Below are 239,669 nucleotides of genomic sequence, written 5' to 3' on the forward strand. Positions count from 1 at the left end.
CCCAGCCAGCAAAGTAATATCAATGATAATTTAAAAGCTCGTTGTGCTCTATTATGTCATAAGCGTGCCACGCGCCCCTCACTGAAACAGCGCGTTAGAAAAAAGCGAGAAAAATCTTCCCCGCTTCCCAGTATATCACAATTAATTCTTTTCCCATTCGTCAAAGCCTCGATGCGCGCAGCTCGTCTAGTTCTTGCCCCTCCAGCCAGTATAGCCTATTTTCTAGGCGCAGTAGAGTCTATCATTAAATCCAATTACTCAAGATTATAAAACCCAAGTGGAAATTGTCAGGAGATTGTGGCAGCCGATTATAAATTTGTTTTAAACAGCAGCACTGACGCGATAATGTGGCAGCGCCGAATAAAATTATATCAAATGGCCGCTGCTATAACGCTTCTACAGCCTTAATCCCCTATATCCAGGTCTAGTGTGTGCGTGTGCGCGCTATCGCGACTCGAAAATTGACTGATTTATTGTCGCGACGTCGGTTCCTATCTGTGTCTCTTTCTCTCTCCGTCTCTATCTAGCCCTGGAGACCGAGAGGCGACGCACGCAAGACGTCAAGTCAGCTGTTAAGACCAGTTGTTGAGCTTGGCTTCGCGAAGCGGCGTTGTCTCGCGTAGATCTGCTTAGCACTCTTCTCTCTCTCTCTCTCTCTCTCTCTCTCTCTCTCTCTCTCTCATTCTCTTTGGCCTTTCTCCGTGGAGCGAGAACATAAATAAATGGGTGGACTCTCTTTCTGTGTTATTGTGTTACTCGTCATTAAGTACTTATCGAGCTGTTGTTCGCGTCTAATTCATTGGTTTTGCTGTCTGAATCATTGCAGGCGATACAGTTAGACGTATTTGCGAGAAATCATAGAAAAAGCTACAAAAAGGCGACGAGCATAGAGTAAACATAGTACAACTGGTGCGTTGCAGCTCGTGATTACATTAATAAGCTGTTGCCATTTTGCCCTGTAATCATTCATAAACGTGGTTGTGTTATGTACATATGATAACAACTAATTCGGTGGAGTTATTGTCTGCAGCTGGATAGACTATTAATTTCACAATTACGGCTATAAATGAAACTCGCCTCAACATTTAGAAAAATTAAAAATAGACAGCTTGATGCGGACAAGTGAGTTACTGCCGTCGTATCTTACGACATAAAGCTGCATCTTAAGTCAAAGTAAGAAACAAGCTCGTCCCAGATTTACGAGTATATTAAGTTGACAGTTAATCGCGGTTGATTCAGAGAACGTAATTTCGTTTTTACAACAGCTTGACATCCCTTATATAATGCTTTTAAACAATCGTTACGAGCTTTCGTAAAGTGACTGTGGTAAAATACTATACGGATTACACATGATTTACATTTACGTATGTTTTTATCTTTACGATTAGATCTTGAAAATTAATTATCGTTACTGCTGGAAAGTCGTATCAGAATCGCAAGCACTATCTGTATAGAGATTCTTTACAAACGAGCTAATCGTTAACTTCGCTCGGAGAACTTTTTAACCGCGCTTAATTTTTTAATGGCCGCAATTAACGTGCACCTCTCCATAAGCATCTTTATATATATCCTTCTCGGGTCTCCGCACAAGTCACCGCTGCGCCGAGCAGAGGAAAAGCGCCGTGGGGTGGGTACCGAGAAATCCTTGCCGCCGCAGCGGAGAAAAAATTTGCCTCGCGATTAGCCTCAATTAACGCGCTCGACCGAGTACAAGAACGAGCCGCGCGCGCAAGAAAGCGAAGCCGCGAAAGAAGGAGGTAGAAGAAGAAGAAGAAGAAGAAGAAGAAAATGACGACGAGGAAGCTCACGGAGAGTACATAAGGAAGGTTAATTCGCCGGGCTGACCCTCCTTGGGTTTCCAGATTTACGTCTGAATGGGTATGATACGCGGCCGTGATGCTTGCCAAGGCCCGTAGGAAGAGGCTAGAGTAACGGAGAAGACACTAGAGAGAGACACGACGGAAGAATATACGCGCGTTCATTGTCGATCGAGCAGGGCTTCACACTCGTCGCGTCGTGTAACACTAAACCGACGTACGGACGATGAGTGCCAGGTTGTAATCCAATAGGAGTCGTGCTGGGCACACTTGTGGCATGCGCCAGCTTCTTCTTCTTCTTCTTTTTCTTCTCCTTAGATCCATCTAGCCCTACAGAGTCTCTGTGTTTTTATCCCCTCGTGCGGCGTACGTGACACTTTTCTTCATGTTACGTCAGTCGCGCTGCCTTCTTTCTCAGCTAGCGCTTTCGGAATTCTTTCCCCTCACGAGCAACAGGGTTGGAGCTTTAGCTTGAAAAATGAGACACTTGCCTAGTTACATACGTCGAGCCGTATGATGTTGTAATCAGCTGGCTCGCGCGCTGAATCGTGTCAAGCCAGGCTAGTGGTTCAGCTCGACACCTTCTTTTTTCGTCAAAAACAAACTTCTTATCGGGCGTGTTGTGATATGACAGTATCCCCCATTAAAAAAGAAATAAAAACTGTATCAAAATGTTTACTTTTGATAGAGCTATGAAACGATTATTTTTATGGTTGCAAGGTGACAGCGGTTTGAAATTTCAGCTCGGAGAATTTCAGGAACCTCAACGCTCATATACGCGCTGGCAAATATTATCGCTTCATTGTCAAAATAATTGCCAGTCTCGCGCGCTCGGCTGATCTTCTGTCACCGCGTGTCTCATCGATTCCCCTAATTGATACCGTGTGCGATTCCTCGCGTGTATCTTATCGCCGCCGAGGAAGATAAAGTTAGCTGCGCAGTGTGTACACAAAACCCGCGGCGCGATCTTCGTCTGTGTTTGTCGAGCGTTTGCGCAGAAGGGTAAATTGACTCAAAGCGCGACGGATTTACATCGGAGAGAGAGGAGGAAGACGAGCTGGAAAACGCGGCGATAAGTGAATTGACAAATGGCAGTCGGCTTCGAAGACACTCCGGGAGAAGAAACTAATCAAGTCTAAAATCGCTTTCGTACAAAACGCGGAAGTGCTGGACACGCGTGTGCGTGGCCGATGCATCTTTCTTTGCGGCACTTTGCTCTAAGTGGCCGCGCCTCCGAGCATACGATTTATGTATTACGTAGACGGCCGAGGCGCTGCATGGACGGCGTATTATTCTGTGCGCAGGTGTTCGGAGAGAGCCAGTGTAATCGCGATGTCACGGCCGAGCGTCACGCCCCTGCTTCCAATCGCTCACCCCCTGCAGAGGCTCTCCACGATCGAGTCCTCTTCTCCCTTTTTTCAGCATTTCCCCGGCGCGAGCGACCATTTCCCGGCCATGTGTCGCTCGCCGGCAGCTTTTTTATGCCGTAGCTATATCGGTGCTCTCTTCAAGCCGATCCAGTGCCACTGGAGTGCCGCCGATCATCATATTTCCATTGAGCCCGGATAACGGTCTCTCGCGCTCCTCCACGGCGTTTCAATTAGCAGCCCTGCTGGCTTATTGTCGAGGGCCCCGATCGTATCTCCGCTGCTCTATCCGCTCGTAAAATCCAAGTATCCAGCGCGATAAATGCACGTACGAGTGCGCCGATGAAAAAGCAACCAGACTGCGATCGCGTTGGCGCAAGTGCTGGAGAACAAATCGTTGTAATGTAGTAGCGACGGTGGCGACTTGGTCGGTAGCCGGTGGCACGTGCTCAATAACAATCGTTAATGGAATCACTAGTAATTCAATGTTTGTTGCGCATTTGCGCTCGCTTACTTACAAACTCGCCGAGAGAAGAGCTTCTCGAGCCTTTCCGATACACCCACTACTGCTCGCGGGCCGTTGTACTATACTTTATCCGAACAGGCTGTACATACGTATACGAAGACTGCTCGTTAGTTTCTTGTAGAGCAGTACGTGTAATAGAAAGAGAAGGAGCTGCAATGATAGCAACGGTTTATGGCACAGCCGAAGGGGATCGGCTAGTCGGTCGGCGCTTTTCCTAGTTTGCGTTCACGCATAAATCTGCTCCCGTTTCTAGGCTGCCCTTGACTTTTTACCAGTCGTTTTTGTCCCCGCTGGTGTGCGACATTGCTGAGGCTTTGGCATTGCAACGTGATGCGAAATCGAGTAAGTACACACACAGACCGAAGCATAGATCAGTCGATCGATATGCAAATCGGCTGAGACACCGAGTTCATGACACTTGATTGGTTGTGTGTACGTTTATACCCGCTATCCGATATGCTGCGCTCGGGAAAACGTTGCTTTGTTTACTTCTGCGAGTGAGTAATTCGATTTATGAATGATGACGTTGACGGCAATAGACTCGCGGTGATAAAATGGCCTACAATTCTTAAGTTATAACCTTAACTCGTTTCTGAGCAAGTTATACGCGCCCATTGTGCTTCAAATATTCGCATCAACATTTTTCTAGAAATATGAGGAAATTATCCAGAAAAGCCAAGACAAGCTGACCTTGAACGCTAAACTTGAACTTGACGAGGTTGCGCGTGTGGCAGCTGCACTTAAATCCTCCTTCACGGCGCAGGCACGTGCGCGGCTTCCCGGAAAATTGCGCGGGGACACGCGTCGTACGTTGTCGCCCGGTCGTTACGTGCTGTCAGCTCGCGCAATTCAGCGAGTTTTTCTATCTCGCGCTTATTGTCTTTTTCTTGCTATATAACTATCTCGAGACTGCATCGTGGAAAGTATGATAATTCAGGCAGCGCGCCAACTACTGCTATTGTCGTGCGCTGGTCGCGTGACCAGGCGTTTTGACAGTAGCGAGCTTTTGTCTGATTAGAGTGAAATGTAAGGTTGGAATCAGGTGAATTAGCTTGATTCTAGGCTGCTGTTGGATCGCTTCCTTCAAACGTCTTCATTCGCATTTTTCAGAGTGCGAATAGTATCGTTTCTTTCGCCGATCGTTGTACATCACAAAAATGCAGTGTCCGAACACTTCACGCTACATAAGTTTACATGCACGTTAAACCCTCATACGTATACCATACTCTAATATGGTATAATCGTGTACCCTCTTACGCAATTTCGCCTGACCTCCGTATCTGACCCCATGAACGACGGAGCTGTACCTAGTGTACGTCTGGTACGAGCGTCACGTCAATCTGGCATCACACGTATACCGCATACTTTCGTGTTACGCAGCTACTCCTGCTAAAGTCCTCCGCTTGGAGTAATAGCCGCTTCCGAAGCGATAAGTGCACCTATGTACCAGTAGAGCTGGCCGGTAATCCAGGCGATGCCCTGCAGCGACTGGGCGTGATCATTTTTCCCTTGCGTTCCACACGGCAGAAACAGTCGATCAATTAGTAAATTTGCACTTGCGCTCGCGCCACTTTTTGTCCTGTTCCTCCGTGTACAGTAGTCGCGTAATGGAACTCGCTGAGATAAGGTCTCTATCTTTCTTCCGTCTCGTATACATTCGAGTGGAGAGGCTGGTAAATGCACCTGCAAATAAGCGGTTGAGGCTAGTTGCGCCGCGTCGGGACTGGGCACGTGGTATTTTTATTCACGACAAAACGAGAGTTTTAACGTTATTATTCTAGCCGCGCTGGCTGCGTTTTTCTGCTTCGCAAATCACAGTCATTTATTGTGCTGTTGCTACCTTCCGTACACGGAAGGGGTAAAAATGTAGATTTTCACTTTTTGTACCGTTTCGGGCCTGTCTGAATTGCTGTACTCGGGAGATGAGGGGTATTTATTTTATTTTTTGATACCGGCGAAAGATACGCGTTTTACGGTGCATTATGCAAAAGTGCTTCTTATCGCGCATAAATTATAGATTCTTTTGTAAAAGTATGGCTTTCTTGTTTATAGCCTTTTATTCGAGGAAGTTAACTGTCTGATATTTCTCAATGATCCATCGTTTGCAAGATGAAAAAATATCGGCTATGAATAAATAATTCTATTTACGCCTGCATAACATATGCAATTGTCTTTTCAAACGAAGGTTCATAAAATCATTACTGCTGTACGAAATATCGAGTGTTTAATTAATATTTATAAATAAACGCCGCGCGAATCGGGTCAATGATTTTTATTGAATGAAGAATATGTTTTTATCTTTGCGTGTGTAAGCGTTAGCCATATAATTTTCATAATATTACGTGTACAGCGCACGTTGTAATAAAACGTGTGTGCGACCGACTTTTACCACTTATTGTAATTTCACTTTCGATGATCCTCTCGAGGCCAAAAACTCTCTCTTCCGAACGAAGCTCGAGAGATTTCGAGCAGTCTGCGGCGCGCTCGTAATATCTCAATAACGTCGAGAAAAGTCAAGGAACGGTGCATACGAATGAGATTCTTTTTTCTTCAGTACATCAATAAGCAGCGTCGTCGAGGCAACAGAGGAGAAAATCCTTTGGCGAAAGGCCTGAAAAGCAGAAAAAAGCAAAAGCCTGTATGTCCATAGTGATTCAGTTAAACTATTATCAATTTTTCTTTTAGGGACGAATTTTATTTTTTTGCAGTTAAACTGTTCTAGCGACTTACAAAATTTTTTTTCAAATACTCCCTGGAATCCCCACAAATGATATGCCTCGTAAACGATAACCTGCAATCATCTGTGCTCGAACTTTAAAGTTTAATTTATTCAAAAGACCCCGAAGAATTTTTGCGATTTTCTTCGAAATGAACCATCCTTATAATACGTACAAACGAAAAGCGTACAATCATAGCAATTTACAGTCGATCAGCGAGGTACACAACGTTGTAATTTCCAAAATGTTCTACCCTCCAAAACTTTGATAGACGTACAAAAGATCAAATGATATGGGCAACCGATCAAAAGGCGCGGAAAACCAAAATGCACTGAGTTTTAAAAAAAGTTTAAATAGTAGAGACCGCAGATAAGTGAAACGCGTTCTCATCGCTGAGTTGTTGAACGGGGGCCCCGGCGCAGTGCCACTGCACTCTTTCCCGTTTAGAGCTTCAATCGAAGCGTGACCCCTCTCCCCGCGCACGCAGGTATATTACATGTGCGAGCGTCGCGGGGCTTTTGTTGCTTACGTGACCACGGAGCGTGGCAGTCGTGCGTGTGTCGCGCTTTGACTCTTGGCCCCCGCGGATATTGTCTGCGTCTCTCTCACTCTCGGCCCGCCCTGAACGTGCACGCGCGCGTTCGCTTTCCCTTCCCCTACCCGCTCGCGATGCAGCTTTTTCGGTTTTGTATGTACAGACACACACGCATACAGCCGTATCCGTCGTCGCGGCAATCCTCGGGGCAGCACGAAAATATCTTTTATATGCACGTCTCCGCGGCTAATACGACGGCAAATTGCTTGCACGTGGGACGATGAGTCTCGACGGGCTTCTTTCGGGGCGTTTTTTCTCTCTCTTACGCCGAACGATCGTATTGAAAGGGCTGCTTATTCTGAGAGCCTTTTCTGCGAGTGCGCACTGGACGATGATAGTACCGCGCCGATTTGTTGCGAACACATGCGAGTAGCTTTCTTGATGCGTCAGAGTGCGCGGTTCGGACAAATTTGAATCTCTCGTAAAGTTTATGTTGGTGTCAAGTTTAGGAAAATAAATTTTATTCAAATACGCAGCCACGTCGCATGATTCACTCGTCCTACTTTTTGAATTACTTATTTCGTCTTTTCAATATGGTCTTCAGTGCGAGCGTTAAATAATTACGCACTGGCGAACACGAAGAATTCACAAAGCACGTGCCGTGCACTATAAAATATCCAGCCTAATTTCACCAATTACGAGATGGGAAGAAATCGCAAGTAGTTTGCTCATTACCAAAGAACTTTGAACTCTTTTTCCGAGGCCCTTTCACATATCCCATAAGCTCGAAGACTTACGACCTGTCGCATTTGCAGCGTAGAGAACCATGATTTTCTTTCAACATCTTAATGTAAAATTATCAAAATTATTTCTCCCGCAGAAAAAGAGTCATCGCATGAATCTTTCTTAATTATGCATCACTTACACGATCCCGTTCAGTCAATAGCTCGCTCTAGCACGTTTCTCGCTTCGCTGCTTGTTCGCGTTTTCCTCGTCTCAAGCGTCACGAGAAGAAAATAGTACAAGAAGAGAAAAACGACAGAAGAAAGAAGACTTTATGCACTTGACGGAGTGGTCTCGGAGTCGTCGACGCCAAATGAATATGATGAAAGAGAGAGAGAGAGAGAGAGAGAGAGAGAGAGAGAGAGAGAGAGAGAGAGCTGCCAGCACGAGGAATCCTCAACGTCTTTCCTGAAGCACGGGAATCAAGCGCGGCTAATGTTAGAAAATAACCGACGCGCGCACGCGAGCTACTCTAGCGCGTGTAACTGTATAGAGTATAGCTATATAACTAGAACGGAAGGATGATATTGCAAGAAGAGAAATAGAGACGCGTGATGTCAACGCGATAGCGCGACATAGCACCTTCTGCTTATTGGCAGAGTTTAATGGCTCGGAGGTTTGCGTAAAGAGGCTTCCAATACGTATACGTAGGTTCCGCGCCGTATAGATATTGTTTAGATACTGTACTCCGCATTGAATGCAGATGAAAGCCGTAAGCAATAATAATAATATTGACTATGCCTGCACGGCAAACAAATCGAGGCTCAAATTGACTCTGAATTATTCAGACGCGAAAGGCCATATCAACTAAAAAACCCTTGGCGTCAACGCTGCGCTTGTACCATAAATAAGAAAAGAAGCCGTATTTCAAAGTGAATAGAGAAAATACCGTCTCGCCGCAGGTAGACGCGACGACATGTAGAGAACGAAGCGGTCGGGGTGGATGGCTTACTTTTAATTATGGTTCGTGGCAGCGGCCCGCACCTGAATAAACCATTCCGCCGGTCTGCTCTTCTTCCTCCCATACTTCCTCTTCTGCGCGTCCCCAAACAGGAGCGTTTAATCGCTTTCGATCGAACGTTTATACGACACTCTGGATAAGATACGATCGGCGACGGTGTTTTTATTGCTCGAAAGACGTGGGCCTGCCTGGATGAGGGAAATGCTCTTTCTCTCTCCCGCGGAGTTTTTTCTTCTCCACAGTCCTGCGCGTTGCCGCTTCCTTTTTCCCCTGCCTTTCGCTCTCGTCGTTTTCGCGAGCCGGCGACGGTAAGTGGATTTATATTTATGGAGACAGTACGGTTTTTAGGACGGGAAATTGCTTTTGTTTTATACCGTTGTCGAGGTGTGCGCCAGCGGTGGCCAGGTTTTATACTGCGGTCGACTGGCTTTATCGAGGTTGCCGCCTGTCTCTCTAAGTAGCGCCGGCAGTGCGCGCTGAAGAAATAATTGAAAGTGAAGGTATTAGCGACGAGCCGTGGAAAAATTCAGTGCATCCGTGGTGCAGCTCTCGATCAAATCGAGATGAGACCAAAAGCGATGAGCTAAGTCGTTATAACAAGCAGGGGCGCATTTCTGCTTAAATGCTTCGAGTAATTTTAATTAACGCAATTTCTTCATCAACTGTTTTTTTTTTCAGCGCGTACACGTGAAACTGAAGATATGTAATTTTAAACATTTTCATCCACGCAATTACACAACTTCATTATACCATTGCTTTTCCAAGCCCTTTCCAAACGCGGTGTTTTGCTTCGCGTGCAATTACAAAGCTTCGCGTGTACTCGTACAGCAGGCGTATATATCGTCTCTCTGTTTCCCTTTCCACCGTATTTGCAGCCCTGAATTTTTTCCCGCTAGCAACAGCTTGCATCGCGACACTTTGCGCGCAGTTCCACCGAGATCCCCCCTCATTAGCAAGCTACTTTGGCAGAGAAAGGAAAAGACAAGGAGAGGAATAGAATGAAAAGAAGCGGGAAGAGCCGAGTCGGATCTTGGCATTTCATAACTTATGTGCTGGAGGATTATCCACCACTCAAACGAGAGGAATCTCCGTGAAAGAATCTAAAAACATGAAAACATTCGGGAAGCTAGCTCAGAGCAGCCCTGTTTATAGCGGAAAAGCGGGTTTCCTGCACTTGTGTATACGGACGTTTTTTTCTTACTAAGGGACACGAAGTATGTTCGTGTTTAAAGAGTGTTACCCGCTTACGTACAAAGTGAGTTTTTACGCCAACTATAACTTTTTTCGGGATTTATAAATTACAGTGATGCGATGGTATACGAGCATCAATTTTTTTCACTTTATTCTCTTCTCATGCGGGTTGCATTTCTGACTTCATTGTTCCTCTTATTTAATTTCCTACATACTTTATCGCAACCTGTCATCAGACCTTCTTGAAAATCTGTACCTATTTAAGTGCCACAACAAACACGTAAATGGATGGTCTGGCTGCAGACAGAGTCGTCGAAAATAAGGGACACCGTTCACCTTAGCCCTTTCCTCGATACATCCCTCGTCGAATACACGAGAGGCCGCAATTAATTCTTTCCGTATGGGAGAAAGGATACGCGAAGGCAAGTGCAGCCACGCCTCTGCGTTCAGATCCTGCATTCGAAGCACGGCTAAAGGCCCGGGTAATTTGTGATACGACACATTGATAATCACGTAACCAGCCGAGCGCGGAACTCACGTTTTTTCACTCCCTGCCCACTTTGTGCGTGTACTGTGTATATAGATATGTGACACGACACGAAGGAACTACAAAGTTCCAAAGTGTTTCCTTGTGAGCGAGTGTCGTGTCGTCTTCTCGTTACAGTGTGTATAACTCCTCACGTGGGAGAGAAGTCATCGATTCGTGATGGCTTTGAAATATTTTGAATTATTTTGTGGTAAATTAAAGACCTGGGACCATCAAAGTTTAATCTTATAGAAATATACCTGCATTCTCTACAATCTCTGGTGTTCATTAGTTCGCAATTCCAACATTCAATTAATTAATATAGCATCCTCATTAAATCATCTCATATTTAGCTACATGCCTCTAGAAACCAAATCTGCGTTGTTCATTTCACCAATTACATCGCACAGGCTCTCTTATTACATATGAGTATTTTGGAACATCGTTACTAGCAGTAGCACTGGATACAACTAGAATTTCATAGAAATTATGTGAACATCAATCGTAATGTTTCCAGGACTATGGACCAATCGTATTGTTTATTTCATGGCTAGTTCTTGGAAACTTTGATTTAACAATGCGTTGTACATTTCGACGTACACAACTAAATTGTAGTAATTACATTCATTATTTATTTTAAATAGTACACAAAATTATCTTAAAATTTCCCGTGTTCCTCGGTTTTCCAAAAACCCCACACCGGCTCTCTGACGCTACCCGAAAGTTGCTTCTATACAGAGCAGCGCGTTAGGGGGTCTCCTCCTTTTCCCCTGCCATATACGTCTGGTGCAAAGGGGGAAACTTGTCGTTAGTGATCTATTTTTTTTTTGAAAAACAGGGATAGCTGACGCAGTATGGTCTACTAATGTTTACTTGAGACAAAGATAAGCGTGCCATTTGTCACGAGTCATTGATTTCAAATAACGCTGCCACGCTAGTCGTGAGTTATGTGCTTTCATGTCGTCGAAAAATCTAAAAAACATAGGACACGCTTTGATGCACGTTTTTGAAGCGTGGCGATTGAAATAGCGAAATTCGGGAAAAGAGTTAGTTATGGTAGTTTTTTGCTGTAATTCGTCAAAAGTCTTTCGACTTTTTTCTGGGTGGATATTTTTTTTGTGACAAATGTGACTTGCGGAAAATTGAAAAGTCAATAATGATTCAATTGAATTGAAAGGGTAAACCGCCTGTAGAAAAAACTGGAGATGACAATTAAATCGAAATCATTTTTAGCGAGTATTAGATGATGGATACTTTAGATCGGCTCATGATTTTTCAATTTCAGTAAACATAAAAGCTTTTTGATTATACGTTTTACGCTTTTCTGTTGAAAATCGTTGAAGCTGTCGAATTTCCAGAAATACGCGGATAAAATTGCCATCATCATTAGCAATGGATCAATTATCAACAGTGACATTCTTGATGGATTTATGAATTCAAAATAGTTCTTAGGCACCTATGTATCATAATAATAGACGAGCGAACACGGAATAATCCGTTCTATATTCATGAAATTCTCCTGTGTACCCCCGACTCAAAATTAAATCTACTCGCATATCCCGAGCATCATAATCGCCACATAGCCATCATCATTATCATCGCCATCATGATCCCCTGTAAAAATCATTCATTGTCATTGAAATCGCCGAAAATATGAAAAGTCCATCAGACTAATACAATCATTATTAACCCTTTCAAAGGCCCGGACAATATTCGCCTGCTATACTCGGTTCGCGCATATACACATGCACGCTCCGCTCTCTAATCGTATCAGGCCAGCGATGCGTCCGATGCTTTGGCCCAATCCAAATCAATTAATCTCGAGCGTGACACGTTTGCTCAACCAGCCATGCGCGCAAACTCATCAAACCACCCTCGCCTCGTTCTCCCTCTCTCTCCCTCCCTCCTTCTCCCCTCGACTGCAATGTGCTCTCTCTCTCTCTGTCTCTCTGCGAGAGCACGGGATTCCGCGCACGGCAAATATCGTCCTAATTATGTATCCACAGCACTCTGTCTTGCGTTGCATCCGGTGTATGGACTTACGCAGCGAAGCAACAGCAGCTGACTCGAAGTTGAGTTCAGTCCGCGATCAATTTTGCGGAGAGTATACTGGCATACTACGAATGTCGATCCGTCACTATCTGCCATAGCAAGTGAGAGAGAAAGTTCAGCTTATAATCCAGCCGTGCGCACGGCAACTTCTGCGTGACGCATCCTCTCGTACATGCGCGTATGGGTTCATCCCCCAACGCTGCGGATTCAGCTCCCCTGTTCCCCGTTTGAATTTTTACCGTCATCGGTCGCCGTATGCATCGCATCGCGTGTCGATCATTCGACCGCAGAGTGCAGTGTAATCGTGCAGCATCCGAGGAGAGCCGTCCGCCAGTTGCATTTAATTCGGGGATTCCAAGGACTGCAGTGTGTGAGGCAATTCTTTTGGTCGAACCGTGCTGTCGTGTGGCTGTTGTGGGGTGGATCGAGGATACGCTGCTCGCGGGGTAAACAGGGTGCACCACTGGTATTGCGTCCGTCTTCTTGATTAATTTATGGCCGTTTAATTCGAAGTTATATTTATGAATATCCTTTGAGTGAATTTACGTGTAATTCAACCGATGTAGTCGGGTTTTGTGCAACCTGAAACTCTCCCGCACAATAGATAAGATTTTTATGCAAAAAACTAGCATACCAACCAGGTCACGTGTCTATCGCCTAATTACACTAATACAACTTTGGCTCGCCGCAGTTATGAACCAGACGAAAAACGCTTAAAACCTCTCGTGTCGTCTTGAATGTCGAGTAAAAAATATGCCCAGACCTTCTCCCAAAATTTACAAATATAAGGCACAACGATACCATCCTCGCACGCTGACACATTACACGCCGCATCGGGTCCTAATGCACAAGTGCGACGAAGCAGGGGTTCGTGGAACGTCAGAGTGGGTAGGTTATCAGCATCTGCCGTCCGTTCATACCCCCTTCTCGCGCTCTCTGTCTATCTCTCCCTCTCATTACATTCCCTTTCCCTTTGACGTTTCGCATCCACATGAAACGCGAGTTGCTGCAAAATGCCACCTTGGTCGTCAATTTATTCGCTCCGCACATGACACACGAGCGCATCGCGCGACCCTTTCATTACTCGCGCGCGCGGCACGCGACCCCGAGCTATGATTAGGTGCACCGCTGGCGCTTCTGTCGATCGAGAAATTCGGAAATTTCGGGGAGGTGTGTAGTGTGTATTACACGCTGCAATTGATGGGTTTGTTTTCGATGGTCGATCCGGTTAAGCGACGCGTGCTTACGATACGTGTAATCGAGTCACGAAAAACAAACACACGGCGCTACGCGGGGTGCGACGCGCAGCTGCTTGAGGTTTCCGTCTTGGACTTAACAGGTGGGGTCTCTCTCGAGCGTGGCCTCTACATGCACTCAACAGGTTTGCCCTTGCGATGACTACGCGCGAGTGACTCGGCGGAAAAAGGTCTGGTGTTCTGTTTTCTTGGTTTGTAAAATCATCGCGATCTACCTTCCAATCTACCTATTAGTTAATTAAAGTCACAAAACGTGAGGAAATTCTCAAGCATAGATAATATAATCAGACGAAAAGCCTCGTAGCATAAAAAAGCTCGCTTTAACTTTTGATGGAATCCTAATCTAGATGAAACTCGGACTGGCGTACCTGCCGCGAAGAAAAGAAGCAGCGGCAGCTCGGGTATGAAAAGAAAGTATTAATCTCACCCTTGCCTGCTATGTATAGGTATATTATCTCTGTGCGTCGCCTGCAGATCTTTCTCCCGTGGCTCTCTTCTTCTTCTTCTCTTTCTCTCGCGTCAGTCATTAGGAAAGTTCCGAGTAGGTGCGCGCAGCAGCGTCTCGCAGTCCGCCGCTTCTCAATTAACGGGGTGCGAAAGTCTTGAAAGCCCGTCCCCGAAATTTCGTCGGATCCCGCTGCTGGATATTCTCTCTCGCTCTCTCAGCTTTCTCCTCTTAGCGAAGCTCCTCTTCAGTTGCTGCTGCCGCTGGAAATCTGCATGCGGATCGCAAGTATATCGAGGCAGCTGATGTTTCGGAGATCCTAGGGGGTGGAATATAAGAGCAAAAGAGGGAGGCAGTCGAGAGGAGAGTACCGAGGACAACAAAGGCCTCCTCATTGTGCGCGCGCGTGCGACACGATGTTGTAGCCCGAGAGATGGAAGACAAAAGCTCTCTCTTTCTCTCTCTCTCTCTCTCTCTCTCTCCCTCCTTCCCTGCTATCTCCGTATTGCACGTCTGCTTCGTCGTCGTTGTCGTCGTTCTACTCCTCGACCTGCAGCAGCAGCAGCTTCTTTTCTTTTTGTCGTTCGGCATCACCTTTTTCTTCTTGCTCTGCCTCTGAAGGCTACGCGCGTGTCAAAACATGAACAGCTGATAAAGCCTTGACAAAGAACAGCCTAGCTGCTAAATCCTTTTTTGCCGGCTAGCGTGTCATGTTCTGCGAACGGTTTTCTTGTTGTGAAATTCTACACTCTTTGCGTCTCTAATGAAGAAAATATACCAATAGATGAACTAGAAACTCGATTTGGCCGTCGTTCGGGAACTGTATCAAGATCAAAACTGAAACTTGCACTTAGGTGCAAATGGATAGAAATTAGACGTTGCTCTCATTGAATTACAGACTACGCTTCGGTCTAAATGACGACGCGTTCATCCTGCAGCTCATCAGTATTACAGTGTTGGCGTGCGTTGTGTATAATAAACGGAAAATAATGACTGGCGAACTGGCAGTGCGTTTATGTCAGGAGATACGGGGAGATTCGCCTCTCTTTCGGAAAAAAGAGTTAAGCTCTCGGTCACTCCGTTCCACCTGATATTTAAATTGGGTCAATAAACCGCTAGTATACGTTCCCACCGATGATCAGTTGTTAGACTTAGATTATTAGGGGTTTTCGAAGAACTGCTTGTTCGGTAATGTGTAACGTCTTTTTCGGTGGTCTTTTTTACCTTATATGTCGAGTAATACGGCTTAAAGATTGGTCATCTTTTGATGCGTGCTCTAGTCAGTTTTTTGCTTCTGCAATCACGCGTAATATACAACATAAAATAATTATCACGTCCGCATATTTAATTATAGTGTAGCTGTTAATCATTAAATTATCAATCAATTTGCTTGTAGAAAAATACGATTTACGGTCTTTCCCACATCCATCTCAAGTTGTAAATTTTTCAAATCAATATATATCCTAAGAGGTCTTTTAGAATGGTATCACAGTTTTTACGACTAACGTTACTAGCCAGTTCAGCAGCAAAGAAATGCTCGCATCTTATACGTAATAACACGTTCCTTAACATCGTCTATCCGAGACCCATACCTCGAGGCGAACAACGATCAGTGCAAGGTCGACGACGACGAAGACAAGACAGACAGACTTCCGGGAGTAACAAGTGCAACGCGCTTGCGCGCAAGTAACGGAACTGTATGCATCGACACCGCATCGAGCACCATCTCCGTGTTTACAGCCCGCGAGGTTGTCGATTCGCGACGGAGGGGGGGGGGAGACAAATAGCACCTTATTCCCTATCGATGTTACATCGACAACGACGTCGACGGCCAACTGGCTGTTTGAGATTCCGTAATTGCCTATAATCAGCCTGCTTATAGGTACGAGTTAGCAGAAAAATTGATGCCTGATGGCTACACGCGGTGGGGAGTTAGCTCGGGGTATGCGCTATGTCAATAATATTGCGTTGCGAGCAACAATTTGTGGTTCGATAGCTCTTAAATTTAATCACGAAGTTTTAAATCCATGTAACGAAAGAAGAATTAACAAACAATCTGTCATTAATTTCTTACAGGCGATTGGTCTGTCAAGCTTCTGAAACTAATGAGCCTTGTCAGAAGCTCAACAAAAAGGTTTACATCACTCGAGTCTGGCTTTTGCCACTACACTACAACCTACACAGCTCACCAAGCCATGCAGAGACAGTCCGTCGCTTCCTGTAACAAGGTACGCCTATACGTATACAATCTACTATATAACTCAATGTTAAGATGTGTGCGAGCGAACGATATATTCTCGCTTACTTCCAAATACGCATGTAGTTGACGAGACGCTGAAGAGTCTTGGTGGGGTACTGGAGAGATTGATCGTGCGAGTCCGATCGTCTCGGATATGAGCTGTTCATTGTTTTATAGAATAAGGTCCGCTTTCTGATCGCTGCAGATCGGGATGGAGAAAAGTGCGATATGCAAAGTTCTGAATTGTTTGATAATACGATTGCGAAAATCGGAGTTCAGATTGATGCAACGCCATATCGTTTTAAAGTCGCGTGAATTAAAAAATGCAACGATAAAAACTGTTTTGCTTCCACATTTTTCATAATAGACTGCTCTTACGATCTTGATAGACGTAAAGCCGCTAGAAAAAGAAGGAAGAAAGGCTGTGATTTCATTATCACGACAATAAAAAACGCGACGAAAGAGAGAGATAGCATTCGAGCAAGGCGAAGCCTAGAAATAATATTAGTTTAGGTTATTAGACATATTCTGAAGAGCTCGTAACCCGCATATGGCTGCACGCGCGCACTGTACCAGACTTCGCCGCATAAAATATCCAGATCTATATAGAGCGCAAGAGCACTCGACGTCTTGGCTCATTGCCTCGTCGTTTTACAACCGTCCGATATAAAAGTGTTTAAATCCACAGCGGCGAAATTGTGCCACTTATAGGCCAGCGCGCGAGCGCAGCGCTCCTTATTCTTTCTTCTCTCTGCCGGATGAATAGCGCGCGCACACCCTCGCCTCCATTCTTTTTCAAGGCACTACTTAACTTTACGATCCATCGGCTCGGTGCTTGAAAATTTTCTGCGCGCGAATATACACAGCGTCTCGCCCCCACCGCCAAACTTGGCGCACGCACGTTCGCTCGCTCGAGACGAATGTCGCGGTATAAATTTTTAGTCCACGCTCGATTTTATATTTTCCTCTCGCGAGATTTCTTATTCTCCGTGTCTGCCTGATCTAGTGCACAGTCGCTGCTGCAGCAGCCGTGGACAATTACCCTCTGAAAAGAAAGTAGCGAACCGTCGAGAGACTCGAACAAAGACAGTAAAATCGACGATGCAATTTGTAGGAGGCAGCTAGCCAAAGATGATGGTGATTTTGCTTTTTTTATATTCCACTACTAGTCTTTTATTATGTTATTATTCGGACTGTGCGCGGCGCTAAAAAATGCAGAGGCGCATTCGAATCGATCCGCGACTGTGGGTCGTTAGTTGGCTTTTACTGGAACGATTCATTTTTTACTGCCGTGAAAATCGTTATTCCTGGATTCGAAGCCAAGCTGGCGAGTACACTGTTTACTTTCGGGTCATTTATTATTGCCGTTGCATAATAAGCTTTATACAACCTAGATTATCTTCCGCAGACGTGCTCAAAACAAAGATCCTTTAATCATAGCCTCGTCCGCGTACACATCTGGTAGGAAGACTCAAAAGATGAGAGACGAGAAAAGTGAGCAAGACGATATTGTTGTTGAGTCGAGTGATCAGGCGTGAATCAAAACAGAGTCGAAAAAAAAAAATAAGAAAACGGAATCCGCGCTGAAGAAAAAAATAAACGAAATCGACTCGCTCAAATTGACGGAGCAAAACACCGTAGAAATAACGCAATTGAGCGACTGCAAAGCAGCTCGTCCCACTCGTTATTGCGAATTCACTGTAATTAACCTACTGCTAAGCCGTTCTTCGCTCGCTCTTTGCGTATATACCATCCAGTACCGGCGTCGAGCACCGCAGCTTTCCTGCGCTCTGTACAATTAACTTATTATCGGCCGCAAGTGTGTCTATGGGGCCGAACTGGAAAAATGCCAGCCGCGTGTACGTATTATATGCCGTCCGCGCGCACACGACATCGCGCGAGTGAGAATAGGGAACACACATGATTTTTAAAACCTTTTTTAAAATAAAGTTAAGGATAAATCTTACACAAAAGTATAAGATTCACGATTTTTACTGCAATATTTGTTAAGTAATATTAGTATATACTAATAATAGTAATACATAAAATAACCTTATTGTTTTCTCCAAAATCATAATAGAGATGAGAGATAATGCTTCAAAATCAAAATAGATTCATGATGACTGAATTTATGTACTCAAATGCCCGTATGTTAGGTTAGGTCTTTATCCTTTGAGCCGCCATATTGGAGAGCTGCCGTTTTAAAAACTACTCAAACATAAGAATTTTTAATTAATCATATTAGGGCCTAGAGGTATTAAATCAGCAAAAAATTGATGCATAACGTATTCTTATGCTATTTTCTACTGTATATAAGTATTTATATGTATATAGCAGAACCATGCCTGTTCCTTATAGTCGGTCGTTGGTTTACGTGTGCGTCGATAGGAAATTATGCCGCTTTGCATATTTTTTTGTTCCCACTAAAAAGGCTGCTCTCTCAAGTTACCACTTTTCGTTGCGTCAGCCAATCAAAACAAATTTTATGGTCGTTAGTGCACTGGGGTCTTCGATTTATTGGACCATCGTAATTAACGTAAATCAAACATCAAATATGTTTACTGCCGTCCTCTCAATGTTCAAAAAAGCAATTCTGAATTATTCGCGAAAAAATTGTTTGCTCAATAAACACCGCGAAAAAGGACGCTCGACGGAGATACATTTCAATCGAGCTCGGGCGACAAAAGAACGGCATCATCAGTGGCTCCGATATCCGCGATATTATGATGATTGCATTATCCGCGTTGTCATTAAAATCAATGGCAAAGTTTAATAAATCCCGAATACATCAGTGCACCCCCGCGCGCTCATCCATTCTCTGCCTCGACATGATTGTTTAATAAAGTCTCTCAATAATGATTGGGCCTCGCGCACGCTTCCAAAAATAATTAACTCTCCCCTTACTGCGGCAGCCATAGACTCGCAGGCGGAATGTGATGCAACGTAATAATATTCGACGAAGCGGCCCCGCAAAACAAAAGACCACGCGCGTACAAACGTGCAAATTCAAATTTCATTTGGCTCCGCTTGCGCGCAGCGAAAACGGGGACTTTCATGCTGATAAAACTAATCAAGCTAATCTGTTGACTGGATGTGTCCGCTTCCATTACTAGAACCGAGCGGCGAGTGTGAGTGTGTGTGTACGTGAGAGAGAGAGAGAGAGATAGAGAGAGAGAGAGAGAGAGAGAGAGAGAGAGTGTAGTGTGCCCATGTCATTGTGCGTCGACGGTGGCCGGCTCGGAGAGCGAAATATGCAAATGAACGGGCGAGGGCTGCGCAGATGCGTGTCGTCACTCCCGTCATTACTCTCAGGTGGAGGACGGGGGGAGGCTGGCTCCGGTATTGTTTAGACTCGGCAGAGTCCGCGTGATAATGAAAATACCAGGATCGCCGGGAATGGCGACGCCGCCGCCGCCGCCGCCGTTGAGCCGATCATTATAGTGATTGTCGTCCTGTGTCCCTCCGCATTTTAGGGACTCGCATACGTGTGCGTGAACTTGTGCTAGCTGCGTACGTATGACCGAGAGGTGGAAGATTCGACGGTGCTTTGTTTGAAAAATTTAACGCGAATTCCGGAAATACTAATCGCCTCTGGGTGTGGGTCGCTGCACGAGTTTTTTTTTTTTTTTCATGAAACAAAAAGGGCGAGCGTAGAGGGATCGAGGAATGAAAGAATGTCTGCGTTAATCCTTTGATGCGTGGGTGCTTTTTCGCCTTTTATTCTATTATTGCAGCGCGAAATTCGTTTTGGCGCGCGGAAAATCCTGATAGTCCATTTCCCACGCGTATAGATCCGCGTACCAGTATGAAAAAGAATTTTTAACGTGTGTAGTGAAACATGTCTGAAATGCTCGTATCAAAAGTGAATAGGTATGCGCGATTCGAGCGAAACTAAGCTAACCTCGCAACAACAAAAAACTTCAACGACACGGAAGATCGCGAACGTTGTGAACTTCGGTATACCGGCTGTCTGTACATCAGGTACGCGGAAGTGCGTCGGAGAATAGCAAGCAGTATGGAGCGTGAAAAAGGTTGCACATTGTATTACAAACCTCAGGTGAACTCTTCTCCTGCCTATAGCTTTTCGGCATTTAGCTCACGGAACCCGTACGTGCGAATCGACGCCGACATGTCCTATCGGCGTATCGCGTCGCTTTATAAGGCGATCGATTGGTGCAGCGTATCGAACCCTCATCGCTTTTTAAATCAGCAGTGTGGGAAAGTCAATGCGTGCTTATAACGACGCGCGTGTAAAAACGTGTTTTGCGCCAAGTGAAATATCGATTATATGACTGCGGAAAGCCGACGATGAATGACAGATTGCTCAAACGACTGTGCGTTGCTATTGTAACGGCAGCTATGATAGCGCATACACCCACCAAGTCCTTTGTTTATCTTGCAGCGTTTAGATTTAGCATTTAGTTTCCACGGGCGTTTACATGCGCGATATGTAAATTGGCTATTATTCAAGAGCTATTCTGCGATTATCTCCTGAAAGACATTGTGCGCGCAGCTATGCAACCGCGCCACTTGTTGAAATCCGCTTGAATTGCTAGCTAAGTGAGCCACTGTATACTGCATATTCTTAACATCACTCGGATCATACTTTTTCTTTCGCGATATATATAATTCAAACGAAGGCTACGTATATACAGTCAGTTGAACTGCCCAAATCCAACCCTCCTCCCGATGATTCCCATTGTTCCGCAGCCCCACTTGATTAAAAAAATTTTCCCGATCTGCATATCCGCGCTGCCCATCTCTTATAGCCTCCGGGTTCGACAGTCATTCAACATAGCCATCATCATCGTCATCGTCTCGGCACCCCTTAACGAGCTACCGAAATTACACGTCTGTTAGGAGGCCCTTCAGCTGCATTGCAGCGCGTGTACCACTCCCACAGCCTTTGCTCGATATTGAAAACAGTGTGTGCGCAAGCAAGTAGCAGCAGTCACCAGTGCGGGCACGCACACAACGCAGCGAAGCCGAAAATTTGAAAGCACGCGCGCGCGGGGATCGCATCATCATATACATATAGGCAGATCGAGCGGTGCATCCGGCGAGTTGAGTTTCCCGGGGTTCGATATAGGCCGCCACGGAGCACGGACAAACAGCGGCTCGGCATATATACGCACGAGTGTATACACGGAATAATATCGCAGCAATCATATTACGAAAGAGGCAAATACAGGCGGACGTGTGTATGCGAGCGCCCGCTGTGTATATATATATATATATATATATATATATATATATATATATGCGCGGAATAATGCATTGTTGATGCAGCTAATGCAGGTTCAGCTATCGAGAGTCGCGCGCGCGCCAGACAGTCCTGTAATTGGGCTCCCGGAGGGAGCAGCAGCAGCAGTGCAGCATCGGATTGTTTGTGAATCAAAGTCATCGCGCCGTCATCGCCGTGCTATACATCCGATGAAATGACCACTCGATGATGCGCCGACGTTGCTGAATTTCCACGCAGTGCCGACGACGATGATGATGATGATGATGACGCTGCAGAAATAACGCGCGTTACACGACTTGCAAGCTGTGCGTGTTATGGGCTCGCGGGTTATTTAAAATTTTGATAAGTTTGCACCCGCGATTTATATGCGAATTGCGCGCCGGGCCGATCATAATTTTTAGTCGCCGCGGAATCATTGAGCCAGACTGCCGCGCTCTTGCAAGCTCGTCAATGTTTATGAGCATCAGCGCGTAATTGCATGATTTTTTAATGAATACGCTTTTAATTGCGATACTCGCGCACGCAGAGTACATGTGCACACGCGCTGCGTTTGTTTGCGGGTCTACCTCGCGGATGCTCGTATTTACTTTGAATTTTTGAGGGGTTATCGCGGCCGGCTGGCTGTGTGTGCCTTTGGTTGACAAAATTAATGAGCAATACCGGCTAACGTTTACTTTGTTAAATGAAGTCTCGATTCGCGTACGAGCTTGCTTTTGATTAGGTTTGCTGTATAGTATAATGTCATTTTTCGGATCAAAATTCATCGTCTCTTGAAGATGGTAATTTTTTTTTTTATTTAATTCCGGAACGATTTTCACAATTAGAGAAAGATTGGCGCGTATCAAGCGGCATTGGGAATTAGAATAGGGAAAATAAAGTGCTTTCATTGCAATTATTGTCTTACCAGTGTCCCCCCGTAATCAAAGAAAGCATTCAGGCTGCGGTTCAATCCTTGCTAACGAACAATTTATTTTCCTCTAAAGAAACTGCGACGAAATACTGATCAGACTTGGTTTAATTGGCTTTAATTCCGAGCAATTATCCTATATCCCTTGGCAGGCGAAGATGTTTTTAAATTATCTTAAATTCGTCGCTCACCATAGGATGTCCTCCAATTACAAGTATCGTGATTCAAACCGCGACGCGTCACGCAGCTGTTGCTGTTGCACTGCTCCAGTGTGTTGGCCTCCGTCCCATAGCAGACAGTTGAATTTATGGTACAATAAACTTTGTGCATCGCGATGCTTCCGATAAATTACGTAACCGCGTGGCCCGCTCTCTCGCCTCTGCATTTTATACGCACGCGTATCCGTCGATAAACAATTCTCTAGATTATCTGACCGAAGTGGATGACAAAGTCGATGATCGATCCGATTTATCGATGAATGTATTATTGCGCTTGCTCGTCCTGCCAAAAGGGCGATAAATAAAAACCAGCATAATGGCTGTGTGAACGAAAAAGAAATATCGAAAAGCTTTTATCCCGCGGCCGCGCTATCAGAGGGTAGATCGCATTCGTATATATCTATGTACACATCGCGCTCGAGTATCGGATGCCGGTCAAATCTGTCGTTGTAATAACGTTCTCTCTCGCTGTGGGAACGCGCGAGGGCGTTTTCTCCCTCTCCCGGGAGAAAAGCGATTTTCCGAAAGAGCGGGAGAAAAATGGCGTCGAATATCCGGAGAGTCCGAGCACATAACGTGTGACATTCGAACACGCGTCGATCGAGCTAAACGCGCTCCATCTCTCTCTTTCTCTGGTCGTCTTGTTCAGCAACCGGAAGTGAGCCTCTCGGGCGACGGGCTTATCTGATTTCCGATGGCCAACGGCCGTCCCCGAGCAGAGAGAGAGAGAGAGAGAGAGAGAGAGAGAGAGAGAGAGAGAGAGAGCCCAGTTGCTTTCATGGAATATAACTTCGACGTGATTTCCCGTCGAAGACGCGGGCGCCCGCTTGCCACTTTCCTTACGGTACCTTATAAACCTACGGGTTTTATGGCCGATCGGTCTGCGCCAACGTGTGGAATACGAGTTCAGGACGTACGTACGTGTACTTTTGGAAATGAAGCGAATAAAAACTCGCGCGCAGGAGAATGAGATTATTTATTCAACAAATTTCTTAGACACGATGATAGTACTTTTTTGAAATCAAAGGCAGATATATTTCTTGCGGACTTTCCTCGTGGATTCAATCGACTGAAATTTCTGCACACCGGTGCACCCAGCCAATCCCAGGCCACATGCTTTCAGCAGAGCCATACATCAGAGCGAACTACCTAAATCTTGGCGTGTCTCAAATTACACGCTGTAAACATTTCTACATTTTCTTTGTATTCACACGCCCGGTCCGGCAGCGGCGGCGACAGCCGGCGAGAGAGAAAATAATATAAGAGCCAGAGCGAGGTACAGCTATTGTACACATTTGCGAAAAAGGCAATAAATTGTGACGTCACGTGCAAGGAGACGAGTCGAGCGGGTCCCCCCTTCGGTCCGAGGCGCGACACACATAGAGCCCGGAAGACGTATGTGCGCGCGGCTTTTCGGGATTAAAATCCGCACGCGCGCGTATATGGGGATAAATTTCCGGGTTTTCTGCGCCGGCCGCGCATCTCACGTTTCTCCGCTCGGGAGATATAAATTTTCCACACGCTCTTGGAAAAATCGGCGGCGCACACTACGAGCTAATTGCCCTCTGTGCTTCAGCCGCAGCATTGCTTCCTGTCTTCGTATCCAGGAGAGAATTCTCATTAGTTGCATTCTTGGCGTGGACTGGCCGTTGTTTTCGCGGTGGACACCCGAGTGCGCTCGCCGGTCGGCTTACGCAGTATGTCGGAATGTAATTTTGTCTTGGCTAAAATCCACGCCATCTCTATCTCTCCCTTATATTGGCTCACTCTTTTTCCTCTTGCTCGTTGCCTCGTTCTCCTCCTTGGTTTCTTCTTTTTGCCGCCGCTTATACCGTACAGATACACCGGTAGCGACTGATGCGCCTATAAAACTGGTGAGAGAAAGAGCGAGTCTCGGTAGCCAGCGGGTGAGTGGCGCAGGCGGCAGCAGTGTTAGCGCGTATATGCCCCCCCCCCCCCCCAATAGCTTTTCCTCCTCCTTTCTTCGGTGCACTATTCTTTCTTTCTATTCTGTACTTGCTGCGCTACGACTTGGATGCGGAGGATATGGGGCGAGGGCAGGAAAAAAGTGTAGCTGCGATAGTAAAACTCTTTGGATCTTTTTTATATTTTAAGAGCATTCGCTACCCTCCGCTTTATGATTTTCTGATCATAGTACTCAATTCTTTTCTCCAACCTCGTCTCAAAGCTTACTTCGATACTCAACGCGAGAAGAAAACGTTTTTATCCTGCGAAAAAATTTGATGCACTTGATACGAAAAATTTGTTTCACGTTATTAAGAAATCAGTATACCAACGGCTCTCGTACTATTCTCGGCAAATCAATTAAAATAATAGGTTGAAAAAGGTAAAATTGAATGCATGTACAAACGAAAACACGTTATGAATTTTAACTAAGTCCTCCCGACTGGATCAAAACTGCGTCGCAAAGAAATGGAGATGAGAGCGCATTTTCTTCCCCGCCTGCATCTCTTATCTCACGGCGGTTGAAAGTTTCGGTACTTACGCCAATGGGCCGCGCGTAGCCCGGTAGTCGATCCCCATCCCACACCTGCAGGTCAGTCCCTGCCTCTCATTATCCCAACCTGATCTCTCAAAAGATATACCCGGGGACTCGCGCGCGCGTTATTTATCGAGGGGTCAACGATCAGCGCTTCCCAAGAGGCTTCACGGGTGCTCACAAGAGCTCTCGAAAACACCTCTCCTCTTTTATTCTTCTTCCCTCTCTCTCGTTCTCTCTCTCTCTCTCTCTCTCTCTCTCTCTCTCTCTCTCTCTCTCTCTCTCTCTCTCTCGGGTTCTTTCTTGTACAGCGTCTGCTCCGTGCTTTTCTACCTATCTATGCGCGCTCGCAGCGATAACGCATTTTTACAGTGTCTCTGTGTTTTTATCTTCCCTAGCGAGAGGCGATATTCCTCGCGTCATCTACGAGACTTGTCTTGTCTCTGTCGTGCTTTTCTTTCTTTACATTGCTCCTTTCTCGGAGTCTCTTCGGCTCTTGGTCGATTCTGAGTAACTTTTTATCTCGGCTTATATTTGAGTTTTATTACGTCGTAACTCTTAATGTAAAGACCTTTCGTTAACGCTGCGGTTAAATCATAACATAAGCGCGTAGTCCAGAGATTATGAAAGATTAAAAAATTTAATGACCGACGAGACACCGAGATCCTTTGTGCTCTTCGTTCAAATTTAATTTTCGTGACTTTGTTTTATTTCCGTTATCTGCTATGAATCGGTACCCTGCTTTCCAAGTAGAAGAAATAAATCATCGGTTGTTTTGTATCAATTATAATTATAAAAATAATATTCCAAGTAAATAACGCACATTTGAAATCCGCTTAAATTAAGACGACGATACAGTTTGTTCTTCGAAGCTTCTCGGTGAATTTATTTTTGACACAGTTTCGGTCGGAGAAAAAGCATCTTGTGGGAAGGTTGTACAAACCAAAACAAGAATCGAACAGTCCGAGAGTCTCGAACGCTGTAACGTCTCTGACTTACAACGATTCCATTCAAGCTAAAGCCACATTGTTATCACTTGCGATAATAAATTGTCGTATACCTGGCGAGAGATTGTGGCCACGCGCCTCGACATATCCAGTGACACCGGGATGTGTGGATGAGTGTGTTTTGTTTTCAACTTTAAAAGCAAAGGCTCAATATGGTGGTAGGAGAAAAAAAACATAATGCAATCTTCCAAGAATCGACTGTATACGAGCGGGTCGTCGCGTGATCTCTGGAACTCCTGCGTGCATAAGCATTGATTCATCCTTATCGCCTGCTCTTCGTAGTTATTAGTATTCAATTTTATAGGGCTTACGATTTGTTTTTATTTTAGTAATATTTGATACATAAAATTGTTCAAAATCATCATTAGCATTGTTTTACAGTTGAGCTATTTTCTACTTTTTCTGGATATTGAAAATCTTTTGTGTCATAAAAATCTAGGTTCAATAATTGTTATTACTTTATCTATATTTTATGGGTTGCTTACCTGCTTTACGATTTCCTCTCTTATATTAGCGCCAAGCATGGAATATGACAAATTTCAATTACGTGATAAATTGGGCTCCATTAGTACAAAAGTGTCAGATCTAGGAGTGGATAAAATGCACCCTAACGATGCGTGTTATCTTACAGTCGGCATATGCTCGTTGTCGCTGCTTTTTACACAATACGACCTGCTCTCTCTTGACCCGATGAGAACAGCAATGGAGCGATTGCATTCTACGTGAGGTGTTAAAATGTCAATACAGCAGAAACGAATAAAATTGACATCTGTAAATAAACGTATAGTCAGGTCTAATTACAAAATATATATACGATATCAATCTTAAAATAATTTTTGTAAAGTTGAGTGCTTCGCGAAAACTTATCTAGTGTGATGAAAAAGTATCTGCTAAATATTATGAAAACAGTTTGGATGCGTAGAACTGAATATTTGCAATTGATAAAGCGCATGCTCCTTGTAGTATCCACTCGTTTGTTCCACGATACACCGCGAAAAAAAAGTTGCGGGAACTTGTAGAACCACGTCCGATCCCCATTAACGTGAACGAGCACGCGTGGGGGGCGATGCCGCTATACCGCCGCATTATATTTATATACCTACATGGGGTAAGTGGGGTGGCTCCGGGGAGCGCAGGGTAGAGGAGAAAGCAAGAGCGAAAAAACACCATATGGTCGTGCAGGTGTCCGCCGCGCGCCGCCTAATAAGGCCGCTCGTTCGTTCGCATGAATTTACATTAACGCAGTGCAGCGGCGACGCTCGACTTTTTCGACGTTTACTAGATTTATTATTTCAAGCATGATTCGCTTTTTGGCGCCGGAGCGCATGCTTACCTCGCGGTGTCCCCTCGTCGTTGTGCGTCCCTTTGATTAGCCACGCGCGCAGGCTTTTTAACCAAGTTTTTTGGTGTCAATCGCAACGCGATCTGTATCGCACGTCGATTGAACAACGACCCATCCTGCCTTTTATACGGTGAATTGGTATTTTTTATAGAGTCATCCCGCACGTGGCTTGCATAGAGTTAACGAATTTTCATAGAATTTTCATAACCGATGGCGTTACCTTTTGTCGCTACTTTTTCACGTATCGACAATTACCTTTCATGCATTGACGAATCGAAATCGTCTCTGCGTGATTCGCCGAAAATGCCTTTCTGCATCGTAGCTCTATATTCCTTCTTTCAAAGAATCGTACAATTGATTGCATGCAAAACCATGAAAAAAAAATACATAATAAGCCATGCGCATTATTTCGCTCATCTATTATTCAAATAGAGGCGAAGAATAAACCTTTTACGATCGGAAGCGGAACGCCCCGCGCTAAACTACAAGCACCAACGCGGATGGTCACCGGGGAACGAGGCATCAACAGGAATCGACGTGGTTCGAGCGAAAAAAATGAACTGAAATTGCATACTCCAACGCGAGGGTGTATACGGATCGCGTCAATGACGTCACCGCCTCATATATATATATATATATATATATATATATATATATATATGAAATCGGTAACGCGCACGCGATGCCCACCTGTGCGAGCATCGCATTTGTATGCGCTCTCGATTCAGCCCCACGTGTAAGTAGGCAGATAGAGATCCGTCGCGACCGATTGTAGGGCCCTCGCGGGGATGCATTAACGATTTCCATTTGCATAGATCGATCTGTTCGATTTCGACCGCATGGTTCTACATTATTACATGAGTAAACGCTCGGTCTCGCGCGCGTGCGGACGCACGTGGTCGCTTTGCCGCGTGGTATGCTTTTGTTCTCAGTATAGCCTTGTTCTTTTGACACTTTCTTTGAATTTCCTGTACGGATAGCTTCGTCCGAAAAACGCCGCCGACTCTTCGATCGTTCGTATAGTAATAAACGGACAGTTTGAGACTCATTAGGGGAATTGCGCCGCCGCAGGGTTATTTTGAATTTTACCGTTATCTTCTATGTTATATGTGCGCGTTGACTTGCTACATCGAACACGTGCATCATGAATATTTTTTCACGCTTTCATATAAATTTGAACCGGAAATTGATGCACTCGCGATTCATGAATTCTCGGCCAGCATTATGATTCAAATTGATACGAGCAATTTATTCAAAGGCAACGTTACTCCTTATCTTATATATATCGCAAAGTTAGGTGCTGCGATGCTGTTCATGCGCAATTCTAGAAGCATCGTATTGTTTTTGCGCGAGCGCGTTTTTTCTCGGTATAAGAAATAAATGATTAGCCGCAGTGCAGATTAGATTCGTCGTTCGAAAAACGCCGAATGCGGCCATTTCTTTCTTGTGGTCGTCGCGGCTTTTCTGACCGATTGCCCTTGTTGTATACGCGTCGCCTGTCCGCATCTCCTCCTCTCAAGGTTTCCTGGGACCTGAAATTTTTTCTCCGCGTCGGGAGAAGAGCGGCTATGACTCATTCGCGCGCGCAGAGCGATCTCGCAATTCTGGCTCCTGCTAACCTCTCTCTTCCACCTATACGTAATAGCCTCCGTGAGAGCAAGCATTTTTTCTCCACAAATAGATTGGATCGATTTTTGTGTGCAGCGAATCAGCGTTCCCCCTTTAATTTGCCTCTTCGCGGCCCCGTGCGTACGATGAATTTCATGGACCGCTGCGGCCGGGCCGTATTGTTTTTGCGAAATTTCGCGAACAAAGGGCTCCGGATCTGGAATAAAAGAGATTTTCGACTATGTTTCGCAAGCGCGTTTCTTCGAATTATCGGGCTGCATTAATGCAGCCGAGCGTTCCTCATCAGGAAAGCCGTGAATCATCGACGGCGCGAGAGATGTGCTCTTTAAAATGACGCGCTTTCCGGACGCAGGTATATACAAGTATATATACCACCGACTAGGCGGCTAACGGGTTTACGTGAATCATCAGACTGTATACTCTTGTATACGCGTTTACGTCGTGATGAATTTTCACATCCACACGTGCGGTCGCTGTGTGTTTGTACAAGTTCGTAAGCGTGCCTGCTCGTATAGTGGTTTTAACACCTGCGCACGCGTTAGCTCTGATTGCGAAATTGCTGCGTGTTCAATTTATAAGCACTCTGACTCCGTTTTCGGATCTGAGAGGGTTTACGCGACGTTTATTGCGCCTGCGAATTCATTATGCGTTCACCGCGAATAACGCGCGGCGGTGGTATGAAGTCAGCGAGGAACTTACATATGCGGATTTCGTGTGGCTTTATTCGATTGTTTCGCGCGCCTGACCCAATTTATATTTACGCGTAGCATTAAATTTCAGGACACACTTGGCTGGGTGACTGGTAACAAAATTATTTAGGAGTGGAGACAAAGATTTTACACCATTCGTTTCGGGTACAGCGATATATGTTATGATTAATTCCTTCAATTATTGATTCGATAAGGTAAAAGTATGACACGTCGATTTTCGTGCTGCGGTACACGCGAGTATCATAAGGTTCACGCATCCGACTGAAATTACCTTGTTCCGACATTGACTGCACAGATTTTTCATGCACACGTTATCAAGGGCATATAGGTACAGGTATAATTGTGATGAATCACACCCGAGACGCTGCCTCACGTATTGACTTCGTAATTGATTACCCTCGTAATTAGGCTGGCAATCAAAGGTCGATTACCACCGCGTCCGAAACGTCAAACAAACGTGAAAGAAAAAAAATAAATGAACTCGGAAACGCAATCGTGTAACGTTTCACCTGGTTTGGCGACGACCACTCGACACCCCGTAAACAAAATCATTATAGCCCAGACACAAATCTACGTTCGTGCCGTGTAATGGAAGACTGCAGAGCTGCGAGTATAAGGCCGGACCCCGAAAGCAGTGCATTGAGTCAGAAAAATCAGAGCAGATTACGAGGGGGCGGTTCGTCATAACGTCATAAGCGCCTTGTGGCCATTATGCACGCTACGCTGATAATCGCTAGTCGCTAGTCGCGCCCGCCTGTCCCTCTTTCTCATATTCGACGAGAATAACATTGTGCTTGTTTTGTTTATTAAAGCATTTCCGCAAAAAATGCTTGTAATTTTTTTTTATAATTTATCATCTGCATATCGAATTCGATTGACTCATTCTAGAACTTAACGACTGTTATTAAGACAGCTGTGTCTTAGAATCAATAATAAAAATAACGTTGGACCTATGGGTTGGAAAGAACGAAAATCCGAAGTGATTCGGCCACTCGGTCATTACACGACACCCACCGAAACGCGGATAAAATGAATCTATAGTAGCTTAGCAACATAGAGTCGAGGGCTTACATTGCAGCCGCCGCATATCGAACGCGTCGGAGGATTCTGTCGCTCCCGACATCTCGACGCCACCGTCGAGAAAAAGCGCATCGAGCTATGTCTCCCTTGGGATCGACTCCGGCGTTTATGTGTTCCCGTGTCCTTTCAGGCTTCTGTGGATTTCTGGCTAGTTCTTCGTACTCGCGAAATAAAATGTTGGCGCATAGAAGGCTCTGCAGAAGGTTTATGTAACCGATTTTGGAGTAAAGTATCTGTACAGCATCGGAGTTTTGCCCCTTTGTCCCTATATTTCGTGGAAATAAAATCACTAAGGAATGCTCATTTGAAATTAAATGAACACAAACGCTACGAAGAAAATCGTTGCAAAAATTAATCAAAATTTTGGCATTTCTCTTTTGGTTTGCTGTATTAATATAAATTCGCTATCTCCAACTCCCAGTAAACACGCGTGATCATATCATCCGCAGATGCGCGTCCATGCGCTTTCCGTTTTATGGGCCGACACACGGATGTTAAAATTTTATGTCCTACCGCACGCGTCCGCGCGACTCTCTCCGCGCGTACATCATCGAATTCCGGAAAAATATGGAAACGTTAAATATCGCATTTTTACAGCCTCACTCGGCTACTTCCGCGCTCGCGCACACGCGTGGGAACGTAATCAAATTTATTTAGTCAGAGGGTCGATTCACGCGGGGCCGGCCGCCGTATAATCATCGCCATTACATCGTCCACCGACATTTAACATCCCTCTATAAACTCAAGGTGCTATATCTATATACCTGTGGCTCCACGTGTGAAAATCAACGCGACCCCACGCGTTCCTCGCTCTCTCATGTAACCTATAGTGCACGTCAGAGCTGCTGCTCATTGTTGCAGCGAATTAATAACCTATTACATCGAAGCGCGTGAATCCTCGGCGGCGAAACAATGATTCGACCATACCACGCCCACGCACTGCTAACTCACCCCACGTCCTACCGTGAAGCGCGAGAAACGATTTAGACTGCCGTCCGGACTTCCGATGTGCTCGACCCTTTGCTTTTCTGGCCGTAGCAGAGCTATAGCAGCCATTTATCAAGAAGAACCGGACTCTGTGCTAGAAAAAATTAGGGGGCTCGCACGCGTTCCGACACGTGATCTTACCTGGCTGAATTCAATTCGAATTACGCTCGGACCTTTTCCCATACATCGGACGCAACGTTGCGTTGCTACAGTCAATGTTATTGGTGGATGCGAGAGAACCGCGTTTCCTTATTCTCTTTTTGTGGGTCATTGCGATATACGCAATGATTGATGTTGGGATAGCACGAATCGTTACCGTGGAAAGAGTTCGTGGGAGCTGCAAGATGCCTCCTCGTGTGAATTTCCCTTCGCGATCACTAACTTATACTCTTTGGCATTGTTTTATTGATTAGTTCCCCTACGGCGATGAGACGAAAGTGAAAATTGGCTAGTTTGACTTTCCGGGTATTAGACTATTCGAGTTTTCATTCCGTACACGCGCATTACTCGTCCTCCCGTTTATGAGTATCAGTCCGATGCCATTCTTTAATCCCCTATTAATGCGCGCCCCGTGAAAGGATCCACTACAATCTTATCGCTCTCCATCTCGGCGATGCATCCCCCAGCGCGGTGAGGGATCAAGCGAATGTCCGACGTTAAATCTCAAAGCTCTCTCGTGCGCACAATACATCTCTCTTCTCTCTGAAGCGGAGCATCGGGGCGACCCGAGCGTCCAGCATCCGCAGAGGGCAGTAAAACAAGGCATAATCGCGCAAGCGGGCAAGCGCTCTTCCCGCGCGACGGCGTACAAATCGAAATTAAAGAAGCGTGAAAAGTGGAGCTGAATGAGCGCATTAAGCGGCGCATCGATAAACTCGTCTACGTCCGAGAGCAAGATTATACGAGCCCGGCCAGTGCGAATAACTCGACAAACGCGGCCGCAGCGGATTTACGACGGCCGCGCACCGACGATCACAGGTGCGAGATATCAAAGTGGGGTGCGCTCGGCTGATAATCATTGAATGGCCGATTATATACGAATGCCGCTGTCGCCGAAATCTGCGCACGTCGGCGGGCAGAAATTATTTCACTCTCCTCTGCGTGTGCCGCGTGCGCGCGGGGGCGAGCATTGTGCGTCCTCGAGATAGGAATTTAATGACAGTTTCCGCGCTGCGGAGGTGCGGCGCTTGCAAGTTTTTACGGCGGATTGTCAAGATTGCCGTTTCGGCGATCGTAAAAGTCGCTTTGGAAAACCGAGGAAATTTTATCTGGCGGCAGCGGAGAGCCACTCGAGGTCCGAGAGCTACTGCGCGTATACAGTGAAAAGGCAGAGTTTAATCTCGTACCGGGGCCGCAGCTGATAGGCGGCCGAGATATTTTTCTATGCCGTAGTTGCAGGCTTTTTACGGCTTTCATTTAATTATACATACATGCGCGTGCTCTCGAGATAAGACGCGAGAAAATCATTGAAATATGAATTCGTTATTGTATAAGCATAATTCAAACAGCAAATTTCCGAGAGATATCCGAGAGAGGCGACGAAATAGTTTGAATCTCATCAACACGAATTTAGCAAACCGCAGCGGAAACAACGAAACAATATAACGCCGCGCGCGTCTCGCAACTTTTGCACGTACAGCACGTGCACAATCGCGTTCGAATCTCTCGCGAAAGCTCGGGCCTCGCTTAGCCGCAAACAGCATTAACGCGCGCGCCGCGTCGTTTTCGTCGCTCCCATAGAGCCCCCTCCCGGTTATTGAGTGTTCCCTCGAGCGTGCAGTAGGAAGCCGCTAACGGAAATTCAATTTCACACACAAACATCTTGATCTCGAGCGCAGACGCGCCGCGCACTGGGATTAGTCATCCTCCGAGGAAACTTGCCGCTGCACACTGTGTATACACTTATACTATTATAATCGCGCGCGTGCTCGTGTGTGTATATACGTTTCGATCCGTATTTACGTATACCAATAAGCGTAAAATTGGCCCAAGACTGACGGAGCTGGGCCATCGTGCATAATTGAATTCATCCTTACGTGAGGGTGGTGCAGCTCGGAGACTCGTATGAATATTCAATTCCTTCAATTTCCTCGCGCTCCAGTATATATACACGGCTGAGACTTTGCGCTCCTGAGTTTACTTCCTCGAGGAGATTGTGAAACATCGGTGTTCGATTAGGCTCTTGTTGTTTCGGTGCACTACATCTGTTTTGTGTTCCATACTATATTGCGGCGTTTATGCTTAACTTCTTGGTGACAGACAAATGTGTAATTAACATGGTTCAAATTCGTTCGAAAAAGCTATCATTACGCAACTTTGTATTCGTAAAACAGGACTTAGCACGTTCACTAATGGTTGATTAATTTTTCAGGTACTATTGTTAATATAGTTTTTTTTTCAATCGTCTAAACGTATACTAGATGCTGGCTCGTATTTAGAATCGGACCCGGCAAATAGCCGACATAAAAAATTAGCTCGACTAATTGATGTGAGGCGCAAAGACCCTCTACGAAGTATCGTTCTTAAATAAGTGATGAGTTTTTTGTCAATTTTTCTACAATGTTGTATTCAGTTCCAACGAACTCACCCGCTGGAAAAGGAAGAAAAATACCTAGTTTCTAAATTCGTTGTTACGTCGACGTTATTATTTCGCAGGCTATACTAAAAAAACACTAATTCTTGGTATTTTTACGTTTCGGACAAAACCCGGCAGAAATTGTCTAGCGGCGACGAAAAAAGTGTGTTAAATATAATTATAGCAGGTAGAACGCTCTTGGCCGAAATACAAGGAAACGATTCATAAAAAGGCAGCGTAATCGTCCGCGCGACAGCTCCTGGCGGCTCTCAAGAGCATCTCCGACGCCGACGAACGAGGCGCAACGTTCCTTATAGAATAGAGGACAGGCGAAGCTAGCCTCTTCTTCGTCGCCACCGCCGCCGGACGTCGCAGGCGCGATATCCGACAACGGCATGGCGCCACTTGGACACTTCAACATAATGTCTCGGGACGCCGGCATTCACCGTTATTTCACTCGCACGTATTATTCCCCCGCGTGTGTGTGTGCAGTGAGCAGCACGCGTGTTGAATTATACCGGGGACATTCGAAGCTACGAGCTCGACTATGACCCTATAATCGTTTCGAAATGTGCTTTTCGGATATTTGTGGTTACGACACTTGGAGAACTCAAAATTTTGGCTGTTGCCGGTTTATGAAAATTAGTTTAAGAAATTATTGAATCCATATGCAAAAGATAACAATAAGTATACAAATTAGCAGTCATAGCACAAGTGGAACAATCTGGCTCGATGCGGAGATTCAGAGTAATGCGAAATTGGAGCGCTGGGGGTAAAAGTAGATCAAAGCTTTTTTGTTTTATACGACGTTTATGGCTTGGCGCTACTACGACTGATTCCGTGTGCCTGCACACACGATCAGGCTGGTCTATGACAATATCCAGTGCACACTCATAAAAAAATCGTCTCTCATCTCGGCACAATAGGCAGACTTCTCAAACGTGCACGCGCCTCTTCTCGCATCTTCGTAGAAAGAATCGGTCGAAAAAACGCGATCCCGAGCGCGCGAAATATTGTGTTTGCGCAGGAGTCCTTAAACAGTAGGTACTCGCAAACAGGATCGTGATTGCGGTCACGTGGCGGCGACGTCCACGGCGAAGCTCTCTCGGACGGAAAGTAAAACACACAGAGATCATCGGGTACACGCGGCGAAGAGAGACAGAGCGAAAGCGAGGGTGGTTTCTCTGAATGGCCGCTGATTGTGATCATGAGCTGTGAGTAATTCCGTACGCCTCTCTATACACGCGACTGCCAAATCCCATATCGTCGCCAGTCCCTATTCGCGTGTATGCCCTTTCCGAGAACCACAGGGTATGCACTGTATACGCTCTCCCCGCCGCGCTTTTGCGGGATTTTGCGCCAACCGATACAATCGTGGTCCGCATAATATAACAACAGCGATTCGCGTGTAATCTTGTGTAAATTAAATCACGCGCCACTGGGTAGACACACGCTGCTGCAACGAGCTTCATTACCGCGAGTCAATTAAGCGTTCTATGTAACTACGCGCGGGGGTCTTCCGTTTCGCGGGATATTTGCGGAGGTGTTTTTTTCGTTACTGCAGTGCATATGCATGTGCACTGTGACCCTTTAGCCGGCGGGCTTGTTGAACGCTTCGTCAATGATTTCGGGGGCGAGAGATGGATATGCAGATCAAATTTAATCCGTGATAACGAGTTAGTATACCTGTAACTGGAAACGCGGTTTCGCTTTACTCGCTGGTGCAGGTGTTTTTCGAGTCTCGTTGCGAAAGCCTGATAAAACTGCAACAAATTTTTGCATAGGTATTGGTTCCTTGTTCGATTTTGACAGAACCAGCTAGATTGGGAAATGCAGAAATTTTAATTAAGAATGTATAAGCGTTGCTTTCTGAGCGAGAATTTAATTGGAGTGAGATATTTCAGTCGTAGTTACTTCCTATATCTTTCGTGGAATATGCATTTTTTCGAACACGAGAATTAAATTCTGGAAAAAACCATTTTCGTGAAAATGTATAATTATGTTACCGTTTCACTTTATTCACCGATGCACAAAGCGACTTTCGTTAGACTAGTCACCGTAAATGGCCACGTAAAGAGTCGAGAAAAAAAATTTTCAAGGGCGCTCTGTAAAAAGAGTGTGCTGTAGTGCGTAAAAAAACGCGCGCGGGCAAAAAACGCTCGGAGTTAATAAAAGAAAATTTGCTGGAATGATTGTACATCAGAGCAGCAGCGCGCATCCTGCATGTAGGCGGCTTTTGTAACAGACTGCAATTAAAATTATATGGTGTGAGGGAGGGATGCTCTTGTTAGCGTCGAAAACTGCCAAAATTAAGCGCGCCTGTGCGAAACAAAACGCAATGGCTAGTGTAATGGCTCGCTTTACCTCTGGAAATTCGAGCGAAGGCAGGCCTGTTTATACACAAAGCTCGGCCGGTCATTACGTTAAAAAAAGAAGCTGCAGCTTGGAAAAATTAGCGAAGCCTGCAACCCTCGTTTAGCAGCATTGAGACTGCACCAACGCAATCGGGATAAAAAAAAATCGGGAAAAAATACTCGACGCTATCAGAGAACGTGTCAAAAGAATCAACCGAACGGGCTGGTATAATCACGCGAAAATCCATCAAATCGAACTCACGCGCGTGTAATTCAACTTTAACTGAATACATCACCGCGCACCTATACTGCAATTCCGATAGCACCCTAGAGGGGCCTTACATTTTGAAAGGGGGCAGGCGCATTATGCGGCGCGCGAACCTCGCACGCGCCTCGTAATTCTTCCACGCGTGTTTCATTTTCCCCCATTACCCGCGGCTCGTCGGCTGGAAAAAACCTCGTTGCATTTCGCTCTCGGCCAGGTGAAAACAGCCACCCGATGAAAATCCCATCGGAATTACGGGCGTATAAAAAATGCATATCTGCAGCAGAACGGCTCGCACTATGCGTCCAGCGGACAGTTTCGGCATTACGTGCTCGGCGGCTATATAGGTATACGTGCGGCTCAGAGCACGCGCGCATGCATGTATATTGAGTGAAATGCTCGCATCGGGAATATATATGAGGACGCGTTTGCGCGCTAAATTCGCCCGTTTGGATGCAACGCCGGGTCACAGCGATGGATGCGTTCGTTTAAGTTTTATGGGCTTCCGAGTCAGCCGATCGAGTTTGTTTTTCCATTTGGCGCGACTATGCCATTTTATTGCTGTTTGCCTTATGAACGAGCTCTCGCGGTGACACTTTCAAAGCGGACAGTCTCGTAAATAATAACTGATAGAGCGCACTCGCGATGAATGGAATCGTCGCGCTCCGAATATGGAGAAAAATTGTCCGGGGAGCATGCATACGCACGCTGCGAGACTGGCATGCGAGATAGGGCTTTGCAATTTATCAGTTGACATTCATAATGATTATCATAGGGGTAAATTTCAATAAAGCTGAGTAATGGCTGAAAAGTGCATTAAAATGATTCAAGAGAAAAATTGTTCGTCCTAAAAAACGTAGTTTTTTTAATTCGTGAAGATCTTCTGGGGTACGCACGTGGATTCACCTAAACGCACAATAAAATGAATCCACGAAATAAGTGATACATTATTGTACTCCCTCGAGTGCTTTTATCCGAATGTTCAAGCTCTCCGCCGCTTCTATCCAAGGATCTTTCTCGCGCGTAACGAAAACAAATGACATTTCACCCGGGCTCTCGTGTACTTAATCGCATCTCGAGCCTCGCTCCTTCGCCACAAAGATATCTCGCCCACGCAGCGCCTCACCCTCACGCTCTCGTCGCTACACGCTTTTTTCATTTTTTCGCAGGATTTTAATCTCGTAATGTCAAAGCCGCGGTATCATTAGTCAAGCTGTCATAGCAGTATTAATAGCCCACGAGGGCCGTCGATTCAAAATGCATTTCATTTATACCCTCCGGACACCCCGTATAGCCACCGTAGCGCATGCCGGCTGACATTGTTGAATGACTGCTGGACCGTTCTTCCCGGTTTTGCGCCCGCGCAGCCAGAGCCGGGGGTTTGGTTGAATATCGATGATCGGGATACACTTACGGACCACGGCTGGTAAGTAGGGCGCGCTGAATGAGACGTCCGTCGCCCAAAATGGGGCGGAGAGGTAGGGGGAGAGAGATGGCTGTGTTTATCCGAGTTTACTGCCAGGAATTAAGAAAACTGACGTATTCGTTTTCACGCGGCCGGGCCAATTTGACGACGGCTTATTGATTGAACGATCGATAGTGCGACATCAATCATTGCCCGCGCGCTCGCAGCTAAAGTAAGCTCCAACAAAAGTCTCGCTTATGAATGGAGGCACGTTTTATTAATCACGAAATTTAGCCAAAAATACATCACTTTGATGGTTCAAAAATAATTGTCAAAATTCGTCGTGTCAACACTGTGCCTACGTCGTTAAAATCAGAGTCACGGTTAATTTATAACAGCAAGCGCGATAAGGGTGCGCGATAAGGGTACGCGATAAAAATCGGCGAGACTCGGTTACGCACGCACCTGTCGCGCGGCGACTCTCCGAAGGGTGCACTTTTAGAGGTTTCTCGCCCTCCCCGGAAACTTCTTTTGGGCGACTGTATAACGCGTGCGAAGCAACAAGCCGCAACAGTGTAGTAAAGCCGCTGTTTTTGAAGACACAACGCTGGGCACAAGGTGCGCCTGGTGCAATTAGCGATAGTTCGCAATGTGCGCAAACGTGTCGGCAAGCGCACACATACTAACAAGGTTAGATGGTCCCGGCTGATGAGCACGAGAAACGGGAGGGGCGAATGTTTTGAAGACATGAAACAGACGATGAAACGTTGAATTTCGCGAAGCACAGACTTGTAGGCACAATATAGCGATCACGCATCAGAATTTTAACGCACAGCTAGATGACTCAACCTCGGCGGGATTTAAAAATGCTCTGCAAGCTCGTTATGAACGTTTACGGATCTATATTTATCCATCCTCATCAGAGCAGTTTGGTGAAAAAAAAATTCTGAAACCTGCTACCGGATCAGCAGAGCCATTGGAATGCAAATTGCTCGGTTTCTTTCCGCACTCTCGACTACCTACACAGCTCACACACACGCGCGTTACAGGTGGCTCACATGAGCGTTACGCATGTGGAAGACTCGGGGTTCGCGCGAACCGTCTGGGAATTCTCGAGAGAAGCCTGTATCGTGCCCGACTAGATGAGTCATCGGGCTGGGGTCTAACCTGACGGTGGTTGTTGCATTGCGCCATACTCGGTGTCTTTTCGACGCGCAGGAAGCCCGAGCCACCCCTTCCTCGGCGCCGTTTTGTCCTCTCTCTCTCTCTCTCTCTCTCTCTCTCTCCACGTGTTGCAGCTCTTAGTCATCGTGCGTGCAAACGCGTCTGGGTCATCTACCTTTGGTTGAGATATTGTTTCCTTGTCTGTCTTCTTGGATTGCGCGCTTCTTTGCTGTCTATAGATTTCAACGAGTACTTATTATCTTCCCGGTGAGAAAAATGACAATCTAAGTTCGCTTGAAGCATATAGGCATCTTATTCAGATTTTTCATGTCAGTTAGCGGAGTCTAAATAATACTGTAAGATATACTCACAGTATATTATTTCTTTATACTGATGTATACTTACAACCTCGATTTCAATATTTCGCTGCTCCCGTACTTCACGCGTATGGCTCTTTAAAACAAAAACGCTTAATATTTGAACCAACACTGGATCCTCCTTCAAGTGCATCCATTAACAACACCGAACTCCGCCTCGTCACGCTTCGCTGGCGGCGCTCTCGCGTCTTTTTCGAGACGTGAAAATTAACTCTCAAGTGTATGCGTCTCTCGCTCCTGGCTCCGCCATTTCCGCAATATCCGCAAAAGGGACGAATTAATAATATCGTTTGGAAATGATTCAGAAGCCCGCCTCTCGTCTCGTCTCGCCTCGCGCGTGTTTCGCCGACTCATTGTCTCGAGATCCAGTAAAAGCACTCTCCGACGACGGCGACAACGGCTGTCGCTACTCTCAATAAGACGCCTGCACAATCAAACATTAACCCCTTATAGATGACGGGCGACGCGCTCACTCGTCCGGAGAGTATGTAGTCAGCGGCGACGCTGTCGTCGCTCGAGAAGCGCACCCACGTAGTGGCGAATATGAATTCATTTTGAGAAGGAAAATAAACAGAAGCGATAAGTGCCGCGCGATATATCTTTGATATATATATATATATATATATATATATATATATATATATATATATATATATATATATATATATATATATATATTATATATATATATATATATATATATATATATATATATAGACACACACACACACACACACACACACACACACACACACACACACACATACACACACTTCGATACTGAAATATTCAAGATGAATTATTTTGAGTGAGCTGCTAGTTTTAGTGTAAAAAAAATACCTTTCACGCTATCGGATTAAAATGTTTAGAAACAAAGTTGAATCACCAACAAGCACGCTATCTCGAGCCCAGAATAACGCGTCCAGTAAAAAAGTTTATAAGTACCAGATTCGACAAAGCGACGAACTCGGCCAGCAAGGTCACATATCACGGCACTTTCACCTGAATACAGTTGTTCCTTACGCTTTACAACGCAGATAACTGCTTTGCATAAAGTTATCCGGCTCGCTCTCGCGCCAGAGAAAAGAAAAACAACTTGTTGTACGGCGCTCGGCGCCGCTCGTAAACGCGTAATTAAGCATTCCGTTTGCGTTCGCGTGTATATACAGGCACAAAACCAAAAGAGCGTCTTTCGTCGCCAGCCGGCTTATCTTTCCGCGGTTCACACGAATAAAGCGCGCGCGCGCGGCTTTTGCATAGATAAAGGCCCCCGAGAGTGGGATACTACAAAGGGCGTCTCGTGAAAGCCCATGAGGAGGACCCTCGCGCGATGAGTAAACAGCTCCGCTATGTTGATTTCGCAGAATCTCGATGTCTGTGCAGCGCAACGTCGCGTTGGTTAGGGTTTGTTTATAAGAATATGCGGGAGATTACAAAAAAGCCATCAGTTGCCAGGAGTATTTTTGCTTGGGTGTAAGTAAGCCGGGGTTATAAAGTAAAACGAAGAGATAGAGATCGGTAATATCAGCTGAATCGTTTTTCTTTTGCGCGAGGATTCTTAGCCTCGGTGAACGTGGGTCCACAGGTCGGACGATTAATTCCAAAACTGATTTAACTTGAGCGTTCTTGAAAATGTGGCCATTTGTATGCTGTGCAAACGGAAATGCACAACGTATTTCTGCGTCTCGAATAGTCTTTGAGAAAAGGGTGAGTGTGGTTTTCAATTTTAATTTTTAAAGAGCAAACGCGGTAAACGGCCGGTTATTTCTTGCGAGCACTGCTTAAACACAATGTTTATACACCGTAAACAGAATACCAAAACTCATTATGATGCTCTACTACCCTCCTTATTCCGGTACTTTTTGCATGACAAAAGCCACCTCCGCAACTCAAAAAGCAGAACAATGTGTTGACAAAGGTTAGAATAATTGATCATCATTTTCGGTTTCCCATAATCTCCTCCGTTCGTCCGGCAATTACGCGCTCGATGAGCCCTTGGTTTCGCGCTCCGAGCCATTTCCCATGCACCGCGGTACACGTTACTCCCACAAACAGCCCCGAGCGTATCGTTGCCGGCGAAGAATCGGCCGTCCAGAACGGACTTTTATTAAAATGCACCGACCACCTACGCCTCGAGTTCTCGTTCTTCGCCTTTTCTTCTTTCCTTTCTTTCTTCCCTTCTTCCTTCCTTCCTCCCTCGCCAGCGATGGCTCCCATAAGCAAATTACAGTGATTAGCTTAACGCGGGTAACCTCCTACGCTAACCATCGTTCTTCGGGCCCGCTCTCGGTTTCTTTCGCTCTATGGTCTAATTCCTCGTCGAATTTGCGCCCGCTTCCATAATTCGATCATTACACACTTTCTTGCCAAGTGCGCGCATGTAAATGTGCGTGCGTTTTTTGCTGGCTTGGAGAATTACTTTCGATTTCACTCGGCCAAACACCAAAGAAAACGCGCGGCAGCAGCTATTTCGGTGAAAGAGAACTTGGGAACCGTCGAACATGAAGAACGAGGCCAAAACGTGGATTCCGCGAGGTGGGTTGTAGTTTCCGAAGAGCTGGGAACGTGCTCTTTTAATTGATTATTTGCGAGCTTTGGAGTATTAGGTGCGTTTTATATTATTGTAGAAGTCGATCATTTTTTTTGTAGAAACCTATTTCTCGATGGCAGAGACACTCGCACGTCGGTAATTCGTCGTTCACGCGATTTCTCACTTATGTCACGACGTGCTGGTACAGAGTGATCAGCTTATTATTTTGCATCATAATCTTAAGATGTTCCAGTCACATACTCGATCTGATTTTCCAGCTGACTGAACACGAAAATTTCTCCTCCCATCTCTCGAAACAGAACTTCCTGCAATTTTCCTCAATAAGATCGAAAAATCGGCGAATAGAAAATCTTTTGTGCCATCCACTCCGTGCTCGCATAACAATAGCCTAGGCAGACACGTGCACCTGCGCGTACGTGAAGCCCAAGGAACTCTCAAGAATCAGCCCGCAAGGAAGTGTGACGGCCGCTTATAAAATACAGCAGGTTACGAGCTAGAGCTGCCGGGATATTCTATTCGTAGAAAGGGACCGAAAACTCTGAGAAAACCTCGTTTAATTCCAAGAAACCCAAGCCTCCTTCTCTCCCCCTTTGTCCGTGTGTTGCTCCGTTCGAAGATCCCATAAAGATACACGAGAAGGAGGGAGCAAGAAGGAGAAAGAAGAGAGCGCGATACCAGTTTTCAAGGCCCATCGCGCGCCACCAGAGCAAGAGAGACGGAGAGAAAGAGACCCGTTGCCGTTTGTTATGGTCTGGGGCAACTTGCACACACTGTACACACACGCGCGTGCGTGCTACGCCGGCCGGCTCTTTTCACAAAATCCCGAAAAAATCGAGCGTGCTGCTCCTACGCCAAATGTGACGCCTTTGGTCCTTCTTTGCATGCCCCCCGAGATCTTGCCTGTAGCTATTCGATCCTTCTCGGCGTGTTGGTTCCTCCTTCCCTCATGCCTTTGTGGCCTCTCTTCGGTTGAGGTCAGCCCCCGCAGACTTTGACGATTTTTCTTATCTCGTTTCTTTGCGCCTCTTTCGCAACGAAATACACACGCACATTTTACGACTTTTCTATATATAGATACTAATCTGCAGCGCCAGAGGATACTCTTTTTCCGATCAATATTTTATCGGGGCAGAATATCGCACAATAATTGGTAATCACTGAACGAAAATATTCACTATTGTTTTAACGAAAAATACGATGCCATTCAAAATACTATACACTACCGTTAGTAGAGGGATTTTTATTTGAAACAGGTTAGTATCAGTGTTACAGGTGTTTTCGAGTGGACGGGAATAGGCGATATATCTTATGTTTATTTGGGTAAAAAAAAATCCCGATGAGTCGACGTTAAGATCCCGTTAGCGTTGGTCAGTGTTTTTAGGTCACCTCCACACAGAAGTACGCGAGCATCTGTCGTCGTGAACGGAGACAGATTTTGAGGAAAATAAAAAATGGGATAAACACGCTGACGATGCACCCACGGAGAGCTAACTGCGTAGTTTTCAGTTTCGTCGAGCCAGACGGGTCTTTCTACAGTCTCGGCAGGGTGTAGTATTCTTAAAGGGACATCATGGAATATTTTACGATGGGAAAATCGGGCTATCCCTTTCTTATGGAAAAACTGAGGAATATAAAAAGTATTATACGGTCCCTACAACTGAACGCCACTTGCGCTTTGAATATACCTGTATCCAACGGATGAAAATAAAAGTGATTAATGGTATTTGCAAACTAAAAATATAATTTTATTTATAAAGTCCTACGGGGTTTACTCATTCTTTATTTTTATGTCAATATTTTAAAATTCGCGCTAAGCACTTTAACAAGCTGTAATAGAATAAATAATTTTCATAAGCAGGTGTCAATCTCGGAGATACGAGCGTACTCCAGCGAAATTACTAATTTCCAAATAACGTCACGATAGCGAGTGCGACTTGTCGAAACGCGAATTCAGCGAAGCGTGTTGCCAATTCGCAGCTTGCTCTCCTTTCGGTAGCACGCACATCACGATACGGTACAGCGCAAAACCTGACCTAAGCTAGATACAGCCGCAAAAAAGGACAGACGGAACAGAAAATAAAAACTGAAAAACGGAGGAGCGCAGAAAATATAGCGAGGTGGAGCGCAACTCGAGCCTCGAATTCAGCGCGAGAGGCAATCTTCGACGGGCGATGCAATAGACTTATCCGCCTTCCTTTGTCCCCTTTTTTTCTTTCTCTCGTTCGCTCTCACTCGCGTTCCCCCGTCGCTCTGCGTTCGCCCCCATACATTATTTTCTTCTTTGCGTCTGCCTCCCCACCTCTCGCTCGCTCGCTCGAGAGAAACCCATACTAGTCGACAATGCACCTGCGAGTTGAAACAGGTTCCAGCAGGTCCAGCTTAGGTCGAACGCTGTGCTGCTACGCCGACGCTCCCTTTCCCTCCCTTTTATCTCCTGCTCTCTCGCTCTGGCCCCCACTACTGCTTGCTTACCTATTCAGATGGGTCTCGAGGCTAGACGTGTACAAAAAAAGTCTCCACGACTTTTCCGAAATATCGTGTGGAAACTGCGACGGTCTAGCCCTCGTCACCCCCGCGTTATTTGCCATGTCTTTCTCCCCGTGACGTCGTGCTCCGACCTTGAATGCCCGCGAATGTATTGATGATGCTTATATACATATATACACCTCTATCTCTCGTAAGCGATTTGGGCCCCTTTCGGATGTGTGTACAGAAGAAAAAAAGCGCCGCACGACGAGAGACGGGCCGAAGCCTGCTATACTCATAGGTACAGACCAACGCGCACGTGCAGCTGTTTTCTTATTCTATGCGGGCGCAGTGCAAAAAAAAGTGTAAAGGAGGTGCACCTTGGGGAGAGGAAAACGAATTTCCATGGGAAAGGAACGATGCGCTCGCAGCGGGGCGCCGCCGATTTTTTCCCTGTTGTCGGAATAGGATAATACTTTCGACGCGCAACAATTCGGTAGCTCGGTCTACGGAAATTAACATTGTTGCTTTGAACCGGTAGATATATTTCTTTCCTCGGAGAATCATTTTGATTTATTGAACTACGAATCTCAAAAGGGCGTAAGTGATGAAATGACATTGAGGCTTATTCTTTTTTTATCAATCGACATCGTATGTATCGCAAATTATAAAGACAGGTATTTCAGGTTCTCTGAAAAAACGCACGCTTTCGATTGCGATACAATTACGCTTTTTGCGCCATATACTCTTTGAAATACAACGCTGTAATTTATTTTTTGCACGCACGTTACGCGAAATGATACATGCGTTTTGGCATAAATGCTACTTTATGCAAGCACGTATACTGTAAAAGGTTTTCGCGGTACTTCATTGTCGATGAATTGCATTCGAAGAATGATAATCCAATTTTTACTTGTCAAGCCCGGTGTATAAGCTTTTTGTATATTCGAGTTGCGTAAAAAACAAATTGCTCATCCCCGTATCAAGCTATCTGCCGACGATTGCGTCGTGCGAATAAAATACCATTCCAAAGTATAGATACCGCTCGACTCGAGAGAGGCGAATCTCTGCAGTGAACTATACAGAACCAATAATATTTTCAGTGAATTCGAGAACCCATCTTCTCTTGGCGTTGTGTCTCGCGCTTGTGCGTTTCTGGAATATATAGGGGACCCGGTCTCTCCCGTAACAAGAATTACAAAATCTCGGGCTTCGGCTGTAGTGCAGCGTGTATAAAAAGTTTCGTGTTTAGAGAGAGCCGGACGATTCGAGCGAGTGGTGGGCCCAGAGCGAAAAAAACTCGTCCCTCTCTCCCAACCGTCTGACTGGCGTCGGTCTGTCTGGCGACGGTCTGTCCGCCCGTCGTTCGTTCTTCTTCGGCATCGCGTTGCTGCGCTGTTGAGCAACAGATGGGTCTTTCATTAATTGTATTGAGAAGATTTCATGTAATTCATTTCGACGCTGATTCGTGAAATAAAATTTCAATAAGATGTAGGACATTATTTCTTAACAACATTATGCTGAAGAACTTTGTACTGCTAATACGACTGATTATGCACTCAATTATTATCAATTGGGCGTCGATATTCATTTCGTTTACAGAATCGAACTTCCCTTGACCTTCTCCCCCTCCGTATACGCGATTGAGGCGCACGTCGTCGTCGTACTTGTAACGACGCTGGGAGGAGTAAGAGAGACGGAGCGGACAGCTCCAACTTGTTGAACGTGCGGAAAACCCTGCCCGCGATGCTTTATGGGCTACAAGGGCTCGTAAGCTTCTGTTGTAACTCTCGTAATGAATCTTCGCGCTTTCATCTTCTTTCTTCGAGTTTGTAGTAGTTCTCCGTGACCTGCAAGTTCCTTTCGAATTAACGACTTGGAGAAGGTGATGGTCTTGTCATCGCTCGAAAATTGATTTATTGCATCACCGAATTCCTATCAATTGTAAACTGTTATATAAATCATACCACTGTTTCAAGACGTGCTCACTGCAGCTCCCTTTGATCTATCACGAAATTATTAAACGCAGCCTACTTTTCACCGCGCGAATCGATTGGCGCGTTTATCGCTTTATACACACATTACACACTCATCCGCGCGTAAGCGTACTCTGCGCCAGAAACCGCAGCTCGGCGGAGCAATCTCGTAAAATTCAACGATTCTGCGCTCCACCGACAACGAACGCAGTGCGTCGCAAAACTCATCGTGACCCACTTTTTGCTCAGGACTGTTTAGAAGTCGAAATGCAGCGCGCGCCGCGGCAATCATCTCGATTCTCGCTCTTATCGAAGGACGCGCGCGACGTGCGAGAGACATCAGAATCAGAGAATGGTTTTATGATTTTTACGAGGCTCGAGACTCGAGGCGCGACGCGATTCATCGGATGGAACATCGGCCGACTGCAGTATATAAATGAGAGTGACGTGTGTCGACTGGCGCAGCTCGCGCGATGTCGAAAGTGCGCCGAGAGAACAGATAAGATTATTGCAGTGTGCAGTCGCATTGAAAGCTCCGTAGAGAGCCGCGATGCGCCGCATTTATACTCGGCGATGATCGGTAAAACTGGACGTTTATAACCGGAGCGAATGTGCGTTTAAGTGCGCGCCGACGGGAGATACTGCGTTTGAAAATAGTGCGCGCTTTTTTGTTACGGTCTGCCTGATTTGATTTGAAACACGAGCCGAATGATAATGCGAGCGCGTTGAATAATGGATGCGTCAATATTTTTCTTACGGCCGGGTATTACGGTTATCTCAATGTTTTAATTATGGAACGTTCTTTTATCGGAATATCAGCGCGAAATAATCGAAATAAAATAGAATACAAAAAATGTATATTTTTATCCTTTTCAATACCGGACAACCAGTATGGGAGAGTCGATAAATCATGAACTCGTATATGACTCACGTCTCACCAATACTCGAATGAGGTCAAAGTGTCAGTTACGCAACTGGAATCCTCCCGCGTAGTTGAGAGAAATATACTGATCGTCGGGTACAAAAATAGAACTCCGAACCTCGAGTCTTCAAAAAAATAAAAAAGGAAACATAAATCCAAGCCTTATACTCGTAGCCCACAAATCTATCGAATTCTTATCCACTGCCATCCCTCTTTCTGAGCAGACAAACGACTGGCCGCTGGGGTCGTAGTATCGCAATGTACCTGCGCCTGATTCAGGAGCGGAAGTATATCGCGTGCTCGTCCGTACGGTGCACCGAACGAGAAACAAGCGTTTAACGAGGTTATGCGATATGCGGTAAGAGCGCGGCAACGTCTTCTTCGTTAATTCGCTCTTCTCCCCCGGTGCGGGTGACTCATCGCTCGCTTCCAACGGACTTCCACGGCTCGCACGTGCTCGTTTATATAGGTATATACACACAGCGAGTCTCGAGCGAGCCGACATATCTATGCGCTCTCCCCCTCGGCGACTTCCTTTTCGTTCCTCCTGCGCACACTTGCGCGCCTGCGTATATCGGTGATACCCAGAGGCTATACGCACACAGTGCCGATAATATCCCGAAGCTATAAACACCGTCGGGGATCTGCCGACCGTTCGGTTCGCTTCGACGCCGGAACCCCGATGGCTAACCTGTTCTCTCCCTCTCTTTCTCAAGAGCGAGAGCTAACGAAAAATCGGATGATTCACCGTCTTTCTGCCCAACATCTGCTGCTCGCCGCCATTCCCTTTTTCTCCGCTCTGCTCTTGTCATCTTTTTTTCGAAATTAAAACGCTCGATCTGTGTTCCCCATCGCGCAGACACATTCCCGCGTCGGCGAATAATCGACCGACCGACCGACTGCAGGGATTGGAGGACGTATATATTTACGCGCCGCGGGAAGCGAAAAATCATGGGTCCACTGGTTGATTAGGCGCAGAGCTTCGGAGTATGCTGGGTTTATCGCTTTTACGGTAACTTGCTATGGGTGTGTTTTGCGGAATCGTCAGGCTGCAGGAATTTCGAAGAAAAGAGAAGGAGTCGGCTAGTGATACCAGCATATTCATCGCTCTGGCTGGAGCATTAATATTGATCGAGCTACCAGTAGTGTTGGCCCTGCCGCGAAGAGATAAATTTTAATTTAACTGATGCTGCTTCTCTCGCCCTATTTACATTATGGCGTTGCATTGAATTTTGTAATTTTTATTAGGGACCAATTTAATTATTCGACAAGTTGTACATGAGCAACTCGAGTGACTCATGCAGGTACCGATGGCTTATTCACTTTTCCCGTGCCACAAATAAGAAATATTAATGCGTGCATTTATATTCCTCAACGATGATCAGCGGATGCAACCTCTGACGAATCCGAAAGCACTCCAGCGAGTATTAATGCTACAGTAGGCGTCCATATGAGTCTTGCGAGACGCAGACCACGTACACCATCCGAATCTCGGAAAGTTGTGTCTAAAAAATCTGGCTCCGAAGGTCTGCAACAAATATGCATGAAAATAAAATCCATCTCAAAGCAGAGCCCGTTATCTGCGTCGCAGGTGACTCATCGTCGCATCGTGGACCAATCGAAGGGTAAGAAAGCGGGACCGAGCGGTCATTGGTTCGCTTCGGTAGCGCGAGCTCGCGAGTTCGACTCGCCATTGGCCGACCATCTCATATTCTAGACTCTCTCTCTCTCTCTCTCTTCGCTCTGGCCCCCTTTTTTTCTTCATCCGTATTCTTTTACAACGAGAGAGGAATTATTGCGCGCGCACAGCGAGAGTGCAAGTGAGAGTTTCATTTGGTATACCTATGCGAGCTGGGAGTAGCCGGGTATGTCTCATGAAGGTAGGATTTCACAACGCGCTGTAGCGCGAGGGGAGACCGAGTGTGTGATTCATCGTTTGTGTACGGCTCTATTGTCCAAGCTGCAGGCTTTTACTGGTTTCGCTGGAAAAAATTGGCATTTTTTGCTCTGAACTCAATGTACCTGCTGCGGTTTTGATGAAGTCGTGAGTCCGTTCATGCAGCCGAGGTTAAATGCCTGCATGTATTGTCTTGTTCCAGAAAGCTGCTTTCGATTATTAATCTTACTGGCGATTGATATTACTCTCAGTTGCTTATCTCTATGAATTCCTGTATTCACTGATTTAAGCTTCTGAAATTAAACGATTCCACTAACTCAATTTGCGTGTGAATCGCGCTTTCTTCAGATTGCGACACGTATGCGAAAGATTACACGTTGTGCCATCCACCCTGGACATCAAAGTTGCGCGCATTAAGCAACATTTCGCGATCGCCTGCTATCCGCACTCCCCCATCGTCTCGAGAAAAAGTGGCAATCGTGTCTTACGTGCGCGCCCGCCAATTAGCCGGCCGCTGAAGAATTACGCGCGTGTCGCATCAGAAACGCAAACAATTACTTTCTTTGACTCGCGATTTACTTCTGTGGCCCAGCGGGATTTCCGGCGCACGCGCTGCATAATTGCGCGGCCCGGTTTCGCCGTAATAAAGCGCGGAGCTCTCCTCATCGCGATGCATAATCACGGTGACTGAGAATCGCCGCCAGGAAACGCATGACGCCACTGTTCTCTGTATTATAACGCGCGCGTATACGTAGGAACGTGCACATTTAATATCGAGAAGTCGTTGCACCAGTGAGGACGGTATATAATATGAAGTCAAAGACATGCTTTTTGCGTTCCACTCTGGTTTTACGCTCGATCTCCTGCAGTTATTTTTTTTCAGTGATCTAAATATAGAGCCGTTCCCAAAGATGAGATTTCGCTGCGCGACCGTACTTTTCCGCGAGACGGGATAGTTTGACGTGAATCACATAAAGTTATCGCGTATGACATTCGCTTGCGTAATTCGTGGACACTGATCAAAACGACGTACCGCAATGGAAATAGTTCAGAAACGGATGTAACACAAAGCTCGTTGTTGATATTAATAATTCGCATATACATTAAGAACGCTCTTTGTATCAAATCGGACAAGTAATCCTTTATTCAAAATCTCACAACACTGTTATTTTCACCTGTGAAAATAACAGCGATTCCCTGCGTGTACGGACATAAGTCGGGTATTTTCATTAAAAACAATCGATAATCCACGTCTATTTTGTTAATACACATATTATGCAGAAGGAAAAATATTTTTTTTGTCTATGATAGCGTTGCTGCCACAAACATTCCGCGACCACAGGCAACCTTCTAAGGCCAACGTCCTTATCAGCAATTTGTTTTTTCTTTCATTTGTTCTGACGAAAACCGCGAGCTATGCTGGCGCAAGTATAAGTACTAACACACTCAGACCTATACAGCGCATGAAAATTCAGCTCCAAGGCGAAACTCTCAGTCGTGTACAGCGAAAGTATATTTTCCGACATTGGGCAGCGTAGACCCATTTACCCAGAAAAATAATTGCGCTTCGTGACCGTAAGCGTCGATCGCACCACCGCTGCAGTGTCTGTTTCACGGAAAGAACCACCTTTCACGCACACTTGGCTTCTCCGGACAAGTGAGCGTGTGTTGCGCGTATACCGCTGCTTATAACCCTGTATGCGGATATAATTCGTGCGCTGTCAATGAGTGAAAATCGTCAGTTGCCAGTGCGGGTACTTATCACTTGTTTTCCCCCCTCGATGATTTAACACCTGCGGCGGTTGCACCATGATGTACTTACGCGTGTTTTAGGCTTTCCTGTTCTGCGCAAACATGAATTTTCTCGTTCGCGAGTAAACTGGTTTGGCTCGACGCAGCTTGCGACTACAACTAAGTTATGTCTTTGAAAATTTCAAATTGTCCGGGTAATGCGTATTTTTGGTTATGCCATTTTAGACTGTTATTTGCACATTTTTCATGTACTTTTAATTACAAAGTGGAGCTGGTAATTGATAAAATGATCTATGAAAGTGAAAGGACCTTTGGATCGATATGATTTTACACCAATTTTGTTTTTACTTCTGCGCAGTTTAAACTTTTCAATATTCTCTTTTATGCAATTTACTCCAGTATAACGTAAAACGTATCATCGTTGAACCTTGTTGCTGAATTTCAAAATACTCATAGAGTTCTTCCGCTTCGCAAGATTCTATATGAGTCAGTCGCAGAAGAACCTGTAGAAAGTTATAGGTCTATGTCAGAGCCTGTTTGGCTGCACTTTCCGGCAGGTGACTAATAGCCATTAAAAATTCTATATACGCCTATACCCCAAGTAACAGTAGATTAAACGTGTGCCCATGTGAACCAATTATCGTCTGTCTACGTATTGAGCTTCGTTCTGTGCGCGGTTATATCTGCCGCACCGACAATTTAAAGAATGACCAGTGCGAACGCAGGTGAACGCACCGCCGAGATAAGAGCTCGATAATGCTCCTCTCGATACAACGACATATATTATATTATATATACACTCCGGGGTCGTTGACAAATACGCGTGTTTAAATATACGAGAGTACTCGCGAGCCGATGATGAGTCGCCGCTATTTTCAAGAGAGCAAGCTGCTGCTGCGCCTTCTTGCTTGATTGTTAATTGCATTACGCATTAAAGTCCCCTAGGATAATAAAACTCGAACGAGCCAAAAAAGAAGCAGTGCGCGCGCGCGTGCGGACAGAGGAAACAATAAAAAAACGTATCGCGAAACAAACGAACGAAAAGAAGCTTCAGAGAGAGAGAGAGAGAGAGAGAGAGAGAGAGAGAGAGAGAGAGAGAGAGAGAGAGAGAGAGAGAGAGAGAGAGAGAGAGAGAGAGAGAGAATGAGTTTTCATTTAGCTGGCGATGGAATGGGCTTTCATTATTGCACTTGGCCTGAAAGCGAGCCTAAAGAGACGGCACAATAGCGTCAACTACCGAGGCGGCGCGACGACGACGAGCCTATGCGCCCCGCTCGCTCGCGCGTAGTCGCGCTCTGTATTGTCTCTGTGCAAGCGCTGGCTCCTGTCGTTAACCTCGTTACTAAAGCCGCATACTGCGAGTGTGCTTTTTTTCTCTCTCCAGCTCTTATTCCCCCTTTTTCGAGCGCGCGTATTGGAGGCGTATGCAAGTGCATCCAAGGAGAAACCAGTTCGGACCTGCTCGCAGGTCAGCTTTCGGGAGAGGTCTAAAACTGCCTGGTAAACGCAGTACGAGCCTCGGTGTCTTATCGCGAGGATGCGATTGCGCTGATCGTGCGGAAGTGTAGGTGAGGTGATCCCAAGCTTCTGTCTTCTTCGCAGTTATAGATTAGATTAGCGTTACGCGGAATTGCGTGCGATAGTGAAGAGCTGTCGTCACACGTGTATACGATCTCCGCGAGATTCACCGCTAATCTCATTCCCTCTCCGATTACCCTCTCGTGCTACCGCCCAAAAAACGCAAGACGCATAAAAATCGCGGGGCTGCTGCAGGATGATGTTTATCCTAGCGCACAGACTTCTCTTCGCAAAGCCAATGTACAGTGCCAAAGAAGGGGAAGTACTTTCTTCTCCCGTCACGCCGATGCGCGGAAAACGATAAGAAGCATACGCGTGAATGCAATATACATGTTGCACGCGAGTACACTGCTCTCGAGAGTTGAGTCGTAAGTCGTTGATGTGTCCAGAACCCGCCCACGCGAGTCCCGCTCACAGGCGCGCGCGCGCACGGCTCTCTAAAAATAGAGGCGCTCGCTGGATTGGGCTACCGGTTTTTAACTCTCTTTCTCGTTCTCCCATCTCTCTTTACTTCTGGCTGTGCCACTGTGCTGCGCACAGTCGCTGCTGCTTTTATAAAAGCGAGAGGAGAGAAAGGACGCGCGACGCGAATGGCCGGAGAAATATATGTATATATGGCGTATAAATGACGGCTGAAAGTGGGATTGAGATAATTTATTCGGCGCGCGCCCGTCGAAAAAAACTTCTGGTCTTGTGCGCTGATTGTGCGCTTTCTGCTGCTGGTATTGCGGAGAGACGAGTTTTATGGGATAAATGGTGGCCGCGCGCATTGGCCACGGCGCATTAAAGTTTTATAGTTTGTTTATTTTGCGATTTCAGTGGCTTTTTTCGAAGGGGTCCCCGGCGGGCCGTTATTTTCTTTTTACAGGCGTTGATAACGCGAATAGTTATTTGATGATTCTTGCGTAATGTTTATTCATTTGCTGGCTCACTTTATATAAAGCCAGTGTGTTATTCAGTTTTTCAATAACACTTGCCACGCAACGGTATACGCGATTTATAAGCAAAATTCCAGATGTATACCTTTATTTCCGCACTTCCATTGCGTATGGGTGATTAAATTTAATTCTACAACAATGCTCCGCGGCCTCAATCGAATAATTCAAAGCAGAGTGCAGAGATTAAAACGCGCTCGCGAGAGAGAGAGAGAGAGAGAGTCGGAAAACAGAAAGAGAAAAGGCATAGAAAAAGCATTTCCGCCTCGATAAATTCGCGGATCATTCGGTTAAGCCGCGCGCACTCTTTATGTAAAAAATTCGAGATCCGCGCGTCGAATGTTTGCTTTAAACTATGCCAGATAACGCGAGTTCGTTCTCGTTCGCTCTTTTTTTTTAATAATGCCTCGCGCGTATTTTACCACCCTTTTCGGCAGCGAAATTGTACTTTTTATCGAGAACGCCGACGATTTCATGCGAGCGCGCGCGCCTGCAAACTTTTATCGCACGAGGACCGCTCGCATCGACTTAGCGTTTTGCGGCTGATCGAAGGTCGTTCACATTAATAAGCGATAAAAGAGAGTATACAGCGGTGTGGTAGCATTGTCGTCGTCGTCGCGCGCTCACGGCGTAATTCAGCCGAATGAGCGCGGTGACCAGTAGCACCGCGGAAGTCAATGAAGGAGATAATCGTTTGCGATGATGATGATGATTTACGGGCCGGTCGTTAATCCGATCCGTGTAACATCATTCGGTTAAGACCCCGAAGGCGCGTTGTAAAAATACTAATTTATAATTGCACGAGTCGAAGCTCGAGGTATTTTTATTTTCTTCACACTTATTACGCGCCTTATTTTAATTGAAAATTGAATTTCTCGCCTGGTAGTTGTTGCACGTCACCTAAAAAGTGACACGAATGCTCACTCTTCATTTATAAAACTCGGGTAAACAAAATGTTTTCATCCCCACCAAGAAACAGAAAACCTCTTCACCAGTGAAATTCATTATACAAATCTCGAGCCCCCGCCATAGCACGTTATAATCAACGTAGCTCATTTGTTAGAACTACCTGCTCGCGCCGGCGGCTTTCAGTGAGAAAATTATCCTCTGATTTAAGCCGCGCCAAGCAAGCTTCGGCATGTACACTCTCCGCGTCTCTCTTCTCCTATTCCGTCCTCGTAGCTCATCTCTTTAGCGAAATTCGCCTTTTTTGCCTCGAGCTCGCACGCGCTCGTCTACGCTGTAGGTATATGTATATGTATACCTGCTCGCGGAAAATTATCCGCCAGCGCCCCTTGAGCGCCAGAATTTACGACCTCGTATTAGCGGCCCAAGCGGCAGCGTAGTAATCATGCGCGGCTTCTTTCGACGGATTATCGTGTCACTGTGCAGGCGCGCGGGGCGCTAATCTTATCTTTAAGACCGGTAGCGCCCTCAGGGGGACGCTGTAGTGAGCAACGCTTAGTATGTGTCGGAGGGGTGTACGAGCCGCTGCGGATCATAATCTTGGAATCAGCGGGGAGGTAACCCGTTCTCTAATTATGTGTGCACCGACTTAAAACGATTGGTTTGATTTTTTATTTCGAGCTGATCGGTGTCCTGCATTATCACACGAGCTACCGAATATTCTATCGCATCGATTGCGTTACAGCTGATATTCGTTCATAATATTCAGATTTATATTTAATTTACACTTGTTTGCAGCTGATGATTATTAATTTCTGCATATAAATTGGCGTCACGCGTCCGAAAGCAAACATTTGAAATCATCATGCCCACAATCTTATATTGACATTCAGTTTCAATAACGGCGTGAGTGATTCCCTCCTCGCGCGCGATAAATCGTGAAATTAATAATTACGAGCACTTCGTTAATATTTCCTCGCTAAATTATCCAGTCAGTGAGCAGCGTGCGCAATAACGGTATTATTCGCTTATTGAAAAGCCACAGCTTGAGCTCGCGCGCATACGTATACTCCGCAGCTCGTGTATAAGGTTTTCCGACCACGTGTTTACATATAATATTATATGCGCGACGTTCATTACGAGCGGAGGCAATCAAAAAGGGGAATAAGCGTACAAAAATGTGCACTCGAATGTTAACGGCTGTATAATGTACACCAGGTTCGACGACGCCGTGCCTGTATGTGTACCTATATTGGTGTAGTGTATACCCACGACGAGCCAAATGTATAGCCATCTAAAGTACGTATCGACGCCGTGCTGTCACACACGTCCTGTCATTACGAACATTTTGTGTTCACTTGCCTTCGAATAAGAGACGGAGAAAACACACGTCTCGCATATAATGTTCGACATTTGTATGGACGCGTATACACATGATCGTTTGAGTGTGTCGAAAAAACGTGCGGTGTTTATGAGATGCACGCAAAGACGCATGCGTATATACGTTTCCCTCGAGGTGTTGGAGGTTATATCTTTCAAAATTGCAGCGTGCGCAGTGGTCATGCGCATTTTATTGGCCAATAAACAGACATTTTTTGTTATCACTGTTCGCATTGTGCAATGTGTGTCTCACGATAAGATTTATTACGTGAAGGTATACAATCAGTACGACATTAACCTTTTGCAACTGTTTAGCACAATTATTTTGTTCGAACGTTTTACTTGGCATATCGCTCTCGTCTGGCAAGTGCAGACAATAGACGCCCAAGCGAGTCGCACAAAGAGAATCAATCAGCTGCACTTAATTCGACGATTCGCAGACAAAAAAGCCGGCGTAGCACAAAAAGAAAATCACAGATCGTTTTCCGACTGACTTTTATCCGGGCTCCGGCTCTGCACGTACGCATTATGCATATGCGTGCACGCGCCCAGTCTCCTTACTTGGCTCGGGCGCATAATGCTGGCGAACACACGGACTCGACTGCAAGGTAACACACCTTCCACCGGCTCGCCGCAGTCTACGCGTATACGCGCAGAATAATAGTCTTGCGCAGGTGCCCCGGCTGGCGTTGCGGCGACCCACGTAAATGGAAAGTGCTGTATATGAAATATTGAGAATAGCGAGGAGATTGCTCCGCATGACGCTCGCAACGAGCATCAGGCTTGACGTTTATACGAGCGTCTGCGAGAAAGTCTTACGGTGGCGAGCTGCAGCAGATTTTCAATGAAGAGCGCCTGCCGGGCCGTACGGGCGCGAGTTGTTATTTTTTTTTGCGTATGACTGACTTCGGAGCTAAGCGCGTTTTAAATGGTTTGCTAGGATCCAAGGGGATTTGGTTCAGAAGCGCGTTCGGAGTGGGTTGCGAAATGACTTTTGTTTCCTTATAAACGTATCCAACCTTCTATAATTAATTGATAAGCGAGCTAAAGAAATTCGATAAAAATAACCAGATTGCTTAACGATAATAAAACGCGAAATATACCGGGCACATGTATCAAAGCATCAGCGCAAAAGAATAACAACCCAGTTATAATGCACGTTATATCCGAGGGGCACGAAAAGTTAGGTCAGGCATCTTGAACTTCATCGCTGCCGTATAGATACCGCGCGTGCTGCAACAGCAGCAAAAGCCAGTAGTCGCTGCGGGGAGGAGGCGAAGGAGTCCGAGTCGAAGGCAATCGCGTGTATAATATGCACTGTACACAGCGAGTAACAGTAGTTTGATCGTTCGCCCGATAAGCTCCATCGAACGTAATCTGCTCTCGGTCGACGAGTTACGTCTCGAAAGCCCACATGTATATATACGGCTCTCTCTCTCTCTCTCTCTCTCTCTCTCTCTCTCTCTCTATCTCTTTCTCCCGTCTCTCTTTCCTCCTTTCCCTCTCTGTCTTTTTCTCTTACGGTCGAACGCAAATGCCTCCAAGTATACAAACTACGCAGTTATAATGCTCGCGCGCGCGTCGAGTGGAGGTGGTGGTGCAACGCACTGGCGCGCTAGTCGCTGCTCGAGCTAGCCAGTATGTCGTTTGAGCCTAGCGAGCGCTCAGTCGCCAGATGCACTGTACGAGGCGAGTCGCGCGCGCATTTTCTGCGGGAGGAGAAGGTGGCAGAGAGGAGAGCGACAGAGAGGGGGAGAGAGAGACGGACGCTCAAGAGGAGGCTGAAAGTGTATTTTATTATGCATTTTCCATCTCCTTCTACAGCACGGAACTCTTCACCACACTATACTTCGTTTTGTTTTTTTTTTTCGTTTAGTTTTACTCTTCTTAGCGAACTTGCTCTGCTTTTTCTAATCTAGGTCTTATTTGATAATGCAAATAGAAAGATGATCGAAGATCCTTATTTCTTTTTGTCATCATACATTAACAAGCAGTATCATTTTTCTTATCGCATGGAGAAATGAAAATGTATCTTATCATGAAATTGAAATAATTACACCATTAGCGTAATGCCTGCAATTATAAAAACTAATGCACGATGGTGATGAAGGAAATTATGTACACCTTTTAATAATGCAAAAAATATTCCAAAACAAATTACTTTTATATTATGTGTACCTAGTTTTTTTACACTTGAAAGAAAAAGCCAAGTGGTGAAGTTGTATGAATTCACTGATATTTAAATTTAAGAATATATTTAATAAATAAGAGATTTTTTAGCTATGTTCTTACTGTGACAACTACACTAAATTTTTTTTTGTAAAAACTACTCGGAAATCCACAGATGTCGAGAGAGATATAATCAAACTCAAATGCTTATTATAGAAGTAAATCCGAAAAAGTATGAAATCGGACAAAAGTTAAGTATCAACGCCGAGTTCAAGTCGAACTCTGTCGTGAGCGCAGCACAAGCCAAAAGGGTTCGGTGAGTATATCTAAACGACGCGCTCGAGGGTCGGAGAGCGTCTGCTGGCCGAGCTCCGAAGCGCGCATCGCATCCCTCGGCCCTCGACTCGGCCGTTCCACTCCACTCCGCTCAGCTGCATCGCGCGCGCGATATTCCGTCCGCACCTCCATCGCACTGCAGCGATCTGCTGCGGCTGATGCCCCCTGCGCCCTTCCCCCCGCCATCAACCAGCTTTGCCTACCTCTCCCCTTGCCTCCCCTCGTCCCTTTACGTCGCCGTAGTGCCCGTAATCTCTCTTCACCCTCTTTCTCGCTTGGAGCCGGCCTGGCGAGCTCCCCTCCTTCTTCTCCGCTGTACCGCTCCTGCGCGCGCATCGCGCGATCCCCACTCGCGGAGCGGTGCAGCGGTGGGGAGGCAGCGCGCGGCGGCTTGGCGAGAGCAACGTGCGGCTGCAGCTCGTCGCAGGGGCAAAAGTATAGAATCATTACCAAGCAGGACCTCGAGGAGAGTGGACGCTTTCTCGCCCGTAGTTCTCCGCTCGACGCAAGTACACTAGTTGCAGGAGAGTTAGTTCGGTCGAGTCAGTTCGCTCTTCGATACTTTATCAAAGTTTTTATTCTCGTGCTCTCGCGCATCGAAGACGAGCCAAGAAATCATTGCGAGTATACAGTGTGTGCGTACGTGATTTTGGAAGGAAATTAGATCGTTGTCGAAAATTTCGAGTTTACGAATTTTTGGCATCTCTAGATATAAATATAAACAACGTGCGTCGCTGTATAGAGATAAACTGTGATTTTTCTTCTCTGTACGTTACGGTACAGCGCAATAAGAATTTTACAATAGCCCGGTGTGAAGTGACAGTTGTGACGAACCGCAAGTTATACTTCTGTTGTTTTTCGCCGAACGCTCGTACATACATACTGACACTTATTTGAATAAATTGTGTGCAACGACAACAACGCTCCACCGAACGTGCCATCGATCTTTGCCCAGGACAATCGGACTTTGAAAATTTCGCTCTCGTGACTCTAAAGAACTTTTCTTCTAAAGAACCAAGAGTATCCACGAGCAAATCACTGACTTCGTGATTCGAGCAATATAAAAGTTCAGCTATCGTGATTGGAGAAGCGTGGCCATCAAGGCAGAACCTATGGAAAGTGATCCATACGAGGATCCACCCTACAGGAGATTCCGCAGGTGATTTTCCGGACACGCAGCCTAACTGGTGCGATCGCGTAGTCAGCGGTAAACACGGAAGCAGCGCGTAACTTGCCAACCACGTGCTGCGCGCCGCCGCGATCATCCCCGCGAAACGACACGTGCTTCAACGAAGCACGCTGCTAGGCGATTTTTCTCGCCGAACAGCTAGATTGAACAATCAAGCTTGGGACGGAACAGCGAAACTTAGTTCGCGTAGAGTAGCTTAGAGGACATTGAACTCGGACTCTCCAAGAGTACGAGTGACTTTTTATACATTTTGTACACACGCGCGGTACGTTCTCGCGTCTGTTGAGAAATTGACCAAGTCAAGGAAAACAAAAACAACAACAAAAATCAACAATGGCTATCCCATTTGCGCTGCCGTCGGACGAGGACGCCGAGGACCAGAGTCAGCAGCAGCTGGAGCAGCTCATGCTGGACTTGTACGCAGCGCTGCAACAGGTCCTGCGTGCCAGAAATTCTCAGCATCCATCCAGAAATCGTGAGTACTATTTTTTTTTTATTTTTTTACGCTTTCAAGTTTAGGATTGCTCGTTGTTTTCTTCTCGCCGTGGGGTGATGCATTTGTGTACGGCTTGAGTTGATAGATACGATTCGAAGTTCGATAGTCAAAGCGATGTGTACGATATCTGCGCGAATTTTTCAGAGCACACACTTTGGTTGATTCGTTGTCGTTAGTTTGTTCAAGATTTTTGCCAATTTTTGCAAATTTTGCATTTTAGTCCAAATGACGAAACTTGTAGCGTGAAAGTGAAAAGTGTGAGAAATTTTAACTTGAATCATTTCACTGAAATAAAATCCGTAATATAGGGTGCGTTTTTAGATAAAAATTATTTCCTAGAATTTTGTTAGTTTGAGTTTTACGATAGCTGGTCACTTTCCGTGTCGTTCGGACACTTCGTCAACAGGCTAACGTTTCTTATGAGTGAAACATATACTATTTTTCTCTGACACTTACTTTTTAATCGGAATAAAAGAAGGATTTTTCTTTCGTTTTCCACGGCGTGAAATCGCATAAAATAAAAGATAACTTCAATTCAGGATTTGAGCCAAAAACTTAAAGTGAGCAACAGTTCGCGGCGCGCTAACACGCGCTACACTTTAAGCAAGGCTCTCTCGAGTGCACTCGCGCGGTCAGTGACCGGGATCGTGATTCTCTTGCGCGCTCGTATTATATGCACACTGAAGCCACGAGACGTAGTCGCAGATTATTATGCGCGACTGTCAATGATCCTCTCGCGAAACGCCTTCGACCGACTGACTCAGTGACGTCGGAGTCGTCGCGTGCGCGTTTGTTTATGACACGACGTCGCGACTAGGCGGAGCGCGTGTAACGGTTCGGCGCATTAATTACGCTCGCGGAGCGTCTACCTATGATAATTGCGCGCAAAGTGGAATGAAAAAAGTTATTAGACGTAATACGCGTTATTCAATCGCGACGTGCACTTGACTTTGAACGCGATCGACGTAACACGCTCGCAGACGAGCCGCAGACGAAGGCGAGGTGAAAAAAAATTATGTCTATACAATTAGTATTGCCATTTGTTGTTGTATCGAAAGATAATTGTCGAGCGGAAAGTTTTTATTGAGCGCGCTGACTTGTGAAAAATAGAGTTAAGATAATTTGCATGATATTACAGTATGAAAGAAGTGAAAAATATTTCAATACGAGTGACTCGCGAGTTAAAAATTTTAATGCTGCATCATCGTTAAAAAGTACATTGACATATTGCAGCATGAAATGTAATCTCGCCATGCTATAAAATAACAGTACAACTTCTTCGATGAGTTGTTCGTGAAATCCCATTTGCGTTGTAGACGTGATTTAAAAGGTGTAGTTAACATAACCAATAATCCATTAGCGGATTTCCTTTATCTTCCAATATAACTGCGCAATAAATAGAATAGTTTCCCTTTTAGTCCGAATTTTTTTTCGCAAAAAACCTTTACGGCCAAGTGAGCCGGCCGAACTTGGCGGGATACCAAAATCACACAAATTCGCGTTTGATCTTAACGTAACAGCGGTCAATGATTCACGCGTTCTTGAAATTCCTGCGTCTTGCTATATCGCATTTAACTCCAAATAAGAAATAATTGCGAAAGTCTACGAATGATTAAATGGAAATACACTAGTATAACAATAAAAGCATTAAAACGGAAAATCTATTATAATTCACGTGTACAGAGACCGCTACGACAAGCTTGCCATAAATTTCAAAAGTAATATATTTTTCGACGCAAACAAAACCAAAAAATCGTCCGCAGTCAGATTCCTCGATGCAGCAGCACACTCGAGAAAAATTATAAATGCACTCTCGATTTTCTCTAAAGACGCTAACGCCGGCAGCAGTGCGCCGCGATAATTTATACCTCGACTCGAGCGTAAAATAAAACTTCGTCGACGACGACGAGCAGTGCAAGCGCGCGCACGAACAGATGTAGTATGTGTGGGTGTGCGCTGAGTGCGTGTATATATATGTGTGTGTGTGCGTGCGTGTTGTAGACGATGTCCGGCCGTGACCCTGCTTTTCGTTCTCTCTCTTTTCTTCTCCTTCTTCGCGCTCGCTGCGTTGTGTGCAGCGCGAAGGAGTTGCGGTGATGACCGCGTGCGCATCGTCCTCGCGTAAAAGCTCGAGAGAGTATAAAATTCTGAGAGCCGCCGCCACGATCTTCGATTTCTCGACGAGTTCCGTCTTTATCTGTGTCCAGTTGTCGTAAAGGCGCGGGATTTACTTTGTTTCGCGTGATGGTTTTTTTGGCACGAGGACGATCCGCTTGATTTATGGTCCGATGGCTTCGCAGCGAGCTCATAGGTGGAAAAATGAAGGGATTATACGCGCGTATATGGTTTCAAGAATGCGGTGCGTAGAGTAAATAATTTTATGTCGGCGGATAGTGACGAGAAGCCGGCGTATTTACACTAACCAGCTCTTAAAGCTACAATTCAGCGTCTCTTCGCGGCAAACGTAACATACTTCGAGTTCCCGGTAATACCATCGTAATAATCTCGGAAGAGGCCCGCAGCTGGTAGCGATTCGCGGCGTCTCCATTACCATAAAGTTCAAAGAAAGCCCGAAGCCGACAATGTCTTTTCTCGCTCCCGCGACTCGCTCGCTCTATTCTTCCTCATAGCGGTATGGTGTATATCAGCCTGGCTTTGCGCAGAAGTGTCACATAAGTCGCGAATTCTCTCCCCCTCGCGGCGAGTGACGATATTCTCTCGTCTCGTGAGTGTGTGCGTATGCGTACGGTAGGCTCGAGAACCCTTTCGCGAGCTAGTACGGAAATAGTCGCGTTGAGGGTCAACAACCATATAGTTTGAGAGAGAGAGAGAGAGAGAGAGAGAGAGAGAGAGAGAGAGAGAGAGAGAGAGAGAGAGAGAGAGAGAGAGAGAAGATTCGGAGAGAAAGGCGCGGTTGCATCAGATCGGGGGGCGCGTATTTATAGAAACAGCTGTGCGAATGTTCGCTTGCGTGTATATATACGTGTACTCGCCCTTTTCCCTTTTTCCGCTCGGATTTGCGCGCACGCCAAGAATTTCGGTTTGTATTTTAGATTCCCGCGAGCCAAAGCGAGCAGATCGGTGTGTGTATGTGTCCGTGCTTCGGCGTAACGAGCGTCAACCCGCGGCGCGGGGATATGTCTGAGAGGTTCGCTTTTGCTGCGAGAGTTATGAATTGAATGATTGGAGTTAATGCGAATAAGGAGGATATGAATAATTGATTACGCTAAATGCGTATGGCGTTTTATTTAGACTCGTGGAAATAAATCTTGGAGGGAACTAAAATATCGTAAACTTCTCGACGAGTAAAAAGAAATAAAACAGACAAACGCATCGAAAATCCCTTTTTTTACCTCAATTCGTGCTTAGTCGGCGTCGCCCCCGCATCGCACGCAGACGTAAAAACCCTTTACGCTTTTATGGCATTGCGCGCGCGTACGAGTTCCACTTTCCGCGTAGGTGATAGACTCGCGGAATTATATCGATTCGCTCGTCGGCGCGTCGTCGTCTCGGAATCCCGAAAGTTCCAACAAACAGCTATTCAGGTCAAGTAAACTTTCCTCGTTCCGCAGCCGAGCGATGTAACGTCGTATTATATCCGTTCAAACTTGCGCGCGAAAATCCAGAGAGACCCTTCGAGCTCGATGCATTACTCATTGTGCGCCTCGTTTCCAGCAGATAAGCCAGCGAAGTAGTCGGTGCATTATTGACACGCGAAGTAGATAATAAGTGCGAGGAATGCGAGCAAGAATGCGTCTATAGCCCTTCGTGAAATATGCAGGGAATTCGTCATTGCAAAATTGTCGGTTTGTTGTGTCTCCCGCACAGCGCGCTCAGTCATCGGTGTGGCGCGACTATTGCGTCGCTCATCAAATATTCACGAATAATACTCGCGGAAAAAGGTGGTAGTAGATCTTTGCTCGATTCTCGGCTACTGCCTCATCTTTGACGGGGGTATATGTGCGCGCCGCGCCGTGAGTATCGATTTTAGCATTACTGCTTCAAAGTTTCTTGACATTGCATCATTCGTGTTGATCGATCATAACAGTAAATTTTCTTCTTTGTATTATCTAAAATCCGGACGCATATTATAATACTGGCGCTGAAACGACGAAGATTACGTATGCATCGAATCTCGCGTCTGTGTGTCAAGTAAATTCCCTCTCTTTTTTTGCGCTTCTTTATTTTCCTTTGTTCGCCGCGATAGTCACATCATATGTAATTCATGCAACCGACGCGCAAAGGTAGCAAAGCGAGAGCTTAACTGCGCGCTACTAACTACGCTAGCGAAGCATTGCGATCACACACGACGGAAGCATCAGAGGCTAGATAAAAGTACGAGCGCGATAACAAGTTGCGCGGATCTGCATTTGTAAATTCGCTTCGTCCGTCGTTTTTTCCCCTTATTACACGCGCTCGATTCAAAGGCTTTCAGATGCATGTAACGTTTTTCTGTTTATCATGCACCGAGGGGTATCGATATTTCCGGAAATTCGCGCCAAAATGGCTCCCGAGAGGGATCCTCGAAACTTTATGAGAGCGGAATCGCAGAAGGCCGCGGAAAATTATTACGAGCAGAAGCAGAGCGGGCTTGATAAATTATTGCGCAGTGATGCGGGCGGAAAAACGCATACGAGTATTCGCTTATATTGGATTCGCCGCGAGTCCCAGGTATATGTACATATAATACAGCGAGTTTCATCTCAACATCCGGCGCGCTCGCATAGGTATACATCGAAGAACGAAAAGCTCCGAGTTTCGGATTCAATTTCGCGTGAGGCCAGCCAGAGCGTGCGCGAGTGTGTATATGTATGTATACGGGAACCTCTATTACGCGAGGTGAAAAGATGAAATGCGAGAGGAGGTCGAGTGGTGAGCCAGGGGCGATAACGGTAAACTAAAAATCCACATCCTTTGCTTCGTATATAATACACGACAAGCCTCGTAATTTATCGGGAATCGAGGGATGTGCTGCTGTACGGGTATCCTGTTTTCTTTTCTAGAAAATAAAATTCGGTCAATTCAGTTCGTTGAATAACTCTCTCGCAATTAATCGTCATCGTGAGGCATAAAAGTCTGTCGCAAAGCAGAAGTCCACACAGCGAAGCACATTATCTCGCGACGACATTATCCCATTGTCCCGGAAAAGCTAGTACTAGTCTTGCGAACACGCGATCAAACTCGTGTAGGCATGAGTGTAGCGCGAAAAGGAGAGAGGGAATACGCGTACAGGGCATGAGACATCGCGCAGCACTCACACAAACTCTTGGGATTTATTCGTTTATGGAAAAATGCCGCGACAGCTTGAAAATTTATACAGCTTCTCGATTCATTCGCTTCACGTAGAGTCTGGCTCTATATATATATATATATATATATATATATATATATATATATATATATAAATATCGATTAAAATACAAGCCAGTATGATAATTCGCGAGATCCCGCATAATAAGTGAATCAATATTTACATTCGAAGAGAGACGAGTAGGCTAAGATGCCGTTGCGACAAAAGCCAGCCCTAAATCAGTAGCAATAACAACTGAAAATAGCGACGCGACACCCCCCGCGAAATCAGGGCATCAAGACGTCAACGCGAGAATTCCGGCAAACAAACGCGCGATGCGAGTTTCCCGCGCGCGGCTCGAAAAAAAGGAGGGAAAAACAAACGGCCGGTGAACGTGCTCCGGCGTATGCACGCGCTTTTTGCTCGCGAGCGTAGTTTGCGCACACGTACACAGACGCGCGAGAGCGGCAAGTGTACGTTCGTGTGGGCGACTGCAGCCGCGGCCTTGAGAGAGGTTCTTTGTGCAGTTGAGAGCGAGAGCGAGAGATCCGAACGCGCCGGTGCGAGGACAACCGGCCGTGCACGCGTGCGACGACAACGAGGCTCGTTAATGTCGAGCCGCGGGAGATCTCGCGGCGACACTGCTTTTCGATTAATAAATATATCGCTGCAGCAGGCTTTTCTCTTTCATATAGGTATTTTTCGTGCACTTTTCCCGGAAAAAGAATCGCGACGCTTGTTGTTTATAGAGAGCATTAAAAAAGACTGCGCAATTTGCCCGATTACTCACAATCGGTTAACGCTGGTTAATTCGATGAATCACTGGACCGACTCGCGATTTTCCGTTGTGTATATACTATGATACCAGCGGCTTTCATGAAATCCGCTGTGGGACAGCCGTGTCGCCGCGTTGCGAATATAATGACCGCGTATGTGGTGAGGGAAAAGCCGAAAGGAACGAGAATAATAAAGCACGAGAGTCGGGATAAGAATACATAACGGAAGGCGCGGCACGCGATCTAACCGCGAGTCACCCGAGTCGCATTCCGCGCCTCGCTTTTCAGCAGGTTGATAAACAGTATTGTGTTTGCTCGATTATCGACTCGAATTTTTACTCTAGTGGAGTATAACGAAATTCACTTCTGGCAAATTATTCTTCATTGTGCGACCAAGACTCACGGTTGCGGTCGAGATACCTCCATCGAAGTAAAGCAAACCAATCATCTCGATAATACGACGTCGCTTTTTTATATCTCTGGAGAGGGAGCGCAGGACAAACAAATATTCACGGCTGATGTCTCTACTCTTTTTATGTCCATTATCCGCGTGTCCCGTTACATTTTTCTGCGGTGCGCACGCGACTGCGTACACATACACTTTCGTACGTGGCGTGTGTACACCGCCATCGAGGACAAAGGTTCCGTCGGATAAAAATCGACAATTTCACTTGCGGCAATTTCTCGCAATTTGCTTTCGCGGCCGCTTGGATGCCCTCTGATGAATTGACGCTTTTGTTCGCCCTCTGCCCGCATGAAAGAGCTCTCGGGACACCGACGAAAAAAGTGTAATATTATGTTCAAAATAACACGCTTAAATTTAAACAAAAGTTCAATTAGTACCCCGCTCTCCGAGCATCTTCTCCTTCTAACTTCACGGTGTCGGCTCCTCATTTGCATACACAATACACATTCATATACATAACAGTGTCGGGGTAAACGCGGTGGTAGAAGCAAAACGTGCAGCTCGCGGTAATACAAAGGGCCGCGTTGTACTGCGTGACTCACGTGCAGCTACCGGTGTGCGCTTATAAGGCGTTTTCGCTCTCTCTCTTACTCGCGCGCGCGTGCACAAGACGCTTTTTGAGCCGCGAGCGGCACGCATGCGGGCGAGTATGCCACGTGCGCAGCTGCTCTACATACTGAATTTTTTTTCTTTTTTTCGCCGCTGCAATGCTCCGCGTAGTCTTCCTGCTCTTTTTCTGCCGTCTGTTCGTTTTTACACGGGGATGCCTGATTTTTTCGCTGGAGCGTCTAAGTAATGCAACGCCGTTCTGTAATCGAGGGAAACAAAAGAGATGCGGCGATTAGCGTGATGCATGTACATGCGATGATGAATTTTATCGCTCTTATATATTATTATACATTACGTGGTCGCGGGCTCCGTAATATGTTTATAATGATTCTTCGGAGAGTCGGTATAGTATAAAGCGTGAAAAAAATGAAATCCTCCGCCGCTTAAACGAGCGCGCGCGAGGGAAAGGAAAAACGATCGCCAAGGCCAAGCGAAGATGAACTTGAAACGCGCGAATCCCTCGAGGAGCTTCTCATGCGCGCACTCGATCGCGTTCTCGTCTCCGTCGTAGACGTATATTATACAGGTATACACGCTATCGATGCCATCTCTCACGCTCTTCGAGGGCAATTTTAAGCGGCCGATCCTATCTATCATGAGAAACAATAGGCCGCGGCGAGGATCGATACGCGCCTGTATATCGGAAAAAATCACTTATCGAGAAAGGTACATCGCGCTAATGGTCGCGTTGGGCGAATTAGCTAAGCGATTAAGACACAACGTATAGATATACACACGCACACACATAGGCTCACGTCAGTCGTGTAGCTGCACAATGCGTCGCTCAGTCATCTTTGTTCCCACTGCAGCGCAGTCGGTACAGTGAGCTGCATGTGCATATATGTAACCTCGAGCCCGTATGCGCGCGAGAGGCGGATTTTCTTTGTTTCGGCGCGTTGGATGCATAGCAAATTAGTCGTGACTTTTCCCGTGCGTGCTATACCAGAGTTCGACTCTCGTGCAATTATCGCACAACTGGGTTTATTGGATTCGCCCGCCGATGTGCTGTTTTACTCGTTCTCATTTTTCTCGCGCTCGTTTCCGCAAGAAATTTGCTCTCGGATATACGCACGTCGATGTCGCGAAGGAAAACTTAATCGAGAGCGGCACGTTCACGTGCGACTGTATTGCACAAGAGAGAACCAGCGCGGTAATGTAAAGGATGAGAGTGCGAAACACATATATGCGCAAACAATGGCGCCCCCGAGGCATGACAAAGTCTTCACTGCTCGCCTTTTTTCATTGTACGCGTACGCACATCTCTCTGCGCCATTGACATTGCGCCGCATTACACGAACGGACCTTTCCGACACGCTTTTGGTTAGTTTCTCGAATAGCCTCTGCACTTCGGGTGATGTATTCAAGGCCGATTTTGCGTCTTCTTGCCTCGATCCTCGAGTCGTGGGAGTAATCAACTCGCCCAGGCGTTAGCGCAGCATCGTGCGCGTTGCTAATTGCGTTTCATTAGGGGGATAAAAAGAAAAAGAAGGCAACACGACGCTAATGTCACTGTTATTTGTATTTCTATTAAACCGAACACACGCCTAATTGCTCGTAATGCACTCATCTTCGCGCTCGTTCAATGACAATGAGCTGCACTTGCGCTCGCTCGTGCGTAATTGTGAGAGATTTTCTTCGAGGAATCTATGGAGAACAAAAAATTGCAGTAAGCGTTACGAATTACGCCGCGAGCGTAAAGTGATTTGTTTTTTCTTCCTCTTCTGTAATTGTTCAGGATGTTTAGTTTATTTTGGGATGAATCTTTTCTTCTCTGATAGCGCATTATCTCCGCTGTGTTTTTGTAACTGCGCGATAAGATAAAACGGAAAATTGATAATGCACCAGTCTTATCGAGCTACTGCAGAAATAGCGCAATTGATAACGCACCATGTACGAACCCATAATAATTGGAAAGAATTTCGTCATCGTAGATACGTTTGATGCTAAAAATTTTAACCGAAGGCACCAGTCTCGATAACTAATATCCCCGGTAAGCGCGCGCAACCGCTGCGAATTCGCGTCAGATAAAAGTGTAATCACTGCGGTCAGACGCGCGGTCTACCATGCATGAGCCCCGGCGCGCAGATAAGCGAGCGCACACTCAAGTGCCACTGTCCTGTTGTCTATGCGGCTCAACCCGTGGAAATCCTTGACACGCGCTTTTTTCTTTTGCGTCTTATTTTGTTTACCAGATCGATTTGATTGCTTTCCAATATTTTTTCACACCGAAGAAAAACAAACGCAGCACTATAGTCTGAATACAAACCATCTGGACGACTGCCTAAGTCACTCGTGATCGTCACGACTAGATAAGAATATTTTTCTGTAGTACGTCACAAAACAAACTATCACTCTCCAAGTGCGGGCGACAAAGAATCGCGCCGCGCAGAAGTGACGAAAGTTTATTAATAGGGCTCGCGCGCCATGGCCGCGGGTTTAAATTTACTGCGCTCTCTTCTGGCGAGTTTACGAGCGCTTGTATATAGTATAATTGTGGCAAAAGGAGGTCAGCCCGAATAGATAATAAATGTGTCGAATGCATTTGTAGAAGGAGGCGCGCGTATTACTATCGGCAGTCGCTCTTTTTTCGGCCTCAAATTCGACGCGAGGTCGCGCGTCGTTTAGATAGCTCAACGTTGTACTCTCCCTCTCTTCAATCTAGCCTGCGCGTGTCTGCGCGCGTCTCTTTGATTGAATCAAAAAAGCAAATCCAAGTTGTTTATCTTTGATGCTGGTACGCCTATTTTATCTTCATCTTCTCTAATAATTCTTTCGCTATGAGATCATCAAGAGTTAGTGCAGTCCATAAAGACCCTCCAAAAAACATATAATCGATAACCGAACGATCGTTTTCTCCTTCTTTCAGATCGACTGCCAAGACGCTCGGCCGACATGTCGGGTACGCGTGATCATCCAATGCTGCTCGTAGACTCGGACCTTTCGCGCCTGCCGCTGCCGGACCTCGTTCTCTCAGCCGTGGAGCAGCTGCCAGCACCACCACCACAGGTGACAGTCTCGGCGCCAAGCAGCCCGACCCGCGACGCCGCCTTCCAGTTCCCCGAGTGCAGTGGCGCGTCCGCAGCGATGATGATGCCAGTGCCCAGTCCCCGGCCAAAACCCCGTCGACGCAGGCTCACTTCCGAGGGATCACTGCCCGAGAAGGCCCAGCTGCCTCAGCGACTGGACTCGTGCACCGGAGGACGCGGCACCTGCTGCGCTCACCACCTCGCCGCAAGTCTCGATGAGAGGGAGTGGGCGACTGTCGGCGCCAACCTCAGGAACATCGCCGACGACTTTCACGCCTCCAAGACCAAGGTTAGTGAGATCTGTTTATTTTCTTTATTGCTCTTTTCTTCCTTCCTAATGGATCGACGGGTGATTGTCCTGTGTGTTATATACGAGCCGTTAAAAAACTAATAAGCGAGACAGCAACATTTTCCTCTCGAAGGCGACAGTGAATATGACGGGGTCGTCTCGCGCGTTACCGGCAATTTCCGGCTTCAGCTGCGGCGCAGCTTTTAACGGGACGCTTTTACTGCCGGCCGGCCGCCTTATTAGCCAGCCCTTATGCTTTACCGTATGAGGCAGAGTCGTTCAGGAAAACAACCTTGCTTATTGTGGACGCCGAGTGCAAAACACAGTAGCGCGATAAACGAGTCGACGAAAGGTAGACGTTAACGCGCCTCGCGTGTGAGGATTTTAATGCGTGCAGTCCTTTTCTTTCGTCATAAAAACTTGTTTACTCGCCCAATTTTCATTCGTAAAATTTACCGTTTCCACTGATTCGTTGCGCTACTAAATGAGCTCTGCTGCCGGGGGGTGAAATCAGTCGGCGCGCAAAAAGACAGGAAAATCGAGTAACACAGAGGAGGGTTGGCACACGATAGAATTTAAGTAGAAACAGTCAGTGTCTCGTCGGCGCGGTGGAGCTTATCAATTAAAGCTTCTCCTCCTCCCTCGCTCTCTTCTCACTAACTCCCGGCGAATAATGGAAAGAGATTCACGGCCGACGGGGACCATGTACGAGAGCACGAAAGAAACGGGAACAATGGAAGGGGTCAAGTCTCATTTAATCTGCTTGCGAACGATCTCCCTCGTCTTCTTCGCCGCGAAAGAAAGAGAGAAAGAGCTCGCGAGATTTCTTCAATTTCACGGCTGTCTTCTTCCCCTTCGATTACCGGCACTTAACCGGCAATAATTAGACTCCCCAGGATTGAATCTCTTAAGACGAGAACGGCCAGGATTAAAAGAGACAAGGCGAACGTTACACCCCGAGAGCTCTCCTTCTCGCGCTCGCTCTTCATCGTATTATGCTCGAGCATCTATGTTTCCACCGTATTTTTTTAAACAAGGCGATACACCTACACTCGTCGAAAAGAAGTCGATCACACTACATCACTGTATACATATTTGATCAAAGAGGCCGGTATCTAGCTCTGCGTCATAGTATAGTAGTCGCGAAGGGAATACAGCATAGCAGTTCTAGACGCCGCTCGGGAACCGATATTCATGACACCCGAGGGATCAGCCGCTCGCAAGGGATTCGCTGTAACTGCAGCTTTGCGCCGAGTCTTTCTGGCACCGCCTCGGACGCGCTTATGATTAGGAATACGGAAAGACAACGACAGCGTTTTATTTTCGGCGAGACCTGTAATCATCCGTTGCGATACTTTTGCTTTCTTTATACATTAGGAGTTGACTTTATTGCGGCGAAAGTAGGAAGAAAGGATACAGTGATCCAAGTGTTAACTGCCTCGAATCCGCCCAACGAGCAATACAAATATTTATCCTTTGTGCGCGCGAAAATCGTCGCCTCCTCTCGCGTTTTTCCACTAATTTTGCTTCACTCACTGTTGCGTTACGAGCACACGTCACCGCCGCGCACCAATTTCCTCTCAGCGCAGCCAATTTTCTTATGCTAGTCGTAAAAATCGAGCAGCGCAGTTTTACGGCAAGCTGCTGCATTCAATTTTTACCTTATAATACGTTGTTCTCTCAGTCCATGCAATGACATCGACGCTGCTGAGTGGAAAATATGCAATCCCCCGACAGTTACACTAATTGCTCGGCTGTCTACCCTTTTTTGCGACGCTGCAGAGTTCGGGTATAGCACCTTTGCGTGATCGCTTTGTGTACACACACTCGCAACCAGCGTGTCGCGTGCGGGGTTTTACGATTAGTTTTCTACGATTAGCCCGCGCTTGTACGCCTTCGCCGCCTGAGATTGCCGTTGAGTTATACCTTTGAGAGGCCGACCGTTTGCGCATTCGCTACCTCGCGAGCCTCGTAGAACCGAATGGTTAACGACGAGTGTATTAACGCGGCTTCTTTCGCAATTTCTCCGGCTGCATCTTTGGCATCAGAGAAAATGTGTAAAATTTAATGTCGTACGCACTTCTCTGGAGGATACTTCATTGCCGATCTTGTGCAAGATTGCCCAACCTGTACTAAAGTTTATGCAAATAACAGGTGGCGAGAGTTACGAAGCTTTCTCATTTCTATATAACTTCGATAGTCACATGCGCGTCCGACTTTGCAGCTTCGCGATACAGTAAAAAGTCGCGTCGAAAAGAAACAATAAACAAGCTCTGAATCACGGGATATAAGTCGCATCGGCACAAGTTTGTTTTCGCTGCGGGCATCACACACGCGCAAAATCGAGCAAAAAGTCAAGCGCGATCTCGCAGCTCCCCTGCGAAATTAGAGCCGGTGCCGGCGATGCGAGTATTTTCGTCGAGCTGCGGCTCAGCGCGAAAAAAAGGAGAAGCCAGCGGAAAAACAAAGAGAATAACGAGAGGGAGCGAGAGAGCTTGCGGCCAGCGCTGCTGCACTAGCGCAGATATTATTCGAGTAGGTACTAAAAGCAGCGCGCGCGCGAGAGAGAGAGAGAGAGAGAGAGAGAGTATTATAAGAGTAAAGTAACGACGAGCCGAGGGAGGCTAGAATTGGCGCGTGCACTTTCGCGCTCTCGTCGGCCCCATGCAATGCCCGTGAATATTTGGAGAAAGAGAAGAGGAGAAGACGAGGGAGTGTGCTTATACGGAAAACAACGGGTAAATTACTCCTTTATTCAATAACGAGCTTTTTAACCAAACGACGTAGTGCATCACGGGGAGATCCGGCCGCGATTAAGGCCTGCCGTAGGTGTAAATTGAAAGAGCACTCGCGCGCGCGCGCGCCGAAATCAGTGACTTGAAACAACCGAATATACATAAAACAGCAGCGGGGTTCGAGCTGCCGAGACGATAAGACAGTCTTTTCCTCGTTGTCGGAGGGCTTTACATATGCATGCTGGCTGTGGGGAGTAAGCGAGCATGTAACGACTAAGTGGCCCCGTTCCCGGCTGATATACATACACACGCGCGCAGTAGGAGCCTCGCGCTAACTCACACTAATAAACACGTGAGCGAAAGTTAAGTGAGCATGGCGAAGCGCACGCGCGCTTGAGGAAATTATCTTCAATTATCTATCCGCGCCTTTGAGGCAGTACCTTTGCCTTCACGCCCTGCGTGTACGGCTTAGGAGAAGTCTCGGTGCGCGTGGGTGGAGCCAGTTAATTAGGCGCCGCTTAGCTCAATCTGGGAGTCGCTTGCGACTCGGGGAAGGGATTATTTTCAGTCGCTGTGGAAAAAACGCTAGTTTTTAAACCGCGATGTCAATCGATATACGACTACGTTTCGCCATATAACGACGACGCGCGCGGTAGCTATACAAATTGTCGATAAATCAACGCCAGGCGCGTACACGCTGATTGAAAGCGCCTATCTTAAGAAAGGGAAGTCACCGTCGGCGAGTTGCGCAACGCTGGTTTCACTATGCGCGCTTTCAGCGTGGCGGCAAAGTTGTTCAACTATATAACATGCCGTCGATCGACAATGAAACATCCGCGCACTGAATGAAGATCGACACCAGCTCATAAGTGCGACAACAACACCCTTGTTCGCTCACACTCGCGTTACCAGCGCATACGCGTCCAGCTGTGTCTATGAAACGCGTCGCGGATTATACGCGCTGTGCCATTTTCTTATCTGCTGGCGGGCGGCGCAATTATCCTTGCGCAATGCTATCGGCTCGGCCTGTCGTGGCCCGAGGCGCGCTTTTACGGCGATTCGAAGTAAAACTAGCGGCACGTGCTGCTGCTGCCGCTGCTGCAACTCCTCTATGCAGCGACTCACGAGATGAGGAGGAGAGTAAAAAATCCATCGGCCTATTGCTTACTTATCGTCCGCCGACGTTTTTCGAGCCCCGAGACACATTATTGTGCCGCAGCAGTTGGCGCTGCTGCTACAGGTTTATCGCAAGCGCGCTTTTGCAACTCACCTATACACGTACATAACGCTTAGATCGAAGTCGCTGCTATGTACGCTGGAAAAATTATCATGACAGATGCAATATTATGCGGCCGAGCAATAAGGCGTCGCTCTCTCTCTCTCTCTCTCTTTCGCGTTCAGTCAACTGTGAATGCTGCGCGTGTGTATGTACGTGCAGATCTCGCTCGTTGTGTTTTATGCCCGTGGAGCAGTCTGTTTATTACTCGCGCGCCGTATAAAAAGCGCGCGTGCGAGCGCTAAATCGCTCGGAGTTAATTTCATTAGCGATGATCGCGATTGCAACACTCGCGGGTAGAGAAAAACTTTTGGGTCGATCGAACGGCGAGATATTATGACAGGCATTTCTTGTGTAATTAAAACTCGCGCACGTGTGCAGTCTGTTACCCCCGTGAAAATGGAAAAGCGATCGGAGAAAATCCCTCGCCCCTTCGGTATTAATTGAAGAGGCTGGTCTAGCGCGTGTATCCTCGGCAGTGCCATAACTCTCCCTTAATGTGACGTTTCACTCCCCTCGTCGCCTCGGCATAATCTCTCTCTGTGTGTATTTTCCCAGAAAAAACTGACCGTTCCCGCGTGAGTTTATTGTTATTATCGCTTTGCGGGCTATGGTCGTATACCGTGTGCCAGATTATAGGAAGAAATCGGAAGTCGAGAGGCGATCGTGTACGAGTGGATTTTTTCGGCGTCTAGATGACGAAGAGTGTATACATACATGTAGAGGGCTCGGGGGATTACTTCGCACTTATGTAAGCAGGCGATTAAAGTGATTTACTGTTGATTGCGCGCTGAGTCTCCGATGACGCTGTTTACGCACTAGCATTATTAGGATTCACTGTCGGAAAAATCAGTAGTGGCATGCGAGATGTTCAGACGCGATCCTCGCGATTATAACGAATACCTATTGTCTCACAATTAAAGTATAGTATTAAGCTCACAATGCAGTATCGTGAAATAGCTTACGCGCACAGAAACTAATTTCGGCAACGAAAAATCAGCCGACTGGAATCTGACTTATCGTTATCCGTTCAAGTGCACGCGGCGGTGGCGGCGGCACAGGAAAAAGGTAAAAAGCGAGAGGGCGAACTCCGCGAAAAGCTTTCCTCCTAATTGGGCAAGTGTCCTCTAATTGGGGGAATCTAAATTAAGGGCAGAATTACCCTCGCGAGCGGCGTGACAGGTTTCTTTGTTTCGACTTTTCGCGAGAGACGAGCGGACGCGGGCGATAGGCTGCTTCCTCGATTATTATTATTGTTATATACGGCGAAGGCTTGAATTTCGAGAAGCAGTTCTCTCTTCCGACGACGACGGCTCAGCCGCGATAAGCCTTATCTCGCCGTCGCATCGCGCGATTCTCGTGTATACAATTTCGCCGAGCGGATTCAGCAGAGTCGACGTCCTCGAGCTGCCGAAATTATCTGTAATCGCGCGTCAGCAGTTTATTGTTCGGGACAATCGCTTTGTTATCAGCTGCTATGTTATATAATATGTTCAAACTTGAATAATAACGCGAATGTCAACCTTTCTATGTTGCAGGACGCAGAGGTGGAGAAGTCGAGACTGCCCTTCATCGGCTCGTCGTTCTCCTCGTCGACGAGCGGCCTCGGCTCGAGCGGCCTCGGCAGCAGTCCCTCCGGCTCGACAGACAGCATTCTGTCGCTGCTGATGCCAGCTCCCCTGCGCGAGACCCTCTGGACGACGCTTGCCCTCTATCTGGGATGGCGGCTGGTCTCGCGCCTGCGATAGAAGCAGCCAGCCATAGCCGAGGATGGCCAGACCTGTTCTTCTCCGCTTCTTCTCTCTCCGCTCGCTGCTGCTGACAACGCAGCTGCAGCGGCCGACTGACGACGAGAGCTGCCGCTCTGCTGTTGATGCCGATCGGGGCCCTCGGGTGCGCAGACCCCGGGCCAGACAGAGGCCCGGCGAGATGAGGCTTCGATACTTAAAATGCTGACCCACGACGACGACGAAGACAACGATGGAAGAGGTTTTGTGCCGCGCCGATTATCGCCGCGATAAAAAAGGAAGCACTGCGAGAGCAGGCTTCTTCTTCCGGATTTTGTCTTTTTACTTTTTGACCATGCTGTTGTATTGTAAATATACGCGCCCCTCGACCGCGCGTATCCATCGTCTGAGATGACACACGGCGTCCGATTTTTCGGGCTTCACCGCGCGAGGCCACTCCTCGGATTATTGTCGCAGCGGAATCGGTTTTCGCACCTTTTTTGTTTGGAAAATTCGATTCCGTTGCAGTTGATGATTTGTTTGCTAAACTTTTGATCGACGGTATTGCTCGTCGTTGTCGTTGTATTGTACGGGGAGTGACCATCGAAGTGGGTTGTAAATTATTTTGCTGAAAATAATATTGGATGAGAAATTTCGTTCTCGGTGTCGGTTTTCACGACAAAGAGCGGACAGTCGGAATTCTCGGACGATGACGCGCGCGATGCTCGGCCATGGCGTGCCATCTTTTTGCGCGATCTTGTAGACGTATAGTCGAGGCGAAAGAGCGAGAACTACCAAGCAGATCTCGCTCTCGCTCTCTGTGTTTTCTACGTTGTTACTTTTTGGAGCCCAACAAGCGAAACGATACGATATATGTACGCACATATTGCACGACGACCGATCGGACCGGAAGAGGGAGAGGTGTTTTTTCTTCAGGGTTTATATCACTTTCGAGATGCGACAGGAGTATATTATATGAACACAGAAAACAAACGAAAACAAAAGCAAAAACAGAGCGGAGGGGGGTGAAGGAGAGCTAAGGACGAGATCCAAAGAGGACTTAAACCCAATAATCAAACGATGATCTCATTATGGATAAACAAAGAGAATTAAATAAAGTAGTGTGATGATTGTAAGGAGAGCAGGTTAAGAGAAGGACGCAAAGTACACGACGAATTGTTAGAATGGCGGCTCGAAGTGTGGCAAATAGGTAATTAGGTGTAAACTTTGCTTTTGAGTTGAGAATCGACGGACACTTGCCTTGATACGTGCCAGCGACCACAGCAGAACTAAAATACTTATATATGTAAGTAATTACCATGTGATTTTTAAAACTAATATACTGTATTAAAGTGTGTATATATATATATATATATATATATATATATATATATATATATATATATATATATATATATATATATATATATATATATATATATATATATATATATGTGTATGTATATATACATATATTACAATATAGATAATCGGTTAAGAAAGAACTTTTTTATTTATAAACTTTATTTAGGGAATTGTAATTATTTTTAATCTTGTATAGTGTGTAAAGCAATCATTCGGTAGTTAAAGGAATAATAATGATAAATGAAAATAAAACGACGATCCGTTAGTCGTTGGCACGTATAAACGCGTCTTCGTCACTGTACATATAGAAGGCCAATAAGATTTTAAAAATGAATAAATACATGCAAGGAAATACGGGACGTCGATTGAGTGTTGACTTGGAAAGTCAGGTTTTTTTTTAAGGAAGGGAAGAGGCAGCGCGACGTGTAATTGTATAAATCTAAAGTAATAAAAAAATCAGTAATAAGTCGAAGTAATTAATTAAAGTAGATAATTGATATAGATCGAGGAGCGCAGCATCTGATTGGCTCGCTGCGCGGCCCGTGGACAGTTTTCAAATGATCTCCGGTAGCTTAGCTCTTAGTGACGCCCCTCGTCCATGCGCACACGCACGTTCGTTCGGCCATTTTCGGAAGAGAGGCGTCTTTTTCCTAACGCTTTCCTAATCCATCTTTTTTTTTTAATTTTATCCTTTCTCTACCTTCTATCCTCTTCTTTCTCTTTGTGCTCTTCTCTTTATCTTTCTCCGATTGCTTTCGTTTTTGCCTTGTAGACTTCTATACCTCTGCTCATTCTGCAATCAATCTGTCAATTTAAATTTTCTCCAAAAAATAAACGTAAATAAACATTGATTTCAACGATGGCTTTATCGGGTCTTAACCTATGCTGGTTGGCATTCGTTTTGAAAAATTCTTCAGATAAAAAGTTAAGAAAAAAATATTTAAGAAAATGTATATTTTGCTATTTATAAGTTTAGTGCTTTAAAATAATTACATGATACGAGGAAGCCATCGAGAAGTCAAATTCTATCTGTGTTTTATCATCTAAACAAATATATAATACAAGCATACCATATACTTGTCTCTTAATATTCCAGTGTGTAGAAGAATAGTATTTATTTAGATAATATACTCCCGCTTTTTCCCCGTTACAACGAGGCAACTGTTCTATAAGCTCTTCTACTTTAGTTTTAACTGCAACTTCAGTTTACTTGTAAAGTCTCGTTGTTGTAAATACATTGGTTCATTCCCATAATATCTTTTTTTAAATAAATTTAACGTTGTTGCCTCAGCCATATAACCCAATTTCTCAATCAACGTGGGCTTCGAGATTCTTGCTATTTGTTCTCAAACTCTTGCCCTCAAGAGCCGAGGACAGTTTCTTATTCGATGAGTGTCGTTGAAAATATATTTTCAAATGTTTAAAAAAGTTTATACAGTATTTGCCCAAGCAATAACAAAATAATAAAAATAAAAGTAAAATTTAACGACACCGTCGAGTCTCGCCGTGCACCTACAGCGTTTACAAATTCGAACTTTTCTTAAAGGTCTTCTTGTGCAATTTTAATAACAGATGTAGAAGACCTTTAAGAGATGGATAATACTTGTCGATTTAAGACCTTTAACATAAACGTAGATAACGACTATGATTTTCCGTCGTGAAAGCCTACTTCTTCGAAGGAAAAGAGAGAAAAGCAAGTGAGTGTGAAGTCCCTTTTTTCCGAGATTCAGTGATATCGATGCAACTGAGCACAGACAAAAAAAGAAATAGAAACGACAATTTAGATAATTAAATGAATTGAAGGCCTGAAAAGAAACGAATAAAAGAAACTGTTGAAACGAGACAAAAGCAAGTTCTTGTAAATAGTAATGCTTCATTTTTTTATTTCAAGACACTATAGCATTTTTTTTTGTCTTTGCACATATGCAGTTCGTTTTGTTTTTTTTATTATTTTTTGACGATTATGTTTTTTATTTCTCCCTTTTATGTTTTTTTACCGCATAATTAAATACGAACCTTAGAACAGTAAACAAGTAGGAGCATTTTATAGCTAGTAGTCAGCCATATGGAGAACGTAATAAACTATGAATAAACATTGATAAAGTCTATATATATAATGGAAGACGCATATATAAAGAAGTATATATATATACATAAATATATATTTTAAATGGTATACTTGGAGAAATCGCGATTATTGTTTTTTGAGATGATAAGAAGGTATAGGAAGACGAGAAGCGTGCGAAAAGTGTTGCCAACTCTGTCGACGTTAATCTTCATTATGATGACGATATAATGATGAGTGAATAAAAAATTGCGAAAACATGCGAGATCGAAATTCGCGTCTTGTCTGCGGAACGTCATTGACTTTCGATTCCTCTGATTGTTCTTAAGCTCCATCATGCTTTGGATGATTTTCGCTGAAAAAAAAGTAAAAGTACACCAGTTACGTACCGCAGGCAAGACTAAAACTCGATGGAACGATCGAAGAAATATAAGCTGTAACTGTGACTATGCGGATCATGGGGGGCAGGCTGTGCCCAAAACGCATTTTTGTGAATACATATATAACAAAATAAGTCAATAATATCATTTCCGGCAATTTTGAAAAAAAAAGAATCAAATAAGTAAACGTAATAGAGGAAAAAGAGAAAAATCGAAATAAAGTACAGCCCGCCCACCTGAGATCCCCGCGCGTCAAAGCGTCACTGTGATCTCGTAATTATTAATAGATATCTAATTATAATAACGAATAATCGTATTAAATATTGTAACGTTCCTCCCCCTTTTTCACATACCCAACCAAAACTCCCTTGTTTTCTTTTATGAATATCTGTCTGTATGAGCCACAAACTTCGAAAGAATTTAAAAGAGTCAACACGAGATTCTCCATCTGGAACCTTATCCATTTTGTCCCCTCCAAATCTTTCCCACATGCCCATTAGTTCGTAATTGTAACCGTACTTTAAAAATTCAAACTTTCAAATGATCTCTCGAAGGCATCAATTGCTGGGCGAGTTTGCATTTTTCCGGTGTCTTTCGTCCTCTTGTTATTACTTACTTACTTAATTATTAAATTTCTCTTCTAAGCATGAGCTAACGTGATTGCTCCTTCCGATTTTCATGATATTCAAAATTTTCTTGAATCGCAGACAGAGGAGAAAAAATAAGGGACGAAAGACACTGGCTCTCATCGACCACCTCAATTGAAGCGTATTCTTCGATTATACTGCGTTATTGTATAGTTAGTTTATTGTCATTTTCACTATGATTAATTTTTTGATAGTTTTCAAATATTATTATTTTTATTATTATTATTATAGCTATTAATACTGATATTTTTCTCTAAGGATCGTATGCGTACCGATTGATTCTTTTACATCCAAAACGATTATTTCTTTTCGCTTTTAACTGTCTGATATGGCGAAAGCGTTCTAACAGTTTTTTTATATTTGATTTCGGCGCTAAAGAGGTAATCGACTAGTCTTTACCGGACAAAGCATTGAGATTTTTTACAAAGGATATTTTCTTATAAGATTGAGATTCTTTTTTTGGTACTCTATGCCGTTCTCCTTTTTCCGATATATTGCGAATGACGATATTCATTGCCGAGCGCCGACATATTTTTGACGAACAAAGCCGTGTTGATCTTACAGCGACGTTTCTTTGTGATTTTGGAAGAAAGTGACTAAATTTTTATAAAAAAAAAAATAATAATAATAATATTTAACTACGTAGAACGTATTTAAATTATTGTATTATATGAAATTGTAGTTGCGACAAGTGAAATTCGGCTTTAGTTCGTTAATAGCAATGGCCATTTTCTTGAGCGTCGTTATATTTTTTGTAAGAAAACAAATGAATGAATCCTTTTTTATCGCTAATAAATTATTGTAATACTGCCATAGAAAATACATTAATTTTTCGTCAGTATTTCGAGCATTGCCTCGTTTCACCTCCCCCTCAAAACTGCCGTCTTATCGAGAAAGTAAGAGATAAAAGAAAATTTGTCCAAAGTTTTCTAAATGGGAAGAACATAACGAGTACGAGAATTTCGTCTACAGTACACGCAAATTGCATTTAATAATAAATAATTACAGACTCTGTGAAAATGTGTCCTAAGAAGGGCTCAATCTTCAAAGATCTCAAAAGACGAAAAATATTTCTCTTCTATTTGCTTAGACTGCCTTAAGTTTGCCATAAAGCGAGTAAGCGCTAGAAAAAGTTTGCGATTGATCGACCGAACTCTTGTAAGGTGCCAAGCGCTTAAGCGTGTTTTTTACTTTAATATATTTTTTGTTTCAACACAATTTCCTCTTAAATTTGGCTGTCAAGGGTCGACCAAAAGTCGATCTTTTTACGAAGGATGATTACATTCATTTATAATTTTTGTTTTTAGATTTGTTCATTTTATTTGTTTCTTTTTCGTTAAAATCTTGAATGCCCGCGAGTGTTACCTGTAACCAAATAAATTCACAGACCATTCTTTTTTTCTATCTTTGTAAACCGTCGCGCGACTTACTACATTTGGTTCTTTTACTTTCGTCATTACATATTCTGAATGAGAGAAAAAGAAAGAGAAAAACAAATACGTGCGTGTTACGTTTTATCAAAGAAAAATTAATAAGTTATAGGTCGCCGAAGATGTGAAAACTGCGTCAATTTATTAGATTGCCTCTGAACTATAGAAAAATGTTTTTAAAAAATCTGGTTTTAACAAAAAATAACAAGCAAAGAGAAAGAATCCGATAGCAGGCGTCTCTTAAGCCGTCATCAAAGCTCACAAAAATGCATTGTGATAGAGCCTGGACATCGTGCGCCATCCTTTTATTATTCGTCACTTAATATGAAATTTGAACAAAAGATTCAGCGAATTACTAAAAAAATCTAATCACAGTTATTCTGTATTTGTATGAACAAAAAATCGTAAAGAGTACGAATAATGAAAGCGATAAAAATTAATATCCAAAAGACGCTATTCATTGAATCGAAATTTTGTCCAGCTGACCAATCCAAAGAAGCGACCAAATAAACTGAGATAAGGGATGTTTTAGTTGTGAGCATTTGTAAGATGCGCTTAAAAGGCGTGTGTTTTTTCTCTAAAATATAAGCATTGTTTGCAGTTGGAGATAAATTTGAAAAATCAGAGCTCACGACGGTCACGTGATAATACTACGTCGTAATAAACAGTCCGTAATTTTTCCCAGCTTTGAGCATTTTTTTAATTATATAAGACGATTGTAAGAATTTATACAATTATTTTTGTTTGTTTGTTTTGTACGCCTTTTTATTTTGTTTTTACTCTCCTTGCCCTCAACACTTTTCCTTCCTCTACTTTGAATTTCGTGTAGTACTCTTTTTCTCAATTCTAAAGAAAACAAACAAGAGAAAAATCATGTCCTCGGCTTGGCTTTGCTTGCGATTATAGCGTTGACAGATCTATAAGAGAAATGCGAAAAAAGCGAAAATTGTAAGACGATCGACAGAGAGCGCATTAAAAAAAAAAATAAAAGCAGTCGCGAAGCGATGAACGTATGATACATCGATGTGTATATAACATGTACACGGGGCAAAGCTATCGAGGTACAAACTCGATCATACGATGCTGTGTTAATTAAGTCACTAAAAGACGATACGTTATTGCTACTTTTATTTTATTTTATGAACACAATTTTCATGTTATTAATTTTATTGAATATATGATTTTCTATCTACGCGCACTAGGTTCGATTTCCGTATTATTATTATTACTACTTTCACTCTTCTCTATAAGTGTCGATTAACTCTGTCACATATAGTTGCGATTGTAATTTTCTTTTGTCTACGTTTGATTATTATCATCCTGACATTCTCCCGTTCCGGTCCTCACGATTATGTTTAACTTTATGCGAATTCTTTTTTGTACGTCTTTTGTATTATTTTAATTTTGTGCGAATTCATTTACTCTTGCGTCCGCTGTCCACGTCTGCATACTCGTTGACACGGCTCAAAAACAACAAAAATGTTGAAAAATGCCGAGAAATTTCGCTTTGATGGTTACTGATGAAAACGACGAATCAGATTTTGAAACGATAAATAAAAGGAAGAAAAGCGATATGTCTAGATGGTACACACGGGCAGGGGGCATCTCTCCGCTACCCGCATGTCTTTCATTGTACAGATTTTTTCACTTTTATATAGTTATAATATTGTAAACGTTACAACGTCGATAATTACGTCGGTGACTAATGTCATCGCATTATTATTGTATTTGATTTTTTTATTGAATAAATGTGAACACGCCGAAAACATATTTTGTCTTATTATATGTCCCATGATGAGTTCATTCCTCTATCCTTTATTTTTAAAACACACCATCTCTATTTAACTATGATATTTCTTGCAAATAATTACATTATATATTTCTAGTAAAATTATTTTCTTATTTATTATATTTATATTTATTTTTATTTTTCTTATTTCAGTAAGGTAAGATTTCGAATTCAATATTAACTTTATTAGCAATGTTAAATATTAAATATTAGCAATATTCTTAAATATTTGCTTCGGATCAGTCATGTCAATTGCTCTAATACCTTACACATCATATAACCCTTAGGGTAAGTTTTTCATTATTTTCATGTTATTATATTGTAGACACCAAATCATGTGAAAAATCGAAGTTCTCTTTACGTACCCATACTTATTGAAAAGCTGCATTCCCATTGCTCGTACAAACAATTACACTGCGGCCATAAATTCCCGTCAACCTTCTTTGCGATCCCTAGCAAAAAATTCCAATCACACGACAACCGGAATAGCTGCACGCGGTGCCTGGCCTATAGGGGGGTCAAAGTGACGATGGCGCGGAGCCGGTGCGCCGCGCACCTGTGTCCGCTGCAGCGACCCCCGGTGGAGGCAAGGAGCCGCGCCGGTGCCTGGGAGCGAGTGTTTGGAGTTACCCTAATGGGTTTCCTGAGACGTGCCATCTGGGAAGCTCATTACTAAGGGATGTAACCGCAAACCAATCAGTTCCTGCGCGCCAATTCGAGCGACCTGCGCGCACCGCCCGCAAGACGGTGCTCAGCTACTGCTGGCTGTGTATGGCGCCGGCCAAGTAATCGCGTAACGCGTCAACTTCAGTCTTCGACGCCTTGTTCGGTGCCGGTATATGTGTATAGCTTGCGAGACCGGAGGATGGGATAATACCCCGTTCTGTATAAGCCTTTGAACGATTGGGTTGCGCGCAAACGTCTGTTCGACGCGTCGTGCATTAATTTTCTGATAATCCGAGAGAGTGGAGAGTTACCGCTCTATTGTCATCTGCAATTGCTTCGATTGAGATGCATAGCGCAATAAGGATCATAGCTCTTATAGGCTGTTGATAAGCAACGACGTCATTCACTTTATCCGGGCTGAAATATGGCAAGCTCGCCTCATATTACATTCGCGACGAGAAAATGATATCCCTAATGCACGAATCGAAGCTGAAATATTTATTGCAATCGTAACGGAACAAGAGGAAAGTGTCATTGGCGACGTAAATAATTGTCAAAACCAGGGCTCGTCGACGGAGTTCTTTGAAATTTAATCGGCGGTGCATCCTTGTAACGATTTAACTAAACAGCATTATTCGCGACTTTCCATTAAACGCGGCTGGACGGCTGTAATCCCCAGCGTCAAAGCCCGGCCCAATCGCCCGCAGAATCAAAACAAGCCCCCATCGGCGCACAAAAAACAACAAGCGAGCATAGGCCGAAACGGTATACATCCAAAAGGCATGACGCGTTCCCGCCGGGGGATCAGACGAAGGGCTTTGGCTGCAGCGAAATTCGAAATGCACCGCGGCGGTATCAATCGGTATACGCATATCCCGCTGCTGCATGCGCTGCACCTGTGGCCACGCAGTGCGCGTGCAGTGGTTTCGCTCTTTCAAAGAAGAGAGAGAGAGAGAGAGAGAGAGAGAGAGAGAGAGAGAGAGAGAGAGAGCCCTATGCAGTGGCGCCTAAATTTCGGAGCGAAAAAAATAAAAGAGAGAGAGCGAGGGCAAATAAAACGGCGCTGTATATGGAGAGCCGTCGTGCAGATGTCGTCGTCAAAGCGCGCGTGTCATTGCAGTCGCGCGACTGCGCCTGCATCCATATGCAGATCCCCATTGATATGACAACATTTACATATACTGCATATTCGCCTCTGGGTTGAGAGTGAGAGAGAGAGAGAGAGAGAGAGCGCCGGGCCAATTCCCCATTGTTGGCTTTCGGCCACCAGTGCGTTTGATTGACATTATTGGTAGCGCCGCGCTGACACCAGATTACATTTCTATTTGCATACATTCGCGCGAACTGCGAAAGCTGGGACTACGCGGATGTATCGTTACAGATCCCCCTCTCGCGTCTAGCCTAGGCTTGTCCTTTTCCGGATGATTCGCCCGAACACGAAATCCGGCGATATTAGTTTTTGATACTCTTTCCGTATCTTTTTTTCATTTCAGTTTCGGGCGATTGGTGTTTGAAGTATGAAAAACGAGAGCGAAAAAAATATTGCGGATGACGTGTATCTTGACAATTTTTTAAAAAGTCAATCTCTTATATACGACGATTATGATGTTTCATGACAATTAAATACCTGCACAAGCATAGTTTCCCGTGTTTAAAACAGTAAAACAAAATAACCATAACTCCCTCACTTCAGCCGCGCACGCATGATAAATTGCAATACTTCCCCGATGTGACACGTATTCAGTCATTCGACTGATCCCGAAGTATCAAAAGGAAAAAAGTCCACTCGGCTGGCACCCACCCTCCGCGCAACCTCCTCGATTTTTCATTTCCCTATCTGCCGTCTGTATAACGTTTCCCTCTCCTCTCGCGCGCGGAAAAAAGTCTGCAGCTGCAGCGCCGGTCCGAGAGAGCATTTGACGATCAATCATCGGGCTAACACCGAAAGCGGACGCTGCGCGAGATTGCCTTTGATTGCACGTCATTATGCGGGAGCGCTTTTAATTTCAATACGTCTCGCTCCCTCTCGCGCGCCTGTGTAATGGGAGACGTTGACGACGCGTTCCATAACCGGGTTTCGTATACTCGTCAGCGTTACATCGCTTCGCGCGTGCAATAGATTATAAGTCAGGCACGAGAAGTGTGCGGACCTCGTTTATTCGCTGTTTGTTTGGAAAAAATTAAAAGAGGACACAAAGGAACGCGTCCGCCGACGCGCAATATTGAAAATTTGAAGATAATCGGATTTACGGCGCGAATTTATATGAAAATGCCGTGTTACATCGTCAGCCCGCTCGCGCGGGGATCGTTACGGTTTATCGCCCGCGGCCCTTGAGGCCATGTAAAAGTCACGCAGAAATTGATTGTTACCGAGCGCGCGCTTCCATGAAGCGATACATTGCACAACAACGCGGCCTTTCTTTTTCGGCGCACGAGTTATTACGAAAGGGGTTGCAAATTCACGTGTCGGCGGGCGCGTTTATCCGGCAAATTTTGCGTTACAAAGCCCCTACAATAATTATTCCAAATTTTGCTTTATGATTGCTTTTGATGTAAACGGCGGGGATGCGCGTCCTGTGTGCATACGAAATTCGTCGGACCGTGCGCGGTAATTATTAAGCGTTCTTTTTACTAATTTGTTTGAAAACGTTTACGGCATTATTTATAGCATCCCTTGTTACGACTTTGATCCAGGAAAAAATTCAGAGGTGTACATACTTTTATAAAGGATATGATTCTAATACCCATCGCACAATTTTTTCGGATCGACGATCGACCCAAAAAAAGCAGCTCTAGCCAACTACTCGGTGATTAAACTCTCAAAGCTAGATCGAGTATCGACAGCCCGAACTCGAATATATATTATTAAATCACAATGAGGGGTGAACTCGAGGCGTCTGCCAAAGTTGCCGCACTCATTGTGGTTAGCCCTTTATCGGTCTCGCGATTCCTCGCCCGTGAAATATGAACTCACGCGTGCGATTTATGTACGCGTACTTTATATTTATCCGTAATACACGTCCATCCACGTGTGTACCTGTAGGTGGGCGGACATCGCACGTGCGACTCGCGCAGCCTTTTCGTCGATTGTTCGCGTCCAGTCGTTCGCCTCGAAATCGTATGGGAAAAAGTTGGAGGGTCGGGGTCGGTAGCTTTTGTTTCTCGGAGAGCGAGCGCCCGCGAATGGAGTCGAAACAATCGCGGCCCGGCTATTTGTGTGCAAGCGGGGGACGGCAAATTTAGCGGAAGGTCGCGAGCGCGCGGTAGTATACACTTTTTCGGGGATCGCGAGCGCGGGGGACTTGGTGAGTAAATCAAACATACGCTGGGGACGCGCGTATACGTTTACGGGGTATGCGCCGCGGGTATACTATTTTAAAGCACGCAATTTTTAATGCTGCGGCCCACTACTGAGATTTTCTTTGTGGGCGTTCCATGGGAGTGTGCTCGTGATGGATGGAGTATTTGACAAATCTTTCGGTTTACCTTCAGTGACATGTTTTACACTTTGTTATCAATTCTGTATTTAAAATTTAATTGCTATTTCTATTGTTGATTTAATTTTATCTAAATCTGAATATTAGTTTTACAACTTTCCATCGAATTTAATGTCTTTGAAGAAAGAAAGAAACGCTGTAGCTATACATGTGGAAAACGTGTCTTTTACTCGCCAAGTTAATCAACGTGACTAATTCCCTCTGCGATAAGAATATGTTTACGCTGCGTAAACATTGATCGACTACTTACTACGCATCTACTTATCCTTGCACAATTTGCGCATCTAAAAATTCACGGTGACTGCGTTGCTTTACACAATTTCTTTATTTAGCTTATTCAGCTGCATTAACTACGCTTGATGAAATTTTTATTTTTTATTCTCAAACATCAAGCATAACTTTAACGTCTTATCACTTTCATTCATACAAGCTCGGCTTTTTCAATAAAGTTGCGCGTACAAAGAGATTTTAATTTGTAATAACTAAAAATGTCATAGCACTCAGATGTATAACAATACCGCGATAATACCAGCCTGAAAACTATCATACGTCTAGAAAATTCGAAAGTCGAAATACCTTACACTGCAATGATTCAGCTCTCGGTATCGCATAGGCGGCACCGGCATCGCTGTTCGAATTTCTCGGCTCTCGGCGGCGGCACACGCAGCGCGCGAAGTCGAGCAAACAATGCACTGACAGTCTCCTGCAGTATACGCACACTCGTCGACTCGCACTTTTTTCGCGGCGTATGCATTACGTGTTAAAATATCTGAGAGCTGTAAATCTTTCTCTCGCGCGTGTGCCCCTTTGATTTTTGTTTTCACCATATACACACGAGCCACACGCATGAATCATGCGAATTTCGTATCGCGAACGTTAAGAAGAAGAGTAAGAGACAGAGGGCGAGAGGAAAAAAGCGACTGATAAAGACTCGGTAAGGCGACAGGCAGTCTGCGGCGATACATTGCGCGGCCACGTGCTTGAGTAAGCGATTGTACGCAGTGACGCGAGTCGCTGCAGGCTGATTAGTGTATCTGTATAGGCACAGTCGACGATCAGGATTGTAATTATTTTAAACTGAAGCATATTATTATGCGCTGGATAAGTATCTTTACGGGCTGTTGAGGGCTATAATTTATAAAAACTAGTAAGGATTACGGTAATTTTATAATTTGTGAATGTTAACAAAGACGTCGCGCGATTGTGTCCTTACAAAACTGTGAAGATCAGCAGTGCGGACAGTCTCTTTGGCAGAAATAGCGGTATTTATAAGGGACAATACACTCGACAGCTATTCATTCAGCACCTATACGCCCCTATGTCGCGCGGCGGCTATCAAGTATTGCACGACACACCTACCCCGGCATCGCGTTACACCTGCGCACGTTATTCGAAGTTGCCCCGTTTTTTACCGTAAGTTCACTCCTCCTTTTTATACATATGTGGAGAGACCAGCTGTGGCTGGTTCTCTTCCTTGTATCGTTGTCTATTGTAGAACGTAGAGCAAGTTTCGGCTATCATATTTCGTACACGTGCGCAAACGATTATTAAAGTGTCATACATGTATCGAAAAATTAAGGATTCTCATCTTTTCTCCTTCTGAGCGCAAACAATACCTAAAAACTATCCCACGCCTTCGCTAATTTCGACGGTCGACACACCATCGCCGCATCCCTATTTATTACCCCGGCTCTCTTCGCGCTCATCCTCGCACGCGTGCACACACACAACCTATGGCCGCGCGCGTAAAGTCTCGCTCTCGCGCGATTAAATCAAGATTTATTAACGACGAGCTCTCGCCGCGCTCGCGCATAAACGGGCCATTAGCATCGAGACTTATCAACGTCGCAGAAGAAAACGAGAGGCATGTATATACCTCTGCGCCTTCACTCGCACGAGGTGCAGTCGTTTGTCGCTACACTCCGACTCTTCGGGCCGCGCCCCGTCGGCGCGCACGCATTTGCATCGCGCGCGAACTCTGTGTGTGTGTGCGCCATTAGCATAGGGCCAAGTCGCGGCACGAAAGACTCTCTCCCTCTCGTATGGATGTATAGCCTTCTAGATGTACAACTCGCGAGAGGCTGCCGCTGTGTCTAGCGCGTGGCAAAGTGAGTTATTGCAGAAAGGGTTGAATTATGTTCGGAATTATTCGAGCGCCGAATTTATGCGCTATACGAGCTCACCCGCACGCTGCATCAGTGGCGCGAGTTCGCTCGAGTGATATTAATTAATTGCTGTCTATTCGAGCGCCATCCTCCCGCGCTATATGTGCTTGTGACTGTCTTTCGCTGTATAGGTTTTCACTCGTGCGGAAGCAGCTGATGCGTTCGTTGCTTTCTTAATTGGGTGTCTGTTTGTGAAGCTGCATGCCAGATCGTCGAATCTTCGCGTAGCTATAGAATACTTCTATGTTGTTAATATAATGCACGAGAAGGTGTCAATTTGTCATACCCGTTATATAAACCCTGTAGTGGAACCGAGCAAAAATTGAAGTCCTCAGCGTGTCAAAAGTGTTTAACAGGCGTATAATCGTGTTTTATCGGTTCACATAAAGCCTCGTTATCGCAATTGTTTTTCTCATCTAAATTGAGATCAGTTAATTAATCAATTTCCTCTCGATCTACGAAGGCATATAGCACCTACCCCATGACCAAAGCCATTTTTATGAATCACAACCCATACGCGCCTGATCTCCTTTTTGCATCTAAACGAGCGATACGCGCAGGACGATAAAAAATGTCGGAGCACTTAATTCTCAGCCTTTTGAAAAATCTCTCTCCACGACTATACGACCTACCAGGCAGTAATCCGATCGCACCCAGAGATCTATATCCTTCGATACCTTTCAGTCGGCGTTAATAAATAAGCGCGTGTCATGCACGCTCCTATGCTCGTATCTATAGGTACACAGCCGTATGCATGTGTGTACATACGTCTCGAGCCCACCGGCGGTTCTTGTTTGCATATTACGAGTGAACCGCGCTGGCTAATTATAGTATGGTAACTAGTGTTGTATCGAGTACTTGCACGAAGGTATGGGTGTGCGAGTGTTATACGCCTGTTGCGCAACAATTAACCTTTTTTGTCGCCTGATATAGGCAAGCGTTGGTTCTTATATTTACCATTTAAGGCACTAGCGAGCATATAAATCCCGTGATTTTAACATCGTAATGAGTGAGTGTATCGTTTTTATATTATTATAATTGACATTGTCTTTTATTTCACTAGGACATTTGTCTTTTGCTCATCGTTGACTGTATAAATATTTTATTTAAAGTATTATAGGAAACTTGTAAAACTCTGATCTTTATACTCCTTGTTGAGGTGTACCATTATAATTAGACATGAATGTAAACGCGCAAGCAATTAATTTCTAACTGTGTGGCGATAATCACTTTATTTATCCACAGACTTGTATACAAGTGTGTGTCTATTTGCTTGAAAGCGAAAATATGTGTAATTTAAAGTTAACACCTGGTCTCTAAACTCAGTGAGAAATATAGTAGATCAAAGTTTCACACGACTCTAGTAAGCAAAAGGGGTAAATGTTTGAAATCAAGCCTTATAAGAAAAATTTTTATCGTGAAACTTAATAAATATAATGAAAGCATGATGCTGGAAATACGAATCAAAAGCAAGCCTGTCCAAACCACACACTTCTACCAGTAGAACTATCGCGCTATGACACCGGCACCTATATAGTTGTTCAGTTCACGCATTGCCCTTACAACGACCCCTCCCACTCGAATAAGGAGGAAACTCCGGCGCAGCCCCTTCCCCACGCGTGAGAAGAAGAGAGAAAAAAAGGGCGGGAGAAAAGCAGGCTCGCGTCGACTCGTGAAAAGTGTATTACGCTCACACACACTGCGAGCGCCTACGTCGAAAAAGCCCAGCGACGATCTGACAATCGAGTGGGAGGCCACATATAATTACGGCGCGTTTAAATGGCGTGCAGCGCGAGAAAGAAAGAGTACAGTACATAGGGATACACGAGGACACGCGTCGTGCGCGCGAGCTGCCCCTGTTATGATGCATGGGAGTCGAATTTCAACCCCATCGAGGCTAGCCGCAGAGCCCCCGACTAATGATACCTCTCTCTTCCTTGCTCCGTCTCGCTCGTTCTCGTTCGCTGGATATAGAATTCGAGAGAGTGCCCGCGTTTGTGTGTGGGAGTATATAGTTGGCTAGCCGCCGGTGACACTGTGTAATGATTACCGCTATGAGATACCTCTGTTTCTGATTCATGTGTGAACTTATCCTTTCGCTTTTTTCTGTTTTAAGTGAGATTTTCGATTAAACTCTTTGCACACCACCGAAGCGTATAAACCAGTTCATAGGAGATGCGAAAAAGTAAACATATGCATACATAAACAAAAGTAGCCAATGGCCAATCTCACGCGCTAATTTGACTTGTTTGTTCTCTTTTTTACGCGATGTATGCACGCGTTGAATAAGCAAAGGATTTATTGCGGCAACGCGACCGAAATTGGATTTTAATTCCTCGATTTGCTAGTGATAATAAACAACTCCGAAATTGTCGAGAATTAATTATAAGTGCGCTACAGAAAAATTCTGCGAATCGGTCAACTTCTTCGCGCCCCACGATAAAGTTCCGACTAGACGAAACGTTCACGTACCCGCTGTATTAAGGAAAACAAATTACCGCAGACTTCCACCCACATTTCATCACACTAAACGCCCAGCGAAAACATCGTCACCCAAAAAGTTCCCAAACAAACTCCCATGCGCGCGTATAACAACGGTCCAGCTCGAGAATCCGGCAGTGCACGGCTCGAATGTCCAGATCACCGACCCGACGGAGAGAAATTCAAGAAACACCCGGAGAGAAATAGAGAGAAATACGCGTACTGTATACACGAGGGCGAAACAGAGACGGAGAATTTAATCTTGACGAAGACTGCGAACTGCGCGGCTCAATTATTTCTGCAGGGTAGCAGGTAGCTGAGCGCGCCTCCGGTAGCAGGAGCGTGTTCCGCAATTTCCCGGAGTGTCCTCACTTCCGGCGCGGCGGCAGTCTTGTCCAGCAGTAGCCGAACTGCCTGCAGTGCTCGGACTTATTATAAGGGAGCGAGCTGCTGCGGAGGCCCCGGGGCTGGTCGGGATCATTTTCATTCGGCGAGAGACTTCCTCATTGCGACGCGTAATTACCGGCACGGTAGATTAGCCGCTCGCGCTCGATTATCGTCTTGGCGGCGATGACGCGCTAAGCTCGGACCCGGGGTCCAGTACACAGTAGCGCCGGTGTAGCTTCTATTGTTTTCACTTGCGCGCAGCTACGCTTCCCGGAACAATCGGGACGAATGAAACTTGTCCGGGAATTGGATGAGAACACGGGGAGAAGGGAAGCGACTTCTCTGTCGATTTAGATAATTGAGTTTACTTCGGACACTGGCGGTCTAATGTTTCTATAGAGTCGGGAGATACCGGAGTGAGGATTTTTTCCAAAGGGGATAAGGTGCGGAGATGGGACTTTGGCTTGCCGAGTGATTATCGAGATGAAATGGTTTAATAAGAGGATTGTTGGTCTATTAGCCGCGAGGGGAAACTGCGCAGAGGTTTTCATTAGTTCTATATTTAATTGGGGGGTTGGATGAAGTAATTTTAAAAGCAACAAAATATTCAATAAAAAATTGATTTTCTTCCGCACACTCAACGCACGTATAGTAGCTTGACGATTAAAATATTTACTCGATTCAGCGGATCGAACAATGGATGCGGATTCGGGCACGCGCGAGTACACGTATCGTCCACGCGACAGCCAAATCTGCGCACACGCCCTGCATACGTTTCATCGCGAAAAAGCTTTATTTGAATTTTAAACGAGCCAAAGCAGATTAAAATTTCACACGTCCAACGCCCTTCGCGCTTCGGTGACAGCGTATCATCCGACGCCTCGATCAGCCGAAGCTTTTCAAAAGAAAACACGCGAACCAACTCACGCGCGACTTAAAGCCTCGACTGGTTTGACGGAAAGCGCGCGAAAAAAAGGGAGTAGTCTATACGCGGGGCTGTACGCGAGCCCGAGAAAATCTGCGCCGGCGGCGATGATATGAAAATACTGGCACGCGGCGATTGATCCGGGCCACGTGGCGCCGTCAATGCCGCAATCAGCGCGCTCGACTGCGCGACGCCGGCGTCTAATGCGTTATTTATGGACGATTTAAAAAGCGGTCAGCCGATCCGATAGATCGGGTGTATACGTACACCGACACGCGCCTACTTTCCTTATTGTGTCGGCGAAATTCGCCAGCCGCAGGATTTGCACAGCGAGGAATCGGATGGCGTCTCTATTCTTTGCCGATGTAACCGGATCGCCAGATACGTTTTACCCTAGGCGACTGGTATAATGCGTCCGCGAAATTGAAAATGGGGATTAGGATTTTTTTAGAGTTCGCTGGCTGACGTTCTTTTAGTTACTCGCGTTGTGATGGTGTGTCGATCATCGATGGCCGCGTGGGAGAAATATAGCGAGCGCTGAATCGACACTGTGATTGATCTTTTAAAATGGATGACGGATTGTTGATACACTCTAGGAACTGAATGAATGTCGAACCGTTTGGAAAATATGTTTTTTTATACGAAAAACACGTTTGTAGAACAAATTTTAAATAATTACCCGGGATCGCGTCACTTCCAAATCCGGTTAACACACAATAGCACTAATTATCAGAAATACAAACCAACTTCATGTTTGCAGGTGCACAATAATCTCGGTCGATTATAAGATTATCATTCCATTGTGTCCGGGCTTGATCATGAAGATCGTCCCCTCAAATTTCATTAGCCGCATCTGCCATTTGTCGGGAGACAGTAATAAATTCATTTGTATCGAAAACCGTATTAGCCAGCAATTTTTCCATTCACCCCAAAGCACGGCGTCGGAAAAATCGGACTACCATACGACACTGTACAAAATAAATGACCCTAAATAAAAAGTCGTATAATAGCATCCTCGGGATATACATAATAACATAGAGGAGGTGATGCAGCGACAACCCCCTATACGTAGTCTCCGTCAGGTCGCTAACGTCGTCCCCCTGGCAAGATTATCCCCCCGGTAACCTGCCGAATCCTTGCGCACGTCCCACTGTGATTTTGTTCGTGTGTCTCCTCTTTCGCTTACTTGCACGTTGCCCACAATGCGGTAATCCGTGAGCAGTGTCTCGTGAGCGCATCACACCTCTGTGCGCCTGAATCAGGCTATATTCTATTAGAGGCGGTGTTATATACGTGGACATAGAGCTTCACCTGTTTTATTCTCTACGTGTGTATTTGCTCGGGTTTTAATTAAGTCACGTTCCAGTATCCCGACGTACAAAAGCTTTCACCGTGAAAAAAGTATCTTCGTGAAAAACTAAAAAATCTATTATTGAAACATAAAACTCATTTTTCATTAAAAACGCTCGAATATGTATCTCTCATCAGAGTCACCCTAGACCATACGGTCACCTGTGAAACATTTTTCATTCCACTGTGCGCGGATTAAGTCGCCGCGTCGACAGTCATTTCAGCTTTTCCCTCGATCGCTTTTTATTTCCTCTGTCCCAGCTCTTATACCCCATCATATTTGGGGCTTTGTTGCCTCCGACGACGTTGGGCTTCTTTTTGCATGGCTACCAATTCAAGCGGATTTGTTTCGGGCACACTTGGGGGGTGTGGTAAGCCGACATGAAACCAACGCTTCTTCTTCTCTCGCTACACCCTCCGATTCTCTCTCTCTCTCTCTCTCTCTCTCTCTCTCTCTCTCTCTCTCTCTCTCTCTATTTCTCCTTCTCCTAATAACGAGGAATTATCGCGGCAATACAATGGCTCGCGCGCGGCGCAATCCTCTTTGATGTCGAGCGCGGAAAATAATGTGTCGCTTGGTCGGGCTGCCACCCCCTCGTCGCAGCCGTGCTAATAGAATAAGATTATTCATATTGGCGCCGAGCGTGTGCCAAAGGCGCTTAATATCGCCTCCGCAACCGTAAGCCGTAACGTTTATTCTTATGTGTGTTCATTTCCGCGATATGGGCTTCTTCGGAGAAAAACGACGATTGTCGTCGTCGTCGTCGTCGTCGTCGTCGTATGGCTAAAATACACGTGTTTGCGGATTTTATTTTCAAGACGATATTTAGCGATACTTTGTTTTGGGTAATGAAGGCTTTGTCCTGGGTGTATGCGCTGCTTTTATTACGATCCGTTATTTTTAATAAGCGTATTCAGTATCGTTGAAAAAAACAAACACACGATGCAAATCGCATACGTCGCGAACAATGTAAGCTTACTTCCGCATCGGGCTCATGTAACTGTTGATGAATTAACCGAATAAAGTGTGCAACTGGCGAATCATATACATTTTATCTTTTCCATTATTTTGCCGTTTATGCTCGAGAGACTTTCTGTGAATGCGTTCTGGATGCGAAGATTACTCATACTCACGCGCACAATAACGACGAGGAGGGATTCCTTTTTCATTTTGCTGTCAAAGACCCTCGAAAATCCGGCGATTTCACGCTTGCGCTCACGATAAGAAATTCCGGGAGGCCTCATAATGAAAGCAATTCTGACAATCACAGGCCGAGTAAATACGTCTCACACTAAATTGGCAAAAACAAATTAAGAATTATATTTACTTTGCGAATAGGATATCGTTTAATTTATTTTTAATTGTATAAATTCAATTTTTGGTTTCTTAAAACGAAAAAGAAAAAGAAAAATCTGTATCTACATCCCTTTGTCTCCGAGCATTCTCGAATAGTAATCACGAATCCCGCCTCGAACGAGCAAACTATTCTGCGCAACGACTCTGCAACTTCGATGCATTGTGGTAGGACTTTCCGCGGAATACTAATTGCCGCGGCGCACTCGAGCACCAACAAATTTTACGCTCCTACACTGCTTGCCGAGTATTTAGAAATTCGCATCAGCGTCGCGTTGAGAATTTATCCTCAATTAAAGATTGGACAGGGCTCATTCCGCGGCCATATATTTATCGATATAGCGCGCGTGAGTCGTTACCTGCCGGCAGTTAGAGTTAATCTCCGTGCGCGAAAGAATGCCTCCCTGGAACGGAGACAAAGGGCGCTAATTCCTACGGACGAGTCAAGGTGCGCATACATACATATACCGCGGCCGATTTTCTCGGAATGTCTCCTTTTCTCTTCCTGCGTATTTTGCGGATTATTGCCGCTAACCGTCCATCAGTCTCCGAGTGGATCGCTATCTGGATCCCTCATAGATTCCTCCTTCTCTGGCAAGCGCACTCGCAGGCGGTCATGAAGCTTGTTCGGTGCGACTCCCGGAATTTCTATCGGCGCGAGGCGCATTTCGCTGATTTTTCAAAGCGTACATCGCTATGTCTATTACGTCCGGCGAAAAATGGTTGGGTCTGTACGTGGAGGAAGATTAAGGAGAAATAGAATTTCTTTATCTATTCTTTGTTGTTGAAATCGTTGGTTCTGACTTATAGTTGTAAAGTTCCATCAATAATTTGTTCTTCCCATCAATAAAACCGTTACAAAATGAAGATAAAACTGCAGTGTCATCGATACCGCTTCAACTCTAATGAGCCAGCAATTCCGCACGTCAGTCATCAAAACGTAATGCGTTAATTCATTGTTTGATCCGAATTCGCAGTCCGTGCATAGGCTCAACCGCAATCGATACACAAAGACCCCAGTATAAGCACCAAAAACAAACAGAAATCGAGGGAAAAGTATAAGACAAAGAGCACGCCATCGGTTCTCGGGCTGCAGAAGAACGAAAGGTCACCGCAGTTAATTTGTGGATGACACTGTTCAAACAGAGAAAACTATTCCACTATACAGCCACCCTCGCTCTTGTTCGCGTAGCGTCAAAAGGTGAAAGGCGGCTCGCCATGTAATTATTTTATCCTCTCTGCCGTGTAATTTGGAACGTGTGCGCACACGTAAACGCGTTACGTGGATATACACAGGGCTCAAGGGTGGGCCAGTATACGGCGCGCAATAAGCCCCGGGGCTCGCCGAGGATAGCCGAAGGGGGCGTGTGGAATAGACAGGACCAAGTGGGGGTGCAACTGACAGCAGAAGACAATTAACCTTCCGATAGAGAGCCGGGGCCCCATCGCTATATGTACTGTATATCTGTATCGGTGTCCACGCACGAGCCTGTATGCGTGCCTGGGTATTATATATACTATATCAAGTGTCACGCGTCATCCAATCGCCTCCGCGATGGCGGATAGTAGCATTCGAGTTTAATGCAATATTGGCGCCATGGATGCTTGTGTGTTTTTGTTACCAATGCTTGCTTAGTTTAGTTCGAACCGCGAAAGTGATGGCAATTGGATTTTTGGCGGACCTCTAACCTTGCCGATCATCATTCTCCGGGAACGTCTTTATCGGTTTGATCAGCTATGACACAGGAATACGGAATTTAAAAAAGGGAAAATAGTAGATCATACATGTGCTCGTGCAAATGGTTTTATTTAAACGAACACATTAACAAAAATATATCCCAGTTAAATATAAGTTATTAAATAATATAAAAACGCTATACAAACAACATCCCATCAACAACCTTTTACAACGTTTGAGATTTCACTCATAAATATTTCGTGTATTATAAAATAAGCGACTTATATGTTCTTACTGTTGTAGCAAAGTATGCAACCTTTTTAAATTATCGGAAATACAAACAAGGATACTTTTCCATTATCGGTGTAATCATCATTATTATCATCGTTATAATTATATTTATGGTGACTATAATCATGCGGAAAATTTACGTAACTTTGTTTGTTATTGTGTTGCTCAAAGCGAGGTTTTCGATTATAATCCATCTGACTCTGACTGAAGTAGTCCTTATATTCATTTTCGAATTCATCTTCCTACATAACAATAACAAAATTTACTAAAAATAAATCTCTATGCGTATTTTCATTAAATATTTGATTTTAGCTACGTACCTGTGGAAAAAATTTTCGATCTTTTTGATAAGCTTCATTTTTCATCTTATTGGCATTCAAATCGTTGAACACATTCAATGATTTAATAATTCGATTCGATTGTGCTTGGTCTAATCGCATTTCTCTTGGAAACACTACTTTGCTAGATCCCGACTGCTTCAGCTTTTCCGGAAAAAATCTGTTATCGTTACTTTCGCGCTCGTTATAATCAGAATCAGCAAACGTTAATTTTCCGGTTCCAGTTCGATCTGCTTCAGGTCCCAGGAGTGATTGCGAATAAGGATACTCCGTAATCGTTTGAAGAATCCTATATTGTACTAATAACATGGATGCTTAATTTTTTGAATCCAAGTTATTTTTCACAAATAAATACATGACTTAGAAAGTATTCGACCTACCAGAATTTTTGTAGTACGGCCTGTTGAAAGATTGCTGTGGTCTGTAATAATTTCCTGGATTGCCTTGGTTGCCTTGGAAGAAACGGAAAAAACCACCATTATGATTATTCAAATAGCTAATAAGTTGATCAGGATTGCTGGGGCATCTTGAATATTCTCTGTAGCACATACTAGATTGCCCTCTGTTTGTATAGCCGAGTAACGCGGCTCTACCGAAACTCAGAATCGGAGAAGTTCCACTTGAGTCAAAAGCAGTAAGTAACCTAAATATACAAAAGAAACGTCGGAATAAATTTATCTTGAATTACATTTCGAAATATGTTAATTATCGTGATAAGTCGTTCCAAATTCATCTAAAAAAGATAATTTACCCAAAGAGAGCGTTTGATCCGAAATTCTGAAAAGTGGAACTTTGCCGATAGGAAAGGCTTCCGGGCATTGAACCGCTCGCCACCTCACAAAGAATGCGCGGAACGCACTTTAAGTCATCGTACCGAGCGATAGAGGACAAGGCTTGGAAGAGATTAAAGTTCGGTCTCGTGAGGCCACTAAAGTCAAATAAATTAGACAAATTGGGAAGCGGTAAAGCTCCGGACAGCAACGAGGAGAGCTGAAAGCATTCAAGTGTGTCACAATATTTGTACTCGTCGAACTAATATATGCCTCGTACATCCAGCAGAAGTATATTACAAAGTAAAGCCGGAGAATTAAAGTCGTACAGATAAATCATAGTCCAGTATTAGTAATTTTTAATTTAAGATGAAACGTTCTATACCGTTGATAAATGCATAATTGATACAGAGGTATGCTCTATAGGATTAGTTCAAAAGTGTCTGGCATATCGATCTTCTTCCGTTGGATGTACGCTTAGGTATCGCTAGAATGATTAGTGAGAAATTCACCATTTGATTGCCATAATAATTTGATGAGCCTCCGCCGTTCGACTGTGTCGAATAATCTGGGGCAAATGGATAGGCGGGGTATGATTGACGTGTATCTTGATATGCACGATCCGCTATTCTGTTTAATTTGACATTTTGCTGCAACAATATGCTTCTGGCCAGTTCGTCCATACACCTGATTCAAGAGACAAAGTAAAATTCAATAAAATACTCCGGCGTGCTCTATACTTTTCTTCTTACTCTGCATGCATTGAATAAAACGAATTTCAAAATAAACATGCGATTAAATCGTATCTTTTCTCTTTTACTTTATACTGACGCGCCAATCGATTAATTAAATTTAAGCCTATTAACTGAAAGCGTGATTACTCACAACAGAAGGTCGGTTGTGTTGTACATTCTCGTAGCCTCATTAAAGTTGCAGAGCTGCCGCTCGCGAGGTATTTTCGGAGCGCCGCCCGCACCGCCACTATCCTCTCGTGGGGGATCAATCGCGAAAACATCTCCCACCGCGAGACCGATCAGCAGTGCCGACAAAATCAATGGAAAATTCACGGGAAATCGCGCCATCGGAGCAACAGCAGCAGCAAGTTGATGCCGATAGCGGAATTTCGCATTAGCGTTTGTATATAGGTATATACGGCGAGAGTAGCTCGCGGTCGGATTTACATAGTTTTCGCGCGCCTTGATTTTCGATGACTAGAGATGGCTACCCGGTACCGCTCATGCAGATCGGGCCATGTTTTGCAGTATGTAGAGTGCGCAGAGCTTCGTTAAATCGGCCGCTAATAAGCGCTCGTTATCCGATCGTAAAGCTGATACTGCTGCCGAACTAGCGCAGAGCATATAAAGTACCTCGCTGAATAGTTTAGGTAATTACGTGTTTACGATTGTTTCTGCTATTGCGGATTCGGACGCTGAGTTTAGGTACTGGAAAATTCGACGAGATTATTGCGCGGTATACGCGGGGATGTGATGATGATGATGATTGTCTTGACCGCGAATCACTTTTTGCGGAGCTGCTTTGTTGCTGGTCTTTTTGGTGGCGCACTGAAAGAAAATTGAAGTTTTTGTTCGTTAATTGAGTTGACCGACAAAACTCGCTTTATGATGCATACTACTATGCTGCTACTATATGTCCTTGGGAATAGTGCGGTTTTCGAGATTGATAAAAAAGAAAACATCTACAAATTAGTTGAATTAAATTTAGTTGGCATTTTCACACAAATCAGTTAATCAATTGACATGTTTTATGAGATTCCAAATTTGACCAGGCGTGAAAATCTTTGATTAGAATGTACATATTCGTATTCTTCGACAGTAATTACTAAACCACATTAGTAAATAATGTTTGATATTCGCGCAGAAATAAACACAAGCCATCAAGTTTACCATGCAAACCCGCCTTCAGTGCATCAAATCACGTTTAATTACGCCTCGCGTAGCACGACAAGCACAATTGATGAAATCACGTCACGTTTACTTTACTACGTTGAGGAGAAAACACAAATCCCGAATAATTGATTGAAATGCCACAATAAACACACTGAGAGTTACATCCTATATTACGGAAGAATTCCTCGTCGCATGTTCTCCGTTCCTTAACCGTCGCGATGCGTCAGTGAGCACTTTTTTATCTCGCTTTACAGTGAGTTACGCGCAAAATACTCGTATGCAGCGAGAACGAATTGCACGCGCGACCGGAGGAGGTCGTAACGGTTCCCGTCCAAGTCCGCACCAACTGGAAGATTCTTTGAAACTGGTCTAAAGCCGGGATATATCGAGACGCGGGCCTCGCGTGCGAAGAAAGGCGTGTGGGTCGATGCGGCTGCTGGTAACGTCATCGTGTACAACTCTCTCCCGTGGCAATACTCTGGGACCTACATACGGTCCGCGGTCTACCTCATATACATGTATTAGTAGATGCTTATTGGTATATGAGTTGTTCCGCATCGAATCGGCGTGTTAGGTCGTCGTGGATTCTTCTCTCTAGATTCTATTTTCAAAATTAACTTTCAAAGTTTTTTAAACATTTTCCAAAACTATCTTTCCACGAAGAAGATAAGAGCTTAATTTAAGTGCAGTCAAAACGATTTTTTAGAAAAATAATAAAGATCTCATCGATATACTGTAGAAGTATTCGTATCGCCAACGCGCTTTCCATGCCTAATTTAAGATCTTTGTAGACAGATTGCGAATTTTTCGTATAGCGGATTCGTGTGACACTTTATGGACGAAAAATATATTGCTACATTGCGTCAGATGCTTTAAGCTTTGTGTTTAAAATACGGGGCTTTCTAAAATCGCGTTAACATTATACGTGGCTAAACTTGGTCGTGACAGTTACGAATTACCTAAATGGAGAGGAGGGTTTTCCCGGAACTCTGACTTACCAGACTTTTCTTCTTTATGCATCGTACGCGCGGAATATTTAAATTTAAATAATACTGATATACAAGAATAATCCAATTGTATTATGATGAAATACATTACTTACCTGTGAAGTCTCAATACTCGCGATGTTTTAAATATTAAAATGAATTAATTAGGATTGTAGACCGAAAGGAGAGAAAACGTTAATTTTCAATTTGTAAATTTTATTCGCTGTTACATTTGGAAAAATAAATTTTATGATTCAGCACTAACAAATACAACTACATAACAACTTCGATATACAACGTTTCTTATAACATAGGGTCATGTCGTTAAACGCATTGTTTTATAATGCTCGCGCTCTTTCGCGTCTCTCGCAAGTGCGCCCATTGTTTATGGCATTATCGAAAGAACCATTAATCATGTCTCAGAGCGCGCGCGTTCATTAAGAGCAAACGTCACCTAGCTTCTTAAAATCTCGAAAGTATTTTCAATGTCATAACCGCCGTGGGTATAATATGCATGTTTATTCATGAAAATCGCAATTAATCATTGTCTCACAACGGACAGCTTGCTGGAATGGCTTCTTGGTTCGTTCGCATATAACTCCTCCTCCCCAGGAGTAGGCAGAAAGACGAAAGAAAAAAAATCGACGAAAGAGGGACTGCTAGTCTGCGCACGCCAACCTCGAGGAATAGAGGCTAATTATCATAATCACGGTAGCATCTTCGTAATTAATTCTCATCAATTGACGTTGGTCGCACGTACAATAACGCCGGGGCTAATAAAAACGATGACGAGAGCTGCGTCGCTAGTATACCGCGGTGCCAAAGAAAACAGAGAGAAAGAGACGAGTATGCTAGCGCGACAAGGATTACTTCACTTGGAGAAAGCGCGGGTCGAGGTCCGCGCTGCACGTGCCTATGTATGTGTGTTTCTGTGTAGTGTTGTAGCCACTCATACTCACGTAAGTGCACACCGACGTTTTTTCCACTTTAGTTCGATTTTCATTTGGCTCGCTTGCCTGAGGACAATCAGCCGCAGTAACTTATGCTATACAAAAGTAAGAACTATTATGTATTTACAGTGTATTCTGAGGGCACTATTTTGCTATGTCAACTTAGAAATTTCTTCACGTACATTGTCTTTACGAAAGTTTTTTTTTACGTTTTTACGATTTTTTTAAAGGTACTTTCTAACTGAACAATGACATTCGAGGCATTTACGCGAACAGTTATACTTAAAACATAGACATTCGAAAAATAAGCGTATCAAAACTAATAAATATTCTGTCTTTTATAAACTATATATAAGACTGTCAACTGAAGCTGTTATTTATAGAATAATTCTAAATCTAAATTGACAAATCCGAACAATTCAGTGAAAGGTAGCTTTACGGTTTTATCTTTGATTGAGAGCTTAAAGGGCGCGCAATCAATCCGATAAAGGAATCTTGCACTCTCTTCCGCGTTTCGCCAGCTGATGACAAAGTCGCGGACTGCCAATAATGTCGCCCATGAATACGCTGAGTAAGTAGTTCTCCTTCACTGGATCAGGCGAAGATTTATATTGACTGAAACAGATTAAACGGAACATTTTGTCTACGATTTCCAAGTTCAACATCGCGAGGAAACTCGGTTTTTGTTATTTTTGATTTGATAATTATACTTTTATCGTAGAAGAACGTAATTAGAAAAGGCATTTCGGGATACGCCTTATTATTTAATTATTTTGCAATCACTTACATTTTCCACTACAATACTAAAATAAAATTGCCTAATAAAACAGATAATAAGCTTAGAATAATAACAATAACCATTCATTAAAATTTCATGGACCAATAAAACGCGAACAAGTATCAAGTTCTGAAAGATTCATCAACTCCTTACCGACCGCACAAATTCATTAAAACCGTCCGAATCCACGAGACTCACGCTTGCCTTCACTCCCACATACGGCGGGGACGAGGGAGAAGAAGAGCCGCATTAACGGTACGCAGCAATGGTCGCGCGTACATATAGTAAATCTCAGGAATAAAGTACCCCACTTCTTGGAAAGCGATTTCAGGATTCGTAATAGGGCTAGGACCTCCGATCACGCGCCAACACTACTATTCTATTCTGCGGGCTTTTTCTACTCCTGTATCTGCGGTGGAGAGTAGCCGAGCTCGTATTAAATTCAGTTGTAAGTAACGCCACGAGCAGATAACCTTAATGGTGCTAGTCCCCTTCTAATGCATCCCGATAACTCTGCAACGGTTCCTTTCTTTACTCAGACTACCTCTCTTTTATTTCTGGATAGCTGCACAATGCTACAATTTAATCTCTTTAGACTCTGTAGGAATTGATCCAACTGTCCTGGGGCTATAGTTGTTTCAGTGTTAACCTGCTAAACGCAACGGATGGAAATTCTCAAAATTTTAATACACTTTTGCTTAATCATCTCTTTAAAAAATGATGGCCTTTGTTGTGAACCATTTAATACGTGATTCTGATTGGTTGCTGGTTGGTTGCCTAGGCAACGTGATCAGAACGGCGCTTTAAATTCATAACCCTCAAAACAGTCATAACTCATAACCCTGGTAGAAATGTTTGAGGTGTTTAAAATTAAATGTGGAAACCTAGATAATAGATAAAATATATGTAATATAACTAGCAAGAAATTTTAGTAAAAGTTAATCATTACCAAGAGTGTGTAGTTTTACAACATGTGTATTGAAAAGTGGCACCCTAACCCTATTTGAAGTAGTAATAGTGTGTGAATATTATTTAGTTTTTTTTTTTAAATGTCAGTGAGAAGTTCAATTAAAAGAATAAAGAGTTTGAAGATATACTGTGTCTCTGTGCCCCAAAGTCGTCCTCGGTGAGGTTTGTGAGGTGAATTTAAAGAAAAGTTCAGTATCCGAGTCAGTAAGTTTAAGTCTATCATTATACAATGCTCTTTGAATTGTAAAAAGGCTACTAGACAACTAAAATATAACACTGCCACTTCCTATGTTACCTAGAAATATGTAACCTAGATGATTCTGATTTAACTGTTTTCGTTCATATTTTCACATCAAGGCTCATACGAAGTTTTTAATTGAGCAGGTCGAATTTGACTTGTAGCCAGTTACGCAGAAATTACTATCTCCAGCACATTGTATTTCTGGTTTCTAGCATATTTTTTACATGGAGAAAGTGATAAATGTTTTGGCTTTTTGGTCAAGGTTTTAGGTAATTAGAAGTTTGACTTTTAATAGTTGTGAGAGATTTTGAGACCAATACCTGTTTTTCCATTTTTGCATTTATAAAAATTATCATGGGTGTTGTAGTCGAACACACAAGTATTTCAGTTGACATTGATTCAACTTTAAATATCTTTTCACAATCACAAAAGAAATCTATATGCAAAATATGAGCACTCTAGACCTGTTAGTTTTTGAATGAGAAAAAATGCAAAAATGGAGAAACAGGTATCGGTCTCAAAATCTCTCACAACTGTTAAAAGTCAAAATTCTAATTAATGCCTTGACAAAAAAGCTAAAATACTTATCACTTTCTTCATGTAAAAATACACTGGAAACCAGAAATACAATGTGCTAGAGATGGTAGTTTCTGTGTAACTGTCTACAAGCAAAATTTGATACGCTAAATTAAAAAATTCATATGGACCTCGATGTGAAAATATGAATGAAAACAGTTAAATCATAATCATGTAGGTTACATGTTTTCTAGGTAGCATAGTAAGTATCTGTGTAAAATTTCAGTTGTATAGCGTTTTTATAATGCAAATAAATGGCATTTTAATGATAGACAAACCCACTGACTCTTATACTGAACTTTTCTTCAAATTCACTATTCAAACCAATGATGACGACATTGAACATTATTAATGTATTTATTAAAAAATAGTTTTGAGGGATTTAGTAACATGTTACATGCTTATAAAATATTAGCAGATGTTAGTGTGTCGCCCAGCACTTATGGTAGATTTTCTACCAGTGTTATTAGACAGAGATAGAATCAAGAGCGCGCGAAGCGCGCCTTCATTCCTAGTTTTTCTATAATTTTCATTTGTGTTTCTTACTAATCATACCGTTATATCTATGTTACTAAAATCCTTTTAAGTGTGAATGAGAATCGACCATAGCTTATGGGATCATAAATGCCTCGAAAAATACGCCGACGCTTTAAGAACCGGCCGTTCTTTTTATCAAGCGATTCCTTAATGCTCAATTTAAAGCGCGCTCTACACTAAAAGAAATCTTAAGCACGCGGAGACTGGAAGTCGGAAAATGCCACCCAAGAGAATCAATTTGCAGTATTCGGTGCAATCAGTAAGGAGGTAGTAAAATGACTCGTATAAAATATTTAAAAGGTTCGATTCCTCTCCACAATTTACTTATTTTTCTTTGATATTTACTGCGCGCTTGTAAACATTCTCTATGATGAACCGACTACGGTATTATAAAATGCTTTTCAGAGAAAATAAACTTCTGTATTCGCTTTATAAGTTACGAAACTTAGATAGATTATAAGAGTCGTAAATATTATATATGCGACACGTCGTTGTAATATTTTTGTGTTTACTTTTTGTCGTGAAATCTTACACCACAATAATGTAACGTTTTTTCTTTTAATTTTTTATGCTTTTGATTGGAAGAGCTTTGTTAAGACATGTCGCAACTTTATGGTACAATTGTCATAAGAAATGAGGTTTCTTTGCACCTGAGGAAACACTTTATAGATGTTGCTGTCAATATTTGATGGTATAGCGTTATCTAGCCTTATTTATAAATCTATGAAACGATAATTTATGAACGTTTATATAGTATAGAAATTCGTTACTTGAAATATATCTTTAAACATTGAATTCGAACAGCGACCAGGAAATTCATTTTAATACGACATAAAGTACATGTCAAAGCGCGACTTATTTCCAAGAAGTGAGCTTTTAATGGCCAGCGAGTTTGACTTTCATCGCGAATGGTAGCGGCGCGCTGGCGTCTCCGGCGGCAGTGTACAACAAGCAAAGAAAGAAGCATTGACCTTTGCTGCGGCTGGTTTTCTCGAGACAACGACTTCTCGGCAATTTAGCCACAGCTACGGAATTATCGACGATTCTGAAGCATGACGACAAACTAGCGGCTACCGTAGATTTTGCGCTGGCTCTTAATAGCGAGGTACTTTCTACGCTTCATTTGCGAAAACGGTAACTATATTGTTTCAGCGTTCACTAATTTATCCGTTTATCTGTTTCTGCAATTCGCCGCTAGAATTATGATATTTGTCTTTCTATATTTGAGGAAGTTTCGTTATTAAAGTTTTGATTGTGTGGACTTTGACTAATGAATTGTTTGATTTCCTTTTTTCTGAAATTTACTTTCCAATAGTTTATGAAATTATTCATTGTATATTCATTTAAAGCAAAATATTATGAAGAGTTTCATTTTTAATTTCAAACTAAATAGAAAGTTTGTAAGTCACTAAATATAATATTAATTTGTACATTCTTACCTAAATATGCTATCCCATTCGTGTGCACGTTCTCGGCCCTTTTTCTGAAGAGTGGCTTGGGCATATTTTGAGCATATTCTTTCGTAAATACATACATTTTCTCCTAGTTCCGATATCATTCTCTTCTCAACCTGTGCTACATCCAATATTTCGTCATCGTGTAATTTTGGAAGAGTCCTTTTGGTTCGATTAGCGTAAGTTTCTGAAACATGAATTAAAATATTATATATATATATCATTAATAATGAAATAATTGCTCTAGAACGCTTTATTTTTCCTCTTGTAGCTTCATCTCATATAAAGTTAAAAGTTTATAAACTTACAATTATTAAGTAATTTTTCTTATTTACATGTTCGATTGACCTTTACTTATTTATAATTAAACTCACGGAAGGTCAAATCAAAGAAGTAACCTGTTACGATGGCATTACACATGTTTAGTTTACGAAAGTTCGCGAGCAAGTAGAACACTTTCGCTTTCGCTGTTCAGTTTGCACAAGTCAGTCTACCAGCGCTCACTTCCATCGTGTGCACGACAACTAACAGAACTAACTAGTTACTTCCTTGTGTTTAAAATTAAAGTCCGGTAGAATGTTCTCGCTGTATTGTTGTCATATTACTTTTATTATTCTTTTTATTTCTTTGCTGAGCAATTTTATAATGTAAAGTTTTAAAGTTTATAAAAATAGCAAAATTTGTTTGTAAATAATAAAGGAATAGGAAAAAATCTATCAAATATTTGATTAGCTGAGTTATGCAAGAACATTTTTAAAGCGTTTAGACAAATTACGAAATAGTATACGAATAGTTAACATCATATCAAAAGGAAACTATTTAACCGAAATCCATTAAAAGTTTTTCAATGTTCATTGCTTTGCTTTCTCTATTTCATAACGTATACTCAAGTTATATTTGGCAGAATTGCATGCGTGACATGCGTGAGTTTGGTTACTTACGAGGATTCAGTGAGTAAGCCAGTTTCTTGACGAAATTCGTTATCCGAACGGCGGCAATGATGACGGGAAAGCCCACCAGTTGCACGGGAAGTTCAAAGAATGGCTCCTGAGGCACTGGTGCTGATGCCACGCAATTCAAAATCAAAAAACAGCAAGCGAGGATCGTCAATATCCTTGTCAACTGCATTTTGCTTAAAATCTGAAAAATGACAAGACGTTAGAGTTATTAACTATTTTATATTAGCACGCTTTCGTGAATAAGAATTGGAACCATCTCAAAATTTTAGTACATTTATCTGATTTAAATTATTTGTATTTCTACTGCGCCATAGATTGATTACGAAATAACAAAAAATGCTTAAAAAAACTGGTTTCATTAACTATTAGGGTAATTGTTTTTTCTGCAACAATGTCTTCATATTACAACATCTGATTATCATTTTTAAATGATACACCATCATCTATGATTTCTAACCAATAAACATTGCACACATTGGCATGAAAACATTGAAAATTCATTTTCTAGTAAATTTCTTTAATATTAATGATATTCCGCGAGCATATTATGAAGTTGACTTTTATTATCGTCATGCAGTTAGTAGCTACGTATTGTACATATTTTTTTTTTGTATCACTGTTATTAATGCTAACAATTATATGGTAAAGATGATAAATGCACTTATGAACCGCGCTTGAAAACCTAGCGCGAGATAAGTCAGTGCTGTAGTCAAGTAGCCCAAGATAATGGTTAATTTTAAAAATAACGCAACAACTTCTCGATTGATCCTGACACACGCGCCACTTATAGCCGCGTTAAGTGAGTCTTTATCTGCTTCTGCTGCTTATAACACTGTGACTCGTGTCATGCACGCACACGAATCGTCTTCTTGACAAAATAGATGCTTAACGGGCTCGGTTACTGAAGAAAATGACAGACTAATCTTCCAAGCTCGACAGTTTCCAACTCTTTTCTTTCTCGTTAAAACTTCTTATCTGTTGCATTGTTTAGACGGCAAAGCTCTTATGATGGGCGAGTGGTTTCGAAATTCCGGAGATAGCAAGTTGCGCTTCTTTACACTCGTATTTCCTCCGTGCTTCTGGACTTACGTATTTTCGTTCTTATCGCTCTAGCTGCGTCCTCTTAGGACTCTATCTTTGTGTAGTTTGAAGTATATATACTTTATGTGACAATAACTATCCCTTGATTTAAATGTTCGGTTGAACCTATACTTATCTGGAACTGCAGTAACAAGTTTTTTTTACGGTACTATTACGATCCTAACGAATTTAAGTAAATTTAACAGATATTTGTACTTTAGTTGATATTAAAATAGAAATTACGTTCACTTTTATACACGATTGCTTGAAAAAATCAAAATTACAGGATGAAATAATCACCACCAATGAGTTTCAAAAATTATTCTAACATACCGTAATGAAAAACCAAAGAAAACACTAGAATAATATCTCGCGTAAGAATAAACAGCAGTAGCAGGAGCGCTAAGGTAGCGCGAAATCAGGATTTCCCGGCGCGGTTAGCACTGGCGCACACTGAAGACACTTTCTTTCGACTTCCTCCGTTATATAATGGCAGAAAGTGAACTTGGCCACACTCGCTCAGCGCGCGCACTCTCGAGCTCGCGGGCCTCTCCTATATATATAAGATCCTCTCTCTTCGAACACGACGATGCATATAATACGCACTCGACGCACAGTATCTCCCAACCCCGCGCGTCACGTTATAACATCTCGACGATGTTCTAGATTCTAATACCCACCGGCTCGTCGCACCGCGCACACCAAGTTCAGACGCACAGGTTGCTGCCGCTGTGTTGCTTTGATAAAAACTCAGAGCTGAATGTTCGCCGGAGAGCTCGATAGCCGCTAAGGTCTGCACTCGCGGGTTCGGGAGAAAGTTGCGCCGGGTTGCCCCTCCAAAACGTCAAAAGCGGGGCGCCTTCTTTCGGGCTCGTGCACATATACACACAGGTGAGTCGGTTGCTCGGTATGCACCTATACGTGAGCTCCTCGCAAGTGGCTTGCGAAACTACTACGATCGGCATCGCCGAACGCGATTGTATTACGAAGTCGCGGGTCTCGATGGTCGTTAGTGTTCGGCGCAGAGTTTGTTGCGAGGATGTGCTGCGTGTGTGACTTTGGTATGCTATTATAGGACAAGGTCGCACTTTCCCCTTGAAAGAGACGTTAGCGGGACCACGTGCCCAGAACGCACTCTGGAATGCGATCCCTGCATTTTTCCTCTAATTGAGCTTTCTTCTTTTGGATTTTAGTATGAAATTTGTTTGAATCAGTCAGTATGAATGCCATTCTGAAGTTCTGATTATCAATTCACTATTGTGCGTTCACGTTCGTTCGAGATTTTAATTTTAATCAAGGATACAAGACTATCGGAAGTATCGTCACGCATCCACTGTTTGCATTGAATACGGGATGGCTCTTACATTGAAATAGACTACATAGTACCGCCAAGATTGTGCGGTGATGCATTATTTAACTACCGATATTGCTTAACACTTCGGATATGATAATTAAATTTTACCCTCTATTGAGATTCTAATTGTTCCATACATATTCTGTAGTATTAACCCTATTTTTAATAGCTAATAAATATCTTTCTTACAATCCACAATATTCTCATTGTTGCCTTAAAATAAACCATTACAAAAAAACTATAATTGTTACTCACTTACCTTGTAGTTTTGCACTTTTTGATAGTTTGTACACCAGATTTTATATTTTTTCTTAATAATCTTATTATCCAACAAGCTGAATAATTTTAAGGAGATATCGTAGACAATAGCGTACTGAGTAGTGAGCAGGGCGTGCCCACCTGGGTTACCGCTTGGGTAATACCTCAAATTGAAGTATAAGTTTGAAAAAAAGTTTTTATTATTTTACTCCATTTAGAGAATCCAACAGTAAATCGTCAATGACACGCCAGTTAAGGCATGGTCGGCTTAAATGGGTTTAACAATTGAAATATTTTTGGGATAGTTAATAGACTGCTATACATGCATTGCGCGCACAGATAATAATGAAGGAAATAGAAAATTGCCTATATGCGCTACTTATTATCATCAGCTGCAAACTATAAGTACCAAGTATTAAGAGCACAAAACTTCAAGCTGCGAGAAAGGCTAGAACAAAATTTGCACAAATTTCATAATAGACAGGTCAGTAAAAGACTACTTTATTTTACTATAAGCAGTTGATCGGTCAACATCGGTTAGTTGCTTCGTTCCACTATAGCGTGACAGATTTTTTCTAATATAATTTTGTACAAAGTTATTGAATTTTTTTCTAAATAATTTTATTAAATAGCTATTGTTTGTTGATCTAGATGAAAGCCACAATTATTACAAACAAATTTTGGAAATGACTTTTTTATAATTACAGGTTATTTTATCTTATAGAGTAAAGTTTTATAAAACTTTAGTGATTTATGTAATTCTAGATCGCTCATATAGTAAAATTCTTAAATGTAAAGCACTTACAAATATTATAAATTTCGACTAGGATCGAAATAGTTATAATATCGCCACTATATTACTGTTTCTCAAACATTTTGTGATCATTCAAAATATGTACAAGATTATTAACCTAATTATTACATACTATATAACGTTCACTTGGAGTGATTTACGTAGAAAATTCTTAGTATATGTTTTTGATCGCAAAAACAATTCGCAAGTATTCAGAAGGGTATATCACAGATGCTTATAAACATAGTCCTAAGTACCAAATCACGTCAACAGTTTACAAAGCCTTACGCTTTTTTTGCTAACATTTTCTTGTTGCTAGTCTTGAAGCTTCACAATCAATCATCCCTTAAAAATATGCAAAACCACTTCTCAGAAATTAGAGCCAACAGTCTTTTGTATTCTCTTCAACGTAGTCGTATCTTCTTCATCATGTTGAGGACACTAGTACCAGGTAACGGGCAGGTTGGGTAGAAGTTGTGACAACCCTGTCCCTCAATACCCGATATTAATTGACCCATGTGCGCTGCAAAGTGGTATCTCGAGGCTACCTCCGCCATAGTGCTTAGACTCGTGTCTCTGCAAAAGAAGAAGAGAAAAAGAGGTCATTCAATTGTATGTGATATTATCATTATTGTGCGTGTTGTTATTGCAATATGAACGCTTATATGCTCTGATCGACTCGAGGCACACGTGCAAAAAGCAATAAACCGTTGCGCCAACCGGCCCAAGGACTACTCTCCTTTTACTTTCATATGTATATCGACGTCGCAAGCGACAGCTTCGATCATTATGTGCGCCACGGTGATTTCGATGCCGTACGTAATTACGACCTAACACTAAATGCAGGTTCCCTTTTTTTTTAATCGACGCTATTGCGTACTAGTACTTATAGTCCTAATTTATTTTATATATTTAACCCAATAATAGAATTTTATTTTAAACACGATTTAGAAACAACTAATTTCAGATAATAATGAATTTAGCGTACGTTTATGAAACCCTTATTAAAATTCCCTTCAAAATTACTAATAACAGATTAAGCTATCAAATGTTTAAAAGAACTAAAACCTAACAAGGATATCTTATGTCCTCTTTTTAATTTAAAAAGCGCCTTATCCTCAGATAAAAACTTGAACCGGCGACAAATAACGCGATAAGAGACGCCGTCGCGCCCAGACTTCTCGACCCATCTTGCTTCAACTCGGACGAAACTTTCGGAATATCATGCTAAATTCAGTGTATAACGCTAGCTTCCTATACATTCCTATACACGGGCACCCTCCACAGCCTCACTTATAACACGCTCTCTCGCTTCGGTGGGTTAAGATCGAAGCGAGCGAAAATAGGAGTCGAAACTCCCGTAATCCTCGCGAACGCAGAAGTGCCGCAGGAAGAAGAAGACGAGCGCGGATAAAAAAAGAACGAGCGCGAAGACCAAATGGAGTACAAGAGAAGGAAAGAAGGATCTCGAGACGACAGCGCTTCCGTCGCGATGTTGCGCGTCTGTCTCCTTCCTTGCCGAGGAAGAAGCGCACGTCTGAGAGGGAAACGTTCTTTACGACTTAGACTGGCGCGCAGACCTATACCTATACGTATACATACGAGACGCTCGCACGAGTATAACGAGAACGGCTTTTTAGCTTTTTCCATCTTGATCGGTTTAACTCGAGCGCGATCCACCCAATAAAGCCAGCTGCGTTAGCGTTTGCATTTACGTTCGCGTAAAGTAAATATAAAGCTCGAGAAACTTTCCGGGACATTAAGCATTTGAGCGCGAGCGCGAGTGGAACTATAGAGAGGGAGAAGACGCTTCTGCAACTGTTCGGGAGTTAAACTGTCCATTCGATTGGTTTTCAGCCCGCGGGGGCTTGATGATGAACTGGCGGCAAGCAGAGATAGGTTAGAGCTAGAGACGATGGCAGGAGAGGAAAACGTGACGCATAAACGTTTTTACCTGCGGAAGAAGCTGCAGCGAGATAGTTTCAATTGACGATGGGGCTTTATTATACGCTTTGTTGTCTAGCGGAGTTGGGATGAAACGTTTTTTGCTTATTTATGTGTATCTTGCTTTTTGCTCTTTACGGGCAAATTTACTAAATTTAATTATATTTCTTTTAATACTAAAACTGATAATCAATAAAACTTCTATTTGAAAGAACCGCGTCATTAAATGACTACTGAATTTCGTAATTGATGTAATAATAATAGTCGATGATGTCTACGATTCTCAGTTTTACCTACTTATACACAAAGAAAGCTATCCGCGCAAATGTTTTATAAAACGAGATGTATCAATTGGTAAAAAAGCAAACGAAGAGCAAAGATAACTTCAAACCCGTTACACAAGAAAGAAAAAGGAGCGACTACATCATAGCTACAGTTTTGAGTATTACTTAACCCGTGCGCTAATACACTCAATGCCTTGCAACATATGGGCTCGAAGAAAGTTTTCGTATTAGATAATCGGATGACTAGCGGATGAAAAGGATCAATGCTACGTGACCAGTGTTTTTGGACTCGCGCGTTTACGTAACGACCAAAACTTTTTACTTTCACTAGGCCGATGCGGTATATCACAAAAACGGTTCGAGCCCGACCCGAACTCGACTATAAGTCTCAATAGTTCTGCTTTTCGTCTGCTTTATTTTCGTAATGACATGTTGTTGACAACATTTTTGTGAATATCTTAGATTTGTTACGTAGTTACAGATTACTCATTGATTGTGTAGATCATTTCAATCTAGATAAAGTTAATCCACTACTCAAAAGATTATTATTGATATCAAAACTATTATTTTCTCATTTATTCGAAAAAATGCAGATAAAATAACATGTAAAATAAATCAGTTGGAGCGAGAATAATAGCTTGCATTAAAAGCCTCACAGAATATGGAACCCAATAATGGATCTGTGCTATTCACTTTTCCGCAAATGAATGGTTATCGAGGCGCCATTCATTAGGCGAAAACATTGTATTATCATTCTGTGCAGGCAGCTCCATACAATGAAAGTCGATTGTCGGTCAAACAGCAAAGCAGTCGAGTGCAGAGACGATTTTTCAAACTCGAAGAGGATAATCGCAATCGTTATTTAGCTCGTCTCGATGATGAATGAAAATGGCACGGCTAGCTGTCACCGAGCGCGGAATATAACTCGAGCAGTGCTTCATTATTCTTGCACTGCGTGCCATACGAGTAGTCCCGATTATCGGACTGTACCCAATTGCGTCGGCGTGTATAATATATAAGACCTTACTATTTTGTACGCTGTGGCTAGTCGCGGTAGAAAATTGTAATTCCTCACATAAAGCGCGATGGTCGATACTAACCATGGAGTTGCGTAGTTCAATTTTTGTTGGTTAACCGAGTTGCATTCAATTTGTTTAATGTATACCGATTAAAAACCGAAACTCGTAAAACGTTGCTGAAATATCATCTGTACTATACTGCAATTAAGCTTTTCCGAATTAACGTTTAAAAAAATTTATCCACATTTAACTATAGTTTAAATCTAGAAGAAAGGTATCTCACAAATTTTGTTAATAAATTATCATCCACCAAAAGTATTTACCGTACACTCAATATTAAGAGTTCGCACTTCGGTAAAGAGAGCGAAAGTTGTGAAAGTCCGGTAAGTGCAACTTCAAGTTCGCGGTTAAATTGAAAGCGTATTTTTGCTGGTTTCAGGAGTCTGAATAATGAAAGCAGTATAACTTCATTCAAAGTGAGATCATAAACATTTTATGAAGTCTCCAATTAACAAAGCTAACAGTTACTTTAGATGTGCCGGTCTATGATCTGCAGATAATACAGTATCGCGTATTGTATATGGAATTGTATTTTTCAATCTACATTTACAATATAAGCAATGTCATTCCGAATTGTTCAGTAGTCGTTTGTATTTCAATCTTACTATTTTGAATCGGTATTTTTTGTTCCATTAAAGAAACTACAGTATAGCTTAAAAAAAAAACATCCGCAGCCTTTGAGTTCTACTTTCACAGCGAAGCATGTACCGAGAAGAATACTATAGTATACATACCAAACATAACATTACGAAAATACGAGAGCAGCGCTGCGTCAAAATTAATTCTCGTCTAATTAAAATTCATGTTACCTGATTAAGTTCAGTAGCGACCGTTCCATTTCGCTCAGCTGGTCTTGGTGCGCGATAGACGTCAACTCGCAAATGAGTTTCGGCAAACAGGCTGTCTTGATTGTCGTCATCATCTTGGCGCGTCTCGTGATAGCTGCGAGCAGTAATGACATATGCAATATTAAAACCTCGGTTAACCTGTACGGCGTGCGATACGCTCAGCGCCGGCAAATGTTCAACATTTCAATTGATTAAAGTCGAGTCGGTTGTCCAAAAGTCGTATATATGTGACGTAAAGTTACATTGTGTGTACTTGCGTGTCAGCTTCGTAATCTTGTCTCCTTATGTAGTTTAAATAATTGTCTGTAAGTCGAAAGTTGTTCATTATTTTGTCGATCAAATATTTGGTTTCGACCTTGAGTTATAATTTGTCTATTTAACTTTGTTGACAAAATATTTCTGATCTTATTTTCAGTCTAGTTACTATTATGCCTTTTGAATTTATTATGAATAGTCACTTAAAAAGATCACTATTTACATTAACGTATTTTACCGAAGCTACTTTTTCGAATTATTAATTCTATATTCTTATTGAATCCACACTCATTAACAATCGATTAGAAGTTTAAAGCGACTTTTAACTTACGTTGCCTGAGTTTTTTTCCCTCAATTAAAAATTAGTTCAGTATTTTTCAAATTTGTTTTTGTGGTTCTCATTCTTTCTATTCTATTTAGATTAATATGTATATCAATCAAGAGCAGGTAAATTATACATTTCGCTACATGTTATTAGGAAATGAAAACTCAGCGAGCACGTATTCAATTTTGTCGTAGCTCAATAATTATGTCTTCTCCATTATTTCGCCGCTTTTATTATCGTTCACGGACCAGAAATTGTGGCCTATTTTGTAAACTAAACCAAAATGACAAATAAAATTTTAAATTTCGATAAATGTTGCTAAATTGTCACTTATTTTTATGCATGAGTTATTACAGTAAAAAGTCTATTTATACGTTCGTCAATACCATTATTGTTTCCAGGTCACTAAGACAAGATCTTTCGTCTTGACTTTTGCAAACAATGCTGTTACATCATGTCGGGTGTATGTAAAAAGAACAATAACTAAAGCCACAATGCTATTAGCATTACGAAGTATTCATGTTACCGCGTCATTTGCAGTCAGTAGAAAAATCGTATTCCTATTGTCTTTTTTAGAATCTCTATTTGATAGGCGTAAGGATAAATAAGACTTTCATTCTCTACATTTATTTAAAACTTTTACCTTATTAAGACGAAACGATCAAATCAATAATTCTAGTCTCCATAATTCAATTCAGAATTTACCATCAAAACTTTAAACCTTCAACCATCTTGATTATCATTCAATTTGTGTTAAAACACAGTCATCATCATGTGGCGTGTTCACGCATTGCGGAATGCTAATAACGATTGCCTATACATCCTACCATTGTCCTCTTCATCCATGGTTTTTTTCGCTGCAGCGAAGACCATCCTTTCCAGGTGCAGTCCATCCTTGGGCGGTCCCTCTGGTAGCCTTTTTAGTTCGGAGTCCGTTTGATTTGCATCTTCGCCATTGTTGCCCCAAATCGACTGTATCACCGTGTTGTAGTCACCGGCGAAATACAGGAACATACCAAACAGTATCACTAAACGTACTGTTCCGGTGTCTATCATGATTGTGGCCGTGCCGATGTGTTTGACTAGAATAAATATAAATAAGTATGTCACGAATTAATTTGAGTTGCTTACGTGTGAATAGCAACTGATTTTTAAGTGAGATAGAGAAGCATACTGACAATTTTTACGTAAAATGAGGATGTCGAGTAGTCTTTTTACGTAATGATTGCTTGAATGAGATTTTTCTCGCATGTTTGTATTGCCTTTATTTTTAATTTTGTAGTCTAATGTTTTTGTTATTCGAATTCAAGGATATTCAATCACCTTGTAGTGAATTAATTAAAGTAGATGTTCAGCTGTAACAAACAAGCTACAACAAGCACATTGAGCGTGTGGAAATATCGTTTCATAAGAAACAATGCTAACAGCGTCAATGTTATCTCACAGAATCACCTTTGATTAACGAATTCGTCAAATCCGCAATAGTTTGTAATCAACACAATAACTACCCTGGTAGAAATGACCCTAAGAACTGGCCATTTATTAGGTAGTAACTAGGTTAAATCCTAAGAACTGGCCAGTTACTAGCCTGTTCTTAGACTCATTTCTACCAAGGTCTCTTGGAAAATAATCTCAGCTACACTGTCCCCAATCAAAAATATTATCACAGGCACACTGAATCTCAAAGAATAACAATAGAATTATACGCGACCAGAATGAAAACCGGAAATAAGAAACCACGCATGAGCGTAGAACAATCTCGAAAAAGAAAGTTCGAAGTCGTACACAAAAAATGAGAGCACACAAAGTTACCTCGTGACAATGACGAAGAAAGGATTCGCACAGCGGCGTTGCAGCGCGCACTCGAGTGGCTGTTCCTTCCGGATCTGCCGCGACGATACGCGAGTCTGCTGCTGTTCTTGCGTGCACCAGACCGGCTCAGGCTCACTCTCACTCTCTTTCCCACTTCCACTTTCTTCGAAGCCGGCTTCCTATACGTCGCCCGGTGCCGCTCACCTTACGTACCTCCCGACTGCTGCAACTGCTCTCGGCGTGTATGAGTGTATACTTTGCGAAGACCTCTTCAGAAAAGTGCCTGCTCGACATCCCATGCATGCATTAATGAGTGTAAATTTTGCTCACGGGTCGGGGGTTCCTATTTTACGAGGGATGGGATATCGCAGTGGATGGGTTTTGTTTGATGCGTCATTTGTTTGCGAATCGAGGAGGAACGATTTGTTTTGAAAACTTTGATGTATTTGAAGTAAAGAATCGCAGAAAAACATGTTTAGCGATGCAATTAATTCTTATTAAATGAATATCGATTTTGCGTTCAGGAAAGTATTAAAAATTCTGCGAGAAGATTACGTCGATTGTATTCTGAGAAGGAACAATTTCTACATTAATAGATTTTCCTGCTAAAGCAAAACAAATTTTTTTATCGCAACTTGGCGTGTCTGGATTATTCTCAAAAACACTGTGCGCATAGTTCAATGGCTTAACTTTCTACTGCACATGATACATGTCTGAAATTTTGCTTTAGTTTCATAAAGACGATCAAAATGATTTTCACGATCGCGCTCTTATGAAAGTACTTTATTTAAAGCGATCGAGGTTTCTTTTTACGGCTCGTTGCAGAGTATTTATAGTGCCATTATGCAGTAGCTAAAGAATACAATGCCGCTCACACACAGACAACGCCAAGGCTAAGTATCTTTATTTACTGAAACTTTCAATTTCAGCTAACGTTGCTTCATACGCAGCGTTTAATTAACGCAACCACGCGCGTATGCCTGCATTATGCATTAGCAGTTACCTCGACCAAAAGTAAAACAAAGCCCAGGCGATCGTCAAACTCAACACTGTAAAACACTCTGCAACGATACTCGTACAAAAATGGTCCGCAGCTTCGTGAAAAATCGCACTGTACTAAACTCGTTTCATTATCTCACTGGCTTTTCACTTGTTCGACCAAAAGCAAAACAACTTTTACTTTCTCGCTCGCTCACGCGGAAGCAAAACCTTCCGAAAACTTACGGCGAATATTCGGCACTTATCGTCGATGCGCAAACTTACTTGATCAGAAAACTTGATCCGGAATAGTGTGTACGTTCGTTGTTGTTGTGACGGGCCTCACGAGCAGCGGCCTTTCGATGCTGTAGAATGACTGCGAATGATTCGAAGGCGCGCGCGCGCCAAGTCTCTGCCTCCTCGTGCACACCTCGAGAGCCAGCCTTCGCAGCGGGCAGTGAAAGTTATACGCCGCTCGTTCGCTACGAGGTTCAGCGCTCGCGCTCGCTATAGCGAGTCTGCTATAATACTCACCCGTCGCTCTGCATAGGCTTGGACTCTTGGATTATTCAAAGGATTTGCTGACGGTGATTTGATTAACAGCAACGTGCACAGAAGATCTTTTACGTTGCATTTTAATTATCTGCGTTATTTATTAATAGCATCGCGATGTTCAGTATATGGATCCGCAATGGGCTGCAATATCTGCATGAATCAATTAACGCTTTGAACTAATCTTGCATTGAATGTTAAACAAATTTATGCTTCAGCATAATGTTTAAATTTGATTAAAGAATTTCGTGAAATTCCATGCTACCATTCGAGCAACTTGTTAAACAAAAATAACTTTTTCGTCAGAAAAACACGTTTTCTTTCTCCGCTCGGACGCTCACCACAGCATATCCACCGACGTCTCGCTATCGTCTTTTTAGCCCTTGTATCCATGACGTTCCTGCATCGACACTAGTTTACCTTGGATGGCCGCAACCGACTATATGGACTCCGATGAGGCTGAGGATCAAGAAACTTGCACCGCTTGCAGGCGCGTATAGAGGCGAGGCCAGACGCACTTATTCGCCTGAATGCATCTTTTGCGTCGATAAAATCGCATATCGGAATTGCAGTTGATATTATTTTCACATGGCACGCAATTCAAGTGCGTCGCGTAGTTTTGCGTTCGGAAAACCTGAACGTGGGGCATGAGTGAAAGGTGTATTGATGAAATCCAGTTAGCAAAGATTGCAACGATCTATTTGCCGGCAAAGTTCAACGGACGTTGTCTATGTTGATCTTGTGATAGTTACTTTATAAAACTACTTCTATTCGACCTACTTTCCTTATTTATTATTTTTTTTTTTTTTCATGGATCAATACATCGTTTTATACCGGGGCTGATAAAACAGATCAAACGAGTAATTCTACTTATTTTGTTCATGCTATGGTTTTGACAAAGTTCTAGAATATGGAAATTTTATAGATGAAGTGGAAAAGTACGTTCTAAAATTATGAAACACACTAGACTCATTAATACGTCGTGATAATCTTTCTGCCGGAGGCGGTTTCAAGTTTTTTTCTCTAGCATAAAAAGCGGTATTTTGACGAACGTAATATCCGCCTGGGTAAATCTAAAATTCGATTACATAATATATTCGATGTCTGTTACATAGTAGCGGTTTACTTTCCATTTCCTCAGCTTGTATCGTGGATCGAATTGAATCTTTAATCAAGTTAGGATGACTACTTTGACAAAATATTCGTGCCGTTCTAGATATTTCTCATGCTAGTTCAACGAATGCAAATTGAATTCAGCGACACTTGCATGCAATCTGATGGATTTATAATGCGTAGCCATTGTAAAGTTTACTTTAAAAACGCTTTGTTTCATTAAAATTGATGAATTAATTGATAAGAATAATTTTAAGATTTTATTTTGCAAAAAAAAACTCACTTTTGCAGAATCAGAAAGACAATTTAAACGCGATTGACAATGGGACTGATATTTATGATAGGCCTTGTGAAAGGTGCGCTTGGACCGTAAATTTCAGAAGGTAATTTTTTAACAGCATCGAAAGGTGCCGACTTCCTTGATGAGTACCTGCTCGAATGATTCTGTTTTCGATCACCTTGCTCCATGTGATATTTCATCATGAATGTATTGGAAACTGCAATTTACAAAGCAGTTGAAATATTTTCATTCGTTTTTTTTTTTTTTTTTTTGCAAATTTACTAATCATAACTCAGATGCGTACGCGATGAATGAACAATGTACCATCCAATTAACATGAAATCTACTTGACAAGGAAGAGCGTAGACTGATATTCAATTACTTAATGACGCGCCGTATGTAATGAATTAGCTGTATCTATTCAGGCTTCTACGAGGCGAATTAAACATACCTCGGCAAGACGATTCAGTGGATGAGGAAGTTTCTGCAGAGGCTCTGTTACTTGAATCCGATTTTCGTGGACGGGTTCGTAACGGAGGAGGCTGCAACCGCGGGTGGTCGCGCAAAGACCCCGAACTTGCGCGGTGGCGGCTCGGGCGGCATCGGCGGCGGGAACGACGGCTCGAGTACCTAAATCGAAAATGTATTTTAAAAGAGAATCTGGGACATTCACCATAATAATTCACTGCAGCAATTGATGAGAGCAGTGTGTATGATTTACTTAGTTAATGAGAATGTACGATAAAAGTGAAAGAGTGTTTTTAACCTTAATGTCTTCGAATGCGTTCTCCGAATCTTCGTATCCTTCTGATTGTTCGCCCTCGAACGTCGCAACTTTCTTAGTCGATCGCTCGGTACAATTCTTCCAAAATTTCCACTGAAAATCATCTAACATTTAATAAAATATTACTGATAGACGCAGAAGACTCGCTAATCCATTGATTTTGAATAAAATTATGTCTTTACCTTCGTCAAAAATTTCTCTAACTCGTTTAACTTGCTCATTGTAGACACTAGTTCCGAACTTAATCGTCGCATCTGCAAGACAAACTTATATTAAAAGACTGAACTCTACCTGAAAACCAAGCATCGGTATTAAAAAGTATTTGACCTCCAAATCCAGCTGCTTTGTTGTTATTTTTTGATCGCCTTTCTGAATTAAATACATAACTTTATTACTTGTGAATCTTAAATTCTTATACGTGAAATTATATTTAGAGGTTATGACTGACCGCTTTGATGACGACTTCTTCATACTCTGCGCGTTTATTTTTCAGTGCTATGATATCGTCTAACCTCTATATAGACAAAATCACAATCGAGTATTTGCAATCAAATTCAATATATCTTTGCAACTAATGAAGTGTCCAACTCACTGATCTATTCCTTTCTACTGTCGCCAGCATTTCTCGATTTTTCTTTTCTATCCGCTTGATAACCTAAAAGCACGTGAAATGTAAGGGCACGGGTAGTAATAAGTAAAAGTGAAGTGGCTTACCTTGTGAGCGTACCAGATGGCAAAGTAAAAGAGTATGTACATGAAGATACAAACGAACACGTTGTCCAAGACATATTCGCGAATAAAGGACTGAAACAAGACAAACGTTTTGTTCTTGTAAATATTACGCCATACGGAGATGCTTGTTCGTAATCTTGTAGTTAGTTGCACAATATGTGGCGAATAAAATATAACCTAAGCATTTACCTCTCTATCGTAAACGTCGATGAGTCTCAGGAGCGGGTAAGATTTGGTTAACCGGTTGAAATAGTGCTGCCGATGAGGAAACATGTTTGCGGATGTAATCCATCAGTATAAAAAAGTGTTAAAAAGACGCCAAAAATTCACGAATAATTGTGTTGAACATTGTAAATAAAATTGTAGGAAGTTTGTAAAGTACAGACGGTAAATTTTTAAGCGACGTGAACATTGATGCGGAAAAACAAACGATAACCAATATGAACATTTGTGAAGATCGAAGCTGGACACGTTCTATAACGCACGCAATTATGAACAGTTTAAAATCTTGGACCAGAAATTTCAAAGTTTTTTCAGTAGACAAATCGGCGCGATGAACAAGAAAAAATATCTGAAGAAAAAAATTCTTTATCCTGAAGCTGTGCAAGGAAACTCATACAATTAGCACTCGATCTTTACATAAGCATAAATCCCGACGCCAGTGACGTAATCAAAGGAAACGAAGCCGCGACAAGGCCTAGTCGTAAGCGACAGATGAGTGTGAGGCAGAGCGTCGAAAGGGGTGCGAGACGGCAAAACGACAAACGACGCAGCGCTTACTAATGACGCGTGAGCGACGAGTTCATGACGTGCTAGCGGCAAGCTCGCTCCAGGTATATATACTTTATCTTGGCTGCCTACCTATCCCTAAGGCGTTAAATTTTTAATGCCTATTCTGCGCCTGATTGCGCGCAATTTTTCTTTGCTCGTCAAGTTTCCTTGTACTCACTCTCAGTGGTTAAAAAAAATCATGATTTTATCATCAAATAAATCCGATAACTAAATTACTAAACGCCAAAAAATGCAGTTTCATACACCGATTTAATAAGAATTAAAAATAGCGACGCGGAAGTCGGATATCAAAAGAAAGTATGGGCGACTACGTTTTACTGTTTCACATTGCCATATCCTATTCACAAATTTTAAGAATTCTCGCACACTCCCAAGCCATATACGCGCGAATGCGGCTTGGATGAAACGAAGAGAGAGCATCACAAGATCTATATGATGTGGAGAGCAGTGTACGCGCCTCAAGGCGATTGCCGCTCGTAAAGCAATTCGCCGGGGGTCGCCAGGTTATATTACGAACGTGCGAATGGCGCGCCAGTCGCGACAGCTTTAGCGCTGAACTTTATAATTTTACGATGCTTAATCTCGAGTGCCGCGCGTATAGCTCGAGATCTCACGTGTATGCGCCTGATATCCGCAAGACGTCGCGATAAGTCGCTGCTTTCGAGGTATATAATTTCTCTTCAGAGACGAGCGACAGAGAGAATGAGGACACCGGGCGGTGTTATGTATAAACTCGAGCTTCGGGCCATTTATGCACAGCTGAGATGGTACGTATAATTCGCTTCTGCGCGCGTGGTGTTCGAAATTTCCGCGAGACGAGAACAAGACGGTCAACGGCCACCGTAAAGCCGCGCAGGCTCTATGGCTTTTGTATTAAATGATGAAATGCCTTAGATAGACAGGCAGAATGGGCGCCTGTTATGTGTCTCTCGTCTCAGGCCATGAGCGCAATATGGAAACTATAGTATAGGTGGAATTGGATTTTTAATGTCCACGTCTGGATTGTTTGTTTTATGCGCGCTATCGTAAATGTAAGTGAATTTCGGGTAGCATAATAGGCAAGTTACTAGTAGAGCTAGCAAGGACAAGAAAAATTTCGCATAGTAAGTAAAAAAAGATAATCTAAATCAAATAACTGTTACTTCTGAATTTCTTGGATTGAACGTGCAATAGTAGTAGAGTTGGGAAACGGCAATATCAGAGCTAAGTAATTAGTAAGCTCATTGTTAATGCAGAGTAATTGGCAGTCTAATGGGATGGCTATCGAATGAGCGTCATAGTTTCTACTTGGACGACGAGTCTGCGCATCCGCAAACACAGCTGTGTGTGCCTGTATATACAAGCGCTGACATTATCGATCGGCTTCGGCTCTTTCATGTGCTAATCCGTGTTTATTTAATCAAACGCTAATACAGCAAGTTAATGTATGAGGGAGGATAACTTATGTTCATCTAAAGACTCTCACCCCACTATGAATACAACGACAACAATATTATAATAATTGAGAGATTATCTCTTTTTAAATCTGTTGGAATAGCCTCTCCAATATATTTGTCAAAACACTCGTCATCGTTTTCTAATTCACTGTTTCACATTGTTCAGATTTATAATCGTTGGCGATAGTATAATTCATTGGATTTGCGAAGCTTTGTTGTACAACTGCTATTTACTGGAATAAATTTCGGCTTGGTCAAACAGTATTTTAATTAAAAAATCATATTAAAGCAAAGTCCGCACCGGATAATAGAATACTCTCCACCCTCCGCGCGCTTGCATGTATCTTTAAAACAAACGCCGCTTAATAAAAATCCGCCTATATTTATTCTGCCAGATCGTACCGCAGTCACGTTTCTCTCTTTGAGCGCTCGAAAGACAAATTTGATAATGACGGGATTTGCACGTTCAGCACATTCGCGCTCTGCTCTCCATGCAGCCGTGAAAGAGTATAGACAGACAGCCGAGCGAGAAAGAGCACAAAGCGAAGAGAGCGGGCGCAGTGGCGCTGTGGGCCACTTGTCGTTTCCCATGACGCCTCGCGGGCAGGGTTGACTAACTAAACATGAAGTTAGCTAAACAGACCCCGGGCCAGGGTTAAACAGAGCTTATAAGCTCCAACGCTCGACGTCGAAATAACCGCTGGCTGAGCGACGACAGAGATAGACGCACGAGAGGGAGAGGGATATGATACATTTACGCAAAGCAAACAGCGAATCAACTGTAAAAACATTTCCAGCCCACTTGCAGCCGGATCACTTAGCGGAATCTGCTTGTGTACGTTTCGTCGCCTCCTCATTTCCATTTCGACCGCTGCGTCTATCTATACAGTATTCCGGTGGCTTTCACCCTCTATCTTGGTCTCTATGTCTATCTTTGTAATTGAATTCATCAGAAGTATCGAGTGTTAATTTCCAAGCAATTAAGCAATAATTGTTAGAACAATCTTTGAGACACCAATATACAGGATACGTTATCATCGAATACTCTTCAGTATAAGAAAGTATCAGAAGAAATTCTGCCTCCGCCATCGTAAATCTCTAAATAATTCACTACAAACGATTCACACGACAAAAATAAATACCTCTTCCTCCGTCTTTTCTATTCCTGTATAGTTTCTCGTTCCCCCATTTCTCCGTTGGCGACACATCAGCTCGTGTTTATGTAAAACAGCGAGCGACCCCTTCATCTCATAAATACAAGCGGCGCGAAAACGAGAGAAGCAGCGGGCCGCGCGCGAACTAAAAGGCCACTTGACGCGTCAGATATGTCAGACGCACATATCTACTGAAACAGAAGAGTCGGGGCTGACGCTCGAACGCGAAAAAAGGTGGAGCAGTGTTTTGCCGGATTGGAAAGCCGAGCGCACGAACCTTTTTCTCTATCTCACAAAGAAGGGGAACGAACATTTAGAAATGAGTTACCAGGGATAGAAGAGTGGGGAACTATAGGGACGCGAATTTCGTTGTATTTAGTTTTCGGAGTTATGTTTAGGGATTAAATTTCGATCGGCATATTTGAATACCACTTCAAAGCGCGGTGAAGACAGCTGCTTTTCATTGTCACATTATTATTTCGGGGTGTTGGAGAAATAAGGCAGGCTTGATTTACAGCGAAGGTGGCTATATCTATTACTTTTTAATAAATCTTATACTTTTTAAAAAATCAAAAACTTTTCAACGTTGGAAAATGAAAAAAGCCACGCAACACCATCGAAACTAATAGAATATTCACTGACGACGTGTCGCCACAAGGCACAGAAGTCTCGTAGCTATCCGCACACTAAGAAGTTCCTGTGCTTGCGGATCGTCGTCGGCAGCAGAGCCTCAACAATTTCCTCCGAAACATAAGTAATTACGAATTTCAGCGAGAGCCTGTGTGCTATACGTTCGCACACAGCGCAAGGTGCGCTGCTGTGCGTCTAAAAGAGATAATCGCGATATTCGCATGAATATTCATGCGGGAGAGAGCGAGTAGATACAGCGGGAGCTTGCTGCTGCTGCGGTAGGTGATCGTCCGAGGGTCTTTCAAGCTTCCGCGAGCATCGTGTGAAGATAATGAGATCCCGGTTTAAGCCTGCGTGAGCCCAAGGCTCGCTTTGCCGTGTCAATGCGCTTTCTGAGAGAGGAGCAAATTAATGAGAGAAGCTGGAAGGGAGCGGTAACGAGAGGCATTTTTATATAACGAACTCGCCCGCCGAAAAGCTCGCTTGGTGGTGGTTGCTGCAGCAAATAAAAGAGAGGAGGTAGAGGAGGCGACGAAAATGTGTGAGCTACGAGAGAAAAATGAGGAGGGGGGATCAAGAAGGAAAAAGGCAAACGAGCGCGACAAAGAGACCGTAATAAGATAAAGCAAAAGTCGAACTTGGAGGCGACACGACAAAATGTGTGTACCCACCGGTCGCGGAGTCTCTTAAGGAGCTAAAAGACCAAGAACAAGATCGTTAGCGGAATGTGGAAAGAGCTAAATGAAAGACACGTACTTGGAAAGAGCGCGAGTCAAAGGTTATAATAAGAAAGCGAGAAGAAAACGTGAAGAAGAAAAAGATTAGAGTGAAAACCAAATTATTCGCTTACGCAAGCTGCAGTGCGGGACTTTGGAAAAGGCAAAATGCTCCAATTAAAGTTTCAGTCTTCCACCTGGAATAAGCTGCACAATCGACGTGCTAACGTTTGTTAACATCAGCTCCGAACGAGGAAGAAAGACTGCGCGAGTAGCTCATAAGCAAGAGCACGAAGAGAGGGAGAAATAAAGAGTACAAGGATGCAGAGGTTCGCTGCTTCGCTGTTGCGGAGACTTAATTATCTAATTAATTAACCTCAATCAGAACGATGAGTAATTTCTCGCTTCGCTGGCGCCTTTGCCGAGGAGAATTTCTTGTCATACTGACTGCAGGGCGACTTACGGCTGAGTTCACGGGAAATCGATTACGATTTCTCTCTCTCTCTCTCTCTCTCTCTCTCTCTCTCTCTATTCCCCGACAACCTGAAATGTCTATATCTATAGAGATAAGCGCTGTCCGTTTCTGAGCACCCTGTCTGTGCGGCTTGTCTCGCGAGAATCCGATCAATTGTCATCTATCTTTCTACCCTAATTTTACCCTCCTGTGATAATGAAATTTCATTCGCGACGACTGCGAGTCGATCGCTGTATCTTTCTGACGGTCGCTCATCATCAATCTACGTTAAATAATCACGAATCGTATCACATAATCATACAGTTCTTTTTATACAGCATCACATATGGCAAAGCACAACAAAACAAGCGCTTTCTCTCGAGCGCGTAAAACTGAAAGGCAACCTTCCAAAGAATGTGCTCCTGTTTTCGGTCGTTTCCCGCGCGCGAGTAATCTGCAAGTCAAAGACCCGATTTCGGCGTCACTCGAGGCATGAAATAAGCGCCACACATTTACGTATACGCGCACTCTCTGAACCGCGACAAAACAAATTTCCCGCTGCACAGCGACAAACGATCACCCGCGCTCGAGTGGCGAAAAGAAAAATACTTCCACGCTTTTTCCCGCTCGACTCTGCGCGACTACATGGCGTAAGCAGGATTGAATCCCCCGCGTTATAAACGGGCGTGCGACGACTGTTATAAAACCGTAAAGATGTAATCGCGGCCGCCTCGCGAAAGAATTTCCGGCTTGACTTTGGCTCTGCGCCGAGGAAAGGCGCAAAATCCCGAGTTCCGAGCAATTGCATCTTGGGGCTGAAAAATATTGCGCGGTGTGTGTTCGCCTCTGTGGTAATGAAAGAGAGGCCGTTCCGCGCAAATGTACACGCGAGCAATTGCGCGGGCTGCAATAAATTTGATGTAATGCGTGATTCTTCGATGTTAGCGGCGCAAGCGCGCGCTGAAATTTTTCATGCTTCGTGAATTATTGCTCGCAACAGCGAATGCAAATATATGCTCGAGAGTTATCCTTCGTTCCTCGTATACGGCTCGTGTAGTATTTTATTTTCATGCGAATGAGGATTCGATTTTTTATATAGCGACCGTAAGATCATCACTTTTTACTTAAAAATTACAAGCGAAATCATAACAAGAAAATGAATTTATATCGCGCCGCAGTGAAAGCAATATATGGTGAAATTTAAATTATCGCGCGCGGATATTTTGTATCCAAATTAATGATATGCACTCTCACCGCGATGGAAACAAGAGTCTCTTAACATTTTTCCAAACTTTCTCTTATCGGTCATTACGTACTAAACAAAAATTGCCAGGGTCATCTTTGATTTATAGGTACAATTTATGCGTTTAGTAGATAATGAAAACGTTTAAATTCCTCAAGAAAATATCAGTTTATTAAAACGTTTTGATTGAGAAAAAAGAGCTGAAAAGATTACACAATCAGTTAGCACGTCGGATCGCACAGTTCGACGAGCTCGCATAGCCGGACATCTGTAATACAGGCGTCGTGGCGACACACGAGCAGCCACCAGGCTATAGGGAAAACTTCGCGGCGTCGTTGCAACATTTAATAAGAGATTTCACGCTTCGGTGCGTAGTCAATGTCCAATCCCGTGCACTGCTCGAATTCTTTCTTTTGTCGAGTAAAATTCCAGATGTCTCGTGATCGTAGACACGAGAGCTAGCTAGAGAGAAAAAGGTCTCGTGCGGCGACAATCGAAACAGCAATTAATCAGAAACGAGCGTAGCGTGACCACCGCCACAGACGCACACACATACGCAGATATACGAGAAACCACTCAAATTAATTTCCAAGTTTCTCCCATCCTCCGTATTCTTTGGCTGTTGGTTGCGGAATTGACGGCCGACGCCTGCAGGATTCTCTGCGTTTCGCGTGCTTTTCGCATTATTATTGCGCGCATGACAATGGAGAGCTTGGCTGCCGCTATAGCGCTTCTTACGCTTGGTTGGTCTTTGACTGACAGCGCGGGACCCTCGCAAAATGGAATCGAAACAAATATATACGCAGAGACCTAGGTGTATATATAGTCGGCGTGTCGCGTTACGCTTGGCGAGTATACTGAGCACCGCGAATGACAGGCGCCGCGCTAGCGGGGATTGACGAACAAGTGCCATTGTTGGATCGTTTTTAGATTCTGTATCTTCATCTCTAGCTCGCTTATATGCTGATACTGGTGGGATGCCGCGCTCTTGTGCTATAGATGATTCACAAAATTTGATACGCTTGAAATCACGTGTCGCTCTTTTCACAATGCTGCCTACGCAAGCTACGGCTTGCGTGCTATATACGAGATAAGATAAACAGCTGTCAGGAAAATTAAATCAGTTTTAAAGAGGATTAAGGTTTTTGTTAATCAAAAAAAATTGTTTAGTTTAATATTAATATTTTTTTAAATTATAATTTAGAAAATAGTAAATAAGCATTTTATTGAAAAAACATCTGACAAAAAGCTTTTTTTAATTATTTATAAACAAATAATAACAGTAATAAATTAGTAATGCATCACAAAATAAATACGTAGTCGGAAATCTCTTTTTATCTGATCAATATTGCAGAAGCAAAAAATTATTTATTTATTTGCCAGTAATATACACTAATAAACAATTAATCTATAATGTAACTTTTAAACCAAACTGATTCCTTAATAAAAATAAGATTTTCATTAAGATGGTTAAAGTTAGTACCCATTGCATTATATTTTTAAAATAATTATTTAAACAAATTAATTGTTGTTACATTTTTAACAAAAATAGTGACGGTTGTAATTTTGAATTTAAAAAGTTTCTAATTTCGCGATAAAAAAAAAGTATTCCTTCGAGCCGGATTTGAACCAGCGACCTATGGATTTCCGTCTTGAATCATACCAACTACAGTCCACCGCTCTACCAACTGAGCTATCGAAGGCTTGTGACAGTGCAGCGCTCAAACGCATATTTAAACTTTGCCGAGTCCCGTAAACCTTTCACTGCCATATTTTTAAGTAGGTCATTTTTTTTGGTCCCAAAACTTAACGTAAATCTTGATATAAATGTATATAAACGACCAAATAGTTGTAAATACTCAATCAAATACTAAATTTAAAGATTATATGCTGGAATGAACTAAAGGAAATTGATAAAATAGTATTAAAATATTTACCTAACAAATACGAGATCCCCTGTCATATGGCGCATTCGAATAATTTATCAACTCAATTTAACATAAAAAGACACGTAATCGTAAAAATGAGATGGCTGGTTATAAAATAGCCATAAAGGCATCAGACCTATTGCGCGTTCATACGATAAAACATATTAAACGATCGCTCATAAAAATCTGAATTTTGGAATTTTTAAGCATCGCATAATTTTAATGCATAAAAGTGTGGCGAACGCCCTTGATAGTCGCACATATACTCTGCCGGAGCACTCTAACTTCCGGAGGTCCGTCAGTATCAACGGAAGATGGGCTACTTCCTTTACGATGAGGGGTAGCCTACGGGCCATACTATACTATAGAATCAGCCAAGCAAAGAATTGCATGTCAAGGCTGACTGGAACGCATGAAAGCTTATATAGGTATACCTTAGGAATTCTGCTTGCATATATATCCGAAAGCTCCGGCGCTCGCCAATCATCATTAAAAGCCCATAGTCCCCCGTATTTTCACGACTCGATACAGTTTACATAAAACTATAAAGTTATGGCTTCTCCTCGAGCCCCCTGTCTCTTTACTTTACTCCTAGTCCATCGCCTCGGCTGAACGAATCGCGCTATACTGCGACGACTACATCGTAAAGGTGGTACGCGCCTCCCCCGCGAGCAGTGGCTTTAGAGTTTAAGCTATTTTTATACAGAGTCATTAAAAGCCGCGCGAAAGACAAAGCTCTCGAAATCCCCTCAGCTTAATTACATCCGATCGCCGAATTACCACTGCCGAGCGAGTTTGAAAGCTAAGAGTGTATGTATGATGTTACTGTGCGACTTAATGAGAAATTACTCAGCGTGATCACGGGGCTTGAAATTTATTTTACGACTATGACGGGAAATTACTGCGTTTGTTGTTTTATAGAACATACTTTTCTATAGCAATATAGTCTTCGTTTTTTAAATAGCACGTTTATAGAAAGACACGCAGCAATGTGGAGCGTGAGCAGATTCCTGTTTTACCGGCACCAGCGTGTAACCATTCTTAATTTATTCCGCTTTAGATATTTACTTGAATTCAATAATAAACGTACGATATTCATATAAAAGTCGATTGCAATAATATTTTATTTTATTTCACACCAATAATGTCAAGGCCTGTGAAGTACTATGTTTTTAGGATGAAGTTTTGTTATATTATTAAGATTAAATTTTAAACCTAGCATTGAAATTATTTTTAAAATATTTCTGAACAACAAAGTTGTTTATGTCTTTTTATAAATAGTAGTACGACTGTAGAAGGTTTAACGCACTGGCAAATGTCAGCAAGCTGTGGCGAATCTTGCGAGATTAAGAAACTTTATCAAGAGTTAACACGATTGGAGATTTGGAGTTTACTACCGTAATTAAACGAGTGACGTGATGTAACACGAGGGGAAGAGTGAGCAATCTGGCAACCCCTTAAATCAGTATTAGTAGATCAAACCTCCTAATCAGCGTGAATCGACATTTGGTATTCAAATTTTATTTTTACTGCACCTTTATAGTTTTATTGCACTGGAGCTATAAAATACAGCACTTTTAATTTGTTTAGCCCTGCAGTAAAATTTCTCCCTTTTACAATTTAACGGTCTCATAATTTTAAATGTAGAATAGTATTTTGAGTACGACGTCGCTTCTATGTTAAATGTCTCATATTGCATGCGAGTTCTTTCAATAAATATTGATCTGACAAACATAATAGCATCACGATTACTTATAATTGCACCGAATGCGTTAAGTTTTCAAGCATACAAAGCACGAAAAGTAATTATCCCAAGGAGCTTTGCGTTTGACAAAAAATGTTCTTATTGTCGTAATATGACTCTGTCTTCTCCGACTTGCTGCTTAATTTATGCATAGCCCAGTGTTGAGGAACGACGGCGTCTGCGAAATTAGCAATAAACCTAAAGGAAGTAAGAAGCAGCGTCGCGACGCCGGCTTGTTCGTCTTCCTGAAGCGGCTCTTATATATATATATATATATATATATATATATATATATATATATATATATATATATATATATACCCAGGCACACATAGACAAGCCAGCTAGTGCACGTTCGTCACGAAGATTAAAACTTTGGTCTCTGACACCCCTATACACTACTTGCGCTTGCATTAGACGGACTTACGACTTCCTGCTATAGTCTTCTTATATAGGTGTGCAATATAGACTGAATACATGCGGAGAAGGAAAATCCGTGAGTACGAGGGTATGTATGCCTACGTTAGCGATAAAGCTCTATAGCGTTCGCATAGTCCTAGACAAACAATTTTTACGAGTATAGTTATTTTAGGATAAAGCTTTGGTGTATCGGCTTACAAACGATAACTTATATGAGGGACAATGCCACTGACTGGTCTCACTTACATATAGCATTTGTAGGTAAAATCAAATCGAGTTTTGTGGTACCATAATTATAATTTTTGTTATATTTACATTTTTGTCGTCAGAAATTATTATGTGTTCTTTCTAAGGCTCGCATACTTATAAGTAGCGATTCGTTTTATGAACGCTACCGTTTAAAAGCGGCACGCACTTTAGACGCATAAAAAATTACGCGTCTTATTTAAACGTCTCCCTGTTTAGTAGAGAGTAAAATGCCGAAGGAGTTTACCCACGGTCTCCTACGGGGAGAAAAGGTAGAGAGGCATACCGAGCCAGGGTAAACACGCCATGCTGTTCACGGACGAGAAAGAAAGAAAGCACGAGTGGTCCTAATAACATTTTTACGATGTAAAGTTCGAGGGTTTCCCCGTCCACGCGGTGTCGATGCGATGCGCGCGACACGAAGGGGCGCGAGAGATCGACGTTAAAAAGTGTGCGCGAGGCCGTAGGTAAAAATAGGATAATAAAACGCATTATAATTGCCGGGAGGAGCGTAAATCTTAAATATCAGACTTTTACGATGAAACGGAAATTGGCTCAAGACGCTCGTTCGCTGCGTTTGTATCGGGAAATATGAAGATTCATCGGATTTCGTTTATTTTAACGCTCAATTATTTTCGGCTTTACGATAAGCTGGTTTTATTATTACAACGTTCTCTTCTCGCATTATTTTCAAAGTAAAATTACTTTGAATCGAGGATTCATCAATGCAAATTGTGTAACGGTCTTTGTAATATATCAGAGTTTCTATAGTTCTCTAAGATGTACCAGCCCAGCAAAGTTTTATTTCTGTGGACTAGACAGATAAAAAACTCGTTGTCCTTATCAAACCAAACACCCCTAAATTATGCAGACGAATAACGTTTTTTTAGAGTACTTACGTGCGCTTATCCGTTAACATGAAAAAATTCCATTCAAATTATAGACGTTTTACTTGAATCGCGTAATGAAAAAGCCGTGAAAGCTAAGCTACCCTCAATTAAAAAGCATCTCGGAAGGCTCTTTGAAAGCCGTCTTTTATACCCTCTCGAGAAAATATGAAAATCTATATATGTATACTCCGTAAACAACCCTCGAAAAAAAATAAAAATAAAATGTCGCCAAGTGAAGGAGACGAGGAAGAAAGATTTTATTTTCGTTGTCGCTCATGCCAGTGTACTGTATAGAAAGAGTTTAACAGAAACGAGACTAGCGTCAGTATGCTATATACCCTCGCACTGCACACATACGAAACGCGAAATGGTTTATGTCAGGATTTAAGGAATATACGCGGGTGGAGTCATAAACTATAAAGATTCGAGTCATAACTCGAAGCGGTATCACATTTTATTTAATTGCAGCGCCTCTCTCTCTATACACAGAGCAGCGCCGCATTATACGTTAGAGTGAGCCAAAGAAGTATGCATAATATTATTTATTGTCGAAGGAGCTGTTAAGGTTTAATGCCGACTCGAGCCCTTGCGCGAGAGGCAATGTACTTTCACTATTCGTAAAATGAAACTCGATAAAATGTTTGTTATCCAATCGAGTTTCCGATGCCACTGAATTTGTAGATCGCTCGGGAGAGCGCAGCGATGGGGGAGAAGGTATTATCTGCTTTCTGGATAAGAGCCGCGCCAGCTTTACGGCCGCGAATCCGACGTTAGTTATACCCTCTTACGCGAAAGCCAACAAAGAGCCAGATAGAAACGGCGGAAGTTAGGTGTACAAGAACGCAGCTTGCAAGTACGCATGGAACTTCGGACAGACTTTAAACTTGGGCCGTCTGAGTACTAACTAATCAATTGTTAGCTAACGAACGTGCTTATCTTATCAAAAAAGATAAGATAAATATGTGAAGACTCTAGTCGCTAATTGGATTGACGAGTTATGAATCGATAATGTTCAACAAATGTGGTTGCGAATACTCTTCAATCTAACAAAAGATTTATTTGAAAGAATTCTGAAAATGTTTAATTTCATTAAGTTAATCTCAACGCATTACAGCTGTTACCGTAATTTGATTAACATAACATAAAGGATAGCCATATCTAGGAAAAAAGGACTGAATGGAGTGCTACTTAAAATTTAGAATCCTTTGTCATTGTCTACAATCATCGTATGAGCAGTGCTTTGATAAATCACGTTAATTTTTAATTTCATTATGTCGACGCACGATTACCATGATTTGATTAACGTACACGTACGAATCTAGGAAAAAGAAGATGAAAAGGGGTGCCACTTGCAAACTCGTGATCCTTTGTCTTTTACAAGCGTCAGATGAAACATTCTTCGTCACGACGATTGCCGTAAATTAATTGTTGTACAGAGAGAATATGCCTTTATTCAATTTCATTCGAATAAATTATCAAGGTACTATCGAAATTTATTTTGGAGCAAACATATTCTGTTATGCGTATTAACGAATTGCGAATATTATAAATAACTAATCATAAAAATAATATTTGCACATATGACTATTTGAAATTTAGAGGGCAGGTTCTTCTTATATACCTCAGTATTGCAACTATAGTACACACATATATGCGGTGCGGCTTCTCTAGTTTATCGTCGGTTCGAGTTACCACGGGGTTCCGCTCGTTACGCGCGTGAACTTACTCTCTCCAGCTGCGCAGAGATCGTCTCGGTTGCTCAAATTTAAATTGGGAAAGTATTTTACGAGCGCGCTCGCCGAGTTTCATGGTGGCGTTGTCACATCTTGATGAACTTCCGGTAACGATCGAAGGAGAAAATGTCGTGCGCGAAGCCCACGCCCTCGTTATACGAGAGTTGAAGATGCAAGCCGAGTTTACGGTGGAAAACGAGGCAGGGAGTTAGATAAGGAGCTCATGACTTGCGTGCGGCTAATGCAAGGGCGGGAATTACGATTTTCTCGATATCTTAATTGACTGTCGGTTGTTGAACTACGCACTTCCATGGCTGATAATAAAGCCCGAAGATGAAGTAGAAGCCTTAATTCGAGGCTAAGATATCATCTCAAACTGTCCAAGGGTCTAACTAAATATAGCATTTCAAGTTGATGAAGAAAACACAAGTATCGTGCACTGTATGGGTATAAAATATTTGGGTATTGCGACAATTGCATAATGCAGACGAATTTTTTCACAAATTTTGACCATTATATACAGGCACTCCCGACAATCCTAAAAAATGTCGAAGCATAAAAAGCCAGCATAAAATATTCTTTGTTAAGCTGGTACGGTAGAGCACTGCGAGCGGTTAAAGCAGAGCATTAAAAAGAAGTTAACGCCGCGGAAAAAAAAGCGCGCCTCGGCACATATAACCTGCGCGCAAGCGAAAAAAAAATCGAATCGCTCCCATACCTATTCATGTGCTGATGGCTCTCGCGACTCGTAAGCCCGTTTATCTTCGTTAAACATACAGGCGCACGTGCGCATATGTACATACGCGTCCGCACATCATAGAAACGCGCGAAATACGATGCTCCTATCGCTTTTTCATCTACGGAACCCTCCGATCGTTATACTCTTTTCAGCCGCGCAAAAAATATGCATATTCGGTGTCGCGCGCAGGTAAATATCAGTACAGGTAATAGTTGCGATACAATAGCCGACGACTACAGCAGCAACGGACGCGATCGTAAAAAATTCGCTCATCCTGATGGCCAGGAAATGCGCGCGAAAAGTAAATAAGGAGAACCCAAGAGAATGTGCGCTCGCATCGATTGAGCCCGTTTTATCATCAGCGTCGGTAACGGTGAAAGTCGTAAAAAAGTTTGATGATGCGCTTAAAAATGCATAATTAAAATGTTTATGGTCCCTCAAACAAAAATTAGACAAGGCTTTCATAAAAACTGTTTGTACAACTTTTGTAGACACACTTTGTCTTTTGTACTGGTAATTTAACGATCGTGCATCATATTGTTGCTAGTTATCAGAATCGTGTAAAGATAATTTCCAAGACCATAAAACGGACCCCTGAGCAGTAACTTATAATATAGTTGAAAATGTAATATGCACTTTTCCACAGTATTGCAATCTATGGCATTATAGCATGGGAAGGTATTTATAAAAATCATAGAAGCCTGCTACAGAGGTTGCAAACCAGATTGATAAAAACTTTCAGCAAAAATACCTTTCCCTTTTTAAGCAACTAAATTAACTTACTTTTTGTACTAGTTAAATAAATAAATAAATAAAATAAAAAATGAAGATTTATTTCAAAACCATAGACCTTTGCTCTTAATGTAACATTTTTGTTTCATTATTTTATGTAATTTATCGATGCATTACACAAAAAATAAAAACTGACAGGTGCAGTGTTTAATCCATTTTACTGCATCGATAAGGCTTTTATGGAATCCTACTCGATCAGATTCTATTGTGTAAAGGCAACACGCATGCTGAATTTTCAATCTTTTTTATTTCGCTAGACATACAAATCAGATTAGCGCGACGAAATCACCATTGTGGCGAATGCACTAGCACTAATTACCGTGTAATTTGGGTATAAAGTTTATTGCGCGATTTATCTGAAACGAAAATCGCTGCTTCTAAACTTACATGTTCGGAATGAGTGATATAATCGTTAATTTGCAATGGCTTTTGCTGTCGCCAAAGGTGCGCTTAAAGCGTGCACACGTTACATCAATTATTACTCACACGTATAGGTTGTTGCATTCGCACGAGCAACCGCACTGCTGATTCGCATCCGTTCATCCTTTTTAATTCAGGTGCCCATTACGGAGATATCATCGGCAGCCGGCTTGAAAATAAATTGGTAGCTTCACCATTATTTCGCGAGCTGCTAGGCAATGAATCAGAAGAGAAATCGTAAATTACAATTAAATACGTACATCTGCTTGGTGACGTAAAAGTTATTGTTTTTTATCCAAAAATAAAAAATTGCATCTTTTTTCGAAAATAAATAGGTAAATAGTGGCTTTGTCCATTTCACCGTCGTAATCGTAAAATATAAAATATAAAGAAAATCAAGCTACACTACAATAAAATAGCTTACGGTCAGTAGGTGATTCAGAATACTTTTTCATGATTTCAACATGATGATATACAATCGTATTTATGACACTTTAAGTAAACTTTTATTTCTATAATTAGTTTTTATTGTATCTTCAAACAATATTACTACACATTAGTTATTTTCATAAAAAATATTATTATTTATGATTTATTTATTTAATTAATAAAATGCTTTTATTTCACACTACGCATTCTAGTTTAAGCCTTAAGTTATATTTGATATACATATTTTGCAGTTGTTTTTCACAATTTGAATGTCATTGTCCGATAGTTATGTAAAGTATAGATAAAAAATCACTATTGTTTGCAAAAAAGCTTGCAGGTCCCACCGAGATTTGAACTCGGATCGCTGGATTCAAAGTCCAGAGTGCTAACCATTACACCATGGGACCATATTATTCGCGTCAAAAAAAGATATTTAAAAGGTCTACAAAATATTTGTTCTGTTATTTAACCAAATATTTATAAATTTTCAATTTAATGATTACGTAATACATTAATTACTTGGATAAAATATTTTTAGTTACTTACACCATTTATAAGGACTATATTGTTGAAGGATTGTTGTATTAATCTAAAATAATGTTAACTATCTCTTAATTTTAAATATAAATAGTAAGAACTGTATGATAAAACTTTCCACCGGGGCGCTACCGTCGTCTTAAATGATAATTTAAAAATGTTACGTAATTCAATAGTACTATTAAAAAAATCAAGTTTTAACTATGCGTAAGCTCAAATATATTAAAAATTTAAAAATAACAAATCATTTTGAATTTCGCATTAAATTATTGTTATATTTGAATATTAATAAAAAGATAAAGGGTGGGAAAAAAGTTATAAAACTTATGAATGTAATTAAAGAGTATTCAAAGTTTAAAACTGTGTAATAAACGGTTTAAAAAGATTAGTAAATTTACATCATATCATTTTAATTATTACAGTATGTTTTGAGTTCATTATCTTCAAAGAAGACAATTTCACAATTTTTTACTCTGCTTCTTATGGATTGGTTACTCGAGATATTTTATGACTACAAAAAAATGTAAATTATTTATAAGAATCGGTTTTTCTTGTTATTGAAAAGTTGAAGCCTACTCATTTTTTCCATTGCTGTTTTAGTATTGTATAATTTTCAAAATTAGTCTCTTGCTCTTTTTTTACGATATGTATATCTGTGTTCGCTGTCATAAGTCATGTTGAATTGTAAAGCCGTACCTGTCCCCTAACCGGATTGTAGAATTTTTAAAAGTATTACCAGCAGCCTTCAGCGATTCACGAACTTTACCCCTCTTGTCTCATGTTTGCAAATGTGGTAGTGCCAGCCAACCCTTAATTGAACGGAAACCAGCAATAAATATTACGTAGCTCCTGGGAGCTTAGCGTGAGAGAGGAAGAAGTGGGAGTCGAATGAAGGGTTGATTTTATAATAATATGAAATGATACCCGCAAATACAACGATTCTACTAACTGGAAACTGATGTATACTCGTATTCGCAAAAAGATAGTGAGATAAAAAATTATTTTCTTTTATTCGTGCATGCAGATTTCTTCGTTCTGGTATCAATTCTACTAGACTATTATGTCAAATAAAGTTATATTGCCTCTCGAGTGTACATATTTTAATATTTAACGAGCAAAACGAACTTTTTTGCTAGTATTTAATTCATTACTTTATATGCATAATCGTAAGAACTTAATTTATATTATCATGTATGCAAAATACAAACATAGGATACGCTACGAAGAACCTCAAAGTATTGATCAGTTAACCCAGAGAAACTAGCGCAAAGTTCATACGCAGATTTCAAAGGTACGGTTTCCTTTTTATGCTGCATTGTGAGTGGATATCAAAGACGACGGGTGTATTAATTTTTGCACCCTGGATGTAGCTGCTTCATTACCACGCGAACGAATGAGAACTGTGTATGCACATAAAGTGCGTCTTGTATATGAGAAAGGTCATTGACACGAAGTATACGTAATATGTGAGGTTATTGTTACCTGAAGATAAAGTAACTTGTTTATAATATATTTAAAATAAAAAACAGATTTAACGTAAACTTTAAATTTGTAATTAAAAAATCCCTTATCCCTAAAAAAATAATAACATCTGATGTATTGCAAAAGTTGAGAATGAGTATAAATCATTTTGTTGCTGAGTTTGCATCATTACGTTATGATAAAAAAGGGTCAATTATAAATTGAATAATGCTTGCATCTTGTTTCATGTGAGGAGTGCTGGAGTATCCCTTGATTAAAAAGTTTAATAAATAAATATGTATAGTATTTGTTTTTATTATTTATTAGAACATTAGGAAAATATATGTGATTACATTAAACAGTCTTAATAAGTGATAGTTTATATAAATACAGTGAAACTAGTAGTTTTTTGTATTTAACGATTTGAATCGTGCCCATAAGCCGCCTCTTACAACCGATGCAAATGTGTTAGGGTTCATTTGTAAAGGGACTCTTGTTTTAGAACATGGTACCAAAAAATATTGCTGTAATATTATGGCAGTAACAGCTTTTACTATCATTAATCCCATTCTTTTTCCAATATACATTCTGGGACCTTCTCCAAATCCTAAATATGTGAATTTATTTCTTGTTGCTTTGTTAATTGTGCTGAATCTTTCTGGATCAAATTTGGAAGGATTTGGCCAAAATTCATGATCCATATGAAGTCCAAAAACAGAAATTATAATCAAATCACCAGGTTTCAAATTGCATCGTAAACCATCATAGCCTTTTAACTGTATCTGTTTATTGCAAACTTTTACGAATTCACCTAACGGTGGGTTGAGGCGTATTGATTCATAGATAACTTGTTCTAGATAATGCATCATTTTTATCGCTTCATATGTTACTTTATTATCAAATCGCTTCAAAACAGTAAAAACTTCCTTGCGCAGTTTTTCTTGAACACCAGGATTTTCAGCGAGGTGGTAAATTACAAAACTAAGTGCTGAACTTGATGTTTCATAACCATCAAAGAACAGCGATATTGCTTGTGATATAGCCATGTCTTCATTAATCTCTTTGTACATTCTTTCAATTATATATTGCAGAAAATCACTTCTACTCTCATTACTCTGCAGAGGTGCTTTAATAATGGTTTTTGTCGTTTGCCTAAAATAAGTGTCTGTTTCCTTTGGTATCATTCTCAAACCAAGTTTATCAGCTAGTTTTGGAAAACAAAACCGTATAGCTTCTTCAATACCGTTTATTTTTTTCGGATCAAAAATTTCTTTGGCAACATTGGTAAAGGCTTGAGGGCTGGGGCTACGGGAAAAACTTTGTCCCTCAATTCCAAAAGCTGAATTTGCTACCATTTCTCCAATGATTCTTGCAAAAAAGTCTTTTAATTCAAATTCAGCATAACCCTTGTTTTCAGTAATGTGTTCATCCACAAAAGATGTAAATTTTTTACATACTTGAAAAAGAATCTTAGATACACTTCGTAATATTTTACCGGAAGAATTATTTCCCAGTACCATTCGGGATTCTTTCCAAATATCATCTTTAGCGAAAAAAGGATTTCTTGCCATAGCTGGATCCAATTGATCGTTTAAAGTTATCATGTTGTTTGGAAAATTCGCAAAATCACTCAGTAACACGCACTTAATTAGTTCCGGATCTCGAATGATTAAAGCTGGTGTTTGTATGAAGTAGCATCCGTACATACTATGTTTTTGCATTTTTTAATAGAGTTTTGTGACCCACATAGCCAAGTTATCCCAAATCAAGATTAACGATAATCCATGTCCGATTCCTGGGAGGGCGTACGATGCACATGGAACATTTTGATTCTTCCAGTAATTATAGTTCTTTGTTAAGTATAAGTAAACACTGATCAGGACAAGAACGATGAGCAAGCACGTGATGTCAATCATATTTAAAAACACCTTTTAAATTAACTTCTGAATATAAAAGTATCTACACATGAAAACAGCGCTCCTCTTCTTACATTTGTCGTGTACTCAAATAAAATGTACAGATTGACAACTCTTCATTTCTGATAAAATCTGATAAGTTGATCAAAGAGCACACGATTTGTTCCTTATCTCTGTGCTTTTATCTCTTTGATTGCATTGGACGTACTGACAACAATGTCAAAAGTTACTTGAAAATCACTCTTCTTGCAATTTTATGTCGTTCAAGTATTTTCGTACTTATTTTAAGTAGTGCCTATATGCGTTGAACTCTGGACATTCAGAACACAATCTGAGCAAGTGGAAAGCTAAAAGCGAAAATAGGATGAACCAAGAGCGTACATTTTCCCTTCACATTAGCGCGAAGAGAGAAGAGAGAAAAAGCAGAAGAGACAAAAGACATGACTTAAATTGAATGACTTGAATATTTGGAGTGACGTAGATTGACTTCTAGAACCAACTTTAATAAATTCCCTTACTCACGATGCAGCAGGTTTCATCATTTTTTAATAGTGGTTCACTTTGTTCATTTAAGAAGCATACGTTTCATTAACTACACTGCCAGTCATAATAAAAGGAAAGAGATAACAAAAAATCCCAAATTTGCAAGGAGGCAACGGAAAAACAAAACGTCAGCCTGCCATCTCTCAAGCGAAGAATCTCTCCTTAGTCTTCCGTATGCATTAGAGCGCGGTAAGCGCGCCAACTGACACGCAGCAAAACGTTAATTTCGCGCGCGACTCGTGTGATGCAACAGCACAGGGCATATAATGTACCCATGTGTATTTTATATTACATACACAAACTCATTTCTGTTTATTTACTGTACTGTCACTTTCTTCTGTAAATTTATCATTTTGTTTACGGAACCGGTGTATACTTTCGACCAATTTCAGTTCACTTCATTTGAATAAAATCCGCATAGATCTATTTTTCATTTTAACCAACCAAGTTCAAAAGAATTATACAGACGTAATTAATTTTGAAGAACGCTGTTATTTCATCATGGATTACATCCTCTCTCCACCCTCAGATTACGCCACTCAGTCACAAATCGCCCACGAGGCAGCGAGTCGAAGCCTTTTTCATCGGGCGCAAAGGGCTCTGCATAGAACCTCTGACTGTGCAGCGCACACATCCCGTTCCAAAGCGTCGACGTCGAGACGATCTGAAGCATCAAAAGCCGCCCCTATCTGGCCACGTGGCTGACGAACGCTGGCGCTCTCGCGACTACTCTGGATTTTAAAACACACACGTACTGACTATCGTTGAGGGGAAAGCACCGCAACCCCGTCATCTCAGACAGTCGGGGACGACACACGCACGCAAGTGAAAAAAGGGGGCGCGGGAGAGCGACAACAACTCGAATTAACGATCACAAAAAGCGTGCGCGTCACGCCTGGTAGCAAAATGGTCTGTAACTAATGCGCGATTCTTCCTGCACTCGAGGATCGATGTCTCTGTCTTTCTCTTCGGTATACTGCGAGAGTATATACCTACTAGAAAATCATTGGCATATTGTTCGACGTCGCTTTTACGAGCTGCCGACGATAATTAATGGCAGGAAGCGAAAGCGTATTAGCAGCTCGTGACTCGTTCCGCTCGGCTAGGCGACGGTTCGCCATATATTTAAATGCTCCGTCTCTTCCTACAGCATGGGATTCTTATGTTATGCGTGGTCTTTCTCTCGGCCTCGATGCAAGCATTGTACGCCCGTTTTTTAATTAGGATCTACGACTTTAATTAGGATACTTCTTTCTTCTGTTCTTGGCGTCAAGGCAGTGTGCTGCTTTATGGTTTTATAGCCAATTGATGGGACAAATTGTTAGAAGTAATTTTGTTCGCTACTATGTTTATTCAATTTTTTATGCTGTTATTTGCCTCAAATTAATGGAATTTTACAAACGACTCGTAATAATCGGGTAAAAATTCAGCTGATGTACACGTGTTTGTATAATTATAACACGTGCAAGATGAACAGCTACTTCATATATATTAATCCGTCATCGACTCTTCTCCGGTCAATTCGCGCGCCTTTATGAAACCTGACGAGCGCATCAAAACATCGAGCATCCAATTGGACACGATGAACCTTTTCTCCGTTATCACACAGCCAAGCTTTTTCGATCTCCCTACATCTCGGGCGGTAAGAATATTTGCTCTGTCAATCATCGCCGCCACTGGGCACTCGACCCTTCCACTCTGAATTGCGACCCCCATCATGTATAGACACAGGCCGGAAGATCGGACGATATTAGAGAACGATAACACGGATACAATAAAAGGAAATACACTGAGGGTTGTCGTCGCTTTTATTGTCCGAGAGTCGAGCGGCGTCCGATGGTGCGAATTTTCTCACGAATTTCACGCGCCTCGACTTTTGTGGGAAGTACTTATATACAGGCGTACGTACGTTTAGGATCTCGGTGCGACATATCGATTTGATGTGTAATTGTGGCAAATGGAGCATGTTAATGTGGTGTTGGACGGATGGGTCGCGCATCGGTGATGGATTCAGATCGTAAACATTACTTTCTCCAGAATCGATTTACCGTAGTATGAAAAAATATATTTGATGAAAGGTATTTATTCATTACTTTTTATTGGTCATTCTGAGTTGCGTTCATTTTGTAGATGGATTCATTCTTATACTCTTGAGAGCATGGAACAAAGGGAAATTCTTCTAGCGAGTAAGTGTGTGCAAAAAATGAAGTTTTTATCATAACATTACTGCCCATTTTTATGAGAACTTCACGTAAGGTAACCTGACATTTGCTAAATGTCACTTTTCGCGGAACATGAACGCGTGCTCTCTTTTTCTTATCGCTTGCAGGCCGTTTCGATTAATGCATATAGATAAGAAGCACCAGTCAAACCTTGAAATCAATTTTCGAGATCCAAACCTCCTTTCTTTTCTTTTCAAAATTGTAACCTCATTCTATGACACTGAAACCCCCATTATCATTACTGTAATGACTTTCCAAGTAACCATTTAGCGAAATCGATAGTGTCATGTAGCCTGAAACCGCCTTTAGAAGATTATATCTTGGATACATACCAATAAGGCGAATTTGAATTGGGATTGACTCTGTTACACAAGTTTGCACTTTAAAACAGGATATAATGTCTCTAGATGCAGTAACGATCTTTTTTATATTTTAGATGAATTTTATTCAATCCTAGATCTGCATTATAACGTTTAATTAAAAAAAGTTCAGGCATTGAGCCTGATTTATGCACCGCAGAGAGCAAGCAATTAAAAGATCGTTAATCAATGACACGTCCAACGCTGCAACTAATCAACCCTCGAAATCTTGAGTGCGACCGAGCACACAAGGTTCAGCCACACTTACCCTGATACGTATCCACCCATCCCTGTCGACCATCGATATATAAATTTGCGCTTCACCCGCAACTGCAGAACTTGCCACAGACGTGCGGGCTTAATAAAAAGCATTCCAGCTGTGTTCCTCGTCGCAATCTGACCAGAAGCGCAGATTTTTTTCTCGTCGCTGTCGGCTCAAGCGCGCGAGGGTGAATTTGCGGACGCAAAATCCTGCAGCCCAGCAAGCCAATAAATTACTGAGCAAATACTCAGGGACATGCGTTCTGCTCGGTGCAATGCTCTGTTGGTGTCAAAAGGATTTTTCACTGTCGAGGCTCTTTTCGGATACTCGCAACAAATCTCGTTCGACGCATCTGTACTTTACGAACGCATCGCGCGTATGGCCTCGTAATTTTGATGAAAAATAAAAGTAATATTTATCTATATTACAAATTCGGAATGCACCCATCGCATCTCGCGCTCAAAAACTAGATCATCAATTTACCATCCGTTACCAAGCTCGCGTTAGTAGGGCCATAAATCAGCCGTTCTTGCACCGCAACCTAAGACTCTATCACTATAGATACAACATTAGCCCGCGCATATATGCATAACCGTAGGTAATATGCATATGAGGTGAGAGAATGGGAGAGAGAGAGAGGAGCAACAGACGCCGCGGCAATGGAAGCTCGGAGCAGATGCCGCGACGATGCGGGCGATATCGACTCACGGGATCTCGGTCGGCACTTTGGCTTTATTACCCCTGGTGTAGCTTAGGCAGTTATCGTTTCACTTTTGCCGCGCTCCTCTAGGGCCACCCGCAGAGCAATTGTGCCGAGCGTGCACGAGCCTCCTTGCGGAAACTCGTAGGCTCATTTCGGAGTCCGATCTGATTCTCGTAGGTATTAGGAGCACATATAGCCAGTATCGGGTTACACAGGAGGCGACGCAGCAGCTTTTTCACGTCTCAATGATCGGTGCCCCTCTTCCGCTAATCGGCGTTTGATCTGCCCAATTAAAAAGTGTCACCTCTCTCTCTCTCTCTCTCTCTCTCTCTCTCTCTATTTCTCTCCGATGAGTTTATATAATACTTCATACACTGAAAGGGTTCGCTCGCGTCGCCGCTACTTTATACTCTTCCTCGCCTCGGTCCCCTAGTTTTGCGCGCGGTATTTCAGAGCTGCGCGATTGTTTGGACAGATAATTGAGAAGAATGAGAGGAGGGTTTTCATTAGTGCGCGCGTCAAGTGCGCCTGGGCTACAGAAGCTGGCTCTCACTCAGGGTGTGTGTGCAAGACGCCGAGGAGGGAATTACCCTTTGAAAGCCCGATAGAATTGAAATTCATTCGCAACGTTGCTTTGTACGGGCGTGTGATAACCTTTTCATTGCTTCTATGGCTCTCATTTGGTGCGGAGTCTTTGATGACGATATCTATATATTAATGCGATATTCGATGAAGCCGAGAGATATGGGGATTCAGTTGCAATTAGCTGCCGCACTGAAAAGTGCATCCGTTATAGCGTCATACGAGTAATTAAGAATTGTTATCTTCGCGTTAATCAAAGTAAAATCAAGCTTTCTAAATAGAAACGTCGGTATCGTTTACATCTCCATCGCACCTCATACAGCAGGTGCAGTCTAAACAAAGTAAAATTTGCAACACACGCAAGCGAGTCCGCAATAATATTCCTAATTGAAGCACTTAATGCCCGTGGGCGTCGATATTCCAATAATTCACCGGACGTTCCTCGCTGTCGCACCGCGAGCGGACTGCCGCGTATAATGGTATGAGGTGGTAAGGGTTCGATTCCCGCGGGAGGACCGCCACCGTTCTGTGAACAGCAAGCGAGAGAGAGAGAGAGAGAGAGAGAGAGAGAGAGAGAGAGAGAGAGAGAGAGAGAGAGAGAGAGAGACAGAGTCCTTGGGCTCGCAGCTCCGCGCGGGCAATGCATCACTCTGTCCGCAGCCCCGTAACTCAGTAGTCGCCCTCGCGGATTCTCCGATCCCCTTACTTACTCCCCCCACCTCTCCTTCGCTCCCATGTGCGTGTGCCAGACGCGGAAACGGTCTCGCGCTTTGTCGCGCGCACACGCACACATACACGTACGTAAGAGCGAGCGAGAGGCACGGGGCCGAATCGGTGGACACGCATGGTCAATAAATACAGGGGGGCCCGTGCACACACACACACACACACACAGACGCTCGCGCGCACGTGTGTGGCTACGGGGAAAGACAGGCTCGAACAGATATATGGCCCGAGGTGAACGACGTATCTAATCTAACCCTTCTGGACAAGATAGCCCGTGATGGCCAAAGGTTGCCTGACCGAGCGTTAACTCGCCTCCGGCCGACATCTCGAGGATATACGCAAGCGAGTCTCGTCGCGCACATGCAACTCCGGAGCGGCGTTCTTATTGTGGGCGGAGGTAGCGCGCGGAGAGGATCGTATACATACTCTTCACCAGAGACGTAAATTAATTAAGGCTTTACTTATGCATGTGTGTACGCGGGTATGCGATCGTACAGGCGAAGCCGCAAAATTTGGACTGGAAATTCGAAACGTATGCTCCCGCACGGTGTATAGATATAGTCGACCGGAGTTTTGCTACGCTCGCCAACTATGTATGTGGTGCAGGCTCTGTTGGTTTTGATTTATAGAGTATCGTCTGCTCTCGACAGCGACAATTTCATTTTGAGAACTTGCTCGTGCACTCGCGTTGAAAGAATCGATACTTAATTAATTTATTGTTTACTGATTCTGAGTTTTTCAAAGTGACTTACCGTGTGTTGGAATTTCAATTTCGGATCAAACTCTTCTACGACGTATCGGATCGGCTTTTAAAGTAATTAGGATTCCTAAGCTTCATTTATCTCTTGTCCGGATTCAATCAGCATGGCTGGTTTTTCGCTTCGTCTCGGATTGGCGCCTCGTCCCGTTAAAATGCTGCCGCGCATTTATATTCGGCATTTTCCCATTCGCTAATGCGTCGCTCAGCCCGAGGTCCCTCTTCTTCGGTACTTTATTTTTATTTAAAGCGAGCAACCCGCCATCGAGCGATGAGGTGCGCAACTGCCGTATCTCTCTTGAACCCCCGATTTGCATACTGCTGCCATGTTCCGTTTTTCCCTCGCTATACGATATATTCGTGCGTATTTTAGACGAATGTTCTAATCTCAATTCTAATTATTTGTATTAAAAGATAAAATCGATCAAATTAGTTGTCAAATCGTTATACACTCTAGTTTTAATAGGATATTCAGAAGCACTTCTGAGCGTATGCTAATAACGCAGTCACTCGCGAGCAAAAGCATCTGGTACTTTGGCAAGGTTCGTGTGCAATCGTGCGCGAGCGCGTTTAATTCCGGGAGCATTTCGATCGATTACCGCGATTCAAATAAAATGTAAATCGCCAGCACCGCCGTGTGTTATGCAAATAAGGTTTTGGTAATCGCTGAGTGGAAGCTGATGTCTTCCTTTGCTACTAATGGCCGGGAAAAATAGAATAGACAGCGCGAGGGTATCGAGAAATGAAGCGCGCCACAGACAAGAAGCGCAGAAAACTTCTCGAGAGTCTACTTAAAAGTATCAATGTCTTTTACGATTTATAAAACTGCCTTTCATATGGGACCGATTAAACATTTTGACAGCATACCTCCACACAGCTCAATCTCGATAAGGATAAAACAATTTCTCCAATTATGTTTGCAGATCCATCTAGTAGCTACTCATATAGCAAATAAAAAATATACTTCTAAGGAATTGGTTGTATCGGCTAATGTATCAATAGCAAACATATAAAAAGCTTGTTGATAACGGACTGTAGCTCTTCAGTGCGTTGAAAGAGGCGAGTTCGGGTACCTGAATGTGTACATACGGTGCTTCATGCTCCCAAGGGTAAACTCGATCGACTTCTATAGTTTAAGGGAATTGCCGCGGACATTCGAATCCTTCTTGCTCTGCGCTGTTCTGGTTCAGGGCTTCTGCGATATTTATTTGCAGGTCCGTCTCTTTATTGACTATAGTCGCTTGAGCTTCCCCGTTTCTTTATTTTTTCTTCATTCGATCTACTTGTCTCGGGCTCGAGAATTCATTATGAAACTTTATTTATAGTTCCCTAAGCTAAGTGACCGGTGAGCGATGACCGACTTGCATTATGAATGACAGTGAATAATCGAAAATGAAAAAAAAGTTAATCTTATTTTCCAAAGATAAAATCCCATAAAAGCTGGATCCGTTGTTCAAAACGTTGCTATTACAAAATAAAAATCTCAAAAATGCCTGCACTCCTGGCATAACCGTTTCGTTTTCATGGAAACGATTATTCACCTCGCTCCAGCGTCCAACGAAGTGTGAATGCGAATGGATGCACCGGGCAATCCTTATCGGGGTGTGCGATCCGTTATCTCACGCTCACCGGACGAGCTCATTGTCACGTCGACGCAATGCAAAATGCATCGCTCGAACTTGGGCCAAATACTGCAGCGTTCAAACGATTTGTTGACAAGGCTACAGCACAGATAGGGGCGACCGAGTTCCGGCGATTTTTTCCGTCAAACCGTGAATGGTGCAGTGCCTGTTATCTAATGCAGTAACGCTAACTCAACCTGCAGTGGCTTTTTATCACATTTTTTCGATAGGCAAGTTGACTTTGCATTCTTTTATTGTTGCAGTATCTATATGGGTAAACATTATTCGAAAAACAAGAAGACGTCATAAAGGCTAATCGAAGAACAATCAGCGAGGCATTCCTCATTCAAACGTCACATCTGCTCGACAAAGTGCTCGACAAAGAGCTCCCCAAATTAACTCTTTATGTTCCTAATTAGTCGGTAACGATTCCTTTTATCTGCAGCGTCACATTGTATACACCTATGCTACTTTATCAAGCCCGCGGTGAGCGTAAAACTACCCTGCACCACTTCGTTCACTCAATGCTAAGTAAGTAAACTCTCCCGCACCCAAAATTCAGCATGACGCAGTGGAAACCCGATACATGCACCGTGCGCGCGCGCGACGCTCGGCACAATTTTAATTCCGCGCGAGGACGTAAACAATGGCACCCTCTTCTTCTACGAAGGGAAGAACGGCTGCAAAAAAGGGCTAAAAACGAGCGCCTAATTCAGACGTCAGAAATGCGCATTTGGCCGAAGCTCCACCACTATGCACACATGCACAGTCAAACTCTCGTAACGAAAGGGTTGTGCAATAAAGCGAGCGAGGCTCGAAAAAGAGCGGGCGAAAGCGCATTCTATCGTCGGCGCGGGTGGTGCGCACAGAGGCGTCCATCGTTTCGGAGAATGATTAATTAGTTGTCCGCGCTCATAGCGTGTCAGCGCGTCACTCTTGTCACGGGTTTGTCACTCCGTGCAAACACACGGACGCGAGCGCCGCGACGTATAAAGAGAATTGCATTGTAACGCGCGGGCCCGGTCGCTGCAACAGGCGTGCCATTAATCAACGTCCGATGCAAACGGTAAAGTCCTATAAAGTGTATATTGTATCGAGCCGTTGCAGCCGCTGCCTTGATATCGGAATCGCCGCAACTATTTGCACCCCCTCTCGACGTCTATATGTAGATAGGTACGTGTAGGTGTGTGTGGGCTAACGCGGGAAGCCCTCAACACCGCGTAATGCAGAATCTGCGTATAGATGCTCGCAGCGCCGGGTTTGGACTATTGTTTGCGGAGTTACATGGGGCTGAGCGAGATGATGTCGATCGATGGACGCTGATGGACGGCTATTTGTAATTGGGAAATAATTAATTTTTGGATGTGCATGTAGTACACTGCTGCGCTGCTGCTACTGAAACTTGTCTAGTATAGCCCGTCGATTGTCTATTGTAGTTTCGACGCGTTTAATGTAGCGGAGCTACGATCCATGGTCGAAGTTTCGCGCGTTTAGAAACGAGAATTTAGAGGCGTGTAGGTCGGCCAACGGTGAAAATCAATTTCCGCTAATTCGAGATTTTTAAATTTTTAGAAACTCGTAACAACTTCATTAATGAACCATTAAGTTGAAAGACAAAGTTACTCAAGTTTTAAAACACCAGAATCGCACTATCTCACCTTTAAAATTCGCATACTTGAGCTTCGTGAAGATTACAAGACCTGTCCTCCTGTCCATCAGAATACGACTACCTACTCAGCGTTACGCTTCCTCTCTCGCAGCTTGGAGTACGCGACGTTAAGACGTCTCCATCTCCTCGAGATATCCGAAATTTCGCGCAGCTCCTAATTAGGCTCCTAATTTCGCCCGTACTGTGAGCTGTCGACGCGCATCTGATAAGCGGAAGACGGCTTCCTTCCGCGACGTTATAGTACAAGTGGCTCGAGAGAATTTCTTCGCTCTTGATAAATATTTAATTGCAACGAGAGTGATTCGCCGCTCCTCGCTGTGCTGTCGTAATTTAACGTTGCAAGCTGAAGTTCTCAAGCGAAGGAAAAGTTTGCAGACAGATGTGAAATTGTATCAAGAGATGAAATTTCGATTATAAAAATACAAAAATACATGTTTACCATAGATAAATGAATGTTACCATAATTCATTACTATGAAGAAACCACTCGTCGACTGATGAGAGTGAATGTCTCTTTGGAAACCAAGAAACCCCTGCATCTACGCATTTATACATGTAAAGTGACACGACATTACATGGTGAAGGAGCTTGAGACTCGTATGTCGACGTTGAAATGAAGAGGCAATGCCAAGATGAAAGGAAAAACAAAGAAAATACAAAGGGCAAGGGAAAAATGGCAGAAGATAAAATCGAGATTCTTGCAGGACAAAGGATGGCCGCGGACTTTATCCGGCGGCAAGTGAGCTCTTTACACCGCACGAAAGAAACGGCACTTATATTATTTACTCGCTTGGGATGCTAAGCGGACGAAAATAAAAGGGATTGAAATTAATAAAAGAGTTGCTCAAAGGATGCATGGACTAGGGGGATATCCTTCCTCGAAGATATTATGGCGCTTTTGTGTCACATTCACCTAAACTGACAATTTATATTTTTAAAAAAGCTCTCTGAAGTTCTTCTTCACCGGTAATGCTCGCATCCTACCGCAGTCATCAGCCTCATCCATGTCCGTACACAAAACCCGCCATAATCGCCTGGTAAAGATTGAAAGCGCGCACGTAAAAGCCGATTATCGTATGTACAAGTATATACCCCCCCCCCCCCGACCTCGCGCTGGCTAGCGTGCGTCATTAAGCTACGCGCGCACAAAAAGCGCCGAAGAAAAATATAATAGCCCCGCGCGCGTACGCGGCAATAACGATTATACACGCGGCCGCTCGCTAATGGAAAGCGCGTCTCATCGTCATCCCTCTCCCGCGAGTAATTCCTCCCGTCGATCCGCACCAACCGCGCGCTATACTGACTCTCCATATAGCATCGCAGCCGCAAACGGAAATATGCAGGGGCGCGCCGCGGAGAAACCGGAAGAGCGTTCTCCAGCGTGATCTCAGCCGGAAGCGGCTTCCCCCTCGGGCCTCCTCTTTCGCTATCTATCTCTCTCTCTCTCTCTCTCTTTGACTCTCTCGCTAAATGCTCGCGAACGCGAACAAGAAGCTCAAGCCTCCTCCTCCGATACGTGCCTATAAAGACTCGCATGCACCTCTCACTCTCTCACTCCCCTGCCCCTCTCTCCCGCGGTGATATATACACCCAGCTGCATATATATTATAGCGGAGGAGGAAGCCGCTCGGATTCTGTCTCCTTTAAGACCTGAAGCTGTTGCTAAGGGATTGATGGGGTTACCATGGAGACAGCGCGGAAAGCCTATTGTTGCAGCCCGCGGCGCTCTTGCTCGCAGCGCAGTATATAGCGCACCCCATGCGCCCGGTTGGCGCGTGTGTATCCCACCTCCGCGCCGTACATGGCATATTTATTTGCATGCCGTGTAGGTGCGCGCATGTACGTCTTGTTCGCGCGCGTGATCGAGCTCTCTGCCTCCGCGTGCACGTATACGGATCCGCGAACGCGCCGCTCTTTTGCGTATGTGTGCGCGGATTAACGAGCTGGCTATGTGCGTATACAAGTGCGAAGGAAAGAGGCCGACCGAAGAGAGAGAGAGAGAGAGAGAGAGAGAGAGAGAGAGAGAGAGAGAGAGAGAGAGAGAGAGAGAGAGAGAGAGAGAGAGAGAGGAAGAAGAGCGCGTGTGTGTGAGCCCTTTAGATCTCTCACCCGCCTGGTGCATCTATGCCAGTGGTGCCAAAGCCCTTGTCGCGCAGCGACACACCGGGGCAACGTCCTTCTTGCGGGCGTAATATGCCAAGACTGTGCGCGAAATAAGCAAGGGCTAAAAAGACTGCCGCGTAATTGCGCGCAAACCTATGCGTAATGACGCAGGGCGAAACCAATCCGAGGTAAAAGGTGACAACGCGAGGGAGTACAATGGAGGATCGATCCCGGGAGCTGTGCATGGGGTGATTAGTGGCCAATCGGGCGTGCAGCTCATTATACAGGTGTATTGACTCTGCGGACCTGGGCGCTTGTTCCTATCTAATTAGTGTAACGCATACAGGCGTGTTATTGCGAAGGTGTGTGCTTTTTATAGATGCGACACTTGCGATCGTCCTGATGGTGGCACCTGCAGCTCATTCGCTCGAGTGATTTTCTTCTTTGTTCTTACTCGTGCGGTTATCATACCGGGGATTGATTTTGAATCTATTATGGCCTCGTAAATTTTAATGCACATTGGTGTATTGTTCTGTAATGATACCGTGTACATAATGATAAAACTCGCATCCAAACAACGAAAAAAAATTAAATTATATAATATTTATTCGTAAAATACGTACACTTGCATACCGCGCGCGTACTTCTGCCGTTGCAATTGAAAGCCTGCATTGTCATCGCTAGCCGACCGCAGCATAATGCAAGTACGAGACCCATAGCCGCAATAGTCGAAGAAAGAAAGAAACAAAGCTTCAGCAGGATGCAAAAGAGTCGCGCTAGCGCGTCGTTGCTACCCTAAGCTCCTTTCTCTTTTTCTCTCTCACCGCCGCGTATTCCATAATACTCATGTACTCGCGGCGGCTCGTCGTTGTCGCCGTACTCGTGGGAAATCTACGCGCTGATTAATATAAGAAGTCCTTATTGAAAGAGAAAGAGAGGGTTTGCCGACCATCGGCGGTGCACTCCACAAAGGAATTTTTCCTGCGCTAGCCTGCTACACTTGCATGTGCATGTATAAGAAACGGAATATAACGAATAAGGGGGGCAGAGAGACAGAGTCGCAAAAGTGCATTCTATCGGCCGTCGAGGACACGCGCACAGAGCCCGAGCGTATAATTTGTCAAGGGAAGTCAAGAGTCTGGCGATTGATTAGCTGTGCTCGATACATGCTCGGAAAGGGAGAATGGGGAGAGAAAGCGAAAGAAAGAATTTCCTCGAAAGGAGAAGCTTGTTTCCAGATGTGAACAGAGCGCACTTTATGGGAACGTGGCTTTTTTTCTTTGAACTTTCAATACCGCCGACTGCGAATAGTATACACTTTTGTACACGTCGTCATGAGAATGTAGACGCTGCGATATAGTGGACGTGTTTTTTTTTTCGATTCGGCTAACCGATACAAGTCGATCGAAGAAACTCTCGGTTCGCAAGAAGACCGGGTAACCCGCCGACACAGAAAAATACACTCTCGTCCTCTTTTTTCACATCCGGCAAAATATCCTAAATCGCAGGGACGAAAAAAAGGGCGCGTGAAAAAGGCATAAAACGAGAAGAGAGAGAAAGCGTCTCTACTGCGCACACAAACCCCACGTGGAATAAGAGCGACAGCAGTAGCAGGCGCGCGGGCGGCAACAGCGATGTAAAAGCCGCTGATGCTGGAGGCGCCGCAGCGCGCTTGGAAAGAAGCATAGAAGGGCGCATAACTGCGAGGAACGAGTAGAGGCTCAGATACACCTACCTACCTACCTACCTACCTACCCCTCGCGCACTGCAGAAGGGGTGAGAGAGCGAGAAGAAAGAAAGGTGATGGCACACATGCGTGCGCACACGAACTTTCATCCCGCGTAATTAAAACCGCGGCGTCATATACCTCGGCCGCAATAGAGAAAGAAAGAAAAAGGCGCTATAGGGTGCATTTGATGGTGGTGGTGGATGCACGGGATCTGGACTAAGAGGAACGACCTGCCCTGACGACACGATCTAGAACTCGGCATATAGCGTGAAGGGGTGAAAGGGAAAATATTTTATATTGAAAGTTGCTTTGATGATTTCCCGCGCGTGAGATGTGGGCGTGGGTTTTCATCACGCGAGACTTGCGTTTGATGCGCCGGGCTGTCTTCGCGAAATAATGAAAATGTTATTTTGTTCGTAGTAATGTAGCGTTAAATTGGCCCAACCTTAAATTATATAAAATTTTGCGGAAAAATTTACTCAAAAAAAAAAAAACAGAAATTTTATTCCAAGCCCATAATAAACACATAAACCATTACCCTGCGTTGCGAGCAAATAAAACGCACAGCGCCGCTCCTTCAAAATTTCATCCTCAATCTCTTAGTCAACATATCGCATGCCACGAACTCAACATAAACATGCGAATTCCTCGGCCCCATACACTCTGCTCGCCGTAAGTCGGAGACTAACTTATGCGCGGCGGACACACTTTGGTTCCTCACCCATCATTCAGCCGACATAAAAGGGCTAACATATAACCCTGTACACCCGCAAGCGTCTTACATCAGCGTTGGCCCGTGTATATACAGCACAAGGAATATAAAAGTCCAAGTTCGTCGGGCCGAGGAAAATTTGCGCGTGCTGGCCTGCTAAAACCCTTTCTCCCGCACATTACGAATTCGAGTCGCGGCAAGTACTTACTGCCGCGCGCACTATATATACTTATATCCATCCACAGTTGCGCAACAGCCAAAGACGCGGCGGCGGCGGTGGCCCTTTTACGAGATGCTACGTTCTCGGCCGTATACTCGCGCGAAGAGTCGCGAAGTAAATGCCAGCGTGTATTTTCGCAAAGGGGAGCGCGTAAAGCACGCTTCGTATAAAACGTAACTTTGTTACGCGGAGCCGCGTGCGTTTGCGAGAGTATACACAGCGAGGTGCTAAGGGTCGCGCGTCTGCTTATTTATGAATTTATTATATGGCGCGAAGTGCGACTGCAGGAGCGCGAGATGCTGGGAGACGTCTTATTCCTTATATTTCTCGGGGAGATGATCTTGGCGTTGCTGCGTGCGAGCTTTTTCATGGGTTTAATTAACAGTGAAGAGGAGGAAGAGCCTGATATTCGCTCTGTTGTTCAGCTGCGATGGGGTTGAGGAAAAAGTTACGTCCCTTTGGAGTAATTACAGTAATTTGCGAATGAGACTCTGCTATTTGTTGTATAGCTCTTTACTTGTGGGTACACGTCAGGGAGAAATATTACTTCTACATTAGCATCGATTTGACACATTCCATTCTCAAAAGTTGCACTCGGCGCTCGCAATTATCTCGAAACGCTGTACAAGTATTTACTGTCGCGTATCCAGGAAAATTAAACGAAGTAATCTGAATGAAGCACACCTGTACCCTGAAAAAAACGACGAACCACCACTCACCGAGACTCGAGAGTCACGCTTTCTGTGCCATAAAAGACTCTTCTCCCACTCTGGCCTCTAGGCTGCCGCAGTAGCATATCTATTTTATTCCCGTCAGCCGCAATGATGGGATTGCGCTTGAACCCTTTTTTGACATTACTCGGTCGGCGGTAATTTGCGCGGGCATCTGGCCTGAAATACGGAATGCGCGACTGCAGCTTCAGCCGGAACGAATGAAACGACGCTCGTAACTTTTTCCTGTCGCTCGGCTCTCTCTCTTTCTCTCTCTCTCTCTCTCAAATCCAGCCAGCAGCTCGCTCGCCGCTGCTGCCGGGGATTATAAAATTAACGCGCTCCTGCGTTAAAACTGAGTCCTGAAAATACTTTCTCTCTCTCTCTCTTTCGGTGAACAAACCCCCGTAGCAGTACAGTGCACCCCACGCCAGTCGTTTCGCTCGCCCGGAGAGAGAATTTCGCCTCTCTCGCTCTCCGTGTCTGCAGGTTCGGTACGGCCGGCGCGCAATAATCGTGAACGTCAAATTTAACGCTGCTCTCTCTCCCGATGCAATCCATTAGATATTGCTCGTAAAGAGACGTCCTATCGCGAACGCCTCGCTCACCCGCTGCTCTGCATATATATACACGCGAGAGACGTATTTCGCCGAGCTATCGGGGAGCCAGCCGCGGGATTATTATTGATTTTGTTCTTTTTTTGCAGCCCCGGATTTTCCGCCGAGCCAGCGGAATGCCATAAAAATCTGCACCGGCTCCGAGGCGCTTTTCAATATTATAATCCCTTATACGTGCGCAGCGGCTGCAGTTTTTTCTTTGCGGAGAGGTTTAGAAAGCGACGGGGGATAGATGCTTCGCGAAAATATTGCGACAGCGCGCACATTTTCCCTCGTTAAGCTGTGATCCCGCGGAGAAGTGATGTACGCGAACCGGAAGCGGCAATTTTTGTAGCGGAGGTTTTATAATTAAATTGGTTTGCCGAGTGTAGTCGCGGAGAGTAAAGATATATCGCGCAAATTTTCATTTCCGTTTAAGAGCTAGCTTTATGAAAACAAAACGTAATTTTTAAATTCTGAGAAAAAAGGATTTGTTTCTATGCAATTTAATCAGCTAATGGCTTTTAATCTCGATAAAAGTTGCCTGAATCGCTATACACAACCGTCAGCATAAACCCAAATGCATGAATAAACAAACTCTCGAAATCCCCAGCACTTGCAATCTATCCACAGCGTTTTGAATTATAAAACAAAGATTGAGTAGTCTGTCGGGGCGAGCATTAATGGATCTACATAAAACCCTGTGTAATTACCGTTTATCGCGCTTCTGCCCCCCAAGCTCTGCCGACACAGCATCGCAAAATCAAACACCGATGTACGAGCCCGCATCGCGCTACTGCTGTGACGTAGGCCATCACCTGGCCACGTGCACGCGCTGATGACTCTTATCTAAACTGTCAGTCTCTCGTGCGGTTGTCTCGTCCCGATATCTGCGAGCGTTTCTCGCGCGCGCGCACGTGCCCATTGAGATTCAGGCGTGAGTCGACGATGCGACGACGCCGGGAACCACTGCAACGATCTGCGCGTGTTATTAGAGAAGGTACACTGCGGGCTATCGGCGCATTATACGATGTTGGTCGCGCGTGTATTTAGATGGAATAGGGGAATGCCAGAGTAGCTAAAAGATGAGGATAAGAGAGCTGCGTGCATGTGTGTCTTGGTAAAAGTTACATTATTCTCATTCCGAGACATTTACGAATGTAAATCTTGTCTGTAATTATACAATATTCACCTCTACGATAATTATACCGAAACACCTCATAAAAATGCTCCATGTTATCTTACTCGTAAATTCATGCGCACGTACATTCTTAACGTTCGCGATTTAGCTTGAAATCCAGCGCGCAAAACGTTATTTAAAAGACCGAGCCACGCGACAGTGAAAATCGCACAAAAAGAAGGAATGCAGTAGCGCGGAGGGGACAGGACGAAAATGGAAGCTGCGGCATGTATTCTACCTACGCGCATCCACCCTCTCGGCCCTTATCTGCCTTTACTGCTGCCTGTTTTTTTTTCTGCAACCGACCGAGCACTCGTCTTTAATTCATAATAAACCACGCGAGCGAGTTTTAATTCCTTATCACCATCTGGCCGACTCGATGCGTGAAAAAAAAGTGGGTGGGTGGTAAATGATAATACCATATGGCATTAAATAAAGTCAAGCAAAACCTCCAAATTTAGATATCAAATTTTCCACGATTAACTCGTGTGTGCCGACCAGGAATGCGATGTACACGAAACATTGTTGTTCAAAATTCTGCGTGTATTTGAGCAAAATAACATCAGAATCATATTTTGATAAAGCCAAGTTGCAACACGATATCGCGTTTCGTTATGGCAGTGTATACTCGCTCTTTACTGTTTGCTGTTACCGTTCGTCCAATGAATCCAGAACAAGAGACGCGAGAGATAGAAGCTTTTCCTCGCTTGTTCTGTATTTACTCATCATTAAGAGCGAAACGGTGAAAGACTGGAGATATTAAATTTCATAATGGCGTATTATAGTTTTCCTTTTTTCGAGCTTCTTGCGCTTTATGCTTTATAACGTCGAAACATTCTTCTCGAAAGTTTTTTTTTGCATAGCGAGACATGCATAACGGAATAATGCTTTGATATAAATATAATGACGTAGCAAGCTGATACCCCTGCGAAAGAGAAATAATTTTTCCAATCTCATTATTTCGTTCCCTGGGAAAAATGCGTAAATTAAAAAAAAACTCACTTTTTAATCGATGTAAATCACGAAATAATTGCAATCAACGGAATTAAAATGCAGCTCCACACCGAGCCCATAGCAATATTAGATTATCGCGACAGGCTGACAGACAGCGACAATTTCCGGTATCAATTTTTCGCATTTCTCGCGTATTAAAATTTCCATCCCAATGGTAACCACGAAAGATAACATCGGTGTGTGGTCGGTCACACGAAGTATACACACATGCATGTATCATTAATCAGAGAATTCGGCTCTCTCGCGAAAGTCAAATTCGTCGAGTGCGCTATGCATGATTTATACGAATCAGTCGACTCATTTCGCATCCGCGCAATTTGCCCGATTCTCTCGTCGCCTCGGAAGTGATCGTCGGCTACTGCCCTGCCGGCTAAATATTTCACCATCACCGTTAACGACATCGAGATAGAAATAGAGCACTGCAGCCGCGCGCATGAGTATCGCGCGAGTACCACCGCGGGGTAGATTCGACCAAGCGCACAATTTCTCTTTCATATACATCGCTTTATGCATACACCCACCGTGCATGTATGATTATTTTTCTGACTATTTTACGAAATTAGAGAAACGCTAGACAAAGTTTATAGAATCCTCTCAATCCTCCGTCACGCTTTTTTTCTCTAGCATCGTTACCCTCGGTGGCTGCAGTATTCGCGCACATCGCGATTTTGCGAAAAATACGAAAAACCGACTGGGGAAAAGAGCATTCCACCATCGCCTTGTATATTTATAGCCCGTGCACGCATAGATCGCTTCGAGCGAGAGCGCCTTTGCACTTTGCCTCTCAATCTACGCTGCGCAGCAATGTAAAAACTCGTCGCTCGCTCCCCCGCAGTCTATCGACGCGAGAGACATATAGTACAGCGGATGCACATTGTAACTTATTTACAGGAGGAAAAAAGCGCGCGTACATGTGACAGAGAGGCCGCCTGTCCCTCCATATATATCGAGGGCGGTAATTGCTTCAGCCTCTCGCGCGCGCAAACGAACCGAATTCGCATGCAAATAATGCACTTGACACGCCGGCGATATGCAGCGGTGTAACGCCGGCTTTTTGCAGAAAAACAAAGCTGGATGAAAGGGAGAGAGCGAGCGAGAGGAAAATAAAAAAAAATCACCGGGAGAGAATCAATCGTGCTGGGAGTTCGCGCCCTGTGAAAAATTGAAGAGTGTCAATCGACCCGCGCGGGAGAAGCGCGAGTGACACGAAAACGCACGTGTAAAATTTACGGAAAGTTGATTAAAATCCGTTCGAACAGAGCTTTTTGATGGCTTTTACTGCCGGAAAAATGTATTTTTCACAGTCTGCTTTTTTACCGCATTTCAATTCACGTTTCGAGGGAATGAGCTTTTTCCGCAGCGTATGCCGTAACGCAAACATTGTTCGGTGTAATGAATAAAGTAAAGCACACGATGATGTTGCTGTAAAATTATAAAAAAGCTCTTTGACTATAGTAGACGTTATTAAAATGGTTTGCAAACATACCACGCAACATTCAATTTTAATCCATTGGCCGACGACGTTGCGAACGACATAATCAACGCATCGCAGCTGAGTGAAAAAAAATCGCGGTAAAATGCAGGGGAAAAAACGCGCGAGCACTTTACAGCTTGACGTCGATTAATTCATTTTTCGCCGCAGTCAAAACTCAACCGCCACTTCGCGCCTACGCATAAACAAGCGGCTCGAGCTCGCTCCATCAACAGTGCTCCGCGCGCATAACTCGCTCGCGCTCAAAAGCCACGCGTCCATTTACAGGTTGTAACGCATCCGCATACCGGTGGTACACCCTCTGCGCAAGTGAATTTCGACGAGGGCGCGCGAGCTTGGAAAATGCGCGCATACATACACATCCAGCTCCGCGAGTGCGAAGCGTATATATGTATAGAGCGCGTGGGTGTTATAACGCTGTTAACACCCGCGTGATCGCTTTCAATCCGCGTAGTTCATCATCGTATATTGGCTGCGCGAAGTACTGAAAGGGCTGCTACGCGCGTGAGGGATGATGTAGGTAACGCGGAATCATCAAGGATACGGTCGCCGTGGCAGTCATCATCATTAAGCGCGCGCGCGTGAGGGGATCCGCGATTGCGAGCAATATCTTTGATTCATCGAGGCTCGGATGGCTTATGTAAAGACGATCGCGCGCCCTGGCGCTGGAGTATTACGCCGTGTGAAGCGCTGCAGTTGCGGGACGAATGAATAGTTTAATTCGCATCGCCGGATTTGCGATGCAGCAATCGCCCTCTCTCACTCGCGAGTTTATGGTTATTGCTGCGCTGCTGCCGCCATGGATTTACGAGCCGCTATTGCGAGATTTTCCCTTTTTTTCTGGCTCGTTGGGTGGTGTGTAAATAATTTCAGGGGTGGCGTGTGTATACGCATAACGGTGCAGCGCGTGATGCATGATATACGCTGTTTGGCTTTTTGAAGCGCATCGATGGGGGACTGTAAAGTCATATATCGCTGGATGGTTATTTTGAACTACGAATATTATTCATTCAGTATACTTTGGAGTAGAAAAATGACAGTATTTTTTAATATCCTTTTGTTGTGAAAGGTGGATGTTATGGCTTTGCAGCATATTACAACGATGTCCGATGTCGGTATCAGGACACTACGTGATAACGATGGAATATATAGAGCTCGTGAATAAGTACGTCATATAAAGTTTGAAGAAAGCGTTCTATCGTGCGCGTGAGTCTCCATTTTAACGACTATCCGACACCCAACGCGCGCACTTTATGGCATTTCACTTCGGCCTTCGCGCAATCAAAGCAAGAATCGAATGGCAAGTAAGTGAGTGCAATTTCACAGGGCATGAAACGCTGACTTCATTACTCGGTCGTTAATTCAGCCCCAGCAAAAGTACCAAACTCCAAAACTCTATCCCTCTCTTTGTCATTTTACATTTTCGAGCAATGATTTTATTTCGTATCGCTTGTGCTTAAATATTTTTTAAGAAAAGTCATTATAAATTGCATGATTACTTGCACTTTTTTAAATTGTTGAAGCGGTTTTGATCCGGTGCATTTAAACAAGGAGCACAATGGCCTCGTTCGGGCTTTGAGTAAACAGAATACACAATGGCCGAGTCAAAATGCGCAGAGGAATTCCATCTGTTTACTTCTCATTAAAGAGTTAGTACTTCTGAAAGCAAAGCAATTAAACTGGAAGCTTAAACCCGTTTCACAGAAAGGATTTCGCAAAAATACTCAATCCCGCTATATACAATACTCTATATTTTATGTTAATATTATTAAACTAAACGTTTGTATAGTAAGTATATTTTTAGTGCGTATAAAAAAGGTGCAAAATGCAGAAAAAAGTGGAGGCGGTGCAGCAAAGTTATGCAAACAGCCTGACTGGTGGTGCATTCATAATGCGATCCATAGGTACCTATACAGCGTCACTCGTACACAATACATTCGAGGAGCTAAGAGAAAGCTCTCGCGGACCGACCACCCCTCCTCCATATACTTATGCCTGCTTCATCGCATTTTTACCCCACAGAGCGGTTCGTACACCTCCCCCATCGTCCCCACACTCTCTCATCGAGCTCGTACTTACACACTGCTGTGGTGCATTCAGCGCGCGCACACACACACACACACACACACACGAGCGAGAGCAGGGCGCATTGACCGCATCAGCGCTCTCGAATGGCCTGCGTTTTTCGATTTCGCCGACTAAGACTGACTTAGAGCGTGTGCGGTGTAGAACAGATATTAAGAGCAAGTTATGGGTCAGGGTGCGCACGCGCGCAACAGCCGAATTTCGACGAATACTTGAATGGAACTGCGCTACGGAGGCGTGAAAAATTGGGAGGGGAAAGCGCGATGATGAGGCTAAGTACCTGGGCTAGCACACAAAAGAGCGTCGTCGTTTCGATGAAATGACGCTGTTGGGACGAGTCGGGAAAATAGACAGGGTACTTGCCGAGGAAATCAGTTGAGCGAGCCGTCGTAAAATAGGGCAAGTCTTCATCTGCCGCTTGTTTTATGGTGACCGTATAGTCGGAGATTTAGTGCGATGTTGGTAGGTATTGTGATTTTTGGATCGACGTGAAAAGCTTCGACGATAATATGCCATCTGATTTCCTGCATCAGTTTTACGTTGATTATTTTTTTCCGGTACACCGATTTAATCGCTATTATATTATTTATTATAATACCCGTAATACCTATAGCAATCTCTTTGTTATAATAAATTCATCCTAAATCCGAAACATTTTCACGATACGTTTTTTCGTACACATCTAAACTTCGTCGCTTGCGCGCCATTTATTTTTCAAGTTTGCGTCGATTGCAAAAGGTATATAGCAGCGAAACGATTGCGTTGGCGCTCCAATCCTTTCAGCTTCCCCTGTCCTGGGGCGAACTGCACCTGATGTCTCCTCTTCTTTTTCGTGAAGAGGAGCAAAAAATGTCTAGTCCCCCGGCAATTTCCTACCAGACTATAGACCCAAGCGCGTTTTTCTCTGGCGGTCTCTGAAAACGCTTTCATTCTTCAATTAACTAATTTAATCAACCGAATGCATTCGACTTGCTGATGAAATTTGAAAAAGTTTATTATACTATCAGAAAAAAATGTAACCAATTATATATTCTATAATATTTAGGACACAATGGAATTCCTCAGAATATTATTTATGCGGGAGTAAAATTCACAAAACATATCACCTTCGGATAAAGTACTCGTGGATGCCGTCGATTTTTTCTCGGCCTCCCGGAAAACGCATCATCAGGGGAAATCGCGTGCGAGGGCGACATTTCTACAGCGAAGCGCGTCAATAACGATTCACCCCGTATATAGCCTCCCCGCACTTTTCAAATCCGCTCAACTATACACCTATGTGCGCGGCAGGCATCGCGATCGCTTTCCTGGGTGTGTGTGTTATAGTGCGTAGCTCGCACATCTCGCGGGCGTTACAAAGTGTACGAAATCTCCCTCTCTCGCAGCCCTTTATAACCGCGGAGTGCTGCGCGACGCAACGGTTCTTTTTCTCGGAGTCAGCCCCCGTGTAAAGTTCTCCCTCTCCCCGCGAGCGCAGGATCGCGCGTTGCCCTCTTCCTTTTCATTCCGCGCCCCTCAAAGCGCTGCGCGCACCAGGACTTGCCCATATGTGTCTCACCAGGTCAGGTCAACGTCCTGCGTCCCTGATGCTTGCGTTAGCTTTATATATATGCATGCACGAAGATGGAATGCATAAGGGGGGAAGAGAGAGAGAGAGAGAGAGAGAGAGAGAGAGAGAGAGAGGGGGGGGAGAGAGTACGTGTGTGGCACGGGCTGCGCAATCCTCCAGATATTGCACTTTGCCTGAATGCACTTCTGCAGCACAGCTCGTGCGCGTCTCCTTTTATTCTGCCGAGCTACTATGGGGCTTTCGCTCTTTCCTATACTCGCTCTTTATCCTTGGCGTGGTGTGTAAGTGCGTCAGTGTGAGCGTCTCTGGAGCTGTGCGTTTTGCAAAGGGTGAGGGGGTTCTAGCTTCGGGTTGAACGATCTGTAATAGATTTTGCATGTATGCTGTAGAGCGACTGAAAGGAGTCGAGGATAATGGACGTGTTGCGCCGGATATATGATATAGATAAATAAGTATATTGGTCAATTAAATTAGTTCGTGACTTTCACTTATAATAGTGACTTTTTAAGAAAATTAACGTTGATAATAAAAGTCACAAGAATTTTCAAAGTATAAGGAATTTTTGTATCCTTCACAAGCCTTGCAACAGATTTTTCCAGTCATTTTCAGTTCGTAATTTGTCGGTGACCGAGACTAGGTTGTAAACGTGCCAGATGGTCGTTTATTTAGCAAATTAGATGTTACAAGTGGCGAATAAAAAATTTCTCGCATGCAAGGAATACAAAACGGATCGCACTTTAGTCTTAGAAGTAAAAAGTGAAGGGGTTGTTGTAGTTAAACACGCATAATGCCTTGATAGTTTCATTGTTGCATAAGGCTGCTTGTTTTCAATGAGTTCAGAGAAGTTCATTGAACTCTGCTTTGACCACGACGTTGCATAAATCTAGGATCAAGTTACAGTTCTCGTTTCCTGTACAAATGAAGATATTTTTTAATTTTGCTTTCTAAGCTATGCCGTGTTTGTTAGCTACAACTCAAAGAAGTACTGGATAGTAAAAAGAATTTCTAGAATGCAAAACATTTCTTCGTCCTTTCTACGTCCTCAAGTTTCTCACTTTCTCCACCCTCTTACACACTCATGCGCGCGTATACCCAAACAGTCGTATCATTCTCGAGTTTCTCCTATCTCTTCATTCTCCCTTGCTTCCTATCTCTTTCACTTGGTTCAGTCTCCAACAGAGGGTTGAAATCGCGTTTCCAGTAACCCACGTGTGCAAGCCTGCTCGTTCTATTTTATTCAATGCGGAATACTCGGTGCTTATGTACCGCAGCTCAAGAGAGAGAAGCAGTATATATAGAAGCACATTGACAAGAGGTCAAAAAATCCCGCGAAGAGAATGACACTTCTGCGCGACAACGGAAGGTGAAGAGAAATGGGAGGAAAAGAGGGTGTGGGTAAAGGTACGAGCTATATATGTTCGATTATATTTTTAGGTGCAGTATTCTGAGTATACATATATTGCAAATTCATAATGTGTATGACGCACGGAAATAAGAAAGCATGTATGCCAAAGCAGCTATTATCTATCCGTTGGGTTTCACAGTTTAATGTGCCTCCGGTTTCTTAATTAAAATTCAAAATGTGAAACTTCACTCCACTGTAGTGCCATTCAGCTCCGCATATGCTCACATTCTCTAAAGAAAGAAAGTATAAGAGCAAAAAGAAATATCGATTCGCAGGCTGATGAGAGGAATTCACTCTGTTTCGCTCCCTCTCTGCCATCCGCGCATCCCATCTCTTTCAGCACCTAATGCGGATAAGCGTTGCGCAGAGCCACCAAGTCGAGGCTCTTTTCTACCTCCCCTCTCACCCTCTACGCTATACACTCGCTACCTTTTTGCCTGTTACGCGCAAAATACACTCAAAAAGCCGTGCGCCAGTGGAAAAACGCGCGCTCGCGCGCACATCAAAGAACCTCTTTTTGCAGCACGCAGGAATTTCGCAGAAGCGAGCCCCTTATTTTTTCGTTTCCTCTTTTCGTCGTCGAAAGGCTTGGCTTCGCAACGCGAGGTATCATTTTCACACAGAGCTGCCGAAGGCATTTTCTCTTGGTGACGCGTTCGCTCGCCCCTAGCTCCCTCACTCTCGAGTGTACACCTGAGGCCTTGACGTATATATGTATAGAGTGTACAGCTACCGATACGCGAGTACATGCGATCGCATTCTTTTCTGGAAAAATTCTCTCCTTCTCGTTTGGCTCTTGGGGTACGCGTTTGCGGACTTTTTTGTCTAAACGACCGCGCATATTATGCTTTAAACGGGGCTAACAAGTGCGTTATACGCTGGGGGCTGTACTTGCCGCGAATGATTTTAATGATCCGAGCGGGGGAGGCTTTGGAGTATCGGCCAACGCCGATCTCTCGCGAGAGCGTATAATCGCGCAGTGGCTGTTTGCGTGAGTGGGCACGCGAACGTAGGGCTTTCATATGCGCGTTTAATTGCTCGAGAGTTACAGCGGTGCACTGTGGCTGGCTTCCGCGTGGTGGATTTCGTTCGGATTAGAGAGTTTTGCAATATTTTTTTAATTTGTGCTTGTATAGCGAGAGCTGGGGATTGTTTTTCAGAAGAAAGTACGAGCCTTTGGGTAACGTTTGTTATGAGCTTTTGAATAACAAGATCAAACATTGCATAACTTGTCTTTCGAATGCATGAAAATGATATTTTTTTCGTAAAATCTTCACACACAGAGCAATTTTAATCAAACGCCCCATTGCGTTGAAGAAGCGAGGTTGACTCAGTGTTCTCAACGCACGTCAATAAATTACGAGATCCTCTTCCAATTTCTTTCTTCGCTCTGATGGCGGAGAGCTTCTATCAGCCCAGCTGGGTCGTTCCGTGTTTCGCCGACGAAAGCCCGCAAACCCTTCATCCGTGACATTGCTCGTTCGCAAATCACCGTCGTTTCCCGAATGAAAGTCACCGACACGCGCATAAACTTGAGAAAAATATCGGGATTCTTACTGTGCAGTGTATAAGCTCGCGCAAAATAAGGCACCCGTCTATTTTTGAAGATTTTACTGAAATATGATCGGTAGAATTTTTTAAAAAAATAAATAGACGCAAAAATCAAAGTTTATTATAATAAATACTCAACAATATGCGAACTATCTTCAAAATTACCATATTCCCCTCTCAATCCATCGTATACAGCGAACCGCCGTAACGTTGCCCTTGCCTGCAGCATCTTCCCGAAAAATTATACAATATTTTTTTCCCTTCAGACATCAAGCTCACCCTCTTCGTATGACTCCGCCCTGCACATCTCCCAAAGCAAAAGCTAAAAAATAAAGGACCAAAAAACGTCAGCATCGAGAGACGTTACGGCTCATCGAGCTTGTCTTCTTTACGCGCTCCCGCTTGCATACGAAATACACAGACGAGTTGGCGAGCGAACGAGGCAAACAAGTCAAAAATCCCGAGAGCGAGCGAGACGGAGTAGAGAGCGGGGATCAGGAATAAACAGCCGATGTGACAAAACGGTCCCCTGCAGACTTGAAGAGCCAGGCCAGCGGGCCATCGAGCCGCGAGAGTGTCGTCGACGAGAGAGACGTAGTCGAGATTTATCGCGGCACTTTCGTCAAGCGGCGAGAGACAGGACCTCGAAGGGCCACGTTTTCCGTCTCGGCGGAGCCTGCGCGACTCGGCCGGAGAGAATCCCTTTGTTAACCCACTCTTGGGTTACGACGACGAAATCCCTCACGCCTTCGACGTAAAACGTCGCGCCGTTTAACAGAACGGCTTTAAGCTACCGACGATAGCGGCGAGAAACGCGCGCGGCATTTATCAGCGACGGAGCTGAGCTATGAAGTTGGAGAGAAGGAGGAAGACGAAGATAGTGCGCTGCCTTTGGTTTTATAGGCTTTTCAACGCGGTCTATCTTGCGGGTAATTTTTTGGCGAGCTTCGCGTCACGCATACTCGTCAGAATTTTATCGACCGTAGCGTCTGCTGAAAAAATGTTATGTAAGTATGATAATTGGGTGAAAAAAGGAGCGAAGATCTCGACCTTGACGAAACTTGTGTAAAAATTGAGATGAAAATATTGTTGTAAAAATGGTATTGTAATCTCGAAAACGTAAACAATATTTTTACACTCGATTTTTGCGCATAATTGCACAATATACAGTCGATACATCCGCACAATGCAAATCCCGTATGTGCCACGCGGGTCGTCGTCGGCGGTGAGTTTTGACGAGTCGGAAGTGGTCCAACGTCTCTCTGTAGTCTGTAATCCCCCGACCCTCTCCTATTCTCCATTCCCGCCGTTCTCCAGCAGCTCATCCGGCGGATAGTTTTACCGGTGATTTCGCTGTTAAATCGCCTCATTACCGCGGCTTCACGGGGGGTCTCGGCTTATTTGCATCACACTCGCCGCCGGAGAAAACTGGTCCTAGTCCATAAACCCGCCAAGGGCTCTCTCTCTCTCTCTCTCTCTACGAGCTGGGATGCGCAAGGGCTAGGCCGCCATCAGAGGAGATCGAGAGACCGGAGAGTCGGCGAGGCAGTAGCTCCTAAAACACTTTTACGAGAGAACTGTCGTCGGGATTTGGCCGCGAAATCTTCCTCCGGCCAGCTTTACGGCGTTATTACTGCGAATAGCTGCACCTCCGTGCGAGCTCGCCGTGTCCGGCCGATACATATGTACATAATGCGCGCACGTGTGCATCACCGTCGCCGCTGATGATGGTTCGTGAGAGAAAAGCCGCGGGAGAGCTTATAATCTAGGCGCGCACGGCGTGTGAGAAGATCCTCTCGCAAACTCGTATTCTCGTCGTTGCGAGAGATAGCCGCGTAGCGTCGTACAACGGCGACGACGTGACACGCTGATCGACCGAGACGATTTTTTACGCTAATCGTATGCGACTGCGTGCTCCAATGACACGGCGTCAGAGTTAGTCTAATTATTCTTAGACGAGCTGGACCAGCAGGAGGTCGCTTTTTTATTCTCTTTTAAGTTTTGGCGCGGAGATCAGCTATACTCGTAAGAGACTACCAGCTGGCATGTGCGTGCGATTTTATTGCCGCGACGAATGGGACACCATTTTTCAATAGAAGCTTGATGTGCGTTAAATTTATAGCTATGAATATGTGAGTAGATTTACCAGTAAGTTTAGCTATTAAATTGTGTATTCCCTATACTTTCGAAAAGAAGCAATGAGAGTCAAAATAAGTACCACTTAATTGAAATTCGCAATTTTAGTTGTCGACAAGTCGAAATTGGACTCAAATGAGTGCCTCTTGAAAATTTGTAATCCCTTGTCATCTACGAACATCAGATGAAACATTCGTCGACAAATCACGTTAAGTATTTTAATTTCATTTAGTCAACGAATGGCTACCGAAAATCCTTTGTCTGCAATCATCAGGTGGTTCGTGTCTCCGTTAATTAAAATTTCTACTTATTCTAATTCAAAGTGTTGAATTTTAGAGTTAATTTACTGTCGATGTTTGGAAAGCTGCTATGAACAAATTATCAAACAATTACTTGTAGCAAAAATTTTGTCCCGAAACCAAACATTACCAAACGATCTCCCACGTATACCTTATATTAATTAACGGTTTCTAATTTTGCCGGCGTATCCTCCTTGCGTTCCGCAACATATCCAAACAGCCGCCAAGTAATGAACTAATAATTGCAAGCGGCAACCAATAACACTAATGGATCCGGGTCGACGCAACTTAAAGCTGCTCCCACCGGTCCAAGAAAGCTCTGACGGCACCTTCATACCTATCTCCGTGGGCGCATCAACGCACGGCTAAGCTCTATTTCCGAATAGTTATAACACGCGAGCGTCGAAGTAGCCAACTTGCCTCGCGTATTAGAGGGAGAGGAGAAACCGGCATTACGGCGCCGGATGATAATGGGTAAGTTCGAAAACACGACTATACGTGTATATTCTGCTTTCTCTGGATCATGCGAGTAGCACATGCGGGGGTGGCATATTATGATGGGCAAACTTTGGAATGAGGCGCACGTGGAATTTCCCGCAATAGCGAGAGAGTTGGAGAGAGGATTTTCCTTTTGTAAATTAAATAGAGGCTGCAGGGTGTGTGCTGTTTGTTTTGGCTGTGCGCAAACTTGTACTTCTGCATGTTTGTCTGTGTGTGCAGGTAGCTCAGGATACGAGATGGTGAACATTCGCGTTAGCTGGAAGAATCTCTGATATGCGCGTTCTAAACGAATTTACTAAAAGTTACCAGATTAGCACTTTTATTTTTGGTTAATTTTGTTTTACTCATATGACCTATAACGATATTAATGATCGGGAACTGCTTTATTGTATTATCGCTTGCATATCTAGTAAGCGCAGATAAAATGAAAAACGAGTCCAACGACTGCCGAGTATTAAATTCGAATTATCAATTTAAATAAATTTTTTGTCGCATCCGTTTTAATAGACCGAGAGCATAAATCATTTCAAATACGTACCGTCTCGAACGTCTTCTATAAACAGCTCTCTCGCGATAGTAATAAAAATCGGATAAGGAAGCATGAAAGATGATACGATAAAAATTAAAATAAAACCCTTTTTATTTCGCGCAGGTACTGAAATCGTTAAAGCATTTCATGAGAGCCGTAATATTCAAATTATTCGCGCGCAGGCTGTACAGCGCACGCACCTTCTGCGAATAATACAGGTCGAGATTTATGACAATCAAGATGCGCCGCAACGTTGTTATTTTTTTTTTTCAAACTCTGACTCGACCCCAGCAGCTCGCGCGCGCTTTCATCATAGATGCATTTCGCAGTCGCTAGCTCGTTTTTCTTTTTCACGCGCTTACTCACTCTCTGCACTTTTTTCAAGATGACAAGCGTCGACGTTGATGACGATCCTCGACACGTACAGCTATAAGACACATGCGTCGGAAGCAGGTTTTTAGCCAGCGATCAGTTAAAGTTTCGCCTGGCGTATAACGAGTTCAAATCTCGCGCCTCGTTTACTCTGCGCCGCAGAAAGAAGGAAGGAAAGAAAGCGAGCGTGAGAGAATGTAGAGGGCGGCGGTGAGACAGACAGATAGACGACGTAGGGCAAATCGCTGCAAGAGAGAGAAAGAGAAAGTTAGATAGAGCCAGATAAACGCGAGGAGTGGGACTGCAGGTAGCGCGAAGAAAGAGGGTGAGACAGAGAGAGTCCGTATTCGCAAACACGCAAATTTCAAAAGGCACTCAACTATCTGATGTCCCGCGCATAATGACGAGCCCTTTGACGACGTATGCAAATATAGATCGAGCATGATAAATTGCTCTCGTCAAGGTAGCCGTGGTGTTTCGCATACGAGCCGCCCCTACGCGGAGGAACCCGTTTTCACGCACGGAGTAATGTATATATAGATACAGCCGCGCACGTACATGCGATTTCGCGCGAACGGTTGAGTAAGTATATGAGCTGGAGGTAGACCCCCTCGCGAGGGATGCCGGCGGTACTTTCATCGCGACGCTTCGTGCAGCGGCACGTCTTTCGCGCCAAGGAACCGGCGCAGTTTGTCGTTTTCGTGCGCATAATATCTTTGCGCTTGTAAGAGCTGCCTCGAGGCTATTTCGACGGGAGGGTTCTTATCGAAATACCTGATTATATTGAGTCTACTGTAGACTGAATACGTTAGGAAATAAGGCTATGCGCCATCAGGCACGGATGCACTCTGATCAATGTATTTCAATACTGCAACATTTATACTCATACAGGGCTTTCAATTGTACTCAATTGGTACCATCACTTTTTATACTCGCGAAGTTAAAAATTAGAAGTTCCATCTGACTTCCATTTGACTGTAAACGAATTCATTCAGCCCCTCACACTGCATCACTCCTCTCAATTTTTTCTTCCAAAATTAATCGTTAAATCGCTTGGTCGCACAAAAATATAAATCACCAGCTCGCAAGCTCGTGAGACAAAACGTCCATCCCGCCGGAGGAAAGTGTCTAGTCACCAAACGTGTGCGCCAAAAAGAAAGAGCGAAAATCCCGTTTAACGCTGCGTGATTCTCTCATGTTTCATCTCCAAAATCGCCGTCACGCCTCTAGAGTGGACGCGCGCACGCCTTCGATACAGATAAGTCATGCTCGTCATTTTTCAAGAGCCCTGCTACTCCGCGAAGCTCAAACAGCCGCTGACCGTTGTCCAGTGGTCGCGAAATTTCGCGTGACTCGCTCATTTCTCACAGGCCCAGAGCGGAGCGAGAGAGAGAGAGAGAGAGAGAGAGAGAGAGAGAGAGAGAGAGAGAGAGTCGGTGTAGTGCGTGAGCCATCGAATCCGGACTTTTCCACGGCTTCGGGTTTTATCTTGCGCTTCCACCCTTAATTTGATAAATCGACGCGATGCCGGCGAGCGGCTACCCCCTTCGGACGGGTATTAATCACACCGTGTGGTGTACATGCATACATGAACCGCATTAAGCGTGAGTACAGTGTGACACTGGCCAGTGTGAAGAGAGGGAGGGACGATTCCTGGAGAGGTACAATATATATGCAGTGTTATATACGAAGAGCATATGAACGAGGATTCGACAATAAGAAGAAGTTCAAATACGAGATGATGCAGTGAGGGTCAGAACTCAAACCTGAAATTATTTGCACACTTTTTCTGATGCTTGTGATTGATGGTTCTGACTGCATAATTTGCAATTTGTCAGGAGCATGTACCGAAGTTGTACTTCGAAGTGACTTTTTGTTGTACGAAAAAACAATCGTGGCAAGTTCCAGTTTACTCTTTATCTCTCATATCAATGAGCTAGCTTAACTGTGGAAATTACAAACAGTTCGATTAATCGATTTTTCGAGAAAACATGAATCACAAATTCATTCTAGTGTAGTATCGAAGGGGTTAGAAACGGACAAAGACGAGGAAAGAGCTCCCTCTTCATCAGGAGAGAGGAGACCGAAGTAGACGGTCATTTATAAAGCGACACGAAGTCTTGTTTAGAGAAGGCTTACATACTCTCCCTCTCCCGGGCGCCTTTCGACCGAGCGCGCTCAAATACCCAGCCGGGATATTAATGGCGGATTAATTCGACGATCGCGCAGTGGACGCGGGCAAAGGGGTTGCTGTAAACCTGCCCGCGCTTTTGCCTCTCTATGCTGACTAGTTTCAGAGCTGCGCTTGACTCTGACATGGAATCCATTTGAACGCCCTTCGCGAGTGAGAGATGATGGAACGCGATAGGACTCAATCTGTATGACGGTTATGAGAGCGAACGCTTTTTAGGTGCAACGGGCCAAGTTGGAAAAGGAATTGTACATATTGTACATATTCAGATGGAGATTGAAGAAATTTATCATGAAGTGTGCGACGCAATAGGGAGCAGACATGGTTCTGCTATATACATATAAGTACTTATATACAGTAGAAAATAGCATAAGAATACGTTATGCATCAATTTTTTGCTGACTTAATACCTCTAGGCCCTAATTCGATTAATTAAAAATTCTTAGCTTTGAGTAGTTTTTAAAACGGCAGCTTAAATGATAAAGACCTAACCTATCGTATGGGCATTTGAGTACATAAATTTAGTCATCATGAATCTATTTCGATTTTGAAGCATTATCTCTCATCTCTATTATGATTTTGGAGAAAATAATAAGGTTATTTTATGTATTAAAATTTACATGCGTTTATACATCCATATATATTTTCATCCTTCGCGTCGCCATATTGATCACGTGAGCTCTCAATCGTTTAAACGTATCATTAGGAAACCGAATTTTCAAAACAATATTACTTAACAAACATTGGAGTAAAAATAGTGACTTGTACTTTTGTGTAAGATTTATCCTTAACTTGATTTTAAAAAAGGTTTTAAAAATCATGTCTGTTCCCTATTGCATGAAAAGCAAAAGGCCGCGAAGTGTCGGGCAAGCAAATCACAAGTTTATATGCGTAAATACGTTAACACTAATATTCGCTAGGTAGTAAATATTGAGGGGACAGTCGAGTTTGACAGCCTTGGGACAACGCCAGTGTCCATAGCTAACCAGCTCAACCTCGCGCGAATAGAAATATGCGCTGCTCTTTAATAAAGGGTTACACGGTCCTAATTTACTAGCTGTTTATGTCCTTTTCAACCCTTGTCTATACCCTCATTATAAGCATATTTATACTAATAGCCCCGCTCGTGGACGCACCTTGTCTCTCTCTCTCTCTCTCTCTCTCTCTCTCTCTCTCTCTCTCTCTCTCTCTCTCTTTCGTTATTCTCGCGCGTGTAAGAACTAGTCTAGGATTTGATTTACTGGTATTACACCGCGTTTTGTACTCTCGGTCATGTTACGTATAATGGAGTTCTTTGTTTTCTCCACCTTAAGGATAGTACGAGAATTTAAGGGAAGTGAAACGTTTGGCCGAGAAGTGCATATGGACTGTACGGTGATGCGACTTTAGTTATTAGTCCATTAATCTTATTTCCGGAAATAAAACACAGAACAAGTTTGAGTTTGTCAATGATTCAGAGAATTTTGTTTAGGCCTGTATAACGTTCCATGCTCTTTTTATTCATGTATTCATTTTTTCATCAATCCCGCTTACAGTCCTAAGCTTTAAGTTGGCAATAAAATGTAGAGTTCAAAACTTTTCGATTTTCATTAACGATGATAAAAATCTTGTGATCTCAGAGTTTTTGCATGGACAGGTTAAACGTGAAAAATTATGCTTTCGCTTATTAAACGTGGAATAGACCCTTTGGCTACGGTTTATGTAAAAGAAACATCTATAATCGTTGACCATAGCACTTTTCGCACAAATATAGTATGTATATCGAACGATGGATACAAGGCAAAGAGGAATTGCAGTCGCGAGTCCCTTTTCCCAACGAGGAGGGTGATTGAGTTGTGTAGTTATTACACTCTCCTGCTGCATAGCGAAAGTCTCCCGTGGTTGATGGGTATATTGCGAATCAAAAGTTGCAGCCTCGATCGTTGCAGCACAGGGAGAAGTAATCCGGAAATCGATAATAGATATACAGAGTTGCAGACACGAGCTCATATATGTGAATAAATCCAACCTTAGTAAAAAATGATAGATATCATTTAATGCGTAAGTTTAAAGTTCTATCGTTTAGATTGTGTAGTTGCAAATTCTGTACAAATATGATTTTTTAAAAAAACGAATGTTATAAAACCAGTTTACAATTAAACAAAATCTGCAATGCCTGAATGAATGTTTAAATCGTTGTAATTTAATCGTCACAGTTAGGTGTATACGTCTACACTTGGCGAAATCTACTTATCATTTTACCCAATTTTATGACCCGTTTTACGTTTCTCGAAATAACGACTTTTAAATTAAACTCGCACGCAAGCTTCCATCCTCTTTAGCTCAATTAAGTAATTTCTTCCGCGAATATTACTGAAATCATCTTATGCACCCTGACATAAACCTAGTAGAGAACCAACACACAATGGACGGTAGTCAGCTAAGGGCTAGCTCAAGGGAGAAGGAGATATATATGTATATAGAGGCTGGCTTTGGAAGGCGAAGGGATCCCGCGCGGTGCGACGTCCGCCGTATAACAGGATGTAATTATGATCGGTGAGATACGTCACGGCGCAGTCCCGGTGTATTGACGACCACAAATCACAGATCGTCGCGACTCCTCCTTGTCTCTCCGACGTGAATATCTCGGGAGCGCATATACTTCGGCGGTTTAGTCTGGCGCCTGGAGACGCTAAATCAGAATTACGTCACAAGTCGGCCGCGACGCGGCGCTCGTGTGCATGCACACAGCGCCGCTGGCAGAACCTGATGATGCGCGCCCGGTACGCGATACTATGTATCTGATAATTATGCAGCGTTGACGGTATCTACGCTGGTTATTTGTACTTCTTTTTCCTCATCTTTTTCTTACATCATCTTTCAGTATATGCACGCAGTGTTTTTACGGTGTATGCCGGAATTTATTCACGGTCATTTTTTCCCTACCTATTACCGATATTCAAGAGTTGACCCGAAGATGAATTGCTAATAGAAGACTCGTACACTTGGCCGTTTGTGTAATGTTCTACTAAAAATCACAGTGCATTCAGTTCAATTTGCTTCTTGTATTTAAAATCACAATTTTATTGATATTTTGTTGCTCATCAGCAGCAATAAGCATTTATGTATAATATGTGACCTAACCTGGGCTGTGTGTGTATGTGTGTCTATATATATATATATATATATATATATATATATATATATATATATATATATATATATATGTGTGTGTGTGTGTGTGTGTGTATGTGTGTGTGTACAATGCAAATTTACGTAAAATTTATACTCGCTTACATTACAGCAACAAAGAAGCCAATAAATTAACTTGTCAAGTAGATAAAAGGTTGAGCAAAACTTTTGTGGAATTGTATAGACATATCTACAATTTTAATGATGCAGAACAAATTTTATGCTTATTTTATGTTTTGGAAACACTTTTTTTAACGATTTGCATATAATATTATAAACTATTTATTATACAGTATAATATCAAATTTTTTAAGTGACTTTTGTTTTTTATTCATACAAAATAATTTAATGCAATATTTAGCAATATGTATTTAATGAATTTACGCACTTTTTATGGTGCCTAATACACATTCTAAACTTTCTAATGGAGCATTAATAAGGGAATGCATCGCGATGCATTAAATATATATTGCATTGTAGTTTACAAACTTAATTTACGATTGTTAATTGCTAATTATAACAAATGCAACGATATTTATGGGCATACAATGACGATGTACGTGAGTCGATGAAAATTCTCTACTATACATATTTACAAACGTTGATGATTTTCAAAAATTTACTTTAGTTTGGAGCGCTTTGAATAGCTCTTTTTGTAGAAGTTCAAAAATAATAACAAGTTCAAAAGTAGGTTTCCTATGACCATAAAAGGAATCCACTTTGGTATCGGGCAGGACGGAAGAAAAGCCTGAGATTGGTGCCATAAAAGGAACAAAAACTGAATCTAAAAAGATTATGAGTTTGACATGAAAAACGCATAAAAATATTGAATAAACATGGCGCAGATTTTTATCATTATGAAATACTCACTATTTGTATCCTTGTAATGTAAGGCTTGATAGGATTTAAAAAGCCTTGCGTTGATTGTCCCAAGCTCGCAAGAAGATAGTAAGTGTACATAATTACGTGCACAGAACCGTTGATAATCATTTGCATTGATAACATTCCTCCGGGATAATATTTTGTACAAATGTATGTCACCAGCACTGTACTAATATGATGGTAGACATGAAGGAAAGATATTTGATTATTCTTTTTCCTCAGAACAAATACCATAGTCTCTATCAAATCAATGGTCTTCAACATGTAAGTCCAGTGCACAACGTTCAGCAACTAAAAAAATTTAAGTTACGATTTTATAAATTTATTCATATGCCTTGAATATCTATTTTGTCACTTTTGTTACGCTACACTATATTCACTCATAATTTTTGTGCTATGTACTTTATTATATCAGTATTAGGTTAATAGCGGTTCATTTAATGTGCATACAAAGTTTGCCGTATGAATTTAAATATTAACAGTAATTTGACTTTGGACTTTTACTGATATAACAAAAATTTTATTTAATTGAAATAATGTAATTTACTGAATATATTCTAATACTTTTTTACGATTAATTTTTGTCTGCAAAGCAACGTTAAAGTGGGTCACGTCTCAGGAGTATATACAGGTAGAAGTAGCGCAATTTTGGAAAATAACGGATGACTCGCGTAATTTTTATGTAAACAATTTACTCACTCGCATATCAATAGGCCGAGTACTGGTTCTCAGAGGTTCGCATCCCAGAGTAAATTCAGTCGTCCATCCGGCGGTATACATGACATAGACTATGATGGAATTTGACACGATTTGAAATATATTGTAGTAAAAGATGAAATTCTTTAAAGAGTATGGTTCCCTCTTCTCCATGAACTTTGGTCCGCATTTTAGAACGAAGTAAGCGTAACCAAAGACTATCGAACAAATGTATAACGGATTCTCCACCATAAACCAGCTGTTCGTTCGTGGATCTGTTGCATGAAAGAACAGAAAATATAAAATTTAAATACAAGATTCTCCTTTTAGAAATTCATTCGACACAATCACACACGGACGTTCACACTCTCGAGCACGTGACTTGAAAATTCAGGTTACAAATCTGACAAAATCTAAGTATCCGTCTCACTGTTTAACCAACTTCACACTTTAATATCACTGTATCGTTGGCCGGCATTTTCAAAGTAAAATGTCGGGCGTGTACAGCCAGTAGATATATAACGTCCACGTACATTATTGAAGCGTCGAGAGCCTCATAAGAATTTACATCCCGCGGTAAGTTTAATCAACGCTCAGTTGACACAAATCCAAACTCATCACATTTTAGTAAAGCACGCACATAGAGCCAGAGAACCGTTATTTATGCCATTCGATACTCTCGATCGTTCTCAGGTATCAGCACACACAGACAGAGAGAGTAGCAGAGAAAGAGCGCGCGTGAGCGGCGTGAGCAAAAAACTCGAAAGAGAATTACCTGCTCGATCCACCATGTAGTGGCGATAGAGTTCCGACAGACTCATTTTTTCGACCGGTCCGTCCACCTCGAAGACTGGCGCACAACTTGCCGAGAGTCTCGGCTACGCGGCTGATGCGGCACACACGGGCTCGGCGAACACACTTTACAAGAGAAAGAGTGAGAGCGCGCGGGAGAGACAGAGATGGAGAAAGAAAGAGGCAAGCAGAGCCAGCTATAATACTCGCGCGGGAGAGCACACACCGGTCGCTCGCGGCGAGCACACTGTTTGGCGCACGAGTTTCGTCGACCGTTAAACACTTGTATTTATAGATTACAGATTGTATTTCCGTTGGCCGGCTACGTTTTTCAATGATGTGCTGCTATGGAGAAGAGCTATAGCGAGCAGACCGAGAGTATACGAACGCTCGGGTAGGGATATAATAAATTCACCGGCGTGTATAGATATGCTCACGGACCGACATGTTGCTTACTCATTTTGAACGTCACTGATTCTTCACTGTTTTCCATGTACAGTGTGCGTGGGTTGATTTTTTTAGACTAATCTCTAAATAAAAATGCCGAAGTATGCATAATGCTCTTGTGCATGGTTAATTTTGCCTCCATTTTTGCAACAGTTATATGCTGTTATAATTTAATCTCAGATAATTAGGCGAAGCTTTGTAAATGAATTATTTGCATTTATAGAGATAAATATGGCTTATCTGAGAGGTTGTTCAACTTGGTCCATTATGCCGCCTGGCCTTTCAAGCAGCTTATAAAGGAGGGATTATAAAGTAGGCAAGTATGTAATATGCTGGTTTATTCTTAGTTCTGCTTTTATGGTAACAATTTTTTTAGTGCAAATTAAAATTAAGGTTTTTCTTTAATTCGTATCTCCAATAGGTACAACTTTTGTTCCGCTACGCTGTTAATCACTTTACGTTAAAAGATATTGCTCATCAAATTACGTCAAACATGCGACAGTGTATATATAAATAAATATTATATAAATATATACATTATATAAATTATTATATAAATAAATAATTTTCATTGATTGGGTAATCAAACAACGCAATGCTCGCTTCGTATTGTATCTCTCAAAACGTGCACGAAATGTAAATATAAATTTTGGTAAGAATGGTATCTTTTAAAATCCCAATCATTTTCTTTTTTTTTTGAATCAGAGAATAACCGACTGACGTCACTTACACTGAAAAAATAACACAGTCATTTCTGCTGTAAAGTCCGGTAGTTTTAACCGTTCTGCCACCGTAACGACTGTTCAGTGAGAACAACGGTGTGCCACTGGTAGTTTTGGCGAGTCGCGACCCGTAAAATTGCTTGCTTACGCGGGACACCAGCAAAAACGACCGAACTGATTCTTTAAAACTACTGAACTCTAGGGTAATATTGGCGAGTCTTCGTACAATGACGGATTACTGGTGCGATTTCAGTTAAAATGGCTGAGTGTTTTTTCAGTGTAGCTTGCAGTCGAAATATCCAAATAAAGTGATGGAAAAATGTTTTCCGGTTTTCACGGGTACAATTATGAGTGCGTATAACCATTACGAAAACAAACATTTTAATGACGTTACGGTGGAATTTTCTCCGCTTCTCTTTTCCAAGTTCCCAATGCCTAATTTAATCTTATGGGTGAATAAAATGTATATACCCGTTATATTCAAAGTGCCAACGCTGCTTAAGTCGACATTATATATCTACATATGATGCCGCAGCATCACCCACAGTGTGACTAAAGAGATTAATTATAAAGTATAAAAGAAGACTCCTTTGAAACTGTCGCGCTCATTTCTGCACAGACCTCAATCGTGAACGACGGACTGGGACGATGACTACACGACGACAATTTTAATTCAGTGTTATTAATGTATGCATGATATAACGTGTCGGAGATACTAGACATGGTTATGACGCATATAATTTTCTACGGTAATTGAAATTCGCGATATGGCAATCTATACCAACATGACCTAGAGCGAAATTCAACGTTTGATAGGCTGTACAGATATATACCCCGGCTGAAAGTAATCATATGAGCTCTCATATGAGCTCTCATATGAGAATATCGACCGAATTCTCATATGATCTCTCATATGATTTATGAGATTCAAAACCTAAATTATTTGTAAGTTAATTTTAATCTGTCAGAGAGGTGGATAATTATTTAATATATTCTTGTTAATGATTATTAGATATTAATGAAATTCATTTTTTCATTTTTTGTGTTGATGGATTCATTTATCAAAAAAGTAACACAAGTATTATAACATAATTTATTAACTTCGGAATTCGCAATGTAACAGTTTTTGCAAAGTAAACCTAATTATTTAAAAAGGTAAGTAATTAATAATAGAACACAAATTAATATATTAATTATATTACTAGTATCAAATATTAATTATTATCTATTATCTAATTTAAAAGAGCTATGCTCTTTGATAACTTTTTATAACACATCTATATTTGGCGTGAAAATCACATTTTTTTCATTATAAATGATATCTGACTTAAATCGATAACCTTTGTGCAACCTTTTTCTTATGTAATTTTTTCAAATCTCTAATAATTAATGATAATTTGACTGTGATGTTCAATAAGGCCTCTATTCTCTCGCTTTGTGGAATGTCTGTTCTTCTTTCGATAAAGTCATGAAACAAACCTATAAATAAAATAATCAATGTCAATAAATTAAGATGTGGTATTACAATTAATTATTTACGAATAGTAAGTTACGTACTTATAAATAGTCTTAAAAGACTATGATTGATTTGTTTTGTGGGCGATCGTCCAGGAATAGCTGTATAGACTCTTTGAACTTGTAGGGCAGAGTTCATAAGATCTCGTTCTCCCCAAATTTCAATAGCAAGCCATCTCAAAAATTCATTCATGTTGCTTTTGCTCGAACAAACAAAGCCAAAATTCGTGACACTAATGCCTTCTCCTAGATAAATCTGTAAATGAATTCATTAGAATTATGACAAAATGTTTCTTTTTTTTGTTTAGTTTAATTTTGTTAGCGCATAAATTACATACCAATTCATCTGTGACTTGATAACGCCTTGCGCGATCATTAGCTTGAGGAGCATTCTTGCCTATATAATATACACAGCATGCCATTATGAGTTTTTTTGTATCTCCTTTAGCTTTGTATTCTAAACAGTAAAACAGTCGATTAAAATTTTGTTAAGCTTACTAAATACAATATCATATAATCATAAAAGATGGAAAATATATCAAAATAAATTACTTTGTAGTAGTAAGTTCGGTGTATAAATATGAAATAACGGCAGTATTAACTACTGAAATTGATAGGAATTGTGTATATTTTAATACTAAAGGGAAAACGTACATAATATCGGTACCGAATCCTCACCATTACTAGATTTTAAAAAATATGAATTGTATACATATATAAGCTTATTAATTGTTAATCATGTTAAAATAATAATTGGATTACCTAATTGTTAAGTAATAACAGAAAATAAAAGCGATATCTGAAACCCAATAAAATATTAGTTATAGTATTTATTTTGTGATACCTGTGTTACTTTTTTGATGAATAAATCAATTAACACAAAAAATGAATGTCATTAATACCTAATAATCATTAATAAAATACATTAAATAATTATCCACCTCTCTGAAAGATTAAGATTAACTTACAAATAATTTAGGTTTTGAATCTCATAAATCATATGAGAGCTCATATGAGAGATCATATGAGAATTCGGTCGATATTCTCATATGAGAGCTCATATGATTACTTTCAGCCGGGACTCGTTATAGCTAATCATGTCAACATCTAATTAACTATGCATAAGCAGAAAAATGTATACAGATAGCTTGTGCGGCATCCAGAAATCAAGCTCGCTTAGAATTCCCCTTCCACCGGTACAACCATCTTGGACGGTTCGATAATGCGAATGTTGGCTATGCAGGTCTCTACTCCGAGTCCTCCTACATGTCTCAGTACTCATACGAACGTACGCATACATATGCATGTTATGCGCATTTGGTAGGTCTTCGGCTATTAGCCACCGATATAATCGTCCGATCGCATGACGGTTTAGGTAACATCAAAGCCAAAGGCATCAGAGTCGTAGTCCCAGAGAGACATCCCGTCGCGCATATATACACCTCTCGCCAGAGTGCAGAGCTCCGGCTTCATATATACCTGTATAGGTCCGTCTCCCACTTTGCTCGACCTAACATCGCTGCTGCAGCAGCGGGTCTCGGATTTCGGGTCAATCGAGCATTTCGCCGAAATCCTCTGACTCTCGTGTGCTATCTCCGACGTCGACGTGCAGCAGGGCACTCAGCAGCCTTTAGCTGGAGCTGTATGAGAATGTCTGTGTATGGATGGATGTGAAGGCACGTGACGGGGGCGACGATCGAATTTGCAAGTGCCACTCTGTAGATAGGCTGCGCCCAGAGACATCAGAGTAACTGATGTGCAGACATGTAGATGCAGCGGCTCGACTTACGCGATGAGCTGATCTGGTGGGCTTCTGTAACCGATCGTTTGAAACCCGAGCGATAAGATGCGCACTGAAGTGGGCTCCATGTGGCGAAGGCTAGATTGATTAAATATTAATTCAATCAAGCCTGTGTCGATCGGTGATTGATTGGTTAATTGATCTGAACTTCGTGACGAGTAATTAAATAAAGCATAAGTAAAATAAAGCTTCTTTGATTTATTTTTTATCAAACTGAAAAAGTGAAGACGAGTTTGGGAACAGCGAAAGAAAGTTATGATACTTCCTCAACAGAGTCTGAAAACTTTCTCTTCTTATTTTCGTATACTCGCATTCCCAAATGAATTAGAATGCTAAGTGAGCGCTTCCTCCGAATACATATTAGGCGCACACATTTCCATTAGCGGAAATCTCTCTTAGTTCCTACTCTTCGATTATCTGCAGGTTTCATAATCCCACATCCGAACGCGTCAGTTGACGAACTTTAATGCAGTACTAATGGAATGTGACAACACAAGCAAAGCAGCCGCGCACACGCACGCGACATACTTCGTATGCCATATCAGTAGCATGGCCTGAACGGCCGATTGGAACTTCCGACTCCAATGAAGGCGGACCGCGCGCGCGCGCACGTGTGTATCTGTTTAAAAACAGTTGTAGTACAAAAGAGTCTGGTAGCTCGTTAGCGCGCAAGTACAGCAGCAACCGTCGTTTGTCAGTGTCGCAGCTAATACCCGAGGAACACACGTCTCGCACGCCTCCGTCTGCATAATCGAACCGAATAACATTTTATCAGAGCGACCTGCAATTATGCCTCGTTGTCGGCAAAGTCAAGCGTGAAGAAATTTAACGCCAGCAGTAGCAGCAACGTCAGGCGGCCTGAAAGTAGCGTACACACACGCGCACGTGCGCGCACACATTCCATGGGAACAGAGAGCATATAGCGAAGTGCGGTGGACGGCGACCCAGTTCCTCAGCGTGGGTCAAGGTAGCGGCGCATGGATGGAGTGTGCTGGCTCTCGACAAGGAAGCGTCGAATTTGTCGCGAAACCAACAATCGGAATTGTGTGTTACATCGTTGGTGGGTGTACAGTGCGGCGGCGCGTCCCAACAATCGTTGGTACTTTCACGCTTAGTTAGCAGCGTGTGTGTGTGCAATATGTCGAAAGTTTTGCACATGCGCAAGGTGCATCCGTGCGTTTTGCACGCGCCTTTTTTTCGTTTTGCTTTCTCCTCCATCGCCGCGCGCTGCTGAACTCCCGCTGCTGCTGTTGCCTGTCTCGACAATATTTTCGTACGGTACTTTTCTCCCACTGCTGCTCTGTAAATACTGCGTTCTGTTGGACGATTAAGTAATACGCAAGCAATGCTTTTGGCCATTTTCGAATGTTAAATTATTTGAAAAATATGGTGCTTTATTCTTGTTCGTCGTAAAATTCATAACTGGTAAGCTGATTAAAAAAAACAGGAACACAGACAGCATAACGTCGAATTTTTTTCAAAGACTTTAGCGGTTTATTCTAAATTCTTTCATCCAACTTCCCCATGCCCACAATGACCACACCAAGAACTTGACTGTTCGCCACTTCTCAGGAAGTCTCGACCGAAAAAAAGAGTCGTGCACCACAAAGCAACAACTAATACATACATAGCGCCGCGACAACCGTTTATTTAGCCACTCAGTAGGGTGTGCAACCAGCATCGACGCGTCGCTGCACTCATTGTAATGGGCCCTCCCCACCACCGTGGTATATGTCCTTCGAGCTTGGGCGATCACGACATATTGCGACCAATGCCCTTACTGTATGTATACATCATAATAACGTATACGAGCGGGGCACGATTTTCACACGCGGCATACGCACACGTGCGTTTGTGTGTGTCGTACACTTTCTCTATAACGGCGGTATTGTTTTTTCCAACGGAGAATACGAGAGACTTATGATGTACCTGCATTGAAATTATTTGTTTGGGACGGTTTTGACACTTGTCGCGTGACTGATGGGGTGTAAACTTGTCATTTTGGGGGTTTGGTCATTAACTTTCTCTTAACAATGGCTATATTATTATTTTATTCATTCATATACTCGTATTCCAACCGATAACTGACGGTTGAAACATGTACGTCCAGACTGGCGAGAAAATCAGTTCTAGGCTGAAAGATATTCACGCTCGCGCAAAGATTCTTCTGAGTCGCATAAGTGAAACATGAAATTAACACCTTATTCAAACGACGCGTCTGGGGTCAGCCAAGACGTAACGATTGCGTGCGCCAAGACGTCTCAAAACAGGAAAAGTAGAATTCAACGAAGAATTTGCCTATTATACGTAACCAACCACTCGTCAATATACATTCAAACTGTTGGAATGCAAGTCAAATGTTTCTGTGACGACTAGACCGTAGCAAAACAAAGAGAGCAGTGGAAAGAAATCACAGAAGCTGATAATAATGCAAGGCTCAAGTACGTTCGCATAATTTAGTAAAACATAAATAAGAAACATTATACTCAAATTCGATACTGTCCCTTAACTGCAAAACCACACAATACTCATGCACTCGGGCACAGAATTCATAGAAAATATAATGTGGACATGCGTTTCAAATCAGTGATAATACGCTGCTACATACACGCACTGTACAGCGCACGCACAACGTGGAACAAAAACAATTAGTCCTGAAAGTAGCAAGGATGAAACAACCATCCGCAATCGCATAATACACGCAAAGCAGCTCTCTGTATACATACAAGGAAAAAAAGACGCTGTACACACGCACGTCGTGTTCGCAGTGGGAGTGACCGTTTAGCGAGTGCTGCGAGTCGTTCGTTCAAGGCATGCGACAATAGGCAGGATGCGCGCAAAGGGGGTTACGTCGCGTTGCAAATCACAATGGGGTTGACCGCAAACTCGCCAAGACCAGCAGCGCCACAGCAGGTTCAATAGGAAAGCCGAGAAGGAGGGAGTCTAGAAAGTAGCCCCCGCGCGCGCGAGCGTACTATATTATTATTATTTACTACGGGGATATCTCCTTTATTCGGCCAGTCCTGTGGGAAAGCCGCGATGCAATTTCTTGCGACGCTGCTTTTCCCCGTATTGTTGCCGAAGGGGTGTGCGCGCAGACGTTTTTCATGGGGTCACGATTTTTCTCGCGCTTCTGCAGGTGTACGTGTGTATGTGTGTATACAGTGAGAACACTCGGAGTGGTTTATAAATCGTAAAAAGTAAGGCGAGTCTGGTGCGCACTTTATATTTCCACGATCTGCCCCGTTGGGAAGTGGGAAGCGCGGCTGGCTCGGACAGAAAAAGAAGAAAGACGAACGCTGCGCTGAGAAAATGAAGAAGTGGAGTCGAGGGAACGTGCGCACTGTGGGATGAAGATTTTTTGAATTGCAAATTTTGGCGAATGTCGAAGCGGAATTGGCGTTCCTCGGGGTTTCAACTTAATTTTTTAGCTATACCATATTCGTTATGAGAAACAACAATACGATGGTGATGTTGGTGATTGAAAAAGACAATGTTGCAAGGGACTCATAAAAATCGGTGGCATCAGGATTGACCGATAAAACGATACTTCGCAGATTTAAGAACCAGTTTCGCATCTACGCAATTGCACGAATCAGTGTGGAAGAGTAAAAGGACTACTGTACTGCTATAGAGTCGCCCTGCAATGGCGGCTCGTAAAGTTTGATGTAGCTGTAGAAAAGCCCTCGAGCCAATCATCGACTCCCTAACGGGTGGCCCGAAGCACTGAGAGCGATCCTTTTTTCCTCGCATCCTTCTTCCACTGCTTTGCAGCTTCCCTTGTGTGCAAATGAATACGTGAGAGTCGGGAGATGGCCGGTGAGTTGAGGCTGTAAAGTTTTCGAGAGAGAAAAAAGACAAGTTTATAGACAAGTTCAGGAATCAGGAAGTGAAACTAAACTTGTTTTTATGATTGTCGTTTTATGTTTTTATGAAGGGCATAAAATCAGTTGTTTGGAAATTTTTCGTTGCAAAACCCTACGCCAGTAGGCTACTTAATTAGAAAAAAGACTTGAATGTTGCACTAACAGGTGACTGATCGAGCGCCTCGCGTATAACTTTTCTCTCGCAAATGAGAACAAACGATCTCGAGGCAACAGCAGTGCCGCACCAGCAGAAGGTTACATCGGATTATTAATATAGCCTCAGCCAGAATCCATATATCATTTGCCGTTCGCTCGATTATACAGGTTGTGTCATACGTGATGTCGCGCGAGCGAGAAGTAGCGCCTAATAAATCGCCGCGAAACGTAGTTAATTATTCGTCTTGTTTCTCCGCGAGTGTGTATAGTTATTATATACATGCAGCTCTCGAGAGTTAAGAGCACTTTTGCATCGCGACAGCCTGGGCCGCGGAGCACAGGTGCACGTCGCTGCCGGTTAATTTGAAACGTTTTCCGCGCGCAAGAAATTCAATGCTAATCTTCCGCACCGCGTCTGCTGCAGCGAAAGCCGAAAAGTATCGCCTGGCTGGCGTATAAGAATTCATTGACCGAGGTGATTTGTAGTATTATAATGATGCGATACGAGTATTAATGCACGGAGAGAAATGTATCACTAAAAATTACTATATTTTCTCCTAATCGGGAGACAAACTCAACCTATGCAGAAAATATAGTATGTTTGTGCGAATGTTTACTATACATTCATCAAAAATTGCTATACCAGTATAGTAAAAATTGCACTCCGCTCTGACTCGCTGGTAAAAAGTTATCGACAAAGCTTAAAAATTCGTCGTAATTTAACCTGACGACAGAAATTCGCCTATTCACTTGCTGCCGCTAGGGCGTGTCTGGGAAACTCCACTCGCAAGTGACGAAAAACTGTTCGGTTAGTATATAACGAACTTCCATATCGGAACATTATATATAAATATAAATGCGATTAGTCTAGCGATGCGTTGTTGGGTTGCGACATGTGAAATGTGTAATAATTAGCTTTGCGATATATGTAAATTAGGTTATTAATATAAGGAATTCTATGCGATGCGACTTTCGTTCTTAAACTGCGAGATTGAATGTGACAAATAAATAATGAAAGTTGTCGCCTCCAACACGCTACAAACATAAATGAGAGAAGAAACATTAACAAACGACAAAATGAAATGGACAAAAATACATTTTTAAAAAGATTTAGTATCCATAAAATTTGATATGCGGTATAGTAAAAATTGCTATGTAGCATAATAAAATCTGGTGATCTGAAATTTTACTATACCGTATACTAAAATTTAATATAAGTCGAGTTTGTCTCCTCGTTACTATATAGTAATTTTTGATGAAAATTGTAGGAATATTTAGTGATACATTTCTCTCCGTGTGGCAGCTCGTCGAGTATTGAGATTACAAGGGGTATCGACATAACGGTGTTGCAATAATCATTGTTCTCCTTTAAATATACTGCAGTCATTTTTGCATTTTGAATGTCATGCAAATTTCTTTCCTCTATGAGCTCAAGTCTCGAAAACTTATTCGAGTACGAATTAATTTATGCAAAACAAAAACAAAATGCAATATACGATGCATGCTGGGAACAAAATTACTTACAAGAAGTGGCATCGCTTAAATACTTTGTTTGATTGTATAAATAATGTATCTATTTTAATTATATTTAAAAAGTTTTTCTATTGCGTAGATTTTTTACTGGCATGTAAGTAGTTTGTTGTTATATTTGAAAATATCGTCAAATATTGACCTTTTTATTCACGCTGTTCTTAGTAAGATTGTTAGGTTCTAATGGCAAACGCAGCTTCTACTCGCCGGGAATAGTATATGACGAACGGAAAGTAGTAAAATGTAACCTTGAAATATTCGCAAAGCCTTACCTTCGAAGCCTACTCTTCGAAAGCGTTATCCGCACGTGCCTTGCATTAGTGTCTTATGACGTATGAATGAATCTCGTTCTATTGTGAACGGTATAATTATATGCAGACGAAAGGGGGCTATTTTGACTTTCATTGATTGCAACGCACGTCCTTTTTAATGAAAAATTGATTAGGCAATGGACGAGTTATTGGCTTATTTTGTATCTTTCTCGTGTGATTAATTAAAAACTGATTACTTATTTCGCCTTTAACAAACACATTGAACTAAAATTTTACTATAGATAGTTTAATCTTATTTACGAACGTTGGATAAATGTTTTAATTGCTTGTTCAGTGAGCCTGAAATATTTCTATCAGTCGAAGCTAAAAAAAAAATAATCGAATTGACGAAGATAATATGAAATCATAGAGTTATCTATTTTGGAGCACAAGAAGAACATTTTTTTTATGACTATGAGACTTTATGAATTCAATGGTATAGTAGAATCTCCAATGTGGTCATCAGCATTGCAAAGAAGGATATAATTCTCAAAGAATAGACAATACAAGAGCATCGATATTGCATAATATACCGATAGACAGTGAACCCGACGTTCATGGAAACTGAAGAATCACGGTCACCAACCAGTACCTTCTTTCACACATGTGCATCCGAATCTCTGAATAAGCAAGCAAAATCATCATACACAAATAAAGTATTTGTTTGATTTTTTTATCTTCGATACGTCAATTAATTATATCCGAACTGAAATATCAACTGAAAGAAAAGATAATACAACAAAAAAGAAGAGAAAAACAGATAGGTTTCCCCCCGTACATTGCACGTACACTTGCACGAAGGCATCACATCGATCTCACAGCGAGAGCGAAATCCACAAGGTAGAGACGATAGCGCCACAGCGCGAGCCGAGCACTTCAATTATATCTCACGAGCCAGCGGAGAGTGAGATGTGGAGGAAGAAAGAAGAATGGCACATCCTTCGCTTTAAAAGGTATATACATCGCGGACGCGCGTGGGTGGGAGGCACTTCCTCATAAAACGACCGCGAAGATTTATCTTTCGGTCCAGCGAGTCCAGGAGCCGGCAAACGAGAGAGTAAGAAAGAGAGTAGACGCCAAAGAGGGGAAGAATAACAGCTGCGCGTATGTCGTCCGCGCGTCCAATTACTTTTCCCCGGTGTGGAAATATGTACTTTGCACGAACGCTTGGGTTCCGCGCATGTACTCTTTCTCTGCCCGCTGTATACGACGGGGAAAATCCAGTCTCTTTGCAGCTGAAGCACAGGAGGGATTTCGCCGGCGTTGCCATTTTTATTTCGATCTGAAGTTTCCCCGTTGATGCCTTTCTTTTTTACTCTCAGCTTTTTTGCCCCTTTTTGCTCGTGCACTTTCCGCGTATTTTCATTTCTTTGTGATTTTTGAATAAGCTTCGTAACTTTATGTTACTGTTGCTGAAAATGCATATAGCTTCTAAGTCTTACCACACACGTCTTCTTCCACTTAAAATCTGAAGGGAGTTCTACAACCCGAAATGGGCGTAAATATATAAAAGCCGGTTCTATAAAATTGTTTTTTCTTATAAACAAAAGCAGCATAACGTTCTATCTAAAAACTTGTTATCGCCAGTCTCGAGAACGTTATATCATGTAGAAGCTGTTGCCGTTGCCGCGACGCGTTGTCTCTATACGCACACACGCGCGCAACACGCAGCCGCGCAGGAGATAACACTGATTTCATTAGTGCAAATGAACTCGCATCACGGCATTCGCCGGACGCCTGTCTGATTAAAGCTCATAAAAGTTTCGGTTCTCCGCTTTACGAGCGGCGCTCCGTTATGTTCCCGCAGCCGCTCCTCCCCACTGCTTTTCCCCTTTGGCGTTTTTTATACTCATTTCACTTTCGGGGGAATTCGCATTTCGCGAGGGCGCGCGATGCCGTGCAACCCGCTCGCGTTTATTTTTTAAAAAAGGAGGAAAATGCGAGCGGAGGAACTTTGACGTCGTCGAAATTTAATTAATCGGATTTAATTAAGCTTCATTTTGTAGCGTGTCCGACATGGATTATTTTCGCGGATAACGACATTTTTTTTCTTCATTCACAATCATCACCTGGTTTTTAGGAAAATCCGTGCTTACGTGTTTGAATAAAAATTTCGACTTTTGAAACTCAATCTTCCACCTATAAATTCCGAACTCAAACTATCTCCCGCCATCTCGGATAAATCGTCTGGATTCAATTGGATCTCTCTCGGTTCTCTTATTTTGGCCTCGGTGCAGAAGCAGAGGCGTCGCCTCATTTTCCATCGCCCCACGAAATTACACGCGTTCTCCTGATACTTACGAGCTCCATTTCGGACGACTGCAATCGCGCGGCGTATTCCTCTGACGAGCACATGCAGCGGAGTCGAGTGCGCGACGACGATGCTCGTAATAATTGGAGCGAATGAGCATAAATATGAAAAGAAATGTCTCGGAATTGCTTGCGCTGGAGCTGAACGAAGGAGACTCTAGGCGCGCTCTCCACCTCCCGATCCGAGATTAAGCAGAGAATGGAAGGTGAAGCGGCGGCAACAGCGTGAGGTATAAGATTGCCGAAAAAAAATATTGGTAACTGGTGGTTTTATGGATTCTTTTCTGTTACTTGTGTAATTTTTAGTTCGATTTAGAAAAGTGAAAAAAATTATATAAGGAAGTGACGTAATAGGCTTTTTTTCAAAATCTTCAAAACTGTGAAAATGTTGTCAACATACAAATAAGCACCAGCAACTTACAGTATAATCCAAACACTCGCCATCAGCTTGTAGAATCTCCTTCCCCCGCTCTCTTCACCCTGACATCTTCATCTCCCTTCTTCTCCCTCAGCTAAGCAAAAAAGGAGAATCCGTTTTCCTCGAAACTTTTCAAACTGATTATATCATTGTTTACGCATCGGCTCGGAACTGCGCCTCAGAGGCGGCGCGCCGCCGGAGCCGTAAATTTGCCTGACATTAATGTTCGACTCAAGTAGGTGAAATAAGAAGAAGAAGAGAAAGCTTGCAGGATGCGTATAAGGTAGAAGCCTCGCGATTTCGGAAGGAAGAGGAGGCGGCTGCGATGCCGAAATCGCGAGAAACACTTTGAATAATATCGCGATTCAGAGTCACCGGGAAGATTTTATTTCTCGCGGCTGCTGCGCGTCGTAACTGCCGGCTCGTCGCCAGCCAGACCGTTGACTCGCTCTACTGTGCTTTGGCTTCCTTAGTTCGCCGTCTTCCTTTCTCCCTCGATGTATATGTACATCGTGGGACTCGAGCGTCGCGCCTGGACCATAATTTTCGCGCCCTTGTTAATTAAGGAGTCGCACGCGACTTGTCTTCGCGCTCGCGCGCTTCGTCTATCAGATATTGTCGAGAAAGGCGAACGCGTCGTGAGTGCAATCTCTTGTAAACGATGTGGCTTGAAGTGCCTCCTGTTTCTGACGCGCGGTCATTAGACTGTGGCAAGTTTGTATTAGTTGGAGATTGTGAAGTGTCGTGGATATTTCAGGATTTTTAAGTAACTTTGAATAGCGACCGAAATAATGTTTAACTTTCCACTATTACAAACGCAAAAAAGAATAGGTTGTGGCATAATTCTTCCGACGATAGTCTCGGTCGTCGGCGCCTCATCTCGATAATTCATCCGCGATCCTAATTAAAACGAGCGCTCGCGCAATTTCCGAGAGTGCCGCACGCACTGCGCGCCTCTTTTTGTCCGCTAAACACGACGCAGCAGGTCAGCGATATGCGCGCACGCATCGTTTATTGCCGAGTGCTGCACGCACGATATGCAGCTTCGCTCTCTGCATATATAGGTATCTCTGCAAACTGGCTGTACCACCAACGTGCTATAAGGCATTATTGCTGCGCGATTGAGCCTGGGAATCGATGTTTAGAATCGGTTTAAAATCGAATTTCACACTTTGCCCGCTGAGTTAAGTTTGATGCTTTTGACGAATCGTGCTGACGATGACGCCTTCAAAGAAACCATCAAGAACCACCAACAATGCTCGCGGTGTCATTGAAAAGCAACGATGACTCCCAAGTGCAAAAGTCATTATGTACAGCGAGCTTCCGTACCCTCATCCGTGCCTCTTGCACTTATGCGCAAATTGCATCGCAGGGTGTGTCCAATATTCCAGAAACCCCGCGCATGCCGATCTCAGCGTACAGGGTAATTAACGTCAAGCCAAAAGACAAGAGTCATTCGCGTCATCGACGCGGAGTACATAGGGCTGGAAGCGAGCCTCTGTGCAGTCATTACATATGCGCGTGCAACGCGCTGCAGGGTGATGCTTATCTGTCGTGATGGCGTCCGCGCGTAGCAGAGGCTTATCTGCCTCTGCCCCTTTTCCTCGCCTCGAGAAGGTATATCTACGCGCAGGGAGGGTGTTTTATCATTTTGAAGCGACCCTATATGCGACGAGCCGGCACTTCGCCGTAATTAGACCTGCGGAATGGCCGAAGCCGAGTTTATAGACGTTCGCCGCTTTCGTTTGCATGATTTCGCGAGGATATACGCGATAATTTACGTGACCTGTGCGGATTTTTTTGTTTTAGATTAATAATTTTAGATTTACAGGATATTATCTAGAATTTTTAATCGTCTTTGCACTATACTAATGATCTAAAAACACTCCTTTAATCAACTCGAGTAATTTATATCTTTAAAATCGTGTTAATTATAGATTTTATAAAAGATCGAGCCTTTTGCATTTAGATATCGTTGGGTGATAGCGTCACGCTGTGTTATATACACCGCGTGTATACGCAAACGAAAGAGTATCATACGGGCGCATTAACCGTATACGGAGAATAAATTGTCGTTATCCTTCTGTAATTTTACTTTCTACCAAGAACATCGGTAACTTACGTGTACTTCTAGTGCACGTGCAGTTGTGCGTTTTCATTAATGATGCGCACATCTGCTCTTATTCAATCTTCGTCGATATATACCAAAACGCTGTACTATAAATATTTCTAGCTTTTTTGAAGCAAAAATATAAAAAAAATAGCAATCGATTTACCCATTAATTGACGCACAATGTATCCAAGAATTCAACAATAAAAGTAAAGGATACAATGTTACCTTGAAATAGCGTTCCTCTTTAAATTACACACGAGCATTGTGAAATCGCGGGTCTCGCGATAATACAAATCCACGCTGCGAGAGAACGACACTAATTTACATAGGGAAGAACATTAGTTAATTACAGCGGACGTATAACCAATGATTGGTGATCCGGCGTTGGGTCACAACTCATGCGGAACCTCGCGCGGAACAGACCGCGGTTAAGCCCCAGGTTATTGCCTGGATCATCGTTAGAACTCGAAATGTATCAGTCAGGCAATACCAACTCCAAATCTGTATACCACGACCGACAATGGCATGGCATAGGTTTGTACTATCCTTTGCAGTGTGTAATTATGCATCGTTAGCATTGCGTGATATTAGATGAACGAGTCAATCTCCAATATTCATTTCTGCCAAAAAAGTTTAAAAACTATAGCTTAAAAGAAAAAAAAGTGCAGACCAAAGAAGATAGTGCGCGCTGCCGACGAGGAAGTTTCCGGGCGTACGACATTCGATTATGAATATATAGTATATAGTTATTACGCTCATTCCGCAGTCAGCTGACGCCGCAAGATAAAGCACACTTTTGCAGTATACAGTATACATAAAGCGCGCGCAGGAAAGTTTACTGGGCGGAAAATATAGGGAACCGGTGACACGTGGCAAATAACGCCAAACTGCATGATGAAGTGCATGGTCGGACAAGCGCCGCGTGGAAAATGGCAAATACTCGTCAGATCTGCAGAGAAAATTGCATTTTATCAAGCTACGTTGGAACCTCTCTGTCTCCTGATATATTTTTTTTTTTTGTTTTTGTTTGCCACGGTTGACTATTAAATAGTACATAAACAATGTGCTAAATTACTTTTCGCGGGAAATGCGTAGTCGCGCTATTGTTTGCCCTGACTGCCATTCAATGCAAAAAAAAAAATCAAACTGATAAAATTACATTGTTTCTACTCTAACGCCGGATCGACAAAGTGACGTATTAACGCAGTGTCACGCTTTCTTATATGAAGAACAATTTTTATAATATAGGAGAAATATTAAAAAGTTAAGACGACGGGTTATTTCAACTTACAACTTCAAAGGCTGCAGCGACTGATGAAAAGTAAGGAGAAGAGCTCCTTCCAGCTCGCAAACGAGCATGAGCTACAATGGTTTTCTGGACCTCCTTGTATACCATCCTTTAAACGCAAGAGAGAAGTGGGGAAAGAGTAGCTCCCTCCAGCTCGTAGCATCGCAGCCGACTGATCTAAACTTGTGTTCAGAGGCTCCTTATATACACCTCGTCGATGACTGGACTGGAGTGGGGGGGGGGAGAGGGGAGCTGCTTCCAGCTTGCGAACCTGCAGCTGACTGAGCTAGACTGGTGTCCAGAGCCTCCTTATATAACCCTCCAATGAAGGCTGTCCAAGAGTGGAGAGAAAGAATGCCGCCACCAAAACAAAAACAAATGTCAGTATCAAAGGATAAATCTAAGATTCTATACGCAAATCAAAACAAATCAATGTCAAGGTGGCCAGTAGTGGGAAGAGAAGATCACCTTCTACCTCGCAGTCCCGGCGCCGACTAAGCTAGACTAGCCTGCTTATCAAGTGGCGCGGGAGCGCCACGAAGGCGAGTTTGAGAAGCAGACGACGCCGCGGCGCCCGTGACACTATTTACTTCTATATTGGTCTTTCGAATTTTCAATTAAGGAAATAAATTATTTATCATTCATGTAACCAGCTAATTTTGATAAATGTTTATGCTGGTATGCCAAACTATGATTTTAAACCAAAATATCAGCAATAAACCAGCTTTAACATAATAAACAAGTATGCAGGTGAACAAAAATGCTGAAATCACTTGCTTAATTTTTCTTCAGCCCAAAAAGTGGTAAGACCGTTAAGTTAGCTGCGTGCAGTTTGACCGAGTGGTTAGACTGTGAAGTTGGCCGCACAAGCTATTGAGCCTACATTGTCTGCTCCTCTGCTTGAATTATAAATGTGTGCTCCGTAGTATTCGGTGTTTTGGTGTAAAAATCTTTCAAGGAAGGTGTCTAGATAAATAGGGTAGCTGATGACGACGTCTAGGTGGTGCGCTCCGTGATTTTTGGTGTTTAGATAAATAAATCATACGAGGACGGCATCTAGGTGTACAGGGCGGCCGATGGCGAGGTCTAGGTAGTTCGCACCGTGGTTTTTGGTGTCTAGGTGTTGAAATAATTCGAGGGCGGTACCTAGGTGTACAGGGTGGCCGATGACGAGGTCTAGGTAGTTCGCTCCGTGGCTTTTGGTGTTGAAATAATTCGAGGGCGGTGTCTAGGTGTACAGGGTGGCCGATGACGAGTTCTAGGTAGTTCGCTCCGTGGTTTTTGGTGTCTAGGTGTAAAAATCATTTGAACGCGGTGTCCAGGTGTACAGGGTGGCCGATGACGAGGTCTAGGTCGTGCGCTCCGTGGCTTTTGGTGTTGAAATAATTCGAGGGCGGTGTCTAGGTGTACAGGGTGGCCGATGACGAGGTCTAGGTAGTTTGCTCCGTGGTTTTTGGTGTCTAGGTGTAAAAATCACTTGAACGTGGTGTCCAGGTGTACAGGGTGGCCGATGACGAGGTCTAGGTCATGCGCTTCGTGGTTTTTGGTGTCTAGGTAAATAAATCATACGATGACGGCGTCTAGGTGTACAGGGTGTCCGATAACGAGGTCTGGATAGTTCGCGCCGTGGGTTTTGGTGTCTTGGCGTAGAAATAATTCAAGGGTGGTGTATATCAACAATCAGTGATCTCATGTTAGTGATAAAAATGTTACAAAAAAGCTTTGATCTAAAGGTGCTAAATATGCTTATATTTTATTTCTACGACGTCGAATATGAAATACTCAAAAAATTTTACTAAAAAGGATTGAAATCTCTAAAAAAAATAACTTTTAAAAAAGTAAAAAGTTAGGCAAGTTTAATATATTTCGCAACAAAATTACAGATTGAAAAGTACTAAGATCAATCAAACAAAGTCAAGTTTATTATATTTAATCGTGATGAAGCAAGGAACAACTCTCAAGATAATTACTACGTAATTTGCCATGCCCGTTTCATTGTATGACGATTGTATGACGTTCTAATACATAAAAGGAAATTTTAGTTGTTCACCAATAAACAAAATTAAACGGGCATGGCAAATTACGTAATACTTATCTTGAGAGTTGTTCCTTGCTTCATCACGATTAAATATAATAAACTTGACTTTGTTTGATTGATCTTAGTACTTTTCAATCTGTAATTTTGTTGCGAAATATATTAAACTTGCCTAACTTTTTACTTTTTTAAAAGTTATTTTTTTTAGAGATACAATCCTTCGTTAAAGACTGGTAAGTAGTGAGGAGAAGGAATGCCGCGTATACAATATAGTTAGTATATACAAATGTTAGTATAAACGGATAAATCTAAGATTCAATACGTAAATTAAAACAAACTAATGTCTAGGTGGCCAGGAGTGGGAAGAAAAGAGCTCCTCTTAGGTCGCAGTCCCGGCGCCAATGTGTCAAGCCTCCTTATATATAACCCTCGGTTGAAGGCAGGTCTGGAGTGGGGAGAAGAAATGCCGCAACTAGTACAAAAACAAATATTAGTATCAAATGATAAATTATGGTGTTATAGAACGAGTAAGTCAAGGATCTAATTCTCAGAATGTAACACCATAAACCAACAAAAATTTTTTAAACTTTTATGCCTCTAAATCTAAGAATCGATACAATTGTCAAAACAAAGCAACGTTAATGTGGCAGGCAATCTTTCGAGCTGCCCTGTAAGCCGCCCAAATCAGCGAGGAACTACTCCTATGCAGGATTCTTAGATCCACGCCGAAGCGTGACAACCTACCGGTGGCTGAACCTCATTGCCAAAATGAAAAGCGTACCGACAGCTCGTAAAATAGCCTCGAGCAGCTTGACAATTGCATTCAGTAATGTGTTGGCTTATCGAACCACCAGTAAGGATATGGGCAATCGAGGCTAAATAATAGATGTTTCTACTTAGCTTTGCTGCAGAAGCTGGCCAGGAGTAGGGAGAGAGGAGCTCCATCTAGATCGCAGTCCCGCAGACGACTGAGCTGGACTGGTGTGTCAAGCCGCCTTATATACTTTTCGTCAAAGGCTGGCCAGGAGTGGGGAGAGAGGAGTTCCTTCTAGCTCGCAGTCCTGCATACGACTAAGCTGGACTAGTGTGTCAAGCCGCGTTATATACCCTTCGTCGTAGGCTTGTCAGGAGTGGGGAGAGAGGAGTTCCTTCTAGCTCGCAGTCCTGCATACGACTAAGCTGGACTAGTGTGTCAAGCCGCGTTATATACCCTTCGTCGTAGGCTTGTCAGGAGTTGGGAAAATGAATGCCGGAACCAAAACAATAACAAATGTTAGTATCAAAGGATAAATCTAAGATTCAATACGTAAATCAAAACAAACCAATATCCAGGTAGCCAGGAGTGGATAAAGAAGAGCTCCTCTTAGGTCGCAGTCCCGGCGCCGACTGAGCTGAACTGATGTATCGTGCCTCCTTATATACCCTCCGTCGAAGGCCGTTCAGAAGTGGGGAACAGGAATGTCGCAGCCAAAACAAAAACAAATTTTAGTATCAAAGAATAATCTATTATTCGATGTATAAATAAAAACAAACCATGTCAAGGTGACCAGGAGTGGGGAAATAGGAGCTCCTTCTTCGCTGAAGGCTGGGCAGAAGTGGGGAGCTCCTTCTAGCTCGCTGTCCCAAAGCCGATTGAGCTAGACTGGGGAAAGGGGAGCCGCTCCTGAAAAATAGAAATACATGTTATTATCTGGGAGTGAAATGCTGGTTGCGTATACGTCGTTGCGTATACGTCGAGGATCTGATTCATATGAACCAGATGGTGGAATAATAAACCAACGATATTGACAAACAAAAATGTCCAAACATAATATAAGGCAATGTCAACAAAGAAAAGCAAAAGCAAGCTGGCAGGCAATCTCGCGAGCTACCTTGGAAGCCGCCCAAGTCAGCAAGGAATGCTATGCAGGATTCTTAGATCCACGCAAAAGCGTGACAACCTACTGGTGGCTGAAACTCCATTGCCAAAGTGAAAAGCCTACCGATAGCTCGTAGAGAGCCTCACCAGCTTAACGATTGCATTAAGGAATGTATCGGTTTATTGAACCACTAGTGAGGGATTAAGGAAAATGCGATGTCAAATATATTATTTTACTTTGCTTGGTTGCATGGAAAGTGAATATACTGTTTAGATGGCTGGTCTAGGAAGGGGCGAGGAGCTTCGTCCAGTTCCTATTTCTGGATCTGGACTGAGCTGGACTTCTGGAAAAAGACTACTTATATGCTCTTCAGATGGTTGTTCAGAGAAGAGAAGAGGTTCTCCGTCTAGTTTCAATTTCAGGATTTGGGCTGAACTCGACTGCTGGAAACCGACTTACTTTATACCCTCTCTTGATGACGGCTAGTCCTTGGTGGGAGGAGGAGAGCTTTGTTCAGCTTCGAGTCTTGGTGTCCGCTATGTTGGTTTGTCAGGTTTAGGCTTCTTTGGTACCCTTGATAATAGTATGGCGCAAGCGTTGTGCAAAATTAGAAACTTTGTGATTTACGCGCAATTTTAGACAGTCCAGGAGAATTTGATGACGGGCCAAACATCTATCAATTTAATTGGGCAATGTTAATTCCGGTGACGATGGCCTATAAACCTTCGGCCCGAGAAGAGTAGCGAGCGTACTACACACGTTCTCAAGTGTTTCTAACGAGATATATACGAACACGTATGCGTACGTATATTCTCGCAGTTGGCTATTTCATGTTTATACGTACACACGCACGTAGATGTATAGTATACAGTGGAAAGGCGAAAGTCGAATAAGGGAGTAGGAGAATAGTCGATTGCATATATATTGCAGGCCAGGCCAGAAAGCCCTGGCTAGCGGCTACTGTTAATCAGTTTAGAGTTTATGTCCTCCATAAACCCGGCCGCCGCCGTCTAGCTGTCATTAATAAAAGCCCCCACGCGCAAGCGCTCGTCGAGCTATACCGTTGATAACTCGAAAAGTCGCAAGAAGATATCCCCGCGGGTTCGCGAGGGAAAACTCGTTACCCCTCTCTCGCGAGAGATTTACGCCCGCGATTTCGGGCCAGGGACGTTAAAGTCTCTGCGCGCACTGCTACTATACTGCTGCTGATTCTTCTTTCTCTCATTGCGCTTCTTTTCTGCTAATACTGCACTGTGTAGCAAGTTTCTGTGTGTTTTTCGAGAGTATGTAAGAGCGAGAGTAGATTATTAAAAGATCGGATTAATTAAGTTATATATGCGACAACACATAAAAAAGATTAGAAGAAAGTAAACTGTATACATACCGTGATAAACAAAATATAATTATTCTTAATCGCTTACTGCATCATTGTCGAGAGCAAATGTAGTAAGCTTTGTTCAAAGCAATCATTTTCCAGCTCAAATTCAAACCATTAACAAACACTCTACTGTGATTTCAGTGTATATTTTTAAGCCGACAAAGCTCGGAAAACTAACCAAATTCATGAAATTATTACCTAGCATAGGTGGTCAGCTCATGCCTCATAAACTCTGTCAATCGCATGGTGTCCGATAATTAATAGTCGACAAAGCTTTCAGTTAATCTGTCATTTCGACCCATACTTCCATATCCAATGATGCATATAATTCATCGTTTGTTGGACTTCTATAATTATTCTAGCGATACGATAATTCGATGGTATAGCAAACAAGTGATAAATAAATATTGCGGGAGCGTGAACGAAAAAATAAATAAACGAAAATTTACATATTATCACTAGCTACATTATTACAGCTAGAAAACTTTTATTTCACCGTTGACAGCGCAATTATGACAAACGGCTGGTACTATTAGTACTCTGAATTGACTATGGTTTCATAATAATACCTTTGAACAATCTAATAGCTAGTAGCGAATATCAATGAGAAGATCGCTGTTAATTATTTAGCTTGGAAAAATGCGTGATTACTTTAAAATTATGTGATTTTTAATAATTATGCCTTGTGAACATTTATAAGTAAACTATGTTGAATATTCTACTTTCCTACGTTGCTATAGGTCTCTAGTACTTGCGATATCATCAATAAACCTGCAATTACAAAAAATTAGTCTATAACGCAAAATAATTAAATGTCTATAACAATAATTACTTTAATTCCATTTACATCAAAAACTTTTTATAAACTAACCTATTTGCATTTATGATGACTAATTATCTATGTTGCTATTATCTAGAGGTTTAAATTAATAATCGTATTTGATTTTGTCTCACACATCACCCTTCCGATTAATCTAGAGTCAAAACATAAAAAAAACTCAACCATATATACACTCGAGAAGTGAATGTATCTATGGCTATCTGCTATACTGAACGGTTTATTAATTTTATTATTATTGTTATTATTTCTTTTCTTAAATTAATATTGTAATTAAGCATGTTTACAATGTATGGCACTTTTGACGAAAAGTCGCAAACAAAAGTTTTCCCAACTCGAAGCTCTTCCAAATCAATGTAATCATTTCCTTTTTTCTTCCAATTACACAACAAAACGACTTCAATTCTCCTGCGCACCATTAATTGAACGAAAACACCATTTCGGCCAGCGGATGCAAAAGAGCTACGGTAAAAACGCAGCGCCCGAGTATAGCCAGCAGCAAGAGCGACCAAAACAAAATTGAACCAGGCGATTGAATTCGCGTTACATCGAATCAGCCGCAGGCATCCAAAACGTGCGTGCAAAACAAACTGTGGATCCCTTTGCCGCACACGTAACGCTCGCTCGCTCATACCTGCGCGTGATTTTACAAATGACAGCCAGTGCGCCCTGGGCTGTTCCAATGAGAGGCTGGCTGTTGCACCGGAGGGATGAGAGGAATCCCATGGCTTCTCTCCCTTGCCAACGCTTTCGTCCAACTCTCGCGCGCACTAATCTGCGGTCCAGTCGTAAACCATTTAATTCCGTTTTGTGATAAACCGCTCCATCGTTTATTGCCCTCCGGTTTGAGATTCGTTTGCCTGCATGTGAGTCGTCGTGGCTGCGAGATATGTAGGTGTGTGTGGAGATATCAGCCAGCGAACTTAATTAATAGATATTATTCATTCGTGTTAAATTTATCGCCAGTTCGAGCGTGAATGACGAATTTGCGCGCGACGTGGATTGTTTGTGCGTGTCTAGGGGATTCTGATGCTTTTTGCTGAAGGATCAATTTCATAATAATTAAATTTGGCACTTATTGGCTATATAAGTTTTTACGGAAATTATCTAATTTTCTTGAAAACGTCCGTTTACTCAGCATTGCGAGGCATACATTTTTCAGAAATAACGTGACACACGCATAAACATCAAGTATGCATCCGTAAAAAAAGTTTCACCGTACGGGGCGATAAAAAAAGTTTCATTCGCGCGACTCCGTCGTAAAACTAAAAGTTTTCTTCGTAAGGTAATCAGACGAATGGCTGCAAGAAATCATTGATTCCATTAACAAAAGTGAAAGAGTCATTAGTTAAAGTTTATGTTGATGATAATTGAAGGCAAGCGGAGCTAAAGACTGTGTACCGTCAGACGCGGAGTCACGCAATCTATTCGCTCTTCCAATACACATCAAGCTTACTCTTATTATTTCCAAAGCACGTACAAGCAGAGTATATTATAGCAGCCTAAGACTGGGATGACAGTGACTGCTCGACGCAAACTCTACCTGTATTTACGGCGTCGATGTGATCCGATAGCGTCAATGTGCATTTGCGCCGAGTACATCAGTACTTTTTTAATTACTAGATTTTCGCGACTTTAATGAAAACGAACTTGAGAAATGCAAAAATAACAGTAATAAACAAAAATAAGACTCTTTTATTCGCAAACCCCAAGCTGGAGTAATCACATCGAGCATTCATTCAAGGCACTCAATGCAAAGTGATCCCTCCATACACATGCAAATTACTCGAGACGCTCAGAGTGCATAACAGCAACGCGGGGGCGACGAAGAAGTCGATGCACTGCTGCATCGAAAGCAGAAAAATGCACTATCGAGGGGTGCTGCTATTCATTCTCACATTGAAATTCGATTCGAAGCAGGTCTATATAGCACTGCTGGCACGCGCCTGCGCTTGCGAATGCAGCCGCTCATCAGCTAAGTGCAACTCGCCCAGAGTTGCTAACTGCGGCAGGATTTGTTTTAACGAATGAAAGGGAAGTGCAGTTCGACGTCGAATTCACTTTCGCGCGCGGCGTGTACGGCTATTATGCTGCATCTCGCCACTGCTGCTGTTTTCGCGCGGGAGGCGACAGGGAGTTTCTATGGAGCGAGCAAACTTGGAATAGAGTTGCATTGTTCGGAGAACGACTGTTCTTCTTTCGGCTTGAGTGTGGGCCAATTTGTCGACGGGTGCGAGGGATGAGGGGCTGAAAAGTGTTTTTGAGATGAGAGTAATGATTGTGTTGGTCTTGTGAAAGACCTCTTTGTCGGCTAGTTAAACGGTCGTTTCATTCGTAAAAATGTTTGTAAAGCAAGAAAAAAGTTCTGATGGTATAAATCATTGGAATAATATATCAGTCACAGTATTTACAAAACTATATAGCAAAATCTATACTCAATTTGATTGCGTCCAAGCGTTCACTGCACACGAGTTTCACGTAAAAGGGGTGTTCGGTAATCGTATTACCCTGCAGCAATTGGAAAAAAAACAAGCCGAAACGGAAAATGTCGAGAACTGATCGTTAACTGCTGAGAGGTCGCGTGCGCGCAAAACTAACCCGGTGATTACGCGTGCGTATATAGTATAGCGACAGTGCCAACCGGTAGCGGGAGATCGCGGTGTAATTTATATTTTCACCGAACATAACGTGTTTATAAAGGGGTGGATGACGGTCCTGGGACAAGTATTATATGGTTCCGCGCCCGCAGTCGAGTGGGCGTTGTGGGACCTCGCGGCTTACCACTGCGTGGTTTTCGAATGATCGTGATTGTTGATCGTTGTGGACGCAACGTTTTCCTGAAAAAGGATTAAATGATTGTTTCATCAAACTCGTTTATCAAAATCCGAACATATTTGACAAATTAATACCTAATAATACTATGCAGTTATTAAATCGTCCGTTATGTCCAGTAGCTAAGAATTCAGGCCACACCGAACATCTGCTATCGATCGAGTAAGTACTCGTGCTGACATTACACGTAAGCCCCGATCGCGACTAATCATAAGCAGATGCTACGGCTCAATTCTGCTTTTTCGCTCCCCCTCTTCAATCGGAGTGGGGCAAATCTCAGATAAAAGAATTTCTTCAGAGCTTGAAATCCAACTCATCTTCCTCTATAACGTCTCCGTGTTCTCTTTCCGTAGACTAAAGCAGCGCACCGTTAAATGCTCATCGAGCCAATTACGCGGACAAAGTGCGCCATTGTGTGGCTCCAACGTCATTTTTCTAGTCCTGCTCGTAGCACTCGCGGGCACAAACGAGCTCGTATTATACCGAGTACTGAACTCGGGGGTAGTGATGGACACTCGGCTTAATGACGTCTTGACGTATAATGCGCTCACCCTCGTTTTCTCGCTCTATCCGTTAACGACGATGAATCGCCTCGACCCGATACTCGCTGAAAATGTTCCGCGGCTTATCGATCATCGTTGTCAATGTGTATAACTATATAAAAACGCGTTATAAATCTAAAAGATATTTAATAAAGTTTATGAATCTAAATATGAATCTTGATTGAATTTGAGTGAATAATCACCAAATCGATTACTGCAGGATTATCTATTCAACTAATACGTGTCAAGCCTCGTCTCGATAATTAAACAGTTTTATCCATACACGAGTGTACGTTTGACATTTCGCGCGATTATACCTATTTATCAACCTTTATTCCGTCGCATTCATCAAAATAGTCCACTGAGTACACCCGAAGCCCGCCGTGATAACTCGACTGCAGTCAAGTTACGTATCCGATATCGATGTGAAGTGTAAATTAATACGGCGCACCAAGTCATTAGCGATCGTGGAAATTTACAGAGGAGCTGCACCTGCGGGTCGTATTACCGTCCGCGCGATATGTATACTTGTTGCTTCATTGTTGAACTGTCAAACAAGAAAGAAGAGATAAAGATTCTCACGCATTCGTCAATCGGTCAGCGAACTTTTTTTGTGCCTTTATGATGGACTGCAAAATTATCTGCGACGTTTCATAATGAGGTCATGCACATGCCGCGCATACAATGTAAGCACAAGCGCTTGATTGAAACGGAAGTATCATATATTACTTAATGTTACTTTAAAAAAAAGTAATTTGAACGACAGCGTATAACAACAGAACGTACAGTTGAGATTAAAAAGAGAGAACTGATCCTACATCGGATATTATTGCTCGAGCGAATGAGTCAGTGTCCAATCCAGAGGACGAATAGGAGTTACCCTAAGCAATTTGTTTAGCAAAAGCGCGCTCGAGAGATAACGCTATCAGCGACTCTCCAACAAGAGTATACGGTCATTTATTTCCACACGTCCGCACTATCCTGTGACTAATGAAATTTGATGCCGGCAATCAATTGACTTCCCAGCCATCCGGGCGCACTTGGCCACTCGAGTATACGATGTATACAGAGAGAAAAATTGCAGGCATCTCACTGCACGCGCATGACGAAAGGCTCGTTCATTTAATCGGCGGAAGGGGGATGCGCGCGGAAACCGTCGAATGAGAAGACACGTTCGCTGCAGAAAAGATTCGAATTGACCTCTTTTCGAGGGAACAGCGAAACACTTTACAAGGTCGATCGATGCGGGAGACGATGTATCACGCGGAGGAGGAGTGGCTCGCACGAAATCGATGGAAATAGAAATGGCAATTAATATCCGCTGGAGTATGCTATTATTATGTATCGGAGGTGAATGATTGTGCAACGGCGATGCTGATAAGTTACTGTCCTGCACAAAGGCTAATACATATTATATACATGATCGTGTGCACTGCTAACGCCATTGGTGGGAAAATTCATTTGGCGATGAAATTTTTTTTATACATATGAGTCAGTTCCAAACCTATTTCAATTTTTGAATTATTCATAGCGCACTCAAGAGGGCGAGTTCGAAAATAGAAGTTTTTATGGTTTTATTGGGGTATAATAACTATTTATGAAATTTTGCAAAATCGAAATTAATATGTTTGGCACAAGAAACGTCGGCAACTTTGATTAAAGTTTGATGAATCTTTTTACGAGGGTCACGTCGAGAATACTAAACACTTCTTATTATTTTACGATCGTCACTTATAAGTGTTGTGTTTTATAGATCCACAAGTATAGAAACTTTTTCAACCACGTGTGTGCAGGGAAGCTGCTCGAAATAATATCAAACTATAACAATTGCACAATCATAGAGCTATAGAGTTCGACAATCTTACGAGAATATGACAATGTATCCATTCGAGATTCAAATCTAACAAGCAGACCTCTTAAATTTACGTATAATCAGTTGAATTCTCTTCTTAAATAAACATTTACGGTCTTCCCTCTCCGATTTCGTCGAACAGAAAAATGCCTTCGTTACGGAGCATCGGGCGGAAACTGCCTTGTTCTCTTCCTTAAAGAAAGTCAAACTCGACAGTTTCGTGTACCATGGTATATGCGAGCTAGCTTTCGCGATCTTTCTCCCTCCTTTCAAGTCGTCAAAGTTAGTTTCAACCGCCTCTATACGCGTATACGTATATCACGGCACTTTCGGCGTTCCGGTGCAGACGCTAGAGAGCTGGAGAGAGAAACAGAGAGAGAGAGAGAGAGAGAGAGAGAGAGAGAGAGAGAGAGAGAGAGAGAGAGAGCTAGCTTTAAAGCTCGGTTTATCGACTAATTCCGGGCGAGCTGGCCAGTCGGGGAGATTTTACGTTCCTCGTGTAGCTGGCTTTTGTCCCTGGGGTCAGCCGTCTACTCCGATGGAGGAAACTCGAAGAGGCAGACCTTTCGACAATTCGCATTATTTTTTTAAACGATAAATTCACTATTTCACGATTCTCTATAAAAGTGGAGCTTTGCAAGTTCCTATGCGCGGGATCTCGTTTCCGGAACCGCCGGATGTGCTCGTAGATGAGTCGAGTGTACAAAGTTTCTCGGAATCTCGTGCTTCAACTACAGACGCGTTTAAACAAATACCTCCGGAGACGGCGACTGTTCGCTGCATACTTTGGAAGAGTCGATGATCCGAGCGCGAATCGTGAAATTTCAATCGCGACTCGATATCGAGGAGAATTCCAGGCGATGCGGCGAGTCTCGCCTCCTAGCTTTTATGCGCTTTTCCGAAATGAACCCGGCGACCCAAGTATGTATGTCTTCGGGGGAGATGCTTTTGTAGGTAGTATACTACACTACTTAGACTCCTCTCCCTCTGGCGGGAGGAGTTAAGTGTATGTATAGAAAGGGTAGGTGCTGCAGAGCTTTTTCGTCGACGTTTTATGCTCTTCCGATCATCGAATCGACGATTTCAAATATTCCTCGCTCGTATGTTCGTCTTTCTTCGGGGATTTTTATGGCGGGAGCTTCGTATCTTTCCGCGTTCTGGAGCGCTCTCCCAGTCGCACCGACGAGTGTGTTCAATCTCGATGGGGAGTTTTGAAGCTGCATTATCGGATAGTGCGAAGAGACTATGCGCTAATAAACTTGCTCGAAACGGTTATTCTTGAATTGATACGATCGCGAATATACGAGAGTGGTGAATGTTTTTATAAAAACAAAGAAACTGTCTTTTGCCTCTTTTACTGATGGCTACCGTTTTCTTGAAATAAAACAAAAAAAAATACATCGATATGTCCAAGCTCAACAGCTTAATTCCAGAATCAATAAATCCACACCTCCATTATATAGTACGTCAAAGTCGCTCTGTTGCGCAACAGATGACACGCTCATGTGCTCGCATGCATAAAAGTGCGCTCTCGCATCAGCGACTATAAATACTTGCTTTTTATTCGATTCGAGCCAGCAACGTCTCATCTGTTTCTTTTTCTCATCTATATAATAACACAGTTGCACCAACCATTATTGTTGTTATGAACGCGCAGTACGTGTGCGTTGTTATATTACCATTATTATGCTGCAGCGTTAGTAGGTCATGAACAGTTTTTTTTCCAAGTTTGTTTGTAGTATACTAAAGTTTTCAATTGAGTCATTGTCGTTGATTAATGTGCGCAATATTTTGTATTCTTTTTATCGAACAACCCAATGCTCTCTCGCAAGTACCAATTTAACTTGCAGAAGAAAAGCTAGCTGTAAATCAACAGTATATAAGAGACGAAACTGATATACTTAAAAATTATCAGCGCCACGCATAAGAAGAAGAAAAAACACGACAGACTCAATAGGTCAAGAGGCAGCTGCAATCGGTATATCTATTAAGAGCAAAAAAATGCAGTGCTATACTCCAACTCCAGGCGATGCATCACTTTTTCTTCGTTCCGTGGTATGTGGCGCATCTCTGTTTTGACGCCCAGATCAATTTAAGACAAATCCATTAATCTATTAAGGCTTTTGTGTTCCAGATAGGCCTATTACATTATCAGTGTAAAGTGCAATCTTGAACCACCGCCGTCTCCGACGCCGTTGCCGTCACGGCAGCAGCAGCGACTATAACCGAGCGGCGACGGACCAGCTGTTCGCGTCCAATTAGCCTCGCTTGATAAGCTTAACAATACCGGCATTATTACAGAACAAGCCGGGCACTGTGCTCCGCGTTGCTGCTGCTCTGCTCTGCTCTCGGCTCTGCTCCGCTACGTTTTGACGTTTCCATTATTCAACCCTCGCTCGTCGCTGCAGAAAAAAAAGATTAATTTTCATTTGCGCAACGATGCCGCCGCGCTGTACGCTTTACCGTGTAAAGTATGAAATTTTTCTTTTCCTCGCGGCATATGCTACCACGGCGTAGCATGCGCGCAAATAAAGATTAAATGCTTCGATTCGCTGCATGAGTGTTAAAAACTTGGTTTACGTTTCTTGCAGCAGTTCAAGAGTGCTTGAACTTTCATATGCGCATATGCGTGACCCTGTGTAATACCGGAAAACTACACGACGATGTTTATACGTTGCCTCTGCAAAAAAATCGAATCGCGGATAAAAGCTTGGCGATTGCAGTTCACTGCGCAGATGTTACGAGAAAAAATATAGGAAACTATGTTCCGGCACCCTGCAGACTTTAGATACAAACGAGAGCTACTTATCCGTTATGGTGCGACGCGTCGTTGACACCGCAGCGCGAATCTCGGCGCTTCCTTTCTCGATACCCGACTTATCTGTCATCCTGCGCAAAGAGCTGTACACGCACGCTCTTCCCATGTATCTATTCGCTCGCCTTCCAGTTTATTCCATATTACGCAGAGAGATATAAGCTATTATTATGCTCTTATTGCACTCCGACGCGCGCATCGCCGGATAAATGCGCTTCTGTGTATGCTGCGCGTGTATGTTAGCGTGCATTCATCGCCGCCACGCCGGCGGCCGCGCGCTTCTAAATATTTCAACTGTATTATCGCGATAATAACAGTAAATTAGGCGTAAACTGGAGAACGTTAATGTAAATTTTGAGAAAGATAAAAAGCTTCTCGTTGCTTTATAGTACTGTACTATATACATGCGCAAGCAGTCCTCGTATTATATGAGCGCTGCCAGCAAGTCGAGGGCATTAAGTATAAAAAGCGAACGTTTTATTTTTATAACTCCCGGATTATGTGTGCGATACACATTTCATATGCTCGCGTAAATGGTCTTATACGGTTTTAATAAATATCGAACGTTGTATAGAAAAGCATCGTATAAAAGTTATTGTATATTCAGGTTTATCACATTTGTGCGTACGTGCGTAGAACATGGTATGGATGCGATAAGGTTTAAATACTAATTAAGATAGTGGATACGAATCTTTTACGGTGCATTATTATGTTTCGTTCCTCTTGATAAGGATTCTATTACAGCATAGATACAATTTTTTGTTAAATATATTATACTCAGATCTATTCTAAAAACTAGAGCAAATAAACGACTTGGCAAAACAACACAATAACCATTACAATCACGCCGACGTCCGCTAACTCGCAATAATTCGACGTCGAACGACGAGCACATAAATCATCTCGTCGAATCTCATCGGAAACATCTCTCGCTGAGCGCGTTACGTATATTCGCATGCAGAGGAACAGCGGCAGCTCACGTGCTCGTAGTACGCAGCGTAGTACTACGTGCCCGCCCCTTACCCCCTCATTCACCCCTCCCCCCACGGATCCACGTCGTTCTCTCCTACCGCTGGCCCTTCCTCCCTTCTCTTGCTCCGCCGTCATCGCAAATATAGTATAGAGAGCGACGACCGAAATGCAAGGAGAGTTACGGCTATATACCTATAACTGCTACTGCAGTTGCAGCCAGCACAGCCTCCCTCCCGTCCGGCGCTTTCAAACTCGCCATCACGTGGGCTGCTGACGTCACGCGGTCACTAACTCCGCGTTACGCGGATGGCACTGACCTTACGTGTATATTGTATATATAGTATAGAGGGAGATAATTTCTGGATAACTGTTGTTTTTTCATGAAGGATGTTGACAGCTGTGATTCTAAATAAGGATCGATTATTTATTTAGAAATACATGATGCCGTATTAATCAGCGAGTTTCAATTTAACGTATTAATCGAAAGGAAAGCATAGAATAGTTTTATATTGCTATATTGAAAAACGTTAATGAATCGTCATCCAGTAAGCTTTATTGCTTTACTCTGTCTATTTATATATACTTACTCGGAAAAAGCACCGTGGAAAAAATCGCCTGGAAGAGCAAGCAATTGCGTCGATTCCATATAAACCGTGTGCAGAGTTCCATCATCCTCCGCAGGCTATAAATCTTCCCTATTTCAAGACACGCGTGAGAAGCCTTGCAGCCCGCAAGATAAGTAATATAACGAGGAGATAAATAATAGAAATAAAGAAGAATTACGAGTTGTATAAGCGCACTGGTGCGATAAAGGCGATCAGCACATCTTAGGGTCTCGCTTCTATATAATAAATCGCGAGGAGATGGCTATCGAGGCTGGTTTGGGCATTGGAGATATCCCTGAATATTCATGAAGGTTTGCATGGATGGCAACTGTGTGCTTAGTCAGTTCTTTTGCAGGATATGCGTAAGGTGCATAAATAAGCGCATAGGGTGGGTTACCGTTGCGATTTGCAGTTTGATTTACGCCGCGCCTGTTAATGAAGCGCGCGAGAAAATAGAGAAGTCCAATGACTTTTGAGTCAATTAAAAAGTAAAGATGTTTAAAATGAACATTATTCTTGCTCAAAATCATTTCAGCCAACAACACGAGTAGCACACGTCGATTATAAAACGCTTCCTGATCCAGCTCTATGGTCGTAAAAAAATTTGACGTTCTTAAAATAAAAGCACGTGTATACTTTCCCCAACAGTAATAACCTCCATGATAATTTCAGTTCTCGAAGGCGTAAGTAAGAAAGCATGACGGTAGCGAAGAAGCCAAGGTTACAACTCGACTCCTCGCGTTTATTCTCTTATATTTCTGTTCCTGCGCTTCTTATAGTATACCAACTTACACTCGTCGTCGTCTCTTTTTCTCCTCTTTACCCTGCTCTTCCTGCTTCTCGCTGTGCCACAAACTCGTTCTGTAATAAAATAATAAAAGCCTCCTCGGGCCCTTTCACTCCCTTTCTTTCGCTCGTCCGTTCTTCTTATTCCCTCGCGGCGGGTAAGCGAGTTGCTCGACGAAGCCGCGGAGAACGATACTGCATTTTACACCGCGAGCAGAAAAAGGAGCGAGGGACCCTTGCTTATGCCACTCGCGAATCCAAGAGAAAGAGAATATCACGCTTCGGTTTGAGCTCAAGAGGGGAATATATGGAGAACCGCCAGAAGAAGAGGAAGAAGAAAGCGAATATAAAAAAGGACAGAAGCTCGTATACATATTCAAGACTGTTAAGGGCTCCGAGGCACACGTGGCCGAACACGTGTCTTTGATAGTCGAGCGGAGGCCCTTTGCAGCAGTGGCAGAGTTATGATGGCCGTGTATGCGGGCGATGGTCGATGGATTCATCGAGTATAACGACTTTGCGAATAGGTATTACTAGCTATAGGTAGTACAATGCTGATTTTTTTATCACTTCGGTTATTATGCACGAACAAAATAGAGATCGAGTGAAATATAATCACAATTTTTGCGTTTTAAGCAATTTATAGTCGATCTATATCCAGAGCTTTTATTTAATGAAGTAGACTATTTGCGCTGCAGTGAAAGCTAGAAAGCTTATTAACTTACAAACTCTACGAAATATAAACTATCACCATCGCTACAACCAAGAGATTTCAATTAAATCAACGAAACAATTGCATGCGTACGCGGAGCATAATCCTGGAAGATTGTCGCTTCCTCAAGGGATTATGGAAATGCGACAGTCGAACCTTAGGAGTCGGATGACGACTCCCCGCAACGTCGACGACGACGGCAATGCCGACCACGAGAGTCTGGTAACTGCACGGCGAGCCAGGATCTTCGTTCTCATAATGACGAGGATCAAGTGGCAGAAACCAATCAACCGATTTATACTGATCTGCTCTTGCTCGTCCGGTAATCCTGCGATTATAACCCACACGTGTATACGGATGCGCATAGAGAACATCTCGGAGACGATGACAGTCGCGAGTCTCTGCGCTTAACGCCTCAGATGTGCCTGCGGATACGACGATAGCCGCAGATAACTGCCAGACTGACCGTTTACCTATAGCGACAATTGTACTATGATCTCTAGTGCTACGTCGGAATATACTATAGAACTACGGCTCGAGTAGATACCGAGTTTAAAATTGTTATCGATGTACCTATAGCTTCATTAGCAAGTAAATTAATTACTTTTCATGATAAATATTAGGTATATACGTTTTTTCTTAATTAATTAACGGATCAACTTTAATTTATTACGTGAAAAATTATTCATAATAATATAATCATTTATCACTAACATAAATTAGTTATGTATTTTTAGAAAACAAACACATTGAACAATAAAGCCGAACCGTATAGTTACAATATACCACTTGATTATGTAATAATTTGAACAAACTTCTGTCTGTTTCAGATTTGTATAGTATATATATACACGTGAATTATACTCTATGTATTTCAGCTATTAGATGAACAAGTATTATCAATAAATAATTAGAACAGGTATGGAATTACGAGATAGGTAAGTGATTCATTTATACTTCTGAAAATTAACGATAAAAATGGGCATTTTAAAAACCATGATTTACTTAAATTAGATTTTTTCGCATGTATTTCATCTGTTAAAAGTTTATTAATCGATCAAAAAAAAAAAAAAAATGATATTCAAATATTCTCTATAAACTTTTTATTTTGCATTTATTATTTTATTTTATTTTTATTTTATTTCACGCATTTCCTAATGCGATCAGCTGGTGTTCGAACCGGAACACAGTAATGCAATATACAGCCGCTATATATATATTAACATGCGTCTGTGTGACACTGTAAATAATGCAACAATTATACATACATAGACATAGCCTACCTTTATAATCGCATCTGATGTCTAAGGCTCGTATACGCACGTGCACCGGCAATATCACGCTAGGCAGAAATAAGCCTGGCCGATAATTGCTAGAACGTCCGAGGTCCAGATGCTCCCCAATCAAGAGGTTATCCCAATACGCATGTATATAAATATATATTCCTGTGTGCACATGCTATATATCTTTATCTACACGTGTATGTGCATAGAAACGGAGGCTAGAGAATGTACATAAACTATATACATATAGACACATAGGTAAAGGTACAAGATTCGTAACCACGTTAAAAATGACCAGTTAGTTCCTAGACGAGCCTGCGCGCATGGCTACACCGCTTAATTGGCACCGAGCACAATGGATTATCAAACAGTATAGTAGACACAGCAGTAGCGGCACGGACCACTCGACGTCGGAACCATTTCACTCAATTGTCCGATCGCAAGAGCGCTGCTACGGCGACCCGTACGTGCACACAAATATGTTTCCTGTCTGACTTTCCCAGTTTCTACTTCGGAAAAGCGGTACTATGCAGCAGCTAGCCTACACGTACTTGCGTATTTTTTTGTCCCCTTTACGCCTATATAGGTTAAATTGACGAAGAAAGGTGCCAAGGTGTCGAAAACGCCCGATCAATGAACCCCAGAATTTCGCGATTTAAAAGGGTGCATACGGAGCGATGTTTCGGCCCTTAGCAGCAGCTGCCCGAAGATCTAACCTACACGTGCTTGCATATTTTTCTGTCTCCTTTAAGCCAATTTAGGTTAGATTGACGAAAAAAAAGAACGACATGTGCAATATCATTAATATTAATATTCATCTGTATTTCTTTATCGATTACCAACAGCGCACTGTGCGACAAAAAAGTTCTTGCAAACGCATTTCCGCTTCTACATTGTTTCTCGCTATCTAAAACGGTTTTCCCCTACGATTTGGCCAATCTTAACGACAGCATAGACCAATTTCTCTTTGCGTGCTCGCTTCCCTGGGCAACTACAACTACCGCTGTAGTAGTTGGAGAATCGTCTAGATTTCACCATCCGGCTGTTATTTTTCCTATGTATAAGCACAAATGTACACGCAACTACAAGCAAAAGCGGTTGTTATCTTTTTTGCTCTGAACTACGAGGCGCTTTATCTCGCTGATCCGTGTCGTAGTCGCAGCTACTCAATTCTTTTCCCCGGCATTAAACTATCGAAAAACAGTAACCGCTCGAAATTTATCGTCAGCCATTATGAGAGCGGAGTGCGCAAGATGCACTGCCGAAAGGCTGAAGAGGGTAAGAAGCGAGAGCGACGATTTCGTCGTCAGAATAAAGGGTGGCGCAGCAACCAAGATCATGCCTCTTCTGATGCGGAGGAAATAAAGCAAAAGAAAACCGGAGCAGAGCAAAGACATCTGCAATAAATTTAAACTTCCTTAAATACATTTTCATTCTTTAGTGTGCATTCATACTTTGAGATTGCTTGTTTTAAGTATATTTAAAATGACCAAAGCGATCACAGGTGTCAGTTACACAAAGCTCGCTCGCACGATGTATATAACGCTCGGACAAAAGGCTCATCCTCGCGCAAAAAGAGAGGACTAAGATAAAGCGAAAATAATAAAAATGGACACCAGTACACTGTTAAAGTATAACGCTAGACTGACCCTCGACAATCGTCGTTAGCTACATTTTGAGAGATTCATTACGCGATTCCATTCTATACAGTATATTTCCTCCTTTGCGCACCCACACCCCGGGATTTCGCAACTGCGTGTCCCTCCTTTTTCACTCCCTCGCAGTCGTTCCCGTGGGATATCGCGTAGCGTGCAGCCTATAAAACTCGCGGGGCCCTTCCTCCCTGACGACGCCCGGCGTCGTTGTCGTCGTCGTCTTCCACTCGTTATATGTGATGCGAGCTGCGTCCGGCTGCTGTAAGGATAGAAGAAAAGCAATAACGTATCAGTGGACTGCGTCGCCGACAGATTGGACCGCCGCGAAAATCGCAGACGCGAAAAACCGTCTCGGATTTATCTTCTGCCAAGGGGAGGAGGTCCGATGTGGGGTCTGGTGTATTTTATGTCGAGTTGGACGGTTACCATTTTTGTATTGGCTTGAAAAAATAATTCGATCATAAATGAGTAATTTACACTGAAATCAGTAGAATAGATCCAGTAGTAGCAGCGTGTACAGCCAGACGCCATAATTTATTTACATTCTTGATTCTAAAATGCATGCAAATATTATACATTCCATAATGCGCCATATGTATGCTGTCTATTCTAAACATTGACGCGTATGTGATAAATAACTTTCGACGCACACAAAGAGTCCGCAGAAAAGAACAGCGAATATTCGGAGATTGAAAATATACACTCCGAGTCTCAAATTACGAGGTGGTCGTTTCGAACCCGTGCTCGGGCAAGTCAAAAATGCTATGAGAGCACCATTAAATTATACTCTCCTCCTGTAAGACTTTTCAGTCGCGTGCGATGCAGTGGATTCCAACTCCTTTGTGCATCGCTCTTTTTTCTCTCGCATTCTCGAAGAAAGGACTCGCGTCGCGAAATATAAGTAGCCGAGGTGGAGGATTCGACTGTGAGGGCAGGCAAAAAAGGATCTTGAAATATGGTCGTGTCGCGAGATGACGCGCGATAAATCTCGATAAGACGCGTGACGATACGGCAAATGAGCGTGAATGGCGAGACGGGAATTCACGAGGGACCTGGCTGCATGCGGTGCATAGAGAGAAAGCTCGCGTGTCAATTTTATTTTATTGTGCGCATTTATTCGATTTCGCGAGGGATATTTTTATTCTCGGCTAAAAGAATCTCGATTGTGTGGATATTTGTATTAATGCGAGTATACATGTAGAGAGTGGTATTTTCTCCATCGCATATTTGTCTTCTTTTATATATGAAGCGTCCGTCCGATACATCGACACTAAACTGCACTTTATTCTCCCCAATAACCATAGGAACAAGCTTGGCCCGGGTACCCAATCTCCTTTAGCACCTCTCTTCCTCTCGCAGCTCGCACCGACGACATAAATTTCATATATATTTTATAAAATATCCTCGCGCGGGCGCCCGGCGCTAGCGAAACGTAAGCCCCCTTTATTCGATTATAAAGCATTATTAACTGGGAAAACTAAATAAAGCTGCTTTTTATCGTTCTCCCTCGTCCGATTTTCTCGGAGCTCACACCCCCGACGTGTGCGGCAATATCCCCGGGTCGCTGCGGGCTAAGCCGGACAATGCCGCATTCAATTCTCTCCGCGGCCGACACGTACGCGCGCGGGAAGAGAGCGTGAGGGGAAGAAAGACAGAACTCTCTCTCTCTCTCTCTCTCTCTCTCTGCCTCTTGTATACACGCGGTGTATAGGAGACACTCATGTGTCATTTAACAGAAAATACCTCCGATGCGCCGAACTGATTTACTGCCGGCGGCGAACCGGACGGCATGCGAGCGTGCGTTTTCGCGCTTCTCTCTCGCTTTACCCTCTCCTACTATAGCTCGATGTATGCGTCGAACGATTTTCTGCTCGGGCTATGGAGAGAGAGAGGAATAGTGGAGTTAGGCTATAGGGAGGGAGTCCTATACGAGCGGTTCCGACCCAACCTTCTAAATCGTGCTGGATGCATTGTAATTATTCGATCGCGTTCTTATCGATTGAAAAAACTTACTCATAACAATAAATAAATGACTTGTACCTAGTGCAATGCAGCCTTTCTCGCAAGTATAGTGAAACATTATCTGATGTATCCGAGCGTAGAGTACGAAAAGGTGTTTGCTTTACAACTTTTTTCGTTTGACATGGAATAGCCAGCGTATATAGCCAAGGTACCGAATACATAAACACACTATACAGACAGGCGAAAAAGGGAAAGAACGGAAGAAATCGACGCGTCTGGGTGTGAGTAGTCGCTCCAGCTCGTATACATTATACACTTCGCGCAAGCGTGAGCGTCGAAGAGTTGTGGCAATCGCGTGGCGAATTTATTTATCGCCTTGTGTAGATAGCGTATTTCGTACACGCGCAGACTAATGGCTTTGTGTGTGTATACTTGTAGAAGTAAACGGACGCGACGAAGTGACTCCTTGCTTTATACTTGTATGCTATTCGCAGGATAAAGGTTATAATATACTGGAACTATCGTTTGATATCATGTTGAGAAAAATTACCGTAAACCATATGTCATGCATTATAAAATGTTCCGTAAGTGCCTTTATAATATATGTATTCATCTATCACAGAGTATAGACAGTCTATCAGTCCCGAAATGCCAGCGTGCAATCAATACCCAAAGCGTACGTGCCTTCGGGTGGCACTTACCATTAGGATCCATAACTACAACTCAGTCTGACGTTGCGTAATCAATTACTCGCTGCACCTTGAGCCGAAGGCTATTTGCTTTTAACCTAGCCGAGCAGTTGATTCTAGACGGATCCTCGCCACGACTATACGTCCGTCGGTCCACTACTCGAAAGGTCTACAAGCGGGCGCGAGACCCGCGCGTCGAGGGATGAAGGGCTACTGCAGTATATGTATACAGCACGAGTGTGTGTAACGCGACCGACTGTAATAGATCTTGAACGTCGACACCGCGACGCCGTCACTATGTCCGTCGACGTCGTTGTCGTCATGGGATTCGCCCGGATTTTCGCCTGGACGCGCCAGACGAGGGATGCGCCGAAAGGTTAAATACACAGTTGCTTGACTCGTGGAAACTATTTAGCCCGTGTTTTGATGGTGAAACTGTTGTAATTAATTGAAGATCTTTGATTACGTTGCTGTACCTTGATTTCGCATGAAATAAACTTTGCCGATAAAAATGCATGGATATCAAAATTAAAGTTGCACGCAGTTTTGTTATCTTAATTACTACTTAGCTTTAGAAAACTTAAGATAGCCATTCATCCTGTTTGTATAATGCGTGAGTTGACATTATGTCTGCAGAATTTTCCACTCGATTAAGATATCATATCCGTCCTGATATTAAAGGAAGTATATAATTATAAAGATGAACAAAAAATTACATCCTATCGGTTAATTATACTGACATTTTCTAGAAATGAGAATTCCAATGAAAACAAAGTCGATACAGGGCCCTTCAATCCCAATTTCTAACTACTTTCTCTATGCCGACGCGATAAAGCAAAAAAAGTTCGTTCCCACGCTGCGCGGAACCGCAATTCGCGGGGGTGTAGTGCACATAGAGAGCGCACTTACCGCCACGCGAACCCTGTATAAAGAATAATCGCAATTACGTTCGATACAATTGTCATGAGCTACGATCTCCGGTGGCAGTCGTCGCTTGTAATGACGCTCGTCATAACTCGATGTCACTGTCGCGTCAATTGCGCGGCGGCTCGAGTACTTTTGCACATGCTTTCTCTCGCTGTCCTGTACCTATATTACGCATGTATGCGGTATATACCTACACCCGGATGCAAGTACCATAACGTCACCGCGACGAGGAGTAACAAACAGAAAACACACGCACGCACGCATAGCTCATGCGCGCCATATGTCGCGCTGGTCGCGTGCCTTTACGAGAGGGCCATTCTCTCTCCCTCTCTCTCTCTCACTCATCGAAGCCTGTAATTAAGCCTGCTCGAAAATAATGAACAGCTAATGCTGTCGCCGATCTCCCGCCGCCTCCCCCAATCTCGCGCGACTTATTGACTTTTCATTATTCGCTTGCCTTTCCGTCTATATGCCCTATACGCCCCTATATATGTATATTCGCGAGCAGTATACGATTGTGTGCGCAAGCAGAAAAAAGCGGGAGACGAAAACAAAAACAATGCCGAAAAAACCGTCATGGGCGACGGCAGCGGCGATGAACGATTCCAGAAGAGTGTGTGCGGCCACTCGAGCCAGACTCGTATTTACCTTTGCGCACACTCGAGCGCTAGCCATTCAATTCGTGATTATGCCGTATATATATATATATATATATATATATAGGTATACGTTATGCCGAAGATTCGTTTACATGTATAGACGTGGAGACTTCAGTCAAAGGTTGAGTGGAGAGAAAGAGAATGGATGACAGGTGACGCGTGGGAAACCGAAGACAGGCATACTGGCTACCGGCGTTACGACGTTGGCGGTATAGGTATATGTGCAAGGCTTTCGTCTCGATCTCTATGATTTACGGCGTTAAATTGCGCAGCAAATCCCCACCATTAATCTTAGGCGTATAGGTATAACCGTTGTGGAATAAATTGCGCACGAGAGAAGACGATTCTCGATGTGTGCACGTGTCTATATGGAGATGTATGCAGTTTGCGGACGGCTGAGGCGTGCGATCAATCAAAGTCACGAATGAGAGTGTATGCGCGTGTTTCCGAGCTTCTGGACGATCCTATAGGAAATGCTTGCGTCTTTCGAGAATTGTGACTTGGCGGGATGGAGTCATACAGTAATCGCGAATTCAATTGCTCAATTTCATTACAGTATCATGATTGTTATTAATTATAAAAACGTTATCAGACTACACTTTCTCTGAGACGAAAAATACTCGTCAGTCATCTGACAATAATGACAAAAACCAGCTCAGGGAGTGAAAGAACTCCGATGTGCGCCAAAAGCTTCCATATTTTAATCGCACCGCGAATGAGCTCAGCACAGACGCTTATGTATGTACACCCGCTCTTATACACCATCGCCGCTGGAAAATCTTGTGCGCCGCTGTTTCTGCAGCAGGCCAGAAGAGGCTTCTAATTAATGGCGGCCACTGCTCCTGACACGTTTACTCTGGCGCTGCGCTGCAACCCCTTGAAACCTTCCCCATTCTTTCGCGCAGCTACGACGCGTGCTATACTTTTCTCTCTCTCTCTCTCTCTCTCTCTCTCTCTCTCTTTCTGTCTCTCTCTTCTTTCTCATCCTTGATATCCCGCTTTCTCCACATTTTTTTTTCACTGCTGCTCAAAAGCGTCCTGTAAACACACTCGGCGCGCGAGGGAGAAGCCAATTATACCTCTAACGAGCCGACGACTGCGCGCGGAACTTTTGGAGTTCCGATTAAACAGAGAGCCACTAATGGATGATCCTCTTGTCGCCGTTGTTCGCGGGGGACGATTCGCGACCGCCGCGCGCTTGCTTGCTTGCAGGCTACTAATGCAGTTGTGTGCTCTGGCTTTGTCTTTTTTTTCTGCCGCGGAGAGAGAGAGAGAGAGAGAGAGAGAGAGAGAGAGAGAGAGAGAGAGAGAGAGAGAGAGAGAGGCAGACAGACAGACAGAGAGAGACAGAGAGACTGAAGGGGATGCTTGCCTGCATCCTTATATTATGTAGGTATACAATCGGCAAATCAGCGAGACAAGCCAGTCCCTTCGCGATGCGCGGAAGACAATGAGGAGAGACGCATGGACGAACGCAAACGAAAGGACGCTCGTATTGTGCGGGAGTTTGGGAAGAAGTCCAGGTAGACATTTAATTACCTACCGTGCGGCCTCGATTAGCAAACTGTGATGCTTTTGTTTTCCGATGCGGATTTCTAATCGATTTCCAATTGATGAGCAACTTGAATCAAGGCATTCAAATCGTTTGTCGTTTATAACTGCAGTTCATACAGCTCTGAAGCTCGTCGCGCTCTGTTGAGAAATAAACTGCGAAGCCTGAACTCATAAAGTCGCCGTGGAAAAACAAAGCCTTCATCAATCTGCACAATAAGAGAGCAGTTTCAACAAAATATATCCAAACTCCCCTCGTCTCGCGGCAGACGGCCCACTCGGCCAAGATTCAATCCTCCCCGACGAGGACGACAGCTCGCTTGCCAAACGACGACGCCGGAACTTTCGCCTATTCTTCGCGCAAATGAGAAGTGTCTCTCTGCCGTTCCGTTTGATGGCGTCCGCTATCCTTAGCTCCGCCGAGAGATCGAGGAAGCGCAACAGTATAATAAGTTTCGAGAGGAGACAGTCTCTCCCCCTCTTCGCTTCCCCTCGTCACCGGGAAATTCGAGATCGCGCGCGGACGTATAGCCGCTTCGGCAAGATTTAAGCGACTTATGGCGCGCGGAGTCTTGGGAGATCCTCCGCCGGATGGCGGAGTGAGTTAATATAAACTCGGGGTCCGAAGACGGTTCAACAATAAAAGCTGCAGAGGAATGACGAGAGACGATGCGGAACTCGGGAGTGTCTAGGCTGAAAAAGATCCTTTCGCTTTAGTTTTTATTCATCATTCCGCAAGCTTTGTTCTCCCGTATAAGTTTATTATCTTTCTTTCGCGCTGACTCCAAAAAATGACGTCAGTGCTTTGCTCCAGTGAAATGAATTTCATGCCTGGCGAATCCCCGATGAGAACACCTACAAGAACCAAATCCTTTGCCAAAGCAGTGGAAATGCACGTTGCCTTCAAGTTTTATTCACGAAAGGAGAGCAAAGCCTCGATATTGAAGAGGAGTGAAAATCGTCCCAGAGGAAGAAGACCACCTTTTCCTCGCTCAAAAGCGAGATACTCACTGTATACATCCGCGTTGCTGCAAACTCCCTCTTATTCCGCTGTCGTCGACGTCAGCCGTCATCGCTTTTCTTCATTAACGTAATGGAGGGGTCCTCATCGCTCTTTCTCTCTATATCCAGCGCGGCTGCATCGCGCGCGAGTGGGATGTTATGAAATCGGCGCGGCGGCCGAAAAAGGACTTCCTTTTGTGTTTTATGCGAGGCTGCAGGCGCAGAATTCTCCGCGATAGAGAGTGAGAGAACGAACGAAAGGGGAGAACGGAAGAGTCACAAAGCCAAGTGCTTTTACGCCGCGCGCGCGAGGAGTGTATAAGGAGAGCTTCAATTCGCGGCACTCGTCGCGCGTTGCCAAATTTCGAAGGTACGAAGAAGAGTCTCGCTTTTTATCCTCGGGCTTTGAGATTTTCGACTATACTACTGTAGCCGTTATTCGCTTGCTTTGTCGTGTAGCGGATACTTTGACGGCTGCAGAAGATTCATTTCGAATATGCGCGGCTCTAAAAAACCAGTGTGAGAGAGGCTATGAAGTATAACATCACTGCCTTCAATGAGAGCTGTTGGAAACAACTCTTCTGGAGACGAGAGTATCTTATTAGCGAAATTGCATAGCGCGAAATCATCCTTTATTAATCAAGACATTTTTCAGAAGCAAAAACCAAGAATACCGATTTCATAAGCAGGCGCATACTTCGCGCATCAAGAGCACGTGCTCAGCATAGGTGTATATGTATATATATTACACATATTTTCAGCACCCGAGGGGAGCGCATGGCGCGAACGAGCTCTCATTTGAATCCAAATGGAAGACGTTCGCGATTCGCTCCTCTGCTCTCGATGCTCACGCGCCGGATGCTATATACGTGCATGCATATGAATATGCCTGTATTATATAAGCAGTGATCGTTGAAAATGAGCCTCGACTTTTCGAGAGTCGCGCAATATGTCAGCTGCAGAGACGCCTGCGCCATTCGCGCCTCGTCAACTGGAAGCAAATCATTCGCGAACTCTCTAGTGCGTTTGTGAGAAAGATTCGCGAGCTGCTATCTTTTTCGCTTCGTGCGAGACACTTTTGCTTCCTCCCAGAGGAAGCTTTGTGAAACATATTATATATATGCCGGCTTTTGAAAATCGCGTATTTCTGGGGTGTACTTATTGGGCGATTTCGATACCTTAGCACGTTTTACATATTCTACATTGTTCTTGCTACAAAATAACTTTTCAAACTTTTTAGCTATCGTCACCGTTATGGAAGCGACGCTTTATTGTCGGTAAAGGATTAGCGTCGTGGTCTTTCGCGCATCCACGGGATTTAAGAGAGATTGCTTTCCTGCTAGCAATATTGTAATGTACTATTTTATTATGAGAAACAAATCTTTTAAGCTCTCGTCAACGTTATCAAAGCATCGCCGTCGGTCAGAATAAAATACTACATTACGATATTGCATACAAAAAGCGTCTCTTTCAAGTTCCAGATTTGAAAAAAAAGCGACCATGAATCTGTTATCCTTATATAGGAATATAATAGCGCTATTTCATTAATGTCAGCGCAATCAACGCGTCAAAAGGTGCGCGACATCGAGCGCCGAGGCGAACTAATGTGGATGTACGCAATGTATGAGATCAGTGCTATAAGTATTTGACGGAGACTATGCGAATGCTACTTATGTGTATACGTAGTAGCGCACAGCCAGAGGCATCTTAATAACGTAATTGCGCTCGCGGAAAATTCGCGATAGCAGCTTTATATCCCTGAGTCGACGTATGCGCGTACTCGTGTGTATGAGCTTTGCTCAATCGAGCAAAGCCCATACATACGTGATTATTACGTGTAGTTGATGTCTGTATTGAATCCCTGCCGTTATATAGTCTGGTAACACGTACAAGCATAATGCATAATTAACAAAAATAATTTCGCTAATAACGGTAACGCGATCAAGGCAATCCTCTTGCGGCATCTCCATCGACACATCCGATTCGCGTAGTCTATTCAGCACGCGTAAATTATTCAGTTAATTTCCGTTAAACTGGAATACCGCGCGCCGTGTCAAGTATATAATGTAAGTTATGGCAATAGCACGAAACGGAAGATCAGACCTAAGTACGTACTAAGTAGACCCTTTGCGAGAGCTCGTGTGTAGTGGCGCGCAGCCAGAGGCGCCTTAATCACGTAATTGCGCTCGCGGAAAAGCCGCGCGACTAGGTCTAGTACGTGTCTCGTGTATTATATGCGTGTACTCGTGTACGCTTTGCTCGATTGAACATGATACGACAACTTTTTGCCTAGCATTTAATTTTAACGTACTAATTCGGTATGTTTGTTTACAAGATTATAATTAGAATATCCTCTATAACTTTTCAATGCATAAATTCAATTAAGTTTCCATCCGATCAATTTTCCAATCATCAAAGTACCTCGGGATTGCCTAATTCACCTTGCAACTCGCGCGCCAAAGTACAAAGGCGTACACGTCGCATTACGTATTCCGGAGCGAAAACAGTGTATACAGGGGCATGGTAGGTGCAAAGTAGTGTACGTAATCATCGAGACGCCCGGAGGCTCGATATCTTCTTTACTAATTCATCTCCGGTTTCGACTTGACGATCGAGTATTAGACGCGCTTGCAGCGAAGCGTTACTTACGCGACGTCTTGCTTATACAGAGCCCGAAGATCAAGCGAGGAAGTATATGGGTACTAGAATTTCATCTTCGAGCGGAAAGCTCTTAGCATTCGTCTCGCCGCCGCGAGCTCGAGACTTCACCCTCAGAATTCTGCCTTTTCGCACCCTAATCGCGCGGTAATTATTTATCATCGGTGCGTGTACAAAGAAACGTGGTAGGCATTTGGAGCACAGATTTGAAGGTCTTGTATTAATTTTCTCGCTTCACACGTTGCAAAAATTGTATTCCTTTTTCTGACCATGATGTTTTCGAACCCTACGTATGTGCGAGCTAAAAAAATGTGTCTAGTGTCCGCTTTCTCTATACGACACTTCCTCCCGCGACAACATAATATACACGACAAGCTTTGCATGCAGAATACACGTACTACACACGCGAGGGGCGAATCCCGGAGAATTACTTTTACATAAAACTACAATACTTGCTCCTGATCGGCCGCGTACAAAGCCTCTCTTCTCCGCCTATATAACACACAAGCAAAAAATAATAATTTACGTTTAGTACAGTCGTATTTTCTCTCCGCGTCGAATATTATCTGCCGCACTATCCCTCCATATACGCGTATATACCACCCATATACGAGCACTCGAGCTATACACACATATACATATATAAGACCGGACAGCAGCGCAGTGTAGTCCATCCGCGCGCATATTTCATCCCCGGCGTACAATAGTCAATTTTCTTTCTGCTCGATCGGCAAATGTGTGTCGGCAGCCGGCGGCAATAAAAACCCCGGCTAACCTGATATTCGGCACTTGAGCCATTCAGCGCCAGTCGAGCGTCGTGCTAATAGCCCGGCGACACACACGAAGGAGGGGAGACTATATAGTACTCACTGCATCGAGAGATTCGTCGCGCTTTTTCGCGAGATATCCGTATATGTAGGATGCACCACCCGCTAAACGCCAGGGCGGTTATAAATTTTCGCGTTATACGCGCGCGGAGAGAGGGATGCATGTAGATTTTTCGTGAAACGCCGAGATTTCTATTGTGCCGAGCCGTTAATTCACTTAACTACGAAGAGAGTCGATGGTTTATGTGTCTTTTTGTTGTCTCGGTAATTTTCGTACGCGAGCGAGTGTACACATGAGTGGCGAATCATGTCGTGTGATAATCGCGATATTGCATACTGATCAGTGACTTATCGTATCGACTATTTTTATGTGCGAGCGGGCTGCAGTTATAGTTTTTCCTCGCGTAAAATTAAATACGCAGTTTAATTATGTCTGAATTTATTTTTCACAATTCTTAATAACAATCCAAACACAGAAGATTGAGCCATGTGGTACATAATTTACGCCGTACAAAGAGGTGTAAATCGTAGCTCTCTCAACCGAGCCCTCTAATTAATCTTGCCGTAAATCGGTGCCCGCGCAATGGATATTTACAACGTATAGAAAGTATACCCCGCTGCCTCGGAGAAGAAGCATCGCAGCAAGAAGCGGGCTCATTGTTTTCGCGAGCTCCCCCTCGAGTCGATGTCCAAGCCCCCGCGTCATAAAGAAAAAGTCCGGCATTCGATATTCAATGTAATATCGCGCGCGCGGCGTCATCGCACACCCCACACGTTCGCGTATACGTATAATAATATACTGACCCCCCGGAGAGGATCGGCCGAGACGAATCGAGAAACCGCAGCGACGAGCGATGCGCGAAAGCAAATCGAGGCTAAGCACTTCCGGTCTTCGTCTGTCGAATCGACCCTAATATGCTTGACTTAATGACGTCGTAAATTCCGGCGAGTCGAGTGTCCGATTTTTCCTGGGGATCGGCTGACTATGTATGGTCAAAAGGGACCCAAAGTCGAGAGAGTGTCAAAAATCGGGTGGTTCAGCCTTGGCTAATCGCGCTAAAAGCCCCGTGAAAAATATTTGACGGCGCTATGAGGAGATGATTCCTAAAGGATCCTGCAGGGGTCATAGTGCGACGAGCGATGTAGGCGTGATTAAATATGTTCGACGTGGAGAGAATTTTATATTTCTATCGAAATTTGGGGACACGTGCGGCGGTAAACTATATAGTTTTCGTGAGTGTTTATCTATTTAATTTCAACCGCGACTTTGAACTCTATTAATCGGCTAAATAAACGAATCCCCGCGAATCTATTAGGCAGAAATACTATCAAGCCACGCCGACTTCGTCATTTGCGATAAATCAAAGCAGATACAAGAAAGTTGCTCGCCGAGGGTGGGGGCAGTTTTTTCGCGGCGCAAGCAGATAAGACGCGAGCGTGCGCGCGAGAGAGAGAGACAAAGCCGGGGAAAAATTTAGGATTCCCTGGAAGTTTATGAGCGTCTCCTGATAGCTGCGCAAGCGCCGATGGCGCCCGCTCGCGCATTTGTATAAAGTAGTTATATTTATACTGCCAGCGCGATGCACTCAATTGCGGCGATAAGAGCAGCCAGCGATTCGCTTAGTTTACTACTGCTGCGCCGTACTTCAGTCCGCGGCGGCCACCGTCGTGATGCTGCTTCGACGCAGATAGTGCTTTGCTCGCCTTGTCTAGGATGCACAGAAAACCTCTTGTTTTGATATCTCGTTTAAGTAGTTACGCGCGGAACGAGCGAAAAAAATCGGGATAATAAGAAAGTCTGGCGAGTGCATTACGAGGAGTGGAAGGAGAGGAAAACAAACGAATAAACGTATGCTTGTATGAGTTGATAACTACATTAAATTCACCGTGGTTAATTTATGACCTGCTATGTTCTCATATTTCTGTGCTTTAGCAAATTAGAAAAAAAGTGAATCATTTGATGATTTAAAATTTTTATATAAAAAATTATCTAGTTTAGCTGGCAAACAAATTATCATCGTTTACAACCGTATAAGTTACAATCGAATCGTTACTGGTGGGAAAGTATACCTCTGTCATGGGTTCCGAGAACGTCTGAAGATGGCAGCACAAACTAGACCGCGATGAATCCGATGTAGCTTTATGAACAGAGAGCGTCGCGACGAATGAATTTTCCAAACGATATATTTAGCTATATTTTTATTGAAACCACTCATTAAATTTCCAGGCTACTGTCCTTCCCAATTTAAGTACTCGCAGGTTTTGTTAAATCATTCTATAGTCTACATGAATTTTATAGAGTATCCGAATTCCGAAATTTCGTTCAGTTAGAATTAAGCAAATGTGTTGGTAAACATCGAATCCAAATGTTCTCTGCAAGTTTGTATACTACTACTGCTTAGCTAGTATACTTTTTGTTAGTGCTGTGAATTCGCGTTCAAACCATCAGATCCCTTCGAAGTGCGAGGGCATACACACTTTATGGACGTAGAAAGACATACAAAAATCATCTCTTGTGAGCATCACAATTGTTTACCACAGACAAAAACCAGCAAGATGTCATCCAGCAAAGTCGGAAAAGTGAGTTCTGTGACGTCGGAGTACAAGTGGGTTATCGAGAACTTCTGTACCAGTTGCAAAAGAGTTGGCGAAGTTTTGCTGTCCCCAGAATTCTCGACGTTAATTTCTGGCGTTCCAACTCAGTGGCAGCTGGGGCTCTATCCAAAGGGTGAAGGTTATACCTCTAACCAATGTTTGAGTATCTACCTTTATAATTTGTCCGACGCAAATATCACGGTGAACGTTTCCTTCGCCATAGTCGACGGCAATGGCAAAGTACTGCTCAAAAAGATCCTTGGCGAAAAATCATTCAACAAAACCTTAAATTGGGGATTCCCTGCTTTCGCGTGTAGCTATGATATAATGGATATTTTGGACGACGACAAACTAAGAATCGTCTGTAAGATATCGCTTCACCCGATCGAAAGCAAAAAGACCGTGCAACAAGAAGCGGAAGACGATAATGAAAAATTCCTATCTGAACAGATAAAGAAAGAAAAAAACAGAGTTCGGTTGTTGGAATTCGACATATTTGAGAGAATGATTACAGAAGAAGATAAGTTTAGCGATGTGACCTTTAAAATAGGGAACCAGACCTGGAGAGCTCACAAGTGCATCCTCGCCAAGAGAAGTTCCGTTCTCGCTACAATGTTTCAAGAGGAAATTAAGGACAACGTCGCGGAGATCAAGAACGTCGAGCCGAACGTTTTCATGGAGTTTCTGAGATACGTGTACAGCGGCAAAGTCAACGACATAGAGAAGATCGCGGAAGAACTATTGTTTTTGGCGGTAAGGTACAAACTAGATACGCTGTTCGAAATGTGCGAGGAAACAATATGCGAAGAAGTGAACTTTGAAAGTGTTGTGGAAAAACTCAGGTTTGCGCACAATTACAAAGCTTCGAATTTGAAAAAAACGGCAATGAATTTAATTGTCTCAAATGCGAAGAATATCGTTGTTCTGCCAAGTTTTAAAGCGCTAACGGATACGCCGGATCTACTGTATGAAGTACTGCTTAGTATGGCGATGCATAATATTTATAAAGAGTAATGCAGAGTTTTGAATTTTACTAATTTATTTGCATTTTTATTTTATTGATGGATTTTATTGTATTGATTTTATGTAAATTTTAAACATTTTAGAAAATTTTAAAGGTTTTGCAGACCATAAAAATAAAAATTTACGTTTTGCGACCATTTTTATGAAATAATTATTTCCTCCAATGATTTTCAATATAATTCAATAAAATAGTAGCATTTTTGAAAGCATATGATTATCTTACGTTTTAACTCTTCAAGGTTTAGAGTGAAAATCAAGCTTAGAGGAAAATATAATACCACTTCGTACAGTTGAGCTCGAAAGAACACAACAAAGAAGTCAAGGCCCACACAGCGAATCTCATAAGAGTATTACATCTCTTGCTCACGCAAAGCCTTCTCCGCCTGCGGAAAATAACTGGAAAAACAATTTCGAATGCAAAAGAAGCCCGACAGCGCAGAGAGAAGAAAATAAAGTCGCGCTTTCTCATAAGCTACATACGCACACGAATGCAGAGCAGCGCTACCGCCTGAAGGATAAAAATATTCGTCGTCGCGTTACGTATATAAGTCTAACGTTATCCCGGGCTCAGATTTGCCTGAAATTCGCCGGCCCCCGCTCGCTAGCAGAGGCCCATAAATATGTAATACTTCCCATATCGAAGCTCGTTCCTCTTTCTCTCTCGCTCTCTGGCTCTCTCTTTCCTCCGTCGTCTGTTCCTCCTCTTCTTCACGTCTGACTAAACATCTATTTCTCTCCTCGTCCCTTTCGGCGGCAACCCCTTACGTGTTTTTGCGGCGCGGGTATAGCCTCGCGGCAATAGCAAGGGGAAACGCGGTAAATCATTTGTCCCGAAAGAAAACACAATACTCTCGACTCTCGGCGCAGCGAATGAGAGCAAGAAGGAGACCGTATATACATACAGTATAGGTATATGCATTCAGCGCCGAAAAGCAGCATCTCCGCGAGCTCGCCATAGCCCGAGGGAATATCGCGGAGAGAGCGAAAAAGCCATAAGTCAACGCTGTATTACCGAAAAATACTTTAAAGTGCCACTCAGCACCAGGCGAATATATAGTTATACGCACGAATATGCCGGGCGTGTATACAAGCTACTTCGGAAGAGCTATACTCTATGCTGTATGTACAGGGAAATTTGCTATCGAATGTTTCCGTAGACTGGAGCTCGTAGTTCGCTTTCCTCGTCGAGATCGCATATTATAGTCAGAGATGCAGAAGGCGGTGTTTTATCGTTGGGGTTGTATGGATGCCCGGCGACGCGGAAAATGGATTTTCTAATGCTGTGCTTTTTGAAGGATTAAAAGAATGCGGGGGTGTGCTTCTCCAATAATGGCTATTCTCATTGTTAACAGGGCTGCGTTTACAACTGGATTCGAATTGAGTATAATTAAACATTTCATGACGTCCACGCATCCATCATTAACAAAAGCCTATTCCAATAGAATCCGAACATTAAAAGGTACATACGAAACGGAAGACCAAAGAAAGCAGAGCGATAAAGGCTTGCAGTACCGCATATACTACACACCGGATGACTGCCGCAAAAGTCCCAGCAGATTTTCACTTTCCGCAGCCGGTGGCGTAGAAGCAACATCGCGCGGAAGCTCGCATGTTCCGGAGCAAGAAAAACGGAAGCGCCCATTTCGCCGAAAGCTCCCCCGCACACACACAGACGTGTCTTTCGGAGGTTAAATTGAAGAACCACCCGCGCAGCCAATTAGCCTGTGCACATCCCTCTCTTCCCGTGTGCAGTGCGTATTTATGTACACGTATAAAGAGAGAGAAAGAGTGCAGTACGCGACAATGACGCTCGCCTGCATGGAGAAAGTAGGGAAATGCGAGGTCTCCATTTTCTAGCGCACTTTGTTGCGCGAAATGACAGGAGGAGGCGATGAATGGAGCGCATGCAGGGAGATGCAGATTGGATGCGGGACTTGAAATTTGAATTACCGATGATGCATGCTCTTATTGTGCTCTTGATGGCTTTTTCGGTGCTAAATAGTAGCTTTTCAATGTCGCCGAGATTGTTTTTATACACAGAGAGAAACTTCTTAATAACCATGTTTCATATATAAAGGTCGAAAAAAAAAACGAAAAGGGAAAAATAGCTCGCCGAGAGCACAGGAAGCGGAACATATTTCTCCGGGAAAGTCGCGAAAAAAGGAGCGACGGACGGCGGTTTCTCCCGAAAAGCATCTCTCTCGCTCACGACGAAAACTAAAATAATGCTCGACGGAATCGAACAAAAGCATGAAATATGGAGTCGCGCGTCCTCCGCTAACTTATGATACACTTCCGATCTTTCTCTCGGTGCAGTGCTCACGGAAAGAAGGAAACAACTCGCGCTGCGCGCGTACACTCCATTATGGCTTTAGCGGAATCAAAGGCAAGAAGTGCGTCATTCTTCCGTGCCTCGAGCTCGCTCCTCGCGAATACATCATTATGTCCGCGTTTTTTATGTTAGACATGAACTATTCGAATTCTTAGAGCTTTTAGTTTTACGTTATAACGTATTACACACGATTAAAAACATTTTCAGCTCGGCAACACGTCGACTGCTTTAATTCGCTGCGCGAACTCACAAAGAAAGCATGAAAGCATAAAGAAACAATCCTCATCAGTCTGCCAATCAAGAGTCGCCTTATAACACATTTGCATTCGCGCGTACGGGCAATGAAATTCCCCGCAATCTCCATTCCGACTTCCGCCCGAAAGTCCATTAGCGCGCGTGCGAGAGCCGGCCTTATATACCTGTCCTCAGCGTGTCGAGCGAAATAAAGTCGCGATATATATGCAGAGAAGAGTGCGGAGAGCTTCGTCGCGCAGGTATATATACGTATTAAAAGCGCGACTGTATAGTACACTCCCGGCTCTAACGAATGCAGGCATGAAAGATTTAGGAATAAAGTCTACTGCGGCCAGGCATGAGCTGCTGACGACCGGTTCGTGTAATACACCTGCGACGACGACGACGACGCGATTTGCATTTTCGTCGGTACAAACGAGCGAGATAATAAAGTCGCGCTCGCGCGCGATTCATAAAGAATTCAGCGACGACTGTGCTGCCGAGCTTGCGCAGAGCTTGTATACTACTTACGTCATATGCGTGTCCGTCTGTGTGAGTTTATATTCGAGCAAGTATGTGTACATGTCTCCGAAGAAGTGTAAATCGATTTGCACGACTCGTCTGGGCTGTTGACCCTCTTCCTCTGACTCCGCAACAAGCCTGGATTGTACACTCGATGTATTTATGCGCCCTCGCTTTGTCGCGCCCAGAGAGAAGCAATTTCCAATGGTCTTGTTTCTTCCGTTCGCATAATATATGCTATAGACCGATTCGAGCTCCAGATTCGCAGCTAAGACGCAGCTCTGTGTGTACCTAAGGCCATTTCCGCTTCTCGTTTCCCTCGGCGGCGCGCCGAATTAATTGTCGGCTTTGTGTAAGGATACGCCAGGGCTGAAAGGAGGGCGACGCTCGCCGTCGAAATTGATAACGTAGCACGCCAAGTTTTCGCGCGCCAGACGATTCCGGGGGTATAGATTTTGTGTTCGACAAAAAGAGAGAGAATTTGCGAATAATGATTCATTCTTTATATAAAGCTCACTTTGCGATGTGGCATTTTATTCAAGTTATTGTCTGACAAGCTTTCAATCCGTCAGACATGAAAGTTCATTAGCACGAAATAACACTTCGCGATTATCGTTCGATTCTTCGAGCACTCGACCGATCCACCTCCTGCTATGTATGTATACACCTATATACTCCCACTTTAACGGCTCTGGCGCTTTATCGCCCGCGCAAAAAAGCTTCTCGAATATTCATTTAGCGCAGCCATCAGGCATAAGTAAAAAACACAGCTCCGCGCGAACGAGCATAAACTTAAGTGTGTATACACATACACCTTCCCCTGCGTATACAGCCATATACATTATAGTCGTCCGCGCGCAGTCTAATAGCTCGTCTGCACACATAAACTTTGTTTCCCATCTCCGGGCTGGATTACGGAAGACGATAAAAAGCAAACCAATAAAACTCCGGCCGCTTTTTTCTTTTTTGCCGACGTGCCTCCGTTCGATGGTCAGATAAGAGTGTATACGTACAGCCGAGTAGGCGAAAATGCGCACTAGACTTCCGGACACTCGAAATGTCTCATGCATGTTTGTGTGTGTGTGCGTATGTACATAAGCTAAGTGCAGATATTCCGTGGGGTCAATTCTTCGAGCGCAGTTCTATGTAGTCTCGCGTGCGAGCGGCTAGTATATATAGGTAGTTGCCGACATGACGGATACATTGCTGCTTCAGCGAGACGGACACAAAGTGTATCGCATTTTACGAGTTGCCCGCACACTCTCTCATTACCATGAAGTTTTTTCTACCTCTTTCGTGTGTATATGCGCGCGCCAGCGGTATACTCAGATTTTATTACGTTATTTTGTTAATGCACCGGCGCGAGTACTATATACGGCTGCGCTTCGAAGTCGCCGACGCACTAAGATATTAGTTCGCGCAGGGAGTTATACCGCCGCTATACTTTCACACCTCGCCAACTGGTCTTCGCTTCATGGAGTTCGTTGTGTGGGTGGCGGGTGTTTTCGTGGATTATGCCAGCGTGGGCTATACCGAAAGAATTTTGTAATAAGAGTGTACTCGAGCTGTAAATTTAGTATTGGTCGTAGTTTTACGAGGATAGAGGTATGTGCGGAAATATTTTTGTACATGCGGTAAGCATGATGCGCGCAGGGATTTTTTTCGAGAGGAGTTTACATATAATGTTTTATGGCTTCCTGGAGTTACTTTTTGTAAGTGGGTTTTGTAATCAAATGGGATGGGTGCTTCTAGCTTTTATACGAAACTCTCCATCCCCATTGTTTTCTGACAAACAAAATGTACAATAACCGGTCAACAAAATCTGCTAAATTAATTAAATTGAACAGCATATACGAGAGAGAATTGTGAAAGTATATCGAACTAGATTCATGTCGAATGTTCAATTTTGAAGTCCAAAACATTCAATCAAAAAAGAAATATTTGCTTACCTTGAAATATCGGGTTTTTTCTTTTTTTTAACAAAAAGTATCGTAGTTCTCGCTTAAACAATTAATAAAATGAAAAAATATCAGCTCCACCTGCCTGCGAGTAAATTTACACGAAAAAACAAGAAGTAAAATTTAATCAAAGTTAATTAAAATTTTCCATTCTCAATAAACATTCATCTGCGCTTCCGCATGCAAAGAATAATCTCTCGGATCCTCGCGCCAAAGCCGCTCTCGCTCGCCCGCAGACTTGTACAATACACGCGCACTTATTAACAGCGAGCATAATGCGTGCGTCAGCTTAGCGGATTCTTTTTCATTATCGATAATTAACTCAGCCGGGGCTGGAACAAAGTCCTCGGCTTCGGCATTGTACCGAGCGCAGAAATCTTCATCCCCGGCTCTATAAATTACTCGATCCCCGATCGTTCTCATTCGCGAGATCCACTCATTCATGCGCCGAGGAAAAAAAGCTCTGTACAGCGCCCGCGAGACAGGAAAAAAGGCAGAAAAAATATTCGTTAAGCGCCACCGGGATATTTCCCGCGTACAAAGCTCGGCATTCCCCCCTCCATCTCTCGCTTTTTGTATATTTATATACCCGCGCACACCGACGAATTCCGCATGAGCATTTATCCGCCCCCTTTTTGGGTGCAGACCGCAGAGCTTGCGTTCGTTACCGGAGCTCAGCGCGGAAAAAAGTTAATAAAGGAGCCGCGCGTATAATATGTATGTGTATACAGCACGCGCGCTCGCCCGACAATAAGATACTGATAAGGAAACGCATTTCTCTCGGTAAACAGACTGCGGGTAGCGGAGCTTGCGTTTTTCTAGTCTGGGCGTCTTGCCCGCGCTGGCGGCCTCTAAGAAAGTTTGCTCACGTATAAGCAATTCTTGTACCAGGAGCGTGAGAACGATTGCAACGGGATGTGTGTGGCTGTTTGCCCCGACCGCCAGACACGCGAACGAGATACTAATTGAACGTTTTTATTATCCTGCTAGAGAATAATTATTAATGAGCTGAAGGGGAATTATTATTGAGCTCGCAGGGCTCAGAAACGGCAAAATGTAGGTTTAAAACCCTATTCATCAACTCTTGTGTCTATATAAAAGTGCGCAATAATTGTCGCGACAAAAACCTTTGAAGTTTTGACGATTCATCAAAAATACTTGAAAAGCCGGATTTAGAATTTCTCGGCAAGCTTTGCGCGTCGCATGGTTTTTCGGAAAAATGTACGCGTTTTCTCAGACATTTATAAAGTCAAAAATGAAAGCGCATGTAAGGATTAGTTAGCCTTTTTTCAACATCTGATGACGTTAACGAGAGCTTAAGACTTAGGAGTATGTTCTCCTCCTCCATCAACTCTATATAGCTATACACGCAGGTATCCGTCAGAGTCACTTTGCAGAGTCAGCAGTAATTTTTATCGCACCTCATCGTAAATTGTAATTCGATTTCGCGTTCGATCCGAGTGAAACAAGGCGATATCACGTATACCTGTACATTTACGCTGCAATATAGGATAGTGCCGCATCCTTCATGCATATTCGAGCGCGGCCGGCGTGCAATCAATGTTACATCGCATACAAAGGTATAGCTTGATCGAGTGCCGCGTCGAGGATGAGAATTTTCTCGCGGGAATAGACTTTTTCAGGTTTTGATGAAAACGAATGGCCTAAAGTGGTTCGCTGCGTGTAACGTCATGTTTTCGTCGCTTTGGAATGCTGCTCTGGAATGGTTTTTCGTCGGAAGTGTTTTTAGAATAGCTACGCGCGATCAAATTTTAAACGAGACGGTTTTTAATCGAAACGATTTTTCTACCGGCACAACCGATTCCATAGTATATTTGCGAGAAGAATCTAAAATAAATTTGTTTAAAATTGACAGTTTGAGCTTATTATAGGCGATATATTAGTTTGAATAATAGAAACAGCATACTTCCCTCTTGGGTGCCACACTTCACGCATTGCGTGTTTTCCACCTATTAAAGTGACAATACGCTATACCGAAGTTCTTCTTTTATGTAAGCACTTGGTATTCATGGATACGAGTAAGAGGACATCTCTATAATTAGATAAAGTATAACGGCTAACAGTCTTGTATGCAAAGTAAATTGCGCGTAAAAGAACAATCGTGGTAATTGAGCCTGTCACTTTAATTACGCCGATCCGACACCCACCCTCCGACAGGTGAAGTTTTTCTTCTTTCATAAAAGAAAAAAAAAGGGACGCTTGAAATCACGAAGGCGTTATTAAACTGTTGGATCACGTGTTTGTCTATAGCATTCGTTGCCGGCAACATCTCGCGTTATATTGATTTGGTAAATAACTGCAGGTGAAAAAAATGGGAAGCGACCAGGAAAGGGCTCTTTCATATTCTCGATAAGCTCCGCGCCTGACTCACCTTCTCGCAAAATTTATACAACTTCGTCTTATATTCCCGATGCGATGCGATGTGGCTTAATAAGCGCAATATGCCAGTGAAATCGCGTGACGCCTGAAGAATGCCGACAGCTTTTTTCGCGCGAATTTACCCTTCCTACTTTTTTCTCTTTACTCAGCGCAGGCATTATGTATATTATTGAACGAGGGTCTTTTTTCACGCAGCACGATGCTTATCACTTATATATAGCTGTCGGTGAGTGTACCTACCAAGAGAATCGTACGGAAAGCTTGCCTCGGTTTCTCAGAATCGGACGATTAAATTT

The 239,669-nt window shown here is 43.2% G+C and overlaps 8 protein-coding genes, 2 long non-coding RNA genes and 2 other non-coding genes across 18 annotated transcripts; 3 read left to right on the forward strand and 9 right to left on the reverse strand.

Moving 5' to 3' along the window:
- Positions 1–6,259: 6,259 nt before the first annotated feature.
- Positions 6,260–6,852, reverse strand: LOC116417626. Its single transcript, XR_004227884.2, has 3 exons — positions 6,603–6,852; positions 6,441–6,511; positions 6,260–6,321 (listed from the first exon to the last, which is right to left on the reverse strand). It is a non-coding gene; the product is annotated as an uncharacterized LOC116417626 (long non-coding RNA).
- A 9,405-nt stretch (positions 6,853–16,257) lies between these two features.
- On the forward strand, positions 16,258–182,436 carry LOC116417627. The gene is made up of 3 exons (XR_004227885.2): positions 16,258–16,404; positions 182,064–182,160; positions 182,262–182,436. It is a non-coding gene; the product is annotated as an uncharacterized LOC116417627 (long non-coding RNA).
- LOC100680206 lies at positions 59,481–78,134 on the forward strand. Its single transcript, XM_003424506.4, has 3 exons — positions 59,481–60,712; positions 70,741–71,189; positions 76,739–78,134. The coding sequence occupies exons 1-3, from the start codon at positions 60,571–60,573 to the stop codon at positions 76,946–76,948; spliced, it is 801 nt and encodes a 266-aa protein (XP_003424554.1). The 5' UTR covers positions 59,481–60,570; the 3' UTR covers positions 76,949–78,134.
- On the reverse strand, positions 99,265–102,778 carry LOC107982048. Its single transcript, XM_016989222.2, has 7 exons — positions 102,410–102,778; positions 101,391–102,067; positions 101,018–101,192; positions 100,487–100,725; positions 100,116–100,378; positions 99,718–100,034; positions 99,265–99,639 (listed from the first exon to the last, which is right to left on the reverse strand). Exons 2-7 carry the CDS (start codon positions 101,585–101,587, stop codon positions 99,427–99,429), a joined length of 1,404 nt encoding a protein of 467 aa, XP_016844711.2. The 5' UTR covers positions 101,588–102,067; positions 102,410–102,778; the 3' UTR covers positions 99,265–99,426.
- On the reverse strand, positions 103,598–111,879 carry LOC100679938. Of its 2 annotated transcripts, none has more exons than XM_003424484.4 (4): positions 111,623–111,879; positions 109,845–110,043; positions 108,889–109,090; positions 103,598–104,963 (listed from the first exon to the last, which is right to left on the reverse strand). In XM_003424484.4, the coding sequence occupies exons 2-4, from the start codon at positions 110,029–110,031 to the stop codon at positions 104,825–104,827; spliced, it is 528 nt and encodes a 175-aa protein (XP_003424532.1). In that variant the 5' UTR covers positions 110,032–110,043; positions 111,623–111,879; the 3' UTR covers positions 103,598–104,824. The 2 variants fall into 2 exon arrangements, with proteins under 2 accessions (XP_003424532.1, XP_003424533.1); XM_003424485.4 differs by lacking the exon at positions 111,623–111,879 and adding an exon at positions 111,276–111,555.
- LOC100123493 lies at positions 113,024–121,387 on the reverse strand. Of its 2 annotated transcripts, XM_031931675.2 has the most exons (5): positions 121,158–121,387; positions 119,895–120,177; positions 118,910–119,164; positions 117,464–117,596; positions 113,024–113,923 (listed from the first exon to the last, which is right to left on the reverse strand). In XM_031931675.2, exons 3-5 carry the CDS (start codon positions 119,136–119,138, stop codon positions 113,752–113,754), a joined length of 534 nt encoding a protein of 177 aa, XP_031787535.1. In that variant the 5' UTR covers positions 119,139–119,164; positions 119,895–120,177; positions 121,158–121,387; the 3' UTR covers positions 113,024–113,751. The 2 variants fall into 2 exon arrangements, with proteins under 2 accessions (XP_031787535.1, XP_032456508.1); XM_032600617.1 differs by lacking the exon at positions 119,895–120,177.
- Positions 122,771–129,358, reverse strand: LOC100679844. Of its 4 annotated transcripts, none has more exons than XM_032600616.1 (9): positions 129,196–129,358; positions 124,316–124,405; positions 124,194–124,256; positions 124,050–124,115; positions 123,929–123,970; positions 123,784–123,855; positions 123,584–123,694; positions 123,269–123,447; positions 122,771–123,034 (listed from the first exon to the last, which is right to left on the reverse strand). In XM_032600616.1, the coding sequence occupies exons 2-8, from the start codon at positions 124,355–124,357 to the stop codon at positions 123,316–123,318; spliced, it is 528 nt and encodes a 175-aa protein (XP_032456507.1). In that variant the 5' UTR covers positions 124,358–124,405; positions 129,196–129,358; the 3' UTR covers positions 122,771–123,034; positions 123,269–123,315. The 4 variants fall into 4 exon arrangements, with proteins under 4 accessions (XP_032456507.1, XP_031787534.1, XP_003424531.2 ...); XM_031931674.1 differs by having other exon boundaries at positions 123,584–123,705; positions 129,196–129,328; XM_003424483.4 differs by lacking the exon at positions 129,196–129,358 and adding an exon at positions 124,523–124,778 and having other exon boundaries at positions 123,584–123,705.
- Positions 132,368–132,461, reverse strand: TRNAY-GUA. The gene is made up of 2 exons: positions 132,425–132,461; positions 132,368–132,403 (listed from the first exon to the last, which is right to left on the reverse strand). It is a non-coding gene; the product is annotated as a tRNA-Tyr (tRNA).
- Positions 140,435–140,506, reverse strand: TRNAQ-UUG. Its single transcript has one exon. It is a non-coding gene; the product is annotated as a tRNA-Gln (tRNA).
- On the reverse strand, positions 142,395–144,471 carry LOC100123479 (cytochrome P450 6a2). Its single transcript, XM_016989508.3, has one exon. The coding sequence runs from the start codon at positions 143,816–143,818 to the stop codon at positions 142,496–142,498; it is 1,323 nt and encodes a 440-aa protein (XP_016844997.1). The 5' UTR covers positions 143,819–144,471; the 3' UTR covers positions 142,395–142,495.
- Positions 179,220–198,149, reverse strand: LOC100123468 (elongation of very long chain fatty acids protein 1). 2 transcript variants are annotated; one of them, XM_016989509.2, is made up of 4 exons: positions 197,874–198,149; positions 180,605–180,876; positions 179,894–180,196; positions 179,220–179,807 (listed from the first exon to the last, which is right to left on the reverse strand). In XM_016989509.2, the coding sequence occupies exons 2-4, from the start codon at positions 180,851–180,853 to the stop codon at positions 179,643–179,645; spliced, it is 717 nt and encodes a 238-aa protein (XP_016844998.1). In that variant the 5' UTR covers positions 180,854–180,876; positions 197,874–198,149; the 3' UTR covers positions 179,220–179,642. The 2 variants fall into 2 exon arrangements, with proteins under 2 accessions (XP_016844998.1, XP_001607111.2); XM_001607061.6 differs by lacking the exon at positions 197,874–198,149 and adding an exon at positions 181,377–181,790.
- Positions 198,150–230,865: 32,716 nt separating this feature from the next.
- LOC103318020 (speckle-type POZ protein B-like) lies at positions 230,866–231,918 on the forward strand. Its single transcript, XM_008219077.1, has one exon. It carries the CDS (start codon positions 230,866–230,868, stop codon positions 231,916–231,918), a length of 1,053 nt encoding a protein of 350 aa, XP_008217299.1.
- Positions 231,919–239,669: the final 7,751 nt, after the last annotated feature.

The sequence above is a fragment of the Nasonia vitripennis genome, chromosome 5 (genome assembly GCF_009193385.2).
Source record: "Nasonia vitripennis strain AsymCx chromosome 5, Nvit_psr_1.1, whole genome shotgun sequence".
Taxonomy (NCBI): domain Eukaryota; kingdom Metazoa; phylum Arthropoda; class Insecta; order Hymenoptera; family Pteromalidae; genus Nasonia; species Nasonia vitripennis.

Excerpts from the sequence above, each read along its gene's own strand:
- LOC100680206 (XM_003424506.4), top strand. The coding sequence starts at position 60,571 with ATGGCTATCCCATTTGCGCTGCCGTCGGACGAGGACGCCGAGGACCAG. Across the intron at positions 60,713-70,740 it reads TCAGCATCCATCCAGAAATC|ATCGACTGCCAAGACGCTCG; the intron begins GTGAGTACTATT and ends TCCTTCTTTCAG. Across the intron at positions 71,190-76,738 it reads TTCACGCCTCCAAGACCAAG|GACGCAGAGGTGGAGAAGTC; the intron begins GTTAGTGAGATC and ends TCTATGTTGCAG.
- LOC107982048 (XM_016989222.2), bottom strand. The coding sequence starts at position 101,587 with ATGGCGCGATTTCCCGTGAATTTTCCATTGATTTTGTCGGCACTGCTG. Across the intron at positions 100,379-100,486 it reads GGATCAAACGCTCTCTTTGG|GTTACTTACTGCTTTTGACT; the intron begins GTAAATTATCTT and ends TTGTATATTTAG. Across the intron at positions 100,035-100,115 it reads GCCGTACTACAAAAATTCTG|TACAATATAGGATTCTTCAA; the intron begins GTAGGTCGAATA and ends CCATGTTATTAG.
- LOC100679938 (XM_003424484.4), bottom strand. The coding sequence starts at position 110,031 with ATGCAGTTGACAAGGATATTGACGATCCTCGCTTGCTGTTTTTTGATT. Across the intron at positions 109,091-109,844 it reads GGCTTACTCACTGAATCCTC|AAACTTACGCTAATCGAACC; the intron begins GTAAGTAACCAA and ends TTCATGTTTCAG. Across the intron at positions 104,964-108,888 it reads GAATGGGATAGCATATTTAG|TCAATATAAATCTTCGCCTG; the intron begins GTAAGAATGTAC and ends AATCTGTTTCAG.
- LOC100123493 (XM_032600617.1), bottom strand. The coding sequence starts at position 119,138 with ATGATAGACACCGGAACAGTACGTTTAGTGATACTGTTTGGTATGTTC. Across the intron at positions 117,597-118,909 it reads CATGGATGAAGAGGACAATG|CTATCACGAGACGCGCCAAG; the intron begins GTAGGATGTATA and ends TACTGCTCGCAG. Across the intron at positions 113,924-117,463 it reads TCGCTACTGAACTTAATCAG|AGACACGAGTCTAAGCACTA; the intron begins GTAACATGAATT and ends CTTCTTTTGCAG.
- LOC100679844 (XM_003424483.4), bottom strand. The coding sequence starts at position 124,606 with ATGTTTCCTCATCGGCAGCACTATTTCAACCGGTTAACCAAATCTTAC. Across the intron at positions 124,116-124,193 it reads CAGTAGAAAGGAATAGATCA|AGGTTAGACGATATCATAGC; the intron begins GTGAGTTGGACA and ends TTGTCTATATAG. Across the intron at positions 123,971-124,049 it reads AAGAAGTCGTCATCAAAGCG|AAAGGCGATCAAAAAATAAC; the intron begins GTCAGTCATAAC and ends TATTTAATTCAG.
- LOC100123479 (XM_016989508.3), bottom strand. The coding sequence starts at position 143,818 with ATGCAAAAACATAGTATGTACGGATGCTACTTCATACAAACACCAGCT.
- LOC100123468 (XM_001607061.6), bottom strand. The coding sequence starts at position 181,422 with ATGAGTCTGTCGGAACTCTATCGCCACTACATGGTGGATCGAGCAG. Across the intron at positions 180,877-181,376 it reads CTACATGGTGGATCGAGCAG|ATCCACGAACGAACAGCTGG; the intron begins GTAATTCTCTTT and ends TTCATGCAACAG. Across the intron at positions 180,197-180,604 it reads CTCGGCCTATTGATATGCGA|TTGCTGAACGTTGTGCACTG; the intron begins GTGAGTAAATTG and ends AAATTTTTTTAG.
- LOC103318020 (XM_008219077.1), top strand. The coding sequence starts at position 230,866 with ATGTCATCCAGCAAAGTCGGAAAAGTGAGTTCTGTGACGTCGGAGTAC.